Raw genomic sequence first — 250,137 nt, forward strand, 5'->3', positions numbered from 1 at the left:
GAAAGACATTCTCTCCACACCACACAAGTCTGCCAGGGTCTCTATGAGGTTGTCCTCATGCATATGCATCTTAATATTCCTCAGTCGTTATTATTCTGCTGCAACAGAATCATGGTGAATGTTTGGCTTATCCACACAGCTCTGAGATTTCCATGATGACTCCCAGGGATTGAGACAAAGTTCCTATAACTTTTTTTTCCCCAATTTATTTATTTTCAGAAAAACAGTATTCATTATTTTTTCACCACACCCAGTGCTCCATGCAAGCTGTGCCCTCTATAATACCCACCACCTGGTACCCCAACCTCCCACCCCCCCGCCACTTCAAACCCCTCAGACTGTTTTTCAGAGTCCATAGTCTCTCATGGTTCACCTCCCCTTCCAATTTACCCAAATTCCCTACTCCTCTCTAACGCCCCTTGTCCTCCATGCTATTGGTTATGCTCCACAAATGAGCGAAACCATATGATAATTGACTCTCTCTGCTTGACTGATTTCACTCAGCATAATCTCTTCCAGTCCCGTCCATGTTGCTACAAAAGTTGGATATTCGTCCTTTCTGATGGAGGCATAATACTCCATAGTGTATATGGACCACATCTTCCTTATCCACTCATCCGTTGAAGGGCATCTTGGTTCTTTCCATAGTTTGGCGACTGTGGCCATTGCTGCTATAAACATTGGGGTACAGATGGCCCTTCTTTTCACGACATCTGTATCTTTGGGGTAAATACCCAGGAGTGCAATTGCAGGGTCGTAGGGAAGCTCTATTTTTAATTTCTTGAGGAATCTCCACACTGTTCTCCAAAGAGGCTGCACCAACTTGCATTCCCACCAACAGTGTAAGAGGGTTCCCCTTTCTCCACATCCTCTCCAACACATGTTGTTTCCTGTTTTGTTAATTTTGGCCATTCTAACTGGTGTAAGGTGATATCTCAATGTGGTTTTAATTTGAATCTCCCTGAGGGCTAATGATGATGAGCATTTTTTCATGTGTCTGATAGCCATTTGTATTTCTTGATTGGAGAAGTGTCTGTTCATATCTTCTGCCCATTTTTTGATGTGTTTGTCTGTTTCGTGTGGGTTGAGTTTGAGGAGTTCATTATAGTTCCTATAACTTTTATGGAGTTTCCTTTATCCTTTCTACCTGGGGCTCAGTCAAAACAGGTAGAAGAAGAAGGGTAAGAGCAGGGATGTCAGTTCCTTTCTCCAAGGTTGTTTATATCTACTAAGATCTACTAAGATCTACGCCCGGAGAGGATGGTACAGAAAAACAATTTATGCACAGTCTGATATTTCCTGGAATATGGGGAAATGGTCTGTCTTGGAGAATAAATCTTTTTTTTTTTAAATTTTATTTATTTATTTGACAGAGAGAGAGATCACAAGTAGGCAAAGAGGCAGACAGAGAGAGAGAGGAGGAAGCAGGCTCCCTGCTGAGCAGAGAGCCTGATGTGGGACCCGATCCCAGGACCCTGAGATCATAACCTGAGCCGAAGGCAGCGGCTTAACCCACTGAGCACCCAGGCACCCTTGGAGAACAAATCTTAAGGGAGTCTCTGATCTACCTTAGTAGAAAACATTCCAGGGATTCATGGTTGAAAGGAGAAGGTACTTAGACAAAAATGAAGACTTTTCCAGAATAATAGACCTGACCTGAGAAGTTTGCATTATAGGTCATAGTCCGTATTAATGTGTGCATATGCCATAGGGATATTGAGCTATTAGAGCAAACACTAATGCTACAGAGAAGATTAGCATAGCCCCTGTGCAAGAATGACATACAAATTCATGAAGTGTTCCATAAAAACAACAACAACAACAAAAACCAGGCACTAAGAGGGTATTTGTGGGAAGAATAATGCAAGACCTGCTGGGACAATAGGTTGAAAGTAACTTTGAAATTGGTGATTAGGATTTGGGTCATGAGGACTAAGGCCCCAAAGAAAGGACACAAAGGCTTGGTCCTTGCGACAAACGTCTTTGGAGTACAGAAAACACTGTAAGTTTATGAACTGGGTAAGTAATCCCTTATTTGAGGAAGCCAACTTAACTTGGCTTTGCATGGTCCTCTTACAATGTTTGGAATCTAGTCTTTAGAAAACATTTCCAAATTCCTTGACAAGCAGATTTTTTAAAGTAGTCTGAGAAAATAATATACCACTCTAAGGCAAGTCTACCCAATTTGGGTGAAATGTGTGTTTTTGAAAATATTTCCCAACATTAACCTTGATCTCAAAGAGTCAAAAGCAAATCAGTAAAGGAGAGAGTGGGTAAGAGGCAGAGAAAGAGGAATAGTACAAATGAATAACAAGAGTGAACAGCATAATAATAGATGATATGCTGTATCAAGGGTTTATGTTATGCAAGGCACTATACATATATTACTACACAAGGCATTTTACATATATTAGCTCAAATAATTTTTGTGACAACTCTATTTAGGAGTGTGGCAGAGTCAGCTAGCCTTCCTGTTTTCACTTCCATAGTGAATGGTTATTTCTGGCAAGTGGCTATCCAATGAGGGGCTACATAGCTCACCCACTCCTTTGCAGTTAAATGGAGTAATGTGATTAGTTTCTGTGGTAGACTGAATAATGGCCCTGAAAGTCCCCTACATCCTGATCTATGGAACCTGTAAATATTAATTTTGCATGGCAAAAGGGACTTTGCTGATGTGAAAAAGTTAAAAACCTTACCACAGGGAGTTTATTCTGGATTATCCAGATGGGCCTTAAATGTAAATAAGGGACACAGCGGGAGATCTGACCACAAGCAAAGGTGATGTGAGGAAGCAGAGAGAAATTTGAGGATAATATGTTGCTGGCTTTGAAGATGGGGGGGGGGGCTATGACCCAAGGAATGCAGGGAATACAACACTAAAAGCTGGAAAAAGCAAGGAAATAGATTCTCTCCTAAATCCTGTGGATAAAGCACAGCCCTGCTGACATCTTCGTTTTGACGCAGTAAAACTATTTTGGGTTTCTGGTCTCCAGAGCTGTAAGCACATTAATTTCTGTTGTTTTAAGCCACTAAATTTGTGGCAGTTTTTTAGAGAAGCTATAAAAAATTAATATAATTCTCACCAATGAAATATGAATAAAAATGTTACCAGGACCATGTTGTAACTTGTAAGGGCTCTAGGTGCTTTAGATGTCATGGGCCCTTTACCATAAAAAATATATATATTTTATGAATGTATTCATATAAGTGTAATCCAGGCTTAATTAATTATTATATGTTAGTTGTTATTATATTAATTTTATCTTCTGATTTGAAAAGACATTAAACATTTTTAATGAGCCCCCTAAGAGTATCATGAACCCTAGGCCCTGTGACTATTGTGCCTAACAAATAAGTCAGTGATGTGTATCACTTCCAAACCACAGAGATTATAGAGCCAGTTTTCCTTCTCTTCTCTCTCTCCTTTTTTTTTTTTTGAACAAAGGTGATAGAAGTTTATTATTATCACCAGAGAGAAGCAAGCAGGACAGAAAGGGAGAGACTATCTGCCACAAAGCAGTGGTGGAAGGCTGTAGTTAAGAATGAAAGAGGAGGTATGGGAATACATGAAATTTTTTTCTTTTGATAGCTGTGTCTGGGTGTAAGCAACCCATTGATCAGCTAAGGCTTATGGATATTTTGAGGTGGGTCGCCTAATAGGCCTGTTTGCATTTATCCAGGTGGCAAGGGGTCACTGTGGGCCCTTCTAACTTACTCAGGTTCCCACTGTTCAAGTTGGTTGCCTAAAAGCAGTATCTACATTCCATTCTGACAGATCAATAATGAAAAATCTTTGCCATTTGGGTGGAGGTTTCATCTTCAGTAGCTGCTTCATGCTGAATGAGGGGCTTAGGTGTTCCTACCTATGGACCAACATTGGTCAGTGGGAATTTAATAAGAGTTATAGAAAACCAAGGCAGCTGTGTCTAGAGATGATAACATATGGAAGTCTCCTTGAGCAGAAAGAATCATCTGTTGGCTTGAAGCTATGGCAGTGAAGGATTCTCCGCACTAGGTAGAGAGGCAGGGGAGAAAACAACAAAACATGATTAGAATAACAAGAAGGAAAAATAGCCCAATAAGAGTCCTTTGATAGTTGACAAAATTCTTCCTCCTGTCCAGGAGTTTAATCAGTCAGCAAAGAAAGGGAGGGGCCTTTTAGAACATAAATTTGAGTGTTCATGTCAATTAGAAACCCAGAAATATTTTCCTGGTAATCTGGAATGTATGCACAGCATTCTGTTTTTATGATGGCACATGTCCCACCTTGTGTAGCAGCTAAAATATCTAATGCCATTCTATTTTGTAGGACTGCTTTATGCATTTGAGTTATTTCAGTGTTTAATAATGTAATGCCATTTTGGGAATAATTTAAGGACTTAATTGTGTAGCAGGTGGTATTAACCATCACATGTTCTGTTTTGTTTAGCAGTCAGGTAATTAAAAAGAGGTACCTTTATGGAAACAAAACAAAAATGTAAGTTAATGGAGCAAACTACAAACTCAGTGTCTGAATCTTGAGTGCTGGCATTGAGTCTCCAGCTGCCAGTGAGATTTTTAGATGTCAGGCTTGAAGAATCCTCAGATGAGGTGGGAATACGCAATGGGAATCAGATGGGTATTTCTGGTTTAAAATTCAAATGTCTCTCATGATCCTTTTGAATGGCCCTTAAAGCAACACGCACAAAAATTGTTTATAGATGAGTTTTGCCGCAAATCCTCTGATCTTCAGGTTGTTACTGTGATGCAGGAATGTGTTTACTCACTGATCAAGGTGGTGACTGGCTCTGTGGAAACAAATGAATAAAGGGGAGGGAGCTGAAAGAAGTAAGGCAGCTGAGAGTTAGCCAAGGTCAAGTAAGGGTCCCAACTGAGTCCATAATATGTGCAGATTTGCTCTGGGTGAGCTGACACTGCCAACTGTGCCACATGTTGGGAATGGAGGTCTTAGGGGAATGGAGTCAGAGAGCAGAGGAAAAAGAGTCCTTCACACCCACAGGCATGGATAGTCCAACCTGTTCACTTTCAGACCTTCAGAGTACACTGGGGATCTGCCCTGGCCAGAGAACTTCAGTTGTCTAAGAAGTAGTAGGGTTAGATTGCTGAAGGGCCAAAAAGAGAAAGGAGAGGGAGGGAATGATCTTTTCAAAGGGCAAGAGGGGAAATCCCTCATCCTTTCATGCAAGGGGTTTGGAGATGGTTCCCCTGGGTCTTCAGCTCCTCACCTAGAAGTAACCTCAGCCAGAGGTCATCAGTTCCCCAAGGAATACTAGAGTCAGTCCACTAAGATAAAGTCCAAAGAAACTCCCAGAGAATCTGGGGAGAGCCCTGGGTGAAGAAAAATTCTTTGTGCAGGGTCCACGAAATGTGGGGTGATTCAATCATGTGGAGGCCAGTTGTGTGGGTGGTGAAAGAATTCACCAAAGGCAGAACAAAGGAGAGAAAAGTTTATTGAATACACTGCAAGGGAACAATGGGCAGGACTGCAAGGGAGAGACTGTCTGCCTACTTTCTCCTTTTTAGAGGAGGTCTCTCAGATTCCAACAGCTTGCACTAAAAAATACTCTTGTTTTCCTTGAGTCACCATGTGGAGGAAAGTTACCTTCTGCCCAAGAATACCAACACTGTACTGTCATATCAGTAAAAAATAAACTTTTATTGTTTTAAGCCACAGAAATATTGGGATATATTTGTAACAGCAGATAACATTATACTGGAGAATTTAGAGATTGGAGCTTTAAAGTGGGGTTAACCCATAATAAAAATATACATGTGGCTCTGACTTAGTAGCCAAATTGCATGCAGCAAGGAAGTTGAAATTGGCAACTGGAGATATGGAAACCCAAGTGTAGTGGCAAACATTGGGTGAATGTATCAACCATTTGGAAATGAGGCCAAAGACCTGCTAAGCCTGAAACTCTAGGAGGAGAGATTGGATAATAGACTGTTGATAATGTGCATTGGTTGTTATTTGCAGAATTTAGCATGATATGTCAAGAAAAGATATGCAAGAATTATCTGGTTTGAGATTAAAGACAGAAAGCAATAGAGAGAGTCTTAGTCTTCTCAGTTGCCATAACCATATAATAGACTGGGTGGTTTAAACAACAGAAATTAATTTCCTCACAGTTTTAAAGGCTAGAAGTCCCAGAACAACAAGCAGCAGTATTAGTGTCTATTGAGTGTTCCCTCTTTGACTTCTCTTCTTTTTTCCCCCTAAGATTTTATTTATTTATTTGTTTATTGGAGAGAGAAAGACAGAGACAAAGAGAGACAGAGAGAGCCTAGGGAGGAGGAACAGAGGGAGAGGGACAAGCAGAATCTGCATTGAGCACAGAGTCTTTGTGGGGCTCCATCTCACAACCCTGAGATCATGACCTGCCAAAATCAAGAGTGGGATGCTCAACTGACTGAGCCACCCAGGTGCCCCTCCTTGGTATCTTTTCTTGACAGATGCCTCCTTACTATGTCCTGGCATGGTCTTTCCTTGGTACATGCACATAGATCTATCTTTCTTTCTCTCTCTCTCTCTATTTATCTCTTTCTCTCTTCTTCTCCCTTCTTCTCCTCCTCCTTCTTCTTCTTACTTCTCCACCCCCTCCTTCTCTTCCTCCTCTTTCCTCCTCCTCCTGTTCTTCTTCTCCTCTTCGTCCTCCTCCTTCTTCATTTTCTTCTTCCACATTTCCTACTAGATGAACACTCCAACCTTTTGAGTTCATTTTTATACTAATTACCTTCTAAGCACTCTCTCTCCAAAAGTGGTTACATCGGACATTAAATCTTCAACAGATGAATTTTGAAGGGAATGTGATTCAATCCATAGAATTTCACCCCTGGATTTCTAAAAATCCATGTCCTTCCTGCATGCAAAGTTCATTCATTGCATCTCAATTATTTCCAAAGTCTTAACTTATTCTAGCATCAATCTTAAAGTCTAAAGTCTCTTCTAAATGTTATTTAAATAAGATATAAATGAGACCCAAGGTGTGATTCATCCTGAGGCAAAATCCTTCTGTAGCTGTGACTGTGAAACCAGACAATTTCTGTGCTTCCAAAATACAGTGGTGGGATACGTACAGGATAGACATTTTCATTCCAAAAAGGACAAATTACAAGAAGGAAAGGGATGATGAGTCCTATGCAAGTCCAAAAACCTATCAAAACAAATGTCATTAAGTTTTAAGGCTCAAAAACAATCCTCTTGGTTGAATACCTTGTCCTCCAAGTCCACTAGGGTGGTAGCATCATCCCTGTAGCTGTAGGTGGAGGGTTATGCTCCCACAACTCTGCTAAGTGGGGCACCTACCCACAGGGTTCTAGGTAATCCTGGGCTTTGGGAGAGGCCATTTGGCATATTGAAACTGAGGCAATGGCTCTGATGATCTCTGAATCACTTTCAGTGTAATTTTTCTCTTTTCTTGAAGAGCACCACATGTTCACAAATAGCCCTATTGTCCCATTCTGTCAAATCAAATAAGAAGCTTTCCTTCATTTTGGTCTCATGTTTATCCTCTCCAGCTTAAATTGCCAGTGTTTCTACTAATATAATCCCATAAGCTTTTTATCAGGTGATAATCCAGCCAAAACAACTCTCTTATTTTTGAAATATGGATAAGCTTAGAATTTTCCAAATCTTTAGGTTCTGGTTCCTTTAGCTTAACAATTCCTTCTTCAATTTATCTCTTTTGTATTTTACTATAAGCAATCATGAAGAATCAAACACCTTTAAAAAAACTTTGATTAAAAATATCCTCAGATAAGTATCCAATTTCAGCATTTTCAAGCTCTACCTTCCACAAAACTAGAACACAATTCATTCAAGTTTTTTGCCACCTTATAACAAGGATTTCCATTCCTCCAGTTTCCAATAATATGTTTCTCAGGGTGCCTGGGTGGCTCAGTTGGTAGAGTATCTGCCTTTGGCTCACATCATGGTCCCAGGGTCTTGTGATCAAGCCCGGAATCTGCCTCCCTGCTCAGAGGATAATCTGCTTCTTCCTCTCACTCTGCCCCTCTCCCCTTATTCTTGTTCTCTTTTGCTTTGTTCTCTGTCTCAAATAAATAAATTAAAAATCTTTCAAAAATAGTATGTTTCTCATTTCCAAAGTGAAGCCTCACTAGAGTCATCTTAATGTCCATAGTTTTAGATAGCACACTAAAATTCTCTTAGCTTCTACCCATTATCCAGTTCCTAAGCCACTTCCTCATTTTTTAGGTATTTACTACATCAGTGCCCTACTTTTCAGTAAGAAAACATGTTTTAGTCTGCTTGGATCCCCATAACAAAACAGCATAGACTGGGTGGCTTAAACAACAGAAATATATTTTCCAGTTATATAAGCTAGAAGTTCTAGATCAAGATGCAGCAGGATTGGTTTCTTGTGAATTCTCTCCTTCTGGCTTACAGATCGCCACCTTCTCATTCTCTCTTGATATGATCTTTCTTCAGTAAGCAGTATGGAGACAGAGAGAGGAAGAGAGAGAGATTCTTGTAAAGCCACCAATATCAGATTAGGACCCCATCCTATGGTCTCATTTTTACCTTGAATATATCCTAAAAGCCCCATCTCCAAACATAGTCACATTGGGGGTTAGGTTTTCAACATATAAATTTTGGAGGGACATAGTCAATCCATAGGAATGGCCTTGCAGGGTTTAAAATATTGGATTCTAAAGAGAAAGACTTCAGGCTGAAAAAGTCTTTAAGCAAAAGGACTCATTAGGTTTCCTCAGAGAGAAATGCCAGAATAAAGAGCTCTAAAAACCCATTTCTCTACAAAAACAATGAATAAACTGGTAAAACTAGTTAGAATCAGGTTTTCCTAACTTTGGAAACTAACCAAAGTATATGACAACCAGGGAACTGCTTAATCAAGAAAAACAGCTGAGGATGAGTTAAGATGGTGGATTAATAAGAGGACCCTAAGTTTGACTCCTCCTTCAAACAAAGCTAGATAATTATAAAATCATTCGGAACATCCCAAGAAAGCAATCTGAGGTCTGAGAACGAAACTGCAAGCCCACATGTAGAAAAGCAATCACCTTCTGGAAGTTATGAGGTGTGGAATTGATCTGGTGGAGATGTAACTGTGTATACTGTGGACTGGAGGGAACCATGCTTGTGGAGGCTACCACAAAGTATTATAAGCAGTAGAGGGCAAAATCTGAAATTTTAGGAGTCAGCCACCTCCAGGGTCATCACTGGCTGAAATAAAGGTGCTCAGGTGTGGAAGTAGGGTGGTGATCCAGGAGTGGGCAGTGTGGGCTGAGGATCCCATTGGTTGCAAGTAGAACAGGTAGTGCCAACATGATGCACTATTCCCCGAGATTGGGGACTCAAGCTGAGGGCTGTGAGCCTGGGTGCTGGCTCTCTGCTCCATCTTTTCATAAATGCTGAACCACTGCACAGTCATGTGACCACTTTCCTAGCACACCAACAAGTGGCAAAAGTGTGGCTCGACCCTCTTCCAGAGGATCAACATGGATCCACACCACAGGAGTCCCAGATTTGGAGTTTTGAAACCCAGTCCCACATCTGAGATAAAACAGCTCAGACACTGGCAGGGTGAAGGAAGGGATCTGACAGAACCTGGGGACACAAGAGGAGGTGACTGATTGCTCCTGTGTGAGGACTTTCCGAAGAGTGGGGAATGCGAACTCTCAGCTCCCGGTCTAGAGAGGGGTGTGCCATTTCATCCTAACTATCAGAGCTATAAGACTTGAAGGAGCAGAAGAGCACCACCTAGTGAAGGGCAGAGCAATACACCAAGTCCTCCCCCTTGTGCCCTGGAAGCACATCTCCACTAGGGCAAATCCACCTGAAAATCAGAACAATGAGCCCTTCCTGCAGAAGACCAACACAAACACCTCACACACATCAAGTCTGATGATCACAGAGTGCTGCGAAGCTTCAGCTCTAAGGGAAATAGGATCTAGCTTCTTTTTAAAAAAAATTTTTATATTACATCTTTTCTTATTCTTTAACTCTGTTCTCTGTTTTCATTTTTCTCACATATATATACATATATATAATTTATTTTAATATATAATTTATTTCATTTATATATATAATTTTATTTGGATCTAGCTTCTTTTAACAATCAGACCAAAACACACTTGGGAGCTACTTTTTCCCTTCCTTTTCTTTTCTTTGCTTTGCTTTGCTTTTCTGGACAAAATGACAAGATGGAGAAATTCACCTCAAAAGAAAGAACAGGAAGTAGAATTCATGGCCAGGGATTTAATCAATAGAGATATAAGTAAGATATCTGAAACATATATTAAACTTTTCCTTCCCTTCTCCTATGTTCATCTGTTTTGTTTCTTAAATTTACAAATGAGTGAAATCATATGGTATTTGTTGGACTGATCTATTTCACTTAATATAATATACTCTAGTTCTAACCATGTTGTTGCAAATGGCAAGACTTCCTTCTTTTTGATGACCGAGTAATATTCCATTCCATTGACTGAAAGCTTATTGAGTTTTGAAGAAATTGCATTGGCAAAGAAACCACAACCTCAGTCTAAAAAACAAAAAAAAAACACAAAAATATCTGTGACTATTTAGCCTGGTTCCCAAACCAAGAAGAGGGCTATGGAAAGCCCACGACCAGGACAGAATGTCTTCAGAGTACCTATCAGTAAGATTTCATCATTGCTATGGGCCAGCGATCATACTATATCCTTCATTCTTCTATTTTCTTAATGGGAGTTTTTACTTGTCTTATTCTGTCCTTATTCACTATTGTATATTGGGGACATGGGAGAGCCAGGTAATTTAAATTTTAGTTCAAAGGATCTACATGTGGACCTGATGGAGAGGTACTCATATCATCTAAAGATCCTGAATTTTGAGCTAAATGTAGTAACTGGTTAGGACATTGGCTTATCTCACTGAGGAGGGAATGGATATATTCTAGGTATGAGAGGGAAGATACATACAGATTTGGGAGGCCAGATGAGCAAACATACTTAGGTAAACTCTCCCTGAAAAACATCTTTCCTGCCTTCCATTATATAAATTTGTTGTTGAGAGATAGCTTCCAAGCCAGAGACTATATTTCCCAGAAGGCACTGCAACTAGTGAATCTTTGTAATTTGTTTTTACCAATACAATAAGAGTGGAAGTGATCTACATTCCTACTCAATCAAGAAAATTAAGAGGCAGATATAACCTTTATATCATCTTTCCTCATGTTGCCAGCTCTTGTACCCTAGTGAATAGAGGACTCATAGACAGGAGGAACCTGGATCACTGAATCACCATGTGGAGTAATCCACACACCTATCATGAACAACTACTTTGGATTATTAGGTGAGAGTGAAATAAACTATTTGATGAAGTCATGGAAATATTAGGTTTTACCTGATAAATAGCATCGCCCTTATCTAGAAATGTACCAATATCATCCCCAAGTGTATTACAGGTGAGGAAATAAGGCTCAGTTGTTTAAGGAATTTTCCCGAAGACACATGGTTTTTAGTGTTGAAATCCGGATTCTCACTCAGGCCATCTCACTCTGGAGCCTCTGTTCTTGGCTAGTACCTTAACTGACTCCTGGGAAAAGGTAGGAATAAGGGCAGTGCCAGCAGGATTGGTTTTTCTAAAGTTACTTACTGCTGCAGCAGGAGGCCATCTGCAAAGTAAATAGAAAGCAATAAACAAGAGCATTTAGAAAGCTTCATCAGTTTTTGGGAAGGAGCCATGAATTTCCAAGGAAACACTTGCAAAGCAGGAACTTGGTATGAGAGCCCAATATCTCTATTAGGAGGGGAAAATCATAAATCTTCTTGATGATTCATTCATTCACTCACTTATTGAACAGACATTAATGGATGGCCTACCATGAGCCAGGATCTCTTCCAACAAAACAAATCAAAAGTCTTCATGGAGCTCACATTCCAAGCATGGAGAGACAGACAGTAAACTAAATACGTAAAATATGTGAAGTCTTCCACTGTGGTGACTACTAGAGAGAACAAGAAGGCAGGGAAGAAGGAAAGTAGAACAATCCAGATAGAATTATTCCTTTCTGCAGTCTGGAGAAACAAGGGTTACTCGTTCTGTTTGTATACCACACTTCCCAGAACCTGAGATGAAATGCCCCCACAAAGTCTAAGTTGATTTTTTTCTCCACCTATCACTTATTTATTTCCTTGCAAATTATTAACTTTAAAAGCTATGATTTTGCAAGAGCTTGTCTCAGTTTGTAGCCCTCTCCCCTCATCTTACTGTGCCAACTGTCTTATCTGTTTTCCATTTCTCTACTACCCTCAAACAGGTCTGCTCTTTGGTGATTGTGGGACTATGACAAGAACAGCTCCCTCTGATGTTTCTTCACTTATTTCCTGCCTCTTATCTCAGAATTTTCTTTCCCTTCCTTTCTTTCTTTCTTTCTTTCTTTCTTTCTTTCTTTCTTTCTTTCTTTCTTTCCTTCCTTCTTTCTTTATTTCTTTCTTCCTTTCTTTCTTTTTCCTTCCTTCCTTCCTTCCTTCCTCCCTCACTCCCTCCCTCCCTCCCTCCCTCCCTTCCTTCCTTCCATCTTTTTGGGAGACAGAGTAATATTGTGAGTTTTTGAGTCAGAGGAACCTGAGTTTAAACCTTGATTCTACCACTCACTGGCTGTGGGAACATTGGCAAAACACTGCCTGAATATCATGGAATAGGTATAATGTTACGGAAATAATCTCTATCAAGAAGTTGGCACCAGAATGTAAATCAATGCAACTTTTCTCAGGCAGGACATCTGACAGTTTAGATTAGCCAAGAATTAAAGTTTGAGTATACCACTGAACAATGAAGCCCAATTGCTAAGGTGCTGGTTAAAAAAAAGGAATATTAAACGGAGAGTGGAGGAAAGAAGCCATAAATACTAAATATGATTTCAAGAGCAGTTACAAAAATTTCTTCTTTGCAGATAGGCTGTTTCTTCCTGGTCATGGACTTATACCTATATATTTCAGTTAGTATTCATTCTCTATCTTCTCAAACTGTATAGAAACCATGAGTACAGTGGCCAAAATTAGTTTATAGGCTGAAGAATATTGAATCATAGTCACAATGAATCTAGAGGACCTATAAGTATTACACGCAGATCTTGGAACTGGAGTTCAGTGAAGTGACTAAAGAGATGTTGGGAAGTGACAAAATTTGTTTTGGGTTATACATGAAATAATTCTGTCCTTTTAAGCAGGAACATTTTTGGAAGAAAGTATATGGGAAGAAGGATATGTAGATGTTGGACAGCCGTAAGCATGGATCCTAATAGATATGTATTATTTTTTGGCAAGCCAGCATCAAATATACCCTTCCTGATTGTGCTCCAATTTTCTTTTAAACAACTACCCTTGCCCTTTATATTAAGTCCTGTTTAAATCAATGGCACTGTTCTGTTTTAAACAAAGCAGGTACATCCTGACCTAAGCTAGAATAATCTAATGCTCTGTGGCTAGATTTTGAATCTTATTTATAGGGACAAAAACACCAAAGTCTGAAGTCTAGGCAAACATGGTGTTGACATCTAAATCAAGCCAGTTGTTTTACATCCCCATTTTTGGTCATTCCTAGCCCAGTTTTCTAGTTTCCTGTTGGTTCTGTTAACCTTTAATATCATTATAACAAACTTACTTTTGTTTAAGTTGGCCTGAGTTGTTTTCTTTTTTTGTTTAACTTTCATAAAATTTTAGTAGAAAGGACATATATAATAAACCAATGATGTACATGGATACTAACATGAAAGCATGTGTTTAAATTCTGGTCCCCTCACTTTCTTAAACTCTTTGAGCCTCAGTTTCACTATTTGTGGATAGAAGGTGATAAAAATGGCACACATAGAGTTATTGTAGGGTAAGTGCCCAATAAATGTTAACTTTTACTATTATGAAACTGACTACATTTTCTTAAATTAAGCATTCCTACTCTTTCATCTTTCACTACTATGTTATAATGAGAATTCCCCTGTTGCATAGGAAACTCCTAGGCACGATATTTTATTGTGCTGATTGGAATAATGAGTAGGGCTGCAGAACAAATGACCCTAAAAAGGTTAGCTCAGTTTACATCAGAAAGGGCCAGGAGCTACTTCGAGGTAAAGGTAAATATTTCAAATTGATTTTCAATTATTTTTGGCTATTGGCCTGGAGTCTCTTGTACGTCACCCTTGGGGTATAACTGACCAGAGACAACAAGCTCTACTTTGTATTCATTAAAATAAATTAAGTATGTGGTGATGTGGAGGGGAGTTTTCCCTTGATCTGTTACTGAGAGATTCAACTAAAGTATTCAGTCTTGCCCCATTGCTCAGTAATTTCTTTTCTAGGCAATGTTGCTTAATACTTCCTTTATCTGTGCTCATTTCCCTATCGTTTTCTATAATCCGGTCTTCTTCAACAACACACATATAGTTAAACTGACCCAAATATTTCCTATGGTTCACCCGTTGGCCTCCTTCAGAGTTCTAAAGCAGTTGTCTGCACTATTTAACTAGTGTTTGCTTTGAAAACACTGAGGACCTTTAAACTCTCTCCATTAAACACTTTATTTTTTGCCATCTGGCGGGAACAAGTCTTGCTACAGACAGGGCTCAAATGCCTCTTTCCCTGGGGCTAGAGCAGGACTACCTAAGAAAAAATCTCTGCTTTTAATAAAATAATTTAACTGTTCAAGGGACATCATTTCCTATTGCTTGTCCAATTTAAGTTCCCAGAATTTGCTAATTCTGTGGGAGCCTGGATTTATGTAGCCACACATCTTTCTCTTTCTAGGAATGCAGCCCTTTTACTCCTCAAAAATGCTGTATCTATAAGGAGGGGATTTGAAAATTGCATTTTGATATGCGGGCATACATATAAAGCATTTTGTAGTAATTGGCCCTCAGTAGTGGAGGGTAGAGGTGTGAATATTGGGTATTTTAGTTTTTATTTCATTTTTTTAAACAAGGAACTCTTGCAATTATATATTGTTAAAAACTATATAGCTCCTTCCTCCTAAAGTCACTTTCTTAAGAAGTCTATAAATAGGGGGGCGCCCGGGTGGCTCAGTGGGTTGGAGCCTCTGCCTTCGGCTCAGGCTCAGGTCATGATCCCGGGGTCCTGGGTTCGAGCCCCACATTAGGCTCTCTGCTCGATGGGGATCCTGCTTCCCTTCCTCTCTCTGCCTGCCTTTCTGTCTGCTTGTGGTCTCTGCCTGTCAAATAAATGGGTAAAATCTTAAAAAAAAAAAAAGAAGTCTATAAATAATAATAATAATGAAAATTTAAAAAATACTAATAATAAATAGTTGTCTTTATATCTAGGTATTTTATACAGCTCAAATCCATTGGTCAATCAAGATATTCATTTTCTTGCATATGTCCTTCACTTTCTTACCCTTCTTTCATTTTGTCACACTTATTTGGGAAACGGCAACCTTGATTAAATCCAACATTCTTTTGTGCTTGCACCTGAGACTCTGACCATGACTGAAGAAAAATATGCACAATAATAAATTAATGACCACACACTTGAAGTACATTTTTAAAATTTTTTATTTAAATTCCAGTTAGTTAACATATAACGTTATATTAGTTTCAACTATACAATATAGTGATTGTACACTTCCATACATCACCCACTGCTCCTCACAAGTGTATTCCTTGATCCCATGACCTATTTAACCCATCCCTTCCCACCTCCCCTCTTGTAATCATCAGTTTGTTCTGTATAGTTGAGAGTCTGTTTCTTGGTTTGCCCCCTTTCCTCTCTTTTTTCCCTTTGCTTATTTGTTTATTGAAGTTTCACATACGAGTGAAATCATACGGTATTTATCTTCTTCTGACTGACTTATTTTGCTTAGCATAAAGTACATTTTTATCAACTATCTTAATTGTTTTAAATTCATTAAATGTTTCATCTGCCCAGTTAACTATTTTCATAGGTTCTCCCTCAAACCTCCAATACCATCTACCCCATCCTCTCTCTCAGCTGATGACTTTGCTTCCTATACTGCAAAGAAATTGAAACAATTAAAGGGGGGGATTTCCACATACTCTTATCACTAATTCTATTCACTTAGCAACATCTATATCCATATGCTCTAACTTATTGCTTAATGCAAAGCTGATTCCTCACTCTTCTCGAAAGCCAAGCTTTATTTTTTTACACTAGATCACATGTCCTTTTGACTACTTTTGCTTAAGCTCCAGTGATTCTTCCTTTTTTCTCCTATAAAATTATCTTATTTCTTGCTCTTTAGTAGATTATTCTAATAAACATAAAAATTTCCCATTATTTCTTCCATCATAAAAAAAACTTCCTTGATCTCACATTTCTGTGAACTGGCACCACATTCTTTTATTCAACTGCACAGTAAAACTTAAAAATTTATTAATACTTGATGTCTCTTACTCCATTTCCTTTTCTCTTTCTTCTGCTCTCTTTTTCTCCCTCACTCATGTCTGTGCACACACATTCAGTTTTACTACAATTTGCATACCATGAAATAATAATTTTTAAAGTGCACAATTCGATGAGGTTTCACAAATGCATACACCCTTGAAATCCATCCTCTATCCAGAAAGCTTCCTTATGTCCTTTTGCAATCAGTTTCCACCTCAATCATTATTTTAAATTCTGTAACAATAGGTTAGTTTAATCTGTTCTTAAATTAAATGTAAATGTACTCAATAGTCCACAGAAAGACTCTTCTGTGTCTAGCTTCTTTAGCTCTGTATTGTAAGGCCTAAAATTCCACATCCTCCCTTGACATCTTTAAGACTCACAGGGCCCCAGGGAGTTAGTCATGGGTTCTCCTGCTTTCACCATGTATGTCCCCCACCAATGGGAAAATGTTCCCTACCTGGATAATCCCTTTATCAGTGGACCAGCTGTATCCTACCTGGTCCTCAACATAAAGGTTTCATTTCCCCGGCACCCCATGAAACTATTCAAACAAGCCACAGGTTAGTTTAAGGATACTGTTTTTTACACCCCTTCATTTATATATATTTTATTTTTGGGGTAGTTGTCTGTCTGACTGTTAGATTATAAGAGTCTGTACTGGATGAGAATTTCTTATTTACTTTGTAACACCAGACCTCACATACAAAGTAGATGCTCAATACATTCTGGTTCGGTTTAATAATTTGATTCACAAATTGTGTTTGAATAATAGGTTATAGAATGATTAAAGGTTATAAGAATGAAAAATAAAGTGGTGGTTTGCATTTGATATTTTTGAGGAGCATGCCAAGAACTTTGAAATGTATTAAAGTAGGGTATAATTATGTTATTTCAGAAGAAAGAGTATGTAGGGGCGCCTGGGTGGCTCAGTGGGTTGAGCCTCTGCCTTCGGCTCAGGTCATGATCCCAGGGTCCTGGGATCGAACCCTGAACAGCAGGGAGCCTGCTTCCCCCTCCTCTCTCTCTGCCGGCCTCTCTGCCTACTTGTGATCTCTCTCTCTGTCAAATAAATTAAAAAAAAAAAAGAGGATTCCCTGGGGAATTCTACCAAACCTTCAAAGAAGAAATAACACCTATTCTCCTGAAGCTGTTTCAAAAAATTGAAGCAGAAGGAAAACTTCCAGACTCTTTTTATGAAGCCAGCATTACCCTGATCCCCAAACCAGACAAGGACCCTACCAAAAAGGAGAATTTTAGACCAATATCACTGATGAATATGGATGCTAAGATTCTCAACAAGATTCTAGCCAACAGGATCCAACAGCACATTAAAAAGATTATCCACCATGATCAGGTGGGATTCATCCCTGGGCTACAAGGATGGTTCAACATTCGCAAATCAATCAATGTGATACAACAAATTAATATGAGAAGAGAGAAGAACCACATGGCCCTCTCAATTGATGCAGAAAAAGCATTTGACAAAATCCAGCATCCGTTCCTGATTAAAACGCTTCAAAGTATAGGGATAGAGGGAACATTCCTGAACCTCATCAAATCTATCTATGAAAGACCCACAGCAAATATCATCCTCAATGGGAAAAAGCTTGCAGCCTTCCCGTTGAGATCAGGAACAAGACAAGGATGCCCACTTTCACCACTCTTGTTCAACATAGTATTAGAAGTCCTAGCAACAGCAATCAGACAACAAAGAGAAATAAAAGGTGTCCAAATTGGCAATGAAGAAGTCAAACTCTCTCTCTTCGCAGATGACATGATTCTTTATATGGAAAACCCAAAAGACTCCACCCGCCAAACTGCTAGAACTCATACAGCAATTCAGAAACGTGGCAGGATACAAAGTCAATGTGCAGAAATCAGTGGCTTTCTTATACACTAACAATGAAAATACAGAAAGGAAAATTAGAGAATCGATTCCATTTACTATAGCACCAAGAACCATAAGATACCTGGGAATAAACCTAACCAAAGAGGTAAAGGATCTGTACTTGAGGAACTACAGAACACTCATGAAAGAAATTGAAGAAGACACAAATAGATGGAAGACCATTCCATGCTCTTGGATCGGAAGAATAAACATTGTTAAAATTTCTATACTGCCTAGAGCAATCTATACTTTTAATGCCATTCCGATCAAAATTCCACCGGCATTCTTCAAAGAGCTGGAGCAAATAATCCTAAAATTTGTATGGAATCAGAAGAGACCCCGAATCGCTAAGGAAATGTTAAAAAACAAAAATAAAGCTGGCGGCATCACCTTACCTGATTTCAAGCTTTATTACAAAGCTGTGATCACCAAGACAGCATGGTACTGGCATAAAAACAGACACATAGACCAGTGGAACAGAGTAGAGAGGCCAGATATGGACCCTCAACTCTATGGTCAAATAATCTTCGACAAAACGGGAAAAAATATACAGTGGAAAAAAGACAGTCTCTTCAATAAATAGTGCTGGGAAAACTGGACAGCTATATGTAGAAGAATGAAACTCGACCATTCTCTTACACCATACACAAAGATCAACTCAAAATGGATAAAAGACCTCAACGTGAGACAGGAATCCATCAGAATCCTAGAGGAGAACATAGGCAGTAATCTCTTCGATACCAGCCACAGCAACTTCTTTCAAGATACGTCTCCAAAGGCAAAGGAAACAAAAGTGAAGATAAACTTTTGGGACTTCATCACAATCAAAAGTTTCTGCACAGCAAAGGAAACAGTCAAAAAAACAAAGAGGCAACCCACAGAATGGGAGAAGATATTTGCAAATGACAGTACAGACAAAAGGTTGATATCCAGGATCTATAATGAACTCCTCAAATCAACACACACGAAACAGGCAAACATATCAAAAAATGGGCAGAAGGTATGAACAAACACTTCTCCAATCAAGACATACAAATGGCTATCAGACACATGAAAAAAATGTTCATCATCATTAGCCCTCAGGGAGATTCAAATTAAAACCACATTGAGATATCACCTTACACCAGTTAGAATGGCCAAAATTAACAAAACAGGAAACAACATGTGTTGGAGAGGATGTGGAGAAAGGGGAACCCTCTCCCACTGTTGGTGGGAATGCAAGTTGGTGCAGCCTCTTTGGAGAACAGTGTGGAGATTCCACAAGAAATTAAAAATAGAACTTCCCTATGACCCTGCAATTGCACTCCTGGGTATTTACCCCAAAGACACAGATGTCGTGAAAAGAAGGGCCATCTGTACCCCAATGTTTATAGCAGCAATGGCCACGGTCGCCAAACTATGGAAAGAACCAAGATGCCCTTCAACAGATGAATGGATAAGGAAGATGTGGTCCATATACACTGTGAAGTATTATGCCTCCATCAGAAAGGACAAATACCCAACTTTTGTATCAACATGGACGGGACTGGAAGAGATTATGCTGAGTGAAATAAGTCATCAGAGAGAGTCAATTATCATATGGTTTTACTTATTTGTGGAGCATAACAAATAGCATGGAGGACATGGGGAGATAGAGAGGATAAGGGAGTTGGGAGAAATTGGAAGGGGAGGTGAACCATGAGAGACTATGGACTCTGAAAAACAATCTAAGGGGTTTGAAGGGGCAGGGGGTAAGAGGTTGGGGTACCAGGTGGTGGGTATTATAGAAGGCACGGATTGCATGGAACACTGGGTGTAGTACAAAAACAATGACTACTATTATGCTGAAAATAAATTTTAAAAAATTTAAAAAATTCAGTATGTGTTTTTTTTTAAATTAAATTTATTTATTTATTTTCAAAAAAACAGTATTCATTATTTTTTCACCACACCCAGTGCTCCTTGCAATCTGTGCCCTCTGTAATACCCACCACCTGGTACCCCAACCTCCCACCCTCCCACCACTTCAAACCCCTCAGTTGTTTTTCAGATTCCATAGTCTCTCATGATTCACCTGCCCTTCCAATTTACCCCAAGTCCCTCCTCCTCTCTAAGACCCCTTCTCCTCCATGATATTTGTTATGCTCCACAAATAAGTGAAACCATATGATAATTGACTCTCTCTGCTTGACTTATTTCACTCAGCATAATCTCTTCCAGTCCGGTTCATGTTGCTACAAAAGTTGGGTATTCATCCTTTCTGATGGAGGCACAATACTCCATAGTGTATATGGGCCACATCTTCCTTATCCATTCGTCCTATGAAGGGCATCTAGGTTCTTTCCATAGTTTGGCAACCATGGCCATTGCTGCTATAAACATTGGGGTACAGATGGCCCTTCTTTTCATGACATCTGTGTCTTTGGGGTAAATACCCAGGAGTGCAATTGCAGGGTCATAGGGAAGCTCTATTTTTAATTTCTTGTGGAATCTCCACACTGTTCTCCAAAGAGGCTGCACCAACTTGCATTCCCACCAACAGTGGGAGAGGGTTCCCCTTTCTCCACATCCTCTCCAACACATGTTGTTTCCTGTTTTGTTAATTTTGGCCATTCTAACTGGTGTAAGGTGATATCTCAATGTAGTTTTAATTTGAATCTCCCTGAGGGCCAGTGATGATGAACATTTTTTCATGTGTCTGATAGCCATTTGTATGTCTTGATTGGAGAAGTGTCTGTTCATATCTTCTGCCCATTTTTGATATGTTTGCCTATTTCATGTGTGTTGAGTTTGAGGAGTTCATTATAGATCCTGGATATCAACCTTTTGTCTGTACTGTCATTTGCAAATATCATCTCCCATTCCGTGGGCTGCCTCTTTGTTTTTTTGACTGTTTCCTTTGCTGTGCAGAAGCTTTTGATTTTGATGAAGTCCCAAAAGTTTATCTTCGCTTTTGTTTCCTTTGCCTTTGGAGACGTATCTTGAAAGAAGTTGCTGTGGCTGGTATTGAAGAGATTACTGCCCATGTTCTCCTCTAGGATTCTGATGGATTCCTGTCTCACATTGAGGTCTTTTATCCATTTTGAGTTGATCTTTGTGTACGGTGTAAGAGAATGGTCGAGTTTCACACTTCTACATATAGCTGTCCAGTTTTCCCAGCACCATTTATTGAAGAGACTGTCTTTTTTCCACTGTATATTTTTTCCCGTTTTGTCGAAGATTATTTGACCATAGAGTTGAGGGTCCATATCTCCCTCTCTACTCTGTTCCACTGGTCTATGTGTCTGTTTTTATGCCAGTACCATGCTGTCTTGGTGATCACAACTTTGTAATAAAGCTTGAAATCTGGTAATGTGATGGCCCCCGCTTTATTTTTGTTTTTCAACATTTCCTTAGCGATTCGGGGTCTCTTCTGATTCCATACACATATTTGGATTATTTGCTCCAGCTCTTTGAAGAATGCCGGTGGAATTTTGATCGGAATGGCATTAAAAGTATAGATTGCTCTAGGCAGTATAGTATTTCATTTTATTTTTTTAAAGATTTTATTTATTTATTTGACAGAGAGAAATCACAAGTAGATGGAGAGGCAGGCAGAGAGAGAGAGAGGGAAGCAGGCTCCCCGCTGAGCATAGAGCCCGATGTGGGACTCGATCCCAGGACCCTGAGATCACGACCTGAGCTGAAGGTAGCGGCTTAACCCACTGAGCCACCCAGGCGCCCCAGTATATACATTTTAAACAATGTTTATTCTTTTGATCCAAGAGCATGGAATGGTCTTCCATCTATTTGTGTCTTCTTCAATTTCTTTCATGAGTGTTCTGTAGTTCCTCAAGTACAGATCCTTTACCTCTTTGGTTAGGTTTATTCCCAGGTATCTTATGGTTCTTGGTGCTATAGTAAATGGAATCGATTCTCTAATTTTCCTTTCTGTATTTTCATTGTTAGTGTATAAGAAAGCCACTGATTTCTGCACATTGACTTTGTATCCTGCCACGTTTCTGAATTGCTGTATGAGTTCTAGCAGTTTGGCGGGTGGAGTCTTTTGGGTTTTCCATATAAAGAATCATGTCATCTGCGAAGAGAGAGAGTTTGACTTCTTCATTGCCAATTTGGACACCTTTTATTTCTCTTTGTTGTCTGATTGCTGTTGCTAGGACTTCTAATACTATGTTGAACAAGAGTGGTGAAAGTGGGCATCCTTGTCTTGTTCCTTATCTCAACGGGAAGGCTGCAAGCTTTTTCCCATTGAGGATGATATTTGCTGTGGGTCTTTCATAGATAGATTTGATGAGGTTCAGGAATGTTTTTTCCATCCCGATACTTCGAAGCGTTTTAATCAGGATCGGATACTGGATTTTGTCAAATGTTTTTTCTGCATCAATTGAGAGAACCATGTGGTTCTTCTCTCTTCTCATATTAATTTGTTGTATCACATTGATTGATTTGCGAATGTTGAACCATCCTTGTAGCCCAGGGATGAATCCCACCTGATCATGGTGGATAATCTTTTTAATGTGCTGTTGGATCCTGTTGGCTAGAATCTTGTTGAGAATCTTAGCATCCATATTCATCAGTGATATTGGTCTGAAATTCTCCTTTTTGGTAGGGTCTTTGCCTGGCTTGGGGATCAGGGTAATGCTGGCTTCATAGAAAGAGTCTGGAAGTTTTCCTTCTGCTTCAATTTTTTGAAACGCTTCAGAAGAATAGGTGTTATTTCTTCATTGAAAGTTTGGTAGAATTCCCCAGGGAATCCGTCAGGTCCTGGGCTCTTGCTTTTTGGGAGGTTTTTGATCACTGCTTCAATCTCGTTATTAGATATCGGTCTATTCAGGTTGTCCATTTCTTCTTGGTTCAATTTTGGGAGTTTATAGTTTTCCAGGAATGCATCCATTTCATCTAGGTTGCTAAGCTTATTGGCCTATAACTATTGATAATAACTTCTTTTTTTTTTAAAGATTTTATTTATTTATTTGAGAGAGAGAGACAGTGAGAGAGAGCACGAACGAGGAGAAGGTCAGAGAGCGAAGCAGACTCCCCATGGAGCTGGGAGCCCGATGCGGGACTCGATCCCGGGACTCCAGGATCACGCCCCAAGCCGAAGGCAGTCGTCCAACCAACTGAGCCACCCAGGCGTCCCTTGATAATAACTTCTGATGATTGTTTCTACTTCCTTGGTGTTAGTTGTGATCTCTGCCTTTTCATTCATAATTTTATGAATTTGGGCTTTCTCTCTTTTCTTTTGGATTAGTGTGGCCAATGGTTTATCAATCTTTTGATTCTTTCAAAAAACCAGCTTCTAGTTTCATTGTACATTCTACTGTATATATGGTTTCTACCTCATTGATCTCAGCTTTAATCTTGATGATTTCCCTTCTTATGTTTGGAGTTGGTTTGATTTGTTGCTGATTCTCCAGTTCCTTAAGGTGTAGAGACAGCTGGTGTATTCTGGATTTTTCTATTTTTTTGAGGGAGGCTTGGATGGCTATGTATTTCCCCCTTAGGACCGCCTTTGCTGTATCTCATAGGTTTTGGACCAAAGTGTCTTTATTCTCATTTGTTTCCATAAATTGTTTCAGTTCCTCTCTGATGTCCTGGTTGATCCTAGCATTCTTAAGCAAGGTGGTCTTTAGCTTCCAGGCGTTTGAGTTCCTTCGGAACTTTTCCTTGTGATTGAGCTCCAGTTTCAAAGCATTGTGATCTGAGAATATGCTGGGAATAATCTCAGTCTTTTAGTGTCAGTTGTGTCCTGATCTGTGACCCAGTATGTGGTCTATTCTTGAGAAGGTTCCATGTGCACTTGAGAAGAATGAGTATTCTGTTGTTTTAGGGTGGAATATTCTGTATATATCTATGAGGTCCATCTGGTCATGTCTCATTCAATGCTCTTGTTTCTTAACTGATTTTCTGCTTCAATGATCTGTCAATTTCTGAGAGAGGCATGTTAAGATCTCCTACGATTAGTGTATTCATATCAATATGACTCTTTATCTTGATTAACAGTTTTCTTAAGTAATTGGCTGCTCCCATATTGGGAGCATAGATATTTACAATTGTTAGATCATCTTGGTGGATAGTCCCTTTAAGGATTATGTAGTGTCCTTCTGTATCTCTGACTACAGTCTTTAGTTTAAAGTCTAATTTATCTGATATGAGAATCGCTACCCCAGCCTTCTTTTGAGGCCCATTGGCATGAAAGATGCTTCTCCATCCCTTCACTTTCAGTCTGCATGTATCTTTAGGTTCAAAATGGTTCTCTTGTAGACAACATATGGATGGGTCCTGTCGTTTTATCCAATCTGCAACCCTGTGCTGTTTTATGGGCGCATTTATGCCATTGACATTTAGAGTGATTATTGATAGATATGTTTTTATTGACATCGAGTTACCTTTGCAGTCTTTCTTTCTGTAGACTGTCTCTATATTTCTGTTCAATGCTATTCTTGGGATTTTTCCTCTTTTATAGAACCCCCCTTAATATTTCCTGGAGTGTCGGCTTGGTGGTTGCATAGTCTTTTAAGCCTTGCCGGTCTTGGGAACTCTTTATCTCTCCCTCCATTTTGAATGTCAGTCTTGCTGGATCTTGTATTCTTGGCTGCATGTTCTTCTCATTTAGTGCCCTGAATATATCTTGCCAGCATTTTCTGGCTTGCCAGGTCTATGTGGACAGGTTTGACGTTATTCTGATGGGCTTCCCTCTGTAAGTAAGGAGCCTCTTTGCCCTGGCAGCTTTCAAGATTATACCTACAATTATAATTCCTCAATTTGACTATCAGGTGTCGTGATGTTTTTTTGGAATGTATAATCTTGGGTGGAGACCGTTCAGCCTCTAGTACATGAACACTGGTTTCATTCGCGAGATTGGGAAAATTTTCATGAAGGACTTGTTCCACTATATCTTCTAGACTTCTTTCTTTCTCCTCCCCTTCAGGGATTCCAATAATTCTGACTTTGGAATGCTTCATTGCATCATTTATTTCCCTGATTCTGTTTTCGTGGTTTCTAAGCTGTTTTTTCCAGGCTTCCTCCTGATCCTTTCTCTCTATCTGTTTGTCCTCCAGATCACTAATTCTATCTTCTGTCTCAGTTACCCTAGCTTTGAGAGAGTTTAGATTAGATTGGAACTCATTGAGAGCATTGTGAACCTCCTCCCTGGTAGCTTTAAGCTCCGCCCTAACATTGTGAACATCCTGTCTGGTCGCTTTCAGTTCAGCCCTAATCAATTCCATTTGATCATCTATGGCTTTCTCCAACCTAGCTATTGCCTGGATAATTGTTAGCCTGAATTCTCTTTCCGATATATTGTCTATGTTGATAGCCGTTAGCTCAGTTGCAGAATGTCCATCCTCTATATTTTCCTTCTGTTGGGCATTCCTCCTCCTAGTCATTTTGGTGGGAGATGACTGAACAGATGTAGCTGGATGTATCAACTATGGTGCAGTCAAGGTGCACCCTGGAACACTTCTGAGCAATCAGGATTCCCAATCCAAACGAGAGACAAAAGAAAAGAAAAAGAAGAAGAAAAAGAAAGAAAAACAAAAGAAAAAAAAAGAGAGAGAGAGAGACAAGAAAGAAAGGGAAGATGAAAGAGAAGGATCATCCCAGATGGGCCCCAAGGTAAGATTTATGAAGTAGACAAACAAAAAGAGACAAGAAGACTGATACAAGTATATAACAAGAGAAAAAATATATGCAAATAAAGGAAGAACCTCATCAAAAAGAACCCCAAGTGTAAGATTTATATGCTATCAGGACAATCACAAAAACACAGAAACACTGGTAGAAGAAGAAGATGGGAGAGTTCTTATAAATTCTCAGTGTGTGCGAGGAAGGTTGTTTTGATTCTTCCTGGATGTATCTTGATATCTTTGTTAAAGGACTCAACTTTCCTAAGATAAAGTGGGATTAAAAATTGGTTTACCTATAGGGGTAGTATTGATTGGGGAAAGGAGATTACTTTGAAGTTTAACTCTATATGAATATTAGAGGATAAAAATAAAAAGGAATAAATTAGATTAAACAAAACTAAAATTAAAAAAAGAATTCAAAAAATAAAAATGCAAAAGAAAAACATAGGTGTATGTATCAAAAAGTTCAGGTTAGAAGGGTATTATGGAATTTGATGTACTGTACAGCTCGCTGTGATGGTAAATATGTTAAAAGAATTACCTATGTGTAAAAAAAAAAAAAATGAACCAGAATAGTGGGAACAAGTGAACACTAAAAGTTTTCCAAAGAAGTAGTGGTTGTTCTCTTATAGTCCTTTTTTTTTTTTCTCTCTCTCTCTCTCTTTTTTTTTTTTTTCTTTCTTGGGTTGTTTTCTGGGGGACGGACCTGCCACATAGGTTGTCAGTCAATGAAGTTTCCTGAGTTAAGTCCTCCGGTCCCCCTTAAGGGGGTGGGCTCTGAGGAAACTGGTTTTTTTCAGGCTTTTGTTCTCTGGTGGTTTTTATGTTTGTTCACTTTTTTTTCTATCACCTTGACCGCCTTTGATGGTTTTTGTAGTTTTAGAGGAAAACAAACCGCACCCTGATCTCCCTCTCAGAGAGAAGCCTCAGTCTGGGTGCAGAGCCGAAATAAGTTCCCCCTTGGCCACTGGCAGAGCAGGTTCCAAGTTGCAGACCCTGGGGACGCAGGATCTTTTGCTTGTACCCAAAACCAAGGCAGTGGCTGCTGTCTGGGAGCTCCCGACCACCAGAGAGGTTCCAAGCAGCAATCGCACACTGAGATTTTGCCGCTGGCCCGGGCAGGGAGTGCCTGGTCTTGCTGGGTCTAAGAGTACCCGGCTTGCGCGCACCTCTTTCAGGGGCGGCTATGGGTCGTGCGCGCATCTCAGGCACTGAGAACGGGGCGCAGTTCCGAGAGCACCAGGCTGGGCTTTTGCGCACCTCTGTCAGGGGAGAGTTTGGGGCGTGGGGCTTAGGCTTTGGAAACAATGGCGCGGGTCTAAGAGCGCCAGCCAGGCCTTTGTAACTCTATCAGGGGAGCATGAGGGATGTGCGCGTGTATCTCAGGCTTTGTAGTAGGGCTCGCACATTCTGCCGGCCTGCGTGGCTCCCATCCCCTCACAGGGGCCAGAACCCATGCATTCTCTGGCGCGCTGGCGGCTTAGGGACCAAGACCTGGTTTCTCCGCCGCACTCTCTCTGGCTCAGCCCCGGGGAGGCTGTCCTGGGACAAGAGACTTAAGCCCCTGTCCCTAGCTGCCCCAATTACCACAATTTCCCCCCGCGATCCTTTGCTCTTTTGGAGTGCTTTCAACCAGTCTCCAAGTTAATGCTGGTCCCCAGACGCAGGGCACTCTTGCTCGGATTGGGGTATTACTTTCCAACCGGTCGCCTCTGGTGGCTCCCTCTCCCTTTTGTTAATCTTCTGATATCAGTCCGCAGTTCCCACTCCGCTTTACCTGCCCACTGGCATCTTCTGCCCCTGTAGAGATCCAGACGTGTATGATTCTGATCTCAGGCTGATTTCATGGGTGAATGGATTTTTTTGGTAGGTAATCAGCTCACTTTGTGGTACCAGCTGAAAAGGTGCCTCCTCCTACTCCCACTCCATCTTGTCCCCCCTCTCAGTATGTGTTTTTTAAAACTATGAACGAGATGTAACTAAAAAAAAAATCTGGACTTCCTGGTGCCTCTCATATTCCTCTTGTCCTATTGACAATGAGTTAGCACTTTTAATTCTAGCATGGTCAAGAGAGGGTCTATCTATAGGCTCCTGTTCCTAGGGTCTGTCCTCTTATGTGTATCTCCTTGTGAATTCCTAAGGATGGTCTCACATATGATCTTCACCTTGATCTAAACTTTTGCCCTTACACTGACTGCATTAGCTGCCAACCACTCTGCCCTTCACAAAAGTTATTTGCTATCTATTTAATCAGAATATATGGGCATCTTTAAACTTTGACTCCCAACTTTTCAACAATCCTCAAATTGATACATGTTCCTGCTCCCTTAAAATGTGTACAATTTCCTCTTTCAGATTTCCAAGGAAGCTGCATTCTTGCTTAACTCAACTTCTAGGATCAACTTCCCCAAATTACAGTGCTATGGATTTTGCATTTTCAGGAGCAAGAGCATTCTTCCCTTTTGCTTTGGTCCATCTCCCAATATACAAATCTTGCCACCCCTGTACTCATATTCAGATCGTTAATTATTGAAGAAAGTTGTCTATATTTAGTCACTGTTTCCAATTCCTTTCTTCCCATTCTCTCTTGAATCAACTCCAGTCAGATTTTTGTTACCATAATTTAACTGAAAACAGTTTTGTCAATGTTACTATGGACTTCTATGTTATTAAATCCAATGGCTAATTCCTAGTCATCATATTACTTGACCTATTTTGTATTTGACAAATTATTCCCTTCTCCTGGAAGTACTTTTTTCACTTGACTTTCAGGATCACACATTCTTGGTTCTACACCTACCTCATGGTCACTCATTTTTAGTCTTATTTTTTGTTTCTTCTACTCATTTAAACCTCTAAAGATTGGAGAATCCCCAAGGTTCACTTACTAGGCCATTTGTTTTCTCAATCTACACTTTTCCACTATGACTTCACATTTCCTGGATATATTACCATTTATATACCTTTCAACCGCCTGCATGACATCTCCTCTTGAATATCTAAACAAATTTCAATGTAATGTGTTTGAAACCAACTAACCAATCCACCCCAAAACAAACAGGCAAGCCAATAAACAGAGCAAAACAGATAAACAAAAACCTTACTACACCATTTTTTCCCTCCATCTCAGTTCATTTAAATTCCTTCAAATTGCATGGAACAATAACCTTGGAATCATCCTTGACTTCTCTCTTTCATGTACTCCTTAAATCTGATTGATCTGGAAATTCTATTGGCCCTACTTACATATATCTCCAACCAACTATCTCTCATTCCCTCTAATGCTATACCCTTGTACAAGCCACCATCGTCTCTCAATTCATTTTAGTAGCCTATTTCCTGCTTTTATTTTTGCTCTCCTGCAGCCTATTCTTAAAAAGTCAGAATAATCCTTTTAATACCTAAGTCAGCTCATATATTTCTTATGCATAAAACCCTCCAATGACATACTTACTCTCAGAAGTAAATTTGAGTCCTTCAAATGGTCTGTAAGATCTTAACCTTATGACTTTCATTTTTTTTTTTACTATTCCTCATCTCAATCAACTATAGCAATTCTGACCTTTTTGCTCCTTGAACATACTAGGCATATTCCTACCTCAGAACCTTTGTACTTGCCATTTTTTCCCTTCTGGTTATGTCTTGTTGAGGTAGACATATAGCTCAAATATTAACTCAATGAAATTTATCCTGACCACCTTATTTAAAATTGTAACCAACTCCTTTAAGCAAGCATATCTCCCTCTTAGCATGATTTATTTTTTCTATAGTGTTTCACCTTCTAAAATTTTAAAATTTACTCAAGTAATTTTGCTTATTTGGTATCTCATTATGTTAGAAAATAAGCTCCATGAGAACAAAAAGTTTGTCTCTTTCGTTCACTGCTATATCACCAGCATGTAGAAGGGAGACTCACAAATATTAGTTACTCAAGAAAAGTTGGAAAATTTTGAATCATGCTCCACTTGAACTGTTTTCAAGGCTCTTCTTACCTGAACATGTGTCACAACCTGGATTCACCCATTTTTACCAGTGTTATCTTGCTGCCACTGCCTACACTCAGGTGGTTGCTATTACTGACTGACACTCTCCATCTATAACTGCTAGTTGCCACTGTCACCAACTGAGATAAATTTGTCCAAAGTCACCTTAGTAGATTTCCTATCTATTCAGAACTCTAGATCATAACTTAGTTTGCCTGAATCATTATCCACACCATCACAGTGTACAATTTGTTATAATGATTTCTTGGGCTTACGCTTCTTGGAACTACAAGGAAATGACTTTCTAATTACATCTTTTGTACTGGTTTTAAAAAGTATAGTAGTAAATATGCAAGGAACTCTTGTGCTATAATACATTCGGTTTTATGCTCATAGCTATTTCTTTTCCTAGGACACAAAGGTGCTTTTTGGGAGTAGAGTCAAAGTGGGTTCAATCATCTTGGACTGAGTATGCCTTGATGATGTCAGAATGCCCGTATTGTACCAAAACTTGCTGTCCTCTAACTTCAGTCTTTGCTATATACTTGACTCAAGCTATTCTGTCAAGTCATCTCCATACATTTTGTCAGCATTGCCTCTGTGCAGAGCATATGAACTTTATTATACAAAATCAAGTTCTTCCCTAGAAGATGAATTGCATCTAATAAGGGCCTTCATTAAGGATGGCATAGCTGAGGTCTAGCCTACACAGACTCAATCTTTCTACTTGTCACATGTGTCTTGTAAGGTGTTTATATGACAAAGTGAAAGTGGATTTAGTTTCATAGAGTCAGGATACTTTTATCTGAGGGAGATTGTGTCCCAGAAGTATCAAAGGAAAACGACCCCCTGAATTTCCCTTCAAGCTGTATCTGAGGAAATATTGTTGGGGAAAAGATACCACATACTTGAAGACTGGGTGGCCCATCTGGAAAAGCAGTGTTCCATTATAACCAATAAGGTCTGAAGTGTGGCTGCTTTCCTGTCCTTTAATTGGCCATTTGAAAAATACTTTATCCTTAGGATAGGATTAGGATCTGCTGCCAATGCCTAAAAAATTCAATATTACAGTGGCTTAAATAATTTAGAAATGCATTTCTCTCATATGAAAGTCTGGAATTTCACATTTCAGTGGTGACAAAGCAGCTCTGCTCAATAAAATCCTTGAGAACTTAACTTCCTCCAGTTTACTCTTCACCTTGTTGAATATAGGCTTCTTCCTTAGGTCTGAAGCATCAACTCCATGCCAGGAGGCAGGGCAGAGGAAAAAATGAAGAAAAAGGCACAAAGTGCAAATTTTTGCACTTTTATAAAGATGGTTGTTGGGAACTCTCACATGACACTTCTGCTTTCACCTTGTTGGCCAAAATTTAATCATATGTTACGAACAGGAACTCTCAGAAATTTGTTCTTTGGTCTGAGAAGCTGTATTTCCACCTAAAAATACTAATTGCTTCGATGAGTGAGTCTAAGGGCCTGAATCAGGCTTGCAAAGAATGGATATTAGGAGCAATCTATGCTACAACCCTTCTTAACTAAGCTACCTTTCTGTTACATATATGCATAATACAGTGAGCATCTATTGGTGTATGGGTGTATGTATGTGTGTGTGTGTGTTTGTGTGCGTGCATATATGTAGTAGTAGTAGTAGTAGTAGTAGTAGTAGCCGCTTTTATGGGAAAGGGGGTTATAAGATGAGATAGTTGTCTTGGATTTGATTCTGGTTAATTTTGGTATAAACCTAAAAGGGCTCTAAAAAATAAAATATATCCAAAATAGAAAACAACCTCATGAATGTGAGTCAGTAGGCCTCAGATTTAAAACTCAGTTCTTCCACAAATGAGCTTTATGACCTTGGACAAATTATTTCATCTCTCTGAACTTCAGTTTCCCAATGATGAAGCAGAAATATCACAAAATCTTGAGGTTTCTGTAATTTTAATATCAATAATATATACAAATTGCTTGAATAAAGAGTCTGACACATAAGTTCAATAAATAGATTTTATTATTATTTTATTTTATTTATTTTTTATTATTTATTTATTTATTAATTATTTATGCTTTATTATTTATTTTATTTATTATTACTTTATTACATAAATAAATAAATAAAATTATGTGTGTATATATATATTTATTTATTTGTATGATTATTTACATAAAAACTTACCCATATATCCACAGGGAGGCTTTTCATATAGTAGTTTCAAAGCTATTGTATTACTGTGTATCAATTTTCAAACAGATAGTGTGGTTTTATGAAATGATTTTAAAGTCAGAAGCACTGAGTTTTAACTCAGATGGACTTGGGAATTATTTTTTTCATTCTTCTCTTTTTCTTCCCTTTTTTCTTCCTTCCTCCTTTCTTCTCTCCCTCCTTCCTCTTTCTCTCCTTTCTTTCCTCCCTCTCTTTTTCTTTCTTCCTTCTCCCCTCTCTTTCTTTTTCTTTCTGTTTCTTTCTTTGTTTCTTTCTTTCCTTCTTCTTATTGTGGTACCAAGTATCATGAGAGGTAATAGGAATACATTAGGGAAAATATAAAGTACTTTCTCCTTAACATCCCTGGTCTCTACACACTGCATGATAGTAGCACCCACCTCACTTATTTGTGACAATGAAAATTGTTTCCAGACATTGCCAAATGTTCCCTGGTGGGGAGGTGCAAATTTGACTCCAGTTGAAAATCACTACTCATGGCAATAAAAAAATTCTATAATACTAAAATTGTTGAACATTTTGTAATACTGCAATTGTTTTCAAATAACCTAGTATGAAGTGGAATAATGAAATTGAATGTCACTATATATCTCAAAGGCAGGCCTTCTAATTGACCTCATCCAGCTATTCAACACCTTGGCTCCTGAATAGTCATTTTGAGCAAGGGAGGGAATAGGCCTCAATTTTTGTTATTATTTTTTTGAGAATTCCAAGAACACCATTATATTTTCACAAAATAATTGAACATGTCTCACATTTTTTATACTTGAGCCTATAGCTCCTCTTAGTGGCTAGTGTGGTTCATAGGAAAAGCAAGAGTAGTTTTCTTCCTAATTCGAATAGGAAAATAGATGCTATTTCTATGTTCTGATTTTGAGAAAACACTTAAAATAATCAAGTTTATCAGAACTATAATCTAAATATCAAATAGTAGTAGGTTCATCTAATCTCAAAGAAAAATCATATTCCCCCTTGATAGATAATGTATTAGAGGCTTAAGCTCACATATCCAAGTGAGGGGACTCCTTTTCTCTCAAACTGCCTGATTCTGCTGAAAAAACATTCGACCAAGGTAGAAGGGTCAAAGTGAGCATCTAATAATAGGATAAAAGAGCTTTAAAGAGGATACTGATAGCCAGAAATATGCAGTTTATATTTGAGGGAGAGGCCTTTATTTTATTTTATTTTGTTATTAAAGTAATATGTGCACATTGCAAATAATTCAGAAAATTATGAAGAATAAATAAGAATATACAACCCTACCTCTATGTACATAACTGCTTTTTAACATTTTGGTGTGTGTGTGTGTTTTATTCTATGCACAAGGTCTACAGAGCAATAATTGTTTTCTACGAAACTAATAGGTCAAATTAAACTGAAGGTTAATTTCAATTATAATTGAGGAACATAACATCCATTATTTGGTGATTTTTTTATAACTGAAAAAGAAATGTAAGGGAATGACTAAAAATTCTGAATAAAAAGAGATAGAAAATGAAAAATAGATATTTCACCCACTCAAACATTATTTTTCCTTTCACAGAGGAAATATGTTAAAGTTAAGTTTTTATAAAATAAATATAATAGAAAATATAAATATAAACACATAACATATAATATAAATATATAAATTATTACTTTATTACATACATATAAATATAGTAATCATATATTATTATAGTATAAAAGGTGATATAAATAATATAATCCTTAATTATATGGAGTACATTTTTGTACCTTGCATTGTCCCATTAATGAATCTGATAAATTTTACCATCTTGGCTCACTTTTTTTTTTTTTTTAAAGATTTTATTTATTTATCAGAGAGAGAGAGAGAGAGAGCGAGCACAGGCAGACAGAATGGCAGGCAGAGGCAGAGGGAGAAGCAGGCTCCCCGCCGAGCAAGGAACCCGATGTGGGACTCGATTCCAGGACGCTGGGACCATGACCCGAGCGGAAGGCAGCCGCTTAACCAACTGAGCCACCCAGGCGTCCCTAGGTATGCTCTTTTTTTTCAAGATTTTATTTATTTGTTTGAGAGAACACAAATGAACAGTGGGGAGAGGCAGAGGGAGAGGGAGAAGCAGATTCCGTGTCCAGCAAGGAGCCTGACTTGGGGCTTGATCCCAGGATCCATGAGATCATGGCCTCGGCCAAAGGCAGATTGAGTCACCCAGGCACCCCAGATAGGTTCTATTTTTGTTAATGGAATCTTTTCTGCTTTAAGAAATTTTTATTCTTTTTTAAAAATTCCAGTATAGTTAATGTACAGTGTTATATTAATTTCAGTTGTACTATATAGTGATTCAACAACTCCATACATCACTCAGTGCTCTTCATGAAAATTAACTCCTTAGGGACGCCTGGGTGGCTCAGTTGGTTGGACGACTGCCTTCGGCTCAGGGCGTGATCCTGGAGTCCCGGGATCGAGTCCCATATCAGGCTCCCAGCTCCATGGGGAGTCTGTTTCTCTCTCTGACCTTCTCCTCGCTCATGCTCTCTCTCACTGTCTCTCTCTCTCAAATAAATAAATAAAATCTTTAAAAAAAAAATTAACTCCTTAAACCCCATCACCTATTTCACTCATGCTCCCACCTACCTCCCTTTTGGTAACCAGCAGTTTGTTCTCTACAGTTAAAAATATGTTTCTTGGGGCGCCTGGGTGGCTTAGTGGGTTAGAGCTTCTGCCTTCAGCTCAGGTCATGATCCTAGGGTCCTGAGATCGAGCCCCGCATCGGGTTCTCTGCTCAGCGGGGAGCCTGCTTCCTCCTCTCTCTCTTCCTGTCTCTCTGCCTATTTGTGATCTCTGTCTGGCAAATAAGTAAATAAAATCTTTAAAAAAATAAAAATCTGTTTCTTGGTTTCTCTCTCTCTCTTTCTCTCATTTCTTATTCTTTGCTTCTTCATCTTGTTTCTTAAATTCCTCATATCAGTGAAATCATATGATATTTGTCTTTCTCTGGCTGACTAACTTTGCTTTGCGTTAAGCTCTCTAGCTACATCCATGGCATTGCAAATGGCAAGGTTTTATTCCCTTTATGGCTGAATAATTTCCATTGTATATATATATACCACTTCTTTATACATTCATCAAACAATGCAACTTGGGTTACTTACGTATCTTGGCTATCTTAAATAATGCTGCTATAAACATAGGAGTCCATGTATTCCTTTGAGTTACTATTTTTGTATTCTTCGGGTGAGTACCCAGTAGTGCAATTACTGGATCATAGGGTAATTCCATTTGTAACTTTCTGAGGAAACTCCAAACTGTTTTCCACAGTGGTTGCACCAATTTACATTCTCACCAATAGGGCATGAAGGTTCTTTTTTCTTCGCATCCTCACCAGTACCTGCTGTTTCTTGTGTTTTTTATTTAGCCATTCTGACAGGTGATATGTCATTGTAGTTTTGATTTGCATTTTTTAATTGGATTATTTGCTTTTTGGGTGTTGAGTTGTGTAAGTGCTTCATATATTTTGGATACTAGCCCTTTATTATATCCAAATATCTCCTTGCAATCAATTAGTTGTTTTTGACATCTGTTGATTGTTTTCTTCACTATATGGAAGGTTTTCATTTTGACAAAGTCCCAATAGTTTATTTTTTGCTTTTATGTCCCTTGCCTCAGGAGACATATCTTGAAAAATGATGCTATGGCTTATGTCAGAGACATTACTGCCTGAGTTCTCTTCCAGGATTTTTGTGGTTTCAGGTCTCATATTTGGGTCTTTAATCCGTTTGAGTTTGTTTTTGTGTACAGCATAATAAAGTAGTTCAGTTTCATCCTTTTGCATGGAGCTCACCAGTTTTCCCAACACCAGTTTTTGAAGAGCCTGTCTTTTTCTCATAGGATATTCTTTCCTGCTTTGTCAAAGATTAATTGACCATGTAGTTGTGGATTTACTTCTGGGTTTTCTATTCTGTTGTATTATCTATGTGTCTATTTTTCTGTCAGTACCATACTATTTTGTTGATTACTATAGCTTTGTAATATAACTTGAAGTCTGGAATTGTGATGCCTCCAGCTTTGCTTTTCTTTCTCAAAATTGCTTTTGCTATTCAGGGTCTTTTGTGTTTCCATACAAATTTTAGGGTTGTTCCTTCTAGTTCTGTGGAAAATGCTGGTGGTATTTTGATAAGGATTGCATTAAGTGTGTAGATTGCTTTGGGTAGTATAGACATTGTAACAATATTTGCTCTTCCAACTCATGAACATGGAACTTCTTTCCATTTCTTTCTGTCTTCCTCAGTTTCTTACATTAATGTTTTATAGTTTCCAGAGTACAGGTCTTTCACCTCTTTGGTTAGGTTTATTCCTAGGTATTTTATTGTTTTTAGTACAAATGTAGATGGTACTGATTCCTTAATTTCCCTTTCTTCTGCTTCATTATCAGGTATAAAAATGCTACAGATTTTTGTAGATTGGTTTTGTATCCTGAGACTTTCCCAAATTCATTCATCAGTTCTAGTAGTTTTTTGGTGGAGGCTTTAGTGCTTTTTCCATACAGTAACATGTCCTTTGCAAATGGTGAAGGTTTGTCTTCTTCCTTGCCAATTTGGATTCATTTTATTTCTTTTTGTTTATTTCTTTTGTTGTCTTGTTGCTGTGTGTAGGACTTCCAGTACTATGTTGAATAACAGTGGTGAGAGTGGACATTCTTTTCTTGTTCCTGACCTTAGGGAAAAACCTCTCAGTTTTTTCCCATTGAGGATGATGATAGCTGTGGGATTTTCATATTTGGTTTTCAGTATGTTAAGGTGTGTTTATTCTAAACCTACTTTATTGAGGGCTTTTATCATGAATGGATATTGTATTTTGTCAAATGCTGTTTCTGGGTCTATTGAGATAGTCACATCGTTTTGTCTTTTTTCTTACTGGTGTGATGTATCTTGTTGATTTGTGAATATCAAACCACCTTTGCAACCCAGAATCAAATCCCACTTGATCGTGGTGAATGATTTTTTATTTAAATTTTTATTTAAGTTCAATTTAGTCAGCACATAGTGTATTATCATTTTCAGAGGTAGAATTTCGTGATTCATCATTTGCCTATAACACCCAGTTCTCATTACATCAAATGCGCTCCTTAATGCCCATCAACCAGTTACCCCTCCTTCCTACTCACCTCTCCTCCAGCAACCATCAGTCTGTTTCCTATAGTTAAAAGTCCTTTATGGGAGTGCCTGGGAGGCTTAGTGAGTTAAAGCCTCTGCCATTGGCTCAGGTCATGGTCTCAGGTTCCCGGGATTGAGCCCCACATCAGGATCTCTGCCCAGCGGGGAGCCTGCTTCCCCCCCTCTCTGCCTGCCTCTCTGCCTACTTGTGATCTCTCTCTAAAAAAAAAGAGTCCTTTATGGTTTGCCTCCCTCTCTGTTCTTATGTTCTTTTTCCTTCCTTTTCCCCATGTTCATCTGTTTTGTTTCTTAAGTTTCACATATGAGTGAAATCATATTGTATTTGTCTTCCTCTGACTGACTTATTTTGCTTAGCGTAATACCATCTAGTTCCATCCACATCACTGTAAATGGCAAGATATCATTCTTTTTGATGGCTGGGTAATATTCTGATATTTATAACACTGATGTCCAAAAAACCCCAAATTTGGAAAGGGCCCAGATGTCTATAAATAGATGAATGGATAAAGAAGTTGTGGTATATATATAGAATGGTGAATGATTTATTAAATATATCATCAGATTCAACCTGCCAGTATTTTGTTGAGGGTTTTTGCATATATGTTCATTAAAGGTATTGGCTTGTAGTCTCTTTTTCTGTCATATTTTTATTTGGTTTCATATCAGGGTGATACTGGCTTCATGGAATGAATTTGGAAGTTTTTCTTCTTCTATTTATTGGAATAGTTATAAGAATAGGTATCAACTCATCTTTAAATGTTTGGTAGAATTCGCCTATAAACCCATGTGATCCTATACTCTTGGTTTGTTGAGAGTGTTTGGATTATGATTCAATCTCCTTGCTAGTAGTCAGTGTTTTCAATTTTTTTTTCTTCCTGCTTCAGTTTTTGGAGGTTAAATGTGTCTAGGAATTTATACAGTTCTTCTAGCTTGTCTAATTTGTTGGCAAAAAATTTTTCCTAATATCCTCTTATAATCCTTTGTATATCTGTGGTGTGGTTGTTTTCTCCTCTTTCACTTGTGATTTTATTTATTTGGGTCCTCTCTCCCTCTCTCTTTGGCTGAATCTGTATAGAGTTTTATCAATTTTGTTGATCTTTTCAAAGACCCAGCTCCTGGCTTCATTAATCTTTTTTTTAAAAAAGATTTTATTTATCTTTAAGAGAGAGAGAGAGAGAGAATGAACATGAGCAAGGGGAGGAACAATGGGAGAGGGAGAAGCTGGGTCCCCGCTAAGCATGGAGCCCAATACGGGGCTCTAACCTAGGGCCCTAGGATCTTGACATGAGCCAAAGACAGACACTTAACCAACAGAGACACCCAGGTGCCCCTTATTGATGTTTTGTATTGTTATATTTGTTGGTGTTGTTTCCATATAATTTATTTCTACACTAATTTTTATATTTTTTCCTTCTTGTGGTTTTGAGGTTTTGTTTTTTTTCTAGCTCCTTTAGGTGTAAGGTGAAGTTATTCATTTGAGATTTTTCTTGCTTCTTGAGGTAAGCCTGTATTGCTATAATCTTCTCTGTTAGAACCACTTTTTTTGCATCCCTAAGGATTTTAAGAGTTTTGTTTTCGTTTTCATGTACTTTTTAAATTTCTTTCTTGATTTCTTATTTCACCCATTCATTGTTTAGTAGTGTGTTATTTTACCTCCATGTATTCGTGGTCTTTACAGACTTTTTCTTGTGATTGATTTATAGATTCATAGTGTTGTGTTCAGAAAAGATGCATGGTACAACTTCAATCTTTTTGAATTTGGTCAGGCTTATTTTGTGGCCTAATATGTGATCTATTCTGGAAAACATGTATTCTGATAATATGTATTCTGTTGTTTTAGGATGGAATGTTCTATATTTATCTGTTTAATCCATTTGGGACAGTGTGTCATTCAAAGCCACTGTTTCCCTGTTGAATTTCTTTTTGGATTATCTATTCATCAGTGTAAGTAGGGTATTAAACTTCTCCTCTATTATTGTATTAGAATTGATTAGTTCCTTTATGTTTGTTACTAATTGTTTTATATATTTTGGTGTCCCCATGTTAGGTGCCTAAACACTTAAAATTGTTTCATCTTCTTAATGGATTGTCCCCTTTATTACTTTATATTGTTCTTCTTTGTCTCTTTTTACCAACTTTGTTTTAAAGTCTTTTTTGTCTGATATACATATTGCCACTCTTGGATTTTCTTTTGAAATCCATTTGCATAATAAATACTTCTCCATCCCCTCTTTTTCAATCTTCAGATATCTTTATACCTGAAATGATTCTGTTGTAGGCAGGATACAGATGGGTCTTGTATTTTTATCCACTCTGTCACCCTATGCCTTTTGACTGGAATCCATTTACATTTAAAGTAATTAATGATCAATATGTATTTACTCCCATTTTGTTTGGTTGTTTTTGTAGTTTTTCTCTGATCCTTTCTTCTCTTTCTCTCTTTGATTGTTTGCTGCTTTCTTTAGTGACACACTTGGATTCCTTCCTCTTTAAGTTTTGCAATTTTAGCATTGTTTTTTCATTTGTGGTTACCATTAGGTTTGTATAAAACATGTTCTACATATAGCAGTCTATATTAAGCTGATGACCACTCAATGTTGAACTCATTATTTACTCACTTCCCCTCCATGTTTCAGATATTTGGTATCATTTTGCATCCTTTTATTTTACAAATCCTTTTATTACAAATCCTTATGAATTTTATTATGAATCTTTTATAGAAGTACTTATTTTTACTGCTTTTGTGTTTTTTACTTTGTACATTCTCACTTACTGTCCTTCTTTCTACCCAAAGTCTGCCCTTTAAATATATCTTGTAGGGCTGGTTTAGAGGTCATGGGCTCCTTCAGTTTTGTTCTGTTCTGTTTTGTTTTGTTTCTGTCTGAGAAAATTTTTATCTCTCCTTCCATTCTGAATGATAGATTTTCAGGATAGAGTATTCTTGGCTAAAGATTTTGCCTTTCAGCGCTTTGAATATAATGTGTCACTTTCTTCTAGCCTGCAAAGTTTCTGCCTAAAAATCAGCTGATAGCCTTGTGGGGTTTCCTTTGTATGCAGCTATCTTCTCTCTTTTAACATTTAAATTTCATTCTTTGTCACTATTTTTTGCCATTTTAGTTACTATGTGTCTTCGTGAGGACCTTCTTGGGTGGAATTTGTTGGGGGCTCTCCTTGCCTCTTGAATCTGGATGCCTGTTTCTCTTCTCAGAGTCAGGAAACTTTCAGCTATTTGTTCTTCAAACACATTTTATGTCCCACCCCCCACCAGGAGTCCTATAATGTGCATGTTATTATGCTTGATGGAGTCACTGGGTTTTCTATAAGATTTTTTTAAAGATTTCATTTGTTTATTTGACAGAGAGATCACAGGTAGGCAGAGAGGCAGGCAGAGAGAGAGATGGGGAAGCAGGCTCCCTACCAAGCAGAGGGCTTTTTGTGGGGCTCAGTCCCAGGACCCTGGGATCATGACCTGAACTGAAGGCAGAGGCTTTACCCCACTGTGCCACCCAGGCACCCCTGGGTTTTCTAAGTCTATTCTCATTATTCAGTATTTGTTTGTCTGTCACCTATTTAACTTGATTGCTTTCCATTACCTTATGTCCTCCAGGTCACTGATATGTTCTTCGGCTCCCTGTATCCTTCTGCTTATTCCAACTATTGTATTTTTAATTTTATGTATTGAGTTCTTCATCTCTGATATGTTTTTTTCATCAGTGTTAAGGGTCTTACTGATGTTTTCCAACTTTTCTCAAGTCCAGTGAATGTCTTTATTATCATTACTTTAGATTCTCTTTCAGTCATACTACTTTTTTTGCTTAAATCTCCTGCTTTGATTTTTGTGATGTTCTTTCATTTTGGACAAATTCTGGTCTCTTATTTTGTCTGTCTCTCTGTATCTGTTTCTGTGTGTTAGGAAAGTCAGCTACAACTTTTGCTTTTGAAAGTAGTGACTTTATGAAGGAGAGTATCCATAGTGCCCTGCAGTTCAGTGTCCCCTGTTCATCAGAACCTGGCATTTCAGTGGAGTCTTCTATATATATTGCTGTATCCTGTTATTGCGTCTCAGCTGCTTTCCCTTTCAGTCCAGACATCTGCACTGGCTCTCTGCCTATTGTGGGCTGTGCTTTCTCTCTGTGGTGTTAGTGAGACCCAAGAAAGATGGTTCTGAGGGCACATGATCATAGAAGGTCTCAGGAATTGGGCTGTGGTGTTAGTAAAATTGAACTGAGCCACTAGTCCTTGACCAGATGCCCTGAAGCATGGTGGTGGCCTGGTGGATTGCATGCATTAGAGGCAGCAGCCAGGGAGAAGACTCTGCTAGACATGGCATATGACATCTGTGTATGCAGAGGCTGAGCATGAAGAATAATGGTGGCCGGAGGCATGTAGTAACTGGGTGGTGTGCTCGAGGCCTTAAGAAAATTTGCCCTGAGCCACTTGTCCTAGGCAGGATCCCCTGAAGTGTGATGGCTGAGGGGGCACAGTGTGTGGAGACAGTGGTTGGATGGGGTGTTCAGGGCCTTAACAAAATTTGCACTAAGCCCAGGGTGGAAGCCAGCAGGCTTGGAGTGTATGAGTCCTCAGGAGAACTTGTGGGTGGCATGCAATATTAGCAGGTTAGATAACAAGTGTCTATGCAGTGCTGCCTCTCACAGGTGGCCCTGTGTTTATGTTGTGACAGGGAGGGGGGAATGGCACCTGTCAGTTCCTTTGTTCCCAGAGAAATCCTCAACATATTCTGAAATTGGTATAAACAGTTCCCCCTCCTGTTGTGCAAGCTGTCTTCTATGTTGCCTCTCTGCACGGTGTTGTCTCTTTAAGGCTGGGGACCTGGCTGTCACTCACCTTCCTGGCTCTCCCAGTGCTGAGTCAGCTGATCTTTAAAGCTCTAGCCTCCAAGTCCTGCTGGTTATACAAACTCAGGGAATTCAGTCCCTCCGATTTTCAAGTCCAGATGTTACTGTGATTTATTTACCCTGTGTGTGTTCCTGGTGCTTCCTCTTTTCTGTGACTGCAGCTACCCTTCCTCCTGCAAGCAGCTTCCAATCATCTTTTCTGCCCTTCCTCATATCTCCTATGTGTCTTTCTCTCTACATTAATTTGTAGAATTTATTTTGCCAGTCTTTGGATGACTCTCTACTTTTTGTTTTGTTTTGTTTTGTTTTGTTTTTTACTGGGATGTGAGTGATATATACTTTTAAATGTGGGACAAGGTGAGCAATCTTCCCAGGGCTCTCTGATATTAATTTTATCAACATATTTTATTAAATCCAATTATCCAAAATATTATTGCAATCTATGATCAATACAAAACATTTACTACTAAGATATCTTACAGTCTTTCTTTCATACTACATCTCTGAAATCAAGTATGTATTTTAGAGATACAGTATATCTCAGACTGGATACTAAATTTTCATTGGCAGTAATGATCTATATTTAGTTAGGTTTTTAAAACTTACCCAAAAACGTTGAAATGATCTGACAAAGATTTTAAAGCAGTCATAAAATACTTTAAAGATCAATTTTTAAATTATTTTATCAGTTTTATTTTATTTTGATTTATTTTTTAAATTATGTTCTATTAGTCACCATACAGTACATTATTAGTTTTTTATGTAGTGCTCCATGATTAATTGTTTGCTTGTAACACCCAGTGGAAAATAAATTACAAATTTTCTTGAAATGAATGAAAGATTAGAAAATCTCAGGAAAGAGATAAATTTTATAAAAATAATCTAATAAATTATAGAACTGTAAAATGGAATTGTAGAAATTTTTAAAAAACATTCTAAATAGGTTCAAGTGTGGAGTGGAGAGGACAGCAATAGAATCAGTGAGTTTGAGCAAAGGCCAATAGAATTTCTTCAAACTGAACAATAAAAAGAAAATAGACTAAAAAGATAAAAATGAACAAAGTCACAAGGACTTGTGGGAAAATAATAAAGAGCTAACACTTGTACTATCAGGATTGCAGAAGGACAAGAGAGAGAAAGAGAGGAATGGAAAATAATGCAAAGAAATAATGACTGAAAACATCTCAAATATGGTGAAGAGTACAAGCCTAAAAATTCAAGAATTTAATAAAATTCAAAAATGGTAAGTCAAAGACAACTACCCCAAAACATAGCATAATTAATTTTCTGAAAACAAAATGTAAAGCAAAAAATCTTGAAAACATCCTGGGATAAAGAATGAGTTACCAATAGAGTTGCATCAGCTAGAATGAGAGATTTTTCATCTTAACACCATGGAGGCCAAATGAAAATGAAACTGCCTTTCAAGCACTGAAAGAACTATCCACTTTGGATTCTATATCTAGTGAAAATGTTCTTCAGAAATGAACATATAAATAAATTCACTGTAGGACTAAGGAAAACTAAAAGAATTGGTCTCTAGAAGACCTACACCTTAAGATCAGAAAAAAGAAGTTCTTCCAACAGAAAGAAAATGATACAAGAAAGAATCTGGAGACTTAGGAAAAAAAGAAAGATCAGAAAGATAATGATACAATAAAGTATTTCTTCCATCATGAGCTATATAAATTGTAATGATGTTTAGATATCATTATGTGAAATGATAAATAATTTACATATCATCATATATAAATGATAATTAAAAGGATTATAACACCATTTGTTAAATGGTATTTTTATAACACCATTTTTAAGTGATATTTTCAAATGAGGAAGGTAAAACAACCTATCTGGGAATAAGGTTTCCACATTTTACTTCACATGACCAAATAGGCTATGATAAGTCACATACATATACTTTAATACTCCATTTAAGCACTACAAAAATTATACAAAGCAATACACAAAAATCATTATAAATAAATCAAGGTGTAATCCTAAGAATATTCAAGAAACACACAGAAAAGGAAGAAGAAACAGAAAAAAGAGAAGTAGATGAAACAGAGAAAATAATAAAATTGCAGAATTAAGCCCTAACATATTTATGGCACTATATGCTTACATTAGAAGTAAAAGAAGGTCTCAAATCCATAATGTAAGTTTTTACATCAAGGAAATAGGAAAAGAAGAGCAAAATAAATCCATAGCAAGCAGATGAAAGAGATAACAAAGATAAGAGCAAGAAAAAAAAAGAGCAAGAATCAATGAAGGTGAAAATTGGAAAACTAAAAAAAAGTCAATAAAACAACATGTTTCTCCAAAAAGCAATAATATTGAGAAACTTCTGGTAAAACTGAAAAAAGAAAGAGATAGAAGACATAAATAACCACTACCAAAATTGAGTTAGGGAATATCACTAAGTCATTAAATCGACAAGGGAATACTATGACCACCTTAGAAGGATTGGGCCATTCCTCAAAATCAATAAACTAATAAAAAGTATTACTTAACCAAGATGAATTAAATAATCTGAATAGCCCTATAACCATTAAAGAAATTTAATTTATAATTTCAACATCCCCTCCAACCCAAAAAGAAATCTTTAAGGCCCAGATGGCTTTGCTGGATAATTTTAACAAACATTGAATGAATTCACACTTTTGCAAATTTTCTTCCAGAAAATAGATGAGGGGAAATGCTCCCCAAATAATTTCATGAAGTCAGTATTATTCTGATACCAAAGATAGATAAACACAACCCCCAAATGAAAACTATAGATGAAGACTTCTCATGAAATTAAATACAAAAAAATAGTCAACAAAATATTTGGTAACTTAACTCAAAATCATATCAAAATAATTACGCACTGGGGTGTCGGGGTGGCTCAGTGGGGAGCCCGCTTCCTCCTCTCTCTCTGCCTGACTCTCTGCCTACTTGTGATCTCTGTCTGTCAAATAAATAATTAAAATCTTTAAAAAAATTATACGTTGTCACAAATGGGATTTACTTGGATGTTGGGAAGTAAAAGGCATTCAAATTGTACAGGAAGAAGTAAAATAATTTCTATTCACAGATGACATGGTCTTAAACATAGAAAATCATAAAGATTCTACACAAACTCTTATATCAAATAAATGAATCCAACAAAGTTGCCAGATACTAGATAAACACATGAAGTCAATAAACTATATAAAAAAGAAAGTTTTAAATATAACTGTCTTTATTATGAAATATTTCTGTACATAATAAATCCTAAGGAATCTACAAATAGCTCCTAAAACTAAGTTAATTTAGCAAGGTGATAGGATACAACAAAGTCAATAAACAAAATTTAATTCTGTTTCTATACAGTAGCAAGAAATAATTAGAAAACAAAATTTCAAATAATATTTATAAAAACTGCAAAAAACTAAATGTAGTAGCTGAATTTGTATTACAGAAGATAAATTTTCATTGCTGTCTTTTGCTAGATATGCTTAGTTATCTTTTGGTGAATCTTTTACTTCTCCATACATTTAAAAAATATTTACTGTTCTCTTTTGATTTGTTTTGAGATAATTGGGTTGAGCTAAATTTACTTCTTTTGTAATGTTGGCAGTTAACTATTTACAATCTTAGAAAGTGCAAATATGAAAATAATTTTTAAATGACTTTTATACTATATTTCTCTCCCTTAGTGCTATGAAATGTGAAAAACTGTCTTTTTATTGTTTACACTAAGTTCCTGGCACACAATAGGTTTTTAGCCAGTTATTAAATGGTTATACAATCAATATAGTGCTGGGTGGTCAATAAAACTCGGGTATAAATCTTTGCAGTTTGCTCACTGAGAAATTAAAAAACTAGTATTTCAGGTAATATAGATATAAAAAGGAACTTAAGAAAAAATTTCATTTATAATGGCATCAAAAAGAATGATATGCTTAGGGATATATTTAATCAAAGGAATACAATCTTTGTACACATTAAACTACATCAATGAATGAAATTAAAGAAGACAGAAATAAGTGGAAAGGCAATCTGTGTTACAGACTGATGAACTTAACATTGTTAATATAGTAGTACTCTCCATGTTGATCTACATATTCAAAACAATCCCTATGAAACACTTGGCTTCCATTTTTTTCAGAAATTGAAAAGCTAACCTTAAAATGTATACTGAATTACAAGGGATCCAAAAAAATCTTGAAAAAGAAGAGCAAGGATGGAAGAGTCACATTCCCAATTTAAATACTTAGTACATATTATACAGTAATTAAAATAGCATGGTACTGGCATAAATAGAGAGCAATGGCATGAAATTGAGAGTTCTGGTACATTGATTTTTAACATGGGAAATAAGACAATTCATTGGGAGAAAGTGTGTTCAACATATGTTTCTTTTTTTTTTTTTTAGAATTTTATTTATTTATTTATTTATTTATTTATTTATTTATTTGAGAGAGACAGTGAGAGAGAGCATGAGCGAGGAGAAGGTCAGAGAGCGAAGCAGACTCCCCATGGAGCTGGGAGCCTGATGCGGGACTCGATCCCGGGACTCCAGGATCACGCCCTGAGCCGAAGGCAGTCGTCCAACCAACTGAGCCACCCAGGCGTCCCTCAACATATGTTTCTAAGATAACTGGATATCCAGGTACAAAAAAAATAAACGAGTTAGACTTCTATTGCATATCATACAAAAAATTAATTCAAAATGGATCAAAGACCTAACTATAAAGATTGAAACTATCAAATTTCTTAAAAGAAAACATAGGGGAAAAGCTTAATAACATTGGATTTCCAACATTTTTTTGGATATGACACCAAAACCACAGCAACCAAAGAAAAAAAGGTAAATTGGACTTCTTCAAAATTAAAAACTTCTGTAGTATATATGATACCAATAATAAAATGAAAAGATTACTCATGGAATGGTAGAAAAAATTGCTAATTACATCTGTTAAATGACTTGGATCCAGAATATATAAGGGATTTTTACAACTCAAAAACAGGCAACTAACCTCATTAAAATGAAAAAGGATATGAATATATATCACTCAAAGATATATATCATTAGTCATTAGGGAAATGCATATCAAAACTATAATGAAATAATACTTCACACACATTAGGATGACTATTATTTAAAAAATAAGTATTTTCTATGATGTGGAGAAATTGAAGACTTCATACTTTGTTAGTGGGAATGTAAAATGGTGCAGCAGTTTTAGAAAACAGTTTGAGAAATCCTAAAATGTTAAGCATAGGGTCACCACACACCTCAGATATTCTACTCTTAAATATATACCCAAGAGCAATAAAAACATATACACACAAAAATGTGTGCACAAATGTTCAGCATTATTCGTAATAGTCCAAAGTAGAACATCCCAAATGTCTATCAACTGATAAGTGGATAAATAAAATGTATTATATTCATACCATGGGATATTATTCAACAAGAAAAGAAACAAAGTACATGCTATAAAATATATTAACCTGAAAAACATTTTGCTAATTGAAAAGATCCAATCATAAAAGACCACATATTGTATAATTCCATTTATATATACTGTCCAGAATAGGTGATATATAGAGACAGATAGCATATTAATGGTTGCCTAGGGTTGTGAAAGGTTGGAGGGTTAATGGTGATTGACCACTAATGGGTGTAAGGTTTCTTTCGGGGGGTGATAAAATGTTCTGTAATTTGTTTATGGTGATATTTGCACAATATATGAATATATTAAGAGTCAACGAATTATACTCTTTAAAGTGGTAAACTTTATGGTATGCAAGCAGTAGGATATATGAGTCTGGAGCTCAGAGGGTAGTTTAGATTAGAGATAATTATTTGGGTGTTGTCAGTGGATAGATAGAGGACATAAAAATATATGAGACTAGGTGCTATCACCTATGGAGAAATTGTAGATAAAGAGATATAAGATACTAGAGCTGAGCCCTGAGATACTACCATATTTAGAGATTAGAAAGATGAGAAGAAACCAGTAAAGAAGACCAGAAGAAATGAGACCAGTTAGCAGAATCATATATTTTTCTACAGTCACAATCAACTGCATTAGTGATGTAGGAGACAAATCAGAAGAGAATTATCTCAGAAGCCAAGAGAAGAAACTGTTTCAAGGAGGAGAGAGTGGTCAATTTTGTCAAAATTATTGATATGTTAAAAAGAAGAAAAAAAAAGAAGAGCACTGGGAAGAATTAGCATTGTATTTTACATTGTAGAGATCATTGATGACATTGAGAAGAGCTCTTTAGCTCTTTGCATGGAGTACTGGGGATGAAAATCTGATTGAAATTAATACAAAACTGATCTGAGTAAGAGTAACTGAATAAAACTAATTTGATATGTGGGTAGGTAAGAGAAGAAAGTTATTTTTATTTTCTAGTGAAGTGTGAATAGAGGTCATTAGGTGAAAATGAGAATGAGGAAGGAGATTTTGGCAGATTAAGGATAGAAGAAAAAGTATGGATTTTTAATCTTCTTAGATGTGAGTGGACTAAGGGAATGTATCACGTTATTAGGTGACATTGTCAGCCCACTGGTGGCTTACAGTCATGAATTAAAAATGAGACAAGTTAGCATACTTGTGTATTTTCCATAACCAGAGCCAGCTGCACAGATGTGAGTGTGAAAGGGGTGAAAAGTTCAAAGATATTTGTGATTTTACCAAGGTCAAGAAAAGCTATAGAATTAAGGGTATATGCAAAAGATTGATTAGGTTGATACACCATGAAATCGTAGCTAAGTAAGAGAGTGAGAACTTCTTTGAGTGAGGGTGAAGGGGAATAAAAATGTGTTAAAATCAATGGACTGTGGATGCATATGAAGTCAAAGGATTTTCGGAGTCCGGTGATAGAGGGAGTCAGCTGGAAAAATGAGTGATATGAGAGTGAGACAATTGAAAATAAGGTTGTAAGAGAAGTATAGTTATTGGTAATTATGTAGTCCAGAGTATATTCTTGTGGAAGTAGGTGGCTGAGATAATGGGGTTAAGTTTATTTGGGTAGGAAGTCTTGGATTACAGGAGGAAGGACACTGGCAGAATCAGCTAAGTAGATATTAACTTTATTAAGAATTAGTAGTGTTGGAGTAAATGACAGCAATGATAATGTTTTTAAGGAATGAGGAGGAATGATGTGGGGGTCTATAGATGACTGCAACAAGGAAGGGGAAACGGATAATATCATCAGATAGCAAGAGTTTCAAAGGTGGGAGCTACCAAGGAGAAAGGAGGGATGATGATCTAGAAGGGACAATGGTTCAGAAGCTGCAACAGGACATAAAGGAAAGTATCAGGGTATGAGGAAGGAGTTTGTAGAGATGGTAATGAGAGATGATTAGAAATTTCTGGACTTCCTCATCATAGCAATAAATTTTCATTTTTTGGTTTGCATTAAGTTGAATTCTTTTTCATATGTAGGTGACAGGATAAAATAATTGTGGTCTTAATTTGTTCTCCCTGAGTTTCTCTCTCCAATTTTATGGAGGGTTTTCCTTGGGCAGGTACAGAGGTTATATAGTGGAGCTTAAAGCAAAAATTTTCTCAATATCTCTTGCTGGATTTTTTAAAGCCTAAGCTCTTTGACACAATCATGTTAGGTCATTCTCATGAAAGAAAGGGAAAGATGTAATTACATTTTGTAAGTGGTGAGGTGGGAACAAAAACACAAGAGTTAAATTAGAGAAAGAAATTCATCAGGCATAGGAAAGTTATAAGGAATTAGGGTTACTAAAACAGCAAGGATTCATGCGCTCTCAGCACCCAGGGAAGTAGTGTGAACACAGTAGATATGACCCAAGTTATCTGGACTCCCTGATTTGCCAAATACTTCCATGACCAGACATAACACAAAAGTATTAGAGTCAGTGCAAGGGACTAAATGACTAAATAAATCAATATTGACTAGTGTAGACTATAGACCAGTGGGTACTCCTCAATTTCATGACTTCTCCAGACATTTGTACTACCTTATTTGATGAATGAGGAAAGTACGAATAATTATTAAGATTAAATTTCCTCTTAGACTGATTGGATAAGAGTTGGGAGTTCAAATAACCATTTATTGTTTTCTCTTTTTTGTTTTCTTTTGTTTTGGTTTGGTTTTCTCACATTCAAGTTTGTGGAGTAAAATTCACAAATATGTTTTACATTTTCAGGTATAAGTATTTTTTTAAAAAAGATTTTATTTATTCATTTGAGACAGAGAGAGAGATCACAACTAGGCAGAGCAGCAGGCAGAGAGAGAGCAGGGAAACAGGCTTCCTGCTGAGCAAAGAGCGAAATGCTGGCTCAATCCCAGGACCCTGAGATCATGACCTGAGCTTAAGGCAGAGGCTTAACCAACACTGAGCCACTCAGGCACCCGGATATGTCTTTCTTAATTAAATTTTTTTAAGATTTTATTTATTTATTTGAGAGAGCGTGAAAGCAAGAGAGAGATCATGGAGGGAGAGGGAGAAGCAGACTCTCTATTAAGTGAATAGCCCCATGTGGGACTCAATCTCAGGACCCTGGGATCATCACCTAAGTTGAAGGCAGGGCTTAACTGACAGAGCCACTCAGGCACCCTAATTAAGTATTTAATTTTAATTCCAGTATAATTAATTTACAATGTTATATTAGTTTCCAGTGTACAATACAGTGATTCAACAATTCTATACATTACTGGGAGCTCATCATGGTAAGTGTACTCTTTAATCCCCATCACTTATTTCATCCCCCCTCCCCCATCCACCTTCCTTTTGGTAACATTTTGTTCTCTATAGTTAAGAGTCTGTTTCTTGGTTTGTTTCTCGTACTGTTTTTTCCTCTGCTCATTTTTTTGTTTCTTAAATCCTACATATGAGTGAAATCATATGTATTTGTCCTTCTCTAATTGACTTATTTTGTTCAGCATTATACACTCAAGCTCCATCCATGTTGTTGCAAATGGCAAGGATTCATTCTTTTCTGTGGCTGAATAATATTCCTGTGTGTGTGTGTGTGTGTGTGTGTGTATCTCACATCTTTAACCTTGGTTCCACATCTTAGCTATTATAAATAATGCTTCTGGGAAGCCTGCGTGGCTCAGCTGGTTAAGTGTCTGCCTTCGGCTCCGGTCATGATCTCAAGGTCCTGGGATCGAGTCTCACATCAGGCTCTTTGCTCAACAGGGAGCCTGTTTCTCCCTCTGCCTGCTCTGCCAGTAGCTTTCTGTGCTTTCGCTCTCTCTGACAAATAAATAAATAAAAATCTTTTTTTTTCCCAATTTATTTATTTTCAGAAAAACAGTATTCATTATTTTTTCACCACACCCAGTGCTCCATGCAAGCTGTGCCCTCTATAATACCCACCACCTGGTACCCCAACCTCCCACCCCCCCGCCACTTCAAACCCCTCAGACTGTTTTTCAGAGTCCATAGTCTCTCATGGTTCACCTCCCCTTCCAATTTACCCAAATTCCCTACTACTCTCTAACGCCCCTTGTCCTCCATGCTATTGGTTATGCTCCACAAATGAGTGAAACCATATGATAATTGACTCTCTCTGCTTGACTGATTTCACTCAGCATAATCTCTTCCAGTCCCGTCCATGTTGCTACAAAAGTTGGATATTCGTCCTTTCTGATGGAGGCATAATACTCCATAGTGTATATGGACCACATCTTCCTTATCCATTCATCCGTTGAAGGGCATCTTGGTTCTTTCCATAGTTTGGCGACTGTGGCCATTGCTGCTATAAACATTGGGGTACAGATGGCCCTTCTTTTCACGACATCTGTATCTTTGGGGTAAATACCCAGGAGTGCAATTGCAGGGTCGTTTTAAAATCTTTTAAAAATAAAATAAAATAAATTTTAAAAAATAAACAGATAAATAAATAATGCTTCCATAAACATAAGAGTGTATTTATCCCTTTGAATTAGTGTTTTTGTATTTTGGGGGTAAATATCCAGTAGTGTAATTACTGGATTGTTGGGTAGCTCTATTTTCAATGTTTTGAGGACTTCCATACCATTTTCCACAGTAGCTGGACCAGTTTGCATTCCCACCAACAGGGCAAGATGATTCTTTTTTCTCTATATCCTCACAACACTTATTTCTTGTGCTTTTGATTTTAGCCATTCTGAGAGGTGTGAGGTGGTATATCTCATTGTAGTTTTGATTCGCATTCCCTTGATGATGAGTGATGTTGAATATTGTTTCATGTGTCTGTTGGACATCTGAATATCTTTGGAGAAATGTCTGTTCATGTCTTCTGCCCATTTTTTTTCAAATTAAGCACTTATTTTTCCAGTCTGTCATATAATATTAATTTTAGTAGAGAGAAGATTTTCATCACTAATATAACTTGAAGTCTGTAATTGTGGTGCTTCCAGCTTTGCTTTCTTTTTCTAGATTGCTTTGGCTATTTGGGGTCTTTTGTGGTTCCATATTAATTTTAGGATTGTTTGTTTTAGTTCTGTGAGTAGTATAATTTGCTTTGAAATTTATTATATTCATTTCTGATTCCCTTCACTTGCAATTCTCAACTCCATGGTGTTGCATGCTTTCCTTTAAACTTCTGAAAAAAAAGGTCCAATTTGTTATGCATTTTAATGGCTATTTGTCTACCTGCAAGTCAGATATACTCCATATGCTCAAAATGTACATTCAGGGAATGCCTGGGATTTGATATGTATCTTTGAGAACATAACTTAAAATTTTGAGATCAAAAAGTATATTGACAAGGTTTGATGACCCTTAAAGATGCCTTAAGGTGATATAACATAGAGTCAATCTTATGAAGAATTACATTCAAAACAAATGTTTGTACAAAACAGCCAAATGGCTTGTTTTTATGTTATTAAACAATCTTTGTCATTACTTATGACCTTTGGGTAATTATTAAAGAGGCATAGTGGCCTCTCATGTGTTGCCTTTAAAGGTAATGCTGAGGGTGGGTATGAAGGGGATTAAGAGTACACTTACTGTGATGAGTACTGACTAATGTACAGAATTGTTAAATCACTGCATTGTACACCTGAAACTAATACAACACTGTATATGAATTATACTTCAATAAAAAACAAAAAATGAAACTTCAAAAAATAATGGTAAACAAAACTTGAGAAGATACTTTAAATTTTAATTTTATTTTGACTTATTCTTTGTTTCATTTCAGGTTTGAAGGGTAAAATCATTTGAAATTACCCAAAATAGGTCATTATTCTTTTGGTCACCAGATACAGATGGTACTTTGATAAAACAAACGGATATGTGCATTTTACTTTTAAACTGTTATAGATAAAATAGTTAAGGACAATCAAGGCAAAAACAAATGTCCCCTTTTCCTTTTCAACTCATGTTTTTATGTCTTTGCTGTATACTAAGCACCAAACAAGGCACTTTGACATATAGGGTGGCAAAGCATTTAGAAAAAGTTAATCCCCAACCTGATTTTGTATTCATCTACAAAGTAGGGTGTGTACTAGCTTCTAAAAATATGTCTATATAGAATAAATTTTACTCCTTCAGGAACTATTTTTAATCAGTTGAAATGGTTATGAAAAACATAAAACATGACATATGACAATGTTTTCTGAAACATGTTTGGTCTTTAATTCATTAGATACCTTCTTCTCAAATTTTTTTTTTTTTGGTGTGCAGTTTTTTTTTTAATAAATTATTTTATTTTTTATAAATATATATTTTTATCCCCAGGGATACAGGTCTGTGAATCGCCAGGTTTACACACTTCACAGCACTCACCAAAGCACATACCCTCCCCAATGTCCATAACCCCACCCCCTTCTCCCAACCCCCCTCCCCCCAGCAACCCTCAGTTTGTTTTGTGAGATTAAGAGTCATTTATGGTTTGTCTCCCTCCTAATCCCATCAGAGTAGCTATACTCAATGCCTTTATTACCTTCAGGAGCCAGAGTATTCTTAAGTGATGGCCAAAGTCTCTGTAAATAAAAAGGTGCTATTATACTGGAAATTATAATGTTGGAAAAGGTTCGGTTAATAGATTGGCAGTATTGGAGCCTGTAAACTCACTGGTCCATTTGAGAATGATAAAGTTATTAATAGCAACTTCTACTCATGGCCTACTCTGTCCCTATGCTTTGGTAAAGTGTTCCTAGGATAATGCCCTCTTTCAGCCTGGGGCTATCCCCCTACCCATTCTAATTCCAATCTGTGATGATATTTTTATTCCCTGGCTCACTGCCCCTTAAAATAATTGAAGCCTGTGGGCACTATATATTTTTTAATTTTTTTTCAGTGTTCCAAGGTTTATTATTTATGCACCACACCCAGTGCTGCATGTAATATGTGCCATCCTTAATACCCACCATCTGGCTAACCCATCCCCCCACCTCTTCCCTTTCGAAACCCTTAGTTTGTTTCTCAGACTCCATAGTCTCTCATGCTTTGTCTCCCTCTCCAGTTTACCCCAATTCACTTTTCCTTTCCTTCTCCTAATGTCCTCCATGTGGGCACTATGTATTAAGCTGAATGGTTAGTTTGATCGAAGAAGCACTTTGAATTTAGACTCTGAAAGCCTGGATGAGCTTATCATGTCCAGGTAACCCAACTCGTGGATGACTTGACACACTTGACAAATTAGCACCACACTCAGCTGGCCCTAATGGGGAAGCTTGATAAACTTTTCTCTGGAATGTTCCAAGCCAATAAAATCCTCATGAGACCATGACTCTAATGCTTCTGTGATCTGCTGAAAGAAGTGTCATTCCTCTTATCTCCTTGACAACCTGCCATAATTAATCCATTTTCCATTTTCAAAAATCAGTCTGCACTAAACACTTTCTTGAATGCTAAGAAACTATCAATCTTTTTTTTTAAAGATTTTATTTATTTATTTGACAGAGAGAGATCACAAGCAGGCAGAGAGGCAGGCAGAGAGAGAGGAGGAAGCAGGCTCCCTGCTGAGCAGAGAGCCCGATGCGGGGCTCAATCCCAGGACCCTGGGATCATGACCTGAGCCGAAGGCAGCGGCTTAACCCACTGAGCCACCCAGGCGCCCAGAAACTATCAATCTTTTTTAAAAAGATTTTATTTATTTATTTGACAGAGAGATCACAAGTAGGCAGAGAGGTAGGCAGAGAGAGAGGGGGACGCAGGCTCCCTGCTGAACAGAGAGCTCCATGAGGGGTTCAATCCCAGGTCCCTGAGACCATGATCTGAGCCAAAAGCAGAGGTTTAATCCACTGAACCACCCAGGTTCCCCAAAACTATAAATCCTTTACTTCTCTCTTTGTATAAGTTTTCTCCTCTTACTTCTCCACTGGACTTCAAGACACTGGGATGGGATGGGAAGGGGGCCAGATAAAAACGTCCTTGGGTTTTACCTATGCTGTGTAATGCTGTTTGTCTCTGTAAAGTCCCACACATTTTGAGGAAAATGAATTGGTTTCTAATTCCACAATTGTACCTAGAAAAATTTGAGTCATATCAATATAACCCTCCTTAGCCAGCATTCCTAATGGAACAAGTAAAACCCCTAACATCCTCCAATCAGTGCCTTATTACATACTTGAAAGAAATATATAGCCCCTGAACAAATCCTAATTCTGATGCATTGACAAAAGTATTTCAAATAATGATATCATTCAATAATTTTTAAAAAATGTTTATTTTTAGAGGTTGAACAATGGTTCATTGCAGATTTTCTAATGAAACAATTAACAGTCTCAAAGATTATTTCAATAATTTTTAAAGTTAAAGCACAGCCTGAATACAAATTGATTTAAATAGGTACATTTTTAAAAAAAGAATTGAAGATATTTAAAAGATCCCATTGAATGCATGTGGCATTATTCCTAGTTTTATGAATACTGTTTCAATTAAAGTAGTTTTCACAGAAAATACCTAGTGATTGTTTTCTCTAGATACTGGTAGCACTAAACATATTAAAAATTATGCATTCTAATGGTTTGTGTGTATGAATGTATATATGTGTACATGTGTGTATGTGCCCATGTATAATTTCTGCTTTTCCTATTTTACTATCTAAATGATTATCCTTTCTTACTATTTCCTCTGGGGCTCTTAGCTTACCTCAACAGACCTAATCACTCAGAGCTTTTCTTGTCAACTCTTCTTATATATCATTTTCTAGTTTTCAAATATTTTGAACAGTGTCTTTTATTCTGGACAAGGGCATTAGTGTAAAAACTTAAGTACACTAAAATAAAACTGTATTCTGTCTCAGTGCTACTCACAACTTGCTTGAACTTTCATGTTTCAATCATATAGCTGGGGAATTGGTTGGGCAGGAGTCCCCCTTCATTGCTTCTGTAAAGAGCTGGGGCTTCCATGTACTCATCTACAAAGTGAGGTATAGACGTAATTTCTTCTATTATTGTGCACTGACTATAAAATTTAATTATCTCTTCACTTTCTTGTTTCAGCTGGCAAAGGATATAAAAAATCCGGATAGAGTAACAGCAAAATTGGGAATATTCATTACTCATGAACCACTTTAAATATTTTCAATCCTTTCTATTGAGCTACTCCAGATTTCAATCTCCCTTCATGATATGTGCCCAGCTTCCTTTCTTTATTAACACCCCATACTTTAAAGTTCAGTTACACATCTACAATTTTTCTTGTTTGTTTACTTTGGGACATCTCTGTAGATTCAGTTCACTATGGTCTCTGCTTACTAGAATAACAGCCACAAAGCACAATGGGAGTTGGCTTCCTAAAATAGTTTACTGACTTACTGCCTTAAAAATATTACTTTAAGATAAAACTTGTCTTTTAATCTTAACTTTAAGTAAATATTATGAAGAAAAAATGTATTCTTAAAAAACTTGATTCTACACACTACTTAAATGAGAAAATTTTCTGAAATTCAAACATAGCAAGCTCCATTTGCTCAGCAATGAGGTACTTGCACAAAGTTCCCCATGGCTTATTGGTGTACAAATTTATAGTAATGAATACTACTTCTAAGGAAATAATTTGACATAAATGTTTGTTTTCTCTTTAAACTACTGCATTTAAAAAATCATTCGAGTTGTAAACACTCAAGGATAAGCCAGTTTTAGGATCACATTATTGTGTCACAGTAAGAGAAATGTGAATCACATTTATTTCTTTCTTTCATGGATTTAGGTTCTCCTAAATTCTCATTTGAGAGACAACACTCTTGACATAAGTTGTTAGGAAAATCCAAATCATCATTCTTGGCACCAAGGTGTCAAGAAATAATGTGCTATCTTGAAATCACACACAGTCAGCTGCTTTTGTATTTTGGTTAACCAGGTAGTTTGAAAATTATTATCCCACTAGCCTGTCTTCATACTTATGAAGCAGAACTAGAGGAATTATACTGAGGTATACTTTGCGGTAGTTCTGTTGCTTCTCTATTGCCCCAGAACTAACCATGGTATTGAGGATGGATATTGCAGAAATTATGCTTTTCACCAGGTAGCAGTCACCACCTATTTATGGCATCTATAACATATTGGGTGATGGATTAGCATGGTTTTCACTACTCTAAATTTGATGAAAGTTATACTTTTTTTCAAAATCTTTCTTCTTTTTTTTTCTTTTCATTTCTTTTCTTTCTTTACCTAAACATTAAGTTTCAGTATGTAGATTTATCACTTTTAGATTAATTTCTGATTTTACAGAACTAGAAATAGGAAAAACATAAGTATTAGCAGCCAAGGTTTTTGTGGTTACATTTTGTTCTTTTTCTTTATAACTGGGGGAAAATTTATATGGTTTAATCTGGGTTGGTGAAAATATCCTACATTGTCTGATGGTCCCACTGTTGGCCAAATAAAATTTTTGATAAATCAACCAATCTGTCTTTGGGGGTTAGAATTTGACGCCTAGTTTAAAGTATTTTAAAAAACTCTTTGTACAGTACATGTGTTTAGGAGTTCAGTCCTGTATTCAGGGTTGCGAGGGTATTATTTGGTGTTGGTTTTTTTTTTTTTTTTTTTAACAGTGATTGCACATCTTCAGGGCTTGTGAGGAAAATCAAGCATCTAAGAGTTTCTTCCTCCTTATCAGGAGGAAACCAGCTTAACATGGTAATGAAAAAGCACAACTGGTCGTTGACTGGGAGTTTAACTGACAAAGAACAGTAAGAATGGGTGGCCTTTACCCCTTTATCACTGCAGTCTTCTCCAGGCATGCAGGTTGTTCGGCGTTAGTCTGGTTTATAGCATAGTCCTTATTATTTTCATTTAATAATCTAAACTTTGGTTCTTTATATGACTTTACAAATGTGCATATTGTTTGTTGTCATTTTTATTTTTTTCTGAAAAACCTCACTCAGGGCCAGTTATTTTGAAAGCTATTTGGAACCTAAGTCATTACAAGTTTCTTCACTCCATGTAGAAAAATCTGAATGTAGATACTGTCCAAACTGTCCAAAGAGTAATATTTGAATTCACAGTAACAAAAGTTACAAAGTTTGTGCAAAAGATATCGTACACCATTGGAGTACATAGAGCTTGCTATAGTTAATTTTATATATAAAGATGCATTTCTCATTAGAACTATTTTGTGCTACATTAAAAGTAAAGTATCTGATTTAATTTTTCCCTAACAATAAAACTGAATGTTTATTTAATCTCAGAAATTTTAAGATGTAAATTGTGTATTTATGATACTTGTAAATGTTGTAATATATCATTAGAACCTTTTAAACACCATAATTGCTTTGGAGCTCTTCAAGTTTTCCAAGGGTCATGAAGTAAACCCGGCTGTGGCGATTACGCAGGGTAGAGGTAAAGAATAGCTTTAAAAAGAGAAAAAAAGACACCATCAGTAAATATTTAATATCTTGTAACTTGATACATGACAGATAGAACTATAATTTCAATTATTCCACATTAACAAATTAAAATATTAAGCCATACTGTTTACTGAACAGGATTTACTGAAAGAACAAGACTTTAAATTGGTATGAAATCTAAATTATATATTAAAAAAAATCATACCATATTCTATTGAATGGTACTTCATATGGTTTAAATAAAATTAAGTTTTGGTGTGGCACTCATCTGCGGACATTCTTGATTAGTTTTGTTTAAGGATTCCATTTGGTTTAAAAAAATCTAATTTTACTCAAGTTGGCTTTACTTTTTCTTTTAGTATAAGGAAATGATTAAATTATTTGATGTTGTTTACCATTGTTGCTGGTATTTAAGAGGCCACTGAAATTTTCTACTTGGTGAGGGATTTTCTATTTCAGTGAAATGGGCTGACATCAATAGAATGATATTGAGTTAAACTAACCAGCTTAGAGAGGAACATGTCTTATGAATATGATCTGTGCCTTAAAGAAAATTAAAACAGAGCATGAACATAAATAGCAAACAGAGGTCTTCTTTTTAGGAGTAAGGTTTTCCACATCCACAATGAATATACTTGGAAGGGTTTTGATACTGATGATGATAGCAATGATAATACTAGCTACCCTTGACTTAACACATTTTATGTGCCAGGCAATCTGTGAGACGCTTACTATGTATACATTATCATTAATTTTCAAAATTATTACCAGAGGAGTTATTAATATTTTCATTTTGGAGATGAAGGAACTATAACCCAAGAAGATTAATCAAATTTCCAGGTTCTTACACCTCGTTAGGTGACAGAGTCGGGACTGCATGCTAAGTCTATCTGACCTTGAACACTGGTTCTTCCCATTATATTCCTTCATACTGCAAACGAGTACTTTTCTTCATGCACAATGCTTAACCTTGCTTGTTCTGGTGTTAGTTTGAATCCTCTGCAATCATTTCAAAATGTGGATGTTTCCTAGTTTTATTACGATTATTTTTTCATGCTATTATTTCTCATTGTATGTAGAGACTGTAATGATTTCATACAAAGCATATTTTCCATTGAAACTATCTGAATTGGTTGTTAAAACTGATCACATTACACAAATAATTGACAAATTTCAATTTATTTTTCTTTCCTGTAAAATGGGATATTCTACTGGAAAATGAAAACTTGTTTTTATCAATAGTTTGCCAATTTGGGAATTATACCACAAATATATTTATAGCCAGAAGGAAAAGGATTTTCTTTTTAAAAAGGATTTTCTTACTTAATTTTCATTGCCTGCTTTATTTTTGCTTTAACTGGGAGATATAAACAATACCTTGTCACCTCGGGTACACAGAAATCTCAGTTTCTTAATTGACCTGCGCTTCAGTTCATTTTCCAGAACTCTTGACTGCAAAGAGCGGACTTCAATGGCCCTTTGGCCCCATCCTGTGGTTCGCTGTGTACACTCAACAGCTACAGGAAAAATGTAAAAATCAGAAAAATACAATTTTTTCTATTAGTAATAGCAAATTATAACCACAGTCAACATTTGATTATTAAGACACTCATTATTACAGTGCAGGTAAACACATTCTGATTTTCCTCCTTCTATAGTTAATCATTTGACCATTATGCTTTTCAGCAGTGGTATTCAAGCAAGCTATCCACTGTTAAAATTGTGATCAACAGTGAATAACTGGATCTTAATTTGTTTTTATATTCCTATTCTCTAACATCACAGGAAAAGATAAGCATTAATTTTACCCTGTTTGTAGAAAGTAAAATCCACCAACAGCCATTTATTTTCCAGTTTAGTTGAGGTAAAGCATTTCATAAGGGTTTTTATTTGTGCTCAAGTGACATACATAAAAACCCAACTAACTTCAAAATTAAAACTGTTAAAAATGACTTGTTCAAATAATGACTTTAGCAACTCTAATTCAAGTCGATGAATGACCACATTATAAGCAGAACTAAACCTAATTTGATACTGTTTAGGTTGAGTCTGACTCGGGAAATTTTATTAAGATTTTAACTTTTGGACCTTGTGTCACCTATGTGGTAACAATAAAGATTATGACAAATGGATGTTGATAGATTGTGACTACACTTATCATGGTGAGCACTGAATAGTGCATAGAATTATAAAATCACCATGTTGTGTATTTGAAACTAATATACCATTGTATGTCAACTATGCTTCAATTTAAAAAAAATGACAATTGCCTTAAAGTAGAAAACCTAATTATGTAAATAACCACATACTCAGCTGATTCTGTGAGGTATTTTCTGACACAGGGAGCAGTATTAATATTAAATGCTTAGCTTTTAAGTTGATTTTTTTCCTATACCTCATAGGAAAGTAAATTTCCATAAATAAATTCAATCTTGTATTTAAAATAATATCAATATTTTTTATAGTGTTGTGTTAGTCACCACACAGTACATCGTTTTTGATGTAGAGTTCCGTGGTTCCTTCTTTGCATATAAAACCCAGTGCTCCATGTAATCCATGGCCTCCTTAATATTCATCACCAGGCTCACCCATTCCCCCAAATTTTGCATCAACATGGATGGGATTGGAGGAGATTATGCTGAGTGAAGTAAGTCAAACAAAGAAAGTCAATTAACATATGGTTTCACTTATTTTTATCACCTATGTGAATAGTTCATTAAAATTGGTATTTTGTCAACAACCACACAGAGCAAAAAAATTATAAATTTAATACCTGCTGAGTCCAAACACACTGTTCATATGACAACACACAATTTCTACTTTAATTCTGAAAAACATTAATTTGCCATTTAACCTAGCGACTGAGTTAGCTTGCTTATGAAGTGGGATCCAATGATTTGGAATGAGAATGCTTAGTGACACCTGCTGTGATTGCTATGCTTCTATATATTTGTTTGAAAATACAAAGCAATGATTTTATTATTGAAAATACCTATTATATCTCAAGAAATATAAATTTTAGATTGGGGAAATCTGGATCTAGGTTAGTTTTAAATAGCAAAGCAGTTGTTTTTAGACAGAAAGGGAAATTGATTTCCTTAATATAAATGTTATACTACAGTCCTTAGTATATTCTCAAAATATCCTTAATACACAAACCAAAATATCACATTCTTATAGTGCTATAATTTATTTACATAGAGAGAGATGTGTTTCAAATCCTTTCAACTTAAAATAGCTTTTTGTTTTAGGTCAGAAATTGTTCTGCCTAAGGACAAGAGCTTACCAGATGACATTTTAAGACCTCTTTGATTCCTATGAGTGTCTAGTGGCATAAACATAGATGTTTGCTCAGTTTCCTGTTTGAACTGAATTTCTTTATTTCAATTTCTGATTAACATACTGATCACAAAATATCACTGTAAAGGTTAGAACAAGATTTGTTATCTTCAGTTTCTTTTTCTGTCACTTATAAGCATTTATTATATGCTTATATAAAATGGTTTTTATTTCATATAAAATAAAATGGTTTTTATATAAAATAAAATGGTTTTTATTTTAAAATGGTTTTAAGAGTTCTTCCTTGTTTGAAGGAGGAACTAAGGGAGTTCTTCCCTGTTTGAAGAAATTGGAGGAGGTTTTCAGGACATTGTTAACACTATAATTGTAAAAAGAAAGGATTCTGCAGATGCAATGTAAAGTGCCATCATCTCATAATGAAAAAAATGTTCATTAACAAGCATTTCAAACTGGTCTTTAAAGCTGCCTGGGGAACACATTTAACCATTTCATAAAGATTTCAGAAGCTGTTGGGTCCTTAAGAAACAAACTGCCTTTCCCTCTATTTCTCTTTCCTTCCCTTTACTTCTCTTTCCCCCTTTTTCTTTTTTGCTTCATTAATCCCCTCTTCTTTTCAGGAACATTTGTCCTCCATCAAATCATTCTACTCTCCCTAATAATTGTACTGTTCATATGCATTCTACTCTTTGTCTAGAATCACCTTTATAGTCACCAAGCCTCAGAGACATACACAAGGTCTCAAGTTATTCATCTTTTCCAGATCAGCAGTCCTGCATTCATCAAGAAGAAAAAAAAAAAACGTCCTGGCATGATGAAGATGAAAGGCAGTTTTCTTTATTTCTTTATGTTGCCATCTGGATAGTACCTAATAGGTATTCCAGACAGTCATATTTATCTCTTTTGTAAATGAAGAATGATGAAATCCTAGTGACAACCAAAATGTCACATACTTAGTTTGTATTTGATTCTTCACAGGATTATCACTCTCTAAATAAAACACTATTTACTATGTGAAATAGAAATAGTCTGCTCTTCTTTTATGATTATTTGGCAGTCTCCTAAGATAAAGGTAAACCCCCAAGATCAGGGTGAGGAGCATTTCCAACATCTGCATAAAATGTGTAAGCAAAGGGAGTTAAAATAAAATTACAAATTATTGTGGAAAGGAATTTCTTCCCTAGTTTAATTATATTACTATTTTACACGAACAACTAAGATAGTCAAAATTAATCTCTTTGTGGTAGCTTTGTGAGTTTATTAAACATATGGTGGACATACACATCTTACTAAGGGCATAAGTATACAGTATCCTAAATTAAGCTGATTAATTAACCTTGAGAAAATATGATATTTCAGAAAACAGAACTTTCTCTGAGATCATATAAAAGAGAAAAACTTTTGTACATACCTACTGAAGATGGTATGTCTTTCCACACTTCAAGGATCTTCTTGAAGAGTTGTTCATTTTCTTCCATAGAAAGGGCTTCAGCATTGAAAGTGAGCATCATGCCAATTCCCAAGGAATCAGGTAAAATGATGATATTCTGTGGTATAATGATTTCCAGGGGCTGGAATTATGTTTCATAAAGATTTATATGTCCAACATTTTATTACTACTACTTTAACTGAAGCAGCTTGGCTGAGCAATAAAGACCGAAAAAGAGTTTGAAGTGCAGGGAGGAAAAGAAACTTCTATATTAATATTAAATAACATGTTATCCAACACTTGAAAAGAGCTTTTCCTAGGTCATTAAGGCATTACTGATTAATAGTGTCCTTTATATTTAAGAGAAAACTTTGTTTGAATAAAACAGAGATACATTTCCAACAGAGAAAAATTTGTTGAAATTTAACAAAATGTGTATAATGATAGAAGAAACGTTACTTGTTACAGAGTGGGACTTCAGATTCATTTCAGCACATTAATGAATAATTCAGCAATGAATATGCAAACCAACTAACAAATACACAAGCATTGGTTACCCAATTCATTTAAATCAAAAATAGAAAATTAACTTAAAAATAGCCTGAGCTTAGGGCACCTGGATGGCTCAGTTGGTTAAGTGGCTGCCTTCCGCTCAGGTCATGATCCCGGGACCCTAGGATCGAGTCCCACATCTGGCTCCCTGATCGGCAGGGAGCCTGCTTCTCCCTCTCCCTCTGCCTGCCGACTGCCTACTTGTGCTTTCTCTCTCTCTGTCAAATAAATAAATAAAATCTTAAAAAAAATAGCTTGAGCTTAAAATGTTTATAAGGGGCAACTTTAAAATATTTATCATTACTTGAAATATAAGTCATTCTCCCTTCACAAAAAATGCAGGCTTTTTAATCTAATTTATAAATCACTAAATGTCTTCAATATATAAATACAGAGCTGTATTAGGTAACATAATATCAAATACTAAGAAATATATAAGAATTTGTAAATTTTATGATGTATAAAACAATGTGACAAAATTTACGTAAGCTACAGAAATTGCCGTATCAATAGTATTTCCCTGAGAAATTAACAATTACATTCATTTATTATTTCTCTAAATTAGCAAGTTACAAGAAAAAAAGGTCAGAAACTATACTTGCCAAACCCAGCGTACTCAGGCCAAGTGCTTGAGGCCATGTCTCAGCAACAACAATCCTTAAAACTAAAATGGGGATCCAGAGGCAAAAAGCAATTTTAATACGTTCCCTGGGCACTTGCATGAGCAATTGAATCAGAAAAGAGACGAAGGAAGAGAGAAAAAGAAATTGCAAGAAAAAGATTGCCTCAAAAAGAATCTGTTTAGAATAAAGCTGGACTGCTGCAAATCCAGAAAGCCCCAGAGGTAATTCCTTGTTTCTCAGATGATTCCAGCAGTAACCAGATATTCTTTAGCACACATGGCTCCCTTGTAGCATTATAGGTTGGCTCCCTTATAACATTACAGGTTTTGTAATCTGGCACTCTTTGAAAAATATAATTTTTAGTACATTCTGTTTCAGAAGACACTTCCCTCCCTTTTATTAGAGTTCTTTCTCTTTTATTGGGTCAGGACACTAGGGCATTTAGCTAAAAATATTATTTTTGAATATATTTAAGTTATCCTAATTAGGTCAGAAAATATATTTTTTTAAAAATTGGTAATCAAGTGGAACACAGAGTGCAATCTTCTTTTTTTTAGTATATGTGCTGCCGAAGCGAGCACCAGAGTGCAATCTTCTTGAGTGATGTTTCAAATAAGTATAAACTTGGACCGATATTGCAATGTTTAATATGGAACTAGCTTCAAAATAAAGGTTATTGGCCATTACATAAAAAAAACAAGATGCAGGAAGCTATGAAACACTCCAACTGAAAAGTACTATAATATTTATATTAATATTAATCTGAACTCATATCTAAGCGGCTTTGGCTGGGCTCAGTTAAACATTTTCTACATTATAAACAGGGTGATTTCTATATGTTCATAGATGACAACTGAATTATGAGTTAATTGTATTGTTAATATGACCAAAAATTTTTTAGTGTTTCCACTAATTGTTTGACAATTGCTCTATGGAATTTGTTAGAGATTTATGAGACAATCTGAAAGGTATGCAAAATATCACATTACTACAGTGATTGATTTAAAGTACTTAAAAGTTTTCTTCTTGACTTTATATAATGCTAAACTCCTGAAATTTTAGTTGTCAACAAACTGGGGAATTAAAAAAGGATGAAGAGGGGTTTGTTGGTTCAGCCCTTTCTTTTAAACATCATTTTCCATAAAACAAACATCATTGCTACCATCAAATCTGAGACACAGTAGAATTATATTTTGTATGGTGCATGTGTATATGGGGTATTATGTTTGAACTCTATATAAATGATATATATATACTATTTTTATAATTATCCATATTTTAGATATTGTGCCATAGAGTTATTATTTATAATCATTTAAGAGTTAAGAGCTGAAGTGCATTAGCTTTTAAAATGCTGAATCCCTTGATCAGAAAGTCTAACCATAATTGATACTATAAGAGAACACTTTATGATAATTTGCTATATATCGTGGTTAAAGTTCTACAATATGGATAAAGAAGGAGGATGATAATGCTGCAATACTGGTGTAATTTTTAAAGAATCTGTTTATGTATTATAGGGTGCAGAAAGACTGAAAGGAAAGATTGCAAACTCACTCATCTAAGACTGGTTATTATAAATATATAAAGGTGAATGGATACACAATGTTTAGTATATAGTCCATCCAAAAGAGGGCAGGCATAAAAAAATTAAATAAAAGGGGGCAGGTATGAATCATTTCCAGTTGATAATGGCCAGATAGTAATAACAGTCAGATGTTATCAGCTCTTTTGTTTCATCAACGGAAGTCCAGATTTTTAAGTGTAGACTCAATTCATTTAAAAACAAACAAAAAAACTGTGCCAGACAAACAAAATCTATCTGAAGAATAGACTCAGCCGTGTGGACTAAGAAACCATCAGTCATTTCTGCTTATCCCTTACTACTTTCTGACATTCTATACTTACCTTTTAGGTTTCAGTTCCAGTACAGATATTAATAATCATACTTTTAAACCTTTAAGAGTTTTGACAATAGGAAAAACTCAAATCATGGTGTACAATAATTTCTAGGAATCTTACGTTATTTGGCAGAGTCACATCAGACATAACCTCAGATTCTGCATCAATGATGTGATATCCATCTGCTGAGCTGAAGAAAATCTTTAGTCTCTTTTCAGTACCAATAGCCAGGTCAACTGTCACTGGCTTATGACCAGCTGTTGGAAACACCTGTAGATATAAAACCAAATATGGCCAAAAGGCCAAAAATGACACTCTGACTAAGGCAAAACTTCCCCCTGCTCTTTTGTTTAACAGGTTTATAAAACCCTGGTTGATTCTTTAAATTACACAATATATTTAGACTATGTATTATAACTTTTTCTTAGGTCTGTTACTACCACAAGAACATAATTATATTCAGGTTCTATAGGGTGCTTGGGTGGCTCAGTTGTTAAGCATCGGCCTTTGACTCAGGTCATGATCCCAGGATCGTGGGATTGAGACCCACATCAGGCTCCTTGCTCAGTGGGGAGCCTGCTTCTCCCTCTCCCACTCCCCCTGCTTGTGTTCCCTCTCTTGTTGTGTCTCTCTCTGTCAAATAAATAAATACAGTCTTAAAAAAAAGAACATAATTATATTCAGGTTCTAAATTTTGAGTTTCTCTTCAGAGGCCGGATCTCCAATGATCATAAGAACCTTGTATGGCTCATCACTCTGTTTGTTGTCTTTAAATTCCTTGCCTTGAGCTTCAGCAAATGAAGGAGCTCATCTGGTCTCTTAAACCGGTTCGCTGGATCAGCTGCCTGTATTTTTGCCAGTATTCGTATATAGGCTTCATAGGACATGTAATCTCCTTCAGAGTCTGCTGATTGATCAATGCATACTTGGTAGGGAATGAAAAAGGCCAGACATGTTAACCTACCATAGACTGGATGTACTCTAGGCTCCTATGGTTCCTAGTCCAAAGAAACAAAAAGCCAAACAGGATTCATTGCCAAGTTCAGGTCACAGTAGAGGACTGGACATCCCAGGATTCACCATATTGTAGTCATGAGGTGAGATTCAAGAACTGGAGGGAGGACTTAGACCAGAAACTGTATATCAATCTAGACAGACTGTTGGTACTTATCTTCTATGTTTTCCAGCTCCATATCAGGCAGCTCTGACCAATCAGCAGACAGCCAAGAACAAACCCATATCCAAATACGGAGAGCTGACCCAAGGCCCAATTTAGGGAGATCAGATCAGAGATATAATTTTTGTCAGACACAGACTGTGTATATTATAGTCTGTGCTATTTACAAATGAACATATTTATTGTACAAATAGATATAGAGGGGTAGTCATAAAAATTAGTCCATCTTTATTGCATACATGTGATGTTTTGGCTGCAAAATATAGCATGTAAGCAGACCTTGATCTAAGATACAAAAATATATCACAAATACCTGGCTGGAGTCTATCGTGACGTGTCCTTAATCATTGCTTTGTAAAAACTTGTCCATGGACCAACTAGTTCAAAGCCAACTGGAACATTTGCTAAAAATATAGATTCCCAGGCCACACTCCAGACCTACTAATTCAGCCTGAGGTTGGGTCTGACATCTAAACTTTTAACAAATGCTCCAGATGATTTTGATGTACATTCCAGATTAGGGGTTACTGGACTCTATATAATGCTCCCAGTTCATTAATCAGTCCTCACTGTTATGGAATAAACACAAAATAATCCTAATGACATGGAATTCTGGAGTATTATTAAAAATAATAAAGATAAAAAGAATCCCCAGCCTATGAGATGAGATTAAAAAGTCATTATCAACTTAACTGTTAGGGACACCAATTGGTTACCTTAAGAGGCTGATCCATAGAAGTTCAGTTAAACCATAATAAAGGTGGAAATATTACTGGTAATCCAAATAAGCCTAACCACCATTCCTTGTAATAGTTCTGGAGAGAAATGTGTTTAGAGTTCCAGCTTGGAAGAAATATAGACCCGCCCTTCCCTTTCCTCCCCACCCCCATCTATTATAGCCCTGGTAATTAGAGCAAAGTCTTCCTCTTCCCTCATTCCTCTTCCAATGGGGCTCCCCCTTCTACCATTGCCACACCTTTCCTTACTTTCCCTCTGCTCTCCACCCCCCACTAAGAGAGAACAGGGACTTTCTAGCTTCAAGTCATTGGGGTGGCACCAAAAGGCTGTGTTTGGGGCTCTAGAAGAGAAGGTCTTCATGTTGACTATGGGAATTGGGAGTGAGAAGCTGGTAGGGAGGTCCTTTAAGGGGAGGGATCAAGGATTTCCCTCATATTCTCCCTTGCTGTGGTGCCTGTGAATTATCTAATAAAGGGTTAAATGATAATTATTGACATGGTATATTCACATTACATTAACTGTAGAAGAATGGTATACATTTTTGCTACTATATTTAAAAAATATTGCTCTGTTTACAATTTCTCAAAAGAAAATCATATGATCCAAAGAAGAAGGAGACCACTTACTTTAATAGCAGTGCTTTCATCGAAGGACTTTGGTGCCCAAGCATAAAGGTGAATTGATGATTTCAAAGCAATTGCAATATATGTTGTTTCTTCATGCTGAACTACAATGATAAAATACAGAGAAGTAACAATGCCACAGAGTTAACAAGAACACTGTAGTATTTGCGTTAGTCATGAAAAATATCACAACTACAACATAAGAGTGCAGATCATATATTTTTAGAAAAGCTATTTACTTTCAATTTGATGCCCCCCAAAAGGTGACAAAACTATCTAGTCTTATGAAGTGTATGTATTGGCCTTTAAGAGCACTCTATACACTGAAAACCATAGAACATTGTTGAAGGGAATTAAGACAAATTAATGGAAAGATTTCCTCTGTTAATGGATGGGTAGACTTAACATTGTTAAGAGGCCAATACATGGATGAACCTAGAGGGTATTCTTTTTTTTTTTAAGATTTTATTTATTTATTTGACAGTCAGAGACCACAAGTAGGCAGAGAGGCAGGCAGAGAGAGGAGGAAGCAGGCTTCCTGCCAAGCAGAGAGCCAGATACTGGGTTCGATCCCAGGACCCTGGGATTATGACCTGAGCTGAAGGCAAAGGCTTTAACCAACTGAGTCACCCAGGCGCCCCACCTAGTGGGTATTCTGCTAAGTGAAATAAGTCACACTGAGAAAGACTTATACTTATGACTTCATGTGTAATCTAAAAAGCAAAATGAATAAACAAACAAAAGAATCAGACCTGTAAATACAGAGATCAAACTGATAGTTGCCAAAAGGAAAGCATGTGGAGGATGGGCAAAATGGGTGAAGGGGAGTGGGAGATTTAAGTCTCCAGTTAGGGAATGAATAAATCATGGAAATGAAAGGTACAACATAGGGAACACGATAAATGATATTATAATAATGTTGTATGGCGACAGATGTTAACTACACTTGTGATGAACACAGCATAAAACACAGAATTTGAAGCACTATATTTTACACCTGAAACTAATGTAACATTAGGTATCAAGTGGCTCAGTGGGTTAGGCCGCTGCCTTCGGCTCGGGTCATGGTCTCGGGGTCCTGGGATCGAGTCCCGCATCGGGCTGTCTGCTCAGCGGGGAGCCTGCTTCCCTCTCTCTCTGCCTGCCTCTCCGACTACTTGTGATTTCTCTCTGTCAAATAAATAAATAAAATCTTTAAAAAAAAAATTCAGCTGAGCCCTGGTCAGCTCAAAGACTTGGGAGAAAAAAATAAATCGCTTTTGCTTTAAGTCACTAAATAAATAAAGTAATAAAAATGTCAGTATTTCAAAAACGGGAAAGTATTTACGGATTCAATGAAATTGCTATTAAAATCCAATGGCCTCTTATGCAGAAAGGGAAATGTTGATCCTAAAATTCACATGGAATTGGAAGAGGCCCCAAATAGCCAAAATAATTGTGAAAAAAGAAAAACAAAGTTGGATGACTCATACTTCCCAAATTCAAAATTTACTACAAGCTAGAGCAATCAAAAGAGTGTCATCCTGAGATAAGGATAAATACATAGATCAAGAGACTAAAACTGGGAGTTTGCAAATAAACCCATACATTTATGGTCAGTGGGTATCCTGATCATTCAGTTGGGAAAGAATACTCTTTTCAACAAGTGGCACTGGGAAAACTGAATATTCACATACAAAAGAATAAGTTGAACCTCTCACCTCACACCATATACAGCAACTAATTCAGAAGGGTCAAAGACCTATGGGTCAAAGATCTAAAACTATAAAACTCTGAGAAGCATATATAGGGGTAGATATTCATGGCATATATAGGGATAGATATTCATGGCAATGGATTTTTATATTTGACACGAAAAGCATAAGCAGCAAGAGAAAAAATATATAAATTGGGTTTCATCCAAACTAAAATTTGGGGATATCAAACGACACTGTCAAGAAAATTAAAAGACAACCTATGAAATGGGAGAAAATATCTGAAAATCATATATCTGATAAGCTCCTAGGATCTAGAATATATAGAATGCTTACAACTCAATACCAAAAATATGATAGATAGATAGATAGGTAGAAGACACATACATGCATACATACATACTTGACAACATTAGCTATCAGGGAAATATAAATCAATACTACAATAAGATGCCACTTCACACTCACTTAGATACCTAGAATCAAAAGACAGACATCTACAAATGTTGGCAAGGATGAAGAGTAAATGGAGTCTCCATACTTATGGCAATGTAAAATAGCACAACCACTTTGAAAAACAGTGTGGCAATACTATCCAAGAGAAAGGAAATGTATATAAACAATGGATATATAAAAATTGCATAAACAAAAGGTGTATCTATGCAATGCAATACTATTCAGCAATAAAAAGCAAGTACTGATACAGGCTATAGCATGCATGAACCTTGAAAACGTTATACTAAGTGACAGAAGTCTATCACAAAGTCCATATATGATTCCATTTAAATAAACTGTCCAGAAAAGAAAAAAAATAGAGCAAAGGAAAGTAGATCAGTGGTTATTTAGGACTGTGAGGAGAATAAGGTGAATGTTAAGAAGGGTGGAATGTGAAGTGATTGCTAATGGCTATGGGGGTTCTTTTTGGGAAAATGAATATGGGATTATGATAATGGTTTACACAACTCCATAAACATACTAAAAACCATTGATTGTACATTTCTAAATGGGTACATTTTTGATATATAAATTATTCCAATGCAGGTTTAAAAAGAAAAGAGAAAAAAGAATAAGAAGTATATGCTTTCTCTCATATAGACTTTCTGATTCCTATGGAATATGTTGGCCTACTTGCTAGATTTATATTTTGTACCAAAAGCCTTCTTCCTTGGCAGAAACATCGCTTCTGAGCTTTCTAGTCAGATTTCATCAGAGACCAAATATAAGGCTTCTCTTTCTATCCCCCTTCTCTTATTCATATTCTCTCTCTCTCTCTCTCTGATTCTAGTTATTTTATCTTTCTCTTTTACACTGTCACCAAGCCGGTCAAAGAAGCATGATTAATTAACCTCCAACAAGCAAAGAAATTTTCTGTTAAACTAACATTTCCTATAATTTTAATACATGGCAGTAATTGGTGTCAATCAATTCTTTTATGGATCTTGAAAGGCTATGAAAACTCGATGCAAGTATGAGTACATGGCTGTCTTACTGTATGAAGATGCTATTGTTTCACCTGCCAGTAGACAAAAGTTTCTGGTTGTTATGAGAGGTGGGGAGGGCTAGAATGGGGACAACCAGGAAAACACATCTTAACTAGTACATCTCCTTAGCAAGAACACAGATTTGTAAGGTATTATTGTAATTCATTTTTGTAAACTCTTACTGAATTAAAAAAATTTACAAGTTAATAAGATGCAGGCAGTTCTGCTACATAAACTCCTTTAACATCTGGGGAACTCTTTCATCTTTGGCTACCAAATACATATGATTGTGAGGAGAGCAGTGATACATAAAACTAGAAGAAAGTAGTGTACTTATTTAATTCCTGGTTTGTTTGGGTTCTCGTTTCTCCTTTTTTTTTTAAAGATTTTATTTATTTATTTGACAGAGAGAGATTACAAGTGGGCAGAGAGAGAGAGGAGGAAGCAGGCTCCCTGCGGAGCAGAGAGCCCGATGCGGGACTCCATCCCAGGACCCTGAGATCATGACCTGAGCCGAAGGCAGCGGCTTAACCCACTGAGCCACCCAGGCGCCCTCGTTTCTCCTTTTAATGGTGTATGACTACTTATATACACAGATGCAAAAATCTATTCTGGAAAAGTCCTTATATGCAAAACAAAAATGATCAGTCAGAATAACAATAACCTGCTAAAACTCATATTATATGATTCCAACTATCTCTTACCTATGCCAGTGGCTCTGTCTGAAGGGGTAATTAATGAAAAGGAAAGAAGAAAACAAAGGCTGATAATAGAGGGGATTTGCTTCAGAAACAGAATAGAATGGGATAATATCACTTTCTAGTTGTTGACAAATGAGAGATGGATTCTGAGACCATGGAGCTATGACTTCATTTTGTAGTGAATGATTGTAAACATATAGAACATAAGAAAAAACACTAATTAGACAGAAAATACAGAGCAATTATACCCATAAATATTGACAGTGGGAGCAAGAGCCAGTAGACCACAGAAGAATTTTCTTTCGGATTCATTGCAAAGCTTCCTGGTCACTATTAAGATAAATTTTCCAATTTAAGAAAGTGGAATTATTATGTAATTCTATTTTACAACTGTTCCAAGGAAAGATAATATCATATGAATCTCCTTGCAGGTTATTGAAGATGCATCAAGAACATTAATATGGTTGGAGTTATATAAAGCAAGAAAGAAGTATCAATTTATCTGGACAATGAGAGTGACTGGGAAGGGGAGAAAGGTGAGAAAGTAAACCAAACTTCAATATCTTTTTAAGTTAAATGATATTTTCTCAACAACTATGATGGTGGCATGGGGGACCTAGAAATTGTTTCAGTGAAATTCACTCATTTTTGTATAGGAAGTTGCAAATTATTTTCATTATCTACTTCGCCTCTCACAATAATGTACTTCACTAACTGAAAGAAAGCAAACTTTATATAGCTATAGTAAACATAAAATGGGACTTACGGACACTGAAGTGTTCACATCCTGTCAACTTATCAATAGCTTTACAGGCTTCCTCTGTCTTTAGCATTTCCTCTTGTCTTCTTTTACTTTCTGGATCATCATTCAAAATCTTGTTCCTCAGCCAGGTCAAATGATACACCCTAAGTCTGTTCTTATGGCCTGATAGATAAGATGGAGTGTTTTTATTCAGTCTATTTTTTTCATATATTAGAAAAACAAAACAATAAATGTATTTGGTCCTTTTAACTAAATATTCTCATTAAAGTAGAAAGCACTTTTAGAAAAAACTACACTACTAAGTTTTTCCCTTCAGAGTTTTTAAATATGATAGCAAAGTCTTTCTAAGCCTCTCACTTCCAAGAGATAGTCAAAATACCTATCAGCTACCTATGTGCCTGTCTGAAGAGAAGTAAAATACTTCTTTGGGACAGGATAAGACTGCCATGGTACAGCAACAGAATTACCATCCATTCATTCATACTTTGACTTTTATCTAAGTCATGATCCCTCTGCGATTCGGAGACCCAGAAGCTGTTCTTGGTAATACGTATGTATGAGACGGACGTCTGATTTATTGACTGCTAGGAATACAGGGCTAGTGGGAAGGGTCTCTTTGTGCTCTTTCATTCCATCACACTTAAAAAATAAAAGCTTTATTATTTTTTTCTCAATCAAATTTATCTTTGTTGCTAATTTCATAATTCTAAACCCCAGCAAATTCTTACAATTCCTTCAGGAAAAACAAGCCATCGAATTACACGTTTGTTTTCATATGTAGTGACTTTGTATTCTTTTTTTACAGTTTATTGTTAGAAAATTTCTAGGCTCAACAGTAAGATTATTACTTATGTGATTAATTTTATATATGTTTTTACATGACATTTTTAAAGCAAAATTAGAATTCAGACATCTATGTGTATTTCCATTCTAATCTTAAGTGGTAGAATAAATCTGTACTCTAAACTATTAGGAATCTTTCTACACTGATGTTCTCAGTATTATTTGATGCAAAAATAATCCACATTTGACAAAAATTTAAGCATTAAAAAGGGCACATTTGGGTTAGAGAAAGCTGGAAAAAAATTAAAGAGATCTTATCCAGATGTGCAGTCTCTAAGCCACCCAGATGTTTTCAAAATCTAAAGATTACATCTGTGTACCTCAAACAATTATAAATGAATAAAATGAAACATGATAAAAAATCATGAAGCTTTAGCAAATCTATAGAGGATTGTCTCCCCTAACCAAAACTTAAAGCAAAGTTAATAATTTTTAGGTATATACGTAATCATTAATTAATGTGCCATATAGCTCTTAGGTATAGACAGGAAACACACAAACACATATAAATACCTTTAAATTAGCATCATTTTATTCTACAGTTAAACCATTTTTTAACTTTTCTATCCTTTTGTCAGTTGTCTTTTGCCTATAGTTGACTTCAGTACTAATGTTTTCTAATACCAGGTAATGTTTACTAATGACAATTATTACTAACATCTGTTTATTTGCTCTCTCGTATTCAGAGATTCAGGTTCTGGCTGACCAAAACTAAGAAGTTCGTTTACTATGTGGGAGGAAGATGGAGGTCTTAGGGTATCCATTCTCGTTACTAATCCTGTCTGTAGGTACTCATGATATGGTGCTGTCAGGGACAACAGAGTTTCATTTTTGTCCAATTATTGTCTACTTTGTTCTTTGTTGTTTCTAACACATTACAAGAAAGTATATGATGGATGTGGTCATCTACACATGGGTGGGTGAAATTGTGAGTTGTAAAATTGCAAGTGGATACTGAGAAAAGACCTGAAAGATGTAAATGACTTGTTTTTTTCTCTTATCAAATAACCTAGGTAAGGTGCATCACAATCAAATATCCAGACACCAAAGGAGTGTGAGAAGTTAGTTTAAACTGTAAATAGAATGACCCAGCAATTGTACTACAAGGTATTTACTCCAAAGATACAGATGTAGTGAAAAGAAGGGGCACATGCAATGTGCATAGCAGCAATGGCCACAACAGCCGAACTGTGGAAGGAGCCGAGATATCTTTCAACAGATGAATGGGTAAAGAAGACGTGGTTTGTATATACAATGGAATATTACTCAGCCATCAGAATGGATGAATACCCACTGTTTGTATCGACATCGGTGGAAATGGAGGGGGTTATGCTAAGTGAAGTAAGTTAAGCAAAGCAAGACAATTATCATATGGTTTCACTCATATGTGGAATATAAGCATTAGTGTGGAAGACCATAGGGGAAAGGAGGGAAATCTGAAGGGGGAAAAATCAGAGAAGGAGATGAACCATGAGAGACTATGGATCCCAGGAAAAAAAAAACTGAGGGTTTCAGAGGGAAGGGTGTTGAGGGAAGGGGTAGTAGGGTTATGGGTATTAAAGAGGGCACGTGTTACAATGAGCACTGGGTGTTACGAGTAACTTAAGAATCTTTTAACACTACCTCAAAAACTAATTATGTACTATACAGTGGTTAACAGAACATAATAAAAAAATAAACTATAAATAGATAAGAAAACATAAGTAGGGAAGTTTGGTGTCCCAATTTAAGGTTATATTTAAAGTGCTTTCCTATGACTACTTTTACCTAAGAAAGTCTTTAGCCTAGTTTGGAACCTAATTAATCTACATAATTACTTAGCTAATTTTAGTTCTTAAACAAACCGGAGATGGTAATCAGCAAATTGAGTGGCTCTACAACTTGAATCTGACGGAATGGTCTTCGCTTTATCAGTTTAATGATGTCTGCCTTTCCACTTCTGTCCATCAGATACAGATTAGATCGGGTTCCCAACAGCAAATTCACTCCTGTTTGCATATAAAAAGAAAGGTGCTATATTAGTTCAGATTATATTTTTATAATTGAATTTATATTAGCACTTTTGCAATTACAGTGCGCTGGTCTATGCAAAGATGACATATCACTTTAGGCTAATGTTAACCTCATACTGTGTAACAATGAACTCTACCAATAAAACAAATTTCTCTGAAATACATTAAAATGTAGAAGACAATAACTTCTGGCAGTATTTCTACTGGCTGGTGCCTGGTGTGGCATCTCAAAAGGAGAACTTTATAAATATCTCACCACCCTTTAGCGGAATCCTAAACTTTATAAAAATCAGTCAACCTTTTTGAAAATTACCATTAAACATAAAAGATGTCTAGTGAATATGAAGAATTCAATTCGGTTGATTCCTCATTCTTAATTATAACTAAGGGTTTAATGCTTTTACAGTACTTATATGAAAATTATTTTTAAATTGGGTGAGTCTGTTCATGCATATATTAAAAAACTTACATTGCAAAGTACCTGTGAAAGTAATTCCTACTTTTACGTATCTAAATTCCTACATTCTATTCTTTGTCTGCTGGCTCTATTCATTCAAATATAAACACCGTTAAAAAGATTGAATGAGAGGGCTGAAATAGAAGATTAAGATAAATTATAATATACTTCAAACCACTGTGGGAGTTTTCTCCATAACCTGAGACATAGGAAAAACATAGCCAAGTAATATAATGGAGAGCACTTCAGTGTTTTCCTTTTACTTGGAGACTATTTGTATTTCAAAGATATAAGGAGAAAAGACAAGTGTCTCTGCTTTCATTTTTCTATTCTGTCCTTTACCAGCTCTCTAAATAAAGGCTTGTAGCAGATTTAGGAATTGTATTTACTCTCAAAGAGGAATCATAGAGGGAGGGGAAAATACAGTCCATTTTGACGGCAATTTTTTTATTTTTCAAAATACAAAACCATGAGTTATAAAAATGAATTATTAGACATTAATTAGATCTCTGGGTAGTTGCTGGACTGAAATGATAATGCGGTAAACTCTGCTTTCTTGTTATCTGACACAATAAAGTAACTTTGATAGTAACATATTTTTTTCTAAGTTATTCAATCATATAGCTATAATGTTTGCTACACTGCTCTATTTTTAATTTTAAATTCTGTCTTCTATTCAAACATGCAGTAAGCAAAATCTATGAAATTGCAAGTCAGAGGTTGGCATTTACTTTGAATTTCTTTCCTCCCATTTATTTATTCTGTTTCATTTATGATTCACACTGGCTTGAGGTAAAATATTGTCTGAGCCCTACTAATATAGTTATAATTCTTCTAGAGTAAAGGACTGAAAAAAAATCTATCAAAGTTAAGACATTATCAAAGGTCGTACAGATAGCTAATAGACACATGAAAAGATACTCAACATCACTCATCATCAGGGAAATACAAATCAAACTACAATAAGATATCACCTCACACCTGTCAGAATGGCTAAAATTAACAACACAGGAAATAACAGATGTTGGTGAGGATTTGGTGAAAGGGGAACCCTCTTATTACTGTTGGTGGGAATGCAGTCTGGTGCAACCACTCTAGAAAATAGTATGGAGGTTCCATAAAAAGTTAAAACTAGAACTACCCTATGATCCAGAAATGGCACTACTAAGTATTTACCCAAAGAATATAAACATACTAATTCAAGGGGCTACATGCACCTCAATGTTTACAGCAGCATTATCAATAGCCAAATTATGGATATAGCCCAAGTATCCATTGACCAAGGAATGGATAAAGAAGAAGTGGTATAAACACACACACACACAGGAATATTACTCAGCCCCCCAAAATAATGAAATCTTGCCATTTGCAATGATGTAGTTGGAGCTAGAGAGTATTATGCTAAGTGAAATAATTCAGTCAGAGAAATATAAACATATGATTTCACTCATTTGTGAAATTTAAGAAAAAAAAAACATATGAACATAAGAAAGAGACAGAGGCAAACCATAAAAGAGAACAAACTGAAGGTTGCTTAACAGAAGGTGGTAGCAGGCTGGGTTAAATGGGTGATGGGCATTAAGGAGGGCAATTGTTGTAACGAGCACTGGGTGTTATATATAAGTGATGAATCACTAAATTCTCTTCCTGAAACTAATATTACACTATATGTTAACTAGAGTTTAGATAAGAACTTGAAACATTACAAAAGAGACATTATTGAAAGAACTTTCTCTACAAATCCACAAGATTATTTAAAAAACAAGAACATACAGAAATATGTCCTGTAATACCTCATTAGTTATTAAATGCTACACACCATCTTAAAGTAAAAATACTAAACTCATTTTTTTTAAAGATTTATTTCTTTATTTGACAGAGAGAGAGATAGCAAGAGAGGGAACACAAGCAGGGGGAATGGGAGAGGGAGAAGCAGGCTTCCCACTGAGCAGTGAACCCGATGTGGGGCTTGATCTCAGGCTTCTGTGATCAGGACCCAAGCTGAAGGCAGATGCCTAACAACTGAGCCACCCAGACATCCCACTAAGCTCAAATTTTTAAATAATCATAACCTAGTCCAATTTTATGTTTTATTCAAGTTAAAAAGAAAAACAGTAAAAAGGGAAGGAAGTGCAAATTCAAACACCAAACTACCCTGAGTGAAAATAAATCAGTAAAAAAAAAGGAACATATTAGCTACTATAAATATATATTTTTATTTGTTTTATAATGATGTGGTAATAAGTGTTTTACATCTATGATTTTTCACAAGTTTGATGCATTGATAAAAAATATATTCTTTTAAAAACAACTCAGTTTTAAGAAACCAAACTTACCCCACAAAGAACCGCAACAAATCTCAGAAGTGAATTCCTTCTCATACATGTGGATTAGTGGTTTTTTACATGCAGGAGACACATATAGTGGGTTAACATTGACTTCAGAGGGTCTTTTAGGTGGTTTCTCAGGTGCTTCCACCAATCCAGCATACACTGTGAAGAAGTAAGGGGAAGATACTCAGAGAAATTACTAGTGTATATACCATATGTACTTGAATGTTTCCACAAATAAGAGACAGCCCAGAAAAGTTTCTTTTCCTTTACTGTATTTTATTTTTACTGGAGGTATCGTTTCTGTAACTCCTAAACCATCAAATAACACAAATCATGATGGTTAAAATCTATTTCTGAATATGAATATATTTCAAGTTACTGTGATAAGATTACAGAAGAGAATCCAGATTAGATATTCAATTACTCAATTCTAGTTTAAATTCAGGTGCCATAAAGCCTCAGTGAAGAGCATACTTTTTAAAGCATGTATCCATCTGAATTTATGTTAATTAAATATCAGAATGATTTCATTCTTTTCAGACCATGAACCAGTGGTCAAACACTGTAATGTGTGAACGGACTGCAGCATTTGGAGATTATATTAAATGCACTTACAGATGGCGCTGGCAAAGTCAGCATTTGCTGCTTTCCCAGAAGCATTGGAAGAAGAGTGGCTGGCAGAAAAACCTGATTGTGTTGATGCTTCTGATATGTCCATGCTGTTATTCTCATCATCAGGTGCTGCTAATGCAGCACCTGAGGCAATGGCATTTGAGGCCTCGCTTCTACCACCAGCCTCCTAAAAGAAGATCGAAAATCAATTTTGACTTCATTCAGTGATTAGCTGTGAAAGAAATACAATATGCCTAGAGGTCATTTGAAAAACAGAATGCAAAATTTTAGCATCTATAATTCTGCATCCTTTGAAAATCCACATTTATCAGATGAATTCATCAATGTTATCAGAAGAGAGAGAACTAACCTATATTGAAACAACTGATGTCAAAGGAAAAATTCAAGGAGCTTAAAATCCCAAGATGTGCAATTTGGGGCCTAATGTTAGTGGAATTTTTATTATATACTAGGCATACTGCTAGTTATTTTATTTACATAAAATTGAAAATCCTTAACAACAACCTAAAAAGTAAGTGTAATTATCTCCATTTTACTTATAAGGAAACAAAAGCTTAGCAAAGTTAAATAATTTATTTAAATCATAAAGATAAAGTAGGGGAACCAGAGTTTGAAGCCAAAGTCTGATTTCAAATGCTATGCTACACTATGCTAAACAGCCACTTGAAAAGATAAAAAACCATCAGAGTTGGGGGTATCAATTTTACTTTGTCAAATGACAAAGCTAATGATGGAAAAATCAAGCAACACAAATTTAAGGGTGTGACTCTGCCTCACTGAAAATCTAGCTGGCTTCCATTAACTTACATAGAAGAAACTCAAGGATAAAAGCCACAAAATTTAACAGAATTTACGTGGGATGCCATATCTTGTGGAAAAACATACCAACTGTTATTGGTGAGACTGTCTGTTGATAAGCATTTATTTGCATCTAAACAGTGATTCTTTGCATTGAGAGAACTGTGCTGCCCTGTCAAAGACTTGTTTTTATGAACTTTCCAACCACAAAAGTGTTGTATGGTAACATGTCCTTTCAAATTAAAGTGAGAGGAATGTCTACTCACTCCCTAAATATCAAAAACATTCCTTGCAATCACTGGAGATAACTGGGGGAGGTATGAAGACTGTGATGGGACATCCAGATTTAAAGTCTTTAAGATAGGTAAGTAGGTAGGGAGGGTGGGAGCGGGAGAAAGAGAGAGAGAGAGACTTTCCCACTCATACTGCTTTCCCATTGGAAACTATTTAGGACGTTTCCTTCCTTCATTGATTTCTTCCATAATTATTGTGTCTATCATAAACCAAGTCCTAGGTTGGGTCCTGGGATTGGGTGAGTGGGTAAAGTAATCAATAAAAGATTAAACATAGTTCCTGTCTTTTTTTTCACATTTTAAAAAAATATTTTATTTATTTATTTGACAGAAAGGGAGATCACAAGTAGACAGAGAGGCAGGCAGAGAGAGCCGGGGGAAGCAGGTTCCCTGCCAAGCAGAGAGCCTGATGTGGGGCTTGATCCCAGGACCCTGAGATAATGACCTGAGCCAAAGGCAAAGGCTTAACCCACTGAGCCACCCAGGTGCTCCTAGTGCCTGCCTTTTAAGAGTTCACAATCTAGTATGATAGAAAAACAAGTCAACAACCAAATACTATGTCACAAGTACTAAAATGAAACTATAGGCAAAATGCTCAATAATGGAGGAGAATATAATTCCATCTTGAAAAATCAAAGATGATATATGAGTTGGATCATGAGAATGACTAATTAAACAAGCAGAGAATACAAGAAGGGACAGCCTTATAGACAGAGGGAACAGCTTATACAAGGGCACTAATTCATGAAGGAACTTGGCATCTTGTAAGCCAGTTTGTGTTGATAGGTAGCAGGCTGGTAAAGTAAATTGCAATATTTCCTCTGTCCAGAATCTCACCTGTGTTTTCAGATATCCAAATACTCCCTATTAGTCAAGAATTAGTTCAAATATCATATGCTCTAGGAAATATTCTTTGTGATCATTCCTATTGATCTAGCACCTGTGAAACTATTTGAGTATTTTTTTAGAAAAATTTTTAATTGTGTTCAGTTAGCCAACATATAGTACATCATTAGTTTTTGATGTAGTGTTCAATGATGCATTAGTTGCATATAACACCAAGTACTCATCACCACACATACCCTCCTTAATACCCATCACCTGGTTACCACCCCCCTCCCTTCTGTAACCGTCATTTTGGTTCCCAGAGTCCAGAGTCTCTCATGGTTCGTCTCCATCTCTGATCTCTTCCCATTCAGTTTTCCCTCCCTTCCCCTATGGTCCTCCACGATATTCCTTATGTTTCACATGTGAGTGAAACCATATGATAATTGTCTTTCTCTGCTTGACTTATTTCACTTTACATAATCTCCTCCAGTTCCATCCATGTTGAAGCAAATCATGGGTATTCATCCTTTCTGATGGCTGAGTAATATTCCAATGTAAATATGACCACATCTTTATTCATTCATCTGTTGAAGGGCATCTTGACTCCTTCCACAGTTTAGATATAAGCAAGATGTAAGAAATAGACTTCAGGGTAACAATCATGAAGTTAATAGCTAGGCCTGAAAAAAGCATCAGTGACAATATAAAATCTCTAAGGGCAGAAATGAGATCAAATCAGGCCATACTTAAAAATGCTATGAATGAGACACAGTCTAAACTGGATACTATTTGAGTATTTTAAGCACATTTATAAAGTCAGTAATGTTTTTTGAATGATAAAATCATTGCCTAACACAATATGTTACTTACATTTTAACTGTATGTGTTAATAGTTCCTCAAAAAGTGAAAATAGAATCTAACAATGGCAGTCTGGCAATTCTACATTTAGGTATTCCACTCCTGGGTAAATAGCTCAAATAATGGAAAACAGGCAATCTATAACACATAGTTATATACCGATATATAGCAACAGTATTCATGATAGCCAAAGGGCGAAAACAACCCAAGTGCCCATCAACAGATGAATGGATAAACAAAATGTGATATATTCATACAATAAAATATTATTCAGCGTTAAAAAGGAAGAAAATTCTGATACTTGCTACAACATGGTTGAACCTTGAAAATATTATGCTATGTGACACAAAAGGACAAATATTGTATGATCTGGATATATAAGGTTCTTAGAAAGTAGAACAGAGGTTACTTGGGACTGGTAGGAGGGCCAATAGGGAGTTAATTATTTAGTTGTTTAGGATGATGAAAAAGCTCTAGAAGTGAGTAGTAATAATGGTTGTACAACATTGTGAATGTACTTAATGCCACTGAATTGTACACTTAAAGTAGTAAAGATGGAAAATTTTGTTATGTTAATTTTACAATGATAACTTCCCAGAAAAATAAATTGTATATGTTAAGAGACACTACCTCAAATGTGTAATCTGAATAATAAAGGTGAACAAAAAATGTATTTTTGTCCCTGGAAATAAATAGGAACCATCCAAATGAGAAGAAGTTAAAATCTACAGCTATAAATTAAAATGGTTAAGGCTTTGGTTAAGGGTTAAAAATATATTTGAAATGACTGGAAATGTGACATATCACATGAAAAAAATAAATTTACAAAGAGAGGAATTCATTGTCCTTTTCATTTTTTTTCTCCTTTTCAAATGGTGCATTACCTCCTGTTGATGTTCAAAGTCGTGGGATGTTGGTCTCTCCAATCCTTGACTATCTGTCTCTGACAAATTTTCTCCTCCACTGAGTTCAAGGGCTCCACTTTCTTCCTTGGTACCACTGATTCCCTTACCTCCATTAACTTCCTTAACTCTTCTTCCATTGCCTATATTGGCTCCAAGTTCTTCATGGTCTCTAATGGCTACACTGCCCCCACTGGCTACATTTTCTCCATGGCCTCTACTGACTCTCTGACTTCCATAGCTGCAGCAGGTCTCTTCTCCACCATCACTTCCATCTCTACCATCTTGCTTGCAGCTTCCATCTCTGTCATAGCTTGTTCTGATAACAAGATCCAATTAATGATAGAAAGCCACTGAACAAAAATACATTTGAAAGTCAGCAAATAAAACAGAATTAGGATGTATCTGATACATATGTACTATCTCTAGGCATGTTTTTGCTCTATGTGAACACTATTGGTATGATATGGACAAGAAAAATACCCCTATATCTTGTCAATCTTAAATACTGAATTAACACCATAGCCGCCATCAATTTCCTGACTGCACATGGATTGCAGATGGAAGAGAGCTTGCATATTTTATTAGGAACATGTGTTAGGCTAGCAGCAAAAACATGTTTTATTTTGGGGTGGTTGCTTAAATAATAGACTACATGCATTTGCAACTTCACAGCCACATAAATGATTAAGCCCCTATTTCTGGCACAACCACAATATAATTGAATACTTATTTTTTGCAATTTATTTAATTTCTGTTAATTTTAACATGGGCCTTGATTTTCTAACATGTGTATTAACTACTTTGCTAAAGAATCCCATTTATTTTTCTATTACTACCACCAGGAAATTCAGTAATATAGATCTCATTAAGATAAGATAGTCATTTATTTAGTTGCTGAAACAGCAACCTTACCAAATGTCACAATGATTTTTTGCATTAAAGACAACATATCGAGGTACCTATGATAATCCTAAAAGCAAATTTATTTGACAATGAAATTCCTGGTAGATTTTTTTAATTGACAAAAAAGAAAAAAATGTTGAATAATTTGTAGTCAGTTCTGCCATGTATATCTACCTAATAACATTTGAAGATTAACAAAACAATATATGGATTTCAATATTATAAAGTAAACAATTCTCCCACTGTTAATCATTTTTCTACAAATGTAAACATTTACTATATTAAGTAATCTTCTTTGAGAACATTTTGAATATAAACCATGTACATACAAATAAGAATATACTGGCCTGTTTAGAGCATGAGATAGAAACTATATATATATGGCAAACAACTGGTGGCATTCCAAAAATATCACTTCACTAAATATTACCACTTCTGGCAGTTGCTATGTAAGAAGATAAAATTGACTAAGTACTGAATTTAGTTATAGCAGTTTGCAGAATTCCAAAAATAATTCTGTTAGTACATTTCAGCCTAAAATTATCAAGTGAAAAATAAAGGTTACAATTTATTTTTCTCAGCAAATTTGAAGATTTTGTATGCAAATATCAGGGCTTCCTCTTACAGCTATTAAGTGGCACACTATTTGTCACCTCGTTTCATATACTCACTGTGGTTTTAGAGGGTAAGATCATTCAGTAACATTAATTTTAATAGAAAAATGAATAAATGGCAGTTATAAGTAACTTCATACTTGAATACTAATAAAATATAGTATACAAAAATTCAAAATTGTTTTGCATTAAAATAATTTAAAATCTATTATTGAAAATCAACCATTTATGAATATGCAAGTATAAATCATTCATCCTCTTGGTAATAAAATCTGAAAGTAAAACAAAGGTGCAAACAGTTCTGAAATTTCAAAACTTTGGTAGTGCAAATAATGAAGAAAAACCAACCTTGGCCAACAAGGGGCATCATCATGATTATTGGCTTTGTCATCTATAGTTCCATCATCGTCATTATCTTCATAGTCTTCACCAACATCATTCGCCGGATCAACCTTGTTATCCAAGTCAGCATTGCCATTTTCATGATCATAGGTATCCTCGTATACATCATTAGAATCAGCATCATCACCATCAGTATCAGCACCAGTATCATAGAGTTCAACATAATCACCATCCTCTTCGGGTGGCTGAATGACAGGTGCAGGAGTTAACCAATCATTCCGGAAGATTTCAGAGAGTGCATTATAGCCTACCCATTCATTTGTCAAGTAAACAGGGGGTGATATTTTTCCTACTTTAAATCCATCTGGAACCTGTGTGCACAAGAAAGGTTAATGTAGTCTCAGTAGCCTTTCATTTCCTTCTAAATTGGAAAGTTTCCAAGCTGAAAATATTTTAAAATATGTTTTCAATTGAAGTGAAGATTTTTACTCACTAGATAAAGAAACATTTTTGTGAGGATGAGATGTCAAGACCCAAACTTCAGGCTATGATCATTAGTGGACTTTCTGGCTCACACAGGGCAAAATTTACTCTTTTTTATTACCCCTACTTCTCTGCTGAGGAGTAGACATTTCATTTTGGTGACAGAGAATATAACAGATTATTTGGTGTCCTATAGAAGATATAGTTACTTTTTTCTTTTGTTTTATTCTCTGATATTAGGATTAACACATAGTCTTAAAATTGATATGTTAATTTTCCAGCTTAGTTTTGTACATAAGTTGTCTTGAAGTAGATCAAACACTTCTAATAAACAAATTAATATAAAGCTACCTTTATAAGTGTCATATAATCAACCTTTAGGCAATCTGAAAGAGATTGTGTATATGGTAGGGTAGGAGTAATTACAAAATTAAATGAAATGACCTGAAATCATAGGGCAAAAACAATTGGAAGAATGTTATATGCTATCAGAGGGCATTTTATTTCTCCCAAAATGTTTTTTTTATGCATTGTGTTATCATCCAAGAAATTATATTAGATGAAAAGGGAACATCTAGCTTCTACTCCTTGATTTAAGATTAGCTTCTACAAAGACCTTTTTATCACTCCTCTGAATATATTCTGATAAAAGAATGTTAATATAAAATATTTTATGATCAACTAAATGTTTCTCAACTTCAAATGTAATTTCTAGATTTCATATTCTGCATACTCACATAACAACATAAATCTATCTTTGAAAGATTAATTAAAAAACTGAACACTCTGACCTTTCCCTCAAGTGAAGATGAAAATACATTGAAAAACATTTTTAAAAAACAGATAAATGTGTTAAGAGTTAAGATGAAAACCTACGTGGACATCAACCAGCAACTTCTGATCGATAGTGGAATAAGGTGGTGATGACTGGGACCTCCTCCAGGTCACAGGACTCTCTTCCTCAGAAGAAGAGTCTGTGGAATGACAAGAAGATATTAATAACAGCGATGATTGCAGCCATTCCCTTCACTTTTATAGTGTACAGTTTTAATAACTTGGTATTTTTTCCTGTTGCCTTTTTCCATTCAGGAAATATCATCTAATAAATCCTCATTCGGCCAGGATCCTAGATTCTGTTTGTGGGGGGAGTGACAGGCTCAAGGTTTTGTTTTCTGTAGATCTATATGGCTTTTCTGTTTTCAATATTAAGTGTATACTTGTTAAATATTTCTCTCTATCTGTGTGAGAAGATACCCAGTAAGACTGGTAGACAGTTGCATTTAAAATAATAATAATAATAATATGTACCAAGAATAGGAAGAGCTAGGTGAGATCACTGGTCTCCCATATTAACCAGTAGAAAAAGAGCCCGAAAGTGTATTAGAAGATGATAGATTAGACAAAATTCTCAAGAGGAGATTTGACCCTGCAATCTTAATCCCTCAATTTCCACTCAATGATATATCTTGAAGTATTTAAATAGAGTTGAAAAGCAAACAACTGAAAAGAGACAAAACTTAACCCTTTTTATAAAGCTAGGAATCTTTCTATAGTGATGTTGTGCACTAGAACTTTTTGCAGTAATAGAAATGTTCTGTATCTGCATGTCTAATACAGTTGCCAGTAGTCACACATGGCTAGTGAGCATTTGCAATATTGCCAGTGGGGCTGAGGGGTTGACACTTTAAGTTTAGTTTTAATTTGGTTAGTTGTCATAATGTGTAGCTTGATTCCATAGTGTAAATGTTTCCATTTAAAATGCAAATTTAGGGACCCATAGCTGCTCAGTTGATAGAACATACAACTCTTGGTTCTTGGGGTTGTGAGTACAAGCACCACACTGGGTGTAGAGATTAGTTAAATATTTTAAAAAATCTTTAAAAAATGCAAATGTATCTGGATTAGAAGGATGGATTTTTTAATATTAAGATTTATGGTACAGTAAGTAACACCTGTGGTTAAAATTCAGTGATAATATTTTGGGTCAGAAATTAGTAAATCTGGCTGATTATACATAGAAAAAGCTTCACCAATGGGTACTTACATCCTTGCTTATTTTTTTATGTGCTTGGATTTTAAAGATAAATAGTCCTATCCTTTTTTTTTTATTTGCAGCCTTGCTATATATAGCCAAGGTGTGGACCTTGCAATCCAAAAATCATGTATATACATACACTGCTATCTTTTGAGTATATTATCTAGAACACATCCTAAAATTTGTGTCTGCAACTTCTGGCATTGCGCTTTTATGATTTATTATCTTTCTTCAGAAAACCATTTTCCCTCAAGTCCCTGTGTGTGTTGTTAGGCTAAATAAGTTTGGGTGAGTGTTTGAGATTTTAAGGCAAATTTGTAGTAAGGTGTTCTGATTTCCTGAATAATAAAATATGTAATCAAATGGGAACTTCAAATGGCCTAGGTAGCACAAATAATAAAATAATAGAATTTTAGAGCTGAAAAGAACTTCAGCTATTATCTATCTACACAGAATCTATCCCCTTCTCACCCCCTCCCAACCAATGTTCATGACTGCTTTGGAAACCAATCTAAAATTTCCTTATTTCAGAAAAGGCAGTATGAATAAACCTTACATTTTTAGGTGTTTGCCCACTATTAGTAAAATTAGTCCTAGCCAAACCAGAAAGGTTCTGGGAAAAATATTCTTAAAGTTACTTTTGTTTCAGGTTTATTTTATTTCTCACAAGATAATATTTCTGTATAAGAGGACACCATTAAAATATTTCTACCATTATCTGAGTCTCCCAAGAAGAATGTGGGTTTTAAGTTCAGGTCTTTGAAATATTTGATTTTGATAGAGTACACCTATATATCTTTTTATTATTAACATTTTAATAAAATCTGTGTTCTACATTTTTACAGATGACTTGAGAACTCATTCAGGCATTTTGCCCTTGCTGAACTTACTTGGATTGCTTAAAAATACACAATGCCAGATTTTATAATTTAAAACCTAACTTTTGGCTCTGTTTATTTCAATATTTCAAAAATCTATTATTCATTTAAACTCTCAAAAGCACATCATAAGATAAAACACTTATTTTGAAATTCAATCACAAATTGTGAAGTTATTTTCTATGGTTTTAAAACTTTTTCATGCATTTGAGTAAAAACATCAATTTGTAACATTTAAGGATGTTTATGAGATGCTGTATATATCTTACTTTGGGGAGGTGAAATAAATGGATAAAACACATGCCCACAACTTCTCTATCTAATACTTCAATAGCTAAAGGCTTGCCTATAAATTTTAGCCTGTTAGTCCTCTCTCAAGTTCCTTTCCCATATTTTTCAAACATGGTACAGAAATCAAAGTTGACATCCACTTCCAGACACATTCCTAACTACTACACAACTTAAAGAGAAAAACTTTAGAAAAATTATTTTCCATTTCTAAAGGTCACCACTGACCACCCAGTTGTCAAATTCAGTGGCCTCTTGGTCTTAATTCTATGTGGCTTCCCTAACACTTTTGAGGCATTACTTCTTGCAGTTCTTTCTTCACTTCTGAAATATAAACTGTTAAACATTAGCTTTGTGTTTTGACTGTTTAAACTCTGTGCTTTACATTACCTGATGCTGCTGGACAGTTTTGAAGATTTTGCGAACTTCTTTGTCTGATGTCAATGGGCTTCTGAGATTGTTCCAAAACAGACTGCTGAGGAACACTACATGAAAAGACAAAAAACCATATGCCATGTCTCAGTACTCACAAAGGGAATATACAGCTCAAAATCAAGACCAACAAAGAATTTGAGGTATATGGGTATATATCAAACTAAAAAGAATTAGAGCTTAAGAAATATTTCAAATTCCCATTTTTCCTCAAATGTGCTATTTTATCTAGAACAGATAAATAATCTCCAAAATATAAAAAAATGTTTCCATATAGTATACATTTCCTTCACATATCATATTAATTTCTAAAAATTCAATAAACTTACTTTCCAGTAATATTCAGACATTATATACCTAGTAACGCAGTGATAAATATAATGGTCTATGTGAGGATTTTAACAATATAAGAAGCTGTTACTGTTATGTCAAATATTCCACTATTATCATCCTGATTTGGCCTTTACATTTTTAAGTGTCCTGTTCCTGATTTAGATAGATGGATGGACATAAATATAGGAAACTTTGTTTTTAATATTCAAATTCAGGGAATATTTAGAAAGGATTTTTGGACCTGTGCTGTTAAATTTTATGTCACTTTGGAATTTCTATATAGAAAAGGCTTTGGTTATTGATCTCAGCCTAGTACAGACAAGAGTCTTTTCTATGACCCTAAATTTCAGAAAGACTCAATATATTTGTTATTCATAAATTCAAAAATCTTTTTCTAATGGGAAGAGCCAATTCCAGTTTAAAAGCAATATTAATTTTTATGTATTGGATTTTGTTAAAGACATATCCCATGATTCCGAAAAGATAAAAAAATTAAGCTGTTTTCTCCCTTTGTGGTCAGAAGGACCATGACAACTTATTCACTGAAGGCAGAGAAAACAAAAGTTCCTAATCTTGTTCTCTAATTTTCCAAGATTTCTGCACACAAGTTAAGACTAAGGACATAAATATATGGGATTTTAAATAATAATGAGGTAGTAATGTATATGCTACATATTCAATCTGACCATACAGTCCAGTGTCTTGAATATAGCAGGTGCTCAATAAATATTTAGCAAATGACTGAGTGAATGAATATAGGCTAAGTTCTGTCCATTATAATCTGGAGTTGGAAGGAGTATAATTTTCAAGGAAAATCTACATTAAAATTTAGCTTTCAGGGGCACCTGGGTGCTACAGTCAGTTAAGCATCCAACTCTTGGTTTTGGCCCAGGTTGTGATCTCAGTGTTGTGAGACCTAGCCCCATGTCAGGCTCTGTGCTCAGCATGGAGTCTGCTTCAGATTCTCCCTTTCCCTCTGCCTCTCTTGCTCGTGCTCTTTCTCTCTCTCTAAAATAAATAAATCTTAAATAAATAAACAAGTAAATAAACAACTTTATTTAGCTTTCAAATATAATGCTTTCCACATGACATCCAAAATATGAAATATGATCTTCAAAAATTACTGAACATCACCAATATTATAGAGATAAAAATATAGTTACCAATATAAAATATCATTGCTATAATACTGAGTTTTAGATTTGATTTTCTCCATAAGTCATTTTAAGCTTGCCCATTCCATGGCATTAATTTCTGAAGGAATTATGTGTGTATTTTAACATGTAGCACATATACATGGTATTAATGACATATTACATGACAAAATATATAATTGAAGTACATACATATAAAGTTTCACATCTTTTTATTTTAAAGTACCAATTGAAAGCTGTCAAATAATTCATTGACATGTCTTTCATTAAATTGTGGGTCTTATCAGATAATTATTAAACTAAATGACACTGAGACTACAGTATATCCAAATATGAAATATCTAATTAATGAATTACTGCAGTTAAGGTTTTAAATACAAGATGAAGATATCGCTAGTGACAATGTTTTCATTAATATTTTTTAGTTTTGAATTTACATAAAACTTATTATCAAATAAATATGCTTTAATTTTCCATGTGATAGTAAATAGTGAGTAATTGGAATATAGAAATCAGAGACACATACTTTGAAGAGATCTTGACACGGTGTTCACAATCCTGATTGTAAGTCTTTGAAGTAGATCTTTCTTGGACCTTAAAGACAATGAAATACTTTGGTAAAATTTTTTATTGTAAATTCCTTTGAGTTATTAATTAATGGGAAAATGCTTTTCTTCATATAAAGATAGTTGACTAAAAATCCAACTTATGAAATCTGATTTTCATAATTAGATTATATTTTCATAATTACTTATAGTATAACATTAGAACTGCTTAACCATAATTTCTCATGGCATCCTTGAATTTTAGTATAGTAACAGATTCTGGAGATTATATAATCAAACACTCTAATTTTATTTTTGAGGAATCTGTACCTCAGAAAGGAAAAATCAACTCCCTAAGAATTTTACATAAATTAAAGAATATCTATAATCAGAATGTAGGTCCCTCAACTGCTAATTTAATGTTCTTTTTATGTTTTCATATTACTTTTATATCAAGTCCAAATTTATCACTCAGAATTTAAGCTCAAACTTCTCACTCACTCACACTTTTAAGGTAACTCTAGATTTTCAAAAGTTATAACACACATAAACACATCAATAAAATGTCTTAAGTGTCAAAAGTGTCCCACCTTCAAGTAAGTATGTTGTTTTCGCTTTACAATTGGACTGTAATGTCATAGTGTTCTAATACTTTTTCAATTTTAAATGATTTTGGTTTCTATTAATTGTTCGTTCATCTAATATAGTAAATACTTGAGAAAGAGCAAATAAAATGAGCCAGCATCCATCACTAAGGCAGATTTAATTTCTGGCAACATTAGTAGATAGGACCATGTAGTAATCCCTCACCTCATTTAGTTTTATATCGTTAGGTTTCTACTTAAAATAGTTTTTAGCTAACCCAAAATAGGCTATTCTGACATTTAACGAAGCAGTCACAGTAGATTATTTAGAAAGAAAAATTAAACATTTTACATTTAAAAAAAATTAAGCATTTTCATGTTGATAAAGTCACTTTATAGTTTCTCAAAACTACACTAACTTTACTACACTATTTTCTCTCTACATGGTGACACATCAAGGTTGTCTGTAAACTCTAACAGACACTTGGATAAGAAACGAAAAATGTTAATTGTCCATGTTCTGCTACTGAGTGCTTCCAAATGTAACCAGATATTTGGCAGTATGCATGATAAGCATCTGACTTCTTCCACATTTAATTCAGATACCTGGCATCATATTGACCCCGTCTAGGCTTCTTGGTTTATGAAACTGATCTCAGAAAGTTACTGACACTAGTAAACCAGAGACAAGGATTACTCAGAAAGGATAAAGACCAAAATAAAGAAAATTAAGAAAAGCTAATGTCTGATATGAATTGGCTGTTTTGGTCCCAAAAATGGGAAGATGATTTGTATGAATAGCATATATAAGGAAAATGATGCATTCCAGAACAATCAGGCACAACTCATTATATTTCCTGCTTAAAAACTCATGCTTAAAGGTATCTAAGAGTTGCATGCTTAGATATGCTTTGATATGAGTAGGTGTAAAGTCATACACCTAAGAGTTATCTAAGAGTTATCTAAGAGTAGGTGTAAAGTCATAATTTAATAAGGCAGAGAGAGAGAGAGACATAGGGCCTTTTGTAATTAAATAATACAAACAAGCTTATGTTCCTTCTGCCAGTGGTTAGTAATTATAAAGAGATACTCTGTTATTCACTTCAGAGGACTGTTAGTATCAGAAGTAACATATTTAAAAAGGAAAATTGGTTCTTTCCATAGTTTGGCGACTGTGGCCATTGCTGCTATAAACATTGGGGTACAGATGGCCCTTCTTTTCACGACATCTGTGTCTTTGGGGTAAATACCCAGGAGTGCAATTGCAGGGTCATAGGGAAGCTCTATTTTTAATTTCTTGAGGAATCTCCACACTGTTCTCCAAAGAGGCTGCACCAACTTGCATTCCCACCAACAGTGTAAGAGGGTTCCCCTTTCTCCACATCCTCTCCAACAAATGTTGTTTCCTGTTTTGTTAATTTTGGCCATTCTAACTGGTGTAAGGTGATATCGCCAAACTATGGAAAGAACCAAGATGCCCTTCAACGGATGAATGGATAAGGAAGATGTGGTCCATATACACTATGGAGTATTATGCCTCCATCAGAAAGGATGAATACCCAACTTTTGTAGCAACATGGACGGGACTGGAAGAGATTATGCTGAGTGAAATAAGTCAAGCAGAGAGAGTCAATTATCATATGGTTTCACTTATTTGTGGAGCATGAAAAATAGCATGGAGGACAAGGGGCCTTAGAGAGGAGTAGGGAATTTGGGTAAATTGGAAGGGGAGGTGAACCATGAGAGACTATGGACTCTGAAAAACAATCTGAGGGGTTTGAAGTGGCGGGGGGTGGGAGTTTGGGGTACCAGGTGGTGGGTATTATAGAGGGCACGGCTTGCATGGAGCACTGGGTGTGGTGAAAAAATAATGAATACTGTTTTTCTGAAAATAAATAAATTGAAAAAAAAATAAAAAAGGAAAATTGTCCATGAAAGACATCATAGGACTATCCCGAAGCATCTAGAAGAAATATAGTCATCTGGGGCCCTTGTGCTGATTAAGAACAACAATGAGACTCCTGACCCACTATGGTAAGGCAAGAATTTCTGAGTTCTTCACCCAACAATCTGCTCATCCTTAGTGACCAAGATATTTTTAGATGGCTAGCTGTTAGGAATGCTGGATGATGATAATAACTTGTCCACATGGAAACTGCAACTGCAACTTGGACCTCACCAATACCCTAAGCTAAATGCTGTTAATATACTTGTGAAAACGGAAGTCAACCTGGACATGAGGACTGACTTGATTATTCATGTAAGTGTAAAAAAATAAACCACAGATTAAATGACCCAGACCCTCTCATAAACTACATCCCAGAATAATCAAGGGAAAAGATATGTGTGATTGTGTTACAACCTGAACTACTTAAGGTTTTTATGGGCAATATATTTACTTAAAAGAATGAATGACAAAAAAATCTATGATTATTCAACTTGGGTATTTGGCAGGCATTTTATTTAAAATCAATGAAGTTAGGCTGTCAATTCAAGGAAAAAAGAACAACTGATATTATTTGTTAGCAATGATAAAATAGAGTTTTGAAGTGAAAATTAAAATTTTAGATTTATTATCTGTCACCATGTACTTGACTTATCAATACTCAATCATTTTTCTGATGAAATTGGTAATATTAACAAATGCTGTTTATTGATGTTGTAAAATGAAATGTGTAAATATTTGGAAACATCTACATACACACTGAACCAATGTTTTCCAACTGACCAATGTATGAGGATAAAAAATTACGAGTGAGGAAAACATCTATTCATAGCGTACAATAGAACAATGGATTTTAATATTTCTGAATATGCAAATTTTTACTGATAGGGTTTTAAATTCCACTTCTGTAGTTTTGGTGTATTATCAAAGAATTTCCACAATTATCTGAAAAATCTATGAAAATCCTTTCTTCCCAACTACTTATATGTGAGAAGCCAGCTTTTACTCATATACTTCAACCTAAACATATGGCAAAAAATTGAATGCAGAAACAGATATGACAATCCAGTTGTTTTCCATTAAATAAAATGGAAAATCATTTTTATTAAAATTTTGTTTCCTATGTTGACATATGTTGACATAGAATACTTTTATTTACTTTTAAATGAATTAATATTTTAAATTTTTATTTTAATTTCTAATTCATTAAATATTGAATGACACAATCCACATAAACAAAAGTTTTTTGAGGTCTTCAGTGTTTAAGAGTATAAAGATATCCTGAGACCAAAAAGTTTAAGAACCACTGTTCTAGGCACTTATTAATGTCACAGCAACTCATACTGAGATACTTACCTCATTTCCTTTAGGATTTGGAACATATGGTTGCAATGGTTCTATTTGGACTTCAGCTTGAATTGAATGAAATACTTCATCATTGTCTGATGATTCATCTTCTTTGTCCTTTGAAACAAAAAGGAAAATAAATATTTTAATTGTTAAAATGCAAATGATAAGAGCAACTACCTTCACAATGTACAACTTAGAATAATTTTCAAATATTAAAATTGATTTAAACCAGTAGACTCTAATAGTTTTTGGTTCTGGATTCCCTTTGGAATCTGAGGAGATTCTAACTGCATACAGACACACGTGTTTGCATATATTTTCAGGGGGATCATTGACCACCTGCAGCCAATCTATTAGACCCAGGTTAAGAATATCTGGTTTAAGGCTTAACTCATAACCCCAAACTGTCACATTTACTAGTCAGTTATAACTATGAAGTTCAGCTGCTTGTGCAATGGAAGATCTGTAATATAGCAGTGCAAATATTTCTCACTAATTGGGCTCCAGAAGCTTAGGAAATTTCCTGTTTTCACATTTAAACCAATCAATATTATTCCTTCAACTCATAGAGTAATGAAAATAAGTTTTCTTTTCTTTGGTTAGTTGAAGAATTCACATAAATTTCTAAATGCTAACAAATTTTTAGGCAATTCACAAGATCTGTGACTTTGAGCTAGTATCAATTTTTTTATATTTTCTTTAAAAATCACATATAAAGATACGAATGCCTGTACGAGATCCTAGGGTCATGGAATTGGTAACTATTATTTATTGACTTTTTCTTCCATTTTAGAATGGTTTCTCACATGCATAATTAAAACACCAAATGACAAGAAGTATGCGTCATGCTACTAATGCTATGAGTCTTGCAGGGATGCATACAAGTCTTTTTCATAAATGCAAAACCCATTAGATTTAATTGTTACTATTCCTCATTGAAATTAGTCACTAGCATTTTAGATGCCTTAATTTCAGGCAAATATCACCACTCTAGACTCATACCTCCACTTCTCTATATGTTTTCTTTCTCTTCCTATCTCCCCCTTTATTGGGGATATGCATCCGTTTCCTCTTTGGGGTCTTTCTTCACTTGCTGCTTTTACCTTTTCTCCAGTTAAACATGTTAGGGAAATAACATTCGTTTAATTGATACCAAGCTTTAATTTAGGATTCCTTTATATAAATGGATGCTATGAAGTATTAGAAAACAAGTGCTCTCTTAATTCTATTGACCTCTTTAATTTACTTATAAAGCCCAGAAAACCCTTCTTTGTCAGATTAAATCTGCGGGATAAAATTCATTAACTCCAGCCAAATTATATCCACTTATATTAGAGAATTTGAAAGAATGAAGTTTTGACTATTGGAAAATAAGATCAAGATAGTAACATATTGCATCTCAAGAGTACAGAGATGAATTTGTAACTTGTGTCATGTTCTATGCAGAAATTTCATTGATTAATTATGTAAAATGGTGGCAAATTAGTGAGACAAGTCATACATATGGTAAATACAAAATGCTTTGGAAGTTGCTTTTTCTGTTTCATTTTAACCTGGATTTAAACATCCTAAAATGAAAAAAGAAATGGTACAATTCACTTAAATAGCACAGTTCAGCATTCTTTGGGAAAAAAGACAAATTAACTTAGAGGTTGGGGAACAAAACCAAAGTTTTTGTGTGTTTATTTTTAATGAGTTATTTTAAAAAATTTGAACTATGGCAGTAATGTTCTTTTTTTTAATTTTTAAAATTTAATTTAATTTTATTTCTTTTCAGTGTTCTAGAATTCATTGTTTATGTACCACACCCAGTGCTTCATGCAATATGTGTCCTCCTTAATACCCACCACCAGGCCTCCCTACCCCCCAACCCCCTCCCCTCCAAAATCTTCAGTTTGTTTCTCAGAGTCCACCGTCTCTCACGGTTCATCTCCCCCTCCAATTTCCCCCAACTCACTTCTCCTTTCCATCTTCCAATGTCCTCCATGTTGTTCTTTATGTTCCAGTAATTTTCAAAGATCAAATATAGTAATTTTAAAAGTCCTTATGGTGTCCCTTTGTTAGTTAATAATTAAAGTTATATCTCTATAAAGATAAAAAGCAATTACCTGGATCATTCAAGCCAATTTTTCTTTTTCAAATTTAGTCATTATTATCTGGAAATTTTAAGATAATTTACTTGAAATACAAATTATTAAATTAATCTTCTCTGGGACACAAGGATATTTATTTCATTTGGTCTTAACAGAGGGAAACACAGGCATGAACGAGCATGTTTTCTCTGCATATTTGATTCAATTAAAATATCAGAAATTCTTACATTTGCAGCTTGTCTCAATTCTTCTTCGTGCTGATTAAAGATATCCTCCCATCTGTTCTGGTGCCTTCGTCTGCAGGCTTCTAAATCTGAGAGCTCAAACTCTTCAGGTCTCCGTGATAACTTTGCCCGGAACCTCTTTGGTGATAGTCTTTTTGCCAATGCCTGCCTTAGACTAGAAACTTTTGATTTTTTCTTCCGTGCTTGTTCTGGTTGAGAGTAAAACATGTTTGAAGACAGGTTTTCCATCAAGGTTTGCAGGGGACCAAGTGGCTTTGAGTTATGTGAGTTTGGTGCTCGAAGTAAGCCTCTTGATAGTCCCTCTATCAGTTCTTGAACTGAGCCAACTGCCTGTGGGGACTCTAGTGCCCAGGCCTGTGCATGAGGTGACCCTTCATTTTGTCCCTCTACTGGAATGAGTACCTGAGTATCCAAATGTAGTGGCAACAGCACATGGTGGTTCTGTGAGAGTAGGGGCAGGAATACCTGGGCGTGTACTCGTAAGGACTCAGGTTCTTCTGACTCAGTCTCTGCCTGTGTGGGCTCAGGAGCCTGTTCCTGTACCTCTGGCTGTTCAGGTAGCTGGTTCTGCTCCAGCTGCTGTTCAGGTACCTGGTTCTGCCTCTGCTGTTGTTCAGGGGCCTGACCCTGCCTTTGTTGTTGTTCAGGTATCTGATCTTGCCCCTGAAATTCCTCTGGTACCTGGTCCAGATCCTGTGGCTCTTCTGATGTCTGGGACTGAGCCTGAGCCTGCTGCTCTTTAGGTACCTGTACCTGTACCTGTAGAGACCTAGATGCCTTAACCTGAGCCTGTAGTGGCATAAGCATCCAGGCTGCCCTCCGTAGTCGTGGAGGTGCCTTAATCTGCATCTGTAGGGGCCTAGATGTCTTAGCCTTAACCTGAGCTTGTAGTGGCATAAAGACCCGAGCTGCCCCTTGTAATCGCTGAGGTGCCTGGGCTTGCCCCTGTAGAGGCCTAGGTGCATTGTCTTGAGCCTGTAGTGGCATGAACACCCTGGCTGCTCCCTGTAGATGCTGAAGTGCCTGGACCTGTGGCTCTTCTCGATCAGGTAACCACCTTGGCTGAGACGGTTCTCCATGCAGAACTCTAAGTGGTCTACATCTACTGCTGGTTGGCAGTCTCAGAAGCTCATGAGTACAAGAAGGTCCTCTAGGAAAAACATATAAATGATTGCTATATAAGTATTGTCAGTGGAGTGAAGCCATTCAGGGGAAATGCCTTTATTTTAAAAAATGGAAATTTCGTGCAATAAAGATATTTTCAGTAAATCTTTTTTTGAATCATTCCTGTAATGTCTGAAATATTCTTTGTATTACTAATATACTCAGTATTAATTATCGAATAATCTACTTTCTCATGCTATTGCCAGAAATTAAGGAATCTTTGAGTAGTAAGAACAATTTTTCCTCAAAATTTCCTTTCAAATATCTTTTGAAAATATAGAGATAGCTGTTATTTGTTGTATCAGGAGGGATTAAGCTCTTCTGAGTCAAATGTTAATGGGATAGAATCAACTGTCTTACATAAATTGCTAACAACAAATTATATTTGTGATTTATCTAACACACCTGAATCTTCTCATGGTATACTGCTCCTTAATAGCTTCTTCTCTTTCAAAGATCAGAGGTATTCCTTTTAAAAAAGAGAAAAAATAATGCAAAAACATCAACAGAGGTTAGAGTAATCTACCTTAGTTTTCACCCTTTAATGCTCAGGATGTCACGTGAATCACAAGGACAAGAGGGTATATATAACCCTTCAAATCACACTTGGTTGGTAATATGGAGCATATCCTGGTTCCTAGGCCTACTTTTGCAGTACAATGAAGCTGTTACATACAGACTAATTTCTCTGGGCACAGGAAAGGGAATTTAGCAATTTGGTACCTGCAATCTAAAGAGAAATAATTGAGAAAGACAAAGGGAGAAAGAGACAAGTGAAACTCTTTAGATAGTTGTTGAGCATGGCTTAAAGGTGTGTGATCTAGGTGTGAGAACTTTATGGCTTGGGCCCACTTTATCTTTGGTCCTTTCAATGAGGGTCATTGAAAATGAGGATCAGGAACACCGGTCTTTCCAATGAGAAGGTAAAAATCTAAATTCTGAATTTTATACTTAACACATTCAACATGTTCAGCTTCTTTCATTTCTGCTATGCTGTACTAAAATATAGAAGCTTATGAACAAGAGTGTTCTTTTGAATTTCCCAAATAAAAATGTTTAAGGCAACTGTATTTACATCTATGTAATTCCCACATAAATGTGACTTTTCCTGCAGGTAACATTTTGGAAGTCTTGCAACTCTGAAAATTAGCAAATTCTCAAATAGAAATGGGGTCTTTCCACACCCATTTGAGACTAGCTGGCTTTTGTGATGCTGATCCAATGAATTTTCACCAATGGTTAAATAAATTAATTTCTTCTGCTTCTCACTCCAAAATAGGATATATATAATTATGTAGTTGGAAGAAACTCTACTAAGATCAATCCTGTAGCTATTCTGAGAATGACTTCTATGTTTCCAGTTTCCACTTTTCCATTATATCACCATTCTCAATACTGCCCATGGTGCCCCATATTAAATGTGGAATATGCCATACAATACAAAGTTAAAACTTCCTAAGTAGTTTAATCTGGATTTGATGAAAATCCATCCTGCCATTTTTGGTATTAATATATAGAAATTAAATTTTACTAGTATAAATTAGTCCTTTTTATTACTTCTTATATAGTTGGAGATTAGTACACAAAACAGACTTACTATGGTATACAGAAATTACTTCAAAATTAACAATCAATAGATACATAATTACAAATCTATTTATCTCATTGGAGAGAATCAAAATATCCAAGAAAAGAATAGTAAGATACAGATTTTATTACCTTTTCATTTATTTTACCTCTTTAGTTAGGAGTTTTCTTAAAATAAAATTGGCATATCACAAAATTATTCTTGATGCTTTCAAGGTTTTTCTAAATATGAACACTTGTCCGTTGTAATTGGCAACAATTTATAATCATATATATACAGATGATCAGGTGAGAGAGAATTAACTGTACGTGACATATTAGTGGAAAAACTAAATGTGGAAGGCCTCAGAATTTTTACTGTTAATCTAATTCTTAAATATTATCTTTTGTGACAAAAATGAATAAAATCTGCTCTCATCTAAATATTCATCCGGTAAGATGAAAGTTGACACATGCCAACCTTTTTTCTGTCTCTTTTTAATGATTCCAATAAGATGCTTCTTCAATGACTCAACAACGTGTCCTTCATTTTTTATATTCCGAACAAAAGGATGATGAAGCATGTTTGCAGAAGTAGGACGAAATAGGAAATTTTTTATCATGCACTTTTCCATGAAGTTGTGGAACTTGCGAGACCTAAAAGAAATGAGTCAAAGGGATAAAAGAGCATCCTCAGCTTGCCATATCTTCTCCCATCCTCACACATATGCTACCCTTCAGGTCATATTTTTGGAGAAAGTTGCCTCTAGATATAAATTGTCATATGTCTTAAAGCTTGACAATATACATTATACAACAATCCCACTCAAGTCTCAGATAAACCAGAGTCAATGGCATTTAAATAGTAGTAGAACTTCAATGAGTTCAGAAGTATGTACATGGTACAAAGTCAAGTGGTAGGATGGCAATGGAGTGATATCTAGAACATGTATCTAAATTGGTCAGCCCACAAAAGTCACACTTTGAAGTCTGAATGTTTCACTTGACCATAGGCCTTTTAAGCTACATAGTTGTAAACGTAATGATCCAAAAATGGGTGTTAGTAGCACCAGGACTAATCTTATAAAATGGCCCATGAAAACAGAAGTGTCCAAAAAGCCTGAATCTGTGGGAAGGGTTATATTGAATCACAAGGAAAAATGTCAGCAATCAAATCACAGCCACCACTTCCAGCAGTGCAAGCTATAAATACTAAAAATAAGCAAGAGCTTCTGACACTCAACCAAAAAGCTTCAGTATAAAGCATTCCCAAGTTAGTTGGCCTTTAACACCCTGAGAGAACAAATCTTCTTCTCTAGGTCTGTGGATGTTTAGTTTAATGGGCCAAACAACTGAGCTGCATATCACAATCACTGACTACTTATCTAGGCACAGTGAGAAATGTCACAAATTATTTCTGTTGGTCCATGCCACTAATGGAGAAACAACTAAACATGCCATTAATTGCAGGTCAGTGAGGTCATGATAATATACTATGGAAGATATTACTTATATCTAGTTGGCTAGCTAGCTTTCAATGAAAACTAATCATTAAAACACCCAATTAATGTATTAGTTTTAAGGCAATATTGTCCAACAAAGATGTTGAAGCAAGACTACAAAATTAATTAAAACTCATTTGCTACATAAAAAGTGCCAAGTTAATGTGTTTAGGAGATTAAATCATTCATCTTTACCATCCACTGGATTTGACTTTGGGGGCAGATTCCCGCAAAATAACAAAGAGGGCTTCCAAAGGCTGAAGATTACACAGGGCTGCAAAGGAAAATAGGTATGTTTAGAATGAATGAGAAGGGTAACAACAGAGCACACTCCTCATTCTAGAGAGGATTCTCGGTGCTCACATATCATGCTGAATAGACATTAAGGAATAAATAGATACAAGATAATATAATCACAGGAAAAGTTCATTTTATTTTTTTATTTTTAAAATTTTATTTATTTATTTATTTTTAGTTTTTAGTTATTTTTTAAATTTTTTTAGAGGAAAAGTTCATTTTAATGTAAACAGTCCATTATATAAGATCCTCAAGCTTTACCATTGCCAGGTGTGGCAAATTAATTAAATAAACTACACTGGATAAAAATTTCAAAATGTATGATTGATGATTTCTATCTAGAGAAGTAAACAAAAATAGAGACAAACACTCTTATGTACACTGTGTTGTAGGCATCTACACTTATAAAAATTGAAATATGTCATTACAGGCTTAAAAAGTCAACCAAATTGATAGCTAAGCCCAACAATATATAAGGAATGATTTATCAGTCTAAAAATATGAGAATAATCTGTTTTGGAAACTGACAGTCCTAAGAAAAGAAGTAGATTTAGTGTAACTATTAAAACACACCCTCTAGAGTAAGATCACCTGGGTTCAAATCCTAGCTCTTTCTTTGTGACTCAGGCAAATTATTTAACCTAATTTGCCCTGGTTTCTTTATCTGAAAAAAAAATCAAGAATTCCTTAAAAGAGTAGCCATGAGTGTCTGGCGTAGAGTGGGCACTTAATAAATATTAGCTATTGGTATTACAATAACATTTTAACTATCTTGCACTTCATATCTGTGCCAAATTACAGGAGTTCCATTCACTTTTTGAAACACACAGCTACATAAAGAAAAGCCTATTCCATTATATGCTATATAAATTCATTACTTTGTTGGTCTGAGAATTTTCTGTAAGCTTTCTTTCTTATAAGCATTTAAGTATGTCTCTCACTTTGCTTATTTCCTCTTGAGTTTTGAGTAAAGAAAACTGGCAGTGCAGAAAATTCCCAAAGGACAGCCATACTTTAAATTTCTTCTTTCTTGATGTATTTTGTTTTATAAGTTTTTAATTTTAACTCCCGGATAGTTAGCACACAATATTATATTAGTTTCAGGTATATAATATAATGATTCAACAATTCTATACATTACTCAGTGTTCATCATGATAAGTGTGCTCTTTGATCTCCATTACCTATTTGACCCCTTTTCCCACCCACCTCCCCTCTGGTATCATCAGTTTGTTTTCTATCGTTGAGTGTGTTTCTTGATATGCCTCTCTCTTTTCCTCTCTCTCTGTCTGCCTTGTTTCTTAAATTCTACATGAGTGAAATCATATGGTATTTGTCTTTATTTCATTGACTTATTTCACTTAGCATAATACTCTAGCTCCATTCATATTGCTGCAAATTGCAAGATTTCATGCCACATCTTCTTTATCCACTCATCTATCAATGGACACTTTCGTGATTTAGCAATTGTAAATAATGCTTCAATAAATGTAGGGGTGCATATATCTTCTCAAATGAATGATTTTTGTAATTTTTTGGTAAAAATGCAGTACTGTGATTACTGGATCATAAAGTAGTTCTATTTTTAACTTTTTGAGGAACCTCCATCCTGTTTTCCACAGTGGCTGTACTGGTTTGCATTCCCACCAACAGTACAAGAGGGTTACTTTTTCTCCATATCCTCACCAACAAGTTTTATCTAGTACTACAAGTGTGTCATTTATGTGAGGACAATTTGATGTTATTGACTCTTCAGAGTCACCATTTATCCTCCAAAATGCATATCTAGAAAAACTACAATGCCAAATTGGCTTCTTGTAATAATAGAGTGATATAAAGGTGATTGTTAAAAGGTCAAGCTTTTTTTTTCAATTATATAGGTATAAATTAATAGATGTACAGGTTTATAATTGAGGGCAGAGTTATCCCCAAGCTGAAAAGATCAGGATCAAGAGTGCCTGGATGGCTCAGTTAGCTACGTGTCCAACTCTATATTCTGGTTCAGGTCATGATCTCAGCACCCTGAAATTGAGCCTTGCATCAGGCTCAGTGTAGAATATGCTTGAGATCCTCTCCCTCTCCCTTTCCCTCCCTGTCTGCCCCTCTCCCACAACTCATGGGCTTGCATCTCTATGCACACTCTCTCACACACTCTCTCTGTTCTCTCAAATCAGTCAGTCAATCAGTCACTCAATCAGGATCATATTTGATTCTCTTCATTTCTTTACTCTGTCCAGTCAGTCACCAGAATCTGTCCTTTAACATATTTTAAGTGGGTTTGTATAGTATTAAGCGGTTGTCATTTATTAACATTTGAGCATCATGTAGTCAACTAACAACATCCTCAGGAGTCAAGACATAGAGCACAGACTAAGAAATTTTTCATTAAGGGAAACGAAAAGTCCACAAAAGAATGGAGCATGTGGGTACAAGAGCTATGTCAAGGGACCCCTGGGTGGCTCAGTTGGTTAAGCAGCTGCCTTCGGCTCAGGTCATGATCCCAGCGTCCTGGGATCGAGTCCCACATCGGGCTCCTTGCTCGGCGGGGAGGCTGCTTCTCCCTCTGCCTGCCTGTGCTCGCTTTCTCACTCTCCCTCTCTCTGACAAATAAATAAATAAAATCTTTAAAAAAAAGAGCTATGTCAAACAGTGGACATTTCCTATATAGTCTAACTTTAGGAATGCCAGTAAATACTCCATTTATCCCATATCTAACATGCCTAAATATTTCACATTAGAGTCTCATTCCTTTGAAATAGCAAATCTCTTTTAAAAATACATTTCATAGAGGGTATAATGTTAAGTGAAATAAGTCAGAGAAAGACAGACACCATTTGATTTCACTCGTATGTGAAATTTAAGAAACAAAATAAATAAAAGAAGAATGAACACAAGTCCTTAAGAGAGTCCTGGTGTGGGACGGTACAGATCTTCTCTCCTCTGAGAGCCTCTATAGCACCCTTTCTGTTGGAAGTTACTCTCCTTTTTTTTTCCCCTTATTTTTCTGGGAAAACGAAAGAAAGAAATTTTGTTATCTGGACCTCTGAGGCAATTATCATATAATTGTCACTTTGGAGAGCCACCCCCTCTGAGATGATAATTATAAAAACCTGGTAGATTTCTGCACTTAAATTAATGACAATCATTTCCATCCAAAGTTAATACTCCAGGCAACATTAGAGGCTGGCAAAAGACCAATGTTTTAACAGTGTGGTTATTTCAAGTTGCTCATGACCAAAGTTGCAGCATTCCAATTACTTATTTAGGAATGTTTGTCCTATTTTTTTTTTGTGAATTAAGAAGCTCCTGATCCTTACACATATTTTGTAAGAAGTTTGCCATTTGTATACTCCATGTAAAACTCCTCTGTAATCCTTCTGTGAGTTTTCTTCTATGATTTAATATTTTTGAATGAAAAAATGAAACAAACAAAATAAAGATGAACCAGGAAATACAAATCTGCAAAATGTAGAAAGCTAATTTTCTGGAAAAGAAATGGTAAGGAACATTCAGAAACAACAGAAAAAATATTCTACCTGATGCAGTCATGTATTCTAAATAAAAACATGCATCAATACTCATATGAAATACATATTGTGAAGAGAAACAAGAGGAAGAGAGAAGAAGAAGAAGAAGAAGAAGAAGAAGAAGAAGAAGAAGAAGAAGAAGAAGAAGAACTAGAAGAAGAGGAGGAAAATGAGAAGGAGGGCGGCGGAGGGGAAAGGAATGGTAAGGGGGAAGAAGAAAGAGATAGAAAAAGGAGGAGAAGTTGCTGATCAATATAATACGAGTATGTTCACAAAAACAAATAATCTAGAGATGAAGAGGAATAATATGCATCTTCCCTTTCTTATTTCAATTTTATATATGTGATACATATAATTTTTCCATCATTGACTTTTTATTTACTCAACATAAATACTTTATAGTTCTGGAGGGCACTAAAAGAGAGGAAGCAGTAACCTGATCTTAATATCTATCCCAGATTTAGTCTAAGCCTCTTCTGTGATATCCTAAGGGACAACAGGAATTCTTAACAATCATGTTACTACTATTTTTACCCCTTGAAATTACTCCCATTGGCCTTGAAACACAGTACAAAGATAGTCCAAATTTATAAAGCGTGTTGGGTGAACATTGTGCAGATAGAGCATGCAGGAACATCAGAACCTACAGGATCTCAGAAAGGTGGAAGCAAAGAAATTCTACCCCCACTTGCCTACCCCCCCAAAAATACTCTAGGCATTTCCTCACTTCTCAACCAACAATATCAGGGATGTATTTATCATTTATATCTTTAGATTAAGATATTAAAGACAGTTATTATGCTCTGTTTATGGGGGTCATACATTAGATGGTTATCAATCATTTATAGCCAAGTTCACATTTCAGTTTCACTTTCCTATCAGAAAGCAGTGTCCTGAGAGAACAGGATGCTGATAGATCATTTATATGACGGAGATGAGGGAGAAACAAGAGGAAATTGAGGCTTCTGAGCAATTAAGGCCACTGGAGTGGCTAAAAGGATCAAGGAAGGCACCAACGGTGGGTTGGAGTGACTTCAAATGAAAAAAACAAAAAACAAAACAAAACAAAAACCAAAAATCTGACTTCCCAAGTTTAAAGATTGGTTTGATTTCAAAGAAACACGGGAAGATTTTCTTAACTATCACATTCTGAAACAGTAGCAGTGTGTGACTATAAATGTTCTGGAACCTAAATATTCTACCAATCACTACGTGCTGAAATGGCTTTTGATTCTCATTAGTCAGGACTGTAAGTACCAAATACTTTGAAATCAAATTGAAACAACACTCAATAGCCTAAAATAAGGTATCATAAGGGAAAACACAACCTCTCTCTCTCTATATATATATACCTGGCCATTCTGATTAGAACAATTGATAATCATTGAAAAGGCCACCATTTACAGTTTGGCAATAGTGTGACACCTGTGTGACCAGTACAATCTGACTGGTACAAGTGGCATATTTGTACAGCATGCTTCCCCAACTTTTTAATAAATAAACATTTTTACTCACGAGGAGCCCCCTCGGCCATTTCAATAGCAGTGATTCCTACAGACCACACATCACTCTGCGAAAGAAAAAAGTGACCCCAAAAAGTCATTTAACAATGGGAAACTAATAGTATTTAGAATCTCAAAACAATCTTCAGGTGGGAAATTGTCAATGCCAGATCCATTTTATGGGTTTTCTTTTTTCTTTTCTTTTTTTTTTTTTGTTCTAAGCAATATAATTATTTTATTTTATTTTTTATTTATTTTCAGCATAACAGTATTCATTATTTTTGCACCACACCCAGTGCTCCATGCAATCCATGCACTCTATAATACCCACCACCTGGTACCCTGACCTCCCACACCCCGCCCCTTCAAAACCCTCAGATTGTTTTTCAGAGTCCATAGTCTCTCATGGTTCATCTCCCCTTCCAATTTACCCCAACTCCCTTCTCTCTATCTCCCCATGTCCTCCATGCTATTTGTTATGCTCCACAAATAAGTGAAACCATATGAGAACCTTCATTATAGGCTGGCGTTATAGGAAGACATTATCTGACCTTTGATCAGCCAGTAACTGCACTACACAACAGGATGATATGGGACAGTGTTCAGTGTAAGGAAAATTCATCTTGAATGTTTCGCTATTGTTGCCTTAACTGAAATAGCAAAAGGAGCTTGCTGTGAAGAAACCCTATTACAGGGCGCCTGGGTGGCTCAGTGGGTAAAGCCGCTGCCTTCGGCTCAGGTCATGATCTCAGGGTCCTGGGATCGAGTCCCGCATCGGGCTCTCTGCTCAGCAGGGAGCCTGCTTCCCTCTCTCTCTCTGTCTGCCTCTCCATCTACTTGTGATTTCTCTCTGTCAAAAAATAAATAAAATCTTTAAAAAAAAAACCCTATTACATAGATCTATCAGTTGTGCTATCTTAAGTAAATGATTTAACTCTCTGTACCTCAGTTTCACTATATATAAAATTGAGATAATAATGATATCCATCTCATAGCACTGGTATGAGTGTTAAATAGAATAACATACATAAAAGCACTTTCAGTCAGTTCCTTGAATATAGTAAATTGATAATATAACTATTTTTACTCCAGGAATTATATTCTAAGAAGCTCAAGGAAATTACCCTCACTATTAACTGTATTTTGTTTTTTAGCATGTGGAAAGGGCACAGGGCTGGAGGTATACTGCCTGGCTGGATGACTTCTACAAAAGTTAACTGAATTCTGAGAATCTCAGTTAATAGACTTTTTAGCTTCAAAGAATTATTGTGATGGTGTAAGTTGAAGTCTTCTTTCAATTTACATGGGGCTAAAAATTAAAAATAAATAATTAATATAAGAGAAAGACCTTGGAAGACTGCAAAAAGTTGTTCAGATATAAAGCATCCACTTAAAAGTTATTTACAGCAAGCCACTTTAAAGAACATTATGCCTCTACCATCTCCATAGCATGTAACAGCACTAGACTATAAGTTCTCAATAGATCTGCTTGCAGATAAAGCAAAGGGCATTTAAGGGAAAGGGAAAAAAGATGAGACTTGAATTAATCAACTTCAAGTATTGAATCCTAGGTTCCACACAACTAAAACCACAATGAATTGTTTGGATGACTTATGATGTGGTTTTTCCAGTCTATAGCAAATGGAGAGCTCTCTTTCCACATCAGCTTTTTTGAAATGTGTACATAGATGTATACTGTCCAAATTGCAGTTTCAGTGGAAATTTTAATAAATAGCAAGAATTATTTCTTAATTATTCTATTCCACTGGTTTTCAATGGTTTGGAGGTGAACCATGACAAGGATTTTCTCCTTTACCCTGAGTAATCAAATTATTATTTTTTCCTTTTTGTAGTTAAGTGTGGGGATTAATAATTGGCTTTACATTCATTCATTTTTAAGTTTACAAAGTTCTCTGTCCCTGGAAGTTAAATTTCCATATAAAGCCACATAATATAATATTTCCCCCAAGGTGTCGCAAACAACATAAACTAGACATTATTCTTCAAATATAGATAATTCCAATAGTCTACTTTGTCTAAATTCTTAAAAAATACTATATTTATGTATATAATCAAACCACTATATGAATAGCAGCTAGTATTTCTTACTAGAGTTTAATGTGAAAGAAGGAGTTGCCTGTTTTTTTTATTCTTTTATCATTTAAAAGTAAACATTCGTCAAAAGTCCTTTCCAAACTTTGATTCTCACTATCTGAATCCTCACACTTACTCTGTAATCATAGGAGCGTCTGGGATCTTCGTCACAGTCAATCACTTCAGGTGCCATCCAGTATGGTGTTCCAATGAAACTATTTCTCCTCCCATTAGTTCTGCTCACCTGGGCACTCACTCCAAAATCCACTGCAAAATTCAGCATATGTCAAAATAATTAATCAGTAACAAAAAGCTCAACAAGCTATTTCTTTAACTTGGAAAGCCAATACAAAATCCACAATGGATAACAGATTTTCATTCCAGCCCAGAAAACTTTACCATGAAGTCTACTCCAGGAATACTGAGAAATAGGCTTTTGCTGCTATTTATGTTGGAAAGAGACTCAGAAGTGCTATTATAAATCTACAGTAGGTTTGGCTAAGTTTACCACGAATATTAAAAATAAAGTTCCATCAGTATACCCCGAACCTCTGAAGTGATAACATATGTAGTGTTTGGACCTGCCACCAAGCTGGAGGAAGACCAACACTATAGGCAACATCTAAGAAATATAAGACCTATTAATAGTTTATTAGAAAGCCTCACTTATGACATTAGAAAGTCCTATTACACCAACGAAGAAAAATTATTTTTCTGCTACAATTTATTTCAAATTTTTCTACAGATCTCCTGAACCAGATGCAAATATTCACTGTGGTATCTATATCTTAGTTTAGACTATAAAAGTTCAGTCTTCTATTCATCTGTGGGATACATTATAAGAAAATATTTAGTGTGGTATCCTCAGTAACAGACATAAAAAAAAAGGCCAAAGTAGACTGGGGTTATTTAGTCCAGAAAAAATAAGATGAAAAATGAAAGTAGATGAATTTTTTTCAGGGATAAAAAACGAAGTAGATTTTCTAATTTAGAATGGTTTCCAGGAATCTAAAGGATGGAGAACAATACTGACTGAACAGTAGTTTGAAGAACGTGAGAGAAGAAATGAAAAATTTAGAAGTTAGGAGTTTAAAGTATATTTAGGGAAGGATTTAACAAAACAAGAAAAGTCTGTAATATATGAAAGTCATCATTGGATGTTAAACAATCTTATTATCTAGATTTTTTTGAGAATACATTTAATCAAAGTTCAGCATTCTTACTATCCCTTGAGGGTGAACTTTAAGGGCAAGAGATACCTATGTTGGCCATGAGTTAATATATATGACATTCAGGGAAGAAAATGAAAAGGGGTGATGAATGGAAGAAAAGAAAAATAGAAAAGCTTGCAATTTAGATAAAAATAGAGATTGATTACTGATCAATTGCAATTACAATACAGTCACTTTCCAGTCTCTTTCAACACTCCCTCTGATGTCCTTGTTTGCCTTCTGCAATCTTCTTATGATATGTTGCTTAAATATATACTGGAATCTGAGGAAATGTAAAACCAAATGTATAATGGTTGCACGTAAAATAAGCCTGATTAAATTCTAATTCAGTGCTAAAAGGTCTCTCCTACAGGGTAAAGTCATAAGTTTTCATGTGTGGACTTTGTGACAGAATTTTCAGTGGCTCTTCATTTATTTACTGTGTCTCTTCTTCTGTGTTGCAAATGGTAGAGTTGGTCAGAAAACTTACCGAAATATATGGGAGTGCTTTCACGTGTGAACATACTGTGTGTATAACTTTGTGACAGATTATTTAACCTGTACACTTAAATGTGAGGTCAAAATTCTCCTTATATATTAAGCGTCTTAATACTGTGTTCTTAGTTTTGTAGCTTTTAGACACATAAGACATTATACATTTTCTTGAAATTATTTTTTTTTCTTATTTCAAGAGCAATTACCTCAAACTTCTTCCACAAATATTCAATGAAAACATTCTCAACAAATGAACAAAATTCTTACTGCTGTTGTTTTTGTTCATCAGGAAAAAGAGAACTATCATAAGGTCATGCTAGAGACATGGAAGGCAAGAACTGATTATCATTTTAAAATAATATAGGATTTAATAACCAATTATTTATATTCTATAGCAATGAAATTATCTGCCATTGCATAGTACTGACATTATTTATATGGTATTATTTAAAAACCAACCAATAATATTTATTTTGAACATTAAAGGATGCAATAAATTGTGCCCTGTGTGCATGTGAGACAATATGTGTAAATTATGCCATTTTCAATCCTGGAATAGAAAGCCAAGGACTTTCTGGTCTTTTGATTTCTAATTTTGAACTTGATCTGGATACTATGGGAGGAACTAATATCAGTTATTTAAATATTTGAGGGAAAATTCCAAAAAAGCAATTTGTACTTACTTAATTTAAAAGTTCTTTGATATTATTGATATTATTTGGAAAATATGATTTTGTGATGTGGAAGAATTATGTTTTTGTTTCCTTGTCCATGGTATAGAAACTTGCACAAAATACTCAATTCAATTATTAAAATAAATATAATATCTATACTTAATAGAGAGTAAAACAATGACCAAAATGTAAGCCTTCCATTAGAATTTAGAAGTTTTTAACCACATGATTTCAGAGAAGCAGTAAAAGGTGCATTTTTCTCCTGCTCCACCTACCTCCCTCCCCAAACAAATTTTCAAATTTTGACTGGTTTTGCAAGCAAGGAGAACACAGCCTAAATAAGTAGAGGATATTGTTAGTGACGTGATAGAAAATATAGTTATTTTAAAGGACTCATCCCAATTAAAATATTTGGGGCCTCGCTTAATGTACAAGAAGAAACTTACCAAGTTTTACTTCAGCATTATGAGTCAGTAGCACATTTTGACCTTTGATGTCCCGGTGAATTACACGGTGTGCATGAAGATGAGCTAGGCCCTGCACATAGATAGATACATACTTATTCAAAAAGTCACATCAATATATATATTTTTTCTCTTTTTCTGTTAATGTGCTTAGTATTTTTGGAAGACCTTTCCGTAAGAAAAGTGGTCCAGACTTGCATTTTTCAGAAAAAATTCTTTCTTTAGGCTGGAATTACTACAACCAGTTCCCAGAAATTCTACTTTTGGCTATAAGGAAAGGAAAATAAATCAGGACAACCATGAAAGGAAAAGAACACCAAAAAGTAATGTTTTGATACATTGGGCCATATACCTTCCTTTCTAGTCTCCATATTTCCAACTAACCATAAGAATGAAGACATGGACATCTTAAATATCATAGCTCAGCCATTGTCTTACTCTATTCCTCATCCAACCATTTGTTTAATCCAAAGTATTTTCTAGTCAACCTTGTAGGCTGAAAATTTGGGGGAATATGGAAATTCATTTTAAAGCACTTGCAATTTGTATTGGCTCACCATGCTGGATCCAACCTATCCATCACTAAAATTAACCTGTGGGGCGCCTGGGTGGCTCAGTGGGTTAAGCCTCTGCCTTCGGCTCAGGTCATGATCCTAGGGTGCTGGGATCGAGCCCCGCATTGGCTCTCTGCTCGGCGGGGAGCCTGCTTCCTCCTCTCTCTCTCTCTGCCTGCCTCTCTGCCTACTTGTGATCTCTCTGTCCAATAAATAAACAAAAATCTTAAAAAAAAAAACCCTAACCTGTGACCTGGCTTCAAAGAGAATTCTCCAAATAATAACTGGGGATTAATAATAGAAGTAACAGTAAAAATGGCTAATATTTATTGAGTCATCAAATTTATTTTAGTTTTTGCCTAGGACTGTGCTAACTGCTTTACATGGAGGAAATTATGAAATCGTCACTGCAATCCTTTGAGGATGGTACTAACATCACCCCACATTAAGAAAGTGAGATTTTGAAAATTAAGTAACTGATTAAAGGACACAAAGCTAATAAATGATGAACCGAAAATTAAACTCAGTCCAGAATTTACACTCAAATAGTTACACTATTAACAAGTGAATCCAATTAAGATATAAAGAAGACCATTCTAACACTACGTATCAGTGGTGCTATTCAGTTCTGTTAATATCCTCCTCTAGTGACCCTAAGAACTTAAACCACAGAGAAAAATTTGAGTGTGGTAGATTAAGAAGATTGTTCTCATCCAGTCTGGTATTCAAAGTAAAGCAAGTTTTAAAAGCAGGACATTATTGAAATAGGATATCTGTCTGCAAAATGGTTATGGATGGTTTGGGTCTACTTCTTTCTTAATCTCTAATGATAGTGCTACTTTTTTTTTAAAGAACTCTAAAAATCTAAATAATGTTATAAATATTCCAAGTGGTTATTTCCATGATCCAATGAACACAATAGTCTAACTCTGACAGAGCCATTAAAAACCATGATTTGGAAGGGCCTGGGTACCCACCATTCAGTCTACCCAAAGTTAAGGACATCATCTGAAAATCTGCTCTCTCTAAAGCTATTTAGGTTTTTGGTATCCTGATCCAGAGGTTATGTTCAGAATTTCTTGAACCACCCTATAAGGGCAGGTATAAGGTACATTGCATATATTACTCCCAGGTGTTTTCAAGGCCAGGGGAGAATGACTATATGAAGACTCACCTGAAGGATTTCTCGGCAGATATATGCAATCCAATCTTCTTTCAAACTCTGATTTCTGGTCATTCTCACTACATCAGTGACTGAGCCTGCTGCGCATAACTCCATCACCATCTGCAGGGAATCCAGTAAAGTGTCAAGAATTAGAAAGTAATTCTCTGAAAATATCTGGAGAGTTTCAATCCATATGGCTTGTATTTATATGTGATGTTTAGAGATTAAGACACTGCAAAGACTGGCTTAGTTGTCTGGGGGAGGTCTCTAAAGGCTAGTGGAATTAAAAAAAAAAAGTTGGAACATATCCAAGGATCTGTGGAAGGAGGAAAAGGAGGTATCACACCAGGGATATTTAACTAGGAGGTGGAATTTGAGCTAAGCCTTGAAGGATAGATAATGTTTGAATATACTGAGAAGGAAGAACATTCAGTTTATTGAAAACAGAATGATCACATTCCTTTAGAAATAGGCTTGTCAAGGAGACAAGCCTGAATGATGACTGGAGCTCAAGAGGAAAATACTGCTGAAGGAACAACTTGATTGCATGTGAAAAAGCAGGAAAGCAGGAGCTCAAAAGAATTAATACTTCAAAATTAAGATTTGTATTTATTGTTTTGTTTTTATTTTAAATTCTAGACTATTTTTCCCTAAGATACTGACAAACTACAATTTCAAGGGAGAAACTGTCAACTGCATTCCTATAGGGCATTTTTTTCCCCAAATGATTTTACTGCTAAGGAAAAGTCTATTTTAAGGTTACTATCACTGACAGCATCTCATTCAGTTATTACTTTATTAATAGAGTAAATTTATCAGAAAATTTATCTTTTTGCCATCAATGAATCAGGTGGCCAACTAGTACATTTCCTTTCCCATTTTAGCTAACCAGAGGACTGGCCAATGTGAAAGAGAATATATCTATTATAAACAACCCAGCAAACTTTTCTTTAAGCACAGGCTTATGCATCAGTGCCTGTGTCAAAACTGTTGTGTAAATAAAAAAACATGTTTTTTTTTAACTGTAGGCAAGTTAATTAATTTTTGCTGTAGAAGAAGGAAACCAAAAAAATGGGCCCCAAACATGAATATTTAAAAGTCTACCTTAATCACTCTTTAATTTACATTTGTTCACAACTAATATTATAGCATGTCTTTAACCTGAGTATGCTCTCATGAAGCAGAAGAGTAGAATCAAACAAAAGTAATAACGCAAATAAGCCACAAAAGCTCAATTTTCATGTTAACTTAAACGGGCACAACATGTACACCTGTGGTAATGGAAGAAAAGAGACTCATTTTAAATAATGACAAACCTGACTTAAAGCTATTCATTCAGATACACCTTGAAAGTCTTGCTAATACTGAGTCAGAAAAGCTCTACTCTGAAAGAAATGTAACACACTCTCAATTATTTTCCCAGCTTTGTATGCATGATGCCTGGCACATACACGTTATAAATGGTAATTCTTTAGTCATTTATTTACTTTCTATTTGTTTTGATTAACATAGGCAAGAAATTGTAAATGGTCTCATGAAAACTCTTAGCTCCACAAATAATTTATTCATCCTTCAGATCGCAGTTCAAGGAAATTTTCTCAAAGAAGAGTTTCTCGTTCCCTAACTTAATTTAGATTCCTTTGTTATTTGCCCACATAGAAGCATGTTATTTCCCTTCTGACCAATTATCTATTCATATGTGTCATTATTTGAGTGCTACCAGTCATTGCAAGTGAATTGTAAGCCCTGATGGGTCAGGGACATGTCTATTCAGCTCATCCATGTATCCTCAGAATCTAGCAGAAGGAATGGCAAATAGATTTTTTAAAAAAATATTTAATTTATTTATTTAACAGAGAGAGAGAGAGCAAGAGAGCATATGAACAAGCAGGGGGAGCTTCAGGCAGAGGGAAAGGGAGAAGCAGGCTCCCTTCTCTCTGAGCAGGGAGCCAGATGTCAGTCTCAATCTCAGGACCCTGGGATCATGACCTGAGCTGAAGGCAGATGCCTAACCAACTGAGTCTCCCAGGGGGCCCAAATAGATGGTTCTGAATGGCTATGTTAAATGACTGAATGAATTGAGTACTGCTAAATATATCAATAAGGAGACTGCTATACAGGTAAAAGGAAAAAAAATTGTAAGTAAAACTATATTAAAAGACAAATTTTGGTTCTTCTCTCTTCTCATATTAATTTGTTCCATCACATTGATTGATTTGTGAATGTTGAACCATCCTTGTAGCCCAGGGATGAATCCCACCTGGTCATGGTGGATAATCTTTTCAATGTGCTGTTGGATCCTGTTTGCTAGGATCTTGTTGAGAATCTTAGCATCCATATTCATCAGTGATATTGGTCTGAAATTCTCCTTTTTGGTAGGGTCTTTGCCTGGCTTGGGGGTCAGGGTAATGCTGGCTTCACAGAAAGAGTCTGGAAGTTTTCCTTCTGCTTCAATTTTTTGAAACAGCTTCAGGAGAAGAGGTGTTATTTCTTCTTTGAAAGTTTGGTAGAATTCCCCAGGGAATCCGTCAGGTCCTGGGCTCTTGCTTTTTGGGAGGTTTTTGATCACTGCTTCAATCTCGTTACTAGATATCAGTCTATTCAGGTTGTCGATTTCTTCCTGGTTCAATTTTCAGAGTTTATAGTTTTCCAGGAATGCATTCATTTCTTCTAGGTTGCTTAGCTTATTGGCATATAACTGTTGATAATAACTTCTGATGATTGTTTCTACTTCCTTGGTGTTAGTTGTGATCTCTCCCTTTTCATTCATAATTTTATGAATTTGGGCTTTCTCTCTTTTCTTTTGGATTAGTGTGGCCAGTGGCTTATCGATCTTATTGATTCTTTCAAAAAACCAGCTTCTAGTTTCATTGATAGGTTCTACTGTATCTCTGGTTTCTACCTCATTGATCTCAGCTCTAATTTTGATTATTTCCCTTCTTATGTGTGGAGTTGGTTTGATTCGCTCTTGATTCTCCACTTCTTTAAGGTGTAGAGAGAGCTGCTGTGTTCCGAATTTTTCAATTTTTTTGAGGGAGGCTTGGATGGCTATGTATTTCCCCCTTAGGACTGCCTTTGCTATATCCCATAGGTTTTTGGACCGAAGTGTCTTCATTTTCATTGGTTTCCATGAATTGTTTCAGTTCTTCTTTGATCTCCTGGGTGATCCAAGCATTCTTAAGCAAGGTGGCCATTAGCTTTCAGGTGTTTGAGTTCCTTCAGAACTTTTCCTTGTGATTGAGCTCCAGTTTCAAAGCATTGTGATCTGAGAATATGCAGGGAATAATCTCAGTCTTTTGGTATCGGCTGAGTCCTGATTTGTGACCCAGTATGTGGTCATAAAACATGTGCATTTGAGAAGAATGAGTATTCTGTTGTTTTAGGGTGGAACGTTCTGTATATATCTATGAGGTCCATCTGGTCCAATGTGTCATTCATTGCTCTTGTTTCTTTATTGATTTTCAGCTTCGATGGTCTATTTCTGAGAGAGGCATGTTAAGATCTCCTACTATTAGTGTATTCATATCAATATGACTCTTTATCTTGATTAACAGTTTTCTTATGTAATTGGCTGCTCCCATATTGGGGGTATAGATATTTATAATTGTTAGATCATCTTGGTGGATAGTCCCTTTAAGAATTATGTAGTGTCCTTCTGTATCTCTGACTACAGTCTTTAGTTTTTGTATGCCAAAAATATACCAGTAGCCATTAAAGCTATGCAGCAATAGTTAGTAAAATGTCAACTGGAATTGTCAGAAAATAGAAAATATACTTAGCTGATGAGGGAGTGGTGATGCAACATGGGGGCTTAAGTGGGTAGGAGAAGAATCCATGAAACAAGATGGGATAGGGAGGGAGACAAACCATAAGTGACTCTTAATCTCACGAAACAAACTGTGGGTTGCTGGGGGGAGGGGGGTTGGGAGAAGGGGGGTAGGGTTATGGACATTGGGGAGGGTATGTGCTTTTGGGTAAATTGGAAGGGGAGATGAACCATGAGAGACTATGGACTCTGAAAAACAATCTGAGGGGTTTGAAGTGGCGGGGGGGTGGGAGGTTGGGGTACCAGGTGGTGGGTATTATAGAGGGCACAGCTTGCATGGAGCACTGGGTGTGGTGAAAAAATAATGAATACTGTTTTTCTGAAAAGAAATAAATTGGAAAAAAAAAAGAAAATATACTTAGCTGGATATTTGGAAGAAAATAGAGTTTAAGTGAAGATCTGAGGTTCTCAAGGTGTGGTACCCAGACCAGTAGCATCAATATCACCTATGAACTTGCCAAGTTCAGATTCATGGACCCACAGCCCACACCAACTAAATAAAAAACTCTAGGGGTGGAGCTCATCCATCTGTATTTTATCAGGCTTTCCAAGAGATTCTCATGCATGCTAAAGTTTACACACCATGATTTCAATTCAATCCCTTGTTGAAAACCGTTCTATAATGTCCACATTCTTCCTAAAGGCCATTATATGAAGTGTAACAATCTTTCCTTGAAAACTGAAAATTCGGAAAATTCTTAGTTATTATTTTAGAAAAAGCAATGCTATTCTTGACTTGACCTGGAAATGGAAATGTAGCTGGCAAGTGTATACTGACTTCACTTATGTTCTAAATATCCCCTTTTAAATAAGCATATCTTTGACCAAAACTCATATTCTTGTAATTTGACTGTTTCTGCTATAGTGGGAAGCAGCAACAATTCTGCCAATGGTAGTGTAGGTTTTAGATGCCCTCTAAAATTTACATCTCATTGATTAGTAATTTGTGGTAGTATAGACATAAAATGACAAAGTAAAAGGAAAAGTCACCTAACTAACCATTTAGAAAAGAACGGCTAGGAGTTATGTTTAAACATAAGTACATATACTTAAAAACAATTAAATGCACCCCTACGTTAATACCAAACACTAATTTGAATTTATACTTATCCAGTCACCATTTGCAAGTCCATACCTCTAATATACCAGTAAATGTACATAAAAAGTTATAAGAAACAAAACTATATTTAAGAAATATGTTAGATATTCCCAGTATTCATTTGAGTCCTTCCTTATTTTACTCTGAAGTCCCTCACCAGGAACTTAAGTTTCCTGAAATCATTCCATATTTATCACTCCCATCTCCAGGAATCAGAACACATTTTGTCACACTACTTTGAGCAGTTGAGTTCTTAAATTTTCCTGTATGTGCACAGAAGTGACATCTAGGTTTATGAAAATGTATTTCCTCAGGTGAGACTTAGTCTTAGGAAGTAAGATCAAGGTAATTAAATACATACCCAAAGTTGGTGCCTCTGGCCAGGGGGGCTCAGCTTGAAAAAAGCACCATAGAAAGATACAATGTTTTTGTGGAAAGAGTACTTCTTCAAAAGGTTGAGTTCAGTCCTGAGATCCTCTTCCTCATCCTGTAGAATAAGAATAGACAATAGATATCATATGATCTCCCTGATATGAGGAAGTGGTGATGCAACATGGGGGCTTAAGTGGGTAGGAGAAGAATCCATGAAACAAGATGGGATAGGGAGGGAGACAAACCATAAGTGACTCTTAATCTCACGAAACAAACTGTGGGTTGCTGGGGGGAGGGGGGTTGGGAGAAGGGGGGTAGGGTTATGGACATTGGGGAGGGTATGTGCTTTTGGGTAAATTGGAAGGGGAGATGAACCATGAGAGACTATGGACTCTGAAAAACAATCTGAGGGGTTTGAAGTGGCGGGGGGGGTGGGAGGTTGGGGTATCAGGTGGTGGGTATTATAGAGGGCACAGCTTGCATGGAACACTGGGTGTGGTGAAAAAATAATGAATACTGTTTTTCTGAAAATAAATAAATTGGAAAAAAAAAGAATAGACAATAGATGATAAAGCTCTTAAGCTATGCCAGTTAATAACTGTGGGATCCTAACTTACAGTAAAACAAGGGAAATCCTATGGCTACCCATTACGTCACAGAGCAATTTATAATAAAGTCTCATTTAGAAATGTCAGAGAATGGAGACCTCTGGTTAACTGGAAATCTGGGAGAAAATAAAGCTTAACTGAAGATCCTTTAAATTCAGTGTTTCTCAAAATATGAACCTTGTCCAAGCAGCAGTGGCCACTGTTTAAACTTTTCACTGAATAGAATCATTATATTTTTGTTTATTTTGTAACATTCTTATTGAGATAATTTATATACTATATAATTTATCCATTTAAAGTATAAAATTCGGGATGCCTGGGTGGCTCAGTTGGTTAAGCCACTGCCTTTGGCTCAGGTCATGATCCCAGGGTCCAAGGACCGAGTCCCAGATCAGGCTCCTTGCTCAGCAGGGAGCCTGCTTCTCCCTCCACCTCTGCCTGCCACTCTGCCTGCTTGTACCCTCATGCTGTCTTTTTCTCTCTCTGACAAGCAAATAAATAAAATCTATAAAGTATAAAATTCAATGGTTTTTAGTATATTTACAGAATTATGCAACCATCACCACAATCTACTTTAAAACATTTTTATCTCCCCAAAGGAAACTTTTAACTCTTTAGTTAAAATTCTGCCACATACACATCCCAGCTTTATTGAACCCGTAATATATTTTCTATTTCTTTAGATATATTTATCTTGAACATTTTATATAAATGAAAACCATATAGTATGTGGACTTTTGTGGTTTTTTCTGAAAGTTATCCTCTTATACAGCATATCATTATTTTATTCATTTTTCACTCATTAACTGATAGATATTTAGGTTATTCCCACCTTTTGGCTATTACAAATAATGCTATTGTGGACATTCATATCAAGTTTTTGTGTAAATATATGTTTTTATATCTTTTTGGTATATACCTCGGAATTAAATTGTTAGGTCAAATGGTAACTCCATATTTAACATTTTGACAAAATACCAAATTGTTTTCCAAGTGCTGTACCTATTTTTACTCCCAACGGTAATGATAATTCTAATTTCTCCATACCCTCATCAACACTTACTATTTTCTGTTTTATCATTTCAGCCATCCTAGTGGTTTTTATCACATTGTGATTTTCCCTTGCAATTCCCTGATGACTAATCATATCAAGGATCTGTTCATGTACTCACTAGCCATTTGTGTATGATCTTCAGAGGAATGTCTAATTGAAAATCTTTGCCTTTGTTTTCTAATTGGGTTAATTGTCTTTTTATTATGAATTGCAAGATTTATTTATATATTCTGGATCCAAATACTTTATAAGGTGTATGATTTGCAAACATTTTCTTCCGTTCTGTGGGTTGTCTTTTCACTATCTTGATAGTGTCTTTTGAGAAACAAAATTTTTAATTTTGGTAAAGTCTGATTTATTGATTTCTTGTCTTTTTGTTTGTACTTTTGGTGTCATATCTAAGGATCCATTGCCAAATCTAAAGTGATGAAGATTTATCCAAATGTTTTCTTCTATGTGTTTTATAGTTTTAATTCTCACATTTAAGCCTTTGATAATTTTGAGCTAATCTTCATAAAAACAAAGGGTGTAAGTTCATTTTTTACATGGGAACATCTAGTTGTCTCAGCATTATTTGTTGAAAAGATTATTTTTCTCTGTGAATTGTCTTTTTAACCTTGTCAATGCTGAATGAAATAAGTCTAGCAGAGAGAGTCAATTATCATATGGTTTCACTGACTTGTGGAGCATAAGGAATAACACAAAGGACATTGGGTGAAGGAGGGGAGAAGTGAGTTTGGGGAAATCGGAGGAGGAGACAAACCATGAGAGACTGTGGACTCTGAGAAACAGACTGAGGGTTTTGGAGGGGAGGGGGAGGGGGTTGGGAGGGCCTGATGGTGGATATTAAGGAGGGCACGTATTGCATGGAGCACTGGGTGTGGTGCATAAACAACGAATCTTGGAACACTGCAAAGATAAAATAAAAATTTTAAAAATCCATTAACCATAGATATATGGAAATAGTCCTATTCCACTGATCTGTATGTCTATCCTTATGTCTGTACCACACTGACTTGGTTTATGACTCATTGGATTTTTAAGATACAGGTTTGATCTGTGCTAATCTTTTGTAAAGATATGCTTAAAGTCATTTGTTTTCTTAATCACAACAGTGATACATATGGATAAAATGTATTTATATCTGTAAAGTAAAACATGTAAATGCTATACACTTACTGAATGTCCTTCTACTAGTGATAACAGTTGAGTGTATATTCCTTCAGTCATTTTTATTTTTCCAGTTATTTTTATTTCTCCAGAATATATACATATCTCACTACTCTGCAACTTGCATGTCTTACCCAATACCTAAATTGCATGTTTCTATATCAATAAACATAAATGCATTTCCTTTTTATGGATGCATAGAATTGTGCAGATTAAAGATATGGGTATGCACTCAGGGGACAGGTCAGGGCCAAAGGTATTATTTTTGAGGATTATCTCTATAGTGATAATTGAAGCCACACTTTCGTGTAGGATTTCCAAGGTAGAATACATAATTTCAAGAGACATTTTTAGTGAAAGACAGTATGATGTCATCAGAAAAGAGCATCTAGGGACACCTGCGTGGCTCAGTCAGCTAAGCATCCAACTCTTGGTTTGGGCTCAGGTCATGATCTCAGGTTCCCAGTGTGGAACTTGCTTAAGATTCTCTTTCTCCCTCTCCTTCTGCTTCTTCCTTCCCCACCTCTCTTTCTCACTCTATCTAAAAAAATAAAAAAATAAATAAAATAAAGGAACATCTACACTGGACACTAGGAAACCTAGGTTTTACCCCCACTAACAACTACAAGTTGGAAATTCACTTTGTCTTCCAGAGGTTGAATTTATCCTCAGAAACCTGATGGAAGTTGGTAGCCATTATTTAACTCCATGGAACATTAGTGGAGATAAATGGGACAATTAATTGAAAGTCCTTTGGGGACTTTGAAAGAAGAATGTTATAAATGCAGGGTATTATCATATAGTATCTTTGTTGCTTGACCTTCTCATTTCCATTTGAGTGTTATCAGAACTATGCAGCTTTCTCCAATTCTTGCCCTAATCTACAAACATCAGCAACTTCTGTTTCCATCACTTTTATTATACTGGAGGGAATGAGAAATTATTCTCTCCCTAAGATTCAGCTGTCCCCTTATACCATGACAACCAAGTAGTTTCCATATGTTCCATAATCTATCTGTAACTATTTGAGCCAATCTAAGAAAAGCTCTTTGCTTCTCAATAATTTAAAAATCATCACACTTTATGTGTATATAGGTGTAATGCATTGAAGAAAAATATTCTAAAATGTTAACTTTAAAAAAGTAACTTAAATTGTTTAGGAATTTCCAGTGAGCATATCATTGGTTTATGCATTTAGATATCATTTAGATATTCCTTACCTACCAGGAAATAAGATTCACATACATGAATGACAACCATTGATGAATACAGGATAGTGCATAATGAAATTGAGGGTGATATGAAATGACTCAGGAAGTGATTATACTTGACAAATGATTAACCACATGGGTCCTTTGAATTCCTACTAGCTCTAAACTTCATTTGATTATAAATAAAAAAGTTCTACTGCATCTATAAAAGTTCAATTTATATAACCTTTTCAAGAGTACTCTTATACAAAGTAAATATATGTTGTAGTACGTAAAGAAATACTATTTGACCAAAAAGTGTAATTTTTATTTATTTTTTTAAAAATTTGAGTATAGTTGACATACAATGTTACATTAGTTTCAGGCATATGACATAGTGATTCAACTTCTCTATATGTTACGCTATGCTTACCGCAAGTATAGATACCATCCTTCACCACACAGTGCTATTATAATACCATTGACTGCATTCCCTATCCTCACCTTTCATCCCTGTGGCTTCTTCATCTCATAAATGGAAGCCTGTATCTCCCAATCCCCTTCACCTATTTTACCCATCCCTTCACTTTCTCCCCTCTGGCAACCATCACTTTGTTTTCTGTATTTATAGGTTTGACTCTGCTGTTTGTTTATTCATTTGTTTTTTTAGATTCTACATGAGTGAGATCATATGGTATTTGTCTTTCTGAGTCTGACTTACTTTACCTAGTAGGATGGCTAAATTAAAAAAAAAAAAACAAGAAATAACAAATGTTGGAAAAGATATGGAGAAAGAGGAACACTTATGCACTGTTGGCAGGAATGTAAATTGGTATAGCCACTGTGGAAAACAGTATGGAGGTTCCTCAAAAAACTAAAAATAGAAGACTTTTTAATTAAAAATAGTTGAGCTCCGGGGCGCCTGGGTGGCTCAGTGGGTTAAGCCACTGCCTTCGGCTCAGGTCATGATCTCAGGGTCCTGGGATCGAGTCCCGCATCAGGCTCTCTGCTCAGTGGGGAGCCTGCTTCCCTCTCTTTCTCTGCCTGCCTCTCCATCTACTTGTGATTTCTCTCTGTCAAATAAATAAATAAAATCTTTAAAAAAAATAGTTGAGCTCCTGTTCTGAAATCCAGTGAAAAAGGATACCTTTGACTTCTCTGAGGCAATGAATCAGAAAAGGGCCAATTGGCATGTAAAGTAATTAGGGAACTAACTTCTATCTTTAGTTCTCCCCCAAATTTCCCTCTATTAGCTTGACTTGATGACCTAGGGGTAGAGGAAAATACATCTTTTAGCTGAAATTAGTAGGTAATTGAATGTATCTAGTCAGTTATCATTTTCCTTTTTAGCTTATTCTCTGAGACCCTATAGAGGAGATGGACATTTTTTTATATTTAGCAATAGTGTGGTTTAGACTTTAAAAATAGTTATGAAATAAATATAAGGCAATGTACTAGATTCTGAAATGTCCCCAAGTATTCATAATATATCTTGGAAAAAGTTTGAAATCTCACAGAAATGACTAGCTGCTGCAGAACATTCTTTGACATTTCTCTGGAATTTTCCAGTGGATTTACCCATAAATATTCAACAACTAGAAAATAAATCTAGACACCTGTTTGTCTTTGGGGGAAGGAGAGGGGCCTGGTTTCTCCAGCTGGAAACCCAATGACAATTTCTCTCTCTGTATTTATTATGTAATAAAGGCAGAAATAAATAAAACAATCAGCTTGTAGCATGAGAATTATATAGAAGTTCAAGTTCCAGTCTCATCCCAGCCTCCCAAGGAAGCTCAGTTAATAAGCTCCCTTTGAAATCTGTTAACCTGTTTTCCACAAAGCTAAAAGTTGATCCTTGTGACTAAATCTTTCCATATAGGAACACTGAACTTTCTGCTTTCCCTCTGATGTGGTTGTCCTTTGAAGTGGTAACAACATCTGCCGTCATATAGAAAAAAACCTCAGGAACTACCAATTCTGTATGTACGCTCTAAGTTCCTAGAAAGACATCATAGTTGTGCTGACAGGAGTATGAATTCATAGAGTGTGATCCGTAGGAATGAGATGATGGTGTGAGGGTAAGAACACAAAGAACATGTAAAAGAAGCAGGGGCCAGACAGAGTCCTTTAATTTATTTGGTAGTTTGATTATCAAAGAGCTTTTTTCTTCTTTCTTTCTGATTTAGAAAGTTAATGTCCCCAAGCAAGAATGGAATGGCTGGGCTCCAGGAAGCTATGCAGTTGCATTTGACCACGTTTTTAACCCTGTTTATAAGTAGGCGAAATATTCTGGTGCCATTTTACCTATGAGGAATCTGAGGCCTAGAGAGGTAGGACCAGTTTTCCAAGTATTTCTTAACCATTTAGTGATAGACATGGGCTTTAGACTTGTGTGTTTGAACTTCCACATTATTGCTATTTCCATAAACCCCTGACTCAAAGAGATGTGTATGCAAGTCAGAAACTTATCCCAAAGGATTCAAGATGATTTAGAGATGTTAACTGGCTGATCAGCTAGCAGTTATTTTTCTTACTAAAATATATAATCATAGAGTTCAAAGTTCCCAACTAAAGAAACTTTTAAGAGTGAGTTTCCCACATAAATGTAAACTCCCCCAAAACCAATAAACTAAGATCAGATATGTTTGGAAAGCATTAGTGTGTTTGCTATTCTCAATTAACAGGAAGTCGAGCTTTTGAGAAACACATAAGTACATTATATCCATCAGGTCAAGCGGGTAATTTAAAACTCTCACACATATTCTAGTAATATGATGCTATAGCATTTCCTGGCTCAGGGCCAGGTGATCCCAGAATAGCATGAATATCCTAATTTTTGTCAAAAAGAGGCAGCTCAAAGATACCACAACTTCTTTTATAATTTCACCCAATTATAGAACCGAAATATTTTTCCCTGTGGAAAGAATACCAGAGAGGGTTTGGGGAAGAAGGGGATTTATTAACAGAAATGTTTGATGAAAGCAAAATTAGTCAGACAATTGTGTTTTTCATTTACTACGCTTTGCAGCTTCTTGATCTACCAAAGCATGCTATTAATCAGTACTATCTGTTTCATTTGGATATGCTTTGTCTCCTGAGATACACTCTAAACAAAACAAGAGCCTGGTGCTTACTAGATGAATCATGAAGCTGTTTATCAATACTTTTCTAATATAAATACAAAGTTTTTCTAAATGTGATTGTGTTAGTGGAAAAAGTTATTTTACATCCTGAGATCATATATATTAAGACAAAAAAGGTTGAAAAACATTCAAATACCAGATAACTAAGGAGGAAAGTAGGAAAAAAAGATATCAATGAATTATATTGATAAGAGCAGGAATTCTGCTTTTAGGTCCACAGAATATTTTGATAGATTACTAATATCTACCAAAAAAGAATTTTATTTGTCTGATCTTATTCAAGAGCCAGAAAATTATTAGAGTCATGGAGACTGCTTTGTAAGACAGTTAAAAAGCTTCAAGTATGTCTCCAAAGGCAAAGGAAACAAAAGTGAAAATAAACTTTTGGGACTTCATCAAAATCAAAAGCTTCTGCACAGCAAAGGAAACAGTCAAAAAAACAAAGAGGCAACCCACGGAATGGGAGAAGATATTTGCAAATGACAGTACAGACAAAAGGTTGATATCCAGGATCTATAATGAACTCCTCAAACTCAACACACACAAAACAGGCAAACACATCAAAAAATGGGCAGAAGAGATGAACAGACACTTCTCCAATCAAGACATACAAATGGCTATCAGACACATGAAAAAATGTTCAGCATCATTAGCCCTCAGGGAGATTCAAATTAAAACCACATTGAGATATCACCTTACACCAGTTAGAATGGCCAAAATTAACAAAACAGGAAACAACATGTGTTGGAGAGGATGTGGAGAAAGGGGAACCCTCTTACACTGTTGGTGGGAATGCAAGTTGGTGCAGTCTCTTTGGAGAACAGTGTGGAGATTCCTCAAGAAATTAAAAATAGAGCTTCCCTATGATCCTGCAATTGCACTCCTGGGTATTTACCCCAAAGATACAGATGTGAAAAGAAGGGCCATCTGTACCCCAATGTTTATAGCAGCAATGGCCACATTCGCCAAACTATGGAACGAACCAAGATGCCCTTCAACGGACGAATGGATAAGGAAGATGTGGTCCATATACACTATGGAGTATTATGCCTCCATCAGAAAAGATGAATACCCAACTTTTGTAGCAACATGGACGGGACTGGAAGAGGTTATGCTGAGTGAAATAAGTCAAGCAGAGAGAGTCAATTATCATATGGTTTCACTTATTTGTGGAGCATGAAAAATAGCATGGAGGACATGGGGAGAAAGAGAAGAGAAGGGAGTTGGGGGAAATTGGAAGGGGAGGTGAACCATGAGAGACTATGGACTCTGAAAAACAATCTGAGGGGTTTGAAGTGGCGGGGGGGTGGGAGTTTGGGGTACCAGGTGGTGGGTATTATAGAGGGCACGGATTGCATGGAGCACTGGGTGTGGTGAAAAAATAATGAATACTGTTTTTCTGAAAATAAATAAATTGGAAAAAAAAATGAAAATAAATAAATTGAAAAAAAAAAAAGCTTCAAGTAGAAAGTATCCTCAGACTCTTTTATATTTTTGAGTACTATGGCCAGGAAGACTTTTAGGCTGGATAACCTATGGTTTTGTCTGCTATTGTTCTTACAACAAAAAAGAGTAGTCTTCATTTAGCTCATATACAATAGCAATGTTTCTTAGAATCATACTAGGGGAATGACCAGTCTGAAATATCCTGTAAAGGTGTTAAAAAAGACATGAAAAGGCCAATTTAAGGCAAAATCTTCTCTTGGTTTTGTTATTTTTTGTGTTGCTTCTCAGCTACAGGGTTCTATGCTCTGTAGATATAATCCATCCTTCACCTGCTGTCAATACTTACCTGTTCAGGGAAACATTTCTTCTAGCTCCAGCTTTCTGACAGATGTTAGTGTTCAAATGTAATGATTGAATCTATGTGAATGTGTTAAAAGATAGCATGTTATCACTTCCAGGTTAGTGGCAGCCTTCTAGAGATAATGATACAAAGGGTTAAATTTGAAAATTAAAGGAAAGACAACTTGAGAGCTAATGGGGACTTTCAGTACTCACGCTGTATCTCCATCCGACAGACTTTTGATATTTATTCACTCTCACTCTCCTTCCTATTTCAGGTAAAGCAGTCTGTAAAACCAAGAACAAAATGTTATTAGATGCATTAGTACACTCTGAAAATGATTTATTTTTAATTGTTTTGTGTTCTTTTGGCACTAAATGGAAGAGTAACAGGATATTCTTCCTCTGAATTTTCACTAATAATTTTACTTAAATAAGATTCTTATATATACAGAAACTTGGCACTAAATTCACAGTAACAGATTTAACTGCCATATTGATGGGAAAATTACAATTTGATGTTAGTAAAGTGTTATTTCTCCTTACAAAACAAAGTAATTGATACTATTTATGGGCTGAACACACTTTCTGAATATTTCAAAAGTTAAAGTATCTAAAATGTAGATTAAATGTAGGTGAAAGCTCTTTCAAGTCAAAATAAGGAAATAAGTATTTTAGAAGGTAGCACTCAAAAAGTACTAGGTTTATTATTTGGAAGCCATGGTTTGTAGGGCAAAATAAATCCACAAAACTTCAAAATCTCTTGAAATTCACATTGGTTTGCAACATTTTTTTCAACATTTGACATTTATTGGCAAAATAAAAGACGTAAAACTCCTTAAAACATTTCAGCAATTCACTCCCTGCACAAATTGGAAAAGAAGAGTTTATGACATTGACAACAGTTCAGTGAATATATATAGTTTTTCAATCATAACATTTGATCATTTTTCTTTAGGGTATAGTGAAGTGAAAATTTTTTGACTTTTTGCTATGTTCATGCTAATATTATCTTGAGAAAGTGAGACAGTCATGCTGAAGAAAGAAGACAGAAATCAGTGCTTAGCAAATTCTGACAATATGCTATGAACCATGACCCAAATTTATGAATGCTAGCAGGAACAGTGCCAGTTAAACTGTCTCTCTTGCTCATCTGTCAGAAAATGCCTGAAAAATGTACATCTTTGACAAGTTCTTTCCTTCTACCCATCACAGAGAATCTAATGGTCTCAGTTCTCAAAAGGAAACGTTGGGACAGGGAAAAATATGTGATGGAACACTGGAGGATGAACATAATATTAGAGGAACTCTCCTCTTTGCTATCCCTAGAAACAGATAATCAACTAGAAATAGGCAGGAATATAGATATTTTCTTCATTCTTATAGAATGCCAAAATATGTGGACCTTTCACTGTGAAACATTTTTTATGTGTAAATATATTAAATCTATAACAAAGATACTATACTAACAGAAATAATATTAAATGACAAATATAAAAATCCAGATTAACATAATTATAATTATGCATAATAATGATTAAAAAACAAATATTTTCCGAGCTGTTTATCTCAATACCATAGTCCATTAAGTGAACAGAATATGGACAAGATATATTACCTTACGAGCGTTCATCACTTTAACAGCTGTAAATGCACCAGTTTTTTCATGGAGTCCCTGAAACACAGGATAGTAATAAACATTAAATGCTATCCATATAATCAAAAAGTATTCATGGATGAATAAATAAAGAAGATGGATATATATGTATATATATGAATATTATTCAGCAATAAAAAAGGAAATCTTGCTATTTGCGATAACACAGAACTAGACAATATAATGCTAAGTGAAATAAGTCAGAGATAGACAAATACCATACAACTTCTCTCATATGTGGAATATAAGAAACAAAACATATGAGAAAAAAATTAAAAAAAATAAATCAGTCAAGGAGAGAGAGTCAATTATCATATGGTTTCACTCATTTGTGGAGCATAACCAATAGCATGGAGGACAAGGGGCATTAGAGAGGAGTAGGGAATTTGGGTAAATTGGAAGGGGAGGTGAACCATGAGAGACTATGGACTCTGAAAAACAGTCTGAGGGGTTTGAAGTGGTGGGGGGGTGGGAGGTTGGGGTACCAGGTGGTGGGTATTATAGAGGGCATGGCTTGCATGGAGCACTGGGTGTGGTGAAAAAATAATGAATACTGTTTTTCTGAAAATAAATAAATTGGGAAAAAAAATAGACTCTTAACTATAGAGAATAAACTGATGGTTACTAAAGGGGAGGTGGGAGGATGGGTGAAATAGGTAAAGGGAATTAAAAGTGCACTTCTCTTGAAGAGCACTGAGTAATGTATAGAATTATTAAATCATCCCCATGCGGGGCTTTATTCCAAGACCCAGGAGACCATGATCGGAGCTGAAATCATAAGTTCAGTGTTTAACGAATGGAGTCACACAGGCACCCCTAAACTATGAATATTTAAAGAAATTCCAACTGGCTCACTTGAAAAATCAAGCAAGTTTAAGGAGTAGTTTTTCTTCTTTGTGTTTGTATTAAAATAGTGGACATAACTACCCATTTGAAAGCACTGATTTCTTAGTATCTTTAGGTTGATTTACATGGCACCAGAGCATCTATATGAAAAGTAAAAATTTCAGATTGAAGATAGGGGAAAAGGCGATGTTAATACTCAACATTTTTCAACTGATTATGTGGTATTATGTAGACATATATTCCCAGTGGACTCCTCTTATACACCAAACAAGTTTTTTTTTCCCCATAAGGATCACAGGTAAGAGTGATACATAAGTAATCTAATGACCTGTAAACTGTTTAGCAAGCCTTCAGTCATGAGAACCAATGATATTTATGGAAGGAAGAAGTCCTGAAAGATTCTTTTTTTTTTTTTTAAGATTTTATTTATTTATTTATTTTAGAGAGTGAGAATGGAAACAAGAGGAGGAACAAAGGGGGAAGAACTCTGCACTGAGCATGGAGCCCCATACAGGGCTCTATTTCAGGACCCTGAGATCATGACTTGAGCTTAAACCAAGCCAGACACTTAACTGAACCACCAAGGGGCCCCCAAAAGATTCTTTCTTATTGAAAACATTATGAATTCTAAAAATTTAGTCTTACCCTAAATGCAAGTACAAGTTATAGATTTATAATTCTTAAAAAAAAGGACATAGATGTTTGGAATCAGAGTTTTCATTTTGTGGCTAGTGCCTTTTAAAATGTTTCAACTTCTAGGGGCAACTGGGAGGCACAGTCAGGCATCCAACTCTTGGTTTCAGCTCAGCTCATGAACACAGGGTCATGAGATTGATCCCCAGGCGGGGGCTACATGATCAGGGCAGAATCTGCTTGAGATTCTCTCACTCTGTCTCCCCCAGCTCTCCCCCTACTCTCCCACTCTCTTTCTTTCTCTCTCTTTCTAAATAAATAAAATCATTAAAAATATTTCAACTTGTAGTCATAGAAAAAATTCAGTTTTATATTTACAGGAGTAAGGTTTCAACTGAAAATATAATGCCTTATCTAGCATAAGAATTGATTTGGGGGCTACAGTGAGTTAGATAGTGTCTCTCCCAAATTTAGATTAATGCATAATTTCAGAATGTGACCTTAATTGAAAATAAGGTCTTTGCACATGTAATCAAGTTAAATGAGGTCATACTGGATTACAGTGGCCAGTGATTGTAGTCTTGGCAAGAGAAAGGGGAGGGAGATTTGGACACAGAGACACAGACACAGACACAAAAAGTTGATAGCAATGTGAAGACAGAAGAAACTGGAGTGATGCAGTGATAAACCACGGGATTCCAAGGATTGCTGACAACCACTAGAATCTATGAAGAGGGAAAAAATCTTCTTCCTTAGAACTTTCAGAGGGAAAATGACCCTGTAGCCTTCTAGCCTTGAGAACTGTGAGAGAATAAATTTCTGTTGTTTCAAGCCACCTAATTTGTGGGTTTGTTGCTACAGCTGTAGAAAATACAGGGGTATTCAAACAAAAGGACTGTCACTAGCCACAGCTCTCATAAGAAAGACAACAACAATTTTTACTTATAGAATAATCAAATGAGGGATGGTTTGTCTGAATAATATTGTTAATATCTTTGGTAACATGTCAGTGAGTAAATGCAAAAGATGAACTGATTTCAGAAATGTGATCCTTAAATATATTATTTGTTTGTTGTCAAATCTCTTTTGATAAAGCATCCACTTCAAAGTATATGAAGATTCCTACAAGTTCTCTCATTAAAATAAAGCCAACTCATCAAAGAAAATCAAAAGTAAAAGAACTCTCTACCATTTCCACTGATGTTACATGCTACATAAGGATGTCAACACCTCTATTTTTTTCCCACTGATGAAACTGATAGGTTTTAATTCCACACATTTAAGGCTACTTCAATCTTATTGAGCATGACACTGTTTGTAAACGGGGCCCTGTGTCAGAAATGGATCAAAAACTTTCCAGTAACTAAAGTATGTCTAAAAATCCTGCCACCTTGGCTTAACTCCAGTTCTTGCCAAATAATTAAGCATTAAATAATTATACTGGTTAGATGCTTGTAGCAGTGATAGGAAGAGGCATGTGTTGCTGTTTTCAGTTTATGGAATCAGGCCTGAGAGTTAGGTCAGGGTGTTTTGTGTTGAATTGTGTCCTCTAAAAAATATGAAGTTCTAGCCATCTGTACCTGTGAATCTGACTTTTTTTTTGAAATAAGGTCTTTGCAGATGTGATCAAGTTAAGATGAAGTTATACTGGATTATGGCTGGCCCTAAAACCAATGACAAGTGTCCTTTTAAGAAGAGGGATATTTGAACACAGATACCCAGAGAGAATGCCACATGAGGACAGAAGTAGAAATTGAACTGATGTATATACAAGTCAAGGAAAAATTAGGATTGTTGATGATTGCCAACAGGCAAGGAAGACTTTCTCCCTAGACCAGTCAGAGGAAAAAACAGCCCTGAAGACTCCTTGACTTCAGAATTCTAGCCTCCAGACTTGTGAGAGAACAGTTATTTTTTCCTTTTAAGCTACCCAGTTAGTGGTAATTTGTTACAGTAGCCCTAGGAAATTGGTACACATAGAGGGATAGCAACTAAGCTAAAGGAATGGGCTGGAGTTGGGATAGGGTTCAGAAACTACTAACTAATGTATAAGGAAATGTCTAGAATCAGGTGACCAGTTTTGGGTGGGGCATGACAGCTACCAAAAACTAGAATTTTTAAAGAAAAGGAAAATTTGTAGGTTATTGACTGGTCAGAGAAAGGAAGTTAATGTTTTAGATATTAACCCCTTATCAGATAGATGGTTTGCAAATATTTTCTACCATTCTATATGATGCCTTTTTATTTTGTTGATGATTTCCTTTGTTGTGCAGAAATTTTAGTTTGATGTAGTCTCACTTATTTATTTTTCCTTTTGTTGCTTGTGCTTTTGGTGTCATATCCAAAAAAGTGTTACCAAGACCAACGTCAAGAAGTTTTTTCTCCTATGCTTTCTTCTAGGATATTCAAGTTTCAGGTTATTTAAATCTTTAATACATTTTGAGTTAATTTTTGTGAATGGTGTAAAATAGGGGTTCAATTTCATTCTTTTGTATGTGGATATGTGAATATGTTGGAAACTCCCATGTTCACTTGCATCTCTGGGAGAAAATACACATTTTTAAAAAATTTTGTTCTTACAAATTATTGTTTTAAAACTTATTTTATTTATTGTATTTATTATTTTTTTAAAGATTTTATTTATTTGACAGAGAGAGATCTCAAGTAGGCAGAGAGGCAGGCAGAGAGAGAGAGAGAGAGAGAGAAGAGGAAGCAAGCTCCTCACTGAGCAGAGAGCCCAATGCAGGACTTGATCCCAGGATCCTGAGATCATGACCGGAGCAGAAGGCAGAGGCTTTAACCCACTAAGCCACCGAGGCACCCATGTTTTTATTATTTAAAATTAATTATTTTATTTTGACTTACAAATTATTGTTTTCCTAATCATTTATTAAAGCCTTGTTAGTCAAAATTTTCCCACATCTGTATGCACAAATATGACAGGTTGAAAACTGGTTCTCATACATCCTTAAAAGAGTTAAAAATATTTCCTTCTTTGACTCTAAGAGGATACTTATGGGCCAAATTTCTATTCTGTGTTACTCAAATATGTGGCACGTTAGGAAGGATAATAGTCATATGTTGTCTCATATGACCAGTGGTTAGTAAACCACAGAGCTTTTAAAAGGTTAGGTTAGAATACACAGTTATCATACTCATGACACACATTTAGTGAGATAACTGAATGTCTTTAAAAGATGTCACCAAAGGCCATAGAACAGAGATAACCAACTTGGTTCTTATTACCTGTGATTTATTGTCTCACTTGAGAGTGGCATGAACACATTTTGTCAGACAAAGTATCCTAATGTGAGGTTTGGTAAACATATTCACTGTGTCTATAGAGGAATTAAACTCCAGATCTTGAAACCATATCTGGTTTAATATGCTTAACCATTTTTCAAGCTTTTATAGATCGGGTGATGGGCATTAAGGAAGGCACGTGATGTGATGAGCACTGAGTGTTACATGCAACTGATGAATTATTGAACACTACATCTGAATCTAATGATGTACTACATGTTGGCTAATTGAATTTAAGTAAAAAAATGGAAAATGTTTGCTTGTTAACCTAGTATTTTTGAGAGTTCCTTGACATGAAAGTTTTCACTTCAAATAATTTTAGATTTCAAGAATAGTTTCAAAGATCATACAGAACATTTCTGTTTATCCTCCATCTAACTGCTTCTAATGTTAACATACTTTTATTATTATTATTTTAATGTTATCATCTTATATCACCACAGCACAATTGTCACAAGTAAGAATCAATATTGGTACAATACTCTTAACCACATTGTAGTCCTTATTCATATTTCCCCAGTTTTTTCACTAATATCCTTCTTGTAAGACTCAGACTGGGATTTTGCATTCCATTTAGCCATTATACCTCCTTAGGCCCTTTCAAAGTTTCTTAGTATTTCTTGTTTTTCATGACCTTGACAGTTTTCAAAAGTACTAGTCAAGTATTTTGTACAGCATACCTCACTTTGCGTTTGTCTAAGGTTTTCTCATAATTAGACTGAGGTTATGGGTTTGGGAAAAGAACATCAGAGAGGTGAAGTGCCCATCTCACCACATCATACCAGGAGTATATGGTATGACCATGACTGATCACCAGTGATGTTAATCTTGAGTATTTGGTTAAAGTGATGTCTGCAAGTTTCTCCACTGTAAAGTTACAAGTTTTCTCTTTCATACTCTATTCATTAGAAGTGCTTGATGTTAGTTTTGAAAAGGGGTAACACTATCTTCCATCGTTTATCCAGAGAGCCTAGAAGTCATCTTGAGATAAACTAATTGTTCAGTGGTGCCACCTTGTGGTTCACTGGCCATATAGAAGCTGTTCTGTGATCTCAACTGAAGGCCATGTTGTCATAGGTCATCTCCCTCAATGAGATGTTGAACCTAAACCAGCAAATCCAATTTCTAGAATGTACCTTTTTTTTCAATTGCAGTATATGTTTTATAAGAAATTAATTTTAAACACCATTTGTTGAAAAGACACTTAGAGATTTAAAAAAAAAAAGAAGTTTGGCTTTGAATTCTAGATTGAGTGTTAAATAACCTCACAGTTTTTGCTGGTCTTTGTGAATATTATACAGTAAAATCACACAGAAAGTCTTAAACTATAGATGTGGGCTTTTCTCTGCTTTTCCCCCTACAATCAATAATACCACTAGTATCATGCAGAAGTCACTAGTTTCACTGTATTAGCAAAGATTCCTGAGTTTGCATGCAACGTATGACTTTTTAATAAATTCTCAAGCATCACAGAGCAAAGAGAAGAAAATTCTCCTAGCCCGTAATCCTATTATAAGAAAAGAAACTGCTGCTTAAATCTATTGTGTAAGTTCACAGACCCTCTCATATTTGAATAACAGAACATGATATGTAGTAACAATGATTTGTAGCCATTCTGGACGTGAAGTTCAAATCTACTGACATTCAGAATCAAGTAATCTATATCTTCACCTCAGGCAGTTCTTTGTCTTGTCATCAAGCTCATTCAACTTATTCAAGTTTAATTATTAATAGATGCATCTCATATAATATAATTTAAGGGACAACAGAAGGTCAAGTACTCAAAAAATCCCCCTCCACCCCACTACCTGCAAAAGTGCAAAAATCATTCATAATGTCCTCAATTTTATTAAGGTAATAAAACTCCCTGACTATTCAAATGTTGTCTAAGAGAAAGACACACTGAGTTTTTATTTGTCATTAACACTTTATCATAAGTTGGATGATCAGATTAGATAACTGCAAGAATGGCAATGAACAGTTAGGTGTTGGTGGAAACAGAAGGTGGAGAAAGGAAAATATTAGAGTCTGAAGAGTTCCAGGAAAGGTTGTCCCTGGAATGGAGAACAAAGTAAAAGTGAGTGAGAAGGGATATTCAAAGTGTGAAGGGAGGTAAAAATGAGGTGGGTGGTTGGAGAAGTGAAAAGATAAAATGTGACAAGTCTCGATTTTATTAGAGAAATTTACAGTTTTTACAATGTATACACATGAAACAATTAGAGAATAGAACCATATGCAAAGGCTAATTGTCAACATGAATCCTTGGGTGCCAAATACAGCTTAAATACAGTCTAAAGGGTTCAAGAGAATGAAAATGTGTTGCCATGTGAAGGTCTTAAATAAAATCCTAAAAAACAAATCCCTGAGTAATTTATGTTCCTACAACTATTTTCTAGGGCTGTCTAAAAGACAGTAATTGGGACAAATGTGTATTCTTTTTCCAGGACCACCTGAAATTATCCAGGAAAGAACATAAATTCCTCAATGTGTTGATTTCAATTTAGCAAGAATTTGTGTTCTTAAGTAATTAATTTAGATAATCAAGTAAGCAGCATTATTTAGTCTGTTTCCCCCAGGCAGAACACTTTATTACTGTTCTATTGCTCTGCAATGCCTCCAACCTGAACATTATCATTCTGGGTCTATCCTATCAATAGAAAATGTGGCACATTGCTGAATTTAGAATACTGGGCACATAAAAAAAAACATTGTTAAAAGGTATATGTGCCTGCTTTAAACAAAAATCAGTGCAGGGATATCTTTATATACATAACAAAAATGAAGGGGTGGTCATAAAAGAATTCTCTAGTTTACAAGTGGACTTGTACTAGTTTTCATTAAACACCAAACTTCTTAAATTTATTCTTGGAAAGTCAAATTACTACCTTTCAGATTACTTCCAATTTAGGGGAATAACTCAAAAGTAATATAGCAGGTCAATTTATACACTAGAGATCCAGAATCAAACCATATTGCAGAAGAAAATTGTAAATTTTCAGTATCCTGGTCACTTAAGAATTAGCCTTGTTGACTTCTAACTACCCACCAGTCTACCAAACTTCTTTTTTGTACGCATCATCTTAAGATTTCCATTTTTGTTTCGTAAGCTTGTTCTGTGCCTTTGGCCCTGTTCAGATGGAGATAAATAGCTGTTCCAGTTATTAATTATTTCTATTAGCAAATCTAAGGGATAGATACAGTCATAGAAAGGAAAGTAGGGAGAGGGTTAGTGCTAAAAGAGGGAATAGGTGATAGGTCTTAGCTAGGACTCAGTCTTCACAAATCCTTTATTAAGTACAGAACCACACTGACAATAAAAGGGTGAATTAATTACATAAGACAGTGATAATGAAAAAAACACATTAAGGTAATAAAATCTAGTTATGAAGCTCATAGTTATACCAAGGATTTAGTCACCCCATCAATAAAATTCGGTAAAACATAAAAGTTCTTAAAGTCTCGGAATAGAGTTCTTTTATTTTCGTATCCCTAGTGTCTATCACAATGGCTGATACATAAGACCATTTTAATAAATAATAGTTGAGTGAATGATGAATAGAGTGACTGAAAAGCTTCCTGGAAGAGGTAGAATATCAACTGGACCATCAATATGGCATAACATTTTAACAAATTCTGAAGGGTAGGGTAGAACCAATGAATGACACGCCATGAACAAAGGTTAAAAGATATGTCAAGTATAAGGTACAGGTACCAAAGAAGAAAAGAAAAGGAAAAAGGGGGAGTGGCCATAAAAAGATGAAGAGAAGAGGATGTGAGAATACCCCTGTTTATGCTATGCTAGAAAATTCAGTGTACAATTTTTTAATTAATATCTTGTTGAAAATAAGTGATCATGAAAATTAACCATTAGTTGTTTAGTATGTTGTGACTGACTTCTGTTAGTTAATGGTCTGAATGTAAAGCTCAGAGTGGTTAAGGCACTGAAAAATTAGTACTGAATTGCAGTAATGATCAATTTCTTGGGGATTACACATTTTAAACCATAACAAATGATTTAAAATAGCAGTTGTGACAGCTGTGTTGGAAAAATCCATCATTCTGTGGCAGTTAATTACTATGTTTTTCCCCAGAAAGAATACAAGACAGTCCTTAATGGCCTTGTAATTTTGATTAGGCTAAAATTTTTATTTTTAATCATGCAATTAAGGAAACTGTTGTGGAAAGACTGTCAACTATTCAGCACTTCCTACACTGTCCTTTCAGTTATTTGCTTCGCCTTCTGTTGGCAAATCTAAACCACATAATCCCCAAGGCATTCTTTCTTTCTTTTCAATTGGTTTTGTGGTGGCGGAAGGCCACAAGGCGCTCACTACACTCATGTCCATTTGGTAACCTTGTTTTTTATTCACACAGTTTTTTCCTTCTAGTCATTTGTTTGAATGCCAGCTTTCTCCTAACAAACAAATCAAGTGATGCTTCAAGGCCACCAAGAGTGCAGTCATAAACAGCATCTGGGAGTACTTTGTGCTGTGCTGTGGAGGGATGAGACAATATGGCTAACAGGGTAGTTTATGTCAGCATTGTGTTGGCAGAAAAATAAAGACATGAGGCTAGAGAGAACTTTCAAAATTAGCAAGTCCATATCCATGTCTCTAAGCAGGGACTTTAGACTGAAATGAGAAGTATTAGTGGTTTGGTTATTAGTTGAAAGTCTTTTCATTTTGTTTCCCTTTCTAGTCTTAATCACCACCAGTAGGCTCAACAACCCCTAAGGATTGATGAATTTGGAGCAGTTAGGATTCAGAGGTGTGGCTAAGATTAGAGGGAATCTAGCACAGATTGGTAGTAGTGATGAGTGGGTAGAGCTGGGAACATATAAGAGAACATGTCAGTCAGCCTTCAACTTCACAATTTCATCAGTAAGATTTATTTATTTCTAAAGATTGCCAAAGGAAGAGATGTAGCTTGTTTGTAGAGCTCCTTTAGCGATTTCCAGACTTCAGCTTTAGATTTGCTTTAAAAGTTTTAAGAGACTCACAAATGTGTAAATATTTGAAGTACTATTTGATAACTGACAAGATTAAGACTCACATTTTGTAAAACTCTCACCAAGCCTAGTGGGATTTTGCTAGGCCACAAAAATCATGCTCATTACGTTTGATTTTGGGACAATAGTCATTTACCGGACAAAGATCACTGAAGAGAGTTTCTGATTTGATATTTGCATGAGTACCCCATCACTGCAAAAGTTTTGATACAGCCAAGTGTTTCGAAGTTGGAGAATTCATTTTGGGTGTGACTTTCTTCTTTTGGAGAGAATTCATAATAAGCAGCACCAGATATTTCTGGCTTTGAGCAGATAAAGCCTGGAGTTACATAAATACTATTTTAACCTTGGCGCTTTAGGATTGAAGCCTTCTGTAATCAAGATGCTACAATTTTCAGGGCAAACGCTGCAGTTCAAGGGTGGGGGGCACAGGAACTACTCTTCCTTCAAGAAGAGTAACAAAGAGATTGTTGCTCGACTTTATATATATTGTTTAGAGACAGTTGTCACTTTTAGGTCACTGAAGAAATGCCATATCATTAAAAATATAAGAATAAATCTGCATTCAAATTGCGTTAGCTACATAAATGAAACTTATATTATAAGCTGGTATATCATAATCCTGAGGCTTCATAAATCCTCTTACCTAATTATAGTTGACCCTTAAACAACACACGTTTGAACTGCACAGGTTTACTTATTTGCAGATTTTTTTCAATAAATATATGAAACTTACGATATCAATAAGTACAGCAGAGTATTGTAAATGTATTTTCTCTCTCATATTATTTTCTTAACATTTTGTTTTCTTCAGGTACCTGGGTGGCTCAGTCACTCAGCACAGGTCATGATCCCAGGGTTCTGGGATGAAGCCCACATCTGGTTTTCTGCTCAGTGGGAGCCTGCTTCTCCCTCTCCCTCTGCTGTTCCCCCTGACTGTGCACATACGCGTGCATGTGCAAACTCTCTCTCTTTGCTTGTCTCTGTCAAATAAATAAATAAAATCTTAATTTTTAAATTTTCTCTAGCTTCATTTATTATATACAATACAGTATAATACATATAATATATGCATATATAACATATAATACATATATAACTTACAAAATATGTGTTAATCAACTATTTGTGTTATCAGTAAGGCTGTCAAAAGCAGTAGACTGTTAGTCATTACGTTTTCAGAAAGTCAAAAGTTATACATGAATTTTGATTATGTGGGGGCTGGTTCCCCTAAACCCCACCTTGTTCAAGGGTCAACTGTAGTCTATTTACCTATGTATCTCCACTACTGGACTGGCAGCTCTATAGAAGCAATTTTTTTCTATATATCTTTAGATTCTAGCACAATGCCTGGTACATAACCAGCATGCAACAAATGTGTTGAACTAAACCAAATCAGTCTCCACGTGGAGCTCTAAATTAGGAGGAGATATATAGGCAAAGGTGTTTATATGTATATGTGTGTGTAATGGTAGAAATTACACAGCTTTCACGCCAGCTTATGTGGGAGAAGTGTTAGAGGGAGCCCAAAGTCCAATGTGCCCCATGATACAGTGGGGTTTCCTGACAAAGACTAAAATTCTTCACCATAGCAGAGTACTCCAGGAACTTAAAGGCCATTATTTGTCTCCAGGTTAATTTAATTTTCCTGACCTTATAATCATCTTCGTGGTTCCACTGTGAAGCCACTCAAAATTCTTCAGAGCTCTCTTCAGTCAGAAAGCCTCAAGGGAGAAGATATGAATTGTTCAAGGTCAGGGTATGAACCTACATAAGTAATAAAATTGCTAATGCTCTTGCCAAATTAGTTCAAGTTTGTTTTGTCAGGTGATATTACCTAATTGTTATCCATACTTCCCCTAATCCATAGCTACTACTCCCAAAGTGTTTTCACCGAAGATCTGCTGTTTATACTCACTTTTGTTATGTCAACTGTGAGTACATGAGATGCTGAGATCTCCAAGTTCCTCACCTCTTTTTTTTTATCAGCAAACCCCCAAATTACCCAAACCTTAGCTAAATGGAGCCAAAGAATATGTACTGAAACAGAAATTTTGTAGTTAAAAAGCTACTGAACCACCAGCATAATCAAACAGAATAATGTTTTTCTTCATCCAGAAATATGGGACAGTCATGGTCTTGCTTATTAGAACTATGAAAGGAGTCGGAAGAGGACCTTCGTGGTTTCAGTGGCTTTGTAGCTTAGAAACTTCCCTATAATTTGAGAGAGTTTGTGTGCTTATATGGCAGCTTCAACTAAATTTTATTACCCTTGTTATTACTCCTGCAGGGAAAAATAGGTCAAAATACGTAGTAACATCATTTGCAAATGGAACTGCTCTCTATTGTGTTACAGCATTCAAACAGTGAATTGCACAAAATAGGAAATTAAAGTGCAGTGTTCTTGGCTGCAGGATACATACAACATTTGCTGGAAGTAAATGAATAGCTACTAGTAGGCAACTAAGGAGATACCTCAATGCACTGTTATATGAAAGCACATCACAGTCTACAGGGGACAGAAGTACAAAGGTACCGAGGATTGGTGCTAGAAAGGGGTGACATTATAAAACTTTCATTGCTGGTCACAAATTCAAGTTTAAAGACAGTCTGTAAATGTGCTCATGCTAAGGAAACTGTGAGGGTCCATACCTTGTCAAACACTCTAAAAACTTTCCCAATGCTTTATAAAGTAGAGTAAAATCATGACCTAGTGAAATATGACAATTTAGTACTTCATGGGGGAAGTCTTCTTCCCCCACAATCTTCTTTTTTCTCTCTCAGAATGACCATACACTACAAAAATAAAAGGGGACTCAGCTATCAAAGCCACCTTTGTATCAAGATTTTTTTTTTCCTTTCGGTTTTCATGTTCTCCCATTGTCACAGTATACTTTTTGTCTTTAAAGTTTTTCTGGGCTTGACCATGTAGGTAGTGTGTGAGGTCATGGGCAAAGGCAAAGAATTAAACTTTCTATGAGCAAACAGGTTTCAACACGCAACAGATAATGCTTCATTACAATGTCACAATGTTTTAACACAGATTGCTTTCTTTATGCAATGCATGAATCAGTTAACACTCATGCAAAATGCATTCCATCTGCTCAGACAGATGTAAGCTGCAGTGTTTCCAATTCTATCAAACAGCATAACTAGTTGAAAGAAAATCACTGAGACAGATGGGTGATGGGGATGGAGAGGGACTCAACAAAAAGAAGCAGCTTTACTTCAAAGTCTACCCAATCAAAACAGGATTTTCAAATCTCCCACGTTTATCACAGAGGGACAAACACAGCAGCCCTTAGCATGAAGCTAAGGTAGAGAGGATGTTGATGCATTACAGAAAAAAAAAAAAGTCCTTATAAACAGAATTGTCTCCACAATCTATAGCAGTGATTAGTGGTTCTCAAAGGCACCTTAGGAGAATCTACATTTGATGGGATGGAACTAAACCTTGGGGAAACGCCAAGGAGGAGGGAAAATGGAAAAGGAAGTAGCAGTGGGAAAAGTAAGAGAACAGGCACGGAGTATAAAAGACTAAAAAGAATAGGAGAAAAATGGCTTCCACAGAAGATAGCCCGAGAAATACCAATAACTCTTAATAGTCTAACCAATGCTATAAGGCATAGATGTAAAGAAAGTAAAAGATGTATTTCATCAATATCAATATGGTAATTTACCACTAACTCCTAGTTCCTGCCAGCCTAAAAAAAAGGGGGGGGGATCTTCATTCTAGCCCCTAGGTTGATTTTAAAGATACCTCTCCTTGAATTGACCTTTGTGGATAATGCTCTATGCTCTAGTCAGATGTTTACTCCCTTAACACTCCACTCTGCTGCCCCATTTCTTTAGGATCCTTCTCTGGTCTTTTCAATATCAAAGCATTAGCAACCTTCCTTTATCAAAGTATCAAGAAGGTCTTGTCCAGTGACCTTCCTTCTTACTAAGGTACTACTTATGCATTTTAACTGGAGATGTCTGCTTCTGGGGGCCTTTTTAACCCTATGGAATTATCTAGGTGGTGGGAATTTTAGCACATTTTGGCTACTATAGGGCTGGATTTGTCAATAACAGGCTATTTACTTCAAATGTACAGAAATGAAATCCAGGGTATGAAATCAACTAAAGGGTTCAAAGTTAAACCCCTCAGTGTATTCCTCAGAGTTGTGTGGCAAACAGAAGTAGGTTCAGGGAAAAGGACAGCGGGATAGAGCTACCTAGAAAATGCTGAGCTGAAATTTGTAACATAATAAAAAGAGAATGATGCTAGTACACAGGAGAATAAACTATAAGTACAGGAAGATCTTAGTTAAGGCTACCTAAAAGAGGAAAGCCATTGAGGCAAGTCAAATCTAGCAAAGTAATATGGAAGACTAAGTGACAAAGGCAACAATAAGATTGATTGATAAGGCTGAACATACACATTCATATAAAATATCTGCCTATTGTAATAAAATCTGCATCCCTGTGAGTGTATATACATATATATACACACAAAGGAAGACTGTTCAATGTGGAAGTGTAGCAATGATTCCCAGATTTGAAGGAAAGGACAAATGAAATCTAAGGGGATTGTGGGATCATAAAGAAACCAACTTTTCTTTCTTCACAATTTTCACTTTTTTCTTTCCTCCTTCAAATAGCTTTACCTTTTTTTCTTGCTATATTTTCCAATACTAATCTCTTGGATTAGTAGCATAGCCACAATTAAGCCCAAAGTTCTTTTCCCACTCCGGTGCTCTTTTCACTCCTTCATACAACTTCCATATTTAAGAAGTAGTTATTAAATTCCACCCATATGCTGGACACCAGGCAAGGCATTATAAAAATAATTTACCATTTCTACTTTTAAGGAACTTTTAATATAGTAATAAAGATACACAAACTACCATAATGCAGGAGACAATGTGGCAATTTTCCCAATAAGGGTACAAATGAAGTGTTACAGTATCCTTAGAAGTATCAGAATTATAGTTAAGATTCTCCTATTGAAAATATTTCACAAATCCAGACCAGTATTCCCCCCCCAAATCAATGAGTCTGTATATTTGACAATTTTCAAAGTCACAGTTTATATAATATTATATATAATATAAAAAGATTATATAAAATCATATATGATTTTATATGTAACATTTATACTTCATTAGGTAAAGATTCTACATGATCTCATATTGATTATAATATCACATATTACTGTTATAATCATAAGCTTCAGGATGGGTCCATGATTAATCTAATGGAGCAAACGGCTAATAGTTGGAGGATATAAAGAAAACAACTGGTATAACAGGATGATTGACTTTTTAAAATATTTTAATCTCTATTTATAATGGAAAAAAGTATTTTATTATAAAAATTTCTATGAATTCAAAAACTGGTACAAATGCATTGTTTAAATATTACCTTAACCAGTTAAGTGTTTGCCTGGTAATATTGGGACATATTAAATAATACAAATATGTTTGATGAGATTTGTTTTCAGAGTGAGTTAGTATAAATCAGGGACTGGAACCCAATTATTAGTCTAGAATTAGGCCACTATGTTTAGGTGACCTATTTATAATCTTAGCTAGCCCCACATGACTAATCATCAGACCTTTCAAAAACCATAAATTCATACCTGGCTTAAAATTAGAGTGTAGAGTCCAGAGAAGATACTTCATCCATACTCGACTTGGACAAGAAAGCATTTGTAATATGTACTTTTAAGAGTCACTTTGCCTTTTGAAAAGATTAAACAATTATATTATGCTTCATTAATTTAGCAGAACTTTCAAGAAGACCAATCTGAATTGTTTCAAAATCTAAATTGAAGTAACTTCAATATATTGATCCTGGTTGCCTAATAGACAACCTTGGGGAATCTACTTTAATGACTGGGTAAGAATGACTTTCAATTAATTCATCAACACTGTACTAAGAAAAAAAAAACACTGTACTAAGGTATAGTTTTTCACTATTTTCTACTGTATTCAAGCCAACAAAAACTAACTGAATGCTTGTTTGCAAAGCATTGATCTGGGAAGTGTGTGACAGAAAATCTAGGGCTGCAAAAGGACTTGAAAAAAATGTTCATACATTAAATTATCTTCTTACTATTGTTGATTATATTCATTTATTTTGACAACACATTTTTCTAATCAACCAAGTATTTGTGAATTATTGTGCAATAGGTTTATTTACTATTATTTGATATGCATGTAAGGTTCAAAATATTGTTCTTATTCAATCAAAAGTATTATTGGATTGGATAAATATCTGAATAAATTTTTAGTATGTTAAAATATTTATTGCTGTATGAATTATGTACATATGCATGTGTTCAATTTCTAAATACATGAAGATTTTGTTGTGGCTTTTAAATTGCACTGAATTTTGGCCATAGAGTATGTTCTGCAGGATACAGATTTTTTTAATATTTAAGGCTTTCTTTATAGCCACACATACAGTAAATTTTTCAAAATGTCTCTTAAGTGTTGGGAAAGAATGCTTATTCTCTAATAGCTGGTTGTAGAATTCTACATATTTCGATGAAAGAAGCTTGCTATTTGCATTTTTATTAATTTTTGTCAACTAGATCTGTAAAATTCTGAGGCATCAAAGACCGTCATTTTGATTGTGGATGGATCAATATCTCCTTGTATTTCTATCAATTTAGCTTCACTTTTAGGATATATTCTTTGGTGGCTTTACATATACTTCTATATGCATATACCAAATTTTTTACCAAAATTTTTATCATTATGTAATAAACTTTGAATTTTAATATCATTATGCAATAAACTTTTTTCAATAGTAAAATATATTTAAGGCAAGAAAAAATATTCATTTGGGACTTCATAACCAAATTAAAACTTATAAAAAAATCTCTTTGACTTTTGTTGATTACTTTTTGCTTTGGTTTGTTTTAAGTGCCTGACTTAATATTTTTTGAGAGCTATGCCACCTAGAGTACCCCCTAGGCTAAGCAGTGTTCCTTGGACCAAACAGAAAAAAGAAGTGAGTGAACTGGGTTTTCCCTGAATTGACTGACAAATGGCTGTGTTAGGAGAATCTAAATGAGGAAAAGATCATCTTGACATTGCAATAACTACAAGATTTTAAGACTAGTATCTTTTTCCTTAGTAAGTCTTTGACAAATACAGGAACAGATTTAGAAGGCTACAAAGAAAAGTAGCAAAGACACATGATTTATTTCTTTATACCAATTTGATTTATTAATGCAAAAAATCCAACTCTTTTCAGCCCCAAATTATATTTACATAAGTAGTAGCTCAGGGGCCTTTGCCATTTGTGTGGGTTTAAATGTTTGTTGCAACCCTTAATAGCTGCTGAAATACTGCAAATTTTCCTTCATCAAGACAATTATAAAAACAAATCCACTGTCTGAGCCAACACCTGAGCTTCCACCAAATCAAAATACTCTGGTTCCAAGGGTCTTCACTGTTGTTTTGGTCATGAGTCACTGTCATGAGGTAGTTTAGAAGTTGCTCTTATTTTTAATACATATACCTTTATTCCATTGTGAACTATGAGAAGTCAGAAAATCCATATATATATATATAATAGCCTTTTACTTGAAATATCTTTAGAATTACAAAACATTTGCAAAGATAGTACAGAAAGATCCATAAACCATTCACCCAGCTTCCTATAATGTTTACATCCTGCATAATCATGGTACAGTGGTCAAGACTAAGAGAATAACATTGTTATAATATCACTGACCTATGTTCTCCTCTAGGATTCTGATGGATTCCTGTCTCACGTTGAGGTCTTTTATCCATTTTGAGTTGATCTTTGTGTACGGTGTAAGAGAATGGTTAAGTTTCATTCTTCTACATATAGCTGTCCAGTTTTCCCAGCACCATTTATTGAAGAGACTGTCTTTTTTCCACTGTATATTTTTTCCTGTTTTGTCGAAGATTAATTGACCATAGAGTTGAGGGTCCAATATCACTGACCAAACTAGTTGTTCAGAGTTTACCACTTTTCCTACTATTCTTTTTTGTTCCAGCATCTGATTCAGGATGCCATATTGTCTTTAGTTCCTGTGTTTCCTCATTCTTTTCCCATCAGCAAGAGTTCCTCAGCTTTTCCTTGTCTTTTATGACCTTGACACTTTTGAAACATACTGGTCAGGCATTCTGTAGAATGTCCCCCAATTTGGGTTTGTCTAATGTTTTCTCATAGTTAGACTGAGATCATGGATTTCGGAGAAGAATCGAGCCTCTCAATGTATTGGATTGAGGGTACATCATATTGGAAGGTCTTATTACTGGTGATGTTATCCTTAATCCCTTGGTTATGATAGTATCTGCCTGGTTTCTCCATTATAAAGTTACTCTCTCTTTTTAATCCATAAATATTTGAGGACTGTATGTAGAGGTTCTGTAAATATCTTGTTTCTCTTTAAGTTTTTGCCCACTCCTTTTTGCATGTATGGGTTGATCTGCCTGCACCAGTCAGTACTGTGGTGTTCTAATGGTGACTTTTCTATCTTTCTCATTCCTTCATCATTTATGAGTTGAAATTCTTCTGCAAAAAGAGTTGCCCCTTCTTCCTTATTTATTCAGTCATTTATTTTATATCTTCATGGATTCTTAGGTATTTATTTTATTATCTGGATTATAGTTTATATTATCTTTATTTTAATGCTCAAATTGTTCCATCTTTGGCTATTGGGACACTTTCTGCAACCACAAGGTGCTTTCTTTTTTTTTTTTTAAGATTTTATTTATTTATTTGACAGAGAGAAATCACAAGTAGGTGGAGAGGCAGGCAGAGAGAGAGAGAGAGGGAAGCAGGCCCCCTGCTGAGCAGAGAGCCCGATGTGGGACTTGATCCCAGGACCCTGAGATCATGACCTGAGCCGAAGGCAGCGGCTTAACCCACTGAGCCACCCAGGTGCCCCCACAAGGTGCTTTCTTTAGGCTTAGCTTATATTTTTCACTGTTTAGCCCTTAAATCAACTATGAGAAGTCAGAAAATCCCTATATATTTATGGGATAGGACCTGAAAGACTGTGAGCTCAGAGGCCCTCTTAAGAAGGATACTGTACCTGCAAAAATTAAGCTTTCTCTCCAACAAACACAGTTACCTTCCATTATCTCTCCTCTCACTCTCCTGAATTTACCACTCCTGGTGTGGACTTTAGAGGCAGTGAAATTGTTTCATAATTGTCATACTGAAATGGACCCCTGTGGTGTGTGTCAGCAGCTGTTAAAGAGTGCAACAAGCATTTAAATGCAGGGAAGATTCACAGATTATAATAGATATTTAAGGCAATCTTGAAGGGGAAAAAAAAATCTCCCAAGAGGAGCCTAAGTGGTAGCTGAGTAGAACAGAGGAATAGAACCATCCACCTTGACTGGGTGAAGGTGGTTGGTGGTCGTGCTGATGGGGTGATTAGATGTAGGCAGTCTTCCAAGCCAAACTGAGGTGGGGCATGGAGGGGGATGGAGGGGACAAAGACTGGGGGAGGAAAGTGGAGGGGAGAAAAAGAAAAGGAGGAGGAGGAGAAGGAAGGAGAAGAGGAAAAAGGATGAGGAGGAGGGGGAGAAGAAATAGAGGAGGGAAGGAGAGGGGAGGGAGGGAAAAGACCAGCTTTCCCTTGAGAGTAGGCAAGGTCTGAAGCCAAATCATTTCATCTTGCTAGTTCTTTTTGCTTAACATCTGTAACTTTTACTAGCTGCTCAGCAAAATTCAGACACCCTAAATGATCTAGTTTCATTCTCCTGAATTAATTCTGGCCTGACAAAGTCCTGTCTTACAGAAAACTAAATAGAAACTAGTTTTTCTACCCCGACATGCTTAATTAAGTACTAATTTGCACCAATAAAATTATTCAGGTTTTGAGAACCATGCATATTTGTGCATGTGCATATGTGTGTTTCACTTAATAGATATATATTCATTAACCTTGGAATGGTTTGATGAGTCTTTGCTACCAGCTAAAATAAATTGTGATTTTATATAAAGATCTGATTTCTTCTTCTACTTGGTGTATTTGAGTGTTTCAGAATTTTTCCACTAATTTTACTTTATTCCTTTCAACTGTAAAGGATTTAGAAACTTCCAGCTCAAACAGGATTTCTCTAATAAACAAGGTAAGTAAATTTGCAGAATTGGCCAAGTTATGACTGGGCAGTGGCCCTCAGATGTTTTAAGATCTACTCTATGTTTATGAGGTAACTAGATGTACTATACAGCATTACAGATTAAATACCTGTGTTTTATGTGTGTCTCACTTAGATTTTTGAAGTTAAACAACACCAAGAGCCGTGTGATCCTTTTTATATGAATTTGTAAATCTAAGCTCTGCCTTTTCAGATGTATAAATTAAATTCAGCATATCACTGAAATATATATCTAAACAAATTTATAGCAATAGGGGAAAACACCTTTTAATCCAACTTTTAAGTCTCCAACAAAACTACAATTTTATATTGTTATGCCTGGCATTGAATGACCCTGGATAAAGGAAAGCTTAGATTGTCCTCTTACAAAAAGTGACTCAATTTGATTAAACAAGTTCTTCTCCTGGGTTAATGGCTAAATTGATTCCAACACCAAAAGGCTCTGAGAACGCTTTGGCATAAACTTTGCTAATGTAGTTTTCAGATATGATCATACAAGGTGACACAAAATAAACAGTTTGACAAATGTCAAGGTGAGAAATAGAAGTCTCCTAGATAGAATTCTGAAATTTTAGGCTCTCTCTTTCATACCCCCCCAAAGCCCCCAAAACAAAAAACAAACAAACAAATAAAACCAAAACAGAGACTCTTCTAAAGAGACTCCACCTAAGCCAATTTGAGTATTACTATCTTTTAAAGAGAAGAACACCCTTTCATAAAGAATAAAAGAAATAACTAAAGTGATGGCAAGTAGATCTAAGAAAGTTCAGAGATACTAAGGTTGAGATGACTGAAGAGAAGGTACAATGGTAACCTGGAAGATTGTCTTCAAATATACAGAAAGGGGCACCTGGGTGGCTTAGCCAGTTAAGCAACTGCCTTCAGCTCAGGTCAGATTCCTGGGGTTCTGGGATTGAGCCCCACATTGGGCTCCTGGCTCAGCAGGGAGTCTGTTTCCCTCTCTCCCCTTGTTCATGATCTCTCCCCCCCTCTTTATCTTTCTGTTTCAAATGAAGAAATTAAATCTTTTTTAAAAAATATACAGAAGGTCATGGATGCTGCTGTGACTGCAGGAAACTGATAAATAGGCTTTAATTAAAGCCGGAAAGATTTTGACTAAACATCAGCAAGAATTCTGACAATTAGAATGATAACACATGGGGATGGGTTACTTTCTTCTCACAGAGACTTTTAAAAACTTGTGTGTGTGTGTGTGTGTGTGTGTGTGTTACTATCTAACCTAAAAGTCTAAAGTTTGGCCAGTCTAAATAGAGAGTATCAGAACAAAACTCTATTCCCTGATAATAACAGTATTTAATAATGCAATAGCTTTTTTTTTTTAACCTTTTGTGCCTTCACCATCCTTAGAATCACCTCTAGCATTTTCCATAGTGTATTCCTTCTTGCTTTTCAGGAAATGTAATCAATACGATACAAAACCTGGGCTCAGGTTTCATAAAAATCATATAAATCATGTATCATACCATCCCATAGCTTAATTACTATTCCTTGTTCACCATTAATACCACATTGCTTGTTTTTCCCAGGCCTATTCTTCATAAATGGAATATAATCTCTTCAAACATTTTAATGACTAAACTCCCTAATTCTCAAAAGAACCACTCACAATTCAGATCACTTAAAGACTGTTAAAGTATAAATTAGTTAATACTATTTGCTGCCCCTCTTACACAAATATATTATCCACTGGGAACAAATTTATTCAACTTGCTTAAATGCTTTAAGAACACAAATAAGCACAAGCCCCTCCACCCAGGTTTTAACATCTGCCACTAATTGTATTCATTGTAAATGTTGACTTAGAAAAGTTAAAGGCATAAATATACCCATTTTAAAGCCAACTTTTTCTCTGTATAGTTTGTGCGTACATCAAATGATCCATATCATAGTACCAAAATATTCTGTCACCCATTGTTATTCATTGAAATGAATTTCAAAGGAAAATCATAAGAAAAGCACTTCAGAGACTAGAAAATATATTTCCTCTTCATTTTGGAAATGAGTGACAACTTTCTTTTTATTCTTATGTGTTCTTAAAAATGTCTTATGATTCTATTTAATTTGTATAGGATAATTATCTGGCAGATTTTTTTTTGCCTCTTTGTAATTTTAGTGGCTAACCAATATGAAATTCTTTATGCATTTAATAGAAGGCAGTCAATGGTGGCTTATATATTTATAAAATTATTCAAAACTAGATCTTGGGTAATCCATTTCACAGTTAAGGTTAAACTATAGTAGAAAATAATTTAATGTAACAAAGACCCAAGTGTAATTATTTTCAAAGTTAGAAACAATTCACAACTTCTTCCTTGATGACAAAATTATTTCTATAATTATTTTACTCCAGGTAAGGATGGTTTGTATCTTATCACCATTTCATTTAGTGTGAAACTCAAATATATAAATAAAATTCATGGCAGATCTTAAAAAGTCTTGATAACTACACGAAATTCACCTAATTAGATGAAAATAACCTAAACAAACTTTCATTTATATTTTATGGTCAAGTGATTATTGACAAGAGTGTCAAGATAATTATGGTGAAGGAATAAGTCTTTATAACAAATGGTGTTGAAATAACCTGCAAAAAACTGAGTTTGTATCTCTCCCTCATACCATATACAAAAACTAACTTAAAATGGATCACCTACCTAAATGCAAGAGCTAAAACTATAAAACTTTCAGGAAAAACATATGGGTAAATCTTTGTAACATTGGGCTAACTAATGTTTTCTTAGAGCAACAAAAGAAAATATAGATAGGATGACTTTATCAAAATGAAATGGAAAGGAAACTCACAGAAGAGAAAATATATCAAATCATATATATGATCAAGAAATTGTATTAGTAAAGGATTTTAAATTGACATCAACTCAAGGGAGATATACAAGCGGTCAATAAGCACATGAGAATATACTCAACATTACTATTCCTTAGGGAAATGCAAATTAAAACCAATACCATTCTATATCCATAGGGATGGCTATAATTTTTTTAATTAGTATTAAGTATTAATACTCCCCAAGAGGACTGGGGAGGATGGAAAGAAATCAGAACTTTCATCCCTGTTAATTTGAATGTAAAATGGATCAGTCACTGTGGAAAACAATCTTACAGTTCCTCAAAAGGTCACATATAGTTACCATATAAGCCAGCAACTCCACCCCAAGGTATATACCCACAAGGATTGAAGATATATATCCATGCAAAAACTTGTACATGAATCATCACAGTAACATTATTCATAATAGGAAAAAATCATTAAAACAACCCAAATGTCCCACAAAACTGAAGAATTAATAAAATGTGGTATGTCCACACAATTATTTATTATTCAGTCATAAAAAAATGATGCACTGATTCATACTACAATATGATGAACCATAAAATGTAGCACTATTATTTTTTTTCAAAAATGTCTTATGCCTCCACTTAATTTGTATAGGATGATTACCTGGCTAAGCGAAAGTAGCTAGTTACCTATGGTCACATATTGTGTGATTACATTTATATGACATTCCAAGAATATGCAAATATTCTGAAACAGTACATTAGTGGTTGCCAGAGGCTGAAGAGAGGCAGAATGCGGAATGACTGTTAATGTGTACAGGGTTTATTTTGTGAGTCATAAAAATTTTCTAGAATCAGATAGTGATCATGGTTGCACAAATTTATGCTTATACTAAACCCCAAATTATATACTTTTATTTATTTTACTTTATTTTTTTAAAGATTTTATTTATTTATTTGATGTACAGAGATCACAAGTAGGCAGAGAGGCAGGCAGAGAGAGAGAGAGAGAGGAGGAAGCAGGCTCCCTGCTGAGCAGAGAGCCTGATGTGGGGCTCTATCCCAGGGCCCTGGATCACAACCTGAGCCGAAAGCAGATGCTTTAACCTGCTGAGCCACCCAGGTGCCCCCCAAATTATATACTTTTAAAGAGTAAATGTTATGTGAAGTTTATCTCAATAAAGCTGTTACCTAAAAATAAAAATAAATTAAATACTGACTATGGGAACATTAAGTATGAATTTCCTCTAGTCTTTACAGAACAGTTTAATTTCTTTTAAATTTTTTAAAGAAACAGCTTAATAATTATTAGTAATGCTTTAGAGTAATACATTAATATATGGCTAAACTCTTTGGACAATGAAGCAAGCTCTGCTGTGGTAGAAGGAGTATGTCAGGCTTTGAATTTCTGCTTTACATCATTACCTAACTATGTGACCAATCATAGGCAAGCTATTTGTCCTCTGTGAGTCCGTTTCATCATCTGTAAAATAGGAATGATGCTACCTTTCTCACAGGAATGTTTTAGAGATTTAAAGAACATACATGAAAGGAGTAGCATGGTACCTCATACATAGTAATCACTGAAAGAGTATAAAACCAAACAACTAATTTATTCAGTGCAAGGTGCTGGGCTTAAGCTTCAAAAACAAATTAATCTAGGACTTCACCTTCAAGAGGTTCAGGGTAAATACTAGGCAATTAAAAATTACCACCAACAAGTTTTATTACTCTTTACAAGCTTTTTGTGTGACAAGGGATCCCCAACTACCCATATTGTTCCCTCAGAAATCTTCTGCATGCTCCCACCCTCCACAATCAAGCATGTGATTATAGGAACACCAAATAGTGTAAAGAATTCTACTTATGCACGTGACTGTTAAGTGAACACTATAAAGTAGTTATCGTTCACCTGGGATATCTGGGATATCTATAATATATTTTCCCAAGTATTTTCCAAAAGAAGCCTGGGTCCCTGCATTCTGTTGAGGAACGCATTCCAGTGTGTTTCTGAGATATATGCAGTCTTCTCAGTTGCCGCAGTTCTCTAAACTCAAGCCAGAGTTTATCTTAATTTTATCTTATTTTTTAATTCATAACCCTCATTGGGTTTTGAATCACTAAAACCATGCTGACACTGGCTATATACAATTATTCATAAGTAATTGACATAAAAGTGCTCTAACTTATCACTGGAGAATCTTATCTGGTAGGTTTCATTTATAGATGCTAATAAAGCTTGAAGACAACCAAGTTTAACCAGAGATCATGGTTTGCTTTGGCTCCTATTATTTCTTTTTCAAATTGTCATTTTATCAAGTTTACTATTTTTTGTAGGTCTATTTGTGCATGGGAAAGGAAACACAGGTCTCCCAGACATAATCAGGTTATATTACAGCACATTCAATATTGCTCAATGAATTACTTTTTCACCTTCTACATTGATGCAATCAATGATACAGGTTTTCCTCATTTAATTTAAAGAGATATTTTTGAGCAAGAAATTACAGGAAAGCAGACCAATAAAATATTCATAAAATAATAACTATTCATCTTAGAGGCAATCTTTACTCTTCTACTTCTCTTACCTGAGAATAACTTCATTAATTAACTTTCCTCTTCCTCTACTAGCTCCCCCAGAAAAAATCCCAGAAATTAAAGAAAGTAAAAACAACTCTAAAAACTGTAAAACTGATAATAGTTTCTTTTTACACTGGTCAAAATATATTGGGTCAATGAGATTCTGATTTCTGCAACCCAATACATCACTTCATCCAGGTGGCTCCATCTTGACCCAGACACTGCTATAGTGAACAGATGTTTCTCAAATTTCACACGACATTATCCATTCCACCTGTTTTTGTGACAGATGATTTACTTTCTGACACTTAAACAAATCTCCCTAACCTCTCCTTCCACCCTCCCTCCAAATCAGGTCACCTCAACAGAGAATTGCTGAACATAAATGAGATTTTAGTCCAAACCCTTAGGTTTGTAGCGGTAAAAAAGACCTCCATAAAGGGAAAGTAAACTTATAGGTAAAGTAAACTTATAGGAAGTATACTTATACTTACAAGTAAACTTACAGGAAAGTAAACTTATAGGAAGAGCTCAAGGTGTGGCTAAGTCTGAAATTCTGCTTCTAGGGTCTCAGTCTCAGTGCTTTTCTATAACTACATAATTTTATCTCTATAGAATTTTGGATATCTATCCAGCCAGCCAGACAGCCAGACAGCCATCCACATATCTTTCAAATTCCTCCCCTTTTGACACCACGAACAAAGAAGATTGGAGATGGCACACTTTTTTTTAGGCAGGTTTATTAAAGGATAATTTATATTAGTACAATTTACCTGTTTTAGTGTTTATTTCTATTAGTTTTGACAAGCACATGCAGTCATGTAACCACCACCACAGTTGAAATATAGAATAGTCTCACTATACCAAAAAAAAACCCTTCAGGTGGTATTTTATTCTTACTATATTGACAGTGCTGGCAAAAGACTTACCAGTCAATAAAAAGTTCTCTTTGACTGAATGTTTAATTTAATTGTGAGGGAACAAAAAAAAAACTCTCTTGATCCCATTTTTGCTGGAAAGCTTTCTAAAAAGTAGAGCAGAGAAAGGCAGGCGATATAGGTCAATTTACTTGATCAACTAAGGTTCTTCAGGTGACAATCCTGTGAAGGAGTCTATCAAATCAAAGAAAGGAAGGGGAAAAAAGGAAAGGAGGAAGGGAAAAAGGAAGGAAGTGGCAACAAAGGGAGAGAAAATAGCATAGGAAACTTTGCTTATTCATATATTTTGCAGAGTCAGTCTTGAAGGTTAATATAGACAAAGGATTTGTGAAACCCTGCTGAATGTGTGCCCGCCCACCAAAAAATGCCTGGAAATAGCTTTCTAAGCTTGTTTCATTATTTCTTTCATTGTCCTACAAATTATTTATGTAACAAAACCCCCAGTAAATTAAGGCATTCTTTGGTTTGGCTGAACCCATTGAAATATGATTGCAAAAAATTATTTTCCCTTAAATATATAGTTCTCTACAAATTGATGCAAATGCCATCATAGTTTTGGGTAAGGTGTGTTTTTCTTTTTCCTTTTTTTTTAAAAATTTGGCCTTGATTTCCAGAACATTCAGATTTTTATTATTCAATTGAACTTATTTCCTTATCTTAGGATTTCCTTATCTTATTGAGAGAATTATCTTTATTCTTCTCCTAATTGGTTTCTGATCTTTTATCTTAATTTTAACAATGGGTATTAACATTTTAAATGACTTCAAATCCTCTGGCGAAGAGCATGGTTTAATTTATAAATTATTTACATTTGGTTGCTAAAGAGTATTGTGCAACATGAATCTGTACAAATCTTTTGCTTCTTAACTGAAAGTCTGTATCTTAAGAGGGTTGTAATTCTACTCAAATATTATAGAGCAATACTATATTCTTAATAGCAGATTAGAGCAATAAAAGTAATGATTGCTTAAAAAAGGAAATGGATCAATCTCAATTCTTTAATATGCTGATTACTGTATTGCCACTATTTCCAACAATGAGCTATTAGACTCAAATAACCAATAAAGACAATAAAAGTAAATAATTTTAGATGGCTGTCTATGTACTAGAATCTGTTCTAAGAATTGTTACATATATAAATTCAGTTAATCCTTACTATTTGCTACTTATTACTGAAGATTATTATTATACCCACTGTATGGATGAGAAAATTGAGAGGACACATATCCAGGATCACGTGTGACTGAGCCAAGGTATAAATCCAGAAAAATCTAGATCCCATGTTTTTAATGATTACACAATACTGCCTTTCACTATTTGTTGAGTAAAATAATTTTTAATTGAACCTCAGCAACCCACTTACTGATAAAATTTACTTGATTTAGCGTCTGTTCAAAATAGCCTCATATATGTGGAGAGTTAACTTTATATACTGCTGTATCTAAGAAAATCAGAACTTTTTATCCCTATAAGTGGTCTCGAGGTCCCCCTATTTCTGTCTCTAAAAAGTCAGTGGTCCTATGGCAATGGTATCCTTACTCTGGCATATATTTTTTTTCTACTTTCTGAAATCTACAAACATAACAAATATCGATGTTATTCTGTACTGCTGTTGCACCCATGAAAGTTATTAACTAATGAACATGCACATTGGCAATTTCAGTATCATGCCATAACATTCAAATAAATATCCAGATGTTTAACATCGTATGTACATAAGCACTAACCCTATGACATAATGGACTAAAACGAGATTTTTCATGGCATTCCAGGAGCATTAATGTTACTTTATTACAGACTGTTTACATACCATTAAAGATCAAATGGCAAAAGTGAAAAATAAACATAATCCCAGAATTTGGAATTCTGTTAAGAATAAGAATTCCAGGGAAGCCTGGGTGGCTCAGTTGGTTAAGCAGCTGCCTTCGGCTCAGGTCATGATCCCAGCGTCCTGGGATCGAGTCCCACATCGGGCTCCTTCCTTGGCAGGGAGCCTGCTTCTCCCTCTCCCTTTGCCTGCCATTCTGTCTGCCTGTGCTTGCTCTCTCTCCCTCTCTCTCTCTAATAAATAAATAAAATCTTTAAAAAAAAAAAGAATAAGAATTCCAGTGAGAGTTGTAGGTACCTAGACACTTCCTCAGCAGAAATTTCTCATAACTTTCTTGGTTTTCAAATTTGTTGCAAGCAACTATTAATATATCTGAAACAACATATTTAGATCAATTTTCATGAGATAAAGCTGTCTAACAGATTTTTCTTTAAAGAAGAAATTATTACAGAAAACAGATCAGTAGAAGAAGCAACAAAAGTGTTATTACTACCATGAATTTTCCTTTCAAGTGAGGTTGATAAACATAAAACTTGAAAAAGTGATAAAAATTCGATAAAATTGTTTTCATGGGTCATATGGCTTACAGGAAAACCATAACCATTGTTGATTGACTAATAGATATAGAATGACAGCTCATCCTAATGTATTACTACATTTGCTATTCTTTCAATATTAGGTACATTAGTGTGGTGTTAAAAAGTGAGGCATGAAAAAAAAAGTGAGGCATGAAAAAAAGTGTGGCATGAGTTGGTACCTTAATTACATCTTTCATCTTCCAAAGAAAACCATAATATCTACAATGGTTTAGTGGATTTCATGTTATCTTCTTTCCATCAAAGTCAAAGCATGATGAAAAAATATTGCTGTCTCAGAAAAAGTGAGGCATGAATATCTTCTACTGGCAATTATTTTCCTTCATTCCTTTGTTTTATAAGTTAAAGATCGTTCAGAAGATAGTCACATGAGGAAATAATCAATTATGTATGCTGCAAATGCAGACTTGTCTCCCAACTAGAGGAAGTGAGATGTTATAAGGAGAAAGCTTCCAGAAACTCCCCCACCCTCAATCTTCTCAATCAGAATAATTTCAGTATGTCTCTTCCTCCTTCTCTCCAACAACTTTGTCATTCATAGCTCTTTTTATAGTACCTATTACAATATGCATTGTATTACAATGATTTCTGAATTCTCCCCTAGTTCAGCTATAAAGGTATCTTTCCTCCTCCCAATTCTATTTTTTACTTCTTTCCTCAGAATTCTGTACTTGCATTTTACCATTTGGTATCGTTTTCTTCATTGAATCAAAACTCTTGTTTTGTTATCCTTGTTATTAAATCAGATCACAGAGATGACAACCTTGGGCTCTTTGTCCTCTGTTCAATAGTTTATATATTACCATACATACAGCTCATGACTGATTCTGTCAGGAGGACAAACAGTATACTCCCCCAGGTCGTCTACGGCCATACCACCCTGAACGCGCCCGGTCACCAGGACAACTCCATGTTTATACCTATTAATTTAGATTCTCAAGTGTAGATACCTTTGTCCTAAAAGGGGTTAACTAGAATTTACCAAGCAATTCTTAAGTACCAGGTACTATGTCTTGTGAAGTAAATACTGCCATCCTTAACATTATAGATGATGAAAACTGAGGCTCAGATAAGTTAAATAATTTGCCTAAAATCACCCAGAAAGGGGCAGAGATAGTTAAAACCCAGGTCTGAGGGACTCCAAAGCTCAAGCTTTCTGCAATATACTATGCAGCTCCTCAAAGAAATCCAGGTTTTATTTATTTAAAACAAGAATAACGAGAGCTAATACAACTAAAGATTCCCTTGTAAATACTGAAACTCAACCTGGAAAGAGCAGAACATTCATCACCTGACATGTGCACTTAAAATGTTACATACCAGACCATAGCAAACCTGGGTTTAGTCAACTTGGGTGCAGGTTAAAAGAAATGTAGGTGAAGTGTACTAGAGTATAAAAAGTTTGGTGCTTCCTGTGAATCAAATGATTAAGTTTCATCTGAAGCCCATTAACCAAACATAAAATTATATTCATGTGGCTTGCAGATGTTAGTGTTTCCTCAGTTTCTTATAAGGACTATATCGAACTTAGGCTGTGTCTTCAGGCTGTGTGTCTTGAAAGAAATAACCAGCCATACAGTTAATCAAGCATTAATTTAGTCAAACAACTGGTTTGACAAAGCTTCTTTTTTATTATTAAGTTGATTGAACAAGTTAACTAGAGCAGACCAATCTGGTAGCAAAAAATGAAGATCCTCAAATCAACTGCAAATATCTCACACTATAAATACTACCAGGAGAGGGGATCATACAGCTCTCTCCATTACCAGCTGCAACTTATGTCCTTTCTGAGAAATCTTGCCCAGGTTTTCAGATCTGAAATGTATGTAAAAACATTCAGTCAATTGTAAGCCATCATCTTGGGGATATTTACTACAGAATGCTGTTACAGTACTCCGAACCATGACACTTAGCTGCCACCAGTAACTTGCCAAGAAAGAATTTTGTGAAGACAAACCCCAAAACGCTATTCAACTATATATTAAGATGTAAGGAACAAATTGCTTAAGTTTCCAATTCACTAACAGAATACATATGCAAAGTGAGGAAAAATAACTAATTCTGTAATTAAAACTAAGGCTACATGTATTTTTACATTTTTAGGGATTTGTGGGAGTAGAGGAATCAGATTTGCTTTCATCAATGCCCAAAGACATGCTTTCATAGTTTATAGTTTGTTTTTATTATGAAAGAGAGTCTTAAATACCTTCCTCAAGTCTATATCCTTTAAGGAGTTAATGTGGAAAATAATGTATATAAATGCCTATACCTGTCATGGGGACATGTAGTATGTGCAATAGGGGGGAAAAAGAAGCACCTTCAAGGATAAGGAATGTACTAAGGCAGTGGCTCTTCTACTTAGTACATGCATCAGAAATATCTAATCTGGGGGGCGCCTGGGTGGCTCAGTGGGTTAAGCCGCTGCCTTCGGCTCAGGTCATGATCTCAGGGTCCTGGGCTCGAGTCCTGCATCAGGCTCTCTTCTCAGCAGGGAGCCTGCTTCCTCCTCTCTTTCTGCCTGTCTCTCTGCCTACTTGTGATCTCTCGCTGTCAAATAAATAAATAAATAAATCTTTAAAAAAAAAAAAAGAAATATCTAATCTGTTAAAACACAGCTCACCTGCTCCCACAACCAGCACTCCTTCCCTAGTTTGAGTTTCTGATTTAGTACTTCTGGGGTGATATGCACTTCTACTGAGTTCCTGAGTGATGCTGGTTTGGCTGGTCCAGAGGCTAAACTCTGAGAACCACTATACTCAGGGCATCAACACATGAAAGTAGAATCTGTGAATCAACCACTTCAAAAAGTCTAAAACAAAGACTAAAGAGTCATTTCAAGGATGGCTGCAACACAGCACTGAACTTTACAGGAAGAAACTGGTAAGCCAAAGAAGCTTTAAAAAAAATTAATTTCATTACTTTGTTGGTGGATTTAGTTCGCAAGGGTATTTGTAATAGGGTGTTTAAAAACTTAAAAAAAATTACTGTATCTCACTTTCCTTTGCCAGCAAAACTGTTAAGATCCTGGGGGTTTGGGGGAAGTTTAAGCATACTTTCAGTAAATCCATATTGACTAGATTTTAATTCCACTGTGTTTTCTTCCAAGACTTCAGTCCTGGCTTCTGGGCTTCTCTTAAGAAAGTGGTTCCTACTCATACCACTTCAGCTGACTTTCTTAATTGAAAACATTGGTGCTGCTTAAGATGCTAAGTTTGGGGCGGGAGGGGAGTAAGAAAGAAAGCTCATGCACTTGGCCTGGTTTAAATCCTGCTGCTTAGATTTGTTACATGCTTTAATCCCTGTTTTACATGGCCAAATATAAAAAAGGGGGGAAAAGTCCAAGATTTAAGTCATCTGAACAAAGAGCAACTGGATGATCCAAAAGCAGATGAAAGAAGACCACATTTTTTAAGGGAATATAATCTCTTAACTATATGCTGCTCAGGACATCTGGATAAATGGCTTTATTGATATCTGGAAAGAAAGACAAAATTCTTAGTAGAGTTCATGATCACCAATGTCCCAAACTTTTTACAACCGAGACCAGAACTTTCACCATTTCATCTTTTTCAGTTAACCTAAAACAGCCAAATCTAAGTGATCATTTACCCCAACCCCTCTAACCCACCTTCAGTCTAGATCCCTGAGCCTGCATTTTCAGCATATTGCAAGGTTCTGACAGTATTTTTCTTTCTTCCAAGAGCTAGTTTTTCTCCCCACCAAAGGACTGAGTAGGACCCACAACTCTGGCTGAGATTCAGGTGAGCAAACAGAAAATGGCATTGCAAAAAAGATTGAGAAATTTGTTTCTCCATCGTCTAATATAATTTAACTTTTTTCTCTGAATTGACAAACAGTTGCTTTGAATATATGTGCCTGTGCGTGTGTGCGTGTGAGTGTTTTCTCTTCAATGAAGAGGCCAAATCAATCAGCTGTTTAATACCTTGTAACCTAAATTGTAAGATTAAGTCTCACCAGTCTTTCTTTTTTTGTTGCTTTGCATTTAAATAAAACAAGGTCAGTGGTGGGTCATTCTGAGCAAGATATACTTGAGTCTGAAAGAGTGAGAGAAGCAGGTTCCCTTCATCAAGGGCAACTGGATAACCTCTGGCAAAGTGTATTTTGCCTTCATTCCCCTGTCCTCCTTCCACTGGCCCCTCCAATGTCGTCCATAAGGCTCTCCTCTTACATAGTTGCTACATCTGGCTTTGCTTTTCTTGAGAAAACCTCTCCATGTTACAAAAGTCTCCCTGTCTCCTCTCTCACAGCCATCAAACATAATTTACCTGCCTTGTACCTATGCATGTGAACCGGTGATTTTTGGTAACAAGTCCAGATGAATGATTCTCTAATAATGGGAATTTCAAAGAATGTGGCAGGTTTCTCTGTAGGACATATTTTTGGTCGGGGATATCTTTCCTGCAAATCACTCCACCACAAATCTCCAAATTCCCAGCACATATATTTAATTTTTTCCATTTCTGAAAAAAGAAGTAAATCCTCTCTGAGGTTTCTAGTATACACCTAGAATTTCATTTCAGATAGGCAGTGGTTCCCAGTGAGAATTTCTGGAGTGTGTCTTGAGCATTTGCTTTTTTTCAAATTATTCTGCCAGAGGATTTTGATATGTGCTCCTGCTTGAGAACCATGGAAATACAGAAATAACAGCATTCTGCTCCATCAGAAGGCAGCAAGTCCAGGCCTGATATTGCCTCTGCTCGCAACGTTGCTTAAACACATTTTCTCAGTTCATGTGAAATTATTAATTTCACTGAAAAGAACACAACATTAACATCCAAGAGTATACAATCTTTTATTTAATTTCTCTCACTGCCTCTCATCTCTCTGCATATCTAATATCACAGGTTATTTGACCTGGTTACAGGGCCATGTAAGGAAAAATACAGAGAAACTTTTTAAGGTAAGGCAGGCCGGGCCTTTACTTGATTTCGTGCTTTCAAGTGTTCATTATCACCTAATATATTTGGGACAAGTTATTCAAAATTCCACATAATAATACAAAGCATATGGAAATAAGCATGGTAGAAAAATGATTCTAGAGAGTCAAGTAACAAGTTTCTTTTACGTTTCTCCAGATTCTGTAAAAAAAAAAAAATAGACTCACAGCAGAAAAGGTCATTTACCATACTTAGAATTGGTAATATCCAAAAAAATAAGGGAGATATAAAAAAAGAGGAACTTGTCAAGTGAAAGAGATGTGAAGGGAGCTGATATGAGCTGAAGACAGAGGTTTCATTTTTAGAAGCTAGAGAAACGAACTCCTGATTTATGAATATTTTTCTCCTCGTTTTGATAAACACCTACAGGCCTCTTTTTATGTTTCTAGTTTTTATTTAAATTCTACTTAATGCACAGTGTAATATTAGTTTCAGGAATAGAATTCAGTGATTCATCACTTACATATAACACTCAATGGTCATCACAAGTGCCCTCCTTAAGGCCTATTGCCCATTTAGTCCATCTCCACAACCACCTCCCCTCCTGCAACCCTCAGTTTGTTCCCTATAGTTAAGAGTCTGTTTTATGATTTGCCTCTCTTTTTCCCCCTTATGTTCATCTGTTTCATTTCTTAAATTCCATATTGTGAAATCGCATGGTATTTGTTTTTCCTACTGACTTATTTTGCTTAGCATAATACCCTCTAGTTCCATCCATGTCATTGCAAATGGTAAGATTTCATTCTTTGTTATGGATGAGTAGTAGTCCATTGAATATACTACATCCTCTTTATCTATTCATCAGTCAATGGACATTTGGGCTCTTCCATAATTTGGCTATTCCAAATAGCCTCTTTAGTGTAAATTTTAAAATACCCTTTATTCATAGCTATCACTTGTAAGAGTCTGGAGGTACACTTGAATCATTTCTGGTTTTATAAAATTATAGTTTTATTGGTTTAATATGATAATATTTATTACTGCAAGTTTGAATTATCACCATTTTAATTATGTTCAATCTGGTATGGGAGGGGAAAATTAGATATTTTATCTTCAGTTTGCCAGGAATAAATAGGATATTTAGGGGATGACCACCTGGACGCATTAGTTAATATCTGGGAAGCCTTGAACAATTGGGTGTGAGTTAGCAAGGGATAAGAACATGGTACCTTGATACAAAAGTGAAGCTTTACACCTCTAGTTATTTGACCTTAAGCAAGTCACTTCCCCTCTCAGAGCCTGAGTTTTGTTATCTATAAATTACACTACCTCTAGGGAGTCCTTTCATATCTGTCCTACAATAGTTCAGTTCTTTAATTATTCTTCATTTGCCTCAGCTTATTGAGTAGTGAATATTTTTTTAAGATTTTATTTATTTATTTGACAGGCAGAGATTACAAGTAGGCTGAGAGGCAGGCAGAGAGAGAGAAGGAGGAAGCAGGCTGCCCCGATCCCAGGACCCTGGGATCATGACCTGAGCCGAAGGCAGAGGCTTTAACCCACTGAGCCACCCAGGCGCCCCTTGAGTAGTGAATATTAAAATAAACTTTAGTTAAAGGAAGGCATGCTTTCACCAGTTCCCCCACTCTCAGGGGTAACAACATTTTTATGATGTTTTCAGTATTGATGACGGGCTTTTTGCATGTTCTCTCATGGGGATAATAACAGCTACACTGTATAATGGGTTTTGTTGTCCTCATTATTTTTGTGAAACTGAGTCTTAGAAATTTTAAGTGAACCACCTCCTGGTCATTCACATCTCTTTGACACCAAAATACATACTCCCAGTGTGGCATAGTAGGGGACTAGGCAGAATTGATTAAACAAGGATAGAAGCTGCATATTTTAAACTTGTGTCAAAATAAGTTCCTACATCAGGCGCCTGGGTGGCTCAGTGGGTTCAGCCGCTGCCTTCGGCTTGGGTCATGATTTCAGGATCCTGGGATTGAGTCCCGCGTCGGGCTCTCTGCTCAGCGGAGAGCCTGCTTCCTCCTCTCTCTCTCTGCCTGCTTGTGATCTCTCTCTCTTTCAAATGAATAAATAAAATCTTTAAAAAAAATAAGTTCCTACATGAATTTTTAGCTGACTACTTAGAATCTATTTCATGAACTTAAACCAATACCTCCCTGGCCAGAACCCTCATTAAAGGAGTTAGTCTTCCAAATAGTATGTGTCTCCTGTTTAGTTTTTTGAGGAAAGATCTTTCCCCCTTGAAATTGTATAGCACAATATCAATAGCATATATAATTTATTTCTGTGCTGGTTAGTTCTAAAACCTATATTTTGTATCACTTTGCTGTTAAAAGATTTTACATAAAATTTATTCTTAAAAATAAAAGCTATCACTCAGTGAGAAAATTAAATTGAATCTTTCTTAAATATTTACTATTCAGAACAGGCACTTTGTGAATGGCTAATTAATTTCTTATGTAGCTTCTAATGTCCCCCATAAAATGTACCATGTAATTTAGCCTTGTCAGTTGACTGAAATGATAATTCTCTAATTCTCTCTGTCTTCATCAGAAAAGCTTAGATTGACTAGAGGAAAACAGTAACACTACTGAAACAGGCAGTGTTGTATACACTGGACTCTCATCATAAACACTCCCTGGGGGCCTGGGGTCTCTACCTTCCACGTTCTCATGAATCCAACAATATCATGTAGAAATTGTAGTTAACAATCTTCTTGTAGTTTTATTTATTTTTTTAAAATATTTTATTTATTTGACAGACAGAGATCACAAATAGGCAGAGAGGCAGGCAGAGAGAAAGAGGGGAAAGCAGGCTCCCCACTGAGCAGAGATCCTGATGTGGGGCTCAATCCCAAGACCCTGAGATCATGACCTGAGCTGAAGGCAGAGGCTTAATTCACTGAGCCACCCAGGCACCCCTCTTGTAGTTTTATATAGCATAAAGCTGAGAGCTTTGTGGGCCAGCGAGATCCAGTTTCAACCTGGCTTAGTGACTTACTGCATGATTTTAAACAAGTTATTTCATCTCTATGCCTCATTTTCATACAGAAAATGAAAATAACGTTCATACCATATGGGATTTCCATAAGGATGAAACAAGTTAATGCCTATAAAGTATATAGAATAGTGCCTGGTATATAGTAAACTCTTAATGTTAACTTGAATTATTACCAGCTAGAATTGAAGACTAATTTATTTTGTATCTCTACATTATGGTATATGGCTTTCTCCACTTCTTATTTGGGAACTATTTTTTCCTGAAGAAAAAGTTGATGATGGTAGAAGTTCCAGCAAATAGAGTCCTTGGGAACGTTGGAAGAAAATGACATTGTTTCAGGCCTTATTTCTCTCTCTACTGGGACTCCTGGCAAATCCTAACTAACAATGCCACATCATCTGGAGACATTAAGTATATTGCTTTGCTGCCTTTTGGGGGATCTTCATAAAATCTACAGAAGCATTATTCCTTCACAGATTATCAGTTTTCCTTGAAGAAACATTATCTACAAAAGGGAAGAATAGGTAGTACATTCTCTGAGCCATCCTGAAGGAATTAGGAGCTACCGAATATGATGATTGGATTTAAATAGTTCTGGTGACAGTCTACCTCTATTTTGCACTGTAGACTCAGTCACGCCCCATGTATCCTTCCTTAAGGTAAACCTCCCAGTGCCACAGGCCAAATGAGTGATTTAACTCACAACTCCCAAAGGAAATGTACCACATGCAACAGGGCTCTAAATAACAAACGATCTTTCTGAGAACAGTCTATAGATCGTAGCCAGTGATAACCTGGCCCGTGAAATAGAAGAACATAAGGTCTTTCACCAAAAACAAAACAAAACAAACAAAATTATTGATTGCTATTGGCTGCAATCACATTAGATTCTTGGAACCGTATTAGGCATGATAAAATTGGAGAATGATGAATCAAATCAACAGAGCCCGTCCTTCAAAAAGTGATCTTGATTCTCTTTTCTAGCCCAGGGGACTGAGCAGGCAAAATGCTCTTCTTGGCCTGTCAAAGAGAAAACTCTCCTTCTTTCCCCTACTTAGCCTCTCAGTACGGAGGGAATTAGTCACTTGAACTCAGTGGCCCCTACAAGTACCAGCAAAGCAGTTTTGCTATACAGCTTTGAAAGTAATACCAAACATTTGCCTGAAGCAGGGAGGAGTGTCCACTCTTTTAGCCCCAAAGATCACATCCTCCCCACCCTTTGGCAACTTAGGATGAACTGGCATTCTCTGCCATATCACATCAGGTAGGAGGAAAAATTTTCCTCTTATTTCTTAACCCAGGGCTGGCAGGTGGCAGATCTGTGACCCAGGTCAAGTTGGTTCTAGATAAGGTTGGCAGATAAAGTACAGGACAAGTCCAGTTAAATTTGAATTTTAAAGAAACAAGTAATTTTTTAGTGTAAGTATACACTTTTGGGACACACCAACACACACAAAAATGTGTTCTTTATCAAAATTCAAATTTAACTGGGCATCCTATATTTTTATTTTTCTAATCTGGCAACCCTAGTTCTAAGGTCCTTCTATTTCTCTACCATTCTTCACTCCATTTTTCTCATCCCCCTACCTGATTATAAAGGACCCTGGAATATAAGATTCAAATAAAGAAAATCACAAAATATAGAATTAAACAACAAAATTTGATTCAGCACAGTGTTACTACAGGGAAAATTTTGAAAGCAGTATATATAATCTAGTCCCTGCCCTCAGAGCCTTTCTAGAATTGAAAAGTTTGATTGGGACCAAGTGAAGCTGCTTGGGTCCACATCTCATTCTTCAGGTTTTAATGCAAATGGATGATAAACTGCCTCCTTAAAGACTCAAGTGACTTTTGCTTCTATATAAACCTGAGCTATATTCTCAGGTACCGAGTCTCTGCTACCTTAACTGCATTGTAATTCTCTACCAAGTGCATCATGATATATCAAATTTGAGTAGGGGCGACTGGGTGGATCAGTCAGTGGAGTGTGTGCCTTCGGCTCAGGTCATGATCCCTGGGATTGAGTCTGGGATTGAGTTCTGCATCCCTGCTGAGCAGGGAGCCTGCTTCTCCCTCTGCCTTCTGCTCCCCCTGCTTGTGCTCTCTCTCTGACCAATAAATACATAAAATCTTAAAAAAATAAAATTGGGGTAAATGGAAAGGTAATTCACAACATCAACAGAACTCAAAAGAAATAAATATTTATAAAGGAGTTGAGAGCACATAATTATATATACCAGTTGTTGCAAGTTGACAGTAAATTGTGCTTCTCTAATCTCCTTCTTTTGAAGTCCAAGCATTAAAATCTGCCCGAGAGGTCTCTTCTAGAAAGCATTTTTGATGCAATGTAGAACACCCATCTTCCATTTTAGTAAGGCTATATGTACTGGATGCCAGCAAACATTTTGTTAATTTCTGTCAAATAACCAATTAATTCTGTTTGTATCTTTTTGAAGGGTGGTGGTGGTGGTGGTGGTGGTGGTGGTGAAGAAATTAGTCAAACCAATTTTTACATTGTCCTGATTGGAGTGAACACAGATTATGGTCCCTACATATGTATCTGTATCTGTTTTCCACTTTTCTTAGTCACATCTGTTAATTTCTTTCTAGTCACATCTGTTAATTTCACCCCTATAATGCAGTTGAGGGGAGGTTATAACTATCACTTACTCATTAAAATATGTTGCTCAAGTATTAAAAGACATAAATCAAGCATATATGTATGATGTCCTAGACTGATAGAAGTTTCCTAGGACACAGTACTACAAAAGTACCCAATAAACCAAGGTGAGTTGGTCAGTGTGTATGTGTATGTATGTATGTTTGTAGAACCTACAAAATCCACATTACTAAAACTTGTAGAGTTTAACATTTAGAGGAATTTAATTTTTTTTGAAACTTTTATGAAATCTAAGGTAGTTAAAAAACCCATTACAGCAACTGGCAAGCGTGGATAGAAGGCTAAGAGAAGCAAGGATATTTGTAGGCTCTTATTTATGTGTTTTTCTTTCTAATGGCTGCCAATCTTCCGAGTCAGGAAATATTTGCACATGTTCTAGACATCTTCCTGAAGGTATGAGGCTCTCTTGAAGCCATCCTTATACTTGGTCATGCCAACAACACTACAGCAAACTACAGTACCCTGAGAAAAAATATGCTCTTTCAAACTTCCTAAATGACTCATTCAGCAGAAAGTAATAAAAAAAGTAAGGCTAATATTTCCATCCTTTGGAAATATTTATCTCTACACACTGCCACCTTTTTTTTATAGTCAGAGTAGAAAGTTACTTAGGTGGTATAATTCTGAAAGGCCAACCTGTCTCCAGCATTGGCTTAGCAGGGTGTCATTAGTCAATTCTTTCCATCAGGGCACATCTGCAGAGAGTGCCTGTTAAAATATGTTATTTGGGAGGGGGTCATTTTTGTACACATCTTTTTAGTCCCACACCCAAATGTATTTTGCTAATTTCAAAGAGATTACATAGGTGATTAATATAGATTTTCTGGAGACATATAATTTTTTCAAAATACCTACTTGTACGATGACAACACTGATAATAAAGGGAGAAAATGAGCATAGGCCATAGAAAACATATTATATTTACATTCCAAGTTTTGCATGTCATATATCCCTGATCTCCTTGAGCCTACTATGTGCAAGGCAACTTACTAGGTCCTCTAGAGGTATAGCCAAAATTAAAAAGTTCCCATCTGTCTCTGAAGAAATTTGCATACTAGTTTTAAAGACTAATAAATTCTTAAGAATTCCTTCCAAGACTTGTACCTGGTTTTCTACTATCATTCCAACACTTTATTTTGTGACAATGTGGGAGGAACTTGTCAGCTTGCAAAATTCTTGTAGAGGTTAACCACAGGAAAGCCTCAAGATATAAGTTCTGTTGAAACATATATGTCCATTTGATGGGACAATGTACAGAGAATTTTACTTAACCAACATACCTCATATATATACTTCCTCACCTCAATACTAAATCTGCCTCCAACCACCTGCTCAATTCTCTTCTTCTACCAGCCTCTAATCTTTCAAGCTATAGCCACTTAGCCCCTACATGTAATTTATTCCAGCCTAGACTCTGGAAGAAAATCTATTGTTAAGCAGGGACCATACAATGGTACCCTAAGTTAAATATATATAAATTATTATATAATTTATATAGTATGTATATATTTGTGTGTATACATATATATGTGTGTGTGTATACATTATACAATTTTCACCCTTGTTTCTACCCTAAATTATATCTATCTATATGATTTTCACCCAGTTTCCTAGAAATGCATCTATTAGAAAATACCCCAAACATTTAAAATTTATTAAATTTTAATATTCCTACCAATCAGAAACCAATCATCCACAAAGGAGATAATGAAGTTCTGTTTTATCTTTGAGAGGCACTAACTTTCAATTATCCTTGTTGTCTCTTTCTTCTCTGAGGCTCCTAGTAGGAGCAGTAATTGAGGCATAAAGCCTCTGGTGCTGGAGACAGACCTCTGCTCACTAGAAAATAATAAAAAAGTGACAGCAAGCAATCTCTGCTTTCCTAGGGTTTTCAAGAGTTTAAGTAGGAATTTAGTTATGAGCTTCAAGTGTCCTTTAAAGGCAATCTGATTTGTTCCTGTCCACTTCTGAAATTCTAAATCCCAGAAAAATTTCCTCAGACTTGAATGTGTCTTAGTGCTTGTCATGAAGGAAACAAATATGCTGAGGGACTCATCATTAACAATCTTCATAACTGACCTCAGTTCACCAGTTTCCTATATATTCCTCTACTTGGGCAGGGTTTTTTTTTCAGCTGGTTGATCTAGTTGAATGCTTTTTGAGTCTGGGTTGTATATGCTGAGCTGAATATAATACAGTAGAATTAAGAGCACAAACCTAAAAGCCAGGCAAATGTTGGTTTACTACTGACTCAGCAACTTACTTGGTTTGTGAACTTGTTTAGTAAATCAAGTTCTTGGATCCTCAGTTTCCCCACTTATGAGATGGGAGGATGATGATAACAATGGTGCCCTCTTATGAAATATAAATAATAGAATGCAAATTAAGCACTAGGAACAATGTAAGCATTCAATAAATGTTACCCACTTTTAGGACACTAAGCTCACAATCACTAAAGTGACTAAAATTTCATTCTCTATGTTTTTTCTTCCTCATCCAATTTGTATACCAACTAATTTATTTAATTTTATTTTATTTTTCTCAGAGCCAAGGAAAACTATCCTTCTGTGAGAATTCTTAAACTTGTCCTTTTTGATTATGGCGGTGTTTTTGTTTTGTTTTGTTTTGTTTCTCGTCAGAGTTAATGATTTATACAAAATGTTACTGGCAGTGCTTAGAATATAATCAATCTTTTTTTCCCTCAGGGGACCCTGAATAATCCAACCTCTTTTTCCTGTTCATAAAGGGACTCTGCCTATAAATGACATACCTACAAGGAGCTTTCCTATTTTTCCAACACAAATTACACGCAAACCACCTCTATATCATTATTTCTCCAACTGAAATGACACACAATTTATACCTAATTTTTCCTCTCTTTCTCCATGCTCTGGTGGAGGAGGAATTTGTTATAACCTGAGTATAGCTGAACAGGAAAAAAAAAAAACTTCAGGTTAAAAAACTGATTATATATTCTGATATTCTTTGATATATTAGCACAATTTTACTCATAGACCTCTTTGTAAGAACCTGACTTCAGTATAGCCCCAGCAACATAAAAATGTAAGAGCTTCCACTTTTTCTTGAAACTTCCAGAGAACTACCATGGCATATTCATTGCTAAATGCAATTTTAGCATCACTCACAAAACTAACTTAGACACAGATACACAAATATGGTAGGATGTTGGAAATTCTTAAAACCAATTTAGGACTCTTTCTTATTTCAAAAGTTAGAATTGCCTAGATGTTACTTGCTAGTGTCTGTTCCACAAAATGTACTGGAAACCCAGCTAACTTTCTTTAGTGGTCAGATACTAGAGGATCAAGGAAAACAAGAACTCTTGACTTCAACAACCTTTACTGAATTTACTGAGAATCTGACCACAATCCTATCTATTTATCTGTATATATATATATATATATATATATATATAATTTATATTCTATATAGTATAACATGTATACATACAAAGATATAGTATATATGTTCATATACACATACTTGCATATAGATGCATGCATATGCATATATGTATATATTCATACCTCTACATATATAGTATATATAAATATATATGTATATGCAAAATAAAACAAAACTAAATTTTTAATGTATTAGACACAAAGTACATTAATGTTTCTTGCACAGCTCCTACTCACTTCCATCTCTAAAACAGTTTATAAACGGGTGCCTGGGTGTCGCAGTTGGTTAAAGCATCTGACTGTTGGCTTCAGCTCTGGTCATGATCTCAGGGTCGTGAGATTAAGCCCTTTTTGGGGCTCCATGCTCAGGTCGTTATCTCAGGGTCATCAGATTGAGCCCCTCATGGGGGCTCTGCACTCAGCGTGGCATTTGCTTAAGATTCTATCTCTCTCTTCCTCTGCCCCTCGTGCTCATACTCTCTCTCTCCCTCTCTCTGAAATAAGTAAGTCTTAAAAAATAAAATGGTTTATAAAATCTTGCCCACATAAATTTTCCTAAGACCATAAATTAGGAAAAGCTTTAAGTGTATAAACTAAGCATCAATTGTGGAATTTTGTATTTCTGTTTTTAAGTAACTATTATACTCTCCACAGTGATTTATACTTATATTTTTTAAAAAATTATAATTGGGATACTCTTACCTGATTGACCAAAGACATATTGCTATGGTTTACTTGTCTTGGATTTTATTTAGAAATACATATTTGTCTCTACACATTTGAATTTGACTTTCTACCCCTAGAACAACTTTGTAAAATCAACTTAAATTAGAAATCAAAGATATAAGATCCTAACTTTTGCTTTACCAAAACACACCAAATACAGACTTTGAATTTCTCCCCATGTATATCTGTGAACTTATTAAACAGATTATAGTAGTTGTGAAAAAATTAATTGTGGCCTCCAAAGAGTACAAATCCCACATATAACTCTGGCTTTCACCTTTTGGACCCATGATGCTATTGCTTCTTCCTCCCTCAAGATTTGTCAGGAGGCAGAAGTAAATTTTGATATAACACAAAAAGGAAAAGACAAGCCTACAACTCAGAGCCTAGGTTGTATTCCAGAGCTGGAAAGATGTCATGGTTAAGATAGAAATATTCCATCTTTTCCCTCAAGGCTTTTAACTCTCAGTGCCTTTCACTAATTTGGTCCCCCGAGTCTCAGTTTACTTATCATATATTAGTTCTTTTCACCCCTATTGCAAATATTCAACCTTAGCTCTCTTATTGAAAAAAAAAAAACAACTTTTGTCTTAGAGTCTCAGTTAAAAGCTTCATTATACTTTCTACATTCAGGGAAAAACAAAACAGAACAAAACAAAAAGTGACATCCATAATTTTTCCCTCATTTTCCCCAATTTGACCTTACCTTTCCCTTTCCTTCCTTTTATATATCATTCCCTCCTCAAATGTAAACGCCACAATCAGAGGGAAAATAACCTCCTTCCTTATGTCTACTAAAACTAAATCAATAAAAGCCCCCCTAAATGTTTTCTGATAACTGTAACTAGCACCTATTGACTAACACAGTGCTTGGGACATAGTATGCATTTGATGAATATTTTTAAAAATTGTTCATTATGGAAAATTTTAAACACTCAAAGCAATATTTTTATTTAAGGGATAAATTTAATATTTCCTAAGAAGAACAACAGCAGGAGGGTTACTTTAAAAAGGCCAAGTCCCACTTTTGAGGTGTATTATATAAGGAGGTGATGACACAAGAAAAAGGCAGAACCAAGAAAGGGCTCTGGACTTACGGTATTGCACTAGGAAGGAACCACAACCTTGTAAGACTGTAGCCTCAAGTCAGCTTCAGTTTCAGTTCCTGCTTCTGAGGGTTGCAATGTATAATAAAATGCATAGTGTTACACACTTAATGGGCGCTCAAGCAATATTTGTTGGCTAACTTAATTGAGCTATATTTGCAAAATGGCAAGGATGTGAGACAACTTTCCTACCTAAAAAGAAAGCATTCACAGTACTAGACATTTGGTAGGCAAATAAACAGTATAATTTCAGCCTAAAAGGAAAAATACTCAAACCCCTATCCAATAGGCCTAGTGGCTAGGCAACCCAAATGTCAGCACCACGTTTCTGAAACTTAATTTAAAATATCATAAATTGTATGTCATCAACTTTGAGGACATTTCTTTCCTGCCTTTCTTTTCCCATTCCCTGCTCCAACTTCAAATCCAGAAAATGTAATTAATAAACCTAAATCTCACCTGTCTGGTGAGATTTCCAAGTAAAAGTAATGTGTCAAGCAATGATCTAAAAAAACAAATTTAAGAGTGATACATTTGACAGTGTTTTGAAAAGAAATTTCCATATTCAGCAGTGTACTTCCAGAGTGCAAGCAATTCAGGAATGTGCTTGTGGTTGTAATGCCACACTTTGATACATCTGACTTAATCTGCTGACTACCAAGGGGCAGAGGACTCTTCTACTATCTCTCAAGGATAGATGCTTACTTATGCCCAGGGTATATTTTTAAGTTTTAGAACAATAAGATATTTGGGGCAGTCCCTTCCTTTTGCCAGCATTAATTTCATTCCAGTTAGGTGTCGGACATATGTGACAATTAAGCTTTAGACCCAATTATAGAAGTTTACCTTATTTCAAGTAAATTTTTCCTTTGCTTGAAATGGTTTACTTGAACCTTTTCCTACTGCTTTTTCTACCCTCACCACTTGCAAATGGCAACATGGGAACAGATGATTAAGATTAAGGGTGCAGTCAAGACTTCATGAAACAAAAGGCAAAAATAGTTCATTTTGGAGATTCAGTTGTCTTACCCTACTAGTATTCTGCTTAACAAAGTGGCATTAGTTAACAGCTTCTGCTTAACGAAGTTAAGTTAGTTAACATATAATGAAATATCCTACCTTTACAATACACCTGGTACCCAGTTTTATCTTTTCATTGGGTATTATAGTAATTAATGAACTAAAATATGAGGTCCTTTTATCAAATGATAAGGAAAAAATAGAAAAAAAATGATGCCAATCATTTTATTAGGTAACATGAGGAACTACTTCAAATAACAACCAAGAAGCAACTTCTATTTTGCAAGATGGTGAAGGGGATATAAAAGTTACAAGTATGATGCTAACAGTAAGAATAAGAATAGTTTACATTTTATTGAGTTCTAGGAACTCAATGTATTGTGTATTGTGTATTGTGTATTGTCAAAAAGCCAGATGAAACCCTTGAGATTATCTAGTCTAACACATTTATTTTATAGTTGAGTAAATTAGCCCAGAAAAGACAAGTTACATGCATAGCGTCATTTAGTGGGAGAGTCAGTTTGCCACCCACCATGCTACCCTAAAGGCTCTTGGTGTCCCTCTTAACATTTCATAAAATAACTGTGGTCTCTCTGTGTACATTGCTCTTTGGGCAATTGTTTATTTTTCTAATATTACCTTTAAAAAACAAGTTTCAACCTACTTTCTTTTTACTAATATGTTCTCACATGGGAAAATTCTAAATATTCCTTTACTTCAAGTGACAACTCATAAGCTATGAGACTAGCAGCTAAAGGTGAGGGGGAAGCTATATTTTATGACTCTACTGGCGGGGGGAAAGGAAGAACAGTACTTTCTCCTGAAAAGAGAAAGAAAAATAAAACCCACTGTTTTAAGTGAGGTTTATACTGGCAGGAGGTGGGAGAGGGTAGAAAGATAGGCATCTAATTAGAAGAAAAAGCAGGAGAGTAAAAGGGTTACAACGTGGAGTGTGCAACTCAGCTTTCATTTCAGTGTGCACAGACCTCAGCAGACAGCTGGAAACCTGCCAGAGAACAAGGTCTTGGAAACAAGCTGGAAGACATTGGAGAGACCTTAACCAAAACAAACACCAGCAGGGGATGTGGTTGGCAGCACTGAAAAAGCAAAGGACTCTGTGAGTCACTCTGACATTAATTTTGAATGGTATCATGTTTCCATTTTGTTGTACAAGGTATTTATGCAGCATTTGGTACTGTCTAATACATACATACACACACACACATATATATATAATATATAAGCAAATATGTATGTTCTTTATCTAGATAATATAACATTACAAACATTAGAAATATAATAAAAATACAGAATAAAAATAATGTACAGTATCTCACTCTATTTATTATTTTTCACATATATGATTTTTTAACATAGCTATAATCAGAGTATACATATAATAATATGGAATAGTTGGCTTAACGTATTAAAGATAGTTCTATGGTGCTAGATATCTTCATAAACATTGCTTTTTTTCCAATTTATTTATTTTCAGAAAAACAGTGTTCATTATTTTTCCAATAAACATTGCTTTTAAGAGTAAAGAAATTGACTGACTAGGTATTCACTTCATCTTATTTTTTACTATTTAGGATTTTGCTGAATTTGTCTTTTCACAAATAATAACATCAGTTATACACTGTTTTTAAATTTTATCAAATCTTGTAAGGTGTTGTTCCATTTTATAAATAAGGACATGTATACTCAGAGGTTAAGTGACTTGCTCAAGGTCATGGCCAAGTAAGTACTGAGTCAGGTCTGCCTGATTCCAAAGGAGGCCCTCTTTTCAGTACAATAAGCCACACCTTCCTACTAAAACAAAACTTTATGCTTTTTCTACATTTTCAGTGTTTATCATAGATTTCCAAAAGTGGGATTATTGGTATAAAAAGTATGAATATTTTAAAAGCATTTTCTATATACTCAAGATTATTATCCAAGAAGGAGGTATTGATTTACAGCAACACCATCCCAAGGCTTTTTACATAAGGGCATTAATTTGAGGTAGAAAAAAGAGAGGTCACAGCAATGAGTGAAAAAGGAAAATATGTCTAATGTAAGTAAAGCACCTTTAATCATCTACCTTCTGTAACATAGAAGTTTCTGCTTTGAAGATGTTGGTGGAAAGTGTTCTCTATCTCTGGATCTGAATAGGTACATACAAAATTCTTAGGAATTGCAAATGTGTATAGGACCTAGCATATGGTAGGTAGATACTTCATGAAGATTCCGTTAAAAGGAATTGACATGGACTTTTGGCTCCTGATAAGAATGTGGAAAGCTGGAAAGAGTGCCACCCCAAACCTAGCAACAAGAAAAAGCTGAATAATCTACAAAATCATAACTTTTATTGAACCCAGAGTGAAGTCTCAAGGCAACCACCTAGTCTGATGCCTGAAGAAAGATAAACATCTACAAGGAGAGATGGAACATCTCTCACAGGCTCACCTGTGGCTGCAGGGGAAAGGCAAGGTCATCATAGAAGGTGGTATAAAGAATTCAGCTAAATTTTTAATGAACTGCTAAATGCCAAGTATGGGCTACCCTGAGAGTACAATACTCTTGGGAGCCATAGATGAGAGGAATTTATACACACTCAAAGGCTTTTTTCTGTGGATTTACAGTACTGACCTAGTAGAGAGCAGAAGCCACTGCAGTAGAAAAAGCATAAACCATGTCTAATTCCCTTCTCCCTAAGGAATAAGGGCACTAAGCTTTAAGAAAAGGCAGCAAACTGTTCTGCCCAGGGGGATAGAGGAAGACCTACTTCAGCTGGGGGAAATGTAAAAACAAAAATAATTCCTCAACTTCTGGGGAGGGGCAGGAATTAGTCCTGGACCCAGACCATTAAGAAGTGTGTTAACACTAGCAGAGAAAAAGAATAACTTAGAAAGTCCCACTTCCATGACCCAGAGGCACAGGACCTGCCTAACGCTGTTTGAATAAAGAAAACAGAATTCCTCCCTGCCCCACACCAGAAAGAAAATAGAGAATTCTTCCCTGTCCCAGGCTAATAAGCACCTCATAAGAAGGAAAACCAACATACTATTAGGGAGGCACAGGAGCATGAAGAGAGAATCTCTTTGAAGCACAGATGCACAACGGAGGTCCAAAGCTGAGGGTAGAGCAGGAAAACGGAGAACCCCACCACCATGTTAAGCACATGGTAACAGAGTAACTTGAAGCTGGTGATGAATTGAGGGTAACCATAGCAATAACATAATCCAAACATAGCTCATTTTATTAGATTGACTCAACCTCCCATATTAATGACCTAGAAGAACAAATGTGCTCATTTCAAGGCATAATTACTATTTACTTCAATCTTTACTCTTCTACCAGCAATGTCTGTCATTCAAACAAACATTTTGAGAAACAATCAAGAAAAAAAAAAGCTCACTCTCAAGAGACAAAGCAATCAATATAACCAGCTTTAGAGATGACTTGGATATTCAAAGTATGAGACAGAAAATTTAATGTGACTACAATTAATATGTGAAAAGCTTTAGTGAAACATATGGAAAACACGCATGAACAAATGGGGCTTTCAGCAATAATGTTAACTATAAAAAAGTCAAGTGAAAATACTAGAAATGATAAACAGTGAAAGAGCTAAAAAATGTTTTTGGCAGTCTCATCAGTTGGCTCAAGAAAGCTGAGAGAGGAATCAGTAAAACTGAAGATAGGAAATAATGGATCCAAGTGAAACACACAGAGGAAAGAGAATAAAAGCAAATAAACATATGAACACATACACACACACATAAGAAACAAAATAGAGCATCCAAGAGCTATGAGTTAATATAAAATGGCTTAAGAAATGTAAAACTGGTTTCCCATAAGGAGAAGAGAAAAAAGCGCAAAAAAAAAAAAAAGAAGAGATAAAGGTCAAGAATCCCCCCCAAATAAATTATGTCAAATTACAAATATCCAATAAGTTCAGAGAACACAAAGGATGATAAATAGCCCACCAAAGACACACACACACACACACACACACACACGTAAAAAACATCAAAAAAAGCCTAGACATTTCATATTTAAACTGCTAAAAAACAAAGTTAAAGCAAAAAGTCTTAAAATCAGTAAGAAGAAAAATACAAAGGAGCAAAAATAAGAATGATAATAGACTTCAGAAACCATGCAAGCCAGAAGACAATAGAGTGTAAAGTGTTGAAAGAAAAAAATCAATATAAAATTCTATATTCAGTGTAAATATATTTCAAAAATGAAGAGGAAATGAGAGATTTCCACACAAACCAAGGCAGAGAACTCATTACCAGAAGCCCTGCACTACATGACCTATTACAGAAAATTCTTCAGGCTTAAGAAGTATAGAAACTTGGATTTTCCCAAAGAAACTAAAATTCCAGAAATGGTTCAAATGAATAAAAATACAATTTTTCTTCTTTGTAATTGCTCTAAAAGATAATTAAATAAAAAGTAATAGTATTGAACATAGGAAAAAAAGTAGTAGTATTGTGGGTTTATATCACACATAAAAGTAAAATATATAACTAATATAAACTATACCAACTGGTTACCACACAGTGAAGTATTACTTGAGTAATATTTCTTGAAAGTATACTGTGTATTTAAAACGTATGTTGGAAAAATCTTGATTCTGGTGATAGTTACATGACTAAATGACTACATGACTAGTCCAAACTCATAGAATTATATATTTAGAAAGGCGAATTTTACCAAATGTAAACTATACCCCAATAAACCCTGTCTTTAAAAAAAAGAATTACCATGCACAACTCACCTTTTACTCTCTTGACTTTTCTTCTTTTTATGGCAAACCAGTTCTGATGACTGACAATGAGAAACCATCTTTTTGTGTTACCTAAACTTACCTTTGCTTTTTACCTCATGACTGGTGTTTTTATTCCTAAAATCTGGTGGTGGAGAGAGCTGTATTCCTTCAAATAAAAACAAATACAGAAACACACACACTTACACACACACACACACACACACACGCACACCCCTCAGGAATTAAAATGGGTATGGGGTCATAGGGTTTGTAAATATAAAGAAGTGAAGAACTTCTGTATATATAGGTGTAAATATAGATGTATATAGTGGCAAAATTCACCTAGACCACACAATTGTTATCTAATCATTCAGTCTGAGATGCAAGTGAGGTTGCATAAACAACATATTTGTGTTTGTATGATATCACTGTCTATAGCGTATTGCTTCTGTTAAAAGATAAAATCAAAATGGTTTTTTAAAATGTTATGAATATTGGCATTCTCTCCATTCCCTATACTCACAGGTTCTTTCTGCTTTTAAGAACTTTCCACAAAGCTACATTTACAACTTAGTTTTGGTGCTATAAGTACTTTTGTGCAAATTTTGAACTTAGGTACATGAATTTTTTTTAAGGATTTTATTTATTTATTTGACAGAGATAGATCACGAGTAGGCAGAGAGGCAGGCAGAGAGAGAGAGAGGAGGAAGCAGGCTCCCCGCTGAGCAGAGAACTCGATGCGGGACTTGATCCCAGGACCCCGAGATCCTGACCTGAGCCGAAGGCAGCAGCTTAACCCACTGAGCCACCCAGGCGCCCCCATGAATTTTTTTAAGCCCCTTCCAGGCAGATGCAAGCTAAAGGTTCAAGGATTGGCAAGCAGAGGGCAAACTTGCCTAAACTAGAGAGAAGCCCCTTCCACTGGACCTATACCAGGACAGCTCTATACAACTGAACGTAGAGGACCTGTGGTTAGTCTATAGTAAGGATCAGCCTAGGGACTGCAATTTGGTTTTTGAGGGACAGACTTAGGGAAAAGGAATACTGCATTTGTACAGAGCCTCATAAAAGACTGAGAAAACATCTAATCCCCATACTGGAAAGTAGTGGGAGGTGATGAAGGTGATAGGGCCTTTAAATAACCCCATTTTCAAGCCAGCCCTCAACAGTATCCCTGCTTTACCTAGAATACATCAACATGATCCTCAATGACCACACAAGGAATATATTATAACTGCAAATATATGGTTATTTGTGCAATTAACATATATATTATACGTACCTCTCCCAATCCTTCCCAAACACATATATACATTTAATTACTTACACACTTCTAGACCATAAGCCCTGAAGAGCAGGGATCATAAGCCCTGAAGAACATCATTACTTTGATTCCAGAGATTATGACAGTGCTCAGCACATGTTTTGTGCATAATAATCATTAAATAAATGCAGAGTTTTTCTTGTCAGGTTATTTCACTAACTCTGTCACACATGTGTGCACACACATACAGTGTGATATAGAATTTGTGAAAATGTTCATTTTTTTAACATTCAGTTTAAAGGTTGAATGTAATTTGAAAGGCACAGATGTATAACATAAAACAAATGATATTTTTATTTGGGTACATCTTATTTGAATTAATTACCCTTTCTGTTGCTAATTTTATTAATTTCATGATAATAATTTTTTTAAATTTTTATTTTTAAACTATGTTATGTTATTTTCTGCTAATAATTTTATAGACCTTATGTTTGGTTTGTTGGGTCACTATAGATTTCCAATCCATTTCCTCTGTAATAATTCTCACAGATATCACTGAGCATTAGTTTGAGTCATCTCTCAAAGTGAAACGCTTTTGTCATTATTTGCTCGGCAGTGTAGTTTTCACTTGCAATCATTGTCATTAGAAAATGAAGAACCAATACACAATCTAACTCCACTTACCAAATAGATCCTGCCATAAGTACCAAGGCCAATGGTTTTATCCAGTGAGAATATTCCAGTTGGATCCTACAAAAATGTAGAACAAAAGTTGTCTGTCTTCTTGGAAAAGTAGGCAAGCATTCATCTATCTAGAATGGCATTTCCAATCTGCCTTGCTTCATTAGACTTTCCATGGGAGGAATCTAAGTGTCATTTACCGAAAGAATAAACATGTCACAATTTTCCTGGATAGAATATAGTCATTTATGGAAAAGAAACAATGACATGAACATTAAGCAGCTGTATAATAAACTTACTACAAACCTGTAAAATGCATACAATTATGTCTAGTTGAAGCATATTCATAATGCAATTAGAAGAATTAATGAAATAGAAATAAATTTATCTGTTTACAATTGACATACTCTTTTAAAATTCATTTTTGAGTAGTAACCAGACAGGCAGAAAGTTTAGCATACAGCAATGATGAGTAGACACTGGATACAAAGTCTGGACAGTTTATTTATATAATAGTAATTCTTGAGAAAGAATATCACCTCTAAATATGAATAACAGAAGATGTGGTACACACACACACACACACACACACTGGCATATTACTCAGCAATTAAAAAGACTGAGATCTTATCATTTGCAACAACATGGATGGACCCAGAGAGTATCATGCTAAATGAAATGAGTCAGAGAGAGAAAGACAAATACCATATAATATCACTTATATGTGGAACTTGAGAAACGAAACAAATGAACAAAAAGAGAAAAAGAGACAAACAAAAAAACAGACTTAAGTACAGAGAACAAATGGATGGTTTCAGAAGGGTAGTGTTTGGGGGGATAGGTAAAGTAGGTGAAGGGGATTAAGAGTACACTTATTGTAAGGAGCACTGAGTAATGTACAGAATTGTTGAATCACTATATTGTGCACCTGAAACAAACATAACACTGTATATTATTTATACTTCTAATAAATAAATAAATAAATAAATAAATCTTTAGTGCCCCCCAAAAGAATATATACAATGTCTTAAATCTGGATAAGTCAGTAAAATCAGGTTTTCTTTTAAAGCTAAATATAGGGCTTCTGGTTGGCTCAGTTCTTTAAGCCTTTGGCTTAACCATAGCCTTTGGCTCAGGCTATGATCCTGGAGTCTTGGAATTGAGTGCCATATCAGGCTCCCTGCTTATCGGGGAGTCTGCTTCTCCCCCTAACCCTCTCCTCTCTCATGCTCTCTCTCACACTCTCTCTCAAGTAAATAAATAAAATCTTTTTAAAAAGTTAAATATAGGGGTGCCTGGGTGGCTCAGTGGGTTAAAGCCTCTGCCTTTGGCTCAGGTCATGATCCCAGGGTTCTGGGTTCGAACCCCACATCGGGTTCTCTGCTGAGCGGGGAGCCTGCTTCCTCCTCTCTCTGCCTGCCTCTCTGCCTATTTGTGATCTCTGTCAAATAAATAAGTAAAATCTTTTAAAAAATAAAAATAAATAAAAAGTTAAATATATATGAATAACAGGGGCGCCTGGGTGGCTCGGTGGGTTAAAGTCTCTGCCTTCGGATCAGGTCATGATCCCAGGGTCCTGGGATCGAGCCCCACATTGGGCTCTCTGCTCAGCGGGGAGCCTGCTTCCTCCTTTCTCTCTGTCTACTTGTGATTTCTGTCTGTCAAATAAATAAATAAAATATTTTAAAAATGTATATATATATATATATATATATATATATATATGTACACACATATATATATGAATAACAAAGCAAGAGAATGGCATTAAAAAACTGCAGGGTTTTTTTTTTTAACTAAGCAGTTGTGGTTTTTTAATTTTTAAGTTAATTTTTGCATCAGCTGAATACTTTTTCAAGGCATAAATTTCCTGATGATATTTTCTTTGTCTTAATCCTGAATGTGGCATCATAGGAGAAAAATATAGACTTGTTTATGAAAAAAAAACTTGTTTATGGACAGATTCCTAAGATTTCCATATTCATTCTTAAATATTGCTTCTTTACCTTTATATGGATATCCTTTTCTTGTGCACCACAAAATATGAGTTCTTGAATTTTATCACTACTTAAACTTTTATTCTAGCAGCTTATTTTGTTATTTTAGCAAAACCAAAACGAGGTATGAGTAGATGCCAGTTTATACACAAAGTGGTAGGATCTTTGGCAAATCCTTAGAGATTCACATACCTTATACAGAAAGCACATTTTATAAACACAAACTTAGTTTAACTTTGTTTGAAAACATTTTTATTATTGTGGGAAATGTGAGCTAAACAGAAAAACTATTGAGGATATGCAATGTATATGAATGACATTATGAATTTCTTAAAACTGTCATGGTATTTCTGTAATCTAACAAAACTCTCATAGGAAAATGACACAGCTCTGGGATTACTTCAGTCAGTAAGTATTTAACTGGAAGAGTCAGGAGACTGGAGGTTTAGCCCCAGCTCTGCCATTAATTAACTATGTGACTCTGGATAAGTTATTTACTCTTTCTGGGACTTAGTTTTCACAGATATAAAATGAAGGTTTTGTGTTTGGTGATTTCCTAGCTTTAAAATTCTATAAGAAAAAATCAGATTCTAATGTCCTAAAATCCCAATTGGATTTGATATGACCACTGTTAGAAAAAATGGCAGCCTACTTTCTTAAAGTCATCATCAAAATCAATATCACAATAAACACTCTATTATTAAAACAAATAGTTCAGGGAACATATTTCCAATGAATATATAAAAGCTATTTAAAATGATAATTTTGAGAATTTAAGCTGGCCGGTTAGCTCAGTTGGTTAGAGCGTGGTGCTAATTTTGAGAATTTAAGAAAAATAAAAATAAATTGTTATAATGGCTTTGATATTAAGCATAGCATTGTTGTAACTCTGTGAAAAAAGTCTGGGAGAAAAGTTAGCCAACAAAGGAGTTGCTAAGGTTTGGCTTAAAGACTTTATCACTTTAGCATATTTCTTTGAAAGATATTATTGAGGGATTTGTATTAGACATTATTAATTCTGAAGGAACAACTTCTGGCCATCTGGCCATCAAAACATCAAATGTATTAGTCAATTTCTATTGGTAATCCATTCTTTGTTAGTTAAGGCTACATTTTAGCTGAAAAAATACCACGTATTAGAGAATTACTATATTATCTGAACAACTCTGTTTCTGAATCTTTGAGCACAAATGTCCTAAATATCTTTAAGCCTTTTTCTAGCCTTCAAAAGCATTATACCTTACTCATATTTGAACTCAGGTATCTAATTACCAAAACAAAACAAAACAAAAACACCAAAGAAATGGACAGGGATAATAAAATACCTGTGGAATTCTTGGAGGCCTTATTTTATCTGTACTCATGTTGTTTGGAAATGTTTTCCTGCTCATAAATGACCAAAACATCCTAATTCTCCTCAGACTCACATTTAAAAGAAAGAATGTTATAAAAATTTTTCTTCATTTCTTAAGACAACTCAACTTAGTATTCATCTTTACTAAGAGTATTTTTTTCCTTAGTTTTAGGCAATACTTTTTCCCCATCTCCACACTAGCATCTTTTAGGACTAAATGATTGTCAAACTGGGAAACAAGGGAAGAAGAACTGTGCTAATTATTAGTAGGGTACTATTACTCAATTTCTTATATCAGACTTTCCACTAAATGATAGAGAAAATTTATCCTGGGGTCCCAGTGAAGGAAACATTGAAAATGGACTTTTTGTTTGTTTGTTTGCTTCTGTGAAAGTAAAAAGTCCACGTCAGAGGGGTCTCCATAATTACTCGATCCTCTCCTCTGCCCTGCCACTCTGAGATAAGAAAAGAAGCAGAGGAAAGATCTTTATATATATGACTACTACAATAATTTGGGAGATTATTTGGCTGTTCCATACGCTTTGGTGTTCTATTTAGTTATAAATGGCCAGTAGACACGAAACCATAATTTATAAAAGCCTTTCTCAAAAGAGATTATGAAAATTCTAAGTCTTAAAACATTTTTGAACCATAAAATGCTGGGCAAACATTTTACACTTTGTTATATTTTCTAAGTATTTAAAATATCTCCTGCAACTTTTAGAGTCTTAGTCTGGTTATTCCCTGAAACCCAAAATTTTCAGGAGTTCTTTCTGTCTTCTGAATTCAAGGAGGGGGTAAGGAATGAACACCTTGATGGAAATTTTATTAAGGATGGGGGTGGGGGGGGTAACAGGAAGAAAAAGAACCACTAGAAGGCAGTGTTTACTGGTCATGGAGGAGACTCAAAAGCAAAGGCTGATCAACAGAACAAAAGATAGCTGAAATTAAGAACAAAAGGGAACTGATAAATGGTCAATATGGGTAGCAATAAATTTTAGATTTAGGGCAGTAAAGAAAGAGAGATAGGGAACACAAACTACTAATTAGACAGCTAAAGGAAAGGAAAAGATCAGCACCTAAAAAGAATAGCAGAGGCTTTTCTTCTTTTATTTTAAATATTAGAAATAGAGATTTTATCAAGTTTATGAAGAGAAAAACATGAAAATGACATATATAACACAGTAAGTGCCAGAGTGAGTTTCAGAGATAGAAGAATGGGCATCACAATTCAACTGGAAAATTTAGAAAGGAAAATCTCTTCCTCAAGACCAGTATTTCTCAAACTATGGACTGTAGAGACACTCCCTACTTAAGAACCATCTGGGGAATCTTGTTTAAAATACAGATTACTTGGGGCGCCTGTCTGACTTGGTCAGAGTAGCATGCAACTGTTGATCTTGGGGTTATAAATTCAAGTCCCACATTGGGTGTAGAGATTACTTAAGAATAAAAAAAAATCTTAACAAAATAAAATACAGATGCCTTGCCCCTACCATGGAATTATTAAATCAGAATTTCTGAAGATGGGTTCCAAGATCCCCCAAATGATTCTTGTGTAATATTCTTGTGCACCAACATAAAACCCACTCTTCTAGAAATTGGGTGAAAAAAGACTGAGAAATTAGATTGAAGTACAATGTCATGCTGAGGTGAAGCTTGAAATACATAACGGAGAACATGGCGAAAGTTTCAACACTTGTTGACTAGAAGGTAAAACTGCTTTGAAACAGGGACTAAGGTATTTGGTAAAGTAGGAAGGTTCTCATGACGGAGTGTGGAAAGCAGGCTTGGTCTGCGTGGTGGAAGACTGGGAGAGAAGACAGTTATATTTAAATATAAACCTAATGTAATTCAAATAGTTTCTGGATCATGTGCTATTTCAGATCACCTCTGCCACTACTGTCCTCCAGGCCTGTCTAATCCTGACCCCAATATAGATTAGGACTACACATGGCAGTGTCAAATACCAAGGCCACAGCCATGAGGAATGTCATTACCATACTGGGCACAGAAGACAAAGGGGACTATCACAGTGAAAGACATGCTAGATTTGGAGATGAGGAAATAATTTCCAGTCCCAAGGGTTGAGTGTATATATAAGGAGATATATATATGTCACTCATATACACATACACACACACATATACACATACATACACACATATATACATATATGGAGAGAGAGAGATCTGAGAGGGAGACACACATACAGGTATTGCTGGCAGGCAAGGTGAAAATACTACTACATATGTGTGTGTAAACACACACAGATGTACATGAAGACATAAGGCTTTGCAATTCTTTTTTCAAAAAGGAAGCACCAAACATAAATCTCTGTACCTTCTTTTTTGTTTTGTCACCTATGAGATATTTATTCGATAGTAAATCAGAAAAAAATTAGAGCGACCTATTAATTAAATATAGTTGACCTGTCATTCCCTGGTTACTATGTTGGCTCTCTTACTTTATGTCTGTAAACTTTAGGGCATTATACTAAAAAAGTTCAACTATTCCCTCCTCCCCTCCCCTCTCCTGTTTCCCCAGCTTTCACTCTTGCTTACTATTTTAGGTTGAAAAATAATATCTATCTAATAACAAAAGTACCAAATAACCTTCCACCACTTTCTTTAAATTCAAATTTGCATAGCCAAGCCTGATAGCTCTCAAGGGTCCTTGCCTCGTGGTCATTTAGCTGGCCAATCCCACAAGGACATAATATATCAATTTTGAACTAAACCCATATTTAATTATTTTTAAATCTGCAAAATTATTTTTTGCTCAATGTGAATTACCAAGGTCTGAATCTCCCCCTCGTTATCTGGCTATTGCCAAATTGGTGTATTTGGTGTTGAATAATACCAACTTTCTTATCTTCAGATATTATGAGGATGATATTATTGAGGATAATTATCTTAAGAGTGGCAACTCTTAATTATCGTGAGTGGTCACCATAATCAGATTTCTTTGCTTTATCGTCTACTTTGCATCAAAATGCAACTTCCAAACAGCTAACTAACTTCAATGTCTTTTGACCTCTTCATTTACTTTTACTTCTTCAGAAACTAAGGAAATAAGTCAAAGGCAAAAAAAATAACAAATCATTAAAATATACCTCAGTGACCAAAGCAGCGTAAACTTTTTGCAACTCGATAAAAATCTGACAGTAAGGAAATTCTAAAGGGAATGTTATCCTTCTGCTATATTTCTTAGAGTTTAGACCTGGATGTTTGGGGAGGAGAAAATTAGGCATAACTTGCACAAATATGCATAATTTGCTATGGTGAAGACCTCCACAATGATATACTGCATAATAGAAATTTAGAAATTGTTGAAGCTGAGGACTTTATAAACCTTTCACAAAGTTTTGTTTTCTCCATATTCCCACATTAAAAACCAACCTCATCTTTTTCCCCTTCACACCCCCACAAACCCCCAGAAAACTAATATTCCATTGAACTGCAATGTAAAGATTGCAGCCTTTTCCCTTATCTCCTCAGCTCTCACCAAGTTCTTACGTCCCAGGGCCATGACCGGGTCAGTTAGTCTGGGCCATTTCCCCCCATTTTTTTGTGGCAATAAAACTTTTTCCCCCTTGGGTTTGGAATTCCCTGCTCAATTATTTCTGTGAGGTCTTGCCCATTCCTCTCTTTAGTCAATTTTAAAGGGAAAATGGTTATTTCAGTTTACTTATTTGTGATTTCACATATTTGCCCTAGTCTGCTTTTTTATCTCTTTCCTGCACCCTACATAGAGACTGTTGGAGAAGGGTAACATTTTATTCCTTGGTTTTATACTTTTACTTGAGAATAAACCTAGTCAGAAAAAGAAAATTCTGTTCAGAAAGGAAACCACCAGTTGAGGCCTCCACATCCTAGAAATATCACATATACAAGGTGAAAAAAGATTTAACTTTTAAAAATTTTGTGGATTTATTTTATAAAGCTGTACCAACAATAGCAATGCTAGTATATGCAATTCAATACGTCAATATTCAAGTTCCTTCTTTTTAATGCTGAGCACAATTTGCTAAAATGTTACCCACATGCATTACTTCCTCCTCTACACTATTCTAGCGTAAAACTATATAGGTGAGGCTTGGAGAATGCCCATTTTTTTATAGGGACAGGTGTCTGCCTTCATCAAGAACACAGTCTTAAAATACCAAATATGTATACAATTAAAGCACTGCGGCTTTGAATAGTCCTATAACCTCAAGGTTAATATTTAGCTTTTCCCAAAGCAAGTAGGCCACTGCCTTGAACTACAGTTGCCTGGCGATCATTCCAGCACTGGTGCATGCTTATTCCCTTTCAGAGTCCAGGGGCCCTTTGCATTCAAGAGAGGGTGCGAGTGAAATGCCAATCTAAAAAGGGAACTTAAAGAAGGGAGTGGGGTGGGATCCAATATCTGCCAGAAACCAGATGCCAATGAAATAAACGGCACTGCTAAAATAACAAGTCTACTAATAACGACAGCGATAATAGCTCACCAATCAATTAAAATTCTGGAGGAAAGCTGGACATTCGGGGAAAAAGGAGAATCCACAAACCAAAACCGTGAGAAAAAGTTAATTCTGTTTAGTTAGTGATCACAATATTTTCTTTTTTAAATTGGGATGTGCAGAATTCACTTCTTCCTCAAGCGGCGTCGAGTGCTTTCGCTCCTGCCATACTCAATCGGGAACAGTGCCCTGGCAGAACAAGGTTTTGGAAAGCGCCATTATAAAGTGAGAGAAGTGAGACTTCAACGCTTTGATTTTCTAGCCCGCTGTCACCTAGAGGTAAAGGTCACTCCGCGAGTGGGCATCTCCTTTGGCAAAAGAAACAAACGACCCGGCAGCAGGGTAATAGGGAAGAGTGTTTGTTCTCAGGAAGCCACGAGTTGTCGTGCTCTTTAGCCTCTCCTTGAGCCCATCAAGAACAGGTACCCGAGCACCGCTAGACAAAATGGGCCACATTTAGAAAATGTCCCGTAGTTTAGGGCCCGCACCACCCCCACTGTCACCTCTTCTCTCTCCCCCACCGCCCGCCCCTTTGCCTTTTCCAGAGTTTGTCGTGGCCCGGGTGCCTGGGGTGGGGGGGGCGCCTTTTCCGCAAGCGGGCTTCCAGGGTCCCTTCCCGCACCCGGGGCCCCGCCGAAGTCCTGTCCTAGCCCAGCTTGCGGGTGTCCATCTCCTACCCTAGTGCTCAGAACCCGCAGAAGAGAGCACTTCGGAAGAGATAGGCGTTCTCTACTCACCGGCAAGTGGCCCAGATCCGTGACTTCCTTGTCCCTCCAACCCCCAGGTCCCGCCATGGCTTCGAGCTGATCTAAAGCGGGCGACTGAGTTAGGCACGCTCGGGTAGTCTGAGGTGGAATCTGACAAGAAGTTGAAAAGGGAGAGGAAAAGAGAGAGGACAGGAAAAAGCAACAGGGGACCAGGTTTTGTGGCGTGGGAGATAGAGGAGGGGAAAGTGGAGGGAAAGAGTTAGGAGTTCAGGGAAGTTGGAGTTTGAGAGGCGGGAAAGCGAATTTGGCTAAGGCGAGAGACGAGCCTGAGCGTCTGTCCTGGAGACCAAGGAGTTTAGAGGGGTGCTCCAACGGCGAGAGCGCAGTGTCTGCCCCGGCAGGGTGCGCCTCTTTCAGGGTGGGGAGGGGGGCGGTACAAGGAGGGAGGCCCCCCGGGAGCAGCTCGAAGAGGATTGGTGCAGCGTCACGTCGCCAGGTGGGCAGCCGTGCGGCGGGGAGGCGGGCTGGGCGGGGGTGGGGGGCACTGGCCGAGGGAGGTGCTGAAGGACTATAACGGTTTGCGAGCCGGCCTCTCGTGGCCTCCACCGACTGCACGCCCCCTCCCACATCCACCGCTGAGCCCGCCGCCCCCGCCCCGGCTGGCGAATGTTCCACAGGAAACTTTTTCAAGGCAGCTGCCAGCCCCGGAAAACCGGTCCCGCTCCGCGCCGCTCCCAGTCTGGGCCTCACAGCTCTGCCACAGTCCAAACAGCCCGCGCCCTCGTCTCTCCATGAAACACTTGTGCCATTTTTAATTGTCTCTTTTCTCTGATTTCATTGCTTCATCTACTCAAAGACCCATCAAGTTAAACGAGGAAATGACTTGGCACTGCGTTAGGGATCAGACCCAGGCGAGCCCCTGTGCGGGTGGGGGGAGAGCACCAAGTGCCCTGCAGGGCTACCACAGCTCGGCCTTCGAAATCACTGGATAAGGACAGTGCGGCATGGACAGGACGCCGCGATGTCCCCTTGAGGCGGACCGCATCTTTTCTGGCCCGGAGCTAGTTGGTACCAGGTCCGGTCTGCTCAGTCGGAACCGCACCTGTTTCCCAGATGCTGGAAGTTAAGAGACTGAGTCGCTTAAGCCCTAGCTACCCTGTTCCTAAGTTCGCAGTTTGCTGCGTTGAAAGAGCACAGAGAGAGTTCCTGCGAATTTCCCAGTCTCCAGCTCTCCGCCGGGGTTCATTCATTCGCTCATTCGTTGCAAAACATTTCTGAGCGCCCAGGCTCTTCGCCTCCGTTTCCCCCCACAACGCTCAGGGGATCTGACACACGTTTTAAAAGAATCTGACAACGGGATTTAGCCTTAAGAAGTAAGGCGCCTCTTGAAGAGTTTATGGGAAAGGGATTCGGTGCGTAAAACTAACCGCATTCTAAGCTCTTGGACTGCAAAGAGCACTTTAGAAAATGTCCCGAAGCTGCTTACTTTCCCTGGAGCTTACAAACTGCGTTCGCGCACCGGCACTCTGGGGTTGGAACGCAATGTGGGGGGTTTGTTTCCTGTTTCTTTTTTAATTAAGAAATCTCTGCACCCTCTAGGAAGATTTGCATGAATAATTCTTCCTACTGACCTGAAACTCACCATTTCTGTCACACGCTTCTAACTTTTGTAATTATTCTCTATATATTGGTGGATTTTGTTTCTTTCGTGTCTGTTTCAAGTTCCGAGTTTGACCTCTTTACATTCCTTAACCTCCCAGTCCCAGTGAGAGCTGTAATGGCCACAGCCTGTCTGAGGAACCGGGTGTCCCTAAATAAATTTTCTGTTAACGGGTGAGGAGAAAACCAACTACCCCCCCCAAGAAACTCGGGTGTTCTGGAACGAATTTTCATGTTAATTCAAATATGATGTAAACCATACAGAAATTGCATTTTCCAAGAATCCAAATCCTGACAACTACACCGCGCAAAATCTTGCCCTTCTAAAACACAGTTTAAGAATTCCTGGATGATTAGAAAAACTTCTGGATGTTGCTAAATATGAGCCTGAAAACAGCAATTCGTGACTAGAGATGGGCAAGTGAGCTAGTTAATAGAAAGTTACACTTTTGTATACACATCTAGTTTTCAGAAATCAAAACACGGAGTCAAGAAATACAACATTTAAAGGAACTCTTTAAAGAATCTTTGCTAAAGGGAAGAAGTGTTCATAATTTAAGACTTTTTTTTTTTTTTTTTTTTTTTTTTTACAATGCGGTTTGCTGAAAGTAGGATGTAGGGAAATGCCCCGTGGCCCCTGATGGCAGAGACTGTTTTAGCCTGTCTAAAGAGACAAGTCCAGACCAGGCAAAAGAATCCAGGCTAGATCACTGGGCTCTCTAGTTGCAAGGCTCCGTGGGAGGGTTAGCGGCTTCAAGACTCCATAGGGATTAAGCTACACTGCCAGGCAGGACCCCCGTGGTGGTGGTAGGGGGGCGGGGGAATCTTGGTGTTTGACCAGAACATGACAGTGGACCTACACATTTTTAAGTTATTATTATTTTCAAGGAAAAATGAGGCATGGAAGAGCATGGGAACTTTGCTTGTAAGCTGGCATTATGGCAATTTTTGTGGCCCACTTGGGGAAGATCAGCCTAGCAAACAGACCAAAAGGCATATAGGTGGCCCCCAAGCATGAAGCTTAACCTTGGGAGAAACCTTGAAATAGGGCACTTGTTTTCCAACTTCAGGACTTCTTTTCTCCCTTCCCCCATAACCATCACTTCCCCTTTCAAAATGTTCTTTTTTCTCTCTTTCTCTCCTGACCTCAAACTACATAAAAACAACCCTAGTCCATTCAGGGTCTAGGAACTTGTCAGGTTGTGTTTGTACCCAGAAATAATTTAGCTGCCAACAGCATCCACATGTCCCATATTTATTATATCTCTTTCTCCTCCAATCCATTTGTTATCTTAAGGCCCTAAGAGCTTTGTAACTTTCGATTGTTGGTATTTTTTAATAGCTAAAATTTATTGAATGCGTGCTATATGTTCTGGGCTAAGTGTTTTGTATATACTATCTCATTTAATTTTGTCAAAAATTCTTCCAGATTTTTAATTATCTCAATTTCATTGGCAAGGAAATTGAGGCACAGAGAGATGAAGTAACTTTCCTAAAGCCTCTCAGCTAGAAATTAGAGGAGACTGGCTTTCAACTCAGGCAGTCTGACTCCAGAGCCCACTTGTCAATGACTGAAGGGTCGGTGCATATTTTAAGCTGTGTGAAGAGGAGCCAAATTCAAAAAAGCCTCAGGGTGAATGAGATCAGATGACATTAGCTAGGCCCATGAGCTATCTAGTTCCCCTTTCCCCCTTTCAGCCTTCAAGCCCTCCTAACAGAAATAACAAGGACTTTTATAAAAAGAAATGGAACCCAGTTATAGCCCAAGAGTAGCTACTGACCTGCTTGAGCAGAGATTATCAAGTGGGTCAACTCACAGGGAAAAAACATGGATTTCAAGCTTAAGAAACTTCCAGCGGTAAAAATCCCAGCAATTTTCAATGCTTGAAAATATTAAAATCCATACCTATTCCTTCCAGGGACTTTTTTTTTTTTGGCTGAGAGCGAACTATTCAGTGAAGTCTTGAAGGAGGCTGTATTTGTGAGCAATCATGCTTAACAGACCTGAGGTGTTAAACGGCAAGTTTATAACCAGTTACCTTAGCTGGTAGGAGTACTCTAGACATGGTACCAAGGGTATGGGTTTGATCTCCCAGAGGGCCAGTGTGCATCTCTCCATTCTTTAGCCCTTGATAATACCGCCTCTCTGACCAGCCAGCAATGCCTTTTGGGAAAAATAACTCCAAAATCAATACTTCATTTTTGTATACAGATAAATACATATTCATTGTTTTTTATGTAAATTGCTGGTCACAGTGATCTGGAGAAAGTATATTGCAAGAACTTGTCTGTGTTATAAAATATATAGATTCAAAAGATTCTAGGTTGCATTTTCTTCCCTTTTTCATTTATACATTTATGATTGGTAATATAAATGTTGATAAACACTTTAAAAATGAATCTCATAAAATGCTTTACTAACCATTTATTAAGCATTTAAACACACAAAAGGTCTGTCTTTTATTGTTTTTTCTCTACTCTGACATCACATACATGAAAATGAATATGTTGCCAACTTCTGTTAAGACAAGGTTGCTGTCTACAATTATTGGTCTTGGGTTATACAGCAATCTTCTTGAAAGAATACTTTCAAACATTTGTGCTTGCAAACACTAAAGATCCAATATCTCCCAGTATACTTGTGAGGGGCTGGGGCATCATAACTCAAAGAGTCTCAGGAAGTGCTTGCTGTGGGAGAAAATTTCTTTGGGAGCCACTGGGTTAATGGACCTTCTTAAAGTTTTCTTTCTTTTTTATGGAGACACCTCTGAAACTGTAAGATTTCTGCCACAGTCCCCAACACTCTTGAGACCACTCCTTTTGATATTTTTTCCTATGCCACTCCTCTGGGGACAAAGCAAAAAACCACCTGATGTTTCTCAGGCTAAAGGTCATGAAATGTGCCTTCTGACCATAGTTTGCAAAGCTTCTGTCACTTGTTATGGAATGCTCTTAAGCTCGGCATGATTTGAGCTATGCTTGTTTCTAAAATGAGGCCCTAGAAATCTGATCCTAACTGAATACGGGTCTTGTTGCTATTGAAAACTGGAATGCTACTCTAAAAAAGACAATTGTTTTATAAAGAGAACTAAAACAAGGAAATTAAACCCAAAACTCAGATAAATTTCTGAAGTTGGTCATGGGGCTTCCTTTTGTTTTTGTCTTTTCCCTCGTAGAGGCCATGTCATTCTCATCCTGGAATTCTCAACCCAGAAAATTTAGGCTAGCCATTCTCCTTCACTCAGAACAAACTTACGCAAGAGCACGTTTACCTTGATACTAATGAAACTTATGCTTCAAGACACGTCAGTTGTACTTCCAAAGGCCTAGGAGGAGCCCTAGTAATCCTGTATTGACAATTTTGTATTCCTTTTTGAAGTGGGTTCCCCAAATTATAAAAGCTTCAAATCCAGCAAAACTTGGATTTGGCCCTGAATGCATAATATATCGTGAACATAGTTTAAGAGTGTGTGTGTGTGTAATCTCCATATCACCAGGCTTGACACAGTAAGAGTTACAACTAACAATTCACAACTAGAAAGTGCGTATTTTGAAAACAGAGAAAATTCAAAGAAGAAAAAGAGGAATAACTCTGAACTTTAAGAAATTACCTATATATATATATAGGAAGAAACACATCACATAAGCAGGATGGATATCCCTTTGATTGAAAATAAAAGGGAAAATGTATATTTTTCCTGCTTTGTCAAAGATTATTTGACCATAGAGTTAAGGGTCCATATCTGGCCTCTCTACTCTGTTCCACTGGTCTATGTGTCTGTTTTTGTGCCAGTACCATGCTCTGTCTTAGTGATCACAGCTTTGTATTAAAGCTTGAAATCAGGCAACGCGATGCCCCCAGTTTTGTTTTTCTTTTTCAACATTTCCTTAGCAATTTGGGGTTTCTTCTGGTTCTGTACAAATTTTAGGATTATTTGTTCCAGCTCTTTGAAAAATGCCGGTGGAATTTTGATTGGGATGGCACTGAAAGTATAGATTGCTCTAGGCAGTATAGACATTTTTTTTAAGATTTTATTTATTTATTAAATTTATTTATTTTCAGCATAACAGTATTCATTATTTTTTCACCACACCCAGTGCTCCATGAAATCCGTGCCATTTTAACAATATTTATTCTTCCGATCCATGAGCATGGAATGCTCTTCCATCTTTTTGTGTCTTCTTCAATTTCTTTCATGAGTGTTCTGTAGTTCCTCGAATACAGATCCTTTATGTCTTTGGTTAGGTTTATTCCCAGGTATCTTATGTTTTTTGGTGCTATAGTAAATGGAATCAATTTTCTAATTTCCCTTTCTATATTTTCATTGTTAGTGTATAAGAAAGCAACTGATTTCTGTACATTGGTTTTGTACCCTGCCACATTACTGAATTGCTGTATGAGTTTTAGTAGTTAGGGGGTAAAGTCTTTTGGGTTTTCCACATAAAGTATCATGTCATCTGCGAAGAGAGTTAGTTTGACTTCTTCATTCCCAATTGAATACCTTTTATTTCTTTTTGTTGCCTGATTGCTGTTGCTAGGACTTCTAGTACTATGTTGGTTATTATGGAGGGCACATATTGCATGAAGAAATAAAATAAAATAAAATGGGAAAAAATAAAAAAAAAAGAAAAGGTAAAAAGGAAAGAATATCATTATGGAAGTTTGTTACAGACTGATAACAGGAACTATATGGGCAATATTTTCCTAACTCTAGGTCTAACTAACTAACACTGCCATTGGGGCAGGAACTAATAATGATAGAAACTATATTTTTAATGATTTATATCATTATATCCAAAAATTTCTAAGATTTTATTTATTTATTTGACAGAGAGAGAGAGAGATCACAAGTAGGCAGAGAGGCAGAGAGAGGAGAAAGCAGGCTCCCTGCCAAGCAGAAAGCCCGATGTAGGGCAGGATCCCAGGATCCCAGGATCATGACCCGAGCTGAAGGCAGAGGCTTTAACCCGTGAAGCCACCCAGGGACCCCTCCAAAAATTTCTAAAATTAATACATACTCATAATAAGTCAAAACATTCAAAGGTGAATGCAGAAAAAAGAAAGAGTCTCTACCTTCTTCATTCAATCACAAACCACCACCACCACTCTTTCCTTCAACATGTTAACAATTTGGTATATATCCTTCTACACCATTCTCCAAGATCTTAAACTTTATGGAAACACACATGTACACACATACACACATGCACACATACACATACATCTCTTTCCCCATTCTTTTGTGTTCTCTTATTTCTTTTAACAAAACGGAGATTATATCATATGCACAACTTTACTATTTAACAACATGTATCAATGATATTTTCCAGGTGAAATATATAGCTATAACTCATTCTAAAATTATTCCCTTTAAATTTTTTCTAAAAGAAAAAGCAGAATCTAATTAGTTCTTGAATTGCCAAGCTGACAATTTCATTTGTTAGAAGATAAAAGGAACAATAAAAAAAGCTTCTATTCATGATTTAATCTGATTTAAGAAATTCTAGTTGATGACCCCAAAATTATAGGATTTTATATATATATATATTCCAAAAGTGTAGTTCTTGTTCATAATTCTGTTTTGTAGAAAACAATACATATGCACGCGCACACACACACACACACACACACACATATACATAAACACAAAATCAAGAATGTTCAACAAAATATTATTGTGATACACTACACAAAGTTTGGGGAGGTGAGAATTGAGAAAGTAAAGATTGATGGCAAGTACACAGCTGCTGCACTTCTGGCCAAATCTCCAGGCTCAGAAAAATGACAGACTTAAAATAAAAATACAAACAACAAACAAAAACAAACTTTTCAGATGCAATTGTGGTGATCTTTGGAATATCATAGAAGTACCACAAATTTGAAAATGGGCAAAATTCCTATTTTCAAAACAAAACTAAAGGATAGATTCCAGAAACTATGAACCAGTAAACTTGATATTGGTTCTAGGACAATTCTCACAGAACATTATACAGATGGGTCCAAGGAGATGTTTCCCAGGAATAAGCAGGAATATGCTAATAATGACCATAGAACATGTGTTCTATGTTGAATGGTGTAATAATATCAAGGCTTCTAGGTACACCTTAATGAATCAGGCATCTTGTTAACATGACCTTGTGACATCCCCTTCCACAATGAATCAGTATTAGTCCCATATAACTAATATAATATAGAGGAAGTGATAAAGTACGGCTTATAAAGCTAGGTTACAAAATACACTAAAGCTTCTAACAAAGTTTCTCAGATTATTTGATGTGTGATGAGCCATTTGCCAAGCATTGAGGACACTGAAGCAGCCCTGTGGTGAGACCTATATGGAGGAGAACAGAGGCCTATTGTCAACAGCCATCTTGCAATCATGTGATAAGCCACTTTGAAAGTGGATTTCCCAATCTCATTCAAATCTTCAGATGATAGCAGTCTCAGGCAACATCCAGCTGCAGCTTCATGCCAGACTCTGAGCTAAGCTACTCCCAGATTCCTAACCCATCGAAAACATGAGAGATAAAAACACAAGAGATAAAAATGGATTATTGTTTTAAGCCACTAAATTTTACAAATCAATAAATAATTGATATGATTTTCTCACCCAGTAGACCAGGATACTACTATAGTCACTATATTTTTATTTCCAAAGGATCTTATAATATCCCCTTAGACAAGATAGACAAATGCGGTGTGGACTAGCGGAATAAAACAGTTGATTAATGAATCAATAGCAAATAATGAGCATTTTAATGTTGATATAAACTTACACTGAGCATAATCAAATATACATTCTAGAGTAGCATTATCCAATAGAACTTTCTATGGTAGTGAAAATGTTCTGTATCTGCACTGTCCGATATGGTAGCCATAAACAATATGTGGCTGAGTACTTAAAACATGGCTACTACAACTCAGGAACTGAATTTTTAATTGTATTTAATTTTAATTAAGGTAAATTTAAGTGTATATAGACACACATGGCTAATGGTCACTGTATTAACAGTACAACTTCATATGAATTAAGAAATCCGGTTTGTTAAAATTTAGAGGAAAAAAATAAACAGAATCTTAAAGACAGAAACTCTAAAAGGAATATGGTGCAGATTTTCTGTCCCTGGCCTGGTGTTCAACTTATTTATCAGTGTTTTAGGTGACAACATGAAAGACATACATATAACTTTTGTTGGTGAACTCAAAGTGAGAAGAATTATTAAAAATAGATTGACAGTATTTTTCCTAGTTCTGGTACTCCAAGGTCAGAGCAAGAAAGGAGTAGAGCTAAGGAAATGTTTGGGCTGAGACATAAGGTAGTCTTTAGGGTTAGTTCAAAGGAAAGGTCCCAAGGCCAAAACAGGGTAGAGGAGACAAGCAATAAATTGGGCATAGATTTGGGAGGCAGTGAAGCAGACACGCTAAAAAGATAAATTAGAGATGAGACTGGAGCTGACAGGAATGATGGATAAGCAGGGGTTTAGAAAAGGGAGGCAGGGGGCAGACTGAAATGGAGCAAAGAATAAGCCCAAATGAGAGTTAGTTCTTGCTGGCTTTGGGCTGCCTTGTTCCTCCTTTGGTTTCCGCTTATAGCATTTTGCTTTCTTTGGGGTGTGGGCTAGAACATTAAAGTAGCAGGTCCATTCTGTAAAGAATCATACTGTGCAAAAGTCTAGAATTATTGGCCTAAACCAGATGATATTTTATAAGTGTAAAATTTTGCACATAAGTTTAAAAAAAAAACAAGCAATCAATTCCATAAGCACAAGAAGTGAGAAACTTAACATTTAAAGGTAATGTTAGTCTAGTGTTGCAGTGATACCAGAAAGACCAGTAAAACATCCAAATCGGAACCAATTTTTAAAAAGATTTTATTTATTTATTTGACAGAGATCACAAGTAGGCAGAGAGGCAGAGAGAGAGAGAGAGAGGAGGAAGCAGGCACCCCGCTGAGCAGAGAGCCAAATGTGGGGCTCGATCCCAGGACCCTGGGATCATGACCAGAGCCAAAGGCAGAGGCTTTAGCCCATTGAACCACCCAGGTGCCCCCAAAACCAATTTTTAAACTGCACCCCATACTTGATAAAGACATCTGAAGAGGTGTGGTTATTTTGGAGTATTACATTTGAAACAAATTAAATAGTCTCCAAACTAGGGAAAGTACAATAGTGAGTAATTTAGAAATTATGACATTTGGAAAGATTGAATGACTGGTGATGTATAATTTTTTGAGGAGAGGGTTTAGGGAAATGGAGCATATGTCTTCACATATTTTTAACAGGAAGTCATAAGGAAGAAGGATCAATGGATAGAGGTTCCAAAAAGGTAAGACTAATAGCAATCTAAGGGTGAACATTCTAACTATCATCACTGTAAATAATTAGCTGCTTTTTTTTTATATAAAGGAGAGAGGTCTCTCTAAAGGGAAAATATTTCAAGCAGAGACTAGATGACCATCTTCCCCGGATTTGTACAAAGAACTCATGGATTAGAAAATACATTGAACTAAACAAACTCCAAATCCTTTCCAATTCTGAGAAGCTATACAACTATTATTCTTTTCCTCTATGTATTGTGGTCTCTGGCTATTTATACAGAAGACATTGCTATTTTGTTTCCAACGTAGGGACATGTACTATCCTTAAGTCACACCCATGAAACTACATTTTATATAAAGTCACAGAACAAATGCTACACTTGGGTAGAACACAAAAACATAACTAGCTATTTTTATATGTGGAGCAAGTGCCAAGCAATGCAAACACTGCCACCACTCCTTCCCTCTCCTTTTAACCCCTTCCTGATCCTAGGCATTACCAAGCAAAGTACATTCTTATCACAATCTGTAAATATCTACTTCTATCTTTTCAGTTTTTCTCCTTGTGGTGTTGGGACATTAAAAAGGATCTTTCAGGTCAGGTAGTGTTTGTGTGTAGCAAGGGTAGTGTGTCATCTGTGGGAATGTGAAACATAAGTTATGGAACATACCCAATCAATTATTCCTCTTACAGTGCTTCTAAGGGAAATCTGTGTAAGAGAGTGGTGCTTGCTTTACATGATATACATTCTTCACCAAGGAGGATGCTAAAAGCTCAGTGATGATATTCATTAACATATTTTACATTGACAGGATGTTTTAAAAATTGCAATAACCATACATACTTGCTGTAACAAGTTAAATCATATAGGGGTGTATAAGGGAAATCTAGTAATTGCTTCTCCCTCCACTTTACAGCATTGAGATAATGTTAACAGTCTGGTTTTATCTCTTCATACCTTTATATTTACTCATGTAAATATGTGCAAACATATACAAACATATTTTCCTTTTTTGAATAAGATAGATTGTAGTATACAACTTGTTTTACTTCACTTAATATGTTATAGATTCCAAAAAGTGTAAACATAACTTTCTAAGAACTGCGAGAAAAGACTAATAGGTTTGATCACATAAAAATTAAAAACATCAGTGGACCTAGAAAAATATTTGTAACACATATGCCAACAAATGGTTAAAAACACTAATAAACAAGGAGGTCCTACAAACTGATAGAGAAAAAGAAACTCTCCAATAAAAAAATGGGCAAAAGCTATGAATAGGCTTTTCACAGAGGAAGATACTCAAGTAATTAATAAGTATATGAAAACTTACTCAACTTCATAGTAATCAAGAAAATGTAAAAGAAAGAAAAATCATACTTCATTAAAATTATAAAAGTAATAAAACCTCATGATAAAAGCAGGGTAAAAATAAGACTGTATACATGTATATAAGGAAAAGTGTCATGATGAGCATTGGGTATTGTACGAAAGTGTTGAATCACTAGTTGTACACCTGAAACTAATATTACACTGTATGTTAACTAACTGGAATTTCAATAAATATTTTAATAAATAAAAAAAATAAAAACACTTATACCCACCCCAAGAGAAAAACATAATGGTCCCACCTTCACTCTTGCAGTCCCACTTCCCATGAATTAACCATATTTACCACAAAATTTTCCATGCTATTACAAACATAAACAAAGCCATAACAAAGTCTATTTTAAATAAAAGCAGAAACTCCTATATATATTAACTTTCAACTTGCTTTTTGTATTTAACAATTCTACTGGACGTTTTCCTGGTCAATGTGCAAAGATCCAGCACATTCTTTTAAATAGCTACATAATATTTCAAAGGATATCAAAATGTATTCAACCTGTTGGTGGACTTTCAAGTCATTTCCAGATTTTATTTTTTTATAAATAACCCTTCAAAAATATCATAGATATATCCCATGTGCTGATGCTTAGATTATCTAGTACAGATCTCTAAAACTAAAACCTCTGTCTCAAAGGTTATGTGCATTTTAAATGTTTGATAGCTGTTGCAACATTAATTTCCAAATCTTTGGTAGCAAACACATTCCCACCAGCAGTTTATAAGGGTCTCTAATTTCCACACATTTGCTCCAATAGATAATTCCAATATTTTTCTTCTCTTTTTTTGTTTTTTAAAATAGCAATAGATCTTCATGTGGCTTGGTTCATAAAGAACTATAATCCTACCAGTGTTTATGCAGATCAATAGTTACTCAGATTTGAAAAGAAATATAAGACACAGTAATATACCTCATGTACAATAAGAGGTATATGTTATTCAACTCTCTGTGCTTAAATTATTGTGCAGGACCTTGGATTTCTTTAATTAAGATTTTACAGTTTTAGAGAAGCTTTATGTTCATAGCAAGATTGAGGGAAATTTACATATACTTCCCAGACATACCCAGTCCTCACACATGCATAGTTTTCCTCATTATCAACATTCCCCACCAGAGTGGTACGTCTGTTCCAACTGATGAACCCACATTAACACATCATAATTACCCAAAATCCATAGTTTACATTACTATTCTTTGTTGGTGTTTTACATTCTATGGGTTTGGACAAATATCTAATGATGTGCATCCATCATTATGGAATTATATAGAGTATTTTCCCTGCCCTAAATATCTTCTGTTGCCCACCCCCCTCCCTCCAAATCCCTGGCAACCACTAATATTTTTACTATCTACAAAATTTTAACTTTTCAACATGTCATATTGTTAGAATTATCTGGTATGCAGCCTTTACAGATTGGCTTTTTTCACTTAGTAATATACATTTAAGGTTCCTCTATGTCTTTTCATGATTTGATAGATCATTTCTTTTTAGTGCTGAATAGTATTACATTGTCTGGATATACCACAGTTTATTTATTCATTTACCTACAGAAGGAAATCTTGGATTTCTGTAGCATCCAAGTTTTAAGAAATTATGAATAAAGTTAATATAAACTTCTGTGTGCAGATTTTTGTATAGACATAAAATTTTTTTAAAAGATTTTATTTATTTATTTGACAGGCAGAGATTACAAGTAGGCTGAGAGGCAGGCAGAGAGAGAGAAGGAGGAAGCAGGCTCCCTGCTGAGCAGAGAGCCCGATGCTGGGCTCGATTCCAGGATCCTGGGATCACGACCTGAGCCAAAGGCAGAGGCTTTAACCCACTGAGCCACCCAGGCGCCCCTAGACATAAATTTTTAACTCCTTTGAGTAAGTAACAAAGTGCACGATTTTGGATAGTAGGATTAGAGTATGTTTAGTTTTATAATAAACTACTGAACTGTCTTAAAAAGTGGCTGTACGTTTTGCATTCCCACCAGCAATGAATCGACATTCCTGTTGCTCTATATCTTTACCAGCATTTGGTGTCAATGTTCTAGATTTTGTCCATTCTAATAAGTATGCAGTGATAGCTCACTGTTTTAATTTATATTTACCTGATGACATATGATGTGGATCATCTTCTTTTTAAAAAAAGATTTAGTTATTTATTTTGAGAGAGATTGTGAGCAAGGGGAGGGATAGGGGAAAAGAAGAGGGAGAGAAAGAATGTCAAATAATTCCCCGCTGAGCATGGAGCCCAGCACAGGGCTTGATTACATGACTCTGAGATCATGACCTGAGCCAAAATATCAAGAGTTGGACGTTTAACCAATTGAGTCACACAGGCACCCCATGGATCATCTTTTTATAAGCTTATTTGCCATCATTGTATCTCTTTGGTTAGATGTCCGTTAAAGTCTTTGGTTCATTTTTTAATTAGATTGCTAATTATTGAGTTTTACATGTTCTTTGTATATTTTGGATAATAGTTCTTTTTTTTCAAGTTTTTATTTAAATTCCAGTTAGTTAACATATAGTGCAAAATGTTTCAAGTGTAGAATTTAGTGATTCAACACTTACATACAACAGACAATGTGCATCACAAGTTCCTCCTTAACCTCCATCATCTATTTAACCCATCCCGCACCTACCTCCCCTGATAACCATCAGTGTGTTTTCTAAAGTTAAGAGCCCGTTTCTTGATTTTCCTCTCTTCACCCCCGCCATGTTCATTTTTTAAAAATTCCACATATGAGTGAAATCACATGGTGTTTTTCTTTGACTGACTGATTTCACTTAGCATAATACTCTAACTCCACCCATGTCACTGCAAATGACACGATTTCATTCTTTGTTATGGTTGAATAATATTCCACGGCATGTGTGCATGGGTGTTCGTGTGTGTGTGTATACCACCTCTTCTTTATCCATTTATTCACTTTATCCATTCATCAGTTGATGAGCATTTGGGCAGTTTACACACTTTGGCTATTATTAATAATGCTGCTATAAACATCAGGATACATGTGTTCCTTCAAATTATTGAATATTGTTGGATAATAGTTCCTTCTCAGATGTGTATTTTACAAATATTTTCTCCCATTCTGTGGCTTGTCCTCTCATTCTCTTAGCATTGTCTTTCAAAGACATTTTTCATTTAATGAAGTCCAACTTATCAATTATTTCTTTCATACATTTTGCCTTTGGTGTTTTGTCTAAAAAATCATCACCACACCCAAGGTCTTCCATGTATTCCCTTATGTTGTCTTCTAGAAGTTTTATAATTTTGCATTTTACATATAGGTCTGATCAATTTTAAGATAATTTTTGTAACAGGTGTAAAGTTTGTAACTAGATTGTTTTTTGCATATGGAGGTCCAATTATAAAAACATTATTTGTTGAAATGACTGTATTTCCTCCATTGTCTTTCTTTTGCTCCTTTATCAAAGATCAGTTAGCTATATTTATGTAGGCTTATTTTCGGGTTTATATTCTGTTCCCTTGATTTGTTTGCTCCTGCACTAATATCACACTGCCTTAATTACTGTAGCTTTATATTAAGTCTCGTAATCTGTCAGTCTTAGTCCTCCAATTTTGTTCTTCTCCTTCAATATTATGCTGGTTATTCTGGGGTGTTTTTTGTTGTTTTTGTTTTGTTTGTTTGTTTTGTTTTTGCCTTTCCATATAAATTTTAGTTTGTCATTGTTTACAAAATAACTAACCAGGATTTTGACTGGGATTGCATTGAATCTATAGATCAAGTTGGAAAGAACTTACATCTCAACAATATTGAGTCTTTCTGTCCATGAACATGGGATATGTCTCCATTTATTTAGTTCTTTTTTATTATTTCATCAGATTTATGTAGTTTTCTTAATGTAGATTTTGTACATATTTTGTTAGATTTATACCTAAGTATTTCATTTTAGGAGGTCCTAATTTACGGTAGTTGTGTTTTAAATTTCAAATTTTGCTTGTTCATTGCTGGTATATAGGAAACAATTAACTTTTGTATATTAACCTTGTGTCTTACATCCTGACCATAATACCTTGTTAATTCCTGAAAGTATCTATTGATTATTTCAGATTTTTGGCTTAGGCAATCATGTCATCTGCAAACAAAACCAATTTTATTTTTTCCTTTGCAATCTATATACCCCTTCTTTCTTCTTCCTGTCCTATTGCAATAGCTAAGACTTCTAGTATTATGTTGAAAAAGGAGTAGTAGGAGGGGCTATCTTTGGCTTGTTCCTGACTTTAATGGAAAAGCTACTAGTTTCTCACCATTAAGTATAATGTTAGTTATAGGGGTTTATTGGTATATATTCTTTATCAAATTAAGGAAGTTTCCTATTTCCAGTTTACTGAGAATTTTTATCATGAATGGGTCTTGGATTTTGTCAATTAGTCAGTTATGGTGATAACTTTTTAGATACAATTCTTTTTCTGTAACTATTAATATTTTCATGTGGTTTTCCTTTTTTGTGCCCCCCCCCAGCTTAGTTGAACAGAATGGTTAGAGTGGGCTGGAATTGGATATTTTACTTTCCCCAGGTTATTTAAGGTCTAATTATATTCTAGTAAGTTAGGGTCTGGTTAATCTGTTTCTCAGGGTGAGTCTTGCTAAGAAAAAGAGTACTCCGGTATATCTCAAAATGATTCCTTTACCATCCCCCTAATGGAAACACAAGGGGATCCCCCCCTGCCCAATATTTACTGTGAAGAAGGTGTTCAACTTCCTGGAAGTAAATTTCATGAGATCATGAAATGTAGGGGTCACCTACAACTGCATACCACTGAAGTTTTTAACTCTCATACTTGTCCACTGAGTCTCCAGCAACTCTTCACTTAACGGTTTAAGTTTTCCTATCTTGGCACTAGGACCCACAGCAGTTTCTGCTTGTGAGTGTATGTTTCTATAAACAGCAACTCTCTTTCACTTGTGTGTCTCTCCAGTGTTGGGGGCAGCAATTTGCCCTATGTCCTCCTCTCTCTTATGGATCCAAGAGGAGTTGTTGAGTTTCTAGTCTGTTCAGCTTTTTGCTTGTTGTTAGGAGAGAGTGGTTACTTCCAAGATAGTCACATATGGAACACTGTCTTAAATCTATAGATCTTTTCTCTTTTTTTTAAATTTTTTTCCAGTGTTCCAAAATTCATGTTTATGCACCACACCCAGTACTCCATGCAATATGTGCCCTCCATAATACCCACCACCAGTCTCACCCAAACCCCATCCCCCTTCCCTCCAAAACCCTCAGTTTGTTTCTCAGAGTCCACAGTCTCTCACAGTTTGTCTCCCCCTCCAATTTCCCTTTTCTTTCAAGAGCATATGTTTGTGGGAAAGGATGATGATGATGGGAAAATATGTTTAAATATAGTCAAGTATTATATTGAGGTCTATCACTCATTTTTTTTTTTAATCTAACTGCAGAATTCTTGTTTTCAGCTTCATCCTTGGTGTCTGAAAGCATTATCTCATCTGGTAGGTTAATAGAAAAACTTTTAACAGACACTATCAATGTGCTAACTAAAATTTAGAATCTATATGTTGGCATGCCGTCTGGCCAGACTAGTATGATAGTCATTCTTTCACTGAGGAATTTAGGTATCAATGTAGTAGTATGCTTGTATGGAGACCATTGTGGTTTTTAGAACTTAATTTTGTGGTTTTTGGAATTATCTTTTTTTTTCCTAAGTTATCTAATTTGTTAGTATATAATTGTTTATAGTAATCTGCTAATCACACTATGTATTTCTGGGGTTTCTCTTGTATTGTTTTCTATTTCTTATTTTGGTTTTTGAGTCTTTTCTCCTTTTTTTTTTCTTAGTTAATGTAGTTAAACCCTTGCCAATTTTGTTTAAGTTTCTTTGAAAAACTGGTTATTACTATCAATGTTATATTATTGTTTGTTCTGGTCTCTATTTGATTTCTTTCTGATTTTTCTTTGTTATTTCCTTCCTCTACTAAGTTTCAGCCAATTATCTTCTTTTTCTACTTTCTTGTGGTGTAATGTTAAGTTGATTATTTGAACTTTTTTTTTAATACAAGCATTTATAGGATAAAATTCACTCTAACATCTGCTTTTGCTGCATCCCATAGGTTTTGGAATATTGTGAAGGTTTTTTGGTTTTGTTTTGAGACATATTTTGATTTGCCATTTGATTTCTTATTTGGCTTATTGCTTGTACAGTGGTGTATTGTTTGAAATTTATATATTAAATATTTTATATTTACATTGCAGATTTTCACCTTTGTTTTATTGTTGATCTTTAGTTTTGTACATTGTGGTTGGAAAATGTACTTGGTGTGATTTCAGTCTTCTTAAATTTATAAATTTGTTATGTTCTTTTTTTTAAGATTTTATTTATTTATTTGACACAGAGAGAGAGATCACAGGTGAGCAGAGGCAGGCAGAGAGAAAGGGGGAAGCAGGCTCCCTGCTGAACAGAGAGCCTGATGCTGGGCTCTACCCCAGGACCCTGGGATCATGACCTGAACCGAAGGTAGAGGCTTAACCGACTGAGGCACCCAAGCACCCCTGTTATGTTCTTTTTAATGTGATTTAACCAGGGTATTTTTCTGTAGGTACTTGATGAAAATGTATATTCTATTTTTCTGGGATGGACTGTTTTATATATTTCTTTTAGAACCATGTATTCTAAAGTATGCTTCACATTAAAAAAATGTTCTTGTTGGGACGCCTGGGTGGCGCAGTTGGTTGGACGACTGCCTTCGGCTCAGGGCGTGATCCTGGAGTCCCGGGATCGAGTCCCACATCAGGCTCCCAGCTCCATGCGGAGTCTGCTTCGCTCTCTGACCTTCTCCTCGCTCATGCTCTCTCTCACACTCTCTCTCTCAAATAAATAAATAAAATCTTTAAAAAAAAATGTTCTTGTTAATTTTGCATCTGGATAATGAAATTTGTTGAAAGGAAGAAATAATAATAAATTTTAAAAATGGTTAAGAGATTAAAAAAATCTTACATAGTGATATATGTCAATTATCTCTAAATAAAACTGGAAAAAATTAAAAATTAAAAAAAATAAAAAGAATGTCATGATGTTTAACTTGGGGTAAGAGAAAGGATAGCAGATATTGAATGGTTTTCCAGACTTTAGCTTAGGGCTCCTTGGCCAGACATCTTAGTAACAGCATCAGAGCTGCCACCTACGGCTCTTTCATACAGCTCATAAAGTCCAGTCTTTTGTCTCAGACCCAGAAAAGATTATTTGTAATTGCTTTGATTTACTGAATGCTGAACACAGGACAGGCACTGCACTGATGTTTAACATGTATTATTTTATATGAATTATATGAAGATACTATTAATATCCTCACTTTTTGTGTAAGGAAATTGAGGTTTGAGGAGGTTAAGTAATTTTCTCAAAACACAGTAAGGACTTAGATTCAATTCGGTGAAACTTTAAAGCTTCTATGGTCTATGGTGGGGGCCAGAGATTTTTTTAATAAGCAGTCATATAGGAAATTATTTTTGTTTTGTAGTCCATACAGTCTCTCTTACACCTACTTTATTCTGCCATTGTAGAATGAAAACAGCCATAATTTATAAACAAATGAGCATGACTATGTTCCACCGAAACTTTACTTACTGAAATTTGAATGCCACATAATTTTCATATGTCAAGAAATATTATTTTCTTTTTTTATTTTTTCAATCATTACAAAAAAACAAAAATCATTCTTAGCTCATGGGTCATATAAAAACAGGTGATAGTCCAGATTTGGCTTCTTGGGCCATAGTTTGCTGATACTTAATCTGTAGCATCTCAAAATTCTCAAAGTCTGGCAATTGTATAATTCAAAGAATTCATCAACCACTTTGCTTTTCCTTAAAAGCTCAGTATGTGTCAGTCATGCCATGCACACATCTAAGACTTTTTTTGGAGATATTTGTCTATTCAGTGCCCATATATGTACTAATTTTATCTGGCACAAAGTGATCCCTTTCTAAGAATCTATTCAAATATTCTAGCATTCACTGAACAAGTCTGTATTTATTGGATTCTTTTATTTAACCTGGCTCTTCTTTATTTCACATGCCATGCCAAAGATGCCCATCGTGCCAGCATTTGTTCTATAACATATTCATCCTCCAACAGCTTAGGGGCATTTTCTACACAACAGTTAATTACTCTCATGAAAATAACAGATGTATAACTTTTTAAGTATTAAGAATGATTGAAGGATTCTACTTTTGTCAATGATTTCAATAATAAACGGCCTTACTAAAAAGCTCTTAGGCATTGCAGTACACTGCAAGAAATGTCCTTTTTCTCTCTAATCCTTTTAAACATTACTCTTATGCACTGTAACCCTCAATACCGAGACAATGAGATCCATGACTGGAATGTCTTGCTTACCAGTGCCTAGCACAGTGGCTTGTCACATACTAGGTATTCACTTGTTAAATAACTGAATTATTAAGCTTCCCAGGTTAGCTGAAAAATGCACACACCCTTCTGATCATAGACCCTAATAATTTTGATAAATCATAGCATAAGACAGCCTCTTTAAAAAGGCTTATGGGTCTCCAATATGCTATTAAGATCAGAGATTTTCTGAAGATTTAGGTGAGAGGAAACAGGTATTTTGAAGACTTTTACTTTGTCAGAGGAGTCTTTGGTAGGCCAGAAAACTACTTAAGAGTGGTACTGTCTCATCTCTCACAGCTTTTGGTGATTGATGGCGTGGATGATTCCCTGTCCCTTCAAGCTATTCCATATGCTGAAAATTAACATTTGGGACACAGTTACCGTCTATAAGAAGAATTATGAAGTCATTTCTCCCTGCCTGTGGGTTTGGCTTTATGCTTTGTATGCTCTTGTTATCTGAGTAGATGTGTGTGGAAAGGTTAATAAGACAAAAACTGTGGATGTGGTTTCCATCTGGACCTGTTAGCTTTTGCTGTGTTCCAGAACTTTAGACCCCAAAACTAACCATTGTCAGTTCTATGAGTAACTATGCCTTTACCACAGGGTGGACAGAGAGGGTATGTGTGAATAGCTGGAAACAAACCTCTCTCCACTACCTTAAAATAAGTTCAAAACCTATGTCTTATTAGTGGTGGTAGTTCAGAAGATTTGGTAACTCTGGAAAAGATTTCCAAAGGAAAATAAAAGTAAGGGTGGAGTGACAGAAGATTACTATTTCAGTGTGCAAATAAGACAACTATCTACCGTATCTCTAGGCACTGATGGACCAAGGGAAGTAGGAAAGGGCCATGCAATATTTGGCTTTCTTTTAAAGAAGTGAGATTCATTCATTTAAGGAGTACCTATTATGTGTCAAATAAGCAAAAAAAACCCTGTCTTTTGACAAATGTTAGGAAAATAATAAATAGGATAGGAGAAAGAGAATAATAACACTGTCTTTATCTAAGGTAGTCATATAAAACTTCAGTGAAGAGGCTACATTTAGCTGGGAATGCTACCTGCTGTTTATGCTTCATGTCTCACTTTATCCTAGGTCCAGTTGTTCAGCTGGGGTGGAGAGAAGCTTTTCTAAGTAATTCTTTCCTACTAAAATCTCTAGACATTAAAGAACATTTTTAAAGTTTCTGTGTGGAAAGGAAGGGAACAAAAATTTATTGAACATTTTCCCTAAACCAGACTTCTTATGTATATTATTTAATTTTATTTATTTCCTATAATAGCTCCAGGAGGTCTGTGCTGTTATTTCCATTTTGTGGATGAATAGACTGAGACTTAAGAAGGTTAAATAACTTACCTAAGGTAACAGGATTTTGAGATTCAGAATTAAGATTGTTTTGTCTTTGAAATCCATGTTCTTGTCATTATATCATGATACTACCTAACAAAGTGACTTACTTCACCAAGAATGCTAATTAATTGCTACAATTTTTTAGGAGGTTCTGTGCTAACAACTTTAGGAACATTATTTCGCTTAATCTACAAAGAGTTCCTGCAAGAAATATTAACCCATATGAAGAAATCAAGGCCTTAGAGGGCTTAAGCAACTTGCTCAAGTCACAGGACTAGTCGATTTTAGATTCCCACATTCACTGTGATAACTTTCAGCTGATCTGCTTTTCAAGATTTAGACCTATGACTTAACTAGTTTGATGTTCCCAAAGTGGTTCTGCCTTAAAGTCATGTTAAAGAAATGCTAATTATTGTGATCTCTCCCTTTTCATTCATAATTTTATGAATTTGGGATTTCTCTCTTTTCTTTCGGATTAGTGTAGCCAGTGGATTATCGATCTTATTGATTCTTTCAAAAAACCAGCTTCTAGTTTCATTGATACGTTCTACTGTATCTCTGGTTTCTCCCTCATTGATCTCAGCTCTAATCTTGATGATTTCCCTTATTATGTGTGGAGTTGGTTTGATTTGTTGTTGATCCTCCAGTTCTTTAAGGTGTAGAGACAGCTGGTGTGTTCTGGATTTTTCAATTTTTTTGAGCAAGGCTTGGATGGCTATATATTTTCCCCTTAGGACCGCCTTTGCTGTATCCCATAGGTTTTGGACCGAAGTGTCTTCATTCTCATTGGTTTCCATGAATTGTTTCAGTTCTTCTTTGATCTCCTGGTTGATCCAAGCATTCTTAAGCAAGGTGGTCTTTAGCTTCCAGGTGTTTGAGTTCCTTCGGAACTTTTCCTTGTGATTGAGCTCCAGTTTCAAAGCATTGTGATCTGAGAATATGCAGGGAATAATCTCAGTCTTTTGGTATCGGCTGAGTCCTGATTTGTGACCCAGTATGTGGTCTATTCTGGAGAAGGTTCCGTGTGCACTTGAGAAGAATGAGTATTCTGCTGTTTTAGGGTGGAATGTTCTGTATATATCTATGAGGTCCATCTGGTCCAATGTGTCATTCAATGCTCTTGTTTCTTTATTGATTTTCTGCTTCGATGATCTGTCTAATTCTGAAAGAGGCGTGTTAAGATCTCCTACGATTAGTGTATTCATATCAATATGACTCTTTATCTTGATTAACAGTTTTCTTAAGTAATTGACTGCTCCCATATTGGGAGCATAGATATTTACAATTGTTAGATCATCTTGGTGGATAGTCCCTTTAAGGATTATGTAGTGTCCTTCTGTATCTCTGACTACAGTCTTTAGTTTGAAGTCTAATTTATCTGATATGAGAATCGCTACCCCAGCCTTCTTTTGAGTGATCACAACTAACGCCAAGGAAGTAGAAACAATCATCAGAAGTTATTACGAACAGTTATATGCCAATAAGCTTAGCAACCTAGATGAATTGGATGCATTCCTAGAAAAATATAAACTACCAAAATTGAACCAGGAAGAAATCGACAACCTGAATAGACCGATATCTAATAACGAGATTGAATCAGTGATCAAAAACCTCCCCAAAAACAAGAGCCCAGGACCTGATGGATTCCCTGGGGAATTCTACCAAACCTTCAAAGAAGAAATAACACCTATTCTCCTGAAGCTGTTTCAAAAAATTGAAGCAGAAGGAAAACTTCCAGACTCTTTCTATGAAGCCAGCATTACCCTGATCCCCAAACCAGACAAGGACCCTACCAAAAAGGAGAATTTCAGACCAATATCACTGATGAATATGGATGCTAAGATTCTCAACAAGATCCTAGCCAACAGGATCCAACAGCACATTAAAAAGATTATCCACCATGATCAGGTGGGATTCATCCCTGGGCTACAAGGATGGTTCAACATTCGCAAATCAATCAATGTGATACAACAAATTAATATGAGAAGAGAGAAGAACCACATGGTCCTCTCAATTGATGCAGAAAAAGCATTTGACAAAATCCAACATCCGTTCCTGATTAAAACGCTTCAAAGTATAGGGATAGAGGGAACATTCCTGAACCTCATCAAATCTATCTATGAAAGACCCACAGCAAATATCATCTTCAATGGGAAAAAGCTTGCAGCCTTCCCACTGAGATCAGGAACAAGACAAGGATGCCCACTCTCACCACTCTTGTTCAACATAGTATTAGAAGTCCTAGCAACAGCAATCAGACAACAGAGAGAAATAAAAGGTATCCAAATTGGTAATGAAGAAGTCAAACTCTCTCTCTTCGCAGATGACATGATTCTTTATATGGAAAACCCAAAAGACTCCACCCCCAAACTACTAGAACCCATACAGCAATTCAGAAACGTGGCAGGATACAAAGTCAATGTGCAGAAATCAGTGGCTTTCTTATACACTAACAATGAAAATACAGAAAGGGAAATTAGAGAATCGATTCCATTTACTATAGCACCAAGAACCATAAGATACCTTGGAATAAACCTAACTAAAGAGGTAAAGGATCTGTACTTGAGGAACTATAGAACACTCATGAAAGAAATTGAAGAAGACACAAATAGATGGAAGACCATTCCATGCTCTTGGATCGGAAGAATAAACATTGTTAAAATGTCTATACTTCCTAGAGCAATCTATACTTTTAATGCCATTCCGATCAAAATTCCACCGGCTTTCTTCAAAGAGCTGGAGCAAATAATACTAAAATTTGTATGGAATCAGAAGAGACCCCGTATCGCTAAGGAAATGTTGAAAAACAAAAATAAAGCTGGCGGCATCACCTTACCTGATTTCAAGCTTTATTACAAAGCTGTGATCACCAAGACAGCATGGTACTGGCATAAAACCAGACACATAGACCAGTGGAACAGAGTAGAGAGCCCTGATATGGACCCTCAACTCTATGGTCAATTAATCTTTGACAAAACAGGAAAAAATATACAGTGGAAAAAAGACAGTCTCTTCAATAAATGGTGCTGGGAAAACTGGACAGCTATATGTAGAAGAATGAAACTCGATCATTCTCTTACACCGTACACAAAGATCAACTCAAAATGGATAAAAGACCTCAACGTGAGACAGGAATCCATCAGAATCTTAGAGGAGAACATAGGCAGTAATCTCTTCGATACCAGCCACAGCAACTTCTTTCAAGATACGTCTCCAAAGGCAAAGGAAACAAAAGCAAAAATAAACTTCTGGGACTTCATCAAAATCAAAAGCTTCTGCACAGCAAAGGAAACAGTCAAAAAAACAAAGAGGCAACCCACGGAATGGGAGAAGATATTTGCAAATGACAGTACACACAAAAGGTTGATATCCAGGATCTATAATGAACTCCTCAAACTCAACCCACACGAAACAGACAAACACATCAAAAAATGGGCAGAAGATATGAACAGACACTTCTCCAATCAAGAAATACAAATGGCTATCAGACACATGAAAAAATGCTCATCATCATTAGCCCTCAGGGAGATTCAAATTAAAACCACATTGAGATATCACCTTACACCAGTTAGAATGGCCAAAATTAACAAAACAGGAAACAACATGTGTTGGAGAGGATGTGGAGAAAGGGGAACCCTCTTACACTGTTGGTGGGAATGCAAGTTGGTGCAGCCTCTTTGGAGAACAGTGTGGAGATTCCTCAAGAAATTAAAAATAGAGCTTCCCTATGACCCTGCAATTGCACTCCTGGGTATTTACCCCAAAGATACAGATGTCGTGAAAAGAAGGGCCATCTGTACCCCAATGTTTATAGCAGCAATGGCCACAGTCGCCAAACTATGGAAAGAACCAAGATGCCCTTCAACGGATGAATGGATAAGGAAGATGTGGTCCTTATACACTATGGAGTATTATGCTCCCATCAGAAAGGATGAATACCCAACTTTTGTAGCAACATGGACGGGACTGGAAGAGATTATGCTGAGTGAAATAAGTCAAGCAGAGAGAGTCAATTATCATATGGTTTCACTTATTTGTGGAGCATAACAAATAGCATGGAGGACAAGGGGCGTTAGAGAGGAGTAGGGAATTAGGGTAAATTGGAAGGGGAGTTGAACCATGAGAGACTATGGACTCTGAAAAACAATCTGAGGGGTTTGAAGTGGCGGGGGGGTGGGAGGTTGGGGTACCAGGTGGTGGGTATTATAGAGGGCACGGCTTGCATGGAGCACTGGGTGTGGTGAAAAAATAATGAATACTGTTTTTCTGAAAATAAATAAGTTGGAAAAAAAAAGAAATGCTAATTATTCAGTTGGGTTCTCACATTTCTTTAGTCCAGGTTCAACTTCTCTGGGGAAAAAGTGAAGCCATAAAACAAGATCATTCCTTAAACGTAAAACAAATAGAATGAGATGGGATACTGCTTATATTTCCCTTTGTCAAAGACAATGGCGGGGGCGCCTGGGTGGCTCAGTTAAAGCCTCTGACTTCGGCTCAGGTCATGATCCCAGTGTCCTGGGATCAAGCCCCACATCAGGCTCTCTGCTCGGTGGGGAGCCTGCTTCCCCCTCTCTCTCTGCCTGCCTCTCTGCCTTCTTGTGATCTCTGTCTGTCAAATAAATAAATAAAATCTTTAAAAATATATTTAAAAAAAAGACAATGCCATTTCCCCTAGAACATACAACAAGCTAGAAGTCACATAGGAATCTCAGCAAGACAGTGAATTTGACATACTGCCAGAAGTGAAATATTCTCCTACGAACTTTCCTTATTTTTAAAAGCAGCTTTCAATACATTACTTCTTTTTTTAGATGTGTTTTTGAACAATTTTTTTTCAGGAGGACATTTTGTGGTTCCACCTTGAAAACCACTTGATTATAAGCATCTGGAGAATATTTGAAACAGAAAGGAGAGGGGGCAGACCCTGAAAACCTTGTAAGATTGAGGGTGTATCTTAGGTTCTACATTGCTCTTCATGCATCCCCTCCACTCACCTAGAGTGGTAGTGTTCTCCCTATAACACATAGCTTCCTCAATAATCTGATGTGTTCTCTGCAATTTCATTTCCTCATTGACCCATTCAGAGAAAGGAAGCTGCTAAATTCAACAGAAAACGATGGATAAAGCTAAATATAATGTTTTCTTTCCCTGAGGATGTCTGGATCTTAATAATATTAATAGCTAACATGTATTCCCAAATTAGTCTATTCCTGGCACTGTGCTAAACATGTTATCTCATTTAACCTATATAATAATCCAATAAGTTAGATATTATTATTATTATTATTATTATTATTATTACTATCACCCTCATTTTATAAATTTGGGAAGAAGGACTCAGAGATATTGATTAATTTCCCAAAAGTACCCAGCTAATAAGTGACACAGATGTATTTGGAATATAAATTTGACTGAATCTCAAGCCTGTGTTCTAAACAAATACTATAGTGCCTCAAGCCAAAAAGATAAAGCAATATCTCAAATTTAGAAATCACCAACCTAGATAAAGGAGGTATTTGTGGGATAATGAGGAAGAGGGAAGGAGACAGAAGATGTCTTTGTGATATCTCCATAATCACACCATAAATTAGGTTGCCTATTCCATTCACTACCCATAATGATGAGGAACAGCTCTTCTAACCACAGCATCTCTCAGTTTACCATACCTGAATAGGTGAAAATGTGACTTTAAAAAATCCTTTCCATGACTGATACAAGCTGTTTCTATTGTTTAAGCATACATTTTTAGAGGAAAGGGGCGGGGAGTAAATTTTCTCTAGACTATTGCTAACATACATCAAAAGGTGTTTAAATCTATATACTACTTGATACTTTTGATTTTTTAGCATCCTTTGAAAGTGAATAAACATTGTTCAATAATGCAACAGAATTATTCAAAAGTGTTCTAAAGTTTACTTTTCTGGACTTTACCCACTTTGACCATCATGCCATGACCAGTCTGCAGGAGAATGAAATAGTACCAATTCCTAGAAGAGTATATTAAATTCTGAATTATACAGTACAGCCATGAATTTTAGGATCTTAAAATATGTTGGTCTTGCATCACTAAAAGGAAAAGCCTAGTTTTTTCTCCTCCTGGATCTAATGACAGAAAGAATGTTCCTAAAATACTTGCAATTTAATATCTTTACTTTAGGAGACAGAATTTTGATAACTCTTTCTCTCAAACTCCTGAGTTTACTTCAATGGATTCTTCCAAAAAAGAAATTTCACATGTTCTTTTTTTTCTCCCTTTCCCCAATTATTCCCAATTGGATGAGGAGAATTGGAAGAGAAGGGTCTTGATACTTTTATCATTGTACTCTTTGTTGCCTTGATCCCCTTAGCCAAATGTGAGCTCCAAGTCTCACTCACACCATTAGTCACTTGGAAGAAGACTTTTTGATGCTTTGTTAAAAAAAATCATTCTTTTGATGTATGGAAGTGTTGAATCACTATATTGTACATCCAAAACTAATATAACACTGTATTAGTTAACTAACTGGAATTAATATAAAAACATTAAAAAATTTAAAAATTAAGAAAAATCACCCATTTAATTTGTGCAAAGTAGCATTTCTCGGCAGTGTTACCAGGTTTCTCAGGATGATCATATATATCTTTCCCTCAACAGATTAACCTCCATGCTCAAAGTCTCTACCACAACATGATGACATTATTTTTCAATTAACACTGGTCATTGAAAGTTTTCCATTTACTTTTATATACACTCACATGGTGAATTTTCCTTTGGGAAAGTTTTCAACCATATTTGCACAGGCCTGTCTGGTTACCAAAGTCCTTTAAATTTTTTTTTTTTTTTTTTTTTTTGCTTAATAGGCTACAATTTGGCTTCTTCTGTCCTATGTCTCTGGCTTGGAACACAATCTTATCTATGCAAGTGAAGACTCCAAGTAATGAGAGCTTTGCTCAGGGAGAGGGGTGAATATTCCTCAGATATTAAGTATTTTAAATTTATAAATTAAAATTCTAAGCAATATTATGTCAGTATTTTTAAAAAGTATTTTTAAAGCAAACTACTTTGCTGTAAGAAGAAACTTTCAAGCATTATCAACACGAATATTAGAGGTTTTATTTCTAAAAGACAAGAAAGTACTTTCAGGTTCATTCAATTCTGTTTAACTCTGATGTATAGCTGTTTCTTTGCTATCATGAATGTTATAAACTTTCACTACCATTGAAGAGCAAAGTGGAATATTTCATAATGCATGTATTATCATAGGATCAGGGTAAACTAAGTGGCAATGAAAGGAAATGCATCCTAATTGTATGTCTTTGTTTTTATCTAAGCATATATTTGGAATATATTACCCTGGTGTCTACATGTTTTATGCAGAAATTCTGATGGGAAAAAAAAATGTCATTCTATTTTTTTTGTATTTCCAACTTGAATGAATAGTCTTGTAACATTTTTTTTTCTCCATTTTATTTGGTTGTGTTTTTTTGATGCCAATGTCACATTCTTTATGAACTGTTTGGTCATTTGGCTGTCAGCAGTCTGATGGCAGCAATTTAATGAGGAAATAAAGGGTTCCGCTAACCACTATCATATCTGGATAGTTACACGTGGTTAGCTAGCTGGCCTCGGAAGGCAAAATGAAAGGTTTACCTCTATATTAGATGTCACTGGGGACACCTATTCAAGGATGAGTCACTTTGTGCAAATGGTTATTATCTTTTTGCTACCTTCTGGTTAACACGCTGCTCCTCTTGGGCAAAGACGTTGCCTTCATTCTCGTGGCTTTCTGATCAGTTCATCTTTAATTCAATATCTTTCCACCTTATGAAGAAATATTATCATTATTATTTGTGTATTTTAACTATAAACTCATGGCATACATAATTTTGCATTTAACAAGGTCCAATTATAGGAATACAATTATTTGAAAGGGCTGGAGTAGGTATATAGATGGGCAAAAGTAAAAGGGGAAGAACACCGTTCTCATGTTTGGTGACATTAGGTCTGGTCTGACCTAGAAACTGTCCACTCATAGTTCCTTCCTCCTAGACACTCTTTTCACTGTTCTTTTCTGCAAGTGCCAAAAAACGTGTTGCTTATGTGTGATGTTGGGGATAGGATTTTATTTATTTATTTAACAGAGATCACAAGTAGGCAGAGAAGCAGGCAGAGAGAGAGGAGGAAGTAGGCTCCCTGCTGAGCAGGGAGCTTGATGCCTGGCTAGATCCCAGGACCCTGGGACTGTGACCTGAGCCGAAGGCAGAAGCTTTAACCCACTGAGCAACCCAGGTGCCCTTAATGTTGGGGATAGGAAGTGGGAAATATGTATTATCAGAAGATATACTCTTTATCCCACACCCACCCTAATTAGTATTGAATTTGTAGGTTCTTGCTTAATACAGTGGTTTTAACCCCATCATATTATTATATTTGCTTCATAGTGTAGTTTTTCAACTTTAAAATGACCCTGTTTCTCTGCAAATACTATGTGTAGGCTTCTATGGCATGAATTGAAAGATGCTGAAATCACATTACCACTACCACCACCACCACAACGGCTCTCTAGTCAACACGTATCAGTGTCTGAAATTCTCACCATAGAGTATCCTTTCTTCCCTTGGAATGTCTTTTTGAAGTCTCCTAAAATGCATATACTTGGGTTGGGGTGCCTGAGTAGCTCAGTCAGTTAAGTGTCCAATTCTTTATTTTGTCTCAGGTCATGATCTTAGGATCATGGGATGAAGCCCAAGGCTGGGATCCCTGCCCAGCAGGGAATCTGCTTGAAATTCTCTGCCTCTTCCCCCACCCACTCTCTTTCTCTCTCTCTCTCAAATAAATAAATAAATCTTAAAAAATAATTGTAAAATGTGTATACCTGAGGATTAATAAATCATTCTTAGCCTTTAATTTCTTACATATGTAAATATATCATATGTCTAGCAGAAAACAAGCTACTAAGGGCAAAGCATAAGGAAGTTTAAATAGGAAGAAATGGGAGAGGAAATGCTTTGAATATTTCTGAAGATTGGGGAGCAAACTGGGAAGCCAGGTGGGATAAACTCAACAATTCGGCCTACTGATTCCAATTAAAAACACACAAATGGCTGAACCTTACTTATGTGGCATCATATTGCATTAAACATTGCCTGTGTCAATGGTTTCCATATTGTTGTTGTTTTTGTTGTTATTTGTTCTTTTTCTTACCGTGTTTCCCACCCCACCCACCTTTGCACCTTGCAAACCATGTTGGAGATCTTTCTTTCTTAGTTTCTCTCATTTTTAAGGAGACTCATTTAGATTTTCTTTTGAAGGTCGCTTGAATCTATTAAACTCTTCATCCCCCAAATGGCTTCTAACTTCGGATAGAGAGATAAGGTTGGATCATGTTTACTGATAGAATAAGGTACTTAGAAAAAAACTGAGAAAAGTACTTTAGCATTTTTAAAAGCTACCATTTTTCATTTTTTGAAAAATTTATTTATTTAACAGAGAGAGATTACAGGTAGGCAGAGAGACAGGCAGAGAAAGAGGGGAAAGCAGGCTCCCTCTGAGCAGAAAGCTTGACATGGGGCTTGATCCCAGGACCCTGAGATCATGACCTGAGCCGAAGGCAGAGGATTAACTAACTGAGCCACCCAGGTGCCCCCCTTTTTGCAATTTTTAAAGCATTCAGGACTAACAGTAAATTTTCTTTTTTTCTCTTTTCCTCTCAAACAATGGTAATTATGTCTGCTATCCTTTTAACTCACTGAAGGGAAAAGTTACAAGAATTTAACTATCTCTGCTCAAAGGTTAGTATCTTTCCTTCAGTCAATAGAACTTATAATAATCAGGCTTACATTGTAGTTTCCATTTTCTCACCTTTCAGGTCATGATGGTCTCATTCCCAAGTTTCTTGGGTGTCATTTTTAATGATCATTAAGGAAGGAAAGTAAGTCATCAAATAGAGAAAGGAAAAAGCAAGTTGAAATGATGTGTATTAACTGGAAGGAATAATTTTCACAGGGAATTAAAAATAGTATAACAGAAAGAGGCAAGAATATGGGCATTCCAGAAATGTCCAAAGGATTTTATATTCAGATTTGAGTTTATTGTTGGGAATATTAATACCTGCTTCATGGGGGTCATTGTGGAAATTAAAATATATTGTATGTAAAAACATTTTATAATAAAGAATCACACAAATGTAATTTTGAAAGTCAGTCTGCCCATCTGCCCACCTGTTTTCCTCAAGCCAACCCCTTCCTCTGAAAAGAAGCCCTAAAAACTTGATGTTTTTTTCTTCTCTGGCTAAGATTCTTTCAGAATGAGCATTGGTCCTGGAGTCATGGTATCTTGGGTTTGATTCTGAATTCTGTCAATTTGTAGCTATACATTATCATTGGTCCAGTCTTTTAACTTCCATGACTATGATTTCTTCTCTTATAAAGTGAAGATAATAATATTTACCTACACAAAGTTTGGGAGAACTAATAATATGTGAAAAACTTATGCAGAGTACTTGGAACATAGTATGTACCCTATAAATTATAGGTTCCTCCCCACTGGTGACCATTAAAAACATGAAGAAAATTTTTTCCAATTAAACCTCGATTTTATCTTACTTATTGAATCTCAGCTTTTCAAAATGGCAAGATCTCCTAAGTACCTTCTGCATTTTTTAGTTTGGTTAAGGTGATGATTACAAAAGCAGGTTTCACATTGGACTTTGGAAAATCAGCCTGCAGCATTGCCCAGTCCTCCTTGTGGGTCTTTTATGGAACTGCACACTTTTTGGAAGAAGCTGAACTTCACAGAGGGAGGCCCATGTTCTTCGGTTAAAGTTATGGAAACAGCTGTATACTCTTGCGAAGAACCTGCAAATACATGTATTGGCACTTCTGATAACCTTTTCTCAAAATGTTGACATATTGGCTTTGAATAGCCATTGATTTTTTTTAAGATTTTATTTATTTATTTGACAGACAGAGATCACAAGTAGGCAGAGAGGCAGGCAGAGAGAGGAGGAAAGCAGGCTCCCCACTGAGCAGAGAGCCCGATGTGAGGCTCAATCCCAGGACCCTGAGATCATGACCTGAGCCGAAGGCAGAGGCTTAACCCACTGAGCCACCCAGGTGCCCCAGGCATTGATATTTTAATGTTTCAGCAAAGTTGATAACCCATTTCCTAGTGAAGCAGGACTTAGCTACAACAGAGCCTGGTGGTTTCCAACTTTGGACCTTAATATATGAATTATCTTCTAAGGTTTTTTTCATAATGCTTGATAAGCACATAAATGTACTGATATTAACCTCATCTGTCATTATAATTCCCAGACGAGGTGTTCGTTTCTCAGTGATATTCTTGCCTTTCAAACTAGGCAGTATCTTCCAACTATCCCATATGCTCTAGATTTCTTTTGTCTTTTAAGACACTTATGGAAGCTCTGCAAGAATTAGGAGACTATCAAAACTCTATTACAAGCATGGTTTTTTATTACTGATGTAGGCCAAAGATAAAGAACATTTCACAGAAAAAAAAGAACATTTCACAGAAGTTACAGCCAAAGCTGAGCCTTTCTACACTGCAGCCCCATTTATAAACATTTTTTTGTGATGCTTATAAACATTAGTGATTTACATGCCCACCTAGCTTTTAAACATAAATTTGAGAGCTTCTGCAAAGCAATTAAGTGGAGGCAATTAAGTGGAGGTGGTGAATTTAACCTCCTGGAGGTTATATACTCCTGGAGTACATAGATAGATTGGTTATAGAGATTTTTGAGTATTTCCCCTTTAAAGTATCCCAAAGAATTCACTGAGACACTTATTCCCTAAAAATAATCTTCTAAAGTTTAACTAGACCCAGTGAATCATTTGGGCCCCAGGTTATACTCAGCAAGCACAATAATAAACATATTTCAGGTTTGTGACTTGCATTGATATGAAGATAAAAGGAACATGAGTAAATTTGGTCCATTTTCTTTCCTTCTATCACACAGGCATGATCTGTTCCCCATTCTCATAGGAAAGTCATGTAGAGGAAAAAAGGAGTGGAAGGCAGATAAAGTATGGGGAAAGTAGCAAAAAAAAAGAAGACAGAGAATAAAGAAAATATCATAATAAAAATATGCAGGGTGTCACAGTGGGATTTGGGCAGTAGAAGGAGATGAAAGTTGGAACTGGAAACTCCAAGAGACCAGAGTGGTCTTAAGGATAAATGTGGCAAGGAGTTACTTAGCTTAGCAAAGGTTCTGGAAATATGAGGGCACTAGAGAACTAAAATTCTATAAAAACCAATTTAAACTCCTAGTTTTGAGTCTTTGGTAATGAAAATATCTCCAACTTTATAAAGGACAAGACTCACCTAATAAAATCATTTTCTTTTCTTATCCCAGGTATCTACTCAGCTGAGTTCATTGAAGCAGCTATTTGGATAACTAAGGTCATAGTTATTTCACTGTTGGGCATTTATTTCCTTCAGTATTACATTTACATATGCAAATTATCAATGTGTCAATTAAAATATCTTAATCAGTTTAAGAAGAATAAACTCCATCATACCCCAAAAGAATTGTGGTAATTAACCATCACTGAATCTTTGGAGAAAAAAAAGGGTCACATATATTACCCTTAAGGAATTTATAATCCAGCTGGTTTTCTCTCAGAAGTTTAGCAGCTTGTAGAATCCTCTTGGTTTCTCAGTTCTTAATGGCTAATTTATACCATAATAATATGCCAAAATCACAATGGTTAAAAGTGAATAACATTTGAATAAGATCACACACTCATCTGCATGGAAGCTTGTTTCCTATTAAATAAGATTGTGTAGAATACAAGGAAAACAGGAAGTACTTGTCCTCATCCCCACTGGAAGATTAAAATAATTGATACTTCATGAGCACGGTAGTTCTATCCGTTATCTCCTTTCTTTTCACCACCCAACCTAATTTGATTTCTAACTCTGAAAAAGTTATTTAATAGGGACTGAACCTTGAAGTCTTTATCTGTATAACAGTGGTGATATTGTTTATACTACAATATAATTATGAGACTTAATTGGATAAAGTGTATAAAATAATGTAGTAGAAACCATAAATTCTTTCCAAATATTCTGTAACACCCTTCTTCCTTAATAGAAGAATGACTAATTTTATTTTGCCACATGGTCACCCAGAATAAAGACAATTTCATGGACTCTTTTGAATTTAGGTGTAGCCATGAGACTAAGCTCTGACCAAATGGATCAGACTAGAGAAGAAGGAACTGGCAAGAACAAGAGACAACCTTCAGCCAACTGCCAGCAAAGAACAAAATCCTGCCAAGTAACATGTGTATAAAATTGGAAGTGGATTTGTCCCCAGACAAATCTTCACATAAAACACAGCCTTAGCCAATACCTTAAGTTAGCCTTGCGAGAGACTGTGAGAGAGAAGATGCAGCTAAGCCATGCCCAGGTTTCTGACCCACAAAACTGTGAGTTGTTTTATAGTTGCTAAATGTTGGGTCAGTTATTACACAACAATAGGTAATTGATAAAGTGATCAGTATAAGAGTGGAATGTGGAAAAGAGTGGAATTCCAGAAAGTGTCCTTAAATAGAGAGATTATGTCCTTCTTCTTCTCCACTCCTTCCTCTTGATAGCTAGAATAAAGACACATTGACTGAAACTCTAGCAGCTATTTTGAACCATCAAGTGATAATGGAGCAAAGTAACAAGCAAAAAGGAACCTGGCTTCACTTGCACTTTCTTACACAACAGAGAGAGCAATGTCAGCTTTTTACTTTGTGCATTTTTTAAAATATTTTATTTATTTATTTGTCAGAGAGAGAGGGAGAGAGAGTGAGCACAGGCAGACAGAGAGGCAGGCAGAGGCAGAGGGAGAAGCAGGCTCCCCGCCAAGCAAGGAGCCCGATGTGGGACTCGATCCCAGGACGCTGGGATCATGACCTGAGCCGAAGGCAGCTGCTTAACCAACTGAGCCACCCAGGCGTCCCACTTTGTGCATTTTTTATTCATTTTAGTTTATTTTGATTTTTCTGTCACATAAAAACAAAGCTAGTCCTAACTAATGATTGTGTCTGACACTACACTTTTTTCTTTTTTTTAATTAAAATTCAATTAGTCAACATAGAATACATCATTAGTTTCAGATGTAGTCTGACACTACTCTTAACACCTGATAAATATTTAAGAAATACTAAGTGTTTTTTCCTGTGAATCAGAAAAAAATAAAATTCCAAGGAATAAATTTAACCAAGAAGATGAAAGACTTGTACATGGAAAACTATTAAGGCATTAATGAAAGAAACTGAAGACACAAATGGAAACATATCCCATGATCATGGATTAGAAGAATTAATATTGTTAAAAATGTCCATACTATCCAAAGTAATCTACAGATTCAATACTATCCTTGTCAAAATTCCAAATGCATTTTTCACAGAAATAGAAAAAAGCAACCGTAAGATTCATATAGAACCACCAAATACCCTGTATAATCAAAGCAATCTTGAGAAAGAACAAAGGTGAAGTATCACACTACCAAATCACACTACTGTCACACTGTCAAATTTCAAACTATACTACAAATCTTTAGTTATTAAAACAGTATGCTATTGTCATAAAAACAGACAGAGTGGGTAAATGAAAAAGAATAGAGAGTCCAGAAATAAATTCAGGCATATATGGTAAATTAATTTATGACAAAGATGTCACAAATATACAATGGGGGAAGGACAGACTTTTCAATAAATGGTGTTGGGAAAACTGGGCTGCCATATGCAAAAGAACAAAACTGGACTACATCTTACACAAAAATTAATTCAAAATAGTTTGAAGACTTGAAAATAAGACCTTACACCATAAAACTTCCAGAGGAAAACATAGGTGGTAAGCTCCATGACATCAATCCTGGCAATAATTTTTTGGATCTAACACCAAAAGTAAAGGCAAGGAAAAGAAAAAATGAAGTGGGACTACATCAAACTGAAAAGCTTCTGCACAGCAAAAGAAGCCAGCAACAGAATAAAAAAGTAATCTGCTAAATGGGAGAAAATATTTGTAAATTATATATCTGATAAAGTATTAATATCTAAAAAATATGAAGAACTCATGCAACTCAAGAGCAAAAACAAAACACACACACACAATTCAATTCAAAAATGGACAGAATAGAATGTGAGGGTAATCTTCCTGCAACATCCCTACTTTGATCTCCAGGGTTGTTTTGGCTGATCTGGCTGTCTAGGCAATTGTCCCTTTCCCCACTCACCACTCCATGTGTGTCCTTCCCAAAGCTGCACACTTGGTTGAAGAGGATGACCTACCCAAATAGCAGAGGTTCATTCTTCCATCAAGGGTATATGAGGTGCTGCATTCCTTCTTAGAATTTCCAAATGGGATCTTAAAATTTGGGCAGGATATTTGAATAAACATTTTTCCAAAAGATTTTCAGATGAACAATGAGTGTATGAAAAGATGTGGTGGGTATTATAGAGGGCACAGCTTGCACGGAGCACACGTGGTGAAAAAATAATGAATAAAGTTTTTCTGAAAATAAATAAATTGGAAAAAAAGATGATCATTACTAATTATCAGGGAAATGTAAATAAGAGCAACAATGAGGTATCACATCACACCTGTTAAAATGGATATTATCAAAAGGACAAGATCTAACAAGTGTTGGCAAGGATGTGGGAAAAAAAAGGAATGCTTGTGCACTGATGGTTGGAATGTAATTGCTGCAGGCACCATGGAAAACAGTATGGATGTTCTTCCTAATATTAAAAATGGAACTACCATATAATCCAGCAATTCCACTTCTGGGTATTTGTCTGAAGAAAAGAAAACACTAACTCAAAAAGATATATGCACCCCTATGTTTATTGCAACATTATTTCCAGTAGCTAAGATATGGAAACAACTGCAATGTCCATTGATAGATGAATAGATAAAGAAAATGTGTAATAAAAATTAAGATACCAAGAATAAATCTAGTCAAAGAGATGAATGTCCTGTACTCTGAAAACTATAAAACATTAATGTAAGAAACTGAAGACAACACAAAAAAATATAGAGACATTCCACACTCATGGATTGGAATAAAAATATTGTTAACATGACTCTACTACCCAAAGCAATCTATATGTTTAATGCAGTCCTAATCAAAGAATCAATAGAATATTTTTTACAGAACTAGAACAATTATAAAATATATGTGGAACCACAAAAGACCCCAAATTGCCACAATAATTTTGAAAAAGAAGAGCAAAGCTAGAGGTAGGGCTTCATGTTATTTTACAAAGCCATGGAAATCAATAGAGTATGGTACTAGCACAAAAATAGACATATGGATCAATGGAACAGAATATAAATTATAGTAAAAAACCACTATTATATAATCAATCCTTAATAAGGCAATAAAGAATATCCAATGGGACAAAGATAGTCTCTTCAACAAATGGTGTTGGGAAAACTGTTCAGCAACATGCAAAAGAATGAAGCTGGGCCACTTTCTTATGCCATACACAAATATAAATTGAAAATAGATTAAATATCTAAATGTGAGGCCTGAAACCATAAAAATCCTAGAAGACAGCATAGTCAGTAATGTCTTCAACATCAACTGTAACAACATTTTTCTAGATATGTCTTCTGAGGCAAGGGAATAAAAGGAAAAATAAACTGTTGGGACTACATCAAAATAAGAAGCTTTCTATATAATATTCATATATATGTGTGTATGTTTTCATTTCCCTGATAAGTACTAATGATCATATACTTGTTCATCTGAAAGTCTTTTTTTTGGAAAAATGTCTATTCAAATATGAATATATATATGTATGTATATACATACATATATATATATATCACATCTTCTTTACCCATTCATCAATTAATGGAAACTTGTGTTGCTTCTATATCTTGGCTATTGTAAATAATGTTTCTATAAACATAAGAATGTATGTATCCCTTTAAAATAGTGTTTTTGTGTTCTTTAAGTAAATACTCAGTAGTACAATCGCTGTGTTCATAAGGTAGATCTATTTTTAACTTTTGAGGAACCATCATACTGTTTTTACAGTGGCTTAAGTGTGATGGGGATTAAGCAGTGCATTTGTCATGATGAGCACAGGGTTCCGTATGGAAGTGCTGAAAACACTATATATACATTGTCATCTGCAACAACATGGAGTTACAGAGTATAATGCTGAGTAAAATAAGTCAGTCAGAGAAAAACCGATACCATATGATTTCACCTCTATACAGAATTTAAGAAACACAACAAGCAAGCAAAGGGTAAAAGAGAAAGTGAGAGAGAGACAAACCAAGAACCAGACTTTTAATTACAGAAAATAAATTGATGGTTACCAGAAGGGAGGTGGGTTGGGAGTATGAGTGAAATAAGTGATGAGTATTAACAAGTGCACTTATCATGATGAGACCTGGGTGCTGTATAGAATTATTGAATTGCTATATTGTACACCTGAAACTAATATAACACAGTATGTTAACCCTAATGGAATTTTTTAAATGTGGCATGTATATACAGTGGACTACTATTCAGCCATAAAAAATGAAATCTTGCCACTTGCAACAACATGGATTGACCTTGAGGGCATTATGCTAAGTGAAGTAAGTCAGAAGACAAAGACAAATACCATTGCATTTCACTTTTATGTAAATCTAAGTAAAAAACAAGAAAAATCTCACATATACAGAAAACAGATTGTTAGCTGCCAGAGTCAGGAAGTGGATGAAATATGTAAAGGGGGCCAAAAGGTACCAACTACTGCTTATAAAATAAATATGTCGTGGGGATATAATGTACAGCATAGTTGATATACTTAATAATACTCCATTGTCTATTTGAAATTTGGTTAAGAGTAGATTCTAAATGTTTTCATCAAAAGAAAAAAATTGTAACTGTATGTGGGTGGATGTTAACTAGACTTATTGTGATGATTATTTTGTAATATATACAAATACCATATTATTATGTTGTACACCTGAAAGTAATATAATTTTAGATGTCAATTATACTTAAAAAAAGAAATAATAATTTTCTATCTTCCCTAATTATCATGGAAGAATGAATAGAAAATAAATTGTGGCAACGTTCTTAATTTTCAGGAATATACAGCCTAATTTCAACATGGTTTTAATGACTTAGCTAAGTTTTTCTCACAAAATTCCTTATCCAGTAGTCTCTCTTTGTTAACATTTAAATATACCAGGTTCTCTAAAGAATGCAGAATCCTTTTTTGTCATGGGAAAATACTATTTTGTGAAATGACACTTTCACCCCTAATTCTATCTACTGGTTAAAAATTGTTGATTAATTGACCATATGGTTTCATTTACTTGTGGAGCGTAAGAAATAACATGGAGGACATTGGGAGAAGAAGAGGAGAAAGGAATTGGGGGAAATCAGAGGAGGAGACAAACCATGAGAGACTGTAGACTCTGAGAAACAAACTGAGGGTTTTGGAGGGGAGGGGAGTAGGGGGTTGGGTGAGCCTGGTGGTGGGTATTAAGAAGGGCACGTATTGCATGGAGCACTGGGTGTGATAAATAAACAATGAATCTTGGAACACTGAAAAAACAAAATAAAGTTTTAAAATGTTGATTAATTGAATTTAAATTTAAAAAAATAATACCACTCCTCAAACTCAACACACACAAAACAGACAATCATATCAAAAAATTGCCAGAAGATATGGACAGACACTTCTCCAATGAAGACATACAAATGGCTATCAGACACATGAAAAAATGTTCATCATCACTAGCCATCAGGGAGATTAAAATTAAAACTACATTGAGATATCACATTACACCAGTTAGAATGGCCAAAATTAGCAAGACAGGAAACAACACGTGTTGGAGGGGATGTGGAGAAAGGGGAACCCTCTTCCACTGTTGGTGGGAATGCAAGTTGGTGCAGCCTCTTTGGAGAACAGTGTGGAGATGCCTCAAGAAACTAAATATAGAGCTTCCCTATGACCCTGCCATTGCACTCCTGGGTATTTACCCCAAAGATACAGATGTCATGAAAAGAAGGGCCATCTGTACCCCAATGTTTATAGCAGCAATGGCCACAGTTGCCAAACTGTGGAAAGAACCAAGATGCCCTTCAACGGACGAATGGATAAGGAAGATGTGGTCCATATACACTATGGAGTATTATGCCTCCGTCAGAAAGGATGAATACCCAACTTTTGTAGCAACATGGACGGGACTGGAAGAGATTATGCTGAGTGAAATAAGTCGAGCAGAGAGAGTCAATTATCATATGGTTTCACTTATTTGTGGAGCATAAAAAATAGCATGGAGGACATGAGGAGAAAGAGAAGAGAAGGGAGTTGGGGGAAATTGGAAGGGGAGGTGAACCATGAGAGACTATGGACTCTGAAAAACAATCTGAGGGTTCTGAAGGGGCGGGGGGTGGGAGGCCGGGGTACCAGGTGGTGGGTATTATAGAGGGCACGAATTGCATGGAGCACTGTGTGTGGTGCAAAAATAATGAATACTGTTATGCTGAAAATAAAAAATAAATTAAAAAAATAATACCAAGGAAAAATTAAATAAATAAAAGACCAAGAAATGCCAAAAATGGAGCTTTATACATTTTTCTTCTTGTTTAAGTAAGAATGTATAGAATCTTTACAGCTTTACATCAGTTCTGGTCTTGCAACTGACAAATTGTATGAATTTGCCTATATCCCTTACAACCTACAACCTTGGAGCCTTAGTCTCCCCATTGGTAAGAGAGGAATAGTAATATTACTTTCTTTATATTTTAGATTCCCTGAGCTAATGCACTTAAAATACTTAGCACGGGAGCACCTGGGTGGCTCATTTGGTTAAGCATCTACCTTTGGCTCAGGTCATCATCCCTGGGTCCCAGAATGGAGCCCTGTATCAGGCTCCCTGCTCAATAGGGAGCCTGCTTCTCCCTCTCCTTCTGCCTGCTGCTCCCCTGCTTGTGCTCTCTCTCTGTGTGTCAAATAAATAAATAAAATCCTTAAAAAATTAGCATAGTGTTCCACACAAATAAACACTATATAAAGTCAAGTATCCTGTTATTTGGAATGTTGTTATCAATACATTTCTGTGGGGCAAATATTTGTGTTGATCCTGGTCTTCTTTGTTTATAAGTTAGCTCTGAAGTCCCCTGGAGATAATGACTAAACTTGACAGAATGAGTCTAATGTTGAAATTTTCAGGTATTAAGGCAGGATAATAAGGTACACTGTTATTATTATTATTATTATTATTTGGTCAGCGGGTAGGCTTTCCCAAGCATCCAACAAACTCCTCTCCACTTAAGAAGGCATCATGTATTCTTATGTCTATGGCAGGCTTTTTATTTTTCTTAAAAAAACTTCACAGGTGAAAAATCTCCACTGGTTAAAAATCTCCACCCTATTTTACCTTTCTTCAGTCTTCCATTATGGATTCTTATATCTCAGATGTCCAAAATCCTCTTCTTTAGGTCATGATTTGTATATCTGACTCATGGAAAAACCTAGATATCTAGAAGTTTGTTCACTAGCTGACCATTACTGGTATCATTTACAAATTATACAATATATATATTTAAGGACAAAATGGTGCCCAAATTTTGGTACCTCTTATTTTATGCTGCTTTTGGCTGTGGGGCTTATCTATGAGATAATTAATTTTGGCAAATGTTTTTTGGCCTGATTTTCTGGAAGTAAGAAATTGTCATATAATCTGTCCTAGGTTCATATGAATTTGTCTATTATTCTCATCCAGCTGCTTTGGCTTGCCAGAGACTTCTCAATGCTAGAATTTTTGTACAAAGCTCTTTGCTCTCCACCCCACCCAAGCAGTTTTGTTCCCTCAGGGGTGTGATCAGAATTGAAATCACTGGAAAATTATTGCAGCTCTAATTGATGATAAAGAAATCCTAAGCCGGCCCAAGGGTTTAACAGGCTTAGATATTTTATAAAAATGAGATTTTGACGAAGCAAATAGCATCCATATGCTTTAATGTTAATGAAGAAATATATTTTTCATAGAGGATAAAGATGTTTTAACTTTTCATCTTGAAACTTGAATGTGGTTTTCTTTCCTTTTCTAGTTGTGTTGCTACATTTGGTTATACACTATCTCTACTCTCCTTTTGAATATTTGGATTAAGGATATCTATATCTATATATATCTGGAATACACCTGTATATCTATAACTATATTGATATATGGAATATATCTATATCTATGTCTATCTATGTTTATCTCTATGTCTCTCTCTCTATATATATCCATATCTATCTAGCTGTCTAGCTGTCTAGCTAGATAAAGTTAACAGATTTTTTTCTAAAAAGCATATTTATGACTTATTTATGATCATGATTTTATTTTGTTTTATTTTATTTTAAATATTTTATTTATTTATTTGACAGAGATCACAAGTAGGCAGAGAGGCAGGCATATATAGAGAGAGTGAAACAGGCTCCCTGCTAAACTGAGAGTCCAATGCAGGGCTCAATCCCAGGACCCTGAGACCATGATCTGAGCCAAAGGCAGAGGCTTAACCCACTGAACCACCCAGGTGCCCCAGTGATCATGATTTTTTAAAAGATTTTATTTATGTATTTGACAGACAGAGATTACAAGTAGGCAGAGAGGCAGTCAGAGAGAGAAGGAAGCAGGCTCCCTGCTGAGCAGAGAGCCGGATGTGGGGCTTGATCCCAGGACCCTGGGATCACGACCCAAGCTGAAGGCAGATGCTTTAACCCACTGAGCCACCCAGGCGCCCCCAGTGATCATGATTTTAATCAGTGATGCTAACTGTCTGCAGATTTTAATGTTCTGGGCAGAGGTCAACCAAGGTTTCCACTACTTAATGAGATAGTCTGCCAAAGTAGACTTGAAATAGATCTTTCCTTTTCTTATATTGTTGCAAACTATATCTTATTCATACCCTCTAGGATGGCCATCACTTTTTAAAAAAAGAGAAAATATTTAGAAAAAAACAGAAAATGTTGGTAAGGATGTGAAAAAATTGGAACTCTCATACATTGCTGGTAGGAATGTAAAAGAATACAGCTGTAGAAAATAATTCAGCAGTTCCTCAAAAAGTTATTCACAGAATTCCCATCTGACCTAGTAATTCCAAAAGGTACATATTCCTAGGTATATATCCGAAAGAACTGAAAAAAAAAAGGTGTTCAAAAAAGGTTCTATACATAAATGTGCATAGCAATACCTTCACAATAACCCAAAGTTAGAGAGAATCCAAGTGTCAATCAACTGATAGGCAGATAAACTAAATGTTGTATATCCATATAATGGATTATTATTCTGCCATAAAAAAGTGAAGTCTGGGGACGCCTGGGTGGCTTAGTTGGTTGGACGACTGCCTTCAGCTCTGGTCATGATCCTGTAGTCCTGGGATTGAGTCCCGCATCGGGCTCCCAGATCCACGGGGAGTCTGCTTCTCTCTCTGACCTTCTCCTCGCTCATGCTCTCTCTCACTGTCTCTCTCTCAAATAAATAAATAAATAAAATCTTGAAAAAAAAAGTGTAGTCTGACACATGTTACAACATTGATGAACCTCAAAAATGTGATGCTAAGTGAAATGTGCCAGGCACAAAATACCACATATTGAATGATTCCATTTATATGAAATATACAGAATAGGCAAATGCATATAGACAGGAAGCATACTGTTTCCTGATTTTGTGGATGCCAAAGGCTGAGGGGAGGAGAAAGAAGGAGTGACCGCTTAATGGGTGCAGTGTTTTCTTTTGGTGTGATGAAAATGTTTTGGAACTAGGTAGAGATGTCAGTCACATAGCATTCTAAATGTACTAAATGCCACTGAATTGTATGTTTTAAGCAGTTAATTTTATGTTACATGAATTTAACTTTTTAAGAAGGTTAAAAAAATTCTTACTGGTTTTGCAAGGAACTCTACTGACTTCTTTAAAAGGAGGTAGGCAATTACCATTCATGTTGCTTTTGTGGAAATGTGCATTTTAGCGATGAAGTTCACAGCTTGCACTCCAACATGAACGGGGTTGAGAGGCAGAAGATACAGGAAAAAATGGTGAAGTGTAGATATTTAGTTTTAAGAAGCAGAGGTAGCCAGCCATTCAGCAGCCCTACTATCGGGTTAAAAGGCTTCTTAAGGTTATCTGGGTCAATCTAATCCCTAATTATAAATCTTAAGGATGTCAGAGATTACAACCATTGAAAATCAATGGATCTAACTGAAATACCAACTTTATTTTGTTTAACTTCTCACATGTCATGGTCTAGTAACAATACACCAATTGCACTTCTCTGGACATGCATGTTATTTCTTATTTCTTGATCTCTTCGGATTTGCTATATTTTTTGCCTTGAATGTCTTTTTTCCATTTGGTCACCTAGCAAACTTCTACTCTTCTTTCAAGACTTAATTCTAGGTATTACCTTCTCAAGAAGACTTAATTTCTCCTTCCTCTGTTCTATCTGATATCATGTATATACTTCTATTGATTCACTCAGGACAATCAATTATAATTATATTCTTGCATTTCTATTTTCTCTACTAGACTGAGTTCCTTAAGAATAACAAATATATATATATACATATATATATATATATATATGTATATATATATATACTTTCTGTCATGTCCTTTCTACCTAGAAAGGACATTATGCTTTCTGCCATGTCCTTTCTACCTAGAAAAGTTCAGAGCCTGTAAGAACACAAGAAAGTATGTTGACACAATTATAGAAAAGAAAGTATAATGCTGGTTTTCTTGGAGGCATGAGGATAGTGAAAAACCTTTTAGAAATCTGGTGATATCTGAGCATGATTTCAGCTCCATAGAATTCTTTATGAGAATTTTATCCCCAAGGAATCCTGCCTCAAAGCCTCAATCATCTATCTCCTCCCAAGATATAATGTCTCTGCTCTTTTGTTCCCAGTTTCTCCAATTGAGAAAAGTTCCTGATTATTTGTGCTGGCAAGAGTATTTCCTGTAGATGCTCTTAATGTAAAATGCAGCATTCTGAGATCATGGGATCTACACTGAAGAACTTTTTTTCTACTTGAATCTGCTGCCATGGCTCAATTGTTCTGAAGACTTGGACAGTTTTTTTGTGACCTGATTTTCTCTAAAAAAGACAACCCCCTCATCCCTAGAGCACTTGAAGGTCTCTAGAAGGTTTAGCAAGGCAGACGAGTCCGCCAACCTCAGCATTCTGCCAGTTTCCATCCTGTACATGTTTTTAACCCTCAGGGTAGAGTGAATGCCTGGAGATATTCTTTCATAACATTTGTTTGGCAAGAAAAACAGAAAAAAAATGATAGCAGCCAAGGGTCACAGTTTCCACATTCTGCAAGAATATCTTGAAGCATTTTCTACTTTTATTTTTGCAAAGTAAAAAGCTCATAGCTTTGTGACAACTCCTCACATTATCCTTTTGTTTTGTTTTGTTTTGATTTGTTCCTGGGATAGGACTATCACAGCTATAATTCTAAATCGCTTACGTTCTTTGCATTTTTGTCTTGAAACTGTTATATTCCCCACCTTTTGTCATATATATATATATATATATATATATATATATATATATATGCCTTTTTCCTGGGAATAAGATCTATAAATTTCAGCAGATTATCAACATGGTCCATGAGCCAAAAATTAAACATATGATTTTGAACATGAACCATCATTGTAGGTAAACCTAGACAAATCTGCTTTAATAGACTTCTCCAGAGAATTAAATAAGGGCCTACGGCCCAAAAGAAAGTTGTTTTTTTTTGTTTGTTTTTTTGTTTTTTTTCTTTTCCTCAAGGGGAGCTTTCTTTCTTTGAGGAGTTCTCATGAATTGAGACTTAAATTTTCTGGATTGTAAAACTGACTTTGTGATTGTATTCTCACACCTTGAAATTGAGTCTCCTTATTCAAGCTGCTGGAACTCGCAGACTACTAGCTGAGCTGTTAGAAGTCACATAAAAATCACCAGTTGTAACTTCTAAAGGAGAAACAGCAAAGGAACTGTTGCTGGACTTATAAATCTTTTTCAAATATTTGAGGTCCAGTTGTTATTTGTAGGTTGCTGGAGAAAATGTTCCAGCATATTAATATCAGCAAATTTATATGTGTAAACCTGTGTACATTTCTTTATCAATCTGCATTTATTCAGCACTCTAAAATGATTTACACTCTCCCAGTCCCTGAAAACCCTGAGGACAGAGCGTTACACATACTCCCAATTATTTATGCATAAAAATATGAGGTTTGGCCATTGGACCGACTGACATAGCTAAACATTTTTGGCCTCCTCACAAGGTAAAGAGTGGAGATGTGGCGGTTTGTGGACTTACATTCCATAGTCTGCATTGGTCTGTGGGGGAAGTGAAGAGTGGGGAGAAAAAGGGCTCCTTCAATTTCTTAGGTTATTCTCTCAAAATTAGGGTTTCACCCATTGAGGTGCAACATCAAAATTGGGATATATTCAGGTTTTGTCAGCTTGGAGTTCTCATTTCTGGTCTTAAGTTATTCCTTTCTCCAATACTATTTCCTATGCATATGTTTCATTTGGCGACTGGATGGGAAGGGAGGTTTTTACACATGAAGTGCTAGTATTTCACAGTAGGTACATTCTATTTTTCATCTAGCATCATGCAAGCAGGGGCCACCATTTATAAGCATAATGTTCAGCATATAATAGATACTCAGTATCTACTGATTGATTTCAATTTTCATGTTGACTAGCAGTTTCTGAAACTTAGTGACTTAAAATAATATCTTTAACTGCTAGAGATAAGGTGATTGAATTTTTATTTAAAGGTATAGATCCAAAGAACAGCATAGGGTATGTGCTGTGATGAGTACTGGGTGTTATATGTAACTAATGAATCACTGAAAACTACATCAAAAACTATGTCCTTTGCAGTGGCTAACTGAACATAATAAAAAATTTAAAAAAAAAAACAGAATTCATTAGGCAAATGTGGCTTTGAACACCAAAACTCAGTTATTCTGTTCTTAGTTTTGGTCAACTTGGTTTGGATCTAGTTAGACTGGACAAGACTATAAGCTTCTAGGACTTAACTTTTATTCATACAAGCATGACAGATGATCTTTTAAATAAGTACATTAAATACACACACAACACACCCACAAGAATCCAGTTTCCAGAATTTTTCCACATGTTAAGGTTGGTGTTGTTTAGTTCGAGTCAGTTTGGTGGCATGCAAGGAAGTTTTATAGAAAGGCAAGTCAGATAAAGTATATTTTCAACCAGGCCTTCTTTTCTAGTTTATTGGATAGCTATTAAAATGTAAGCTCTATAAGATTATGATATTTGTACTTCTTCTTTTCACTTTAGTAATAACTACATGAGCAGTACCTATATGCCTAACAAAATGGTAAGTCCTCTGAAAATACAAAGAAAAATTTTAATATGGAGTAATACTTATCTTCCATGAGTTCAGAATCTACTGAAGATGAAATGAATAGACACAAAAATATTGCATTCTAAGACACCCAGCCCAAGAACAGCAAATTTTGTTATCTTTTCTGGCTCTGCTACTAATTTGCTGGGTTAGCTAAGACAAGTCACTTTGCTTGGGGGAATTATTTCCTCATTTGAAAAACTGTGGGTTATGTAAAATTAGAGATTGAAATTATGATAGTGGTATATTTACAAAATCAGAGGAGATAAGAGACAAAGTGTAGGTTATAATAGCCATGGAAAGAGTCAGGAAAAGGTGGGTTGAACTCAGCCCTGGGAGGGGCGGGGAAATAACTCAGCCTTAAAGGGTCAGAACCATTTAACTTTTTGGAAGGAATGATTGGGAAAATGTCAGGAAGAAGTATACATACAGAGTCATGGAGTAGAATATAAATTTGAGGGGCACCTGGGTGGCTCAGTGGGTTAAAGCCTCTGCCTTCAGCTCGGGTCATGATCTCAGGTTTCTGGGATGGAGCCCTGCATTGGGCTCTCTGCTCAGCAGAAATACTGCTAACTTTTCTCTCTCTGCCTGCCTCTCGGCCTAATTGTGATAGCTGTCTGTCATATAAATAAATGAAATCTTAAAAAATACATTATTTAAAAAAGAATATAAATTTAATATAGCTAGGATGTCTTCAATAGTAGAGAATGTATTTTGGCAAAGAGAAAGAAATAAGATTACCAGAAAAGAGGAGTTCAGGTAGTAGGGAGGTGCAAAGGGTCAGAAAAGAAATTTGACCCAATTCAGGAGAAGAAGTAGTCATATATAAAGCATTTGTGTGTTTGTATGTGTGTAAATACATATAGTGTATGTAGAGTGATGGCACACCATGAACTTCATACATGGCTCAGCAATTGTGTTTGTGTGTGTGTGTATGTGTTATGAAAAGAGAAAGGAAGAGAGAAGAGGAAGAGATGGGGAAGAGTAGGGGGGAGAAGCAAATAAAAATTGAATGGATTAGTCTGGCAATAGTGTAGGAGGTAGTAATGTTCAATGTGTATTCAAAGACAAATCAGCTAGATGTGTATTTCAGCTATCTGAGCATATAGTCATAGGGCTACAGTCGGAGACTCAAGTTGGAAATATTCTTAAATAATAACTGTTTTAACCTCATACTTAAAGTAAAAATCCTTTCTGCATTCTCCCAGTCTTTAACACTTTGCAGTGACAGAGTTTACTGTTTTGCAAGAAAGCCCATTTTGTTTATGGGTATTTTGTATCCTTAGACAGGTCTTTGTGATCCTGAGCCTAAATTTGCTTCCTCATGAGTTCTACTCATTATCCTGGTTCTCCCCTTGGGGCTACACTGAACATGTCTAATTTTGTCTTCACGTCACACTTTGGCTAAATTTTCTTTTTTTCAGGAAATAAACTTCCAGTTGTTTCAATCCTCCCTCCACAGTGTGATTTCAGAAACTTTACCATCTGGACTATCTTCTGAAATCTTTCTAGACCGGTAAACTTCCTATTAGAATGTAGGTGCCCAGAAATGAATTTAGCCTACCAAATCTTGTCTTACTAGTGCCAAATTCCTTGGCACTAGTGAACTGGGCATTCTATTTGTATAGTACTCTATTCTAACACTGCATTTGCTTTCTAATTAACTACACCACATTATTGACTCATTTCAACTTGTCACTGCTTAAAATCCACAACTACACAATGGCTTGTTGACCCGGTGAACTTCCTCTTTATTATTTTGGCCTTTCAAACCTGTTAAGAACTTTGTGAGTGGAGAATCCAAATGATTTGTCAGGTTGAAAAAAATTACTTCATTTCAAAAAAATGTATCTGCTATTATTTGGGGGGAGAAGGAGTGTTGAGATACAGTCACAACTCACTAATCCAAGTGTAGTTGGGTGATCTATTTACTGCCTTAGCGAAAAGGCTGAATTGCTTTTTAATTTGAAAAATAATGTTATTTGAAAGAAAATAGTAATTGGAATAAAGACTATGATGATATTTTCAAGGAAAAGATGTGCTCAGCTAGTTTTAATTAATAGACATAGCTAGTCATTTACAGCACCCTTCCTTACATACATTTGATGGTTAAAATCTTTTAAAACAGTCCCAGCAATGCTCAATGTTGGGCATTCATTTGCTGAGCCAATTTTTTTCCTTACAAAGCAGGGAAGAAAATACAAGTAGTAGCTAAAACTTTTATGATACCTACTATATGGAAGGTTCTCTTCTAAGCACTTTACATGCTCATTTAAACTTCACAACTATCCTAAAAAGTGAACATTATTGTTTTCATCACCACCTCATCACTGTTTTACAGCTGAGGAAACTGGGGTGCTGAGAATTTAAATAACTTCTTCCAAGTGAAATAGCCAGTAAATTCAAATATGAAATTTGAAGCCAAATGGTCTGGCTCCAGAGTTGATGCTCATCGTGCTTTCCATATCCAAACACTCATTTCAATCAGAATAGTAAAATCCAAATATCTTACTGTATCTAGAAAATGTCCTCAACTTGCTTGGGCTAAGAAGAACAAATTTAAAGGTTAGGCTTCTGGGCGCCTGGGTGGCTCAGTGGGTTAAGCCTCTGCCTTTGGCTCGGGTCATGATCTCAGGGTCTTGGGATCGAGCCCCGCATCAGGCTCTCTGCTCAGCGGTGAGCCTGCTTCCCCTTCTCTCTGCCTGCTTGTGATCTCTCTCTCTCTCTCTCTCTTTCTAAAAAAAAAAAGAAAAAAAAAAGAAAAAAAAAGTTAGGCTTCCATAGTTGAGACTAATATATCTGCTGTCCTGCAAGTGTTGTTGGTGGTGGTTGTGGTGGAGGAAGTTTCACAGTTCATTCTCTGTATGTAGTATATTTGATTAAGCGTTTTAGGTTCTCAGGGACATGTGACATAAAGGTGTTTGAAAATATTTAAAGTTACATGAATTGGCAAGACACTGGCTGCCCTCCACCCAAAAAATTAGATGGATAGATAAATATCTTAAGAATCTAGTCTATGAATTGATTGCTGAGAGCATGATTGGGATAATGGAGAGAGAGATCAATCAGGATTCTTGGATTCTAGTTTTGGCTGTCACTAATTAGTTCTCTGGCTTTTGATAGTCACTTAACCTTTCCGAGTCTCGATTTCCCCATCTTTAAAATAAGAGGTTTAGATGATCTTTCAGGATCCACCTAACGTGAGCATTCCTTGTTTTTAGATATTAAAGGAAACCAACGGTAGAGAAGTAGAGAATGAGTTTAAATGCTGTGAATAGAGGGAAAAAAGTCTAGCCTTGGCTTTGCCATTTTTAATCATTCTGGGTTGTAAATGAAATTGAAAAGCAAGGAGGGAGATCAATGACATCATCATCTACATTGTGGCTCAGAACTGGGTTTGCTCACATTAAAAGAAAGGAAAGGGAAGGGGAGAGGAGGGAAGGGAAGAAAGGGAAAAGAAAAAGAAAATGAAAAAAGAAAAAAGGAAAGGAAAGAGGAAAAAAAACACAGGCTTTTCAACCCAGTAAAGCTAATTTCATGTGAATTGGCATCAGTGCAAAATAAATTAGATGAGTAGTTTACAGTATATCTCCCATAGTAATCTGACATGTCTTGAAACACTGAGCTTTTAAAACAAATTTTACTGCCTACTCTATGGCTTTGTGGTTCCATCATGCTTAAGGGAAAATGCTGACAACTTGTTTTCTGTTTCCACTGGCAGCATTTCTGTTTTTAAATTGAAATGATAAATGGTCGGGTATGGTGCAATGGTTGAACTCTGAATTCTATACTGATATTCTATATTTCAATTTAATTCACACATTATTATTTCCAGGTAGATTTGAACTGTGTTAGATAAAATGGTTATCATGTGAAAATTGTAATCAGTGAACAATTATATGGATTTTGATCTTAAGACTTAAAAACGGTATGTCTTGATTTAGGCTTTTCTTTATTATATGGACATACTCTCAAGAAGACCAGGGAACTCTGAGGAGAAAATTACTCTTAGATTTTTCTACTTGGGGAAACCCAGTCTTGCAGAATATTTTCCTAATTTTTTATCCTTTCAAAGCATTTGAGAACAGTTGATTTGTATTTTCTCTGTACACCTTGCCAAAAACAGTGCTAGAGACCTGGACTCACTTTGATCTGAAGGTAGTTTTGCTTGCCATGTGCTTATGCAATTGAGCACTACCTGATAATCAAAACAATTCCCCAAACCTGAGCTTAATCCTTTGACGCCTTATTTGAGTGTTTAGGGGAAAGCTTAAAACATTATATCTTCATCTGTCAAATAAACAGATCCAATTCACCACAAAAAATATACTCAGTGCGTTTTAACCACTGTGGAAGATGGAGCAATCACAAAAGGCTGCCATTTTTGTCAAATAATGTAAATATTAACAAAATTATTCATAAGTGCAGTTTATTGGTGTTGGGTTCTTTGCTTGGTGTTCACCTAACTCCCTCTCCTATCTTCAGCATATTTCCAGCATTCCTTCTGTACCCAGTGCCATCATGAATTGCAGAATCCTTCATCTTTTCTGTCTGTCTACTTGTACCTTTATCAAAACCTATCTATCAACTGCCTCACAATTGTATGCTTCTCTACTTCATATAACTAGAACAGGTCACTTATCTTCTGGGCCTCAGTTTTCCCAGTAAAATAAAGGGACTTAAATAGATGATCTTGAAAGCCCCATTCAGTTCTAAAATTAGAATAACTGCATTAATGTGGTATCTAGTAAATATGCTTTGCTTCATGATAGAGGAGTTTGGTGAGATCATAAGGGCCAGATTGTGGCAACTCCCTGGGGACATCATGATTTCACTTAGTTAAAATTATTAGAGGCATTTCAGAGACTTCCTCGTTAATTTTGTTTTCCTTCCAATCACACTCCATAAATGGCTACCTATTTTGTTTATGCCTATAGTCAACTCTCTTTGTTGCTTTCCAGGTAGCAAATATGATTCCATAAACAGAAGAAAGATTTATATGTATCCTTTTGGATTTAACTCCTTACTCCTTTAGTTGAACTCATTTTGTTGAGCTCAGATCTTAGGAAATAAACAATATGTCTGAGGAGTTTCTTCAGCAAATTCTCCTTTCTGTTGGTATCATCCTAGTAATACTTTCCTGGATAATTCATTATGATCAAGTCTTCCAAAATATTGTCTCACTCTAAAAGCAATTTCTTCTCACAAATGTTACTCATGGATAAGATGTCTTCTTAAAGTAAAATTTTAAAATATCCTCTTAAAACACAATTAATCTAGTGATATTATCAATGAACATTTTAATCAGCTTTGGGGCATTTTAAATTTATATAACAACAACAACAACAAAAAAACAGCTTGACTTTACACAGGTTAAGGAAAAAGACAAACCATGGTGGATTTTTTTTTCTTTTGGCTTCTCTTTCTTTTAAAACAAAGAACAAAATGACAAATACAAATTTGAGACATCTGGATGTTTCCCATCATGTGGCTTAAACATCTGCATTTTTTCACTTCTGATCCAGATGTTTTGGTCTTATGTAAACCTAGCTAAAATTATGGAGAGTATCATCTGGGGACTTTGATTAACATGGACAGCAAATCTGAATAATCCATGTTCTGAGAGTCCTGTTTTTTGTCTAGTTCAGAACACATTACTAATGAGGTCAAAGTTACTGTAGGTTTGTTCCTTGTAAGGACCAGTTAGCTCTGATTTGTTCCATGGCCACAGAATGCACTTCTAGCCTCAGCCAGCTGTCTGGAAAAGGAGTGTCTTTGGTCCTACAGGCAGTCACGTAAGAAATTGAACAGCCAATTTCTACCACTTGGAAAGTGAAATAAAAATGCATTTCCCATGGATGGTGGGTCAGCAGTGTCATTTTTGTTTAAAAATAATAGCTGCAACAGTAACTTTTATGTAGTGCTTATTTTGTGTCATTCTTCAAAGCACTTTACATACATTCAATCATATTTTTCACAGTAACCCTATATATGTTACTGTCATTCCCATTTTACAGGTGAGAAAATAGAAGCATGGAAGTTTAAGTAATTTGTACAAGATGAAAATGAATGGCATTCTCAATTTTTCTGTTTCTTTCCCCATATCTCCTTTGTCAAGAAGGCTGGGAGTACTCACAATGTATTGGCTGTCTAGAAAATATGTCAGGGAGGACATAAACTTGAATATTTCTGCGTCATGAGTCATTGGTGGAATTGCTACTGTGGCACATCCTGAGCTCAGTAAAGGAGGTTAATCTAATCCCTATTATTCCACCCAATATGATAATTATAGTCATAAAAGTATGCTTTTCAGAAAAGAGAGACAATGCTTTTTGTTGGCAATAAGTCAGTATGTAAAGTACATATTTCAAACAAAACAAAACAAAGCAAAACAACAAAGTCCTATGTGGTTAGGAGCAATAAACTCCACTGGGTGGTTTCATAGAACTAAATTGTCTGGATGCTCTGAGGAAGAATGATTTGTTTGACTGGCAAAATGCTTAAGAAACTCTGATCTCCAACCACAGATTGACTAGAATTCTAAAATCCTAGACCTAGACAGGACGTAAAGAGATAATCTAATTCATTTTTAAATGAAAATAATAAATTAAACTGCTTGCTACAAGATGCAAATGAAAAAAAATCTTCTTATATTTTTGAAGACTCCAGGAATTGAAAGTTCACAGATGCTCCCAAATTCATCCATCCTTTTTTTTTTTATTTATTTTTTATTTTTTATTTATTTGTCAGAGAGAGAGAGGGAGAGAGAGCGAGCATAGGCAGACAATGGCAGGCAGAGGCAGAGGGAGAAGCAGGCTCCCTGCTGAGCAAGGGGCCCGATGTGGGACTCGATCCCAGGACGCTGGGATCATGACCTGAGCCGAAGGCAGCTGCTTAACCAACTGAGCCACCCAGGCGTCCCTCATCCATCCTTTTAATCAAGACATGTGATGTGAGCACCTATTCTGTGACTAGCTTCTGTCTTGAGTAATTGAACTGTAGCAAGGGATAATACATGGCCACCGATCTTCTGAAGATCTTTATCTGTTCTGGTGTTTTCTGCTTCTGAGGGTAAAAGCTCTCTTTCCTATAACTTTCCTTTTTTTGTTTTTATTTTTGTTTTTGTTTTGTTTTGTTTCATCTTCTCGCATCATGGAAAAGAATTGCTCAACATCTTACTAACTGAGACTCTGTTCATTTGTTCATTAAATTCTATTTCCTTTTTCTTCTGAGCAAATATCTAGACTCTACGTCCTTACCCTTTAGTGTGAGTGGATTTTATTGGCCATTTTGTTCCAATCTCCTTGCCCTCTCCTTTTACCAATCTGTTGGCTGAATGGAGAGAACTCCTTGGACCTAGAGGAGATGAGAGAAACAAAATAAAAAGAGCCTATCTCTGAATTGACTGTGGAGCACAGCCTCTCCCCATGAGCCCTTCCAATCCTCATTAGATTGTGATGTGAGCAGGGCAGTGAATTTTACTGTGTTAAGCTGCAAAATTTGGGTGGTTGTTCTTTAACAATAGTTATCAGGTCTTACAAATACAATGTCCCATATAAAATTTCCTTCATAATTTTAAAGATTATAATCATTCCATATTCAATTTTGATAAAAATTTGGTTCTTTGGTCTCAAGCTTTACGTGATTGTTAATTTTTTATTGTTCTTCATAGGGCCACTCAATGAGCTTCCTCCCACCACTCTAACACACTTCAACATATCACTTTTTGCTCCTTGTAAACCTTTTCCAGGTTATCTATTCTATTTTTTTTCTATTATGGTATTTTTTATTATGTTCAAACTAGTGACAAATACCCTCAATCCCTACCTTTTGAAGTTCTAATTGAAAAATTTCAATGCCTTTATTTTCTGATTCACTTCACTCTGAAGTGAAGTGAAGAATTTAAATAGAATCAGTAGACAGATGAGACACAAAGGACCAAACTCCATCAATTCCTTCTTTGAGAATTTGAGATTATATTTAGTGGAATTAATGTAATTACTCATTTCTAAAGCAGCTCTGCAGAAGTACTTTGTCTTTCTTGACCATTATTCTCCTGCAAATGCTTCAAAAGTTGCTCCAGTAGCAAACACACCTATCATTATGTTTTCTCTATTGTCCTTACAGTGTCAGGATGCTCAATTAAGAAAGTAAGTTAAATACTATAAGAGAATTCCTTTTGTGCAACTAACTTTCTTTATCCTTGAAGTCTTTATTGACTTTTTAAAAATTTTCCACTCTTCACTTAACCGCATTATGCATATTCCTCTTTCTCCTGATTTGCCTTTTCTGAGAGTATCCTCTCCATCTCTCATCACCTCAGATGTAGACTACGACAGTAGCATCCCAACTGGTCTCCCTGCCACCATTCTCTTCCCTTATTTAATTCTTCCTGCATCTGCTGCCACATGAGTGTTCCAGCACCTGTCCTTTCCCTATTTCTTACTATGCCCTCACACAGATTTCTGCTCTTGCTAGCCCAAATATGCCTGTTATCAGCTAAATAGGACTTGCTTATTTCCTTCTGAATCTTCACATGTGTTGTTCTCTGCACTTGGGAAATTGTCTTTCTTCACCACTGTTCTTTCTATTCCAAACTCATCTCTTGCTCAATTTGGGACTGAATCATCCCACCTCTCTTATCTACTCTATCTACTCTTATCGACTGTATGTAAAATATTAATTCTCCTACACTGGAATATGTTTTGAAAATACCCCTTTCTTTGTGCATATAATGTATACACTATTTGAAATTAGGGACTTAAAGTTTTAAAAAATATTTCTATTATACTTTATGTAGTGGGCCATACACAGTGGGCACTTAATATTCATGATTGACTTTAGTACTATCTGGAGAAAACTTGGTTGATTGAACAGTAGTGAACATTTGAGAAGACAGGTTTAGGTGGGTGCAGGTGATTTTACAAGCTCTGATCTCATGGTAATTAGAATGCTGAATAACCTTCTTAAATTGCCTGTGGCTGGTTTCAGTTTTTAAAAAAAGGTAAGTTTTATATGAAAAGGTTAGAAGCTAATGATTATTTTTTATTGGACAGCACCAAACATTCATCAGAAAGTCTTAATATTCAACACTGTAACTTCCTATCAGACATCTTAGAACAAAAATGCAGGAGTAATAGAGAAATTTGAGCCAAACAATTTTCAACATGGAATTCTCTCCCAGAAAAGAGCAACAACAATTGCAAGTGTTCAGACTTAACTGGCCACTATGGAACTATGTCCTGTCTTAACTTCATTCTGATTTTATCAGTTCACTACTTCACCTTGGGAAATTAATATAAGGAGCATAAAGATTTATATGTACAATTTCTAGGATATTTCCCATGGTCATTATTTAATTTTTTTAGAAAACACTTGGTGAAAAACAACCAATTTATTTAAAAATAAAATGCCAAAGGGCAGTAAATGCTTGAAACAAGAGGTTATGTACTCTTTTTTTTCAATTTATTTATTTTCAGAAAAACAGTATTCATTATTTTTTCACCACACCCAGTGCTCCATGCAAGCCGTGTCCTCCATAATACCCACCACCTGGTACCCCAACCTCCCACCCCCCCGCCACTTCAAACCCCTCAGATTGTTCACCATTAGAGACTATGGACTCTGAAAAACAATCTGAGGTTATGTACTCTTATAAGACCTTCAATCACCACATGGGTCAGAGAGTCTTCTCTTTTTTTCCAGAATTTGCTTCTTTCACACACCTGCCATTTTTCAATATGTTACAAAAATAATTCATAGGATATTAATCATTTCCATGTCCTCTGGAAACTCCTCTATAAAATTCCCTTTCATATCTGAACTGTTTCTCCTCTTATTGTAGTTTGTTTCTTACTTTTAACCCCCACAATATTAGCTACAATACTCAAAGTATTAATTTATCACATGATACTACCTTGGGTTCAAGCCTTACTAGAAGCCCACAAAAGTTTTTATACTCATTTTTTTAAATGAGAGTGATTGAAATATGAACAGATTTGGATCTAATTTAATTAAGGTTTAGAGGGGGTGAGGATAAATACCCTCTTACTTCTTTTCAGGAACCATCTAGCCATCTTTCAGAATCTCCACAGTTAGATTAGAGCTCAGAGATGACCAAATCTGAAGATCTTGTATTTTGCCAAATTAAAACTACGTACATTTTGAACATCTCCTGAGCACTGTTTATTCTTAATGCAGTTTTCACTTCATATACACACACACACACACACACACACATATGGTATATATGATATGAATATATATATTGCTTTTGTACATTTCTCATTTGTTTCATAATTTCTGACATTCTCAGATTTTTTTATCTTTAATAGCATCAGTTTTTAAAAGTCCATGTACTGTTGATGAATGAACTAAATAAATTTGCTATGAACATATGGGAACTAATTGCATCATTATTTTTTCTAAATTTTTAAATCCATTTCAGTGGAAAATTGAGAAGAAAGTTTTTCCTAGTGTGTAAGCAAGTGGAAGAATAAATTATGTTCTAGACTAAATGCTTATTATACCCTATGGGTTATATCTTTCAAAAATCTCAGATGAAAATCAAATTTGAATTGCCATCTAGAAATAAATTTTTATAGATAGTGTACACATTCGTTCCTGAAAATGGTAGAAAAGGTTTCTTGTCAAGTTCCCCAGCACAAGTGTGAATGCTCTGTTTTTGAGTACTTACTAGTAGTGAAAGGACACATTGTGGCCAGCCAACTCAAATTGCTACCCACGTTTAATCATTGTAAATAAAGGAAGCAGAGAGACCCATGTTATATTTTCAGAACTGGCATGCTCAATATAGAAGTATTAGTTTAAAAATACCACTGAAAATTCTATTTGAATTAATCTAGGTTTCTGTGAAAAACAAAATAATAAGAAGTACAATTGGTCACTTAAACATATATACTACTCATTTCATGCAGGTTATTAACTTAGTAATTACACATATCATTAAAGGACACTGAAGAATAAATACAACTTTATAACACTTGGAAAAGAGTTTGGAATTGACAAATTTCCATATTTGAAATACCTATATTTTTTTACGGAAGCAAAATCACCTTTCTCAGTGGAAACAATACATCTATGAAATATCTATGTGTGTTGAACAGGACTTTTCAAAGAAGCAACTAATTGTCTCAGTATGAAATGAACATGTATCACTGCTAAGCTTTTACATATTGTTGAAGCATAATGCATTTTCTGAGCAGCCGGATATAGAAAAGTAATGGAGAAACAAGTGCTTTAAACAAAACGTTCATGGATCACAGGGAATTAATAATGTAAAAAGGTTGAAAGAAATAATCAAAACACATTATCTAATATTCTCTTACAAGTTTGAGTCTCACATTTACAAGGGATGGGCAAATTCTTAATTTTTACACATTGTGTACATCTGTTCTTATATATATTTGTCCAAAAACATGATTTATGAACCATCTGCAAGGTATCAGATTCAACCTTGATAAAAAATTGCCCCCCTCAGTCATCCCGGTAGAGAACACACCAAAACTGAGCAATTGGAAATAACACAATGTAGTAATTCACAATAAATACTAGAATAGGGGTACAATCCTTACAGTAAATTCATAATATTTTAGATCATTTACAGGGATTTTCTGGTGTGGTACAGTCACAGTCATAATGTGAAGGTGGAAAAGTTTAGTCTATAAAATATACTCTTTGAAGCACCAGGA

The 250,137-nt window shown here is 35.9% G+C and overlaps 1 protein-coding gene and 1 non-coding gene across 5 annotated transcripts; one reads left to right on the forward strand and one right to left on the reverse strand.

The window, feature by feature from the left end:
• Positions 1-1,703: 1,703 nt before the first annotated feature.
• Positions 1,704-1,811, forward strand: LOC122897835. The gene has a single exon (XR_006382667.1). It is a non-coding gene; the product is annotated as a U6 spliceosomal RNA (small nuclear RNA).
• Positions 1,812-57,992: 56,181 nt separating this feature from the next.
• Positions 57,993-191,028, reverse strand: NRK (Nik related kinase). Of its 4 annotated transcripts, XM_044235533.1 has the most exons (29): positions 190,972-191,028; positions 182,383-182,448; positions 130,064-130,120; positions 128,662-128,733; positions 119,485-119,610; positions 114,208-114,318; positions 112,462-112,552; positions 109,772-109,902; positions 107,555-107,609; positions 102,412-102,490; positions 101,196-101,371; positions 99,554-99,617; positions 97,967-99,134; positions 95,653-95,760; positions 91,749-91,816; positions 89,694-89,788; positions 86,979-87,076; positions 85,626-85,990; positions 83,740-84,076; positions 80,060-80,243; positions 79,448-79,603; positions 76,487-76,630; positions 73,803-73,961; positions 69,160-69,264; positions 67,405-67,547; positions 66,743-66,892; positions 63,528-63,687; positions 60,197-60,336; positions 57,993-58,822 (listed from the first exon to the last, which is right to left on the reverse strand). In XM_044235533.1, the coding sequence occupies exons 1-29, from the start codon at positions 191,026-191,028 to the stop codon at positions 58,727-58,729; spliced, it is 4,761 nt and encodes a 1,586-aa protein (XP_044091468.1). In that variant the 3' UTR covers positions 57,993-58,726. The 4 variants fall into 4 exon arrangements, with proteins under 4 accessions (XP_044091468.1, XP_044091467.1, XP_044091466.1 ...); XM_044235532.1 differs by lacking the exons at positions 67,405-67,547; positions 182,383-182,448; positions 190,972-191,028 and having other exon boundaries at positions 69,164-69,264; positions 85,626-85,864; positions 130,064-130,115; XM_044235531.1 differs by lacking the exons at positions 67,405-67,547; positions 182,383-182,448; positions 190,972-191,028 and having other exon boundaries at positions 63,528-63,663; positions 69,164-69,264; positions 130,064-130,115.
• Positions 191,029-250,137: the final 59,109 nt, after the last annotated feature.

The sequence above is a fragment of the Neovison vison genome, chromosome X, assembly GCF_020171115.1.
Source record: "Neovison vison isolate M4711 chromosome X, ASM_NN_V1, whole genome shotgun sequence".
Classification (NCBI taxonomy): Eukaryota; Metazoa; Chordata; class Mammalia; order Carnivora; family Mustelidae; genus Neogale; species Neogale vison.

Excerpts from the sequence above, each read along its gene's own strand:
- NRK (XM_044235533.1), bottom strand. The coding sequence starts at position 191,028 with ATGGCGGGACCTGGGGGTTGGAGGGACAAGGAAGTCACGGATCTGGGC. Across the intron at positions 102,491-107,554 it reads AATGGCCGAGGGGGCTCCTC|CCCTGTGTAATCTTCAGCCT; the intron begins GTGAGTAAAAAT and ends TTTCCTTTGCAG. Across the intron at positions 99,135-99,553 it reads TATACCATGAGAAGATTCAG|AGGACCTTCTTGTACTCATG; the intron begins GTGTGTTAGATA and ends TGTTTTTCCTAG.